The sequence below is a fragment of the Labeo rohita genome, chromosome 17 (genome assembly GCF_022985175.1).
Source record: "Labeo rohita strain BAU-BD-2019 chromosome 17, IGBB_LRoh.1.0, whole genome shotgun sequence".
Lineage (NCBI taxonomy): Eukaryota > Metazoa > Chordata > Actinopteri > Cypriniformes > Cyprinidae > Labeo > Labeo rohita.
Genome location: NC_066885.1, coordinates 18407297 through 18652967, shown reverse-complemented (window position 1 = coordinate 18652967; position 245671 = coordinate 18407297). Strand labels below are relative to the sequence as shown.

General features: G+C 35.6%; 1 protein-coding gene across 1 annotated transcript; it reads right to left on the bottom strand.

Annotated features, from left to right (window-relative positions):
- Positions 1-12649: 12649 nt before the first annotated feature.
- mdga2a (MAM domain containing glycosylphosphatidylinositol anchor 2a) lies at positions 12650-206668 on the bottom strand. The gene is made up of 17 exons (XM_051133144.1): positions 205799-206668; positions 150309-150448; positions 135305-135479; positions 127378-127574; positions 122021-122153; positions 117680-117949; positions 99357-99686; positions 94788-95081; positions 70935-71204; positions 61632-61780; positions 34951-35128; positions 24587-24607; positions 22553-22708; positions 19766-19930; positions 16461-16591; positions 16266-16368; positions 12650-13561 (listed from the first exon to the last, which is right to left on the bottom strand). The coding sequence occupies exons 1-17, from the start codon at positions 205869-205871 to the stop codon at positions 13473-13475; spliced, it is 2874 nt and encodes a 957-aa protein (XP_050989101.1). The 5' UTR covers positions 205872-206668; the 3' UTR covers positions 12650-13472.
- Positions 206669-245671: the final 39003 nt, after the last annotated feature.

Here is a 245671-nt window from a genome sequence, read left to right as displayed (position 1 = left end):
CAAAGTAGAACAGCTGCAAACTCGAATATCCCACAGAAACCGACCCGAATCACTCAAATTACAAAACATTATTACAAGGTTACTGTTGTGAAGTGGGCTAAGGAGATAGTTTTGAACACTGACTGGTTATGTACCAAAAAAGTTATGAATTATAGTTTTAACGCTGTTGCCATGTGATCATTAAACTGAATTTGAACTGGATTGCAACTTGTGAATGAATTAATTCGGCCAGCTTCGTGAAGAAACGTTACATAAAAATATATTAAAAATACATTCACGAAGCAGATATTGTTAATTCTCTCATAAACATTTGTAGAAGAAACTAAGAACAGGTGTGGTGTGCGTTCATGACATAAATTTAAGAAATGGTACGTTTATTCTTAATGCGCAGCGAAGAGGATTAATACTTGTCGTGGTGTGAAATAAAGGAAATCAGCTTTCACCTACAAGCCTATGTATTATACAGCTTTATTTGTCTGTCTAAACGAGCAAAGTGAGTCCAGAATAAGAGACGTGCTGAGTGTGTCTAGACGCAGGAGGACGTTATCGTAAATACAGCCACTAACCAAATGCAGCTGAGCAGAACGGCCGCCATGATTCACTCTGGCTCCTTTATGACAGCTGATTATCAATATGAATGAACCTCCGTCAATTTTCCTTCCCTGTTATCCAAGTCATCATCTCCTCGGTGACATCGTGGTCACTCCTTAAAACAAAATTAGGTAGAAGGAAAATAAATAGCCAGTATCTCAGGTTAGGTTTGGACAGGCACATTCGGGAATCATTTACTTTTGTAGCAGATTTAGAAATGCAATTTAGTTATAGTAAACAGGGTGCTGAAAAAGAACACATTTGAATTCAAGCTACACCCTTGAAATCTTGCTATGTTGTTTTCAAATGCCTCAAGGAATGTCTGTTGAGAAAATATGCAGCTATACATTTTTAACCACGCAATTCCTTTTCACAAACCCCCTCCAGAGAACTTTATAGGCATTGCAGTATGTGCCCTCTCAGTAATTGAATCATTACGGAAACCTCCATAAAGAGTAAATCAACAGTGTTTACTTAAAGACAAACAGAAACACATCCTACATCATTTACACTTTCTCAACATCAATTAAACTCTTATTTTCACCAACAGTTTCTGGAAAAGATGAGTTGCCGGTTTTTGTGGTTGAAGGTGCAACCCAGCACAACAAAACTGCATGCTACACAACAACACACAGCTACATGTTTGGCCTAGATTAATAATTTACAAGTCTGACCCTAGTTACTCATAGTTACTTCTCCTTCCTGTCTAATTAGGATAGAGCTTGTGCAAACCTTTAGATAACCCTTTTGAATTTTTCAGTTTTGCAACAAAATATCAAACCAAGTGGCATTTGTATGGAAGCCTGTTTCTGTCGAAAAACGCAATTGCAACTTTTTATCTTACAATTCAGTATTTTATTTGTTAGAATTGCGACTTAATTTCTCAGAATTGCAAGTTTTTGTTTCACAATTCTGACTTTATAACTGACAGTTTCTTGTTTACATCTTGCAATTCTGACTTTTGTTCTTTGAATTGTGAGATATAAACTCACAATTGCAAGTTATAAAGTCAGAATTGTGAAACAAAAACTTGCAATTCTAAGAAGTCGCAATTCTAATAAATAAAATCAGAATTGCGAGATATAAACTCGCAATTTTGAGAACATATTAGTCTTTTTTTATTTAAAATCCAAACTGGACTATAACTTGCAAGGTTATATCTCACAATTCTAGAAAAAAATTATTTTCATGCAGAATTGCATGAAAAAAAGTCAGAATTTCGAGATATAAACTTGCAATTGTGAGTAAAAAAAAGGTCAAAATTGCGAGATACAAACTTTATCTTGCAATTCTGAATTTATTTCTCTCAACTGTGAGTTTGTATCATGCCGTTCTGAGAAAAAAATGTCGCAAAAATATATATATATATATATATATATTAATTTGGTGGCAGAAACATTTGCAAAATAATGGAGATTGTTTTTAAAATTCTATTTTAATTAATTTAATTTTGTTGAACTTTATTCAAAGGAACAACTAAAATATAGAGCAATTACAACATTCCCACCTCAACTTTTTTAAAAAATTAAATATAATAACAAAAATATAATAATAATAAAAAATTTTAAATAATTAAATATAATAACGAGTAAGTAAAATAATAAATTAACATAAGATTATAGTTATCAGTACAGTATTTGTTATTGTTAAAAAATGAACAATTCTCATCACTTCACAGTAATTATTATTTAACATTCTCATTATCTACTTCTTGGTAAACTGTATAAAGGGGGTCTATATCTTATTAAATATATCTATTTTTGTCAAGGTTATTGTTACGGGATGTATAAACATGTTCCACTAAAGGGTTGCAACCCTTACCTAAAATATGTATTTTTTCCAAATATGTTTTGTCTTCATTTTGAAGATTGATTGATTATTTATTCATTTAAAATGTAAAATGCATTTGCTGAAATATTTTGCTTGTACAATATTTTTTTTGTAATATTAAATCTATATTATTAAGCTGTATTATTATACTATATTATATTATTAATATAATATAATATTATTTAATTCTAATATTTTTCATTATTGCTTTACTATTTACTATAACTAAATTGCATTTCAAATATTTTTCATTATGGCTTAAATGTCTAAATCATTTTTTGGAACAACTCTATGTGATAAAGTGGCCAAACTCCATGTGCTGCACTTTGATCACATCATATTTTCTGCCTAAACTCCCACTACCAATTGAGTGTCTATATGCCGTGATGGCATCTGCTCTGTGATGGAATCTCTGACATAGTTGAGATGCATTACTCAACAGTGACAGCTACAACCTGTCTGACAGATGGACCTGCATCAGCTAACATACAGAGCAATCACAGAACAATCTTCAGACACTGAATGCAGCATCAGGAGCACCCTGATTGTGGCATGGAAAGCAGCTCCTGTTCATTGATGCACCCTTCATTCTTCTCACACAGCTCATTTAGGTTCCATCACCTTTAATGTTCGGTAAATCAAAATAAGTAACACTACTTACATTTTTCAGACTCATTTTGAAGACAATGTTTTACGTGATAAATCACTGCTGGAATCATAGCTCTGTGACTCATTACTATAGGAGGAAGTGGGAATACAAAGGACTTTTACACTGCGCTTAACCACAGGTTGGTGTCGTTCTAAACTTTTTTTTTATTTTACATGTAATCTAGAATCGGGGTAGCACCACTTTTTAATCGGGCCTATCCACCTTATTCTTCAATGCGGAAGTAAGCCTATGGACGAGACTTCCATATAAGGAATAACAAGAAGAATAACAACGTGCAGTAAACTGAATGCATTAAAAACCAACGTGTTCATAATTAAGATAATACATTAAAATAATATGGTAAGACACTAATTTGCAATATCAAGCAGCAAAATGAGCTGTTTTGTACAGCTAAAAATAGCTGGAGGCAGATGAGACCTGAAGCCACACCCACAGAATTTACAAACGGCCACGCCCGCTTTTACGGGAAAAATAAACAGGTGGATAAAACTTGCCTTTATAGTCATGAACACATTTTTAAAATCGTGTAATATTTTAAAGCCTTTATTATTTTTCAAATCTACACCTGTGCAGTAAAATTCACTTCAAAGATTCACTTTTCATTCATGAAGACGACATGAAAAAATACTTTTTAAGATGAAAATGACAGAAGATGGCAGCAGAGGATCACTCATTGCCTGCAGCTGCCATTTCAACTCCCATAGTTTTTTTTCACGTCTTGATTTCGATTTATTATAGAATTACTAGTGTAACAAATTTTAGTACTTTTACTGCACTGAAATATATAGTATAGCAAGTGCAGAAAGTCATTAAAATAAATAAATGAATAAGCTTAGACACAAACAGCCTATAATGGTGAATTATTTAAATACTTACTATATAGTTCACTACAAATTAAATAAGTTAAATAATGGCATACGAATTAAGTAATGCATTAAAAATGAATCAGTATGAATTTGAAATATTTTCATTTTAATTTAGTAACTACATCTTTCTACATACATTTAATAACAGTTTTATCTTGAACTGTAAAAGCTATTAAATAGCCTGTAATCAACCAGCACAAACTTGTTGCTGCTGTAGGATTTACGCGGAGTATTTTTTTTACACTGGCGTTTATCATTCTTGAAACGGTATACATGGACGTTTGGTCCTCTTAGACAAACAAACTTTTCCTCAAATTGTGAATGGATTATGTAGAAAAAACGAGCAAAGGGCACTCATATTACGGCACAGTACAGTTAAAAATTGTGACTGAACTGGCTTGTCTAAAACAAGGAAATAATCCCTGCATATGTTCACTTGTTAACCGTGTTCAGAAAAAGGTGAATAAATACACACGATTCATTGATAAACCCCGGTATATTTTGAGCAGTTTGAAACGTGAAACAAGAAACGGCAGGATTCCCTTTACTTTACTTCCCTTTCTTAAGAAAGAAAGAGGAGACAATCTTCAGCAACTTTAAATCTGCTTCAGTTCAGTCAGTTTAAGTAGGTTATCCAGAAAACAACCAAAAACAGAAAATTCTAATGACTATGTAAGAAAAAGCGGAAAGGAAACATATCCACCTTTTTCCTGAGTAAAAGATTAGCGCCGCCATGATGGATTCTTAACTTCTGTTAGTCTTGTGTTCCCGTCTCCATTGAAATCCACGTTAAAAGTGGGGTAAAAAGTTTTTCACTGATTTAAACTGATCTTTTTAAATATAGCTAAATCTAACAATGTACACAGGGTTAAGCTGTGCGTTATAGTGATGGGAGAAACGAACCTTTTTGAAGCTTCAAATCAGTTTGAACCTACGCAAAATTGAAGTTTTGCAAAACGATTCACTGTTTCGAATTCGCATTCAGGTAAAAGGTGAATATAAGAGAAAAGGTTAACAAGACTTCTAGGTAAACTGTTTAATTCCTGTTGGAACATCATTAAATAGAACCAGGTTTAAATGACATAGCTAGTGTTTACACATTTCTAGGAAATCAACTAATTACCTGTTGACTTTGCATATCAAACTGGGATAGGAGAAAGTATTTTAACCCAGCAAAAATGACACACTCCACCAATGAACCAAACTAAAGCTTGTTCTAATGCTAGAAGAACTATGGTGATCTAAAGTATCCGGCTGCCTGTAAGGCTGTTTGTATTCCAAGTATAAAAAGTGTATAAGGGAATCAAATATCGCTTGTAAGCTTATTTAAAGAATCAGCCGGGGAAATCGTATTTGAACATTGTATGTGTTCTATCAAACTCTTTATAAAATGTTTGTTTGATTCTTTTCTGTGTCACTTGCACTTAGGCAAAATGACATGTTGTGTTGGAGAAGACCCAGCTTGCAAAATGTGAGATAACCCACAAGAGTGTGTAACAAAGGCAGAGGCTCAGGTTTGTTCTCAGTGTGTGTGTGTGTGTGAGAAGAAGACGTTAGCCTGTTGAAGTGTAAAGCAGAGACTTCACAGAGAAATCTCTGGTGGATGGAATCTCAGGCCCTACAGTGTTTCAGACTTCACTGAACGCACACATCACAGGATTTAAGTCTAATTGAACCGCAGAATCTACCAGGCACAGAGGGTGAAAGCTTTTCTTGTATTATATAATACAATCTTCAATTTTTGATTAGAAAGCTGTCAAACACTACGCTTTGTACTGCAGGAACTATAGCAAGAGTCAAAAATAGCTATTTTATAGCTATCATTATTAGCTGTATTAATTATAATTAATATAAATATTCACTAATACAAAATATGCACCAAATCATTATTATTATAAGATATTATTGTTATTATTATATTCATCTATAATCTATCTTGTATTAACATTCATGTTTTTAGGTAGCTTCATGAAAGCTACAAGAGAGCAATGGCCAAACATTTAGCAAATCATTATTATAAGCAATTATTATTATTATTATTATTATTATTATTATTATTATAATTAATCATATTTTTAAATAGCTATTATGATTAGCAGTAGTATAGAAATATAAAAATGTACCATGTATTAAAAAGAAGTAGCAAATCATAATTATTATAAACTATTATTATTATTATTATTATATTCAATAACACAAAAAAGTATTAATATTCATAATATGAGCAATGGCCAAAAATGTAGTAAATCATTATTATAATAAGCTATTATTATTATTATTACTGTTATTGTCAATATTCACTAAAAAAAAATAATGTTTAGGTAGCTTCATGAAGGCTACAACAAAGCAGTGGCCAAAAATGTAGCAAATCAATATTATTTTGAAGCTATTATTATTATTAATCATATTTTTAAATTGCTTCATATTATTATCATTAGCAGTAGTATAGAAATATTTACTACAAAAGCATTGTTTCTCAAATAGCTTAGTAAAAGCTATTCATAAGTCATCAATAAAACAACAACATTGTTTAAATTATTTTTTATGAAGCTATTATAGTAGTATTTATATTTTGTATTTTATGTGCTTCATAAAAGATTACAAATTAAACCAATAAATCTTGTAAACATTAAACAATGATTCTGATGATAATGACTATTATTTATGAAGCTATTTAAAAAACATTGTTAGTTATTATTATTCTGTTAATTAAAATAATTTGTTATTTCAAATATCTCCATAAAAGCTATATTAATATTAATCATGTTTCTCAAATAGCTTAATAAAAGCTATTCATGAGTCATCAATAAAACAATGGTTAAAATTATTTTTATGAAGTTAGTGTTTATATTTCACTATTATGTGTTTTTCAAATAGCTTCATAAAAGATAACCAATAAAACCAAAAAATCTTGTCATATGATTATGATGAAGATTAAAAAGCTATCTGAAAAAAAAAACATTGTTAGTTTTTAATATTGTGTTAATTATAAAAATCATTTTTTCCAATTAGCTGCATAAAAAACTATATTAATATGGATTAAAACAAAAGCATTAATAATCATGTTTTCAAATAGCTTTATAAAAGCCATATTAATAATAATAATTGGTTAATAATTCACTATGTAATGTGTTGTACAAATAGTTTTAATAAAAGCTATTCATAAAATGAGTGACCCAATAAATGATGATGATTATATGCATTTTTTCAAATAGATTAGAAGCTATCCAGTATCATTATTATTAATATTGATCTGTTGGTCCACTCATTTGATATACAGCTAGTTCAATTATGAGCTATTTACTTTTTTAGATCTATTTGAAAAATGTCTAGCCATCATTGTAAATGTCTGAGGTCGATGATCAATGTTGTATTGCAGCCAAACAGAAATAACAAACCCACAAAAGGTATCCGTAACAAAACCAGCATTTGCAGGACAAGTAATGCTACACTGCCTGATTATAAATGTGGAAGTCATTAAAAACTCATTGCCAGATACTCGAACAGCTCTCTGCTCTAAACGATATGGGAATGATAGAAGAAACGCATTACGGCCAAACATATTCCTGAAGTACCACTGCGAGTCCAGTGTTTTCAGCACGCTCAGGATATTTTCTAAAATCTGTCCAGCTCTTCTCAATAATCCGCTCAAACAACGCGCTTTTCCGTTGGTTTGCATCACTGGCCTGGCAACGCTTTCTCATTTGTATGTTAAGTTAATATTTTCACATGAGAGAAAGTGGGGCAAGGAGAGAGAAGGATAGAGATGAAAACATACAGCAGGCATGGAAACAGATGGTACTTGCTTTGTTTGGAGCACTCCGCAACGAAATAATGGATTATGGGAAAATATTTTGCCCGCACGTACAAGCGCACACAAATCATACCCCTCAAAAACACCCAGACCACCCCAAAAATAAAGAATATCATTTACATTTGATGTATGATAGCTATTAACTAGCACCTCATACAATCATTTTAATGAGATAAATATAGAACGGTGTCCAACCTGTTCAGCTATAATCTCATTTCACATGACAGCACTGGAAGCAAGAAGGGAAAGTTGCCTTTAGCTTTATACATTACGGTGTGCGTGCTTGTCACTGGTGACAAATGGACCTGCTTGTAGGGACTTTCAGACCATAAATTACAGATAATCATATGGGTACTTATAAAATAACCTAATGGAGGCTCTTTAACCATCCCTAACATCCTAAGCTCCAGGGCATTATGTGCAAAAGTCCTCCACGCTTGATAGGAGTTCATCTTTTTATTTTTAAAACAAACGGTCAGAGGTTGCAAAAGTTCACATGTTCCACTAAATATTTGTCCTAGAAAGAACCGCTTTCGTTTTTTTGACTTGGCCACCCAATCTTTCACATGTTCCGATAAACCCACAAACCTGTTGAGTATAAAAACCTGCTGAAATATCTGACAAGATCAGTAAATAAGCTTGTCATTTCAGCATTTCAGCAAGAGCGAGTGTCATTTTTATATTCTTATGATCTTAACTTTGTGTATTGTGTAAGCAGAAGATCAAATGAGGCCCAAAAGTGAATCTGTAATCTATTTTTGATGAAACTACCAGACCTCCCGTGGTGAGACCCCTCAAACTACAAAATAAGAAGGGTCTTTGTAAGGATTAGTGGCAGTCTATCTCCAACTTCATTTAGCAGACACTTTTAAGGGCTTAAAGTGGGTTTGAAGCCCAAGGCGCAACCACACATGGGTTTTATCATAATTGAGATGGCAAATGTTCTGTTAAGTGATGGTTAGCACGACTGTAACTGCACATCCGCTATTCAAAACTTCCAAGCTTTCATTTTATGCAATGACATGTTATCTCCACACACACATGTGCAGTCCTGCTTAAATGTTTGAATCTGGCTCGAGTCAAATAAAAAATAAAACAGCACAGAACTCATGTATTTTGCGCAGATTTACATACTATAAGAGTAAATTATTGCATCAAACTAAATCTCCGGGACATAAAAATGATTCGGTTTGTGAGAAATTTTTGCATCAGTCACTCATGAGCCGTTTCAGAGGATACCTTGCTTTGCCATACAGTGGAGATCAAAAATAGAGAACAATCTGCATTTTTCTACATTTCAGTGTCACTGCTTAGTCCTATTTGAAGTTAGAAGGGTAGTTTTTTAAGCATATTTCATAAATTGTATTCAGAAGCACTAAAAAAACCCTAAATGAGTTATCTGAAAAACACTTACCTTGCTCTAATTTCCTTAGTTATATGACAAACCCTATTTAACTGGCAGCATTCCTCCAATTTTCACTGAGATTGCAAGATGGCGGGACGCTCTAAGGCAGGGGTCACCAAACTTGTTCCTGGAGGGCAGGTGTCCTGCAGAGTTTACCTCCAACTTTTCTCAACACACCTGCCTGGAAGTTTGAAGTATATCTAGTAAGACCTTGATTAGCTGGTTCAGGTGTTTGATTAGGGCTGGAGCTCAACTCTGCAGGGACCCCGGCCCTGCAGGACCGGGTCTGGTGACCTCTGCTCTAAGGTGTCTGAAACCCTGTGACAGGAAGTTGTCCAGATGAAGGTCAAAGGGCCCTTACAGCCATTGCAAGAGAAGTTGGTCAATCCAAATCTGTGATTTCTCAAATATTGCTGCTTTACAAGGACACCAATTCATTTAAGTCCCCCAAAAAGGCTGGTCGTCCACATAATACAAATGCACAGAAAGACAGGATAATATGGAGATTCTCAATTGGGAATCGGTTCAGCACTGCAGCTGGAAGTGCTTGCCAGTTCAGCACTGAACAGGGTCTGGATCTGTCTCAGCATGTTCAAGAGAAGTCAGACTTAATGCGCACTCTGCAGTGACCAAACCTCTCATCAGCAGACAGAATCAAAAGCTCACCTTTGCTGAGAAGCATGTTCTGTAGAGAGAGGAGAACTGGTCCAAAGTTCATTTCAGTGATGAGATCCAGTTTCATTTATTTGTCTGATGGGAAACATTTTGTTCTGGGTCAAACTGAGGAAAAACGGAAGCCCAAGTGTGTAAAGAAGTCAGTGAAAGGTGGAGGAAGAAGTCTTATGGTTTGAGGGATGTTTTCTGCAGCAGAAGCTGGGCTTCTTATACAGATACATGGCAGAATGAATACAAATGTTTATCAGAATCTCCTTCAGAAACATGTAGTTCCTTCCCTGCGAGCATCTCACAATCAGCCTGCAATTTTCATGCAAGACAATGCTCCAGTAACACTGCAAAATGGGTACAGTAGTTCCTTGAAGCTAAGAACACTGAACTAATGAAATGGCCAGCCAGAGTTCTGATCTAAAACTCTTTACAGTAAAGATATGCCTAAGAAACCCACTACAGTTACCAAAGAGTGGACCAAGATCACACCAGCGCAGAGTGAGAAAAAAGTGATGTTCTGCGGCCGCTGAAGTGCTGAAGTCATTCAAAGCACAGGCCTCTACACATCCTACTAATTTCTGACAGCTGTAACCCTCTGAAAATGTTTTAATCTTGTGCTACAGTGGTTACTTTTCTCTAATTTTGATTGCAGTGTTTTCCACAAAATAAAGTTTGATATTTTATCAAACATGTTAGTAGAACAATGGAATACCTACAGTTAATATTCAAATTCAAATTTCAAATTTTGAGCGATAAAGATTAACAATATTTCAGAAAACAATCAAGTATTGTCCTCTAATTTTGATCTCCACTGTACATAATAGCATTTTTTCCTGCACATTCTTTTCAAGATGTCAAAGTAACTGAAAAATATCTAAATAAAAGATGTTCCATGTCTTTCTTTCTTCAGAAATGACGTTTCTTGAGGAAAACATTTCAGGAATATTCTCAATATAGTGGACTTTAATAGTGCCCACAAGTTTGAACCTCCAAAATGCAGTTTAAATGCAGCTTCAAAGTGCTCTAAACAATCCCAGCCAAGGAAGAAGGGTCTTATCTAGTGAAACGATTGGTTATTTACAAAAAGAAATGCGATACGCATGCACACTGTGTAATCCGGGTCAATTTTTCGACATATCCTAACTATATTGACCCAGATTACACAGAGTACGCGTGCACATCGCAGAGCTACACAAGACAAGCATTTGAAGTTAAAAAGTATATAAATTGCAATTTTTTTTAGAAAATAACCGATTGTTTCGCTACATAAGACCCTTCTTCCTTGGCTGGCATCATTTAGAGCCCTTTGAAGCTGCATTTAAACTGTATTCTGGAAGTTCAAAGTCGCTTTACGATCGAAGAAAGAAAAACATAAACATCTTGGATGACAAGGGGGTGAGTAAATTACCTGTAAATTTGTGTTCTGAAGTGAACTACTCTTTTAATGAAAGTATCATAACTGATAATATATACTGAAGAAGGAAAAAAACCCCACACGATACCATGAAAGCCTTTTATTGAACCGAGATGTAAAATATCTTTTTTCTTTATGTAAAGTATTCGGTAGTTTACTCCTGTTGATTTTAACTTTAATAAAATTGAGAAAAAACAACTTAGTGTGTGTTGAAGGTATTGTGTTTCTGAATTTCGACATTAATATTTCACATTGTGCTTTGACTGAATATTCATAAGTGAGAAACCGTTTCCATAGACCTCCCTACCAGGTGTATTTGCATATAATCTCATATATTTGATATTATTTCATAATATCATACTATAGATTCAAATTATGCCATAATATAGTAATGCAAAGGGATTTTTAGAAATTAATAAATGTTGAAAACAAAATATATATATATATATTTGTTGCCTGAAACAACATTTTTGGGCTGACAAAACAGAGAGAGTAACGTAATTCGTATTTCCTCAGAAATGAACGTTATGAATGAGAAACGTGATTTTACAATACATGTCCAAAAACCAGCTGGTTAAGGTAACGGATGGTCTCAGGTAGTTCAGAGTTTGTAGTTCAGTTTTTGTAAAAGCAGTCATTTTCATTAGAGTAATAAAATATCATTTGTACGAATCCAACCGGATGGATCCAGATCAAGGCTGATCATCTTGTACAGTGAGAGCATCAGTCCTCTAAAGGTCCATCTATTTTTTTCCCCATACCTCTCAGTCCTCCGGATGTCGGTAAAATGTCTCTCTCTTTTTTTTTTTTTCGGCGGCACAGAAGTCTCATCAGATCGAAGGAGGATTTCATAGTGACCCTCCTCCCGGCTGTTTTTCACCTGGTGATAATAGCTCCCAGATGTCCTACTGATGAATCAATGGTGCTTTTAGTCCAGTCCCACCACCATTGTTTTCCTTATGTGGAGCAGGTGGGATGTATGCTGTCGAAATAAAAATAAGTCATCATCTATCAACAGTATGTGGAAATCAAGACATCAGTGATGGGCTGCAACATGGCACCCGTCTCTCATCGTGGCTCTCTGATTTTCACCTTTCATCTCACGTGCGCACGTACGCTATAAACCGTGCCGAAAGGAAATGCTAGATGATACAGTAGCACAGTAGAATGATTTTACAGAAGGTTCTGAAGGCACTTGATTTCATTACAGACAGCAACTCCATGTTCCTTAGCGAACGGCTATCTTTACGCACCTAAAGAAAACAACTGCAAGCGGACAGGGATTCAGATCCATACTAGCAGCAGGTACAGCGTGATGTTAAACAGTTCTCTACAGCTGTTGTTCAGCAGAGCCGCGTTGAAATGAAAGGTCAACCCAATGATTCTCAGTGAGAGACGGTGTTCGTTGTGTCAGCCGCGTGATGAGCTGTTAATATCGATTCAGATGAGTGCGGTAACATACCTGATAGAACAAAAACACGTCGAGTAAGAATGAAACACGTAATGCCCGGAACGGGCAGTGTCTGTTAAACTCGATCAGTTAAAGCACAAAGGACGAGTACAGGAACGCCCCATCTGTCCGAAAACAAACTTTACATTGAGATTGTATTCCCCAAACACCCTTAAAACAACACACATTTGCAAAGCCCTGATGTAACATCAGAGCACGAGGACCTACAAAAAGCGCGACTGTATTTGACATGTCTCTATTTTCAGACGTGATTAAAAAACGAAAACTTTTTTTCCCCCAAACGATCATTCGTTTTTTTGTTACCATCATTGTTTTTTTTCCTTCCTCGGAAGCTCCCTTCTTCATGTGGTTCAGGATTACGTATTGTGACATAATGAGGTCTTTGATGACAGTAGCAGACGTTTAACAAAGCAAAAACCATGTAGTGATGGAAATACATGTTATGTCTTTGTGCTTTGAAAGATTCCCCTATTAAGTCTCTCAAGCCGTCCTGCTGTAACCATCCACCTGTTCTGTTCTTTATAACACTGACAGCAGTAATGGGCTTTTTCACAAGATCTCGAGTGGACTCCGGTGTAATACTCATGTCAATGTGTTAGCGAGCTTCCTCTTCGTTCACACTGATCTAAAACCTACGTTCCTTTTGTGTAGACGGGATGAATCTTTGGTTGTTGTGTTCAGGCAGTCCGAGTCAGCCAAAATCTCTATGAATGCCAAAGCTGGGTTCCGCCTCCACGTGATGAGGTCACCTTCGGAGGCCGACCAAGACCAAAAGTAAAGTGAGACAGAGCTGCCATATATGCACTGCGGCGGGAGAAGCCTGGGATCTTATATCTGAGGAAATAAAGACAAGAACAAATGCAGTTACTGATGTGAACAAATACTCATTTCTCACTTCTGTGTAAATAATTCAGAGATTAACTATTCTTCCGTCTTCTGGAAGTTTAATGAGGTTTGTCTATGGTCTGTATCTCCAGAACATCTTTTGCAGCGTGCTACGCTTTAATTCATAAGAGAGCGAAAAAATGCATTGTAAACGTTTGCTGCGAGTCATGAAAAGAGTCATTCAAGCTGGCGGATTATCTTGTTATGGATAAGAAAAGTATAAAAAAAGCATAGATAATACAGTCAGTGTTTTTAGCTTTGATCCCACACAAAAGTTTTTCCACAGATGTGTGATTAATTTACTTAGACTAAACAAGTTTTCAACAAATTCAGCATTTTTCTGAAAAGGTATTAATACTTTGAATCAACAAGAATGCTGAATAAATTGATCAAATGTGGCAGTGAAGACATTTATTATGTTGCAAAAGATTTATATTTCAAATAAAAGCTGTTCTTTTCAACTTCCAATTTATCAAAGAAACCCCAAAGGATCATGTGACATTGAATACTGGAGTAATGGCTGCTGAAAATTCAGCTTTGCCAACACAGGAATAAATTACATTTTAAGACATTAAAAGAGAAAACAGTTATTTTAACAGTTTTGGTCAAACAAATGCAGCTTCAGCGAGCATAAGAGACTTCTTTCAAAACCATTAAAAATCGTACTAATCCCAAAATTTGTAACTGTAGTATAGCTATTTTTACGTAACCTAATAAATATTAATAAATTACATTTATTAATTCAATCCAAAATCAAATTGTGAAGTCTAAACTCAGAGAAAATTCAGAGAAAAACTGAGTCTGAATTTGTGACCTATGATCTATGAAAGTCAGAATTTCCAGAAAAAAAAAACGAATTATGAGATTTTTATATTTAAACTTTTTGAATATATAAAATATATCAACATTTTGATATAGAAACTCAATATTGTCAGAAATAAAGTCAGAATTGTGCATTATAAATTTAAATTTATAATGTTTAAATTTGGAAGTACTGACTTTTGTCTTGGAATATTGAGTTTGCATTTTAAAACTCTTTAGGTTTTTCCTTCAGAAATAAAAGTTTATATCTCTTAGTCCAGATTTTCTTCCCTCTGAATTTAATTCATGTAGCAATTCTGACCATGCATTCTGAGTTTATATACAGAATTGCTAGTTTATATCCAAGATCATATGTTGGAATTTTGAGTAATCTTGCAATTCTGACTTTTTCTTGGAATTTTGATTTACATTTTGAAATTCTGTAGTTTTTTTTCTCAGAAATAAAAGTTTAGATCTCTAAGTCTAGATTTTGCCCTCTGAAATGAAATCATCTCGCATTTCTGACCCAGGATTTATACTTCATCTGAAAGCTGAATAAATAAGCTTTCCATTGATGTACGATTTGTTAGGACAATATTTGGCTGAGATACAACTATTTGAAAATCTGGAATCTGAGGGTGCAAAAAAATCCAAATATTGAGAAAATCGCCTTTAAAGTTGTCCAAATGAAGTTCTACGCAATGCATATTACTAATCAAAAATTAAGTTTTGATATATTTACAGTAGGAAATGTACAAAATATCTTAATGGATCATGATCTTTACTTAATATCCTAATGATTTTTGGCATAAAAGAAAAACTTATAATTTTGACTCTATGTATTTGTGGCTAGTGCTACAAATATACCCATGCTACTTATGACTGGTTTTGTGGTCCAGGGTCACATATGTTGCAATTTTGAGTAAACATCTTGCAATTCTGACTTTGCCTTGGAATTTAGAGTTTACCTTTTGAAATGTTGTAGTTTTTTTCCCATCAGAAATAAAAGAGTATTTATCTCTTAGTCCAGATTTTCCTCTGAATTTAATTAATCTCATATTTCTGACCCTGCATTCTGAGTTTATGTACAGAATTGCCAGTTTATATCCAAGATCATATGTGACCCTGGACCAAAAAATAAGGGTCATTTTTGAATACGTTTTTTTTTTAAACTGAGACTTATAGCTGAAATTTCAAGCTGAATAAATAATCTTTCCATTGATGTATGGTTTGTTAGGATAGGACAATATTTGGCCGAGATACAACTATTTGAAAATCTGGAATCTGAGGGTGCAAAAAAATGGAAAAAATTTAGAAAATCGCCTTTAAAGTTGTCCAAATGAAGTTCTAAGCAATGCATATTACTAATCAAAAATTAAGTTTTGATATATTTACAGTAGGAAATTTCCAAAATGTCTTCATGGAACATGATCTTTACTTAACTGATTTTAGGCACAAAAGAAAAATTGATAATTTTGACCCATACAATTGCTACAAATACACCTGTGCTACTTAAGACTACTTTTGACGCCCACGGTCACATATGTTTCTTTTTTGTAGTTTTTGCCCCCCCGAAAAAAAAGCTTCTATCTCTTAGTCCAGACATTTTTCCTTCTGAATTTAATTAATTTCACATTTCTGACCCTTCATTCTACGTTTATGGACAGAATTGCCAGTTTATATTTTCTATGCAAATCAACCATGATTTAACAAAAAAAAAAAACAGCAAATGAAGTCCCGCTCACAAGTACTTTAAATGCGTACTAACCTCTGTGATTTATCCATGTCTTCAATAAACTCAAAAGCCATTGCTTAAATAATTGCTTATAAAACGCCTGTCCAATATACTCACTACTACTGGGTGGGGGGTCTCGACACTCTCCTTCCTCAATGGTCACATCATCTATAGCAATGTCCCCTTCGATGCCAGAACCACGTATACCCTCCAAAACCATCTACATGAAGGGATGGGAAAATAAAGCCCAGAACATTTTCACTCCATATTCGTGTGAATTTGTGTATTATTATGCAAGACAGAAAGAGGCACCTGAAAAGAGGATGTGGGATTGATGTTAACTCTGGCCTGCCTCCAACGGTCTCCTTGGTTCCCACTCAAGGTCCACACAGATGTATCCTGACCCGTCTGGCTCTTCTGCCTCAAATACACATTTAATGTTCCTGAAAAAAGGCAGATGCCGTTAGATGCAATATGGCCGGTTAACTACATAATGTCTTTCGAACCCTTCCTCTGTGTTACATAGCAACTGCAAGGTTCAGTGACCTTGAAGAGACCTCATCTCATCTTCATCTCCAGGAAAAATCAATCATAAAACTGTTCAGAACACAATCACTGCTGTTGTTATATATATGGCATGTAATTGCTACACTCACACAATTTTACGCTGATGAAAGGAAAAGTAGGAAGAAAATCTGTTTTATTCTCTCAGATGTTTGGGATTCGGCCAAATGGTATGTTCATTTCCTTGCAAATGAGGAGACAATGAGACTAGTGCTACAGAGATGTGATGCTATTAATGCTAAGATAAGCTTTTTGAGAAAAAAAAAAAAAACTTTAACCAGAGTGGAACATTAAAACAACACACTAAAAAGTGTTGCTGCTTTGTTCTTCTTTAACGATGTACTTTTTTCCCTCATTAAAACACATTTTTTGAAAATGAGATGCGGAATCTAGGCATATCTGTACTCTAATAAGTTATATTTTACATGGGGGTCACCATTTTTGAGATTACACGAGCAGCTGAATGTTGCTCACTTCCATCCTGTTATTGGACACTTTACTTTTATAATAAATCAATTATGGCTGACTGTGAATACCAAAGCATCTGTAACTGATAACTTTTGCATAATGCTGCATCCACACCACTATCTGTCGTGCAAGTCGAAGACGACTGGAATTCAAGCTAGAGCAACGTACACAAAAACCGATTAGAGTGCACATTTAAAAGCACTTGGGTAGGTTTTTGTATCAAAACAGCCTTCTAACCATGTTTTCTCGGTTCTTTGCTGTGCAGCCAGACAGAAGATCTTGTTGGGCACATGGATTTTTAACCCCAGACGCCCGATGAGACCACGTGTCAAAAGCCAGGAAGAGAACACCCTGGTGAGTTGGAATTAGCCCCACGCTTTCTATTCTAAAAGCACACAGCTTTGTGAAGCAGAAAATTGCAGTTACAAGCTTGTCTGAGGGGCTGTGGAGGTCATCACTACCCCAGAAGTGCAACTGCATGTCCAGCTCAACTGCAACAGCATAAAGTGAGCATGAAAAAGGAGCTATAGAAATGTAGCCATATAGCACAAATTGAGTTATTGGTCTAAATCATTTACAGCACTTACAGTCCACTAGAAACCTTTAATAGCAAGGTTTTCCATCCAGGAAAAGGCCAAAGTGTACACTGCAATTTTCTGACTAGCATGTTAACACAAAAATAGGCAATTTTTGCCTCAGAGTAAAAAATACAAAAACTATATATATATAAAAAATAAGCTTAATATAAGAGAAAATAGTTACACTGTGATTTATAAAGTCACAAAAAGATGTTAGAAATTAATTTGCAATTTTGACATATAAAGTCTACATTAAAATCCAATTAAAGTCCAATTTTGAAGATGAAACGGTCAGGATTATGAGAAATAAAGTGTCAATTGCAAGACAGATTTATACGGAAGCCTGTTTTCATCTAATAATGTAAAATGGCATCTGAAAACATAAATCAGGAAATCCTTACATAATACATAAATAAAAAAAGAAGAAAATAAGAACGATTTTGAGATTCAAGTGAGATTTATAACATCACATTTACAAAATAACTCAAATGTGAGATATTTAGGTCACATCTTTGACAGTTATTATGGAAAATGAAGTTATAGATATAAAGCTGCACTTGTGACATACAAATCACAATTATGAGAAAATTGGTAACACTGTACAATAAAGTGTCATTTGTTAACATTAGTTATTTATTTAACTAACATGAACGAACAATGAATAATACATTTATTACAGTATTTATTAATCTTTAATGTTAGTTGATAAAAATACAGTTGTTCACTGTTTGTTCATATTAGTTCACAGTGCATTAACTTGTGATTTAAATAATACATTAGTAAAAGTTGAAATTAACATCAACTAAGATTATTAAATGCTGTAGAAGTATTGTTCATTCTCAATCCTCAATCCCAATTCCATGAATTTAATATTTAATAAACTAGGGCTGAGCGATATGGACAAAAAAACTTCTTATTATAAAATATTTAATATCAGTCAATATTGATAATTATCATGATAAATTTAAAATCTTTATTTCTTTCAAGTTTAAAGGCAGATTTTTGCTCATAAGTGAAAGCTGTAGAATCTAGACTGTTAATTGTGGTTTTAAACTACTCTTTATGGTCAGAGCATGACAAACACTTCACACTTTTCCAGTAATTAACAAAATAAATATCTTAATAGAAAAAATAATTTCTTAGTTTCTGCATGTTCTAATGAGTGATATTGTTTCAAATCATGAAACGGGTTTGTGTTATCTGACTTTGATGATGTGTATCTTTGACGAATATCATAGTTTGCAGTGCAGGCTGCAATATTAATAATATTATAATATCATTTTTTTGTCTCTTAGAAATGCACATTTGATAGTAGCTTGAGTTAGGAAGCAGACGTAAATGTATATTCATTATCAAAAACAGTACAGTCTGTAAAAATTGTAGCAGTTTTTTTTATATGGTGAAATGTAATTATTTTGACTGTTTGAGTTATTAAAATTAACCATTAGTCTTCCATAGTGGCATATTAGATCATGATAACCACAGTTAAAACCACACATACTGGACTGGACTTGAATAAAATGGGGTACTTCCATGCACAGGTCGAACTTACCATGAATAAATAAAGTTTTTACTATACTGATAGCACAGATGTCAACATTTGGTGGTTCAAATATCCATGTGAGGTCTTTTAAAGTTTTTAAAGCATTTTTTTAGTGCATGATTTTCTGTTAAGTGCTATTTTCAGGCATGTCACATCCATAACAGTACATATTTTGATATTATATAGAATATATATATTCTAACTAGAAAGCAGTTAGAAATGTCGTCTTTTTTCATTTTAAAATCTAGAAAGTAACACTGACTGCATCGCTGACTGACCAGGTCATCAAGCGCTCATTTGAACAGTAGAGCTGTGATGTCAAACAGACTGTGGTTGTAGAGGTTACAGCTGGCTGCACATCAACACTAATTAAAAGGCACAATTAAAACAAGTCATTTGCATACATTCCCCACAGTTGATCACATCAGGACTCTTCATGACATACTGTGCTAACAACAACCCACCTATATGTTTTCCATACATATGGTAGTAGAAGCTGAAACAGTATGTTGGATTGGTAGCCACATTTCCGTAGGGGTTTTTAGGGGCGACATTGAAGGATGGAGTCAGCAGTCGTGCTTTGTCTCCCTCCAGACGTGGCCGCGAGGTCTCAATGTACATGTAAAAACCTGTACAAAAAGATGAACTAGTCAGTAAGAATTTCTCTCTTGTGCTCTCCAATGTTTCATGTATTTGATCAAAAATACAGTGAAAACAAATACTGTGGAACATTATTACAATTTAAAATGACTGTTTTATATGTTTTAATATATTTTAAAATATCATTTATTTCTGTGATGACAAAGCTGAATTTTCAGCAACCATTATTTCAGTCTTCAGTGTCACATGATCCTTCAGAAATCATTCTAATATTTTGATTTGATGCTCAAGAAACATTTCATCTTATTATCAATGTTAAAAACAGTTGCGCATTTTTGTGGAAACTTCATTGTTTCATGATTCTTTGAAGAATTGAAAGCTTGAGTGATCAGTATTAAAGGAGAAGTTCACTTCTAGATCAAAAATTTACAGATAGTGTACTCACCCCCTTGTCATCCAATATGTTCATGTTTTTTTCTTCAGTCGTAAAGAAATTATGTTTTTTGAGGAAAACATTTCAGCATTTTTCTCCATATAATGGACTGATATGGTGCCCCAAGTTAGAACTTCCAAAATGCAGGTTAAATGTGGCTTCAAAGGTCCCAAATGTGGTTGTAAATGAGGAAGTCGAGGAAGAAGGGTCTTATCTAGTGAAGCGATCGGTTATTTTCATAAAAATAATACAATTTATATACTTTTTAGTGTCAAACACTCGTCTTGTCTTACTATGCCTGAGCTCTGATTTTTTTCCGGTTCATGACAGTTAGGGTATGTCAAAAAATTCCCATCTCATGTTCTCCCTCAACTTCAAAATCGCCCTATATCGCTGTTTTACTTTTTTTGTTAAGGGTGTTTGATCTTCTTTGCATGTTCACTTTGCAAAGACTGGGTCGTTACTTTTGCAGCGATGTAGGATGATTTTGAAACGATTTTTGAAGTTGAGGGAGAAAATACGATTGGAGTTTTTCGACATACCCTAACTGTCTTGAACCAGAATAATTGTTTTTTTTTTAAATGAAAATAACCGACCCTTCTTCCTTGGCTGAGATCGTTTACAACTGAAGCTGCATTTAAACTGCATTTTGGAAGTTCAAACTCGGGGCACCATATCAGTCCATTATATGGAGAAAAATGCTGAAATGTTTTCCTCAAAAAACATCATTTCTCTACGGTTGAAGAAAGAAAGACATTAACATCTTGAATGACAAGGGGGTGAGTACATTATCTGTAAATTTTTGTTCTGGAAGTGGACTTCTCCTTTAATTTAACATTTTTTGTTACATTCTAAATATCTACCCTGTCACTTTAAATCAGTTTGATGTATTCTTGCTAAAAAGCCTCAATACACCTCCACTGAAGTCTGCACTGACTAAGAATAATCAATAGCACCTCACTGACTCCATGGCACAGGACAAATGATTTTTCAATACACATTTTTCATAGACTTTTAAAAGACAGATTTTTTTTCTTTCCATATCAGGTCAGAGTGACTTAAAGACACGAGTCAAGCTCTTAAATATCCATTAAATTAAATATTAACAACGCGCTACATGAATAAGTCCTTAAACCCTGAAACAGGTCAGCATTTTATCATTTCCGATTTCACCGCTCCGCATTTAAAGATCTTTAACATTTTATTCTACAACAAAATATATGACTAATACCCCATTTTGACATTTTTAAAGCTTTTAAAAAAGGCAGTTGGTATCAATTGGCTAAACAGAGCTAGAGATTGTCAGGGACATTAAACATCAGCAAACTCATATACTCACTAGTTTGCGTTTACAGCCTCTTATACTTGAGCTCTTTCAAACTATTCTAACTCGAACTTTCTAATTTGTAGATTTAAAGATTTAAAGAGTTGTCGGAAGCTTAATGGAGGTGATATTTAACTCGTGCTACTGTGGCGTAGTTCATTTATAGCCTAACTTTAGCGTTTTACTTCTGGCGATTGTATTTAGGCTTCAAAATTCATTAGGTTTTATGTTAGTCATAAAAGTGTTTGTTTGTGAAGATTGTTTTAATGAACAAAACGTGTTAAGAATCACAAACTTTGTTGATCATTTTCTGCAATAATCCAAAAATCCTAATAGCTTTTTGTTGTGGGTAAGCCTACAAAAATGACGTCCTCCCTGCAGCACTCTCTCTATAAAACCCACTTCAATATATATAGATTAAATAAACACATTTTTTCCTCCCTGAACTTATGACTTGCATTTTCAGTTTTCTCTACTTTACTAAAGTACTAGCCAAGCTGATTGCATTAGTGATGTGTTGACCCATAGAAATTATCCAGTTGCACACCGGAGCTGTCATGATCCGATGTCAAGTTTAATGACTGACACCATTTCTCTGAAAGTGCAGCTAATGGAACCCACTGAGCATCTTCCCCTAAATGCTGTCCAATTGAAAGCCAGCCTCTGCACTCCTTTAGCAACATGAGAAATTGAAAGTGCCTTTGAACGCTAATGCTATTAGCCTCTCTCTAAAAGTCACAAGCCTTTACTTTGCTGACGATAGATCCTTTTACTCAACATCCACCCATATTGATGAATGACAATTCATTAGACTATCTGTGAATATTTTAATTATGTGATGATGTTGGTGTAGTTCGAAATCTACATATCTATATTTCATTTTGTGCAGTATACCTTGTTTTGAGCCGGTGCGGTCGCTGCTAGGCCCCGTGTTGGGTGTATATTTGGTGTCCCTGGTGGCAGCACTGTGTCTTGTCCAATCAAACTCTTCGGTTTTATCTTGGATGAACATACAAATGGTGTCCTCTTCAAAGCCGCAGTGAAACTTACCTATGGATGGTTCAGCAGAGAAACAGTACAATGAAAAGTGTATAGAAAAAGCACTTAAAAAAAGCTACAATTCAGTCATGTGAGAGTGATTATTTGTACACAAATACATTTGTGACCCAGGACCACAAAAATAATGTTTTTTTTTTTTTAGAAACTGAGATTTATACATCATCTGAAAGCTGAATAAGGATAGGACAATCTTTAGCTGAGATACAACTATTTGAAAATCTGGAATCTGAGGATGCAAAAAAATTAAAATATTGAGAAAACTGCCTTTAAAATTGTCCAAATGAAGTTCGTAGTAATACATATTACTAATCAAAAATTTAAAAAAAGTTTTAATATATTTATGGTAAGAAATTTACAAAATATCTTTATGGATCAAGATCTTTACCTAATATCCTAATGATTTTTGGCATGAATGAAAAATCAATAATTTTGACCCATATAACGTATTTTGGGCTACAAATATACCCATGCTACTTAAGACTGGTTTTGTGGTCCAGGGTCACATTTTTGGGTGTTTAGTCAGATGCTTGAAACGTACAATAGCAATGCATGGATATCATCTAAAAAAAAGCCATTTTACAATCTTTGGAGACATGCACATTTTACAAACCTGAATTTATCATCATCAGAGTTCAACATTTATTAGTCAACCTTTGTTAAGGTTACATTCAGATATGTTTAAATGATTTATTGTGTGTGTGTGTATGCGCTGTCCATTAGAAACTACACAGATTAAAGTAAACGAAATGGTATATTTCAAATTTGATATACTGTGTTAAATTATTGAAAAAAAAAAAACATGAAAAATAATAAAACCAACATATAAATTCCATAATATGATAGGAGTTGAAATCACTTTTATTTGCTTGCAAATATTTATAATTTGTAGAAGTCATTTATACATACACTACTGTTCTAAGTTTGGGATCTGTACATTTTTTAGACCAAAATTAATACTTTTATTCGGCAAGGATGCATTAATTAGTTCAAAACCAACATTTACAATGTTACATTAACCCAAAATAGGTTGTAAATTAAAAAATCTGGCACATAATTACTAAAGGCATCAGCAATAATCAAAAGGTGAAAATTTTTCAATAAGCAGTTTAAAAAAGTTTTATTACTTAATGATTATTTATTCAACTTATTAATAAATGTTCATTTATCAAACATATTAATAAATGTTAATTTCCAACTTATTCTGGGTTCATTTTAAGAAAAATATAGTCATTTTTAAGCAATAGTTGAGTTAAATAAACTACCCAGAAGGTTCGGTTAAACATTCAATTCAACCTCTGGGTCAAAACAACCCAGTCGCTGAGTTTGTGTTTATATTTCACCCGGCACTGGGTTGTTTTTAACTCAGCATTTTTTTTTTTGAGAATAACTATTATTTTGATCTATTCATCAATGAGTCCTGAAAAAATGGTCATTGCTGTGTCATGGTTTACACAAAAATATTAACAACAACTGTTTTCAACAAAATAATGATGAATAAGAAATATTTCTTAAGCACCAAATCGGGATATTAAAATGATTTTCGAAGGATTGTGTGCCTTCATGCTAACACAAGAAATAAATTACATTTTAAAATATATCCAAATAGAAAATAGTTATTTTTTTAATTGTAAGAATATTTCTACTAACTCTAATTTTGATCAGTTAAACAGCCTCGCTGAACATAATTCTTCCAAAAAAAAAAATTAAAACATCTTACAGACCCGCAACTTTTGAATGTTAGTGTATATGCTCATCATACATATAAATGTTTATAAATACGAAGTCAAAAGCTATATTTCTTCAATTGCTCTTACTGGTCTTTTTTTTGCTAATAAATGAATAAATAAATAAGTATGTAAAAATACTCACTCCAATGAGGATTCACCGGTGCTGTAAAACAGAAAAGAGAAGAGTTTATGCATGCGAAAGCCGAGCTGTGAAAGGCTTGTAGCACATAGTTGATTAATAAACCATTATAAACAACAGCAGGGGACTCGGAGAGGGGAGAATGGCGTTTGCCCTTGGAGAGAAGTGTTTAGAAAGTGCTTTGGGCATCATTACCATGTATCACACAGTTAGAGAGGGGGAAATGAAATAGCGTGTCAGTGCTGGAGGGGGTGTTTGTGTGGGGAGAGGTCGCTATGGGGCTGTGCAATGCTCAGGTGAACCATAAAGACCTGTATCTCTCTTCATTCCATTCACAAGCAGCCTATCTGAGCGCGGCAGAAAGCCGTGTGCTTCCAGGCAGCCTCAATGAGAGCTAAGGTGCATTGTGGAAGAAAGGTTTCAGAGGGCATGTGTGGAAAAGATAGTGAGACTGAAACCGATCCCTATTTCAACCAACTTAGCTCGGTGCCTTAATAGAATACAAAAAACCCCCTGTGCAATCCTGTTTAAGTCGAAAAACGTGTTTGGATCCTCCAAGAGCAGTGATTACGCTAAGCTGAGAATTTCTATGTAGAAAAAAAATCAATGGTCATCCTCTCAGAAGATGTTTGAAAACATCATATCGTCAAGGGCTTTAACTTCAGCAGAGGAATTTTAAGAAATACATCAATGTGAGTCTCTCAAATTGACGTTCCAACAGTAAACCGAGTACAGTGCGACAGTCGGTTTCTGGGATGGAAACGTGGCATCGGTTCTGGCATTTGATCAGGCTCCTATAATGAGAAAGATTAGCACGACGCCGTTCAAACACAGCAGATGTTCACAAGGGGTTGTCAGTGTAAATGTCTGCTTTGTGAACTGCAGGGGGAACAGCTCCACACGAAATTGATGATACAAATGAAAAAGTAAAAAGTTGACAGGAGGGGGAAAGAAGGGGAAATTAATTAGCAAATGTCTGTCTACATACATAGAGTTTACAAATGAATGAATGAGTGAATGATGGGAAGTGTCATGGGAATTGCAGCCTTGAGGGGAACAGAGGATTTTGTCAAGGAAGACAAAATGTTAGTGAGTCATTCCTTGAAACAGATGCCTTTTCTATTTCGGAGGTGGTTTTTGAAGCATCTCGAGCGCAATTTATAAAAATTCATTTGTTTGGACATAAGAGGGAATGAAAGAGGGATGAAACGGGGTGGATCATTTCAAACCAAAATGGCTGCTGCTCTCCCTGTTATCAAGGTTATTTCCAACATTACAAATACATTATTTATAGAACAAAAAAAAAAAAAATATTACAATACTGGATAATATAATTACCAACGAAATTCAACAGAATTATTATTAGTTGAATAAAAACACAATTTATGTTGAAATAATACGCTTAAGTTTGCAAAACATTTAACAGCAGATTAGTTTATTTCCAGAACAAAAACTCCCTGATAATTTACTCACGTCATCCAAGATTTTCATGTCTTTCTTTCTTCAATGAAAAAGAAATTTCATTTCTTTTTTTAAGGAAAACATTCCAGGATTTTTCTCCATGCAGTGGACTTCAATTGCTTCAAATGCCTCTACATGATCCCAGCAGAGGAATAAAGGTCTTATGTAGAAAAAATGATTGGTCATTTAAAAAAATATATATATATTATATACTTTTAACCACAACTGCTTGTCCTGCGCTATACTGTAAAAACACAATTTGTTGAGTCAACTTAAAATAATTTGTTACCCTGCTGCCTTGAAATTTTAGATTCAGTCAACTCAAATAAGTTTAGTCAACTTGAAATGTTAAATTGTACTAAGTGAAAACTTGACTAAAAGTTGACTAAACAAAAAATTTGTCTGTTAAATTTAAAAGCTTGGCTTGTTATCCAGTTGCCTTACAATTTAAGTTGAATGAACTCAAATATCTAAATTGCCACTTAGTACAACTTAACATTTCAAGCTGACTAAACTTTTTTGAGTTGACTGAACTTAAAATTTTAAGGCAGCCGGGTAACAAATTATTTTAAAGTCCGCTTCCAGAACAACAATTTACAAATAATTCACTCACCCCTATTGACATCCATGATGTTCACTTCTTTCTGTTTTCAGTCGTAAAGAAATTATGATTTTTAAGGAAATCATTTCAGTATTTTTCTCCATATAATGGACTTCTATGGTGCCCCCCGATTTTGAACTTCCAAAATGCAGTTTACATGCAGCTTCAAAGGGCTCTAAACGATCCCAGCCAAGGATCTTATCTAGCAAAACGATCGGTAATTTTTTCGGACGATTCTGAAGTTGTAGGAGAAAATGAGATGGAGTTTTTGAGCCATACCCTACCTTTTTGAGCCGGAGTACACAGACGATGAACTTAGACAGAGAGAGGAGACTGCTGCGGCGACACAAGTCTCTCAAGCCGCAGTCAGACCACGTTCAAACGAGACATGGTGGTGCACGTATGGAAAATGCCAACCATTGCCAACAGAGCAGGAATCTCAATGCTGTCAAGAATGGACCATATCTATTCCACTGTCAGAAAGAATCAGCAAGTCAGGTCTTGTGTCGCGTGTGACCTTCGACGTGATTCTTTAGTACGTAGCGTCGTGGACGCACATCCCAGAGCTAGTGCTACATAAGCTTTTGTGCTTAAAAAGTATACAAATTTTAATTTTTCGAAAAAAAATGACATAGTTTCGCTAGATAAGACCCTTCTTCCTCGGCTGGGATTGTTTAGAGCCCTTTGAAGCTGCATTTAAACTGCATTTTGGAAGTTCAAAATCGGGGCACCATTGAAGTCCATTATATGGAAAAAATCCTGAAATGCTTTCCTTAAAAACCATAATTTCATATGACTGAAGACAGAAAGACATGAACATCTTGGATGACAAGAGGGTGAGTAAATTATTTGTAAATTGTTGTTCTGGAAGTGGACTTCTCCTTTAAGTTGACTCAACAAATCATTTTTTTACAGTGTAAAATGGCTTCACAGATTACGTAATCACTTTGGAAAAGTCACGCGCTGTTAGTTCTTCATCTGTGTACTTTGTTTGAAAAAGGTAGGGTAGGCCGAAAACTCCATCACAGTTTCACTTCCAACTTCAAAATCATCACTGTTGTTTTACCTTTTTTTTGTAAAAAGCGTTTGACCTTCTTTGCATGTTTGCTTTGTAAACAATGGGTCGGTACTTCTGCCTACGTCACGCGTGAGTATTTGTGGTTAAAAAGTATTTCATTTAAGTTTCTTCGCTAGATAAGACCCTTTGAAGCTGCAATGAAACTGCAGTTTGGACCCCATTCAAGTCCACTATAGGGAGAAAAAACCCCTTCATTTCTTTTCGACTGAAGAAAGAAAGACATGAACATCTTGAATGACATGGGGGTGAGTAAATTATTAGGAAATTTTCTTTTGAAAGTGAACTATGCCTTTAAACAACATTGCTGATAATAAAATGACACAATCAGTTTATCTCTCACATTTGAACACAAATCACATTTTATATTAACTACTCAAGACTAGCTGTTTTTTCCCCATTCTGAAATCATAATTTAGAAGCTAATTATTCCATGAAGGTTACAGTTCCCTTTCTGTAAACCATCCAGCTGTTTCTAAATGGGGTAAGGAGGAGAGGCCTGCTTTGGTTAAACCAAGCAGATGTTGTGTATTTGGAAACACGTGCCGCATTAACACGCTCTCTAAATTGATGGGCTCCATGTTCTCTCCTTTGCCTTTCTCTCTCCCTGTATCCCCGTAAAGTACAATTAGAGCTATTGGAGCAGGAGGCAAAAGCAAAACGTCAACATCATTAAACACACAAGCAATTAGACCCAGTATATCTCCCACTCAGAGAGGATTCACTGCTGTCCTACTCAGAGGCAAGCTTTAAGGTAAAACCCAACCATATTCAAGCCTTTCATTTGAACAAGCCAGATAACGACATAAATGTGCAGAGCTGAGTAATAAATTGCAGTAATGCAATTCAGGCTAGATACTGTACAAGCCATGCCGTCTTATCATAGAGACTGGGTTTTGCGATACCCAGGCAAAACCCGAAGGCATCTTAGAAACAATATGTTATCATTTAGTTCAAGTATTCCCACACATAATCAAAGGCATATAAAAATTAATGAGTAGAATCATACATGCATCCTCATCAGCATACAACATATTCATCCATTTTGCTATAAAGCTTGCATTAGCATTTAAATGACCTGCATTCAATCATTATTATTAATATTACCAGCAGTAAACTACTAAACTAACAAGTAATGCCATTTATGACAAACTAATACCATAGCGAAGTCGTGGTGAGGTGTACTAACTGTTTGACAATACAATTATAATAGCTTGTTAGCACTGTCCTCTCAGCCTGTTTGTGTTCTCTGAAAGGCTCATAAATAGCTGCCAGTTGGTGGCTTTCCAAAGCAATCTACAGGCAGCAGCAAGTTTATGTGTTGAATAACTGCTTTATATAATGATACCGAATGACACAGTCCATCAATTCTTCTTGGTGGCTTGTTAATTTGTCTGGCACTGTCCATGCACAAATTTGAACCACAGCCATTCAAAGTCTTAACAAACACTGTGCAACCTTTGCCACAGGTTGCGATGGCTTGCCTTTCCAATAACAATCACAAAGTACAGGAGCGGGGAAGAAAAAATTCACTGAAATGTCATGGAAATGGCTGATTCTGGCTTGTTCTCGTGAATACATTTGCTGCATTCAGTAAAAAGTCAAATAAACACATACATGGACCAAAAAATGAATCTTTTACACAACTTTATGTCATTCCAAATCTATATAAGTTTCTTTCTTATGGTATTTTGAACCTTTTACACTTTATTGTCCATACACTGGATCCCACTGACAGAAAAACGCATCCAAATGTTTATTTGTGTGTGTTCGACAGAAGTCACATAGGTTTGGGATGACATGAGGGTGAAAACATATTTTCACATTTCGTACGAACTACCCCTTTAACATTAAAAATTCATTGGTGTTGCACATGAACTGAAAAAATGAATACACTGAATGCAGTGCAAGTCTCTTTGGATTTATGCATCTGCCAACTGGATAAATGTAAGCGTAACTCTGGATTTTGCAGCTGGGTTTGTGAAAAACAAAAAATAATAAATTAGAGTGGAACTTAACGGGATAGTTCACCCCAAAATGAATATTCTGTCATTATTTACTCATCCTCATGTCGTTCCTAACCCTTAAGACCTTTAATTCATCTTCGGAACACAAATTACGATATTTATGATGAAATTCGAGAGCTTTTTGATCCTGCATAGACAGCACTGACACGTTCCCAGACCCAGAAAAGTAGTAAGGACATCGTTAAAATAGTCCATGTGACATCAGTGGTTCAACCGAAATTTTATGAAGCCATGAGAGTACTTTTTGTGCGCAAAGAAAACAAAAATAACATTAATTTACAGGTTTGGAACGAGTAATTAATGACAGAATTTTCATTCTTGGGTGAACTATCCCTTTAACTTGGTTCATTAGATTTAAAGGAGAAGTCCACTTCCAGAACAAAAATTTACAGATAATTTGCTCACCCCGTTGTCATCCAAGATGTTCACGTCTTCTTTTCTTCAGTCGTAAAGAAATTATGTTTCTTGAGGAAAACATTTTTTTTTGTAGAAAATAACCAATTGTTTCACTAGATAAGACCCTTCTTCCTCAACTGGGATCGTTTAGAGCCCTTCAAAACTGCATTTTGGAAGTTCAAACTTGCAGGCATCATGGAAGTCCACTATATGGAGAACATTCCTGAGATGTTTTCCTCAAGAAACATAATTTCTTTACGACTGAAGAAAGAAAGACATGAACATCTTGGATGACAAAGGGGGGTGAGTAATTTATCTGTAAATTTTTGTTCTGGAAGTGAACTTCTTTAAACTGGTGATACTGCTCTTTCTCGTGTCATTTAAAATGACTATTCAAAATAAAGTCAAATTATTTAAAATATTGTTCACTATTATTTTGTGGCAAATAAGTAGTGTGACATTCACATCTCAAGGACACAGATAAATCTGTTTTAATTAAAATACTTTTTTTTTTTTTTTTGAATATAATGAATATAATGAATGGGAATACCAGTGCACAAATAAATTATTATTTTTTTATCTAATTAATTACATGATGTGTCAATTAATTAATCAAATTAATCGCAAAATAAATTTGACTGTGAAAATGCCCAGAAAAGATTATTTAAATCTATTTTTGTGTTAAATGAGAAAATATGAAGTAAACATTATAAATTGTAAACTGTAACACGTAAACTATGGAACATAAAAGTAGATAATTTAAGAAACACCTCAGTATTTTAAAAAACCAGCTTTGTTACCAGCAGTCTTCAAAATACTTTCTTTTATGTTCCACAAAAAAAAGGTACAGAATTAAGTGACAGAATTAAACATTTTTGGGTGAACTGTCCCTTTATGTTTTTGTTTTTATTTTATATTTATTTATTTTTATTATATATTTATTTTTTTTTGAATGAAATGATACTCTAAATAAGAAACTAAATCTGCCAGCAGGCTGCGTTAAATGTCTTTATGAGTCATTCACTTATTCGATTCGATTCGTTCAAATGGCTGCTTCATTCAGGAATAAAGTAAATGGCTCTTTATGAGTAATTGATTCACACGATTTGTTGAAAACGTGGATTCATTCAGAAACTAAATGCCGCTGTTCTGAGCAAAATTGAGCAAAATTGAGCAAAGACACAAAATATAGTGTTTAAAATCTAACACAATATCAACTTCTTACTGAACTGTCGTATAAAATCACATTTAAGGTTGTGGTAGATCGGAACAAAATCAGCACTCATGTCATACTGACCTTGATTCGTATATGTGATATCATGTGATATAAATAAATATGAGACAAAACACATACAGGGGCATTTTTTGCACCAATATCTTGAATTTTAGGGCATATCTGCATTTATGGATGAATCATATTTGTCAATAGTCAACTGTATAAAATATAAGATGTATATCTTGAGGTCTTGAGAGTGTTAACTGCGTTAAAATATTTTAACTGTGTTATTATTTTTTCATAACTAATTTAGTTAACGCATTAAGTTGACAGCCCTAATTATTATATATTATTTTAAAATGAATAATGAATAAATATACCTTAATATAACTTGACGTTCTTAGAACAGAAGTCATACAGGTTTGCAATGACAGATTTTTCGTTTCCTTAACATTTTATCATTAAAAATTCAGTGGCGCTGCACATGAACTGAAAGAAAATGTATATCTTGAATGCAATGTAAGACAATTTGGATTTAACCATCTGCCAAATGCATACATAAATATGCAGTTTTAGCAAACCAACAGAAGGTATCCTCACAGAGAGCTTCTCCAGCCATTTACACACGGCTTAAATGCCAGTGTATTATTGTGAAAGCTGGGATATGGATTGTGACTGGTGTGATTGTGCTATCACCTTCTCCGGGCTATTTGAGCCAATTAAAATGCATAATGTCACAGTGGCAAAAGCTGGACTCTTTGATGGAAGTGCTCCTGGTGTGAAAGTCATCCCATCAATACAGATGGTCTTTTCCCATGAGCCCTGTGGCAAAATGACTTCTGGGGAAACGGAACAGCAGAGAGGGAGATGTTATGAAATGAGACATTTTCAATTTTTTAGCACTGGTATTTCCATTACCTGACACAAAGACCGTGTAGAGCCATAGGGCTTCATATCACATGGGCAAGCTGCTGAATAAACTATGAGCAGAATAAATGAAATAATGACCGGATGGAAGAATAAATGCTTTTTGGAGGATTTTTCTCACCGCTTTTGAAATTGCACCTGGTCTGCACAGGTCTTCTGTGGTCTTTTCTTGAAAATCCTTATTTTTATAAGCCACAGAGAGGGTGAAGGGCATTCACTCGACAGCCCAGTGCTGTTTAAAATAGTTTCGGAGTCTAGCATGTCACACCTCAGGACATGTCGACTTTCCACAGTATTTCATGTCTACTACCCATAAGCAATGGCTTAAAATTAAGACAGAGCCTTTAAAGAGCCTCACTGGGGTTGTGCAACCTCGATAACAGAACACTGTGCACAGTTAATGAATGTGCCCGAGTGCATTCAGCCATTGGTGAGGTCATAAAGCTGCCACATTACGATTGGTTTTCCAGTAAAGAAGGGAAAGGGTTCAGGCACCACAGACGTAGGGTTTAGGTGACTTGATATACGTTACCTGTGTCTCGACTGGCCTCTTTAAGAAGCACAAAGCAAAACAATAAGATCAGTCTACAGCTCTGGTTAGTTTTAGAAAATAAGAAATAATATGAATATACCAGTTGCTATTAAAATGCATATCAACAGATGAGTAATATGTGCATTTTTCATGTACACAGCCAGCAGAGGTCTCTATTACATAAAAAAATTAATTAAAATGTCCTCTTGTGGTTATTTGATAGATTAGCAGATTTGTACACAAATGTTTAACAGAGTCGAATCAGTGAAGTGTTCTTTTTAAATAAAAAGATGAGATATTTGCACAATATTTGGTGCAGTCATATCTAACCTTGAATGGAAGATCTCAGTGTTTTTAATAAATGACCTTGACTTTAAAACTGACACGCATCACTGTCACTATCAGTACACTCACACGATTCTTAGTTTATTATTATTATTATGTTTTTCATAAGGAGTTACATATTTGCATGAAACATTCAGTGGGGTCTAGAAGTCTGAGAGCATTATTGAAAATATAGATTTTTTTTCTAACTATAGAAAGTTAGAAAGTTAACTAATAATAATAACTATGAATTATTAAACTTAACTAAATGCATAATAATTTGATAAAAAAAAGTGTGCAAAAAAATTCAGTATTCTTGGTATTTGGTATTTACAGAATTTCAGTGTTGACTTTATTACTAGAGGGATGAAACAATATTAATTTGAATTCCACTTTGTGGCCGATACTGTAACCAATAAATGGTTTATTTGAGATTTGATACAAATTTGTTTTAAAAAATAAAATAAAAACTAAAAATGGTTTTAAATTCTACAAAACAGGTATCAATATCATAACGTACTCTAAAAATGCTGGGTTAAAAACAACTCAGTACTGGGTGAAATGTAGACAAATCAAGCGATTGGGTTGTTTTGACCCAGCGGTTGGATTAAATGTTTAACCCAACCTTTTGGGTACTTTTATTAAACTCAACAATTGCTTAAAAATGACTATATTTCTAAAATAGGTTGATTAATAAGTCCTATAAATGAACATTTATTAACAGGTTTAATAAATAATGGTCCCACTTTATATTAGGTGGCCTTAACTAGTGTGTACTTACATGAAAAATAAGTACAATGTACTTATTGTGTTCATATTGTATTGCAAAACACTTTTGCTGCTACCGAGGTGGGATATGGGTAAGGTTAGGAACAGGTTTGGTGGTATGGGTAGGTTTAAGGGTGGGCTAAAGGGTGTACGGAATACATAATTACATAATTAATTACAGATAAAATTACATGCAGGTAATTTTTTAAATAAAAATACAATGTAAAAACATGTATGTTATATAATAAGTGCATTGTACCAAATTATTAATTTAAATGTAAATACATAGTAGTTAAGGCCACCTAATATAAATGATAAATAATAAACATTATTTAAAGTGCTTATTAATAAATGTTCAGCTTTTGTTATTCCTGATCCCTCTAGTAATTATGTGCCTGACTTTTAATTTACAACCTATTTTGTTTTATTTTAAGTTTTCATATAGTAATTTTTAAACAATAGGTGAGTTAAATAAAACTACCCAAAGGTTAGGTCAAACATTTAACACAACCGCTGGGTCAAAATCTCCCAGTCGCTGTGTTTGTCCATTTTTTAGCATGTACACAGTACAAAAATGAATCCTCAAAGAGATTTGAAAAATGAACTATTATTAAAATTTTCCTGTTGTGTTAGTTTTTACAAATTTAGTGATCAAAAATCTAATAAAAATATTAAAAAAATGTTTATTTAATTATTATTTATTCAACTTAATTAATAAATGATCATTTATTGAACCTAATAAAACATGTTCATATCTAACCTATTTTGGGTTCATTTTAAGCAAGAAATACAGTTGAGTTAAATAAAACTACCCAGAAGGTTAAGTTAAACATTTACCCCAGCCGCTGGTCAAAACAACCCAATCATTTGTCCATATTTCTAGAGTGCATGCACAAACACTGAATATCAACCTAAATCAATCTAATACTGATAACTAATATATTACAGATATATTGTTTAACCCTATTTTTGACTCCACTGTACTCTCTTCCTCTGAACATCATGTAACAAAACACTAAAACAAACAAGCTTTTTCTCACCACTGTATCGAATTATCCTTTCCGTTGAATCCCCCTCTCCGAATCGTGTTATCGGTGTGAGGCGGACCTGGTAGGCCTCGGGTTTAATGAGTTCTGTGAGGTTGTAGGTGAGCAGTTCTCCTTTCTGGATGTTGTCTTCTATCGGGATTTCCTGCTCCCACCATCTCTGATGCCCAGTCTGAGGAAAAGAGCATAATTACATGTTCTTTATTTCAACACCTTATGATTAAGCATCAAGCCAGCACACACATAAGTAATGATCCCCCAAAAGGTCCTTTTAATAACACAGAGTCTCTAGGGAACAAAAACCATACATCACGATAGGATGTCTCAGTCTGTACTATTAATTAAAACCATAATTTCAACGTACTAATATTATAATACAACACATACTGAGCATAATATTAAAAAGAGCTGACCACGTCTATTTCTGTGGGCATTTTAATGTCTCAAAGAGCTATTATGATATAAAGTATATTCCTCTCTAAGTAAAGAACACAGTCTTCTTTACTTCAAATTGAACTTTTGTGATTACAACAGCACCTGCAAATGGCATTAATCAAAATGCAATGGCGCTTCTTGAAATGGCCCCACTTGTCTGATGCAAATCAGTACAAATTCTCTAAACAAACACCTACACACAGAAGAGGTGACATTTTCAAACAATGATGCTTTTCACTGAGTAAAGAAAGCGCATGAGGTGACAATCACAGAAAGTTCCTGAATGGGCAAAAATAAACATTATTGAATTTTTAGTGAGATATGTGAGCTGGCTAATTGATTTTGACAAGGCGTTTTAGCTCCCTGACCCTCTCAATTAACTTTTTACAGCAAGCTGAATTAGTGCAATATTAGAAGTCAATTCATTCCTTTAGCTCGGGCTTGAAGGAAAGCATAAATGGATTTCAGCTGATGCCTCTTGTCATTATTGTGGTGGTAGATGAGAGGACATATCTAATTAAAATCCAGCACCTATGAAGACTTCCTGGAACTCCTGAAGTGAACTGCCGGGCAGTAAACAAACCAAAATGATTGTTATAATCACTTACAGAGAATCTGAAAGCTGTGAAAGTGTTTGCGAATACCCTGGCCTTTCATTTGTCTAGTCTCATGTCAACTCTGCAACTCAAAGACCTCATACATTTTTCATTACAAATATTTAGGATTAAAAGTTTTCAGTTCCAGCTAGGGTAAACACAAAAGTTTTGGAGGAAAGCAGACAAATTCTGAGCGTCAAGTCAACACGAAAAGACATTTGAACCCATTTATCTTCCATACACTACCATTACACTTTTTAAAAGAAATGAATCTTTTTATTCAGGTAGGATGTATTAAATTGACTACATTTTCATTTTAAATTTAGTAAAAAACATATTCTGTCATTTAAAGGGATAGCTCACCCAAAAATGAAAATTCTGTAATTAATTAAATCACCCTCATGTCGTGCCAAACTCGTAAGACATTCGTTCATCTTCAGAACACATATTAGGATGTTTTTGATGAAATCCAATAGCTTTTTGACCCTGCTTAGACAGCAATGCAACTACCATGTTTAATAGTCCATGTGACATCAGTGGTTTAACCGTAATGTTATGAAGCTACGAGAATACTTTTTGTGCGCAAAAAAAAAACAAAAATAACTTTATTCAACAATTTCTTCTCTTCTCTTTCCTCTTGAACGTGGTAGTTACATTGCTGTCTATACAGGGTCAGAAAACTCTCAGATTTCACCAAAAATTTCTTAATTTGTGTCCTGAAGATGAACGAAGGTCTTACGGGTTTGGAACGACACGAGGGTGAGTAATTAATAGCAGAATTTTCATTTTTCATTATCACTTTAAGATTCTGTTTTGATTTTTTTGTTTTTTTTTAAATATATATATTTATTAAAGAATTCTGAAATAATGTATCATGGTTTCCACAAAAAATATTAACTGTTTTCAGCATTAATAATGATAAGAAATGTTTCTTGAGCACCAAATCAGCATATTATATTGACTTCTTAAGGATCATGTGAAACTGAAGATTGGAGTAATGATGCTTAAAATCAAAAACATTTGAAAATATAGTAAAATAGAGAACAGTTATTTGAAACTGCAATACTATTTCACACTATTACTGTATTTACTGTAATAGATAAATGCAGCCTTAGTGAGCATAACAGACTTCTTTCAGAAACAAAACAAAACAAAACATAACAAAAAAAAACAATTAAAAAAATTAAAGCTGCAAGCCACCCGGTGGCTTTAGGAAAGCAGCGAATGGTGGGCAATATGCATTTAAAAGTGGTAAACATAGAAGAAATATGTCATTTATATATGTCAAACTTCCTGCTACCAGGTGGTGGCGCTATGACTGTAACTGAATACTGGCCTTTAGATTTCTTCAGGCCAGGACTCTTACCAAACATGAAGTTTGGTGCAGACTGGACATTGCATGTTTAAGTTAGTGTAAAACAAGTCATTTCCTGTCCAACAGGTGGCGCTATGATTGTAACTGAATATTTCCTTTAGATTGTTTTCAGGCCAGGACTCTTATCGAACATGTTACGTTTGGGGCAGATCAGATCATTGTATGGCTGAGTTACAACACCTTCTATTCCTATGGAGAAACATCGAACTTTAGATTAGACTGACCAAATATAATGTTAATGTTATTAAATCTCTAGGAGGAGTTTGTTAGAGTGTAAAACATGCCACTTTCTGTTGCCAGCAGGTGGCGCTATGACTATAACTGAATATGGGCATGTAGATCCATCAATTTTGGTACAGATCGGACATCGTATGCCTGAATTATAACAACTTCCTTTTTCATGGCGAAACATCGTAGTTTGTCAGGACACATCCCACATCCAACTCAAGAAAAACTCTTCGCAATTTAAGGGATTTAGATTAGACTAACCAAATTTGGTGTTGACCTGTTTAAATCTCTGGGAGGAGTTCGTTTAAATGGCAAAAACAGCACAAAACTTGCAGAGAAAATTCAAAATAAAGACTTCCTGTTGGGTTTCGGACTTCCTACTGGGGAACAGTTTCACCAGTTTTGGTGTGTGCGTGAAGTTTCGTGAGTTTTCGAGCATGTTCAGGCCCTCAAAAATGCGATTCATTTTGGAGAAGAAGAATTTGAGCACCAGTGCTCGGGCCCTAATTACTGACCCCAAACTTAAGGATAAGGATAAACTGTATTTGTCCCCAAGAGGAACTTTATCTTTTGCACAGTAATAAAGATAATATTTAAAGGGATAACATATTTCTAAAGGACAAGTCTTATTCACATTTTCGCCCAACAGGACCTTGAACATTAAAAAAGTATTTAAACATCAATTTTATATCATACTGGCTTCAATGCACCAGCAAATGGAATTGCAGTCTGCCTTAAAATGGCTCACTATGGGTCAGTCGTTATTTTCATGGACTGCTGTGATCTTTTGGCCATCATATGCACAGTCAGTCAGATTAATTGTGAACATTTGCCATGTGACAACAATTAGGCAGGCTGCAGATACACAACGATTGAAAGGACACTGTTATGTTGTGGCTGTTGATCTTGGCCTCATGACTGCTGTCTCAGAGCTTCTTTGACTGACAGCCGTACACAGACTCCCCCAGCAGTCAGCCTCGTCACCGCGGGTCTCGCTGGATTCAAATACAAGATGATTGGTTAAATCAGTGGGGCGAGAGAGAGGAGGGGAGGGTGGCAGCAATAGCCCTGAGAAGTTGCCAGTGTTCCCATCAGGGTCTCTCTCTCTCCTGGTAACGAGATTTCCATCGCCAAATCCAATTACTGTTTATTGCTTCTGTGAGATTTCTAATTCCATGCCTGCAGATCTTGTAGAGGGGAAAAGCATCGGTGCGGGCACATATAAGAAAAGATAGACCGTTCTTCCCCCAAAGCACCTTCCTGCTGCAATGCATCATACAACAACAGCTTATTTCAAAGTCTCTCCTCTTTAAAAAGCGTCAGAAAAAAATCAATACGTTCATAAGTGGTATCATCGCAGACGGCTTTCAGCAGCATTTGATCTTATCTATGTAAAGCTGCTAAACCCCAAACTCAATTAAACCCCACTGAAGAGAATCACAGATCATTTCTGCATGCCCAAAAATGACTCGTAACCTCCGAACAAAATGAGAAAAACTCAACGTCAAGTTTTTTTTACACTAGTGCAAAACACTTGACATGGAGCATCCTTCAACACCACATTTGGGTGCGATTTCATTAAAGAACTGCTTTTTTTCATGTGGTTCAGTGTGCACAGCTCCAGGGACCTTCTGTTTTTTCCAACACAGCACTCAAATCTTAACACATCCTTGAGCAAGACACTCTAAACCTTGTTGTGGATGTGAGGGGCCAATATTGAAGCATACAGCCCTCACACTGAAGGAGAATGTGAAGAGCACAGGGGCGGAGAGAGCACACACGGCCTGACAAAACAACCTTGAAGAACCAACCGGCTCTGACGAAACACTTCAATATTGGTGCCACTGATAATAATACCCAACTTAAATCTGTGGAATTTGAAAAATAATCTATTGTGATCCACGAAAGTGACCTTGGCTGACTGCATACATAGAGAAAAATGATCTTTCTTGCTGCAGAATGTCAATACTTGTGTCCATGCACAAATAACTTCAGCTTTGTACCTTTTTGTACTGCATAATTAAAGGAAAAGTTCATTACCAAAAAAAAATGTATTATTATTATTCTCGTATCTTTCCAAACCTGTATGATTTTTAACTTCTGTTGGACTCAAAAAGGGAATGTTAGGCAGAATGGTCAAACTGCTCTTTTTCCATTTAACAAAAGTGAATTGTGATCGGGGTCAACTCATACATTACGATTTGGGTTTGAGGTTAATACGATTTTTTTTTTTTTTTGGGAAGAAATTAATAGTTTTATTTAGTAAGCATGCATTAAATGTATCAGAAGTCACAGTAAATGCATTTATAATGTTTCAAAACATATGTTTTATCAAACCTTATTCATTTAAGAATCCTAGAAATGTTTTAAGCACCAAATCAGCATATTAGAATGATTTATGAATGTCATGTGACACTGAAGACCGGAGTAATGGCTGCTTTGCTATTACAGAAATAAATCACAATTTCAAGTATAGTAAAGTAGAAAAGTTATTTTAAACTGTAAATAATATTTCACAAAATTACTGTTTTTACTGTATTTTTAAATAAATGCAGCAGTGAACATTTTTAAATTAAAGTTTAAATAAAATTTAACTGACAAAGCCAAAAGTTTGAATGCTACTGGATATGTATACTTTCAGTTTCTCTGGATCTACTGGATTTACTATATCCTAGAGAAAAATGCTAATATTTGTTCTATTCTATAAGTTTTGATAACATTATATTATCATCCAAAGCACCTTGTTTTGGTCAAATTGGTCAAAATATCAAATGGTTTCATTTGTTGTGATTGAATCAGAATGAGCTTTATCAGGGTTTAATCAGGGTTATTCCACCAAATATTGATTGTATTATCTCTCTAAAGTTAAAACGTATTAAAAGTTTAAACTTGGTATTGTGTTGTCTAAAAATGAACATAACCATGCCTAAAAAAACATTTTTTTGTTATTTTGGCTAACTGTTATTTTATACAAGAAATGCTCTAAAGGACAACATTCCCACTTAAAACTTGGAAGAAATGTCACCAGTAGTATACAGAACAAAACAAAATCACGTTCTACTCAAACACATAACCACAAATCATAAAACCAGAAAAACTGAGAACCCCTCAAGTGGTCTTTCATTTTTCTCCATAGCTGTATATTACAAAGATACAACATAGTTTTTTGTGATGAAAAAAAAAAAAATTAAATCACTGATAGTATCTCGTCTGCAGCAGCTAGCTAATCACAATCATTTGAAGGGATAGTTTATCTGCTTACCCCCAGGATACCCAAGATGTAGGTGACCTTGTTTCTTCAGTAGAACAACAACAAAGGTTTTTAACTCAAACCATTGCAGTCTGTCAGTCATATAATGGTGGTCAATGATACCCATGTCTTTGAGAGTCAAAAAAACATACACAGACAAAACCAAATTAAACCCTGCGGCTCGTGATGATACATTGAGGTCTTAAGACACGAAACAATCGGTCTGTGCAAGAAACTGAAAAGTATTTATTTCATTTTTACCTCTGATCCACCGCAATGTCCAGCTGTCCTGAGCACATTCACAACGCATCAACGCGCATAGTAGATGCATGAGTGAAAGCGATCTGTCGCACGCATATGTCACTCATTGTTTACACAGTGCAGAGAGATTGTGGGTACGACGGCTACTCAAAATGGTAATTACTTGTGCTTATCCTGATTGTTGCAGCTGATTAAAAACTAAAAGATTACGTCTTGACTTTTCACTGACTCCCAACTTTTGAGCCTGATCAACTGGAGTTATGGTTTCTTGCTCTTCGGCTGGATATCAACACACCCATGAAGTTACTAAAAGTGTGGAGGGTCTGCAGCAATCATTTTCCCCTGATGATTTTAGAGACCCAGAGGGGGATAGAGTACTACTGAAAGCATCAGCTGTGCTTACGTATTTTTTTATAACGAACTGAGGTCACACGCCGGCTGTTGTGAACGTGCTCAGGAAAGTTGGACTTTGCAGTGGATCAGAGGTAAAAAAAAAATACTGTTCAGTTTCTTGTAAAGACTGATTGTTTCATGTCTTAAGACGTCAATGTATCATCATGAGCTGCAGGGTTTCTTTTGGTGTTTTTTGTGTATGTTTTTTTGACTCTCAAGGTCGTGGGTCCCATTGACTGCCATTATAAGACTGACAGACTGCAACGGTTTGAATGAAAAATCTTCGCTTGTGTTCTACTAAAGAAACAAAGTCACCTACGTCGTGGATGCCCTTGGGGTAAGCAGGTAAACATTAAATTTTCATTTTTGGGTGAACTATCCCTTAAATATAACATATATTCAAAAACAGTACATTAAAGGGGACAATGGATGCCCATTTTTGACAAGTTGGTATGATTCTTTAGGGTCTTCATGAAATGTCTGCAAAATACTTTGGTTTAAATTCCTTAATAGTTGTGTAAAACAACATCCTTTTTACCTTGTCACAGCATGTCTCTTTAAATGATAATGAGCTACTGCTCACTCCACTCCTCTCTTCTGTTTTTTTGTTTATTTGGTGGCACATTACTATTAAAAACAAAACGAATGCACTGCGTTCTCAGTGGCTCTAATGTTGTGAGGAAATGAAGACTTGTGTCCACCTTTACTGCTTACGAAACGTTGCTACAGCTGCTCAAACACGCAGAAAATGGTGGACAGTGCACAACTGGCTAAGGACAGTCTGTCAACAGTCGTGGGAAAATCAAAACAATTTGATAATTGAGACTACCCTGTTGAAAAAAACAGCATATGCTGGTAGGTAAGTTTTGATGCTGGGATGCTGGTTAGGTATGTTTTGATGCTGGTTTAAGCTGGTCCGTAGCTGGTTTATGCTGGTTTTTGCTGGTCATGTTGCTGGTCAAGGACCAGCATAAACCAGCAAAGGACCAGCTTAAACCAGCACCAAAACATACCTAACCAGCATATGCTGTTTTTTTCACCAGGGTATTGATGTTTCCTGTAGATTAAAAAGGAGTGAATGATTTTTTATCATCGTAGGGTGGTTGTGTCCACACACCGCAAAGACACATTTATATTCAAACACCATGTTTAAAAGTGAATTTTGCATCCGAGTGCTATAAGTTTGGTATGACATGAGGGTAAGTAAACAATGACAGAATCTGTATTTTTTAAAACACCTACAGTACTGGCAAAACAACACAGCATATGATACTTCTCTTCAGGCCAGTAATCTATTCTGTGAGGATTCACATCGTGACAGGGTTCATCACAACACTACTCTGAGACACATGTGGCACAGCTGCCAACAGCAGAAGGAAAACGCAAAGTTTCACAATCAGCGCCAAAGGCTTCCTCTGGGGTCACTCGCGAGAGAAGCATTATTATATTTTTATAAAGTAATTTTCATCTTCTACTCATTATCATAGCTTAAGAATTCCGAATACAGCGTTCGAGTTTCCCTCCTGGTTTTTCTGTAAACCATCTGTGCTCTGAACCGCATATATTTTCCCCTCTCGGTAAATCTCGGGTCTGTTGCAGTTTGGCAGCGAATTTTGATTGCGAATCAAACCGAGCACAATTACGCCACTCGCGTTCGAGCGCGCAGCATAATTTAAGGCATTTTTGGCTATTCTGCATTACATACAAACCTGACATTTCCCTTCCTCTGAACATGACCTTTATTCAAATACCATCATCAGAGAGAGGAACACAGGCCTCTTCTTTTGGTCCGAGAAACAGAGAAACATTATCCTCAAAACGCGAGGTTAATTAAAAAAAACCCCACACGAATCTGTGTTAACCTTTGAAGAGGAACTGCCCCAGTAATCCACAGGAAAAACAAACTGCACTTACGCTATCAGCGCTGAAATTCGTAGTCAGCCTGAATGAAAATCTACATGATCTTCTACAGCACTGCTACATCAGCACTCACCATCCCTGTTCTTATGAATAAAAGGAAAGGTCAAATAATCTCTCTAGCGGCACTGGAACTTGCTGGTTACACGAGGTGGGTGCTACACTCGCTAAATAACAGCTGTCTTTGCGATTCAAATATAACACAAAGTAAAAACATCCCAATTCACCTGCTCTCATCGAAAGTACTTTTGCCTCATTTGTTCTACCTTTTTTGTTCTGCATTGTAATATATGTTGCCGGTCGGAGGTAAAATGGCTTGTTGCTATGGCAACTGGGCTCACTTCTCATTCATGACATCGTTCAGCAAATCTTGTTGTATAAAGACGAGCAGAGAAAGAGTTGGGGATGAAGGGAGGATGGGGGCTTGATATGAAGAGAACGAGACATTCTGCCCTTATGCAAATTCTAACCTAAACACCTTTTTGTGCACTGAGATACATCAACTCCACATGGGAGAAAGGAAATTATATTTTGTGTAAATAAGAACCTCATTAGTATTTGATCGAAGATATCTAAGGAAAAAAGGGGGCTGATTTGCAATTCAAAACATGGCAATTAAAGCAAATTATGATGATTTTGTTCTCTGTGCATACTTGGGGGCAACCTAAGGAAAGTTAATAAAAGAACTCTTTGCAAGTGTTAATACACTAAGTTTATGAAATCAAATTATTTGGATAGCCAGCTTAATTACGAACAAGGTCAAAGGTGAAGATGTGCTGATCTCAAACAGAAGGTTTCATGAATTAAACCGAAACTTTCCTCACAGCAGGTTCTGCTGGACAAGTTCAAAAGGTGACGCACTGCTGATCTATGAACATCTCAAAATTCTCCTTAATGCATATTTAAGTATTTCCACCCTGCAGCACTAAAACCTTGGCTTACATCTATGCATGAGTCACGTGCATGGCAAATGCTAAACATAGAAACGTCATCTATTCTATATCTCCATTGGGAAACATGCTATGGCACGCTAAAGCATTGTCAACTCTCTTTATTGTGAGTTATGAGCAACATAGGATCACTAAATATAGACTAGTGATGCAAACTGGCATTTCAATGATGCTTCCCATGTGCATTTAAGGGAAAAGTTCACTCAAAAATTAATATTTGCTGAAAATGTTTTCACCCTCAGGCCATTCCAGTTTGTTTCGTCGTCTGACCAGATCTGGAAAATGTAGCATTACATCATTTGCTCACCGTTGGATTCTCTGTAGTGAATGGGTGCTGTCAGAACGAGAGTCCAAAAAGCTGATAAAAACATCACAGTAATCCACACGACTCCAATCCATCTTTTAAAGGAGAAGTTTACTTCCAGAACAACAGATAACAGATTACAGATAATTTACTCACCCCCTTGTCATCTAAGATGTTTTTGTCTTTCTTTCTTCAGTTATGTTTCTTGAGGAAAACATTCCAGAATTTTTCTCCAAAAAGTGGACCTCAACAGTGTTCGTGAGTTTAAACTTCCAAAATGCAATTTAAATGCAGCTTCAAAGGGCTCCCAGCTGAGGAAGAATGGTCTTATCTAGCAAAACGATTGATTATTTTCTAAATAAATGTATAATTTATATACTTTTTAACCTCAAACGCTCGTCTTGTCTAGCTCTGTGATGCGAACATGAACTCTGTGTAATCCGGGTCAATACAGTTTGGGTATGTTGAAAAACTCCATCTCATTTCCTCCTCCAACTTCCAAATTGTCCTACCTCGCTGCAGAAGTACCAACCCGGTGTTTACAAAGAAGATCAAATGCCCTTTACAAAAAAAGGTAAAACAGAAATGTAGGACAATTTTGAAATTTGAGGAGAAAATTAGATGTATTGACCCAGATTACACAGAGTTCACATATGCGTCACACAGAATAGACAAGACGAGCGTTTGAGGTAAAAAAGTATATAAATTGTACTTTTTTTGGAAAATAACTGGTTGTTTTGCTAGATAAGACCCTTCTTCCTCGGCTGGGATCGTTTAGAGCCTTTTGAAGCTGCATTGAAACTGTATTTTGGAAGTTTAAACTCGCAGGCACCATTGAAGTCCACTATACTGAGAAAAATTCTGAAATGTTTTCTTCAAGAAACATAATTTCTTTACGACTGAAGAAAGAAAGACAAAAACATCTTGGATGACAAGGGGGTGAGTAAGTTATCTGTAAGTTTTTGTTCTTAAAGTGAGCTTCTCCTTTAATATCTTGTGAAGTGAAAAGTTGCTTGCTTGTAAGAAACAAATGCATCAAGGCGTTTTAACTTTTGATGTTTCTGGTCAAAATATGAGCCCATAATCAATAGTAACACTTCAGTGATCCCCTGTTGTCCTCTCACATCAAAATCCACCAACACATTTGTTTAAAGGGGTCATTGGATGCCCATTTTCCACAAGTTGATATGATTCTTTAGGGTCTTAATGAAAAGTCTATAATATACTTTGGTTAAAAATTCTCAATGGTTGTGTAAAATGACACACTTTTTACCTTGCCAAAATGAGCTCTGCAACAATCATCTCATTCTGGTTGAGGCTGCTTTAAATGCAAATGAGCTCTGCTTGCCCCGCCCCTCTCTTCTCTCTGTGGAGAGATGAGCCTGTTTACTTTAGCCGCATTTAACCGCTAAACTTGCTAACTAGCACATTATTTGGAAAGGTGATCGCAAAGATTCATAAAAAAACCCTTTTACTCACTTCTGCTGTAAGTGAAGCTGGATCACGAATGATTCGCGCGAACATAGATGGTTATACGTAGATCGGGAGGCGACTCACAAACAAACGTAATCTACTGCATCTTCAGCGGCTCAGATGTCGGGAGTAAATGAAGACCACTATGTTCATTATTACATCCAGCAACACAACACCTCAATCGCTCAAATGGAGATATTCTTGTCTAACTTACATCCCTGCTCCGGCAACGAAACAAAGAGGGCGGACTGTTACAGCTGATCTGAGGTAAAACGCTCATGTCAATCAACTATTGTGGGAGCGGCCTCTGTGGGTGTGACGCCACAACGACAGGCATCTGAGAATGGCTCGATTCAAAAAAGGGAATATTATTTTTACAGATTAATTAAAAACCACTGCGTGGGTTTTTATCATTATAGGGTAGATTTGTACATACACTGCCAACACACATTAATGTCCAAACAACATGTAAAAGTTGACCCCTCTGAAACTGTTTTCGCTTGTAAACAGTGCTTGATCTGTGCATATTTCTCTCCTGATTCAGACAAGTTTTTTTTTTTTTTTTACTGGAGAAAGCAATGTTATGGATAAAGGATTCATGTTTTAGCTAGAAGCAACGGTTTGAATCTTAAAAAATTTTAATGATGGATTTGTTTCTTATACAAATATGCAGATGGATTACTGTAATAAATTACTGTCATGTTTTTATCACCTGTTTGGACCCTCATTCTGACGGCACCCATTCCAAATCTGTTCAGATGAATAAACTCATCTACATCTCAGATGGCCTGAATGCACTTTATTTTGCTTCAAAATCTCAACACCCATTCACTGCCATCATAAAGCTGGGGAGAGCCAGGACATTTTTTTTTTAATAAAACTCTGATTGTACATGTCTGAAAGAAGAAAGTCATATACACCTAGGATGGCTTGAGCATGAGTAAATCATGGGGTAATTTTCATTTTTTTGGTGAACTATCCCTTTAATATTTTTGTGGAAACTGTGATGTTTTTTGGACTGTTTGGACCCTCATTCTGACGGCACCTATTCACTGCAGAGGATCCAAATCTGTTCAGATGAATAAACAGACTCATCTACATCTTGGATGGCCTGAGGGTGAGTATATATTCAGCAGATTTAAATTTTTGGGTGAACTAATCCTTTCATGTCAGTTTGTGTCCGCTGCATTTCTAATGCAGTTTAGATCCATGATACAACAAATCCCCTGTTGACATTTGCTTCAGTTTCTTTCCTTTTAAACAGCAGAGACTGAAAAATGGATGTTTACTTGAGTTCTAACTCAAAATAAGAGCGAGAGATTGGAAGCTAACAAACTATATGCACATACACGCATACCTGCGCATGCAAAATATGAATCGCTTTCATCAGTGTAACCGCTCCAGCGTGCCCCCGGTAATAAGACTTCACACAAGACTTATTTTGTCATAATGCACACTAATAACAACGAGCTCCGTTTGTAAATAAGGTTTTATGCTAACGTTAGCCCACGCGTAGGCCCAAGGACATTGTATCTTTAGATGCCTCATCCGGTGTAATGTAAATTGCATATTTCCAGAGAACGGCCACGCGTCGATGTCAGGCAAGTCTTTGAATTAGCCTGTGGGCCAGTCTGATGACTGCCGAGTGCTGTTTGCAACAGTACGGACATAAATCATTTGCTGCAATGGAGATGAATATATTCTTGTTGTGGTACTGTAAATGTGGAAGTGTATCCTAGCACGCTGTCCCTCTCCACAAACAATTCATAGCGTGAAAAGGTGGCCCTACTGTCATTACGTCACAGATTGAAAGAGAAACACGTCAGCAGTGTGTGCGTCTCAGTGTGAAACTGTGTGCATGAAAGTGCAGAAGTGTGTCCTTGAATCTTCACCGTGTGGAGGCCTTGATGTTGCATTAGCATGCAAATGGTGTATGTGTATGTTTGTGTATCTGCATCAGTTGCGATTTCTCCAAGGAGGCCAAATATAAAAAATGTAACCAAAATATAACAAATATTACAAAATATGTGACTGAATAATGCAGAAACTGTTCATTTCTTGGAGGTAACACTCTTCAAACCTGAGCAAGGTTTCTTTTGCCTTCTATGAGATCCAACTGAGATCCCAAAGTGTGCATGTGAGGTGGGAATAGTGAGACAAGTGAAAAGTCACTTGAGAGCTGGGACTGACTAATTAGCATGTTAATATGATAATGCCCGTTTCACATCAACCAAACTGGAGGAAATGGATGAACAAACTACAAGTAACCAACTAAAAATACTGAAAATCAGACTTACACAATCATTCAAAAGTTTGGGGCAATAAGATTTTTTAATGGTTTTAAGAATTTTATGCTCAGCAAGGCTGCATTAATTTGATTAAAAATACAGTTAACACAATAATGTGGAACATTTAAAATAGCCCTTTTCAATTTTAATACATTTAAAAATGAAATGTATTTCTGTGATGGATAAGATGCATTTTCAGCAGCCATTACTTCGGTCTTCACTGTATTATGTGCTGCTTAAAGGGATGGTTCATCCAAAAATGAAAATTACCCAATGATTTACTTACCTTTAAGCCATCCTAGGTGTATATGAGTTTCTTCTTTCAGACAAATACAATCGTAGTTATATTAAAAAATGTCCTGGCTTTTTCAAGCTTTATAATGGCAGTGAATGGCTGTTGAGATTTTGAAGTCAAATAAAGTGCATCCATCCATCATAAAAAGTACTCCACATGACTCCAGGGGGTTAATAAAGGCCTTCTAAAGCAAATTGATGCATATGTTTAAAAAAAAATTCATTTTTTTTAATAAACCGTAATCTCTAGCTTTCACTAACTGTTGTACACGCGTTCACAAGAGAGTGGCGTTTCAGCGGATAAAGTAGGATGTAGACGAATGCGCTGACAAGCGAATGCAGAGACGCAGCAGAGAGAGCAAAACAAACCACCGGTCACAAATTAGAAGTACAAAACGAGGATTCATAAAGAAAAATGTCAGAGGATTTCAATATAAGCCAAGAAGGTGGGTGAAAACTGAATGTGTCAGTATTACATGCTAGGGCTGGGAATCGATTCCAAAAATATTGATTCCTTGATTCCGAGGCGGTGGGAATCGAGAGTCGATTCCAAAGGTTGGAATCAATTCCGTCAGGGGGAATCGACTCCCCATTCAGAACCGTTTTCAGTTCAAACAAAGCTTATAGATGGGCGCCTCTCAAACGAACGGTTGCATCATATAAAAGCTGTCATCAAACTTCGCTGAACGTCAATTCACGAAAAAAAAGTGTCGGTACTGAGTCGGTACTGAGCATATCTGAGTTTGAGGATGCAGCCTTCCGTTAAGCACTTATTAATTTGCCTCTTGCTCGCTAATAGTGATTAGAAGTCTGATTCGTTTCCACAAAAAGGTTCTTTCGGATAGATCGTTTTAATGAACCAGTTCAAAAATGATTCAGAAGATATTTTACGGTGGAAGTGGCTTATATTGTTTACATGAGTGCTGCACAACAGAATAGATCATGACGTGATTGAGGGTCATGATCTTATTTCCATCTTAAATAAAATGCTATTTTTAACCTTTTCTATCAGCTTGTGATAATTCTGAAAGCGCTGAGAGCACAGATAAGTAGCCAAGACTGCGTCTGCCTCACAGATAAACCACAAGCTCTCATATCAATGTTGTTGTTAATGTTCTGGTTTCAGAGTACAGTTTGTCAATTTTGTGCAAGCATACGGTTGAAGTAAACATCACTCAGCTGAACTGTACATGTCTTCATTCATGCAACAAACGCATGTACACTGCTGTGGGCTATGACTAATTTCATGGGCAATGCAGATAAAAAATAATGTAAATACAGAAATGTATCATAATTTATAAAAACAAAGCTTCATATTATGAAGAGGTTACTTTCTAAGACTCTTATTTCTTACTGTGATGGTGAAATTAGGTTCCTCCAATCTAAAAAAACAAGAATCGAATCCTGTCGATTCCAGAACCAGGAATCGGAATCTGACTCGATTCCAAAATTTTCAGAATCGAACAGCCCTATTACATGCATGCCTTCCATCTTAAAGGGACAGTATTCCTAATGAAATACCTATGTGTGACATTAATGTTAACCAAAAAAAGATGTTAAATTAATGTATACGTTAAGTAAACCTACTGTATCTGAAAAATAATTTTACAAATAAATTCTCTACCCAGAAATGAAAATTGTCATAATTTATTCCAGTTTTTCTAAATTCAATCCTTGATTCAAATTTCTCATAAGCTTAATTGATTTGGCATAAAGACAGAACAATTAATGACTATTTTTGTTTGAAGACTACAAAATAGCTACCAAAATAAATGTTGGTAACTACATTTTGGCTAATAGTAATGACTAAAAGTTGACAAAAATGTAATGACTTTCGTCGACTAAAATTAGACTAAAACTATGAAAGACTCAAATGACTAAAATGTGACTAAGATTACTAAGCATTTTCTTCTCGAGATAAAGACTAAGACTAAATAAAAAATGCCTGTCAGATTGAACAGTGGTGTGGAGTACTTTTTATGATGGATGAATGCACTTTATTTTGCTTCAAAATCTCAACACCCATTCACTACCATAAAAAAAAACAAAGCTGGGAAGAGCCAGGATTTTTTTAATATAGCTCTAATTGCATTTGCCTGAAAGAAGAAAGTCAAATACACCTAGGATGGTTTAAGCGTGAGTAAATCTTGGGGTAATTTTAATTTTTTGGTGAACTATCCCTTTAATATTTTTGTTGAAACGGATGTTTTTTTTTCCAGGATTCTTTCATGAATAGAAGGCTGAAAAGAACAGCATTTATTTAAAATCAAAATACATTCTAACATTACAAATGTGACCTTTGATTAATTTAATGCATGCTTGCTGAATAAAAGTAAATAAAAGAAAACAAAAACCTTACTAACCCCAAACATTTAAATTGGTATCATATATAGTAAATACTATAAAATCATGTTTATGTAAACATACAGCAGCATTATAACATTACTTCTTTGTTGATAGTGTAACTTACAGTAAAAGGTGTAAAAAAAAAAGGTGTAAAAATTTCAGAAGGCAAGCGCCTGTTACTGATCTATATATGTATGATAATGAATGAGACAGACGTTAAGTTATCAGAGAGGGAATTACGAGGGCGAACAGTATGGGATTTGAGACCAGAGGGGAAAAGAGGAAGTCATGTGGGGGAAGAGATCTGATAAGTGCGCCCTGCTGAGTTCACTACTGAAGCAGCACTATGTGAGTGTGCAGAAGGGATTGAAGGCGGAGGGCGGCCCTGACTCTGAGATCCAGACTCCATGAATAGAACAGAATCATTATATGTCATCAGATCACATATTACCATTATGTCTTCAAAAGAAGAAATCTCGAAGAATGTTTGTGTCCATAGATGGAGAACAAAACATTCAACCCCAAATGACTTCAGATCAAGAAAATCTTTCAAAATGTTTTTTTTTTTTTTTTTTTTTTTTTTTTTTTTTGTGTGTGTGTGTGTAATAATATTGCTATCAGGTGTCTACGAAACAAAAAGTTACCTTCAAAGACAACATCATTTTCTGATGGACTGATTAAAATCCTTGTATGCCCTTGTGTAAAATCAGCCAATCAAAATAGTGCTTGCCAAAACGATAAAATGCTTTTCAGTTTTGTTGGCAAAACACATCAGCCAGTAGTTGAATGAATGAATTTATAAAAGTATGCACATAAAGCAGTCAATTTTCCACTTTTTATAGGCAGTTCAGCCCCAAATGCCTTTGATCAAACTAGAAATGTACATATCAAACTGCTCACATAAACAGAGTAATGTTTTCCATCATAACAAGCCATCCTTTAGGACAGGGGTTTTATAAAATGAAATATTTACAGGAATGAAATATTTACTTTAGGTCACCCCTGAGATTTTAAGTTAATCTTGCAACAATTTTCATGTTTACATTTAAGTCATTTAAATAAGAAAATTTAAGTTTTCTTATTTTACATAAAAAAAAAAAAAAATAAATAAATAAATAAAAATGATAGTGAACAATTGTATGATTTATTTTATTTAATAACAAACCCCCTGCAGTTCCCCCATGAATCCCAGTTGGGAAACCACATTAAAATAGTGTAGGAGTATGTACTTTAACATTGGAGAAAAAAAAGGACTTAGTTTGCTTAAAAACAAAAGTAGTGCAGGCATATTCAACACTTTAAAGTCAGAGTGAGCAAGTAACGTGGAACAAAATCCCAGAAGCAGCCTGAGGTAAAAGGCTTCATCTCAGCACTACATGGAAAGTATGATCAATAGAAAGATTCTCACAATGCTGTTGAAACATTGCAGAGATATGATGACACACTTACAGCATGAATGCAATTCAAACACGCTACAACAAGTTCTTGGGGGTAAAAACGGGGACTGAGGGTCACCTGTCATCCCACAGGTGCGTCGTGGCTTTATTTTACATTGGGCACCAATTGATAATTGTGATATGTATTCACTTGTGATAAGAAAACAGTTCATTTTAAATGAGGAAACGAACTCTGAAACCTTGAATATGAAATGGAATATTTCCTGAACTGGATTTAAGGGCCGCAAGAAACAAACAAACAAAAAAAACAATAACAAGGCTTTTGAAATGAGAAACAATATGAGTATTTTCCACAGCAAACATCTTGTATACTTCACACTTTCAGGAGCCAAATTTGGTTTATGTCTTCTATCAGGAATTCAGAGGAATTAGATTTCTATAATGTGGATTTGGGAGCTTTATGTGCAAATGCCTTTACCACGGCTGGAAAACTAAACAATGCTGGACTGCAGCAGTAAAAGAGGCTTGTATTTCTCCTCTAGCCTGGGAGCTAAAGATAGTGCTAAACACAATATCATTAAATACACTTAATTCCTATTAAAGTAAACTCTGAAATCCCCTTAATGAAAGATGAATCGCTATACAATGTGCTATATAACATTCTCTAAAAGTAAATCTGAAGCAACTTGCAGCACTGCAGAGGTGTAACCTTATATGTCATCTAAGTTAGGATGACTTTTAACAGTGTGTTAAGTGCCATAAGCACAGAAAAAATGTTAAGAGGGCTCGTTAAACTTGAAGTACGTAGGCTGTGTAGTGAAAAATGAGGTCATAGAAACATTAGGGCTGCTCATAACTATGGCTGCATGCTGGCCTTTACTGCTGCTGTGAGACCAGTGCTCTAGTGGCGTTAATAATCCTTATGGACCTGGTTGCATATCAGAACAAAAGACAGAATTTCTATTTTCTTTAAATCTTCATGTGGTTGTATGTTTATCCTAGCTATCACTGCAACCAAAAATGCACAAATGGGCTAACTTAAGAAACTACTGACACCTGTAACCCTTGCTTACATGTTTACATGTAATCTGCTAAATACACTCCGGGTTACTTTTTTTAACCCAAATGCTGGATTCATCCCATTGGGTCTTTTTACTGGATTATTTCTAATATTTTTACCCAGATGCTGGGTTATTTTTTAACCCAAATGCTGGGTTCAACTTGTTGGGTCATTTATTGTGTTTTAATATTTTTTTTTTACCCAGCAAAATAAAAGTTTTCTACATTTTATTCATTTTATAAAGGTTTAACTGTGTTGTAAAGGTTGAACCTGTCTCTGACAAAACAACCCAGCTGCTGAGTTACAGTCAGAGCACAGGCTTTTTGAGTCCTCTACAGGAGAAAGTGGTTCTCAGCGCTGCCGATTTGGTGCACTTCTTCAGCGAAATAAAAGTTTTGTGTACATTTTATTTAATTTATAAAGTCTTAACTGTGTTGTAAATTGTATTATTTTGCACAATGCAACATAAAGACAAGATGGAAACGCAGGATGGAAACGCCTTTTGCTGTGCATAAAATAAATGGATTTAATTCATTATTGTACTGAGTTTAATTTAGTTTGATATGAAAATATGTTCTCTAATCTCAATACTGTTTATTTATGGGCAGGTTATGGAGTCAGCATGGCATCTTTCAGATTCAGCTTAGAATAATTTACATTTTTCTCTAACTTTGCATTTTAAATAAATTATTACCAGTCTTAAAGAAAAAAAGATTTCAGCAACACACCAGCATCAGAATTAGCGTTATTTTGGTAAAAACTGATTACAGAGAACGGTTGAATACACTAAAATTAAAATGCTACTTTAAAATGTTACATTTTTTAAATGCTTGTTAAACGAGTTTAAATGTAATATTGTAAACTATGCTGTATTCACCCAAATATATTCAATTTGTCTTGTATTTTGTTCATGTGTTCTTGCTTAATAATAAAAGTTCATCTTTTGATTAATGCTGTTGCCTCTAGTAATTCTGTGTTTTTTATAAGTTCCAGCAATATAATAATTTTTAAACAAAAATTGACAAAATAACCCAGCATGTTTGGTAAAAACATTTTACCCAACCAACTGGGTCAAAATAACCCAGCATGTGTTTAGTCCAATATTTACCCAGCGCTGGGTTGCAAAATTAACCCAGCAGTTTTTGGAGTGTACATGTGTCTGTGTTGTCCCATGACATACAAGGGCTGTCTACCTACCTGTCAATCATTCATCGTGCTTAACACAAGGATTTAATCTTTGACAATTACATAAGGCTGTAGAACAGGTTGAAAGGATTGTTCACCCAAAAATGAAAATTCTGTCAGTAATTACTCACCCATATGTCATTCCAAACCTAGAAGACCTTTATTCATCTTCAGAACACAAATTATAATGTTTTTTTTTTTTTAATGAAATCCGAGAGCTTTCCGACCTTGTATAGACAGTAACACAACGTTCAAGGCTGAGAAGGGTAGAAAGGACATTGATAAAATAGTCCATGTGACATTAATGGTTCAACTGAAATATTTATAAAGCTACACAAAGAAAACAAAAATAATGACTTTATTCAACAATTTCTTCTCTTCTGTGTCAGTCTTCATGCACATTCAAGAGAATGCTGGCTCCTGTGTCAGTAGCACTACATGCATACATTGCGGTTCTGTGGTCGTGGAGCAGAAATCATTGAACGAAGTCGTTATTTTTGTTTCTTTGTGCACAAAAAGTATTCTTGAAGCGTTATAAAATTACAGTTGAACCACTGATGTCACATGGACTATTTTAACAATGTCCTTACCTTTCTGGGCTTTGATTAGTTGTCAGTTCTATCGCTGTCAGAAAGCAGGGTCAGAAAGCTCTTGGATTTCATCAAAAATATGTTAATTTGTGTTCCGAAGATGAATAAAGCTCTTACAGGTTTGGAATGACATGAGGGTGAGTAATTATTGACAGAATGTTCATTTTTGGAAAAACTATCTTTTTAAATTACAGGAAAACATTCTGTTTTTAAGGTTAAAAAACAGGAAAAAAGCAAAAGACTTCACAAACTGTCTCTGGATTGCTTGACATCAGCATGCAGGGACTAAAACAGCAAGCGTTTTACAAAATGTTAGTGAGGAGATTCAAATTTTATTTTGAAAAGTATATTTTAAAGCAGTCATGTGCATTTTTTGTGCTTTATCAAGATGCAGTAACACACTGATGTAGTAGTCAAGAAATCTCCTTGAAATCAGATCACAAGTGACCACAGAAGATCTTTATTAAAGCAATAAGCCCCAAGAAGCCATGGTTGATGGTGAATGTATAACAGCTAAACCTCCTAGCTTCACGGGGCTTTTATATAACGGTTTATTTCATTTATGTATTAAATAAAGTGTAATGATATTAATAAAAACATTATTTGCCAAACAATGTAGTTCCTCAAGTTGCCAAGTTGCCAAGCAACACTCAGAAGTAATCAAAGGTGTATGTTTGTAGAGTAATTTACAACAACTTTGAAAGCGGCTCAACCAATCAAAATCAAGGACCAGAACTATCCGTTTTATAATGAAGCAATAAGCCCCAAGAAGCCGTGGTGTACAGTGAATTTATAACAGCTAAGGGGTGTTAGGCACGACGTGAGGCAGAGTTCCTAAAAGAAAGGCAAATAAAGTGTAATAATATAAATAAAAACAGTATTCTTCCACCAAACAATGTAGTTCCTCAGGTGTATGTTTGTAGAGTAATTTACAACAGCTTAATGAGCGGCTCAACCAATCAGAATCAAGGACCGGAACTATTTGTTTTATGAACCGGGTTTAAACAGAGCCAATGCTTTGATTCTTACTGAATCTCTTTATTTGGAATATATGTTTCTCCACTATAATTTTGAACAGAACGAAAGGAAATTATAAGCAATCAGTCTGAAAGCCTCTTATCCACCAAGCAACGCACATTTAAGAATCCCGCTCGCAGGTTACACCGTTCAACATTTTTTACTAGAAATTACATAAAAAGAAAAAAATGATATTCAAAATCATCGTTTTTATCACTCCGTCCATGTTCACAGCCTCAAAGAGTGTTAATATAGTACATGAAGGCTATAAAAAGCAAGGGTAAGCAATCTCATTCCTAGGGGATCCATAAACACGCCAGACCCCCGCAGTGAAATTGCCCGTCCCAGGGTTAGGCACTGAAGCGCTGCCTAATATGCTTGGCTGGCAGCGTCTCCGTTAGCTTGCGCGCACTCCAAACCCTCTCATTTAGGATTGTCAGGCTAAGGCTTCCCATGCCCGTCGCGTCCTGGAAATGTCACTAGCCAAAGCGGCGACGAGCCCACAGAGCGTTGCTCGGCGCTCGCGTCGACAGGTGACCAGGCGAGACAACATGATGGATGAGCACGTAGGGGAAAAGCGGCATGTTAAACAGAACAAATAAACTGCAGAACAACAGTTGGCGAACAAAAAAGGATGCGCAGGGGCCGTGTAGAGAGAGAATATAAGGAATTAGCGGAGAGGCCAGACTCCTCCATCATGATCAGAACAGATGAGTCAATCACCACCCACTGCAGGCACAAAACACAGCTCCACACCCACACGTGCACACAGACACACGAAAGCACAGAACGGACGCCCCCGCAATCGCTTCACACAGCTAACCTCTGTTCGCTAGGGTCCCATCCTTGATTTCTCCTGTAAAGCTTATCTTATTACAGCAGCTTCGTCCCACCGGACACAGCTGTTAATTAGTTTTCTGCCCCTTCTCTTGTTTTTGACTCTCTCTCTCTTTCGCTTTGCAGTGCCAGGTGTGCTTTCAGTTGGGAAGTCATCAAGGATAGTACAAGGCGTCCTCTCTATAGTGCAAATGACACGCATGCTGTTATTTCTCTTTTAGAGTTAATGAATTAAATGCTTTCTGCTGATAAAGGTAAATATGAAATGTGACAGATGCTGGGAAATAATGATCATCTGAATTCAAATGGATGGAGCCTTTCGCTTTCAAGCCTGTGATGTGCATCTTTTGAAAAAAAGTCAGCTTTTTGCTACATGCCTCAAATTATTTATTAGCAAAACTAATGGAGGACATGCACGGCTACACTACATGGACATTATGGAAGGCTTGGATTTTATTATTTTTTGATTCTTCAGTCCATCCACTAGATCATTACACTCCAGTGGACACATGCAGATGGGTAGTTGGCATGCCGCGGTGTGACATGCTATTTTGCATCTACAACTGCTTCAAACACCATTTTGCTGATTCTTTTATAAGCATTATACATGTAGCTATTATGACCCAACATAAATAGAGAGAATGAAATATATTTGTCGTTTTAAAAAGGAATTTGTCAGTTGGACCCATTAAAATGACCTAGCGAAGTCAAAAGTGATTTAAAAAATAAGAAATAGTGACCAGTTAGAGAACCTAAAATACACTGCCATTCAAAAGTGTGGGGTCAGTTAAATTAATCAATTAAGGCATTTATAAAAGAATCCTTAAAAAATATATCATGGTTTCTACAAAAATATTAAAGGGATAGTTCAGCTAAAAAAATAATAACTCACCGCCATGTCGTTCCAAACTCGTAAGACCTTCGTTCATCGTCGGAACACAAATTAAGATATTTTTGATGAAATCCAAGAGCTTTCTGACCCTGCATAGACAGCAATGCAACTACCATGTTCAAGGCACAGAAAGGTAATAAGGACATTGTTAAAATTGTCCATGCGACATCAGTGGTTCAACTGTAGAATTATAAAGCTATGACAATATTTTTTTGTGCGTAAAGACAACAAAAATAATGAATTTAGCTCTCATCAAAACGATCTTAAAGTGGTCACTGGATGCACTTTTACATGTTGTCTGAACATAAATGTGTGTTGGCAGTGTGTGTACACAACCACCATATAATGATAAAAATCCACCCAGTGGTTTTTATTTAATCCCTTTACATAATATCCCCTTTTTCAAATCAAGCCATCATCTCAACATCTTGTCTGTGTGATGTTACTGAGGGGCGGGGTGACCAGAGCTCATTAGCATTTAAAGGAGCATGCAACAAAATGGGTTGCTGTGAACAGAGCCGATTTTGACATGGTAAAACTACTATTGAGAAATTGTAACCAAAGCACGTTATAGACTTTTCATTAGGACCCTAAAGAATCATATCAACTTGTGGAAAATGGGCATCCGACCCCTTTAATTTTTGCTCTCAAGATGAAGGTTTGGAACGACATGAGGGTGAATAATTATTGACAAAATTTTCATTTTTGGGTGAACTATCCATTTAAGCAGCATCAAAACTGTCTTCATCATTGACAATAATAATAAATGTTCATTGAGCCCCAAATCTGCATATAAGAATGATTATTGATCATGTGACACTGAAGACTGTGATGTAATAGCTGCTTAAAATTCGACACAGGAATAAAAATATTTTAAAATAGAAAATAGAAAACAGCTACTTTAAATTGTCATAATATTTCACAATATTACAGTTTTTACTGCATTGTTTGATCAAATAAATTCTGCCTTGATCAGCATAAGAAACATCTTTGAAAACCATGAAAATATATTTTAGACCGAACAGTTCAATCAAAATATTCTCCTGATTTTTACAATGACAGTTGATAATGACTACAGCTCCAAAGGTCCAGCAAGAAAAGATAACACACCAAAAGTGCCATGAAAGCAGTCATATGACCTCAGAAGTCTTGCAATTTTGACCACAAGTTTAAAAATAGTGAAATTCTTTATTACGTCTTTTTGAAGCTACACACAGTTTGCAACCTCAAGCAGCAAAATGAGTTTTGTACAGCTAAAAATTGCTGGACAGCTGGACGGGGATGAGACCAGAAGCCAGAACCAATAAATTTACAAATGGCTGCGGCCGCTCTTACAGGGAAAATAAGGTGGATACCTTTAACCTAAAATGATATTATTAAAAATAGGTTCATGGCCTAGAAACCAATATTGCTCATGCGCAACACAAAAGTCATTTCAAGCTCAACAATCCCTTGAGCATGAAAAGCAGAGTGCTAAGACTAGTAAACATTACTACTAATACAATCCCACAACACAAGCAAAGCAGAGCCCTTGACAGAAACAGCAAAAAGCCTGAGAGAATGAGAGGGAGAGGGAAACGTAACGGAATGAAAAGGACCTGATGAAAACAACAACAACAGTAGTATGGCAAGGCAAAACGTGATACGTACACTTTGCATTGACTTTGAGCACCAGTAGGCAGCCACTAGCAAAGGCGAATCTGACAAGGAATAAATCACCCCACATGATGTCATTATAAATGGCCGTGGACGCTGCCATTCCAGCTGAGCAGAGGAAGTGTGAAGGAGAGGGTGACAGAACAGTGCGATGATGACTCGTAATTGACAACCGCACTGCTCTGCGTGACCACACGCGTCGAGGCAGAACAGTACAGCGCATCGGAGACCGCTAAAGCTCTTGGTCAAATATTAGCCCGACTCAATAAACAGAACGTATCTGTTTCACAGACATGAACTACGTCAACAGTAACCACAAACGTCTCTCATGAATCCTAATAATGTTCCTTGACTTATCCTACACGTGTAGGATGTTGACAGTTGAACTTGTTCTAACTCAATACTAATTTAGCGCTGCCTTCATAAGCAGTTGTACACACCATTCTGCACACAGGCCTAATGTACCATTAGCATGGACGCTACACAAAAACAATAGAGATGCGAGCAGTCTATAAACAATTACATATTGCCATGAGCACAGCCCTTCTCCAATAGTCTTTTTCACAGACGAGAAGGTGCGTTTAATTTGCATTGATTGTGGCTGTTAAAATATAACTTAGCAGCATTGAATGGGCCCTCACACCCGGGCTTACCACCACCCGGTGGCTTTGGGAAAACAGCGGACGGTGGGCAATATGCAATTAAAGTGGTAAATATAGAAGGAATATGTCAAAGTTTGGTGCAGATTGAATTTGGTATGTTTGAGTTAGTGCAAAGCATGACGTATCCTGTTGCCAACAGGTGGTGCTATGACTATAACAGAATATTGGCCTTCAGATGTGTTTGAATGTGTGAAGTTTGGGGCAGTTCGGACACTGTATGGCTAAGCTACAACACCTTCGATTCCATAGTGGAACAACAAACTTTGTCAGGCCGCCACAGACACTCCCTTTAACGAAAACTCAAGATCTTCGCAATTTAACATTGCATAGGCCTTTAGATTACACTGACCAAATTTGGTGTAGATCGCCTGAAATGGGAAAAACGGCACAAAACTTGCAGAGAAAATTAAAAATAACAGACTTCCTGTTGGGTTTCGGACTTCGTACTGAGGAACTTTTTTGTAGGTATTGGTGTGTGACATGTGTCTACCAAAATTCATACATGTATGTGAAACATAGCTCGAGGGGCACTTCGTTGAAATTTTATAGGTGGCGCTAGCCATTTTGCCACACTCACTTCTGAAACCCATATTAGATGTAAATTTTCACCACTTTTGTGTATGCAAAGTTTCATGATTTTTCGAGCATATTTAGGTCCTCAAAAATGCGATTCATTTTGGACAAAAAGAAGAATCTGACACGACAGTTAGCGGAAGCTAGAGATTATGGTTTATAAAGTTTTAAATATGGATATTTTTCTTACACAAATGCACTGATTTGCTTTAGAAGGCCTTTATTAACCTCCCAGAGCCATGTGGAGTACTTTTTATGATGGATGGATACACTTTATTTTGCTTCAAAATTTCAACAGCCATTCACTGCTATTATAAAGCTTGGAAGAGCCAGGACATTTTTAAATATAACTCTGATTGTATTCGTCTGAAAGAAGAAAGTCATATACACCTATGATGCCTTGAGGATAAGTAAATCATGGGGTAATTTTCATTTTTGGGTGAACTATCCCTTTAAATGACCAGATAATTTGAATCAAAAACGCTTGCTGTTTTTGGAGTCATTACTTTTTTCACATGAATGCAACATGAATACATTTCAGAACTTGGCACATTTTTTCAGCTTTTTACTGTTACACATTTTCCACAGATCAATGACATCATACATCTGGTATGAATTCTCAAACATGCCACTGATAGAACAAAAAGAAGGTAACTACTTGACATCATCTTTAAGTAAACATCCAGACTCACTCACCTGCTTGATACCGAGTCGATAAGCCATGATTCGGTCGACCGCATTGGGATTCATTTGAGTCCACTGGAGTTTGAAGCCATAGACACGAGGTTTGTTCTGCCACAGGGCGCTGTAGGTGTCATAGTAGAACTCGGGCGCATAGGCTTTACCTGAAACAAAACAAACACATAATGGCTTATTACTATTTACTGTTTTATTTCAGTCACAGTCATATTTTAATTTTATAATATTAAACAAACAATTCAGACAGATTTCTGTAGCATGTGTTGGCTATAAGCTGCAGATGATATATTTCTAATTCCCTCTGGCTTGGAGCCTGATACTTAATCAAAAATAAACTCATAAATCATCTAGACAAAAAGTAAACTACAGAGTTTTGTTTTATAAAGTAATCATGTCTAAATGACTTAAAGGGATAGTTCACCCAAAAATGAAAATTCTGTCATTAATTACTCACCCTTATGTCATTCCAAACCCGTACGCCGCGTCATGGACACGTGTCAAAGACGAAATTGTTGAATAAAGTCATTTTGTTTTCTTTGTGTGCAAAATGTATTCTTGTAGCTTTATAACATTACGGTTGAACCACTGATGTCACATGGACTATTTTAAAGATGCCTTTACTATTTTTCTGGGTCTTGAACGTGATGGTTGCATTGCTGTCCATGCAGTGTCAAAAAGCTCTTGGATTTCATCAAAAACGTCTTAATTTGTGTTACGAAGACGAACAAAGGACTTACGGGTTTGGAACGACATGTGGGTGAGTAATTAATGACAGAACTGTCATTTTTGGGTGAACTATCCCTTTAACAACTCCTTTAAAATGATGGAAAATGTCTCACTGCTATTAGGCTGTATATATTTAGAGATGATTAAAAACAAACAGTCTGCTGTTTAGACCGCCAGGTCAAATGTCTGGTACACTGAAGTGATGCTAGAGGATACTGTGGATGCATTTACAAACCATTGCTGGCGAAAAACAGGTAAAAAGGATGAATGCTCTCCATCAGAGGTTCAAAGGAGACAGACACAAAGCAAAACCATTAGGAGAGCTCATCTCTCTATCTGCTGAAAGCTGACAAGCCCATGAAAGAATATATGAAAACGAGAAAGAAAAAAACTGTTTTGCGTCAAGGCCTGTCTGCTTCTCACCAAGCTAAAAAAACACTTGCACAATCAAAGCAAAAAAGAACAAATACAATATTTGCAGAGAACACATGCTTTCAATATCAGCTCATGAAATTAAATGTAACTATTTTATGTCTAAAATAGCTGTTGTTACAATGCATTTCAATGGCAGCACAATAAATATCAACAAAAAGCTAACAAATAATAATAATAACAATGTGGTTAAGTGGTTGAAAGGTTGTGTGTCTGAATCCTGGAACAAGATAATTTTGTTGTTTCTAAAACTAAGTAACTGGCTATATTGGTACTTCACAAAATTAAAAAAAAGATTACAATTTATAAAATAAAAACATAGCAGAAAATAGCTTGATTAAAGCTATAAAAATTCTGTAAATGTATTTTTTTTCCTCAAATTTTTCACAGTTCTACAGCTTCTTCTTTCAGTCAGACAGGCCACTTCGTCCAGAAGCAGAGAAATTCGGAGTGTCCAAGAAACGTCTTGGAGGGTTATATTGAGAAGAGCGAGGAAAGGTGGCGGTAGGGAAAACTTGCTGATGTCTGCAGGTCAGGGATAAGGGCTGTCACCAGCACTTATTTTATCCCCAGCTTATTAAGAGGGAAAAATCTAGAGCCAATGCTAATGGGTCCATCGAGTTTACTCTGCTTAAGGCTTAGGGATAAATTTGACTCCTTTGGGAATCAATGCTTGAGTGAAGGTAGAGAGAAAAGGCAGGAGCATCATAAACACATGTCTCTTAAATCAGCCTAAGATGGAGAAAGACAGTACTGCATGGATCAGCTGTCACTTAGCAGAAAGGCAAAAGAAACCCAGAGGCTCCTGCAGCCAAGATTTCTTAGAGTAAGTCCACTATGCTCTATAATGGAAATATACGTGTGTTAAAGTGCAAACCTTTGATCCATTAGATCTAGGGTTGGATCAATATTAAAATTCTGCATTGAATTAGGTACGTTAGTACCTGAATAGATACTAAACTGATAAAATATGCAACTAACAAACAGCCTCAAACAACTGAAGTGAAATTTGTCTCAAAATAAAATTAATAATTTAATAAAAAATTAGTCACACATTAACTTCCATTTATTATGGAAAAACAACAAAAATAATGGCTAATTATTAGATGTTACAATTAATTTGGATAACCTATAAATTTTTTTGGCACTGATATACCATGAATACCCTCAATGCTATTTAAAACTAGCACTAATCCTTGATATATGTGTGTTTATCTGTGTATATAGACACTATTGTGTAGGTTTGAGCTTCAAAGGCCACACAGGAGACCTGTGGGATGTGAATACTTGTGAAACTGAAGCTGGTTCCTGGTGTTTGTCAAACACATAACAGCACTGTCACGACAAAGAACCTGTGCTCATACTAAATCTCAGCACATGAATACTTTATATTTGCCTCCCTAGCAATGTGCAGCCATCAGCCAGTGGGGAGTCCTTACTAACCCACCAACCACTGGACCACCAACCCCACATTTCAGGCACCCTGAAGCAAACCAACTCAGACTTTTTTAACCAAGTGACCTTGAATACATCTTCCAAACAATAAATAAAAACACGGCGTGTACTTGTTTTGCAATTTGTTTGACCTTGTCTTGTACACATACTTTTTTCTTATCTTAAAAAAAGGCATGCAAACACTAACGCAGATAAATCGTTAAATTATACATTGATAAGGTTATGTGAGTCTCTTGACAGCCCTTGTTTTTACTGAATAAAAAGATACACTTTTATTCAAAAGTGCGTGGGTTCTTTTGAACTTTCTATCAAAGAATCTTGAAAAAAAAGGATCACTATTTCCACAAAAATATGGAGCAGAACAAATGTTTTCAATGTTGATAAAAAATGTTTAATGAGCACCAAATCAGCATATCAGAATGATTTATGAAAGACACGTGACACTTAAGACTGGAATAATAGCTGCTGAAAATTCAGCTTACTATTAGAGAAATAATGCCAAGTTCTGTCATGAAACTCTAGATGGTGCAAATTGATGATATTTACAGCTCTGAACTACTTGGGAGAAGCTGATTGGTTTATGTTGCATATGTAGCTAATGAGCTTGCTGCTTTACATTTAAATGGCTGGTTAGCATTAATTAGAGCATTTCGAAGCACACTTTCAGAGTTCCTCCGAAACCCTCCACCTCCCCAGCTCCACCTTTATAGATCTGCTACGGGTTACTATATATGCTATTTGTGCAGCAGCAGTATGTCTTAAAGGGGTCATGTGATGTTGCTAAAAAGAACATTATTTTGTGTATTTGGTGTAATGCAATGTTTACACAGTTTGAGGTGCAAAAAACACATTATTTTCCACATGCTGTACATTTTTTTTGTTCCTCTCTGCCCCGCCTTTCTGAAACACAACGTTTTTTAAAGCTCATCGGTCTGAAAAGCACAGTGTGCTCTAATTAGCCAGCTATCCAGTGCGTTGTGATTGGCCGAATACCTCAAGCGTATGACGAAATGTTACGCCCCTTACTATGTTGTGATGCAGTGTCTCAGCGCGACAAGACAAAAACACACTGCGTTTCCACAACATGGCAGTGGCTGCAACAATACTACAGCGAGAATAACAATACTTTGCGTATACATTAAATATGTGAGGGTGTTTTTAAGTGGGCCATTTTAGGAAGGCGTGGCTGAGTGTTAACTTTTATGAAGAATATCTCTTTGGGTTTAAGACTTTATTCTTTGCAACTTTACAGATCTTATATATACACAAACAGCTTGTAACACTCCAAAAGGAAAACACGAAATCGCATTTGCAGAATTTGTTGCTGTGAGTATTTAAGACATATTGCTGCTGTTCAAATAGCACATACAATAACCCGTAGCAGATCTATACAGGTGGAGCTAAGGAGGTGGAGGGTTTCGGAGGAACTCTGAAAGTGCACTGTGAAATGCTTTAGTGCACTTTCACACTAGCACGTTTGGTGCGCACCTGGGTTCTATTTACGTCAGAGTAGTGTGACGTCTGGCTAGTGTGAAAGCTGTCATGCGAATGCGCACCAGGGTACCGAACCCAAGAAGGAGGTGGCCTGAGTTTGGTTGCACTTGAACTGTGGCATTTTTTTGCATGAATATGAAACCAACACAGATCTGAGTGCGCGCTTGTTTAGGAAGTAAATTGCGAATGCGTTTTTGACAATTACAATGTATTTATTTCAATAAAACACATGTAAGAGGTGTAGTGTTGATGATTTTCCTTGGAATTCGATCAGGGGTGAGCCTGCAGTGTATTCATGCGTTGTGAATGCAAACGGAGTGGCAAATGAATGGCAATCAGTTGAATCCTCAAAATAGTCTGTTTGCAGATGGCAGAAAGCAGTCTAAATGCGACACACAAACAGTAAACCCAAGTGTTGTTTGCTCCGCTGAACATAATAGCACGAAATTACTAAAAAACACAATTGTGTTCTGTTTTCTATCATGTGGTGTGCGTGCATGTGATGACGTAATTTGAACGCAAACACGGCAGGGTCCAACAGAATCAAGTTCAGTGTGAAACCAGACCAACACTGTGGGGGGCACCAGGAACAAGGGCGCACAGGCTTGGACTGGAGCAAATGAGCCAAGTGTGAAAGCCACCTTAGTTAATGCTAACCAGTCTTTTAAATGTAAAGAAGCAAGCTAATTGGCTGTGTATGCAACTTTAACCTATCAGCTTGTGCCAAGTAGTTTAACACTGTGAATATCATCAGGTTGTGTTAACGACCCATCAGCCTGTGCCTTTTAGAGTTTCAAAACAGAACTTGGCATCTTTGGTGGGCATTACAGACTTTTTATATATATAAATATATGTACATATATAAAAAATAGTTAAAAAAAAAAAATCTTACTGAACCCAAATTTTTGAAAGGTAGTGTATTTGATGCAGTGATGAATGGATGTTGCGAACAAATGTTGATGGAGCAAATAAATGTGGAAAAATGCACAGAACAGAGACAAAATAATAACTCTACAATACACGGCATATCTGCATGTAGTTCAAAGGGTTTATGAACCTAAATCATTTGCATTTGGTGTGAAAGGGATTTTAGGTCGGGATCTGAACCTAGGTCAGCTCATGTGCAAAACAAAAACTGCACTACAACATCACATTTCATAAATACACTGAAAACTTCCTAGTTTTTTTCCTTGGCCATGTCTTTGTTTTGCCTAGGGCACAAGTGAGTCAGGACAACACTGGTGCCCCTTCAGAAAATAGGTGCATGATGCTCCTTCAGGGCCTTCTCTCGACTTCCTGAACTTTCTGCTGCATTAATTGGTAAGCCCTGTTGGGTTTGCATTTGCCCAGTGCTCTGAACATCTGAAACGAATGCTGAGACTGAGAAAACTTGAGCTTTTTATCTTCGAACAGCTGTGCACATTGCTCTGACAAAGTGAAATGTCAACTTGATGCATTGGCCATTTGTTCAATCGTCACACAAAACCCTGTAGCCATGTGACATTCGCTTTCATTCGCTCGAATCCGTCAGGTTTTCTTCATGATACAACATTACGGGAGCTTAACCTCCAATAAAACAGACTCGACGTGGGATTTTCTGGCTTGTGCTTTTTTAACGCCCAGACATATAAAAACCCATATGATGACAACGATAAATGAGAGCTTCAAGCTCGTGCAGCATGTTCCTGCATCACAGCGAGCAGAGGCTCATCACAGATGCATGGTTTGTGCAAAATAATGGCCTTCAGCATGTCCTACAGAAGTGCACGGAGGAGAGAGAGAACGAGAGAGAGAGATGCGGATACAAGGAGAGTGGATATGAGTGATATAATCCTCTTTTATGCCTGCTGAACAGAGCAGGAAATTGTCAATGCAAATTAAATGATTAGGGGTGAACATCTCCAAGAATAACCTATGCATCAGAAAGCAGGTAGCTCATCTCTCTCTCTCTCCCACATCCTCCTCTGGTCCAAGATGCCTCATCAACCAGCTGGGATTTCAGCCATGAATATTCAACAGCAGGGAGGGCAAAAACACGAGCTAGCAGTTCCCATTTCTAAACACGAGTGTCTGGTGCAGTAGCAGGCATGAGATCAGGCTACTTATGTGGTGGCACGAAATCAAAGAGAAACTGCTCTACCGTTTGAACCAAATGTTCCAGGTGACACGCTAGACTGGATTTATCAGTGCCAAAACTTGAGGGAAAAGCAAGTGTGGCTTTTGAGTCACTAGTGAAGTGTCTAATGCTAGTAATGCATCCGCACAGTTTAATTTATTCTGTTGTTAAGCGCTTGTAGTTAAGATTAGCATTACATGTTATTAATGACTGCATATATAATGTAAAATATGCATACAGGAAAATAGTTCCAGGACAAAATCAACATTTGCTTAATAGCCAGTTGTTTCTACATCATTTAAATTTAGCAAGTTGTGTAAACAGATTTGATTCAGAAACCAACGCACTGGTGTTTCTCAACTGGTTTTGCTTCAGGACGTAGATTTGACATTGCACATCAAATGGCGACCCAACATAGAACCAGAATGTTATTACGTATAATAAAGCAACAAGCACATGAGGAAGGTCTGTTTTACTCTGTCTTGCGCTGAATATCACAGCAATGTTAATATTCAGCCTATTATTCAATGTGACATTCCAGTTAGATTTCAATTCAATAACGAGATGCGACCCAATTCATAAGTATTCTGTATTGTGAGCAGTTTGTTAAAACTAAAAAAATTCTATGAAGAAGAAGAAGAAGTGAACTTCCAAAACCCAAATGACATAGCCTAACGACATTTAACCAAAAAACAAAGTATAGAATGTTAGAGACTTGAGGGAATGGGCTATTAGACTCTGATGATGGATGACAAAATAATCATCTAAACTTCATACACTAGATAGCAGAGTACTTAGTGTATAATGTATAGTGAATTGTTTGGGACACAACTAAAAAGTTAATAGAGCAATTTAAATTGCAGACACAATATTACCAACTAATTTGTCTAGTTTTGCCCCACCAGTGAAAACAGTCCCAAACAAAGCCAAAGCAAAGGCATTGCAAGTTTAGAAGCAACACATAGTACTGCTGTTTTCTTCCTGAATGAATCAGTGACTTTGAACAAATCACTTGTAATGAGTGCACGTGCAGAAAAGTCACACCCGGCTTTAGTAGCATGCACTTCGGTTGTATTGTAAACAGAATCGCTATTCATATATGAAAAGATTTATTTGTGCACCCCTAGTTTTGACGGCATGGCAAAATCTCTTCCTCTTCTCACTGCCTTTGTTGCATGGAGGCGGGGTTAATGTAAATTTCATGGTTTGTGATGTCACTGGAAGTAGCTTGTTGTAGTCCCTACCAGCCATATTTGTAGGCATTAAACAGCCATAATTTTAAAATAAAAAATCTCAGTTTGCATTAAGTTAAGTAACTTTGCAGGTATTGTTTATGCTCAAAGAGCAACATTACACACTAACTAAAGTTAAAAAAGTGAAATCACAATCAACCACCCCTTTAAGACATTTAACTTGTTTTGTTCCTCAATGAACGTTTTTCTTTTCTTTTGTGGGTGGAGCTTATCTGGTTGCAGAAAATGATGGTTTTCAAGTGGCAGTCTATGGAGCCATGGAATAAAAGAATATATTTATATTTCAGAATTGTGACTTTATTCTCACAATTTCAGGATTAAATCTCACAATTTTGAATAAGAAAAAAAAACACCTCATCATTCTCTCTTTGCCTCTCGGCTCTGGCTTTTTCCCCCTGAGAATTAGTTAAATTGAGTTATAAAGTCCGAACTAGGAGATATAAACTTGCATTTGCAAGAATAAAAGTCAGAATTGTGTGATAAAATAATAAATGTTATGTAAAATGTTAATAGTAATAGGTTTAAATATTACATCATGCTGTAACTGTAGGGCTAATGCAATGTATCCTATACGAACAGAATATGTTAAAACTGTGTAGACCTATTGTTTAAATCAAATTTATGCTTTAAAAGTACAGTAATCATAGCAGTTTTCATCCATAATCTGTCCACTTAAACATCTGAGTTTAATTTAAAATGCAATCTTTGATGACAGTATTCTAAAAAAATTATTTTCATTCTGACTCTGGCATAAAAAGGCACAAAATAGTTTTTTTTTTCTCTTATTCCATGGATCTTACCCATTTCACTCCACTTGTTACCAGTGTTTTTCTGCCACCAGCATTTGTGCACAGCTGCAAGTGACATATCTGTGACGTCTATGAATTGGTCTATAAATGAATGATTCAATGGCTCACTCATAAAGACATTAACTTGTTTCATTCCAAGTTTTTGACTAAATCGACTGAGTGAAAGATTCACAGATTCAATCTTATTTTGTTTCTGAATGAATCACACTAGTTGTGTGATTCAATGACTCAGTCATAAAGACATTTGTCAACAGCTACTGGCATAACAATGTAACCTGCTGCTTTCTAACTACACACAATTATTTAGCAAACGGATTCATTTAAAAAGAACCCCTGGGTATCAAGACATCAACAAATGATGTCTCTTACTGAAATGTGAAGTAGAACATCCATGAAAGATTTACGTTTTTTTTTTTTTTTTTTTTTTTTCTATTTTATACACATTTTAGACTATGTGGGGCATCATTAGTGTGATACTGTGAAATGGTTGCACTCGGTTAGATGCTGCCACTACCTGTTGCTATTTTACTGCAACACATCGCTTACAGTTGGCGATGGTGTAGGCTTAAACATCCCCAGATATCAAGTGAAATTCGCGCTGAAGGAGGTGGCTGCAGCGTCATGACAAGCATGTTTACATCCTGCCATGATGGCATCTAGTGTTTCTTGTCTCTGCCATCTGTAAGCTCTTTCAGTAGCTATGATCTACTAAAAGCCTCAAAGGCATCAGGACTGAAGTGGAAAGAATAAGACACAAATCTTTTGGATTTTTTATTCATCCACAGACAACAGGTAGTGCCAGTTGCTCACCGAGTGCAACCATTGGACATCATTAAAATAATGGCACCCTCTATAGTCCAAAATATGTATAAAACAATTTAAAAAAAAAAAGTAAACTTTAGTGGGTTTTCTACTACGCATTTTAGTGAGAGACATCATTTATGTTATATTAAGCCATGCAAGTCTTAATACCCAGGGTTCCTTTTAAATTGCACATGTATTTCAATTGTCTTACCTGTGACAAGGAAAGTACATCGGCCAGCTCCTGCTTCGTTTTTGATGTCACAGGTGTATGCGCCGTAGCCCTCGCGGTTGAGGGCCCTTACGTGGTATTCCGTCTCGTCCCGAGTATGCAGCTGGCCCACTGTTAGCAGTCTGGTGCCAAGCTTCCATTCATAATCCAGTACTTTTGAGGGGTGGGCACGTAAGACCCTGCAGCTCAGTGAGAACGGCCGGCCCAGACCCTGCCTGATCTCTGTATACACCGGCTCCACCGCGGGAGGATCTGAAAATAGACAAATATTCTTATTAGACACAAAGCACGTATTTACGGTCTACTAGAGTCAATAAAACCAACACAATTGAAAAACCTGGAGAGGTGTGAACTTAAATGTCAGAATGAGAAATTAAGCAGTGTTAAAATAAAGATTCAATCACTAAATCGACACTTTTTAAGGTATAGTGGCCCGTGAGTGACAGGAACCACAAAGTTGCTTCTCACAGACTTTTTAAAAGCAGTCATTTTGGCTCCATTTTTGTGTTACTGCTGTACCGACATCACAGATGGATTTGAAAGTTTTGTACCCACTGCGAAGCAGCAAAACAGCAGTAAAAAAGGGAAAAAATGCTGACTCATCCTCTCATAAGAGGGTGACCTGTCATGAATCAGTGATTCATGGTGTTGCAAGCCAACACGCACACATACACCATGATGCACACCATCAGAGAGCACAGCCCCGGGAGAGCATCATCAAACATAACATGATGTCCTTAGAAGGGCGCTGGCATCTGCACAGCGTTTGCACTTTTTCTGTCTGATTTGGAGAATCTTCCCGTTACTGTAGTGCACAGCACTTCTATTAATGTCCGCTGAGAGTCATGCGCTTTTACAGAAAGAGCCTGAAGCACAAAATTCACACGCCACATTTTGCTTTTACTCTTCCATCACATATATACTACACCACCTCTGTGTAAGCTGCAACATGTATTTATAGTTTGGACATTTTCATTGTCTCCCCAAAAGGTATTAAGACACTATAAAAGATTGGTTTACTTCCAGAATATAAATTACCTAATAATTTACTCACCCCCATGTCATCCAAAATGTTCATATCTTTCCTTCTTCAGTCGAAAAGAAAGGTTTTTGAGGGAATTGTGATAGGACTTTTCTCTATATTCAATGGGAAACAACAGGTTTAAGGTCCAAATGGCAGTTTCAGTGCAGCTTCAAAGGGCTCTACATGATCCCATCCGAGAAATAAGGGTCTTATCTAGTGAAACAATCTGTCATTTTCAAAAAAAATAAAAATGTATAGGGTACAATGAGACTAAAGGCACACCCTAAGAAAAAATGTGCTTTCAGTGCACCCAAAGTGTATGATTGCAGAAAAAATATATGTTTGTATTGAACACTTATGGAGCAACAGATTTTGTGCGGTAAAAAATCATACTTAAGTTGTTTGTTTTGTTTAAAAATCTTATAACTGTATGAGGTGGCAAGGGAGGTAAAGGCACACAGTATTGATACAAACACTTTAGCTAATTTTTTTTTCAAATAATGTCTAAGTTAATACATGTTCAAAACTATCACTTTAGCAAAGTTTGTACTATTTTCTGCTTATTTTGATAAATGCAATTATTTTTTGTTCAGTAAATATACTGTCATTAAAATATGTTAATATAAAACATATATTTTAAAATACAGAAACAAAACAATTTTAAAATGTAACTGAAAGCACTGAAGGAGACCCCATAGTAATTTAGTATAGATTTACAGTAGTAACAACAAATTATATTTTATTATATGATATGATTAATATTATGTTTTCAAATATAATAGTTTCATTCTAAACATCTCTAAGATGGACACCCAACACAATATATGATATTTACCATCTGAATCTAACAATGTCATGTCAACAAATGGAAAAGTCAGCCTTCTATTAATTATCATGTTAATTATTGTGCCTTTTAGCCCCAAAAGCAGGGATGCTTTTTACCCCAAATACCATACTTTTACATGTTCGTTATTTAAAAACATCTGTTTAAAATCATTAAGACGACACTTGTCTCAAGATATATTCAAAAATTGTACCGATTCTCATTTCCTACTTAAATCTACAACATTTTTAAAAACATCCAATATTAGATCAAGTAAGCACAGAATTGACTTTGCGCTGCTTTAGCCCCGTTGTACCCTATACTTTTAAATCACAAATGCTCATCTTGCACTAGCTCTGCGATTCACATCCCCCGCTTCATGCATTACGTAATCATGTTGGAAATTGTCACGCGTGCTTAGTGCTTCGTCTGTGTACTCCAGTTCAAAAAAGTTGGGTAGGGCGAAAAACTCCATCTCATTTTCTCCTCCAACTTCAAAATCGTCCACTTTGGCTTTGTAAACACTGCGTCGGTACTCCTGCCTATGTCACATGTGACCTTTCCAACATGATTATGTAAGGCGTGAAGTCAAACTAGTGCGAGAAGAGCATTTGTGGTTAAAAAGCATATACATTTTACATTTTTTAAAGAAAACGACTAATTGTTTTGCTATAAAAGACCCTTATTTCTCGGCTGGGATTGAGCAGAGCCCTTTCAAAGCTGCATTGAAACTGCAATTTTCACCTTCAACCCGTTGATCCCTATTGAAAATCCTGGAATGTTTTCTTCAAAAAGTCTGAAGAATGAAAGACATGAACATCTTGGATGACGTGGGGGTGAATAAACTATCAGGACATTTTTATTCTGGAAGTGAACTACTCCTGTAAAAAAACATAAATTTCATTGCACTAGATGATCACATTTCAAACTAATTATGCATGAACTTTTCTGAAAAAAGAAAATATACTGTAATAAAAATACTTGATTTGAACATTCACATATTGATACACTGAAATATGGAAATTGATTATCTCCAAAAAAAAAGCTGAGTGAAGATGAGCGAAAATGTTATTCATAATGGTTGCTATGGCCCTGCAATAACATCTTCCCAAAAGAATGAATTTGACCATTTTTCTTGAAATTTTATCATCTGTATGGTTATCTAGGATGTCTTCAGTAGATGAATGGAACAGTATAGGCAATACAGAGATGTGGTCCAGTAATTCAGACTATTCACTCTTCACTGTGTGCTACACAAAGTACCCCTCCATCTCAAACCCACAGTGGCAATCATTTGCAGCATGCTCATCTCAGTCCAATTTCCCATCCTCACACAGTACACATTTTCCCCTGTCTAAAAGTGCTGGAAATCAAAAAGGAAAGCAAACTTACTGTACCAGACATAGAGTGAATCTATGCTTCTCATAGTTTTAAAGGGTTAGTTTACCCAAAATTGAAAATTGTGCCAATAATTGCTCACCCTCATGTTGTTCCAAACCCGTAAGACCTTTGTTCATCTTCAAAAAACAAATTAAGATATTTTTGATGAAATCCGAAAGCTTTCTGACCCTGCATAGACAGCAACACAAGTGTGAAATGTTTCCAGGCTCAGAAATGTAGTAAGGACATTAGTAAAATAGTCCATGTCAATAATGAAACTATAATGACAAATGAATTGTATTTGAGCAAAATATAAGCATTTTCTCTAGTATAAAAAGCAAAATAAGCTTTCAAAAGTTGAAATAAACATCATTTTTTTAGAGAATGAATGAGAGAAAGAAAAAGAGAGAGAATGAGTGGACTGAAGCATGTTTTATGAAATAACAAGAACAACCTTTAGCAATCATGCCATTTAGAGAAAAGCTTTCTAAAAACAGTGGTTTGTTCACTTTGTTTCCCCGCTCCAAATGACAAACATGTGGAGGCCCCACGCTGTGAGTGGATTACATTCTGTGCAATACAATATCTCTTACAGCTGAGGTCAACAGTTCAGTATCCACAACGACTTTATTCAGGCAATGATGCGAGGCCGGACCCACCGCATTTTGTCATTCTGAATTTCACGGCTGAGTTTCCCAAACTGAACCAATTCCTGCTGACATGTTGCCAATGGATGAGGGTTTGATAGACTAGTCATGGCGGTTATCGCACACTCGCGCTGTCGGACAGGTGACTGCGAGCAACAGTGTGCATTTGCAAATCGATTTTCAGCAATATGGAGAGAACAGGAAAAGACGTTTGCTAAAATGGAATCAATTGTGTATGCAAGTGGAAAGAAAAAACAGATAAACTGCTTGCTGAAACATTGCAACAGGAGGTGAAGAACAGTCCCAAATTGCTAATAAACGTACTGTACGCTGTACAATATGGTAGCACACTGAATGTGTACATATCTTAATAACAGCTGTGTATCATATTGACTCACTGCATGGTAACAAGCTGTTATTGAGTAAAGGCGTCATGGGTTTTTCAGCAATATATAGCTGAAACATGGATGAAGTCTACATGAATTGAATTTGCAAGCCATTTACATTTCATCTAGCACATTTATGAGTGACGCAGGATATTCAATGAAGTTTTATGTATGGCGTTTATTCATTATAAATAGGCTGGAGCATGAAAACTGTGTGCTACAGTACAATCCAGAATGGAACCCAAATTTGTAATAATTAATATTATTATAATTGTGATAATTATAATCTAATCAGGGTACAAAAATACCCAATAAAAAATACCAAACAAATATGGCCCAACCCATATGGGGGAAAAAAACATATATAATATAATAAACATATTTTAAAATATGGCCAAAAAATTTGTAAAAAAAAAAAAAAAAAAGAAAAGAAAAAGAATTTACGTATTTGTTGTGTATTTTAAACAGATTTTAAAATAGCAAAGTGAAGTAAATTTTAAAAGCATTTTAAATATATATATTTGCCCTCCATTTATTGACATTTGAAGAAAGAAAATATTTGTTGTCTATTAGACAAAACTTGCCCCTGAAATACATTGCAATATATATAATATATAAATTTATTTTTAATTAAAAAAAAAAAAAGATTTTATTGAGCTTCAGTAACATGTTTACAACATTAATGTAGCATATACTTTGGCATATTAATGTTGAAACTAAATATATTTTCAATTTCAAAAAAAATATTTTATTGTGCTTCACTGTTTACAAAATAAATGTAGCATGTATTTTGGCACATTAATGTTGAAAGTAAATATATATTATGAATTAAAATATATATTTTTGAGCTTTACTGTTTACAACAAAAAGTAGCATATATTTTGGCATATAAAGGTTAAAACTAAATATATTTTCAATTTCAAAAAAAATGTTTTATTGAGCTTTACTGTTTACAACATAAATATAGCATATATTTTGGCAAATTAATGTTGAAATTAAATATATTTTCAGTTTTAAAAAAATATTTTTTGAGCTTTACTGTTTACAACAAAAACGTAGCATATATTCTGGCATATTAATGTTGAAACTAAATATATTTTCAATTTCAAAAAATAATTTTATTGAGCCTCACTGTTTACAACATACATGCAGCATATATTTTGGCATATTAATGTTGAAACTAAATATATTTCCAATTTCAACAAATAATTTTATTGAGCCTCACTGTTCACATCATAAATGGATATGAAGGTTGAAACTAAATATATTTTCAGGTATATTACATGTTATGTTTTATGTATATGTTCTTATTGAACGTCACTGTTTACAACATAAATGTAGCATATATTTTGGCATATTAATGTTGAAACTAAATACATTTTCAAATTCCAAAAATTATTTTTTGAGCTTCACTATTTACAACAAAAATGTAGCATATATTCTGGCATATGAAGGTTGAACCTAAATATATTTTTAATTTCATTTTTTTTATTGAGCTTCACTGTTTACAACAAAAATGTAGCATATATTTATTTTTATTTATCTATTTATTTATTTATTTTTGTGAAGTGAGTAGTAAAAAATAATAGCAAGTCATTTAATTTTCGATTAAAGATTAATAAAAATACTTTTTCTTCAGAATACCATCCACTGATGAATCATTTACAACGAGACATGGAATGTGCATTAAGAAAGTAAATAGGGCTAATTTAGATTTCATGTTCACACAATTTTAACAATGGATTTCGTAATGTCTATGATGTCAGATGGGAAGAAAATGCAAGAAACAGCAACAATATGGTATAAATTGATGAAGGAGGCAATTCCATACACCTGCTTTTTCCCTGAACTAAAAACCAGCAACAAAATCAAGTCAAACAATGTAGTTAGAACTACTGTCTGACACAACAGCCTTAAGAGACTTGCTGTTAAAACTTTTGAATCATCTGTGTTGACTTCTGGATCATTATTACAGGTCTTAATTGCACAGAAATTACAACATTTTATAGGGAAAACGTTATGACTGTTTGGCTGCACGAAAACATTTGTTTCTGACCTATGCAGGAAATTGTAGCATAACACCCAATTACATGACATAACATGACAACAGGCTTGCGTATAGATGAGAGAGTTAAAACCTATTAATTAACAAGTCCCTAGAGAACCCTCTTCATAAATCTGCGTCCAATATTAACTAAAGCAATAATGTAGTTTTTTGTTCTATTTTGGTGAGTTTCTTAGGGGACTAAAAGCTGGGCTTGATGCATGAATGGTGATAGTACTTTGAATTGCACTCAGGACTTCTGCATGAGCATACTCTCTTTTTCATAAATTAATACTATTGGGAATAAATTAGTTCTCTGCTAATTAGGCTGGCAGCCAGTTCCGAATGCCATGCTAAGCGAACATCGAGCATGGAACACTGGCATTGTGTCATCCGAGGAGAGGAATATTCCTCTATTCTCCAGCGCTTATCCCAGTTCCACACCACTAATCAGGATGCCAATTTTATCCCCTCATAACGAGGAGCCACACTGCTCTTATATTCCACATCAGAATCCCTATTTGCATATGAGCCATCCCAGTGTTTTGTCACTTTGAATAAGTACCCGTCGTCCAAAAAAACTCTTGTAGCAGCTTCTCAAAGCCTACATCAGTTCTACTTAGACCTCGTCCAAGTTGCAATTACTTATCGCTGGGCCCAGATGGAATCTGTGGGCTTTTATTGCATTTTCTGCACTTATTTTAGGAAAAATCTTCCAAATGGATTTAAACGGTAAAATGTTGAGAGTACTATACTTATTTGTAGCCGAAAATGTAATCAAATTAGTCAAACTGTTTAATGAATAAACACGCAGTGTTAGACAAACCACTTAAAAATTGTAGAAGTACATGCTATTTTACAGATTAATGGAAGAAGGTAGCTTGTTAAATTAAAGATAAATAAAGTATACACATGTAGGCTTATACACAGGGTTCGAAAGTTTGGACTCAGTAATTTTTTACTGATTTATATGTTTATTCTGCAAAAATACATTAATAAAATACATATAAAAGACAATAAAATGCATTTATAATGTTACAAAATCTAACCCTAGTTCAAATAAATGCTGCCCAGCAAACATGTAACATCAGGGAAATGTTTAGATCATGTCTGTAGAACGTCAGTCAGTTCAGACCCACTTTTGTACGTCTGTTGGATGTGCAAAACTAGTTAATTATCTGAATGTCCGACTAGGACCCATTTTGGACATTTGTGGATGTGCACAACTCTTCAATATCTGAACGTTTTAGCATTCTCTATTAACATCCAAGTGACATAAAATGTGAACATTAAAAACACATCTAAAAATGTCAAAAAACGTTTATTCTGGCTCCTCAGTGGACGTCTTTTTAATGTTCACTCTTTGTGTCACTTGGACATTTGTAGTAAACGCTAAAACACATCTAAAAAATACATTAAAAAACTTTCATTCTGGCTCCTCAGTGGACATCTCTTAGTGTTACTTGGACATTTGTAGTGAACGTCAAAAACACGCTTACTGTTTAGGTCACTTGGATGTAAGTAGTTAACGCTAAAAACATGTTTAAAAAAGACGTAAAAAACTTTCATTCTGGCTCCTCAGTGAACATCTTTTTAATGTTCACTCTTTGTGCCACTTGGACGTCACTAGTGAACACTAAAAACACATCGAAAAAAGACGTTGAAAAACTTTCATTCTGGCTCCTCAGTGAACGTCTTTTTAATGTCCACTATTGGACACTTGTCACTTGGACATTTGTAGTGAACACTAAAACCACGTTCATTGTTTATGTCACTTGGACGTCGGTAGTGAATGCTAAAAACACGTCAAAAACACACGTTAAAAACTTTTACTCTGGCTGCTCATTGGACATCTTTTTAATGCTCACTATTTATGTCACTTGGATGTTTGTAATGAATGCTAAAACACGTATATTTTTATAAAAATAGAAAATATTCTAAATATTCTAAAAATACATTTAAAAAACTTTAATTCTGGCTCCTCAGTGGACATCTCTTTGTGTCACTTGGACGTTTGTAGTGAACGTTAAAAACACGTTCACTGTTTATGTTACTTGGATGTTAACTCTAAAAACACCTCTAAAAAGACGCTTCTCAGAGGACGTCTTTTTATGTTCACTCTTTCTGTCACTTGGACGTCAGTAGTAAACACTAAAAACATACAGAACGTTCATTCTGGCTCCTCAGTGTACGTCTTTTCAATATTTACAATTTATGTCATTTGGATATTACTAATGAATGCTAAAAACAAGTTCACTATATATGTCACTTGGACGTCAATAGTGAACGTTAAAAACACATCTAAAAAAATACAAAACTTTCATTCTGATTCCTCAGTGGACGTCTTTTTAATGTTTACTATTTATGTAATTTGGATGTTACTAGTGAATGCTAAAAACATGTTCACTATATATGTCTCTTGGACGTCAGTAGTGAAAGCTAAAAATACGTCTAAAAAAGACATTGCAAAACGTTCATTTGGGCTCCTCAGTGGACGTCTTTTTAATGTTCACTATTTATGTCTCTTGGACCTTATTAGTGAACGCTAATAATGTCTAAAAAATATGTAGCAAAACTTTCATTCTGACTCCTCGGGGACGTCTTTTTAATGTTCACAATTTATGTAATTTGGATGTTACTAGTGAATGCTAAAAACATGCTAAAAATATGTCTTTTGGCCGTCAGTAGTGAACGCTAAAAGCATGTCTAAAAATACATCGCAAAACATTAATTCTGGCTACTCAGTGGACATCTTTTTAATGTTCACTATTTATGTCACTTGGACGTTAAATAGTAAATGCCAAAAACACATTCACTATTCATTTCACTTGGACATCAGTATTGAGCGCTAAAAAATGTCTAAAGATTGCATAGCAAAACTTTTATTCTGATTCATTAGTTGCCATCTTTTTATGTTCACTCTTTGTGTCACTTGGACGTTTGTAGTGAACGCTAAAACACATTCACTATTTGTCACTTGGACGTCAGTAGTGAACGCTAAAAACATGTCTAAAAAAAGGCGTTGAAAAACTTTCACTTTGGCTCCTCAGTGGACATCTTTATAACGTTCACTATTTAAGTCACTTGGACATTAGTAGTGCACACTAAAACATGTTCTAAAAATAAAAAAGACATAAAACACGTCTAAAAATACATCACAAAATGTTCATTCTGCCTCCTCAGTGTACGTCTTTTTAATGTTTACAATTTATGTCATTTGGATATTACTAGTGAACGCTAAAAACAAGTTCACTATATATGTCTCTTGGACGTCAGTACTCCTCAGTTCCTCAGTGGCATCTTTTGATGTTCAGTCTTTGTGTCACTTGGACATTTGTATTGAACGCTAAAAAAACATTCGCTATTTATGTCACTTGGACATCAGTAGTGAACTCTAAAAACATGTCTAAAAAGAGTAGAAAAACGTTCACTTTGGTTCCTCAGTGGATGTCTTTTGAGCGTTCGACAAATGTGAAATTGTCTTTTGGATATGTTTTCTATAACACACACACACACACACACACGTCTGTTTTTGTGAATTGTGGGGACTTTCCATAGACTTCTATAGATTTTATACTGACCAAACGATATTTTGCAGGCCGGTCCCCACAATGTCAAAAATTTCAGGTTTTACTATCCTTGGGACATTTGGTACACAAGTACACAGAGACATACAAACTCAGACGAGTCATTCATTCTAGAATCCAACATTGTTTGTTCTAATTCTAAACATCCATCATATGAAATACTGTACACACAAGTTCTTATTACTGAAATATTGTCAATAAAAGGTAATGTTGCAGCATCTTACAACACAACTCGCAACTTACAAACCAGAATTACCACTTCACTAGCAGACTGACTAGTTTCACTGACGCTACCGCTGTGTTGGAGAATGTGTGGAGCTTTGTGAATGACGCTCATTCTGATTCAGTGAGAAAAAGCTGCTAAAGGAGAACCCTCTCGAGAAGTTTCTTCTTCCACCCTGCAGCTTTGAGAATAAGAAGAGGAGAAGGTGGGTTGTTACTGTCAGGGTTTAACTGCAATTATCCCTTCATTAAAATATATTAGATCATTAATAATCAGTCAGCCTTGCCACATTTAGATGCAATTAAAACTTACTTCAGTCCAAGGTGTTGGGAGTCCAAGGTGTGCTGAAGTCATATTCATCATGTCTGCTTAACTAACATGATGGTATGAGAATCCATCATTGAAATCTAATCTCGTGGCAGAATTAACAGGCCCTCCACCTCCTCTCTGATACATAAAAAAATAAGCATTTTCCCGTCTCATTCTACAAATAGAAGCTCCCGCAACTGCAAGCCAGGCCTTTTGCACTGAGAGACCGAGAAGACTTGCAAGTGCTAAAAAAATGTCACGTCCTAATGAGAGAGGCTCAGCTGTCGGTGAACACTGCTCCTGAGAAAATGACAATATAAGCTCACTTGACGCCCTCTCTATTTCCACCTCCCTTTCTGTTATTGTTTCCCTCCTTTTTTCGGTCTAGTTCCCCATCAAACGCTTGTGAGCAACGACAAGAGTGCCAATTGACCTTTACAGCTTGCAGCTGTTCGCCTCCTACAAAAATCGTATGTGATGAGGTTCCGATTCTGGTCACAGTCATTGGTTTTGTGGCAATCATTGTCCGTCTTGCATGAATCAGCATGTGCTTAATTATGGATGGGTAGTTTTTACCGGTACATGCTCTGAAAATGAATTCAATTAACCCCTTGACTGACGAACGCTGGCGATGTTGTGTGGTAGGTGGGGCGTCTGTGTCGACACTTGACAAGTGACAGGAGATAATTGGGATCAAGTGCATTAAAAATACTCCAGTTGTACTGCCATTTGGTCTGGGCGTTAGATATTAGCCTCACTTTTTGAGAAGTCAGGGCACAGCTTCCAGTTATTTTTTGTGTCCATTATAAAAACAGTTATTTCTGGACCAAACATGGAATTGCGCGTAATTGCATCAGACATACAGAGATTGTATAAAGGGACAGCTGTATTACAGCAGAGCTTGACACAATGACAGTGGACAGAGGAAGTTCTCATAGTGGCACTGGAAATGTGGACATTTTCTGTCAATGTTTTTTTATTGAAAGGGACAGTTGAGAGGAGGGAAGAGAATTATTGGGGAACGAGAGGATGGATGAGATCAGGAATATTATAGGCCAGTTAGTGTGGGCGCAAACTATTTGGCCATGATTTGAGACGGTGGGTGTATTTTGATTCATGATTCATTTACGGCTCAGGTCATTGGGCCAAAAATTTATAAACAAATACATAAATAATTTGGGTTGCTCAAATACACCAACATTTTCTGACAGTACAAGATTAATTTACATATCAGGTCATTATTAGCTAAAATAAAATAAAATAAAATAAAAATAAATAAAAATTAGATAAAAGAACATATGATAAAATTAAATTAAATAAATTCAAATAAGACATGATAAAACAAAAAAGATGTTAAAAATAATATATGATAAAATTAGACAAAGTAAAATATATAATAAAATAGCTAAAAAAGTAATAAAATAAAATAAAACTAAAATATATCATAAAATTAGATAAAAGAAAACCTGATAAAATAAATTAAATAAGATGAAATTAGATATAATAAAATAAAGATGATAACATAAAATATTACAAATAAAATAAAAAATGATAAAACAAAAAAGATGCTAAAAATAAAATCTGATAAAATAAGGTAAAATAAAATAAGATATGATAAAACAAAAAATAAAAATTAGATTAAATTAAATATATGATAAATTAGATTGAAGAAATGATTAAATAAGATCAAATAAGATAATGATAAATAAAATCAGATAAAATAAAATAAGATATAATAAAATATGATAAATAAAATAAGATATGATAAAACAAAAAGGTGATATAAATAAAATCTGATAAAATTTGATTAAATGAAATATATAATAAATTAGATTAAAGACAAAATTAAATAAGATAAAATATAATAAAATCTGATAAAACAATATAAGATTAAATAAAATAAGATACAATAAAACAAAAAAAGAAGACAAAAATAAAATCTGATAAAATAAAATAAGATATGATAAAATATGATAAATAAAATAAGATATGATAAAACAAAAAAGGTGATAAAAATAAAATCTGATAAAATTAGATTAAATGAAATATACAATAAATTAGATTTAAAACAAAATTAAATAAGATAAAATAAGATATAAAATCTGATAAAACAAAATATGATGAAATAAAATAAGATAAAATAAGATATGATAAAACAAAAAAAGAAGATAAAAATAAAATCTGATAAAATTAGATAAAATAAAATAAAATAAAATTCGATACAATTATAGCAAATAAAATCTGATAAAATAAAATATAAAATAAAATAAAACATATGATAAAATGAGATTAAACGAAATCTAATAAAATCTGATAAAATAAAATAAGATATGATAAAATGAAATAAGATAAAATATGATAAAATAAAATATGATTAAAATTATTTCATATTTTTAGTATTTCCCATAATTGTGACAACTGCAACTTTTATTTTTCGTAGTTGTGACTTTATATTTCACAAGATGTTCTCACTTATAATTGCAACTTTATTTCTCAAAATCACAATATTATGTTTCCCAGTATATTTAACAACTCCCAATATGATTTCACATATCACAATTTCAAATATATCTCAATGCTGTGAGAAATAAAGTCTTAATTTCACATAATTACATCTTTATATATCACAGTCTGTCTCTATCTTTGCTTCAGTTGATAGCAATACAGAGCCAGAGGTTTTACATTTTCTGGAGAAATGAGTCTACGAATGATTACTAATCACTATTTCCATAAACAAGCTGCGAGAAAGTATTTGAATATCAAAGAAATGACACGCTTCACCTTTAAACCAGAGTCAACAATAGTCCACATGAGCAAGGAAGATTTCATCTCCAAAGCCGGACGCAGACTCATCGTGCAAATGATGGTCTGTTCCTCTTCAGATGTCCTGAGGCGGTTCATTTTCAACCTAGCGTTTCATCAGAGCAGGAGTTCAAGGTCAGTTGCAGTCAGCCCGAGCGCTAGAGCGAGTTGTGGTTTTTGAGGAGCAATTAAACCGAATGCTAACAGGAGGCTGAGAGCTATGCATGCGGAGAGGATGATGCTGGGGTCGTCTTGTTATCGTCAGAGCCACGAGCAGAGATTTCTATGGAGATCAAACTCATCCTTCGTGATGAAAAGATAATGCAAACTTATATTGCAGCTTTTGACTGGCTGAATGGCTGTCACTAAACTGAAGAAATGTAATCATGGTGACACACTCACACAGCAGTCACATGACATATAGATCTGTTAAGCTATTCACAAGCACTTCATTTCACACTGAATAGTTCCTTTTTAATAGGTCAATGTCTAAGTCCATGGAAAAGAGGCATGAATGACTCAGAATGGCACAATAGGTAAAGACAGCTGAGATCATTAAAAAATGTCTTTCCAAAAAAAATTAGAAGAGGAAAAAAACACAGGTTGTGAAAATTAGACATGATTTAAGACCTTTACACAGTGCAGGCTATTGAACAACTGCACAATGTCCTTCAAAGCCTTGTTTTTATCTACAGGGCTAAACAGTAAGGATGGTCTGATGGTCCGCGGACAGAGTGAGACTGAGTTTCGGGCTAGATGATGCACATGTCACTTGTGTTACAATAAATATGGTGTTTACAATCCTTCACCTAGCTCTGGGTTACACTGTGAACAAAAAATACTTTTATTTATGATGGTGAGTGGTGTAAGAATTAAAATGCATAGTTATAACAACTCCTACAAACATGTCATATGGGCCATTCTACAGAACTGGTACAAACACATTTAAAAAGCATTTGAAAAAAAAATCTTAGATGTTTACTAAGATCATTCTATTATATACTGAAATCTAAAAAAAAGCTTATAAAATTATCATTTTTGGGTACTTTCAGTTGGGAGGTGGCTAAACCCCTAAATTTCAACTTGTGAAAACAAAACTGAAAAAATGTTTGCATTTTATTCCATTGTTGTTTTTAAAAATACCTTTTTGATTTTTTTTAAAAAAGTAAAGTTCTAAAAACTATTTATTTTATGTTTTCTTTGTAAATCATGAAACTTAAATCATAAAAAACATGTCCTGCATTTTCATGTCACTACCAAAACACTATGTTTTAGTCCATTGGCTGAACAGGAAATATTCCTGTGCCCCTCTCTCTCATAGCTGGCACCATCGTTTTGAAAAATGTGTTCAAAAGTCTGAAAATCTGTGTGTAACTTTAAGGAACGTCACTACCAAACACCTTTTTTTTTGCAATTAAGCACACTTTTTTGGGTGTTATTCCATAACATTTAGTTTTTATATGTGTACAGCTGGGTACAACTCAGAACTATGCTAGCTAACCATGTGCTGATTAGCATCTTTGAGCTACAGTGACCAAAATTATAAACGCAACACTTTTGTTTTTGCCCCCATTTTTCATGAGCTGAACTCAAAGATCTAAGACAAATATTGTTCACGAATCTGTCCAAATCTGTGTTAGTGAGCACTTCTCCTTTGCCGAGATAATCCATCCACCTCACAGGTGTGGCATATCAAGATGCTGATTAGACAGGATGATTATTGCACAGGTGTGCCTTAGGCTGGCCACAATAAAAGGCCACTCTAAAATGTGCAGTTTTATCACACAGCACAATGCCACAGATGTCGTAAGTTTTGAGGGAGTGTGTAATTGGCATGCTGACTGCAGGAAAGTCCACCAGAGCTGTTGCCCGTGAATTGAATGTTCATTTCTTTACCATAAGCCGTCTCCAAAGGTGTTTCAGAGAATTTGGCAGTACATCCAACCGGACTCACAACCGCAGACCACGTGTAACCACACCAGCCCAGGACCATCCAGCATCTTCACCTCCAAGATCGTCTGAGACCAGTCACCCGGACAGCTGCTGCAACAATCGGTTTGCACAACCAAAGAATTTCTGCACAAACTGTCAGAAACCGTCTCAGGGAAGCTCATCTGCATGTTCGTCGTCCTCATCAGGCTGCAGTTCGTCATCGTAACTGACTTGAGTGGGCAGATGCTCACATTCGATGCCATCTGGCACTTTGGAGAGGTGTTCTCTTCACGGATGAATCCCGGTTTTCACTGTACAGCGCAGATGGCAGACAACGTGTATGGTGTTGTGTGGGTGAGTGGTTTGCTGATGTCAACGTTGTGGATCGAGTGGCCCATGGTGGCAGTGGGGTTATGGTATGAGCAGGTGTATGTTATGGACAACGAACACAGGTGCATTTTATTAAAGGCATTTTGAATGCGCAGAGATACCGTGACGAGATCCTGAGGCCCATTGTTGTGCCATTCATCCACGACCATCACCTCATGTTGCAGCATGATAATGCACGGCCCCATGTTGCAAGACTTTTTAATAAAATAGCAAAAAATATATTTACAAGGTAGGTCTAAACAAAACCTGTTTTGTGTTTTGTTTTGGTTGTGACAAATTCAGGGAGAGGAAAAATATTCCTAATATAAACATTCTGAAAACACAGAATGAGAATTAACTGTACAATAACTAGAAATGTGTACCTTGAATATTATACAATTTGCATACATAAATAATTTGTGAAAAAAGACAGTTTTTTTCCCAAGATGTTTCCAACTCTGACTTTGAACCAGTTTTGTAGAATGCCTGTATATACAGTAGTCAACATTGGAAGTGGATGAAAAAAGTTCATCTAAGTTGATCTAAGATGAGAACAGGTATTGTTTTGGTTTTAGGACAACTTTGATGAAAGGTTTTGATCCACTTCAAATGTTGACAACTGTAGATGATACGTTTGTCTTTGTCTTATGACTGTTTTTAGAATGACTCTAGAATGAAAATGTAACTACTAAATACTGAATGAAATAGCATAGACGTCTTCATGGCTACTATTTGCATATTTTATCACTCTGTAACCTTCTTGTTCTACACATCTGTGTACTAATGTTCAGAGCTACTGTTTTGATAGCATTGATAACATTTCTGACAGATAATATCATGATGTTTTTTGCGTTTGCCTTACCAAATGTGATATCCTGTCAGCAATAACCTGTCCATGGCCTTTCTTTTTATTACTGTCAGTTTACTGTAAGTACCAGCAATGCAGTGTTGCCAGATATTGCTATGAAAACAAATAAAATCTTTTTCTTTATCTATAAAACCCCAAGCTGCAACTTCCCACTTTATTAACTTACTAACGTGTCAAATTAAGTTGAAAAGACAAGTCCAAAGATGCTTATAATAGCTGGATCTGGCAACAAGTATGCGCCTGCACCCTTACTCACAACTCTGTCAAGCCTTGTTCACTCTGTCAGCATCACAGCAATCGTTTTCACACCACGGACACTAAACATTCTTGCAAACTGTTTAAACTCAATTATACATGCAGACACTTATATGAGGAGTTTTAAACAGCAACTTAGTGATTCAGAGAAAATTTTTTATCATAAATAGTTTGGAAACTCGCTGACCTCATGGCTGGCTACGGCCATGGACACAGGAATAAATTACATTTTAAAGAATATTAAATGAGAAATGTATAATAATAATTTATAAATACTGCAAAATAATTTAAAGGAGAAGTCCACTTTCAAAACAAGGATTCACATATAACGTAGCCACCCCCTTGTCATCCAAAATGTTCATGTCTTTTTTTCTTCATTCGTAAAGAAATTATGTTTTTTGAGGAAAACATTTCAGCATTTTTCTCCATATAATCAGTGTTGGGGAGTAACTAGTTACATGTAATGAAATTACGTAATTTAATTACAAAATAATAAATAATAATAAAATAATTGTAATTAGTTACAGTTACTGAGAAAAAATATGTAATTAAATTAGTTACTTTTGAAAAATGCCAGTGATTGGAAGATGCCAGTGATAGGGGATTACATCTGAATTTTTTCACACACCCACCCCCACTTACAGATTTAATTGACTTCTTTTAAATTGCATTAACTGCTCTAAAATGAGACACCAATGTTTCAGGAGTTTAGGACACAGAACAGGACACATGCTTATTCAATAACTATTTTATTTCCTATTTGGGTTTATGCATAAACTTTATTTTTTAAGATTGTTTTTTCCGAGGCATTGTTAGATGCTAGTGTTTTCTGTCATAACTATGCAAACATTTGATTTCAAACCCAGTATCATAGCTATTTGTTGTTATGATGTTATTTATATTATGATCTTGTTATGACATATAGCACAACTGTGCTCATGGTGACCCGAGTTCGATTCCCATCTCGAGGTCCTTTGCTGATCCCGATCCCCTCTCTCCTTCCAGCTCTTTCCTGTCATCTCTCTACTGTCCTATCACAATAAAAGGCATAAAAAGACCAAAAATATAAGTAAAAAAAAAAAGTCAGTGCTATATGCTTGATAATTTTTGCGTTTTGTTAGCGGAAGCTTTCAATATTATTGGACAATTTCTTAATTCTGTCATCCTTTGTTAGCTAATAAAATATTTTTTTTTTAATTCAATATTATGATTATAAGTACAATTTCTTAATTCTGTCATCCTGGTGTTACGGACTTGCCCTAAAATTGTTTCATTTACAAACAGCTGCTTTGTGTTCAAATATTTCAACATTTTTTTTTTTTGTACATTGTAATGGATTATAAGATAACTAACAAACTAGTAAGCTACTGTAAGTTTAACTCTGCCTGGTTTAAATGTTTCAAAATGATTAACAGTTGAAAAAATTAGAAATTTAGAAAAGTAATCAAAAAGTAATTAAAAGTAATAAGTTACATTACTTTAATAAAGTAATTGAATAGTTACACTACTTATTACATTTTAAATCAAGTAACTTGTAATCTGTAACCTATTACATTTCCAAAGTAACCTTCCCAACACTGCATATAATGGACTGATATGGTGCCCCCGAGTTTGAACTTCCAAAATGCAGTTTAAATGCGGCTTCAAACGAATCCAAATGCGGTTGTAAACGATCCCAGCTGAGGAAGAAGGTTCTTATCTAGCGAAACGATCGGTTATTTTCATTAAAAACATACAATTTAAATACTTTTTAATCTTAAATGCTCGTCTTGCCATGCTCTACTTGAACTCCTATGTTTTGTCTCAAGACAGTTAGGGTATGTCGAAAAACTCCAATCATATTTTCTCCCTAAACTTCAAAAATCATTTCAAAATCATCCTACATCGCTGCAGAAGTACCGACCCAGTCTTTGCAAGGTGAACATGCAAAGAAGATCAAACACCCTTAACAAAAAAGGTAAAACAGGAATATAGGGTGATTTTGAAGTTGAGGGAGAACATGAGATGGGAGTTTTTGGACATACCCTAACTGTCATGGCAGAGTAAGACAAGATAACTGATCGTTATGCTAGATAAGACCCTTCTTCCTCGGCTGGGATCATTTACAACTGCATTTGGGATTGTTTGAAACCGCATTTGTGGAAGTTCAAAATTGGGGCACCATAGCGGTCCATTATATCTAGAAAAATGCTGACATGTTTTCCTCAAAAAACATCTCGGATGACAAGGGGGTGAGTACACTATATGTGAATCTTTGTTTTAGAAGTGGACTTCTCCTTTAACTATTTTCTTGTCTTTTCCACCATGATGGCAAATTAAATAGGTCTATGCAAGTCAAAAGTCAAAGCAAAGTAATAGTCCAGATGGATGTATATACTGTCCAGAAATGAGCTTCAACTGTTCAGCTTTTAATTCTGTCCAGAAATGATATTATCCTGATTAAATGGCGATGAAAAAGGGGAAAATCCAAAGGGTAAGTTAGCAGATGGCCTTCAAGCATTAACCTCTGCACTATTTGTTCTGGGACGTGAGGGGCGAGTTTCATTTTATTACCAATATAACAAAGTAATGCAGATTTGAAGCGCTTTGACGGAGCGAAATCCAGGGCAATCTCCCTGATGGACAACAAACCCCCTCCTCACTTACTCGCACAAACATGCTCACTCTGTACACTCTCCACGCTTTCACTTGCCCTGTCATCATTCTGCCTCTATCCTTTCCTCCCTCAGCCTTTCAGGATCTGTCTTCATGCTTCTTTTATCCCACCTTTCCTCTCTCTCTCTCTCTTTTTCTCTCCCTGTCTCTCGCTCTCCTTCTCTCTCTCTGTCTGTCTCCGCCCCCGCAGTTCTAGCTCTTGCTGCAGGACCCGTTCAGCTGTCACAGACATAAGCAGACATTATCCACTGGCATACATTTGTGCCTTGGACTTCTGCAAGTAATGACTGCAGCATTAGGATTACCTCTGGACCCCCCCTCGACTATTCAACTGCAATCATTCTGTCTGTGACGGAGGGGGAGGAAGCAGCCTTTATCACACAGGGAGAGATGACATAAGTTAGATTGGTGGAGAATGAGTCATCAAATACAGTCAGTCTTTCAGCGGCTAATGCTTATGCTAGCTGGGCTTCTGCTGAGCAGGAAATGATGGCTTTGCTAAAGAGCTTGTATCTGTCATTAGACTACTACTAACAGGGAGACGTGTAACATATATGGCTGGAGATTTAAAGGATGTGCTTAAAGAGACAGTACACAAAAATAAAAATTCTGTTCGCTTAATCATACTCATGTCAACATGGTTGACTTTGCTTGTTCTGGCTACACAAAAAGAGAAATGGGAAATAATGTACTGGTTTTTTTTTTTTCAGTGTACTTACAATGAATGGGGAGATTTCGAGTTTCAAAAAGGAGGCAAATGAACCATAAAAGTGGTCCTGGGCTGTATTCCAGATCTTATGAATCATACAGTGGTTTTGTTGGAGAAATACACTCTAGTGAGCTGTTGGCACAAGAACTGCTGTGACCGAATCACTAAATCAATGAGCTGAATCAGAAAAAACAGATGAGGTCTGATCTGTCAGTGAATCATTCAAATCAATGAAAAGATCTGACTCAAATGTATGTTTCGTTCACAAATTAGACAACACTACTTCTCTCACGAACACATTGAGGGGAGCTAGGCTGGTTGTTAAGATGTTGAATGAATATTAACTTCAAATTTTTGGGCTGTTCCTCACTTAAAGGATTAGCTCACTCCCACATCATCCAAAAAACTCACCCCATGTCATCCAAAATGTTCATGTCTTTCTTTCTTCAGTCTAGTGTTAATTTTGTAAGCTATTTTCAATTTTAGTCTTAGTTTTAGTCCCGTGTTAGATGTCCTTGTTAGTTTTTATCATATTTAGTCAACCTTACCCAATTTAGGTTTAGTCAAGTTTTAATCGACTAAAAGTCTCAACATTTTAGTCTAGTTTTAGTCAATGAAAACTTGACATTTTAGCAATAAGATTATTATTAATTAACCGTTAAGTAATTAATTTGACAGCCATTTTTAATTTAATCTTAGTCTTACTCATGTGTACATTTTAGTTATCATATTTAGTCAACCTTGCCCTGTTTTTGTTTAGTCAACCAAAATGTTTGAACAATTTAGTCAGGTTTTAGTCAATGAAATCTTAGTAACATTTTCGTCATGCTGTATAATTGTTAAACTGATTAAAATGATTTTTCAAATCAATAGAATGTCAACTCGTAGACTTGGTTTAATTTACCTCATCCAGTGTACTGATTTATTATAGGCTTTTTATTATAAAAATGAACACCAAAGACTTATGTGCTCTCTCTATCTACATTATGAAAACTATAATGTATAAAAATTATAAAACAAACAAAAAATATTATAACAGTCTAATTCCTAATAGCAATTCCAATAATTCCAAATTGCAATAGCCTATGTTCCTCTATTAAAACAACAGCAGTTAAATGCACTTATTCAGTAACCGCAATCACAAACAATATAGTTGAGATCTCATGACAGAACACAGACCGGCTGAATGATGATTTCCTTTAGATAGCTAAACTCCAGCTTGTTTGTTGGTGTTTTCAGATCATCGTCGTTCCGAGCATGGAGGGAGGGAGGAGGGAGCATGTGCGCATGGTTGCCAGATTGCTTAAAATAAGCAAAACACAGGACAGAAAATGTAAACTTGCAACAGGGAAGCTCTGATTTGGGGATTTGAACTCTATCTGGCAACCACACGCGAAAGCTCGAGTAGTAGAGGCGTGGAAAGCAGTCCGCAATAACATTTTGTCTTCTTTTCTTTAGCGAAAATAAAGATAGGTTTTGAATACATTTTAGTCTCGACTTTCATCAATGAAAGTGCATGTTGACATAGTGTTTGTTCATTGACCTTATTGACTTCTTGTCTTCGTCTTGTCTTAGTCATGGGGAAAAAAGCTTGTCAATGAACATTTTTTCATCATACTTTTCATTGACGAAATTACCACTACTTCAGTCAAAAAGAAATTAAGGTTTTTAAGGAAAACATTCCAGGATTTTTCTCCATATAGTCCCATATATGAAATTGCAGTTTCAATGCAGCTTCAAATGGCTCTACACAATCCCAGCCGAGAAATAAGGGTCTTATTTAAAAAAAACGATAAAAAAATAAAAATGTATATACTTTTTGACCACACACGCTCGTCTTGGAAGTAAATTTTGTGGAAATTTTAATTCTGAAATAAACTAACCCTTTAAAGCCATTACATATCTGAACTGCTACAATACGTACGAGAACCAAGATAATAAAACACCAGATTCACGTTTATTTGTTTTGGATAAAACTGAAGACATTTTGTAGCACCACTTGCTGGGTATTTCACTTTGAATATGTTGTTAAACAATGTAATATACTGTAATTTTACAGAAATTCTGCAAATGGACACATTTTTCCAATGAGTCTAAGTTGCTTTTATGATTCTTTCCCAGTGTTTTTGTGTCCTTCTTGAAGCTTAAAAAGTCTCCATTCATTGTAAATGCTTTAAAAAAAGAAAATAGTATATTCTTCGAAATATCTCTGTTTGTTTTCCTCAGAAGTGAAATGATTATAAAATTCTCATGTTTTGGTGAAGTATGAGAAAATTTCTCAAGGACAAAAGTGCTGCTGTCTGCATAAATACGTACAAAATGGAACTGCCAAGATTATAACAGTCATCTGTGACAAAATGCTTCACTGGAGAGTAGAGTTTGAGTTTTGAATTATAACATCATTGCCCCAAAAGCAAGTGACAAGTGTTTCCCTCACCAAGAAAATTATTCGATTTCAAACAAGCTTTCTTTTTATGCAAAAATAATAATAATAATCCTAGAGCAAAGTACGATGGGTCTAAGCAAATTTCACGAGACGGTCTACAGTACTTACCAGATCTTGTGTTCATTAGTTTTCACTAAGCCAGTGCAATATGCAAAGGTCAGGATTATTTGATTCACCTAAATAGGGCATAATGATCACACATGCTGAATTCATAGTAGGGTGTAACAAAAGACAAAGCTCAGGGAGAGCGGGCAATTACAGAGAAACAAAATAAAAGCAGTGAATCGTGACTAACAAACAAAATCACTGACTCAGAGCACAACAGGAAATACACAAAGGCTATTTCAGACCAATCTGACCCTCTAGACAAAAAGAGAGTCTGTTGACATTAGAGAAGTAAAATGCTGACACAAGATAGTATTGTGAAGTGTTATTTAAAATTCAAGCCAGAATTTTTGTGGATCTATACAGTTTTAGCAATTATATCTTCAAGTGCCGAGCGCTTTACAGCCGACGCTACATTGTGTTCCTTCAAGCGCACGTTTTAAATGAAATCTGTCTTCTAGCACAATGCATTGTTAATTATGGCATACGCAGAGGTCATTTCAACTATTTTCTTCTTTAAAAAAGCATGAAAAGCATTCGAAATGCGGTTCTTTTACAAAGTTGAACTGTCGTGACATACAGTACATGTAAGAGCGGTGGTTGAGAATAATACGCTTTTACAAGGCCAGCTGGATAAAGGACTACACGCAATCTGCCTTGGGAGCTTCATATGCCATTGTTGTTTCTAACACATGTCCATTAGCGTGCAAGTTATTAACAAGCTGACAGGTGCATTATGGGAAATAACAGATCTTTCTGACATCTGTAAAATGCCAGACACTTAATTACAATCTCTTCAGATACTTCAAGTGAAGTGTACCAATACATCTCATATGTACGATGACTATAATTTGATATTTTATGAAAGGCGAGAATAAGAAAACATGTTTTGCACTTCCCTCATAAATGATTGTTAACACTCACATCTGACCCTCTCACGTGCCTGTATTTTTTGAGTCAAAGTCCTCTTCAGCAATTCATTTATGCTATGCTATGATAATACGGAATGCATTACATTGCATTAACCTCTGCACCTGCGTTAATTGAATCTGTGAGTCTTAATGAGACATGCAGAAAAGATCGCCAACGTGCAGCGTTCACCAAGGTTGTCTGTAATTACAATTAATGATGTCCCTATACTTTTTTCATTTATTTCTACAGAAAATTAATGGTTTGCCAATCAACCACAACAGAAACGTATGTTCTAGCTTGAATGTAAGTTAATTAGGTCCAGCTAAAGTGCATGAGCAACAAACACATCCATTACTTACACAGCACTATGAGCTCCATGATGGCCTCTCTGGGTTTGACGTTGAAGCCGTTGTACTGGCTGGTTTGGCAGCGGTATGTGCCGGCCATCTCTCGGGAGACATTGACGATGCGGAGAACTCCGTCGTAGCTTTCGGTCTGCATGTTTCCATCCGGCATGGGTGCTTCTTTATCAGCACGGGACCATAGGATGATGGGTTTGGGTTTGCCGGAGACCAGGCACTGCAGCTCTACTGTGTCGCCCTCCTGAGAGAGCAAAGGGGACTTTTCTTGTGGGACGGTCAGGTTTGGTGGAACTAGAAGAGAGCAGATGACGATTACAATGATCAATGAGATATCAAAAATTACAATGGATCATTTTACTGCACAAAAATGGGGTGTACAAAACACAAGCCCTTAAAGCAATGTTGGTAATGGACGGTAATGGATTTGACAGTGTTAATGAATTTGGTCTTGGTGGAACAGATCTGCTACGCTTGCTACTGCCAATGCATACGTCGATATGGTACTGTGAGTATTTAAGACATACTGCTGCTGCACAAGTAGCATATATAAAAACCGGTAGCAGATCAATACAGGTGGAGCTGTTTGAAAGGCAATGTTTTCCCTCAAGTTAATTTTATTTTATTTTTTTATATATAGCGCCAGATCATTTCCTTTCATTTCCTGTTCTATTACCTTTCCTATAGAACAGGTCTATACCTTGTTCTTTTATTAAACACATTAAATGCTCTTATGTTATTTATCTTATTTACACGACGACATGTCATTTCTGTCTCTACATGGTCTACAATTTCTCCGCCGCGAACACGCGGACGGGATGGCAGAGTCCACTCATAAAACCGGAATTTACTCTATAGCGCGGAATGCAATGGAATTCGTCCATTTTTGGATGCATAAATCAAAATTGGGTCTGTCACTTAATTCGAATCGTGATATGGACTAATGTCTGTAAATATTAAAACGCAAGAAGACGGTTTAGATATGAATCCTGCATGTTCCGCTTGGCTCTGTATCTATGAATGGCTCCAGAGCTGCTGCGAGAGTCACTTCATGTGAATTTTAGCGTTTCATTTGAGAAAACTAGCATCGTTATACTGTATACACAGAGAAACTCCACGGCAACCTGTCAAAATAAAAGTACGGTTTAACGTGTAACAGAAATATATTACTCTTGTATTACTTTTGTACAGTATAATGTACGTCTTCATACATTTCAATTAAATGATAAAAATAAATATTACAACCAAATTAACCACTTGATTGTAGAAAAAACTTCTACAATTATTATTAAAACTTTTTTAACAGAATATTCACACAAGTTTTCTTCCATGTATTAGTTTTAACAGTAAACCTCTGTTTGTTTTCCAAAAAATAAAAGGGTTGAATTTTCATTTGATTTAAAACAAATGTTTAATGCCTTCATTTGGTTATCAAAAAAATGTTCAAAATGTTGCAACTAAGAGTTTTGGACTCTTTTTTTTCACTGAAATATATGTTTTTGTTATTATACAGACAGTAAAGTATATTTATCCCTGTAATTGCGAAGAAGCATATTTAAAAGCCATCACTCCAATCTTTAGTGTCACATAATATAAAATTATATTTAACTGAATATAATAGTTTATTATTTATAAATTACTTATGTTCAACTTTTTTATTTTTAAACTATAATTTTGTCTAACTCACCATTTTTGCAATCTGTGACTACCATTCTAGGCCAATAAACGTCTAGTTATTTGTCACAGACATAATATCTATATTGGTTTTGCCAGTACATCAACAACGACATCCTGTCAGCCACCAGGTGTCAGGTAACGACGTTTCTGGCTGGTTTTCACCGTCAGACATCATAAACGTATGCAGACAGCAGGAAGGAGACAAGGTTTATGTTCTTCTGCTGATTCCAGACAACAGTCTGGCAAACCACCGCCTCAGCTACATGTAAACAAGGATGTTGTCACCTTTCTTCTTGGTATCCTAGCACGGACACTGTGCGAAGGTTACTGGGTTTACAGGCTTTATCTCTGTTGCACTGTCATGATGACAAAAGATTGAATATCATTTTACACAGACAAGGTTAGTAAGCTATTCTACTACTTCTACTAGTCTTAAGTCAACACATATAATACCCGTCATGCTATATTTGTGACTATAAACAGATAAAAATGCACCTAAAAATGAAAATTCTCTGATTAAGTTCTCTACCTCATGTCATTCCAAACACAAAAGAGTTAAAATTGTTGAATAAAGTCATTATTTTTGTTGTGACTAATGTCACATGGACTGTTTTAATGACATCCTTACTACTTTCTGGGCCTTGAATGCGGTAGGTGCGTTGAAAAAATATCTAATTTGTGTTTCGAGATGAATGAAGGTCTTACGGGTTTGGAATGACATGAGGGTGAGTAATTAAAGACATTTTTGGGTGAACTATCACTTTAATGTTTATTGCCTGGCCTGATTTACTTACATTGTAAGAGTTTCTTCTTTAACTAAGAGATGAAACAAGCTAATTTTCTGTTGTAACACACAAATACTATTGACCGACCCAACCTTGTATTCAACCTGTACCGTTCCTTGAAATGCTGACAGGCACTCAGGACGTCAGGGTGCTAGGGAATGTGAGTTTTCCACATCAAATCCCCAAATGACTGAACAATTTGACCAGAACACTTTCCACCAACTATTTTGATTGAGTCCAGACCTCTGAAACCGCGGGGTCAGGTTGATGTGATACCATGCTCTGTGAAACAGGGCAAACTGAAGACGTCTTCAACAATGCCACAGAAACACCAGTTCCTCTGAAATTAGCCACTGGGGTGCCACACAGGCCCTTTCCATTAAACATGAATCTGACTTTACTGTACACAAAGCATATGGACATGAAGTGTCCAAGTCTCCACGGCCCAGTTCACAAGCTCAACGCCATTAATAAAAGACCTGCATGAAAACAAGGGCCCTAGTTGGACAGTGAGGATAAGTGTGTTCTTCTGGGATTCTTTTAAAAAGTAGGAAAAACTTTATACAGTAGAAGAAACGGACTGTCATAATGAAACCTATCATGCACGTAAGAAATGCGGGATATGAAAGATGATGACAAAGACAGATAAATACTGTACAGTGAAGAAAAAAAAGATATTTTTCTCCTTTGGAGATAAAAGACAAATCTATCTTCTCTCCTACATAAGGTGAGGGGGAAAGACAGATTTATATGAACGGATGGTAATGAGTATAGGACAAAAAAAAAAAAAAAAGAGTAGAACAATGCTGAATATATTTCCGATTGCAACTGCAGGGAGCCTGGTGGGAGAGAGATCTTGTGTCTGCAGGTTGATTAAGCATGACTTCTTTAGCAGACCCAGGGCAAACAAACAAACAAACAAACAAACATAGAATATTTTGCATAATGAAATGAGTCAGAAAATAAATCACATTACCCATTTTGGCTACATAAAAAATACTGAAACAGCATTATCTATGTTTTGTGATGGAAAAAAATGAAAAAACCTTTCAGATTGACATTTGTATCATTAAAATGTCATCAGTGGGGGTGGCTGAGATTATTTTGTTTTATTAAAGCTATAAAACCGTAATGTGCTGAAACAGTCTGTGAAACAATAACAAATGTAATCACCGTAAAAAACTGATCTCAATAATAAATAATTTTGAAGTTGTACCGAAGAGTCTTGACATCCTACCATTAACCCCATTTACACTGCATTTTTTTTCTTTTACTCAGTAATGCATGCATGATTTCTAATTAATTTGTATTTATAATTAATAAATCCATGTTAATGTAAGTGCCAAGCTCGTTAAAACATGGAAATTCAAAGAGTGATGTTCTCAGTAAATCTTTTTGAATCCTCATGGCGTTATTATTTAACAGCTTCAGGTATATACATCTGCGTATGCCCTGATTACAGTATTGTTATTGTTAATTAAAACTAAAACTATAAAAAATTGGTTTTGGTAAATTAAATGAAGCAGCATTAAAATACAGTATAAAAACTAAAACTAACTGAAATAAATAAGTGGATGTTGAAACACCACAATGATTAAACTTAAATAAAAATTAAAGTGAAATATAAATATAAAAACTACAAAAATTAAAAAGTACATAACACAATTTCTGAAACAAAATAAAAGTAAAATAACTGAATATATATATATATATATATAAAACCTGATTCAAAATATTAATAAATGTTGTAATAGTATATAAATAATACTAAAATAAAGCTGCTTGATTAATACATCATGAGAGTTATCATTATGTTATTTTATTATTTAATATTAAATGGTGTTATGGATTCCATCCTAGGGTAGTCATCTGGATATGTAGTGTGGGCAAATATCAATATGAAAATAAATAAAATTCAAATAAAATGTAGCCAGAAAAAACAAAAGATTTTGGCATATTAAATGTATGAAACGCAATGCAAAATAAATTAATATGCCATCTTAAAGATGATTAAATTGTTAAAACTGTCCCAAAACAGAAAAAACAGTAATTACCTTTTTAAAAAATAGGATTTAATCATTTAAAAAATAGGGTAAAAATAACTCACCAGTAGTGGAGGAGATGTTGACGTCTATGCTGATCTCTGGTATCCCTCCGTTCTTTAGTGAGGCCACACAGGTGTAAGTGCCAAAGTCAGTAAACTTGAGGTCGATGATGTCCAGGTTTGTGGTTCCTGGGGCAACGTCTGGGTCAGTCTGGGTAATGACCATGCGCTCTGAGCTACGCAGTGGACGGCCGTTCTTCAGCCAGCTGAACATCAGCTCCTCAGGCGGTGTGGCCTCCACCTGACAGGATATCTTCACCTCTCTGCCGATCTGAATGTTGTCGTCATTATGATAGGGGTCGGGTGTGATCCAGAACCGGCCCTTCTTCAGAGCTGTGTGAACAGAATGAAATGCGACGGATTTAACATTAATGAAAAATTCAAGTCATGAGGTTATTTCTTCAACTTTGTGCAATTTCGTCTCTTTCAGCTTTTTAAAAAAATAAGTCTTAAGACATACTTTCAATAATTTATTTCAATTGGCCACCATTAAACACACATGCTTCACATGAGAATTTGGTCGTTTTTATAATTTTCTTCCCCCCTTTTTTCCACCACAGTATCATTTCCACCACATCTCAAGTAATATTATTTGTTTATTAGCATTCAGTGGTGGAAATGACATTGATGGAAAGGGTAACATTTCATGTATGCTAAATAAACACAATTATTCCATAGTCTGTCCAAATACGGGATTCTGATTGGCTGGCAGGTATGCAGTAAAACAATTTAATGCACAGGTAGTAAGTCAATTTAATCACCGTTCTATATTAATGTGCATCAATTAAAGTTAGTTACGTGCCGTAACTGACAAAAATAACCGTAATTTTTACCCATTCAGTCCAATATTGCGCTGCAAAGAGCAATACTAGTTTTAACTTGTCTATAACTTGGCAAATGACCATGGAATAACAGTGATAATCAACGGCTTGGCGTGCATTAAAGGATTTTAAATGCAGTTCACGACGGGTGGTTCTTTGCCTCCGTGTCATGCATTTAAAATCCTTCAATGCACACCAAGCTGTTGATTATCCTTTACATAATGCACACACTTTTTTACATAATTTTACAAAATTACACCTTGATTTAAAATTAAATTATTGTATTAATCAGGGATGTCACTAATGATTATTTTGGTAATTGAGTAATCAGTTGTTTATTCTGACAATTAATCAAGTAATTAGATAATTATAGTTAATTTTTTGTAGTAATATAAATAGACCTGACAGAAAAACAGCCTTTAAAATTACTTAAAATACATAAATAATACCAATGAGGCAATTATAATTAGTTTAAATAAGGTATCAAAAGCAAATAATGATATGGTTTTATTGACAAAACTGTTAAAATACATAATATATTATAAAAAAATAGAGCTAATGTACATTATGTGTTATAACAAATGAATGCAAGAGGGCATCAATGGCCTGACGATTGTTTTTACACTTTACTGCACAATCTAATCCTTGTTTAATATTGACTAAAAAACATTTCATTCAAATGTCCACTTAATCTTTAATATCTGGCCATTTTTACAACAGAGATGCTACAGTCAAATTTCTTTAAAATGTGGATATCAAAAAGTGTAAACTCACAGGGGGGTTTAAACTTTTTTATTTTGAAATCGTGATGAACAGTTAGCATACTGAGAAAGATATTGGGTTTGCTAGGTTTATAAATGATTTACCTTACAAATCTGATGTAATTGCACCTGTTGCATTCCCAGATGAACTTTATAACAAACCCAAACAATATGCAGAGATGGAGAGGGTTCCCACACCTTGGTTAACTTCAAATTCAAGGACCTTTCAAGAATTTTTTTAGGTTCAATAACCTCAAATTTAAGGACTTAATGTGGGGACACATTTCAACCTTGTAACATACATTATTAGAGTTTTCATGTATCAAACGCAACTATGCAAAAAAAAATATATATATATTTTTGACCATATGACAGAGATCTGATATTCTATTTGAGGGGGATTAAAAAGCCCCAAAGCAGCACAATGACCATATCCCACATCAAAACTCAAAATATTTCATTTCCGTACCTAAAATATATATTTTACAGTCACCCTTGTGCAGATTGATCATAAACACAGCTAAAAGGCTTCCTACCAGTGGCCATAACAAAATCTTGCACAGTTTTATCACAGGTAGAATGCAAAATCAGCATATAATGTGCTCATATGTGATCTTGTAAGATGTGCTCCCTTTATACAGAGTGCGCGTGATCGCGAAATTAAAAGTGAAAGTGAATAGCTGCTCATTCAAAAGAGATTTAAATACTCAGCATACATACGATAGCGGCTTCCTAACGTGTGAAAATTATATTCAATATTAGAATGATTGCGTGAGCAGGTGGTAATGACCAGAAATTCAGCGGGAGCAGGATCAAGAAAACAGTCCTGCATAGGGCTTTAATACAAAAAACGCACACAATGAACAGCGACTGTAGAAAGCAAAAGCCGAATACCGGATATTTTGGGCAATTTAGAAATCCCAGCCGGACGCATTTTTTAGGTCCAAAAAGAGGACATGTCCGGGTAAAAGAGGACATATGGTCACCCTAACTAAGGTAAATCAAGCAAGCTAGTAAGCATAGGCCACGAAGTGCTGGCGAAATAACATTAGCGGACTGGAGGGAATAATATGGAATTTTTTCCAGAAAACTTCTTGCACAAAATAAATTCAAGCACTTTCAAGGACCTGTATCGATGTATGTTTATTTTCATTAACTTTCCACGGCCTTGAAATGTTTTTTTTGTCAGATTCACAAACTTTCAAGGATTTCAAGGACCCGTGGGAACCCTGGATGGAGTTTGAGACGCTCTACACATGCAAGTAATAACTGGTTGTGTGGAGCAGCATTTACTGTGAATGGAGCTGCTCTTCACACTTGTAAATAATTAAAGTGCATATATTAAACCTACATTGCATATATTTATTTAACTCAATCATAGCATTTGTGAATTCATAATAGCATTATGCTTTATTATGATTTTTAAATGGGTTTAATATCATGCAGTCAATAGTCAAATAATTCATTTCATGGAATCTGGTCCGTGGAATGCGTCACTTCCGGTATTTTGCCGGTTACTCAACATGGGCAAAATGTAATTGAGGATTTTTTAAAATTGAGTTCTCGGATTGAATTGAGGAATCATGACAGCCCTAATATTAACACATTTAAAATGTATTTAATAAAAAATATTTTGCTAATGAATCTTGATTTACTTCACACATAAAATGCTCTGCTGAAAAGACTGTCTCTTTATAAACTGATTTTTCAAATAAAAGTATATTTAAAAGGAGCAAATATAGAAGTATGATAAAATATTAAGTTGTTTCTTATTACGTATTTGTATTTTTACATTAAATATTTAGTTAAAATAGTTTCATTATGACGTTTATATACAGTGTTAGTTTTCATCAATTCCTGGTACGTTAAAGCCTGGCGCTGAAGAAACACCCATTTATGAAAGCACTTTCATCTTATAAAATATCAGTTTGCTCAAGAAGCAGTAACACACTGGACATTTCTCATCATAAAGTGTGTTAATCTCTTCATATGAGATTTGTACTGCAAGGTTAATGATGCATTAAATGCAGTGCGTCAGTTTACATAGCTAAAAGGTCTTTGCCTAATGTAATTTCAAAACAGTTTAATGTACGACGCATTCCCCCAATTCATTCACACCACTGCTTTTCAAACCATTATCACTGTGACAAGCCAATGACATAAAAATCACTAAACAAAAAATGTTAATAAAATACACACAGGCTATTTTCAGGGGATGGAGGTGAGTGACTATCATCTCAGCCTGTGAATACAGCACAAATAAAGCTGGATCTTAAAATACACCACCCCACAATCACCCTACTATAAGGTGAGAAATAAACAGAGGGCCCCTCTAGATACTAAACACGTGATATTATTTAGATGAGGGATTGTCAGGGAGTCACGTTCTTTCTCTGTTCAGAGAGAACAGACGACTCCTTTCACAGAACCTCAGTCCTTTGACACTGACATTGAGAAGAACTCTGACTCAACCATACCGACATATACAACACTGGAAGTGATGTAAGAACGGCGTGACATGACACACACTTTCCACACTCTCGCACACCACTCCACACATGCTAATGAGTGAATCTTTGCAGGGTTGGATTGAGAGATCTTGTGCATTGTGTCTCATATTCAGAAATAACTAAGAAATAAGCCACACTAGACCGAACAGCAGCTATTCTAGGATCTTTACGGGTTAAAACCGCACAGTAAATAAACTGAAACAGCATCCTGCTGTTCTCAAGAAAAATGGGTCTTTTATTTACAGTCAACATGAAATCAACACTTAGTACAGAACTAATTACTTCCCTTATATTCCTGGTGGTATTGTATTGTTGTATTATGAGTGTGTGAGTGTGTGTGTTAAGGGTGTGTGATATCACGATTTTTGATCGTGGAAGGACAAAAATGTCTCCATGATCTGCTATTGAAGAAATATTTTTAGGGACCCTTTTTAGGAACCTATTGGAATTGCTCAGCTTCTTTTTCTTCTTCTCCAAAATGAGTCACATGCTCAAACTCATGTAAAACTATTTACATCTGATACGGCTTTCAGAAATGGACAAAATGTCCCTTGGGCTTTGTTTCACATGTACAAAATATGGTAAACACATGCAACACACCAACACCCATAAAAAAATCCCTCTGTACGAAGTCTGTTTTTTTTTTTTTTCCCGGCAAGTTTTGTGCCATATTTGCCATTTTCAGGCATTGTATTTAAATAAAATCTACCTAAAGATGTATTCAGATCAACACCAAATTTGGTCAGTGTAATCTAAAGAACTTTGTGACGTTAAATTGCGAAGATCTTGAGTGAGTTTTTGTTGAAGGGTGTGTCCGTAGTGGCCTGACAAACTTCAATGATTCGCCATGTAAAAGGAAGTTGTTATAATTCAGCTATATAATGTCTGATCTACATTTTATTCACTTATACTCATAGCGCCACCTGCTGGCAACTGGCATGTTTTAGACTCTAACAGACTCCTCATAAAGATTTAATGACATCAATATTATATTTGGTCAGTCTAATCTAAAGGCCTTTGCAATGTTAAAGGAGAAGTCCACTTCCAGAACAACAATTCACAAATAATTTACTCACCCCCTTGTCATCCAACATCCCTTGTCTTTCTGTCTTCAGTCGTAAAGAAATTATGGTTTTTGAGGAAAGCATTTCAGGATTTTTCTTCATATTCAGACTTCAGTTGTGCCCCCGATTTTAAACTTCCAAAATGTAGTTTAAATGCAGCTTCAAAGGGCTCTAAACGATCCCAGCTGAGGAAGAAGGGTCTTATCTAGCGAAACAATCTGTCATTTTTTTCGGGAAATAAAAATGTGTATACTTTTTTTAAGCACAAAAGGTCGTGTAGCACAGGTTCTGGCATGCGCGTTCACGACGTTACGTACTATTGAATCATGGTGAAAGGTCACGCCGAATGTAGGTGAAACCACAGACCTAGTGTTTACAAAGCGAAAGCGCAAAGACTAAGAAAGTGCAAGTAAGTCAAACGCTGTTTACAAACAAAAAGGTACAATGTGTCGGATGATTCTGAAGTTGTAGGGGAAAATAAGATGTAATAAGAGTTTTTCGCCATACTCAACCTTTTTTAGCCGGAGTACAGAGACGATGAACTTAGACATGGTTCGTAGTAGTGATGGGAAGTTCGGATCATTTTACCGACTCGGACGTTTGAGTCTCGTTCAGCAAAATGAACAAATCTTTTTTCAAGTCATTTCGCTCATTTTAGCAAAATCAGCATCACGTGACAGACCCATAAGATGAACGAACGACTCGAAAAACCAGAAGACTTGAAACAGGTGAACTAATTCCAGTACAGAACCTAATAGGATATTGCGCATGCGCGACTGAACGAATCACTCCCCGAGAACGCTTGTTCTTCGCGAGTCACATTAAAGATTCGTTCAAAATGAATGAATCGTTCAAGAACGACCTGTGGAGCCTGTGCTACGCGTGCTTTTGTGCTTAAAAAGTATACAAATTTTTATTTTTCGAAAAAAATGACTGATCGTTTCGCTAGATAGGACCCTTCTTCCTCGGCTGGGATCATTTAGAGCCCTTTGAAGCTGCATTTAAACTACATTTTGGAAGTTCAAAATCGGGGGCACAATTAAAGTCCATTATATCAAGAAAAATCCTGAAATGTTTTACTCAAAAACCGTAATTTCTTTACAACTGAAGACAGAAAGACATGAACATCTTGGATGACAAGGGGGTGAGTAAATTATTTGTAAATTGTTGTTCTGGAAGTGGACTTCTCCTTTAAATTGCAAAGATCTTGAGTTTTTGTTAAAGGGTGTGTCCGTGGTACCCTGACAAATTTAGATTTTTCGCCATGGAAATAGGTGTTGTAGCTCAGCCACAAAATGTCTGATTTGCCCCAAACTTCACGTGTGCAACTTCACCTCTGAGTCCTGGCCTGAACAAATTTAAAGACCAATTTTCTGTTACAGTCATAGTGCCACCACCTGGTAGCAGGAAGTTTGGCACATATAAATTACTTTGACATATTCCTCCTATATTTACCACTTTAAATGCATATTGCTCACTGTTTGTTGTTTTCCTAAAGCCGTTGGATAGTGCTGAGCCTGACAAACATTGTCTATTACTGGACTTAGTTATCTTTTGCATCTGATTGTGTTAATACTGTTAAAACACACAAGGTATATATATATACCTTGTGTGTTTATATATATATATATATATATATATATATATATATATAGTTACCTTGTAAGGCTTTGATTTTAAATAGAGAAAATAGTTTCCAAACTTGCAAAACAAAAAACAAACATGACAAAGAATCATGATAAAATCGTGAATTTTCACGAAAAAATCATGATATATGATATTTTTGCCATATAGCCCACTGTTATATGTATTTTTTTCAATGCTCTTTCATCTGACAGACCAATTTCAACAATTTGATCAGCTCCTGATGGATAAAATCAAGTCCTGCCCTACATTTTTACTTGTTCTTTGTCAGAAACCACAGGAAAAAATGGGTTGTAAATGCGATTTTTCTAAAGTCAAATTGAGGGGGTCAGAGTCTTGGTCTCTTTTGGCATCCCCAATCTCCATCTAGCCACGAGCCAAAGCAAAACACCACGATTTCATTTCCAAGTCATTTTTAAAAATGCTGTGCATCTGGCCCTAATTATTAATCAGTTGCTGAATTATTTAAAAACAGCTTTTATGAGATCTTATTAACCAATTTATTTGCATTCGTGCTGCACATTTTACAAGCTGTTACAATCTGGGCTCTTAAGAGAGGATGTTTGAAGGTGGGCTACGATGCTGCCAGAGCCTGCGAATATTACGAGATAGACGATAATGAAGAGCTGCAACTTCGCGGGGTTGCTTTATGCAAGGTTCAGCTCGGCAGGCCTTGCCTTACTGGTCAATTTGCGACTTAATCAATAGCGTAATATTGTGGTGAGATAGCTGTGTGCTCTTTGGTGACCCTATAAAACTTGCAGGGTGTTAATGCTTTCGAGTCCAGTTCCTTCACATGAGTTCTGTCATTATCAAAAAGCACTGCAGGTAAGCAATTACCAAGAGACAAGCTGCGTAATCTTTCCAGAACATTTAAAGTCAGGTTGCTACACGTCGAGCGTTTGAGGATGATTTCTTACAGTAATCCGCTGTAATAACATCTCTTGAAATTTCAAAAACGCTTAAAATGGAAATCCAACTTTTTGCTTCAACTTTTAATGAGCTTTCCAACAGAAGAATATATCAAGGAGCTCCTAAGAGACAGCATAATGGTTTCTCTCCACCATTTGCACCTGTGTTTTGTAACTGTTTGTTTTATGAAGTGCCTGGGAACGAATTAAGACTTCACCTTGAATTACTTCAATGCTTTTTGCATGGCATGAACACAATAATAATGCATTCGCCATGCTCAAAGACTATTCCTTTCTGGCGTCAAACATATGCAAAGGATATTGATGAATGCATTTCAAACCATTATGTTTTGGATACGTCTTTTCTTTGTGATATTATAATTAGTTAGCTGTTTCCTCAGCTCAGCACCCAGCACAGATCATTGTCAACATGCTCTTGTAGCATTATATGAGAATCAATAATCCTTTTGACTAGCCCTGTAGTTGTGCATTCAGAGTGAATGGGAAAATCTTTTACTGATGAATATGTGGTGCCACACACAAGCACTTTTCTTTATTATAATATCTTACGTAATCATAGGAATATTACAATGATTTTTCTTCACGGTCACATTTGCACTAGTCAAATGCAGCTCTTTACAAAGCAAAACTGGAGTTTCAAGCTTACTCTGCAATGCTGAATATTTCACAAAGGGTCTGTCATTTGCAAATGGAACACTGTTTTTTTGCACATAATATACATTGCATTAAATAAATGTCTTTCATAATCTAAAGTAAACCGATTATCACTGAACAAGTAATAACCAACCAGTTCATTCACCATTTGTGAAATCAAGGATGATCAGAAAGTTTGCACTTACAGCTGGGAGCCTTTTACATAAACAAAAAAGACATAAGGGTACATTTTATGAAACTGAGATTTTTACATAATCTACAATATGAATAAATAAGCTTTCCACAGATGTATGTTTTGTTAGGATAGGACAATATTTAGCCTGAACTATTTGAAAATCCGGAATCTGTGTGTGCAAAAAAAAAAAAAAAAAAAAAAAAAAAAAAAAAGGAAGTATTGAGAAAAATTGTCCAAAAGAAGTTCTTAGCAATGCATATTACTAATCAAAAATTAAGTGTTGACATATTTATGGTAGAAAATATCTTCATGTAACATGATTTATGATTTACTCTACTTAATATCCTAATAATTTTTGGCATAAAAGTAAAAAAAAAAAAAAAAAAAAAAAAAAAAAAACAAAACAATAAAAAAAAATATATATATATATATATATAAAATACTATCTTTCTTCAGCCCACTCTCTACAGTATATAAATAATAATAATAATAATAATAATAATAATAATAAAATCATTATAATAATAATAATTTTATAATAAATTATAGTATAATTATAATTCTAAATTTGATTACATTATTTACAGTTTATATTATTACATACGGTACATTTTTATACACGCATATTAAAATGATGATAATTAATGTGATAATAGAATAGAATAGAATAGAATAGAATAGAATAGAATAGAATAGAATAGAATAGAATAGAATGTTTGGCTGTATATTACATTAATTAGTAACTGAACAAAAAAAATGAAACTAATGTGTATTCATTTATGAGAATGAGGGTCAAGACAAATTTATGCACATATGCATCTGTTCTGGAGGAAATTTTGCATGAAAATCTCTTCTGTGCATGCAAAACAAGTGTAGAAATATATTAAATAATACAAAAAATATCTGAAAACAAATATCAGTGAATGAAACCCACCATCTCACATTCCCCAGGCAGTATTACAATCAACACAAAACCCTACCACCAATATACGTGTCCTCTCATTACAGTGGAAGAAATGCTTGAATACAAATCTGTTATTAGCTGTAGTAAATCACCACTGCAGCCGTCTGCTAATATTCACCGCCTCATCAAAAGCAACTGAATTCTCTATTATCCATTTTGTTATTTAGCAGAGGAATAAGTCAAGTAGTGCAGTGTACAAGAGGATCATGGCAAGGCCTGCTAATTTGAAAACAGTTTTACAGGCCAAGCATTTCAGTCATTATATCCAGTGGAATCTCACCAATGTGCCCTCACATTCACAATGCTCATGCATTGCTGTGCTTCAGACAACACCAAGTGTGCACAGCGATTCTGTTGAGAAAACAGCTGATGTGAACGACCATCAAAGCGTTTCAGGTACGCAATTTACATATCACAAATAAGACCAATTTGGGCGGCCAGGAGTAGGGGGGATGGTAGGACTGATCTTTGCATGCCTGTTTTGATTGCTTAGTGGAAAGTGGCCTGAACGGGAGATGATATCTCCTCTGTAAATAAATAAAAAGATGAGTTTCTATGGCAGTGTGCAGGCTCAGCAATACCCTTCCTTCCATCAGCGCTCCTCCCAACACCCTCCCTCCAGCTAATAAATATCTTATAAAGAACGAGTCGGGTTATTTTGCAGTTATCTGCAGAGCAGACCCTGCAACGTTTGGCATAATCTGCTGAAGAGGCTCTGCGCTGGTACTGACAAGGCTCAATATTTGAGTGATAACCGGGGAAGGGTGGGGTGTGTTTTATTGATGATGCTGCCAGCGGGTGGTGGAACAGAGCTGTCAGAAAAGGCCTTACTCAGGAATGGCTATCTGGTCACTCCCACCTGGGTGCCGCTAAATGACGTCCCGGTACGGCTCCCCTCGGACCAATCTGTCCCTAAGTAATCCCCGCCTTGTGTTTTTTCTGTGTAGGAGCTGAGCAAGATTATACAAGACATTTATTATGTTTAAGGAAGCACTGAACTGAAACTAAAAATTCCATCATCATTTACTTGAAATCATGTCATTCCAAATCTGTATGACTGACTTTCTTCTGTGGAATGTATAAGAATTTAATACAATTACAATCAGGCTTCAAGGCACCATAAATAGGGATAGGAATCATGAAAAATTTAGTATTTGTAAAAGTATTTGGTAAAGTACAAATGCAATTCTCTTTAATAAACGTAAAATGCCTATGAACAAAAATGAGGTATAATATTTTATGAATTCCCTTTATTTGATTAAATATCACATAACGAAGAACTGGCTCATAGAGTCATTCACTCGGGAATCTAATATCAAACTACTTTAGTATAATGTTCTTTCTGCATTGGTGGAAGAATAAATATGCGAGAACCGTTACCGGAACCAAACATAGTGCAAATAGTGTGTTGTTTTTATTGAATTTAAAAATATAATGTAATGCTAATATATAAACTTGGTTATTTTGCGTTTACAACACATTCAGTTTGTTAGTATTTTTATGTATGTATCTAATTCTTGTTACATATGTTGCATATATGCATGACTGACAAATGTGCATTAAATTATGCTTAAATAATTTATGTTAAAACTGTGTAATCCAAAAGAAAAATTGTATACACAATTAAAGTCTTAAATGGATAGTTCACCCAAAACTGAAAATTACCCCATGATTTACTCATCCACAAGGCATCCTAAGTGTATGTGACTTTCTTCTTTCAGACGAATGCAATCACAGTTAAATTAAAAAATGTCCTGGCTCTTCCAAGCTTTATAATAGCAGTGAATGGCTGTTGAGATTTTGAAGTCCAATAAAGTGCATCCATCCATCATAAAAATACTCCACACAGCTTCAAGGGGTTAATAAAGGCCTTATGAAGTGAATCGATGCTTTTGTGTACAAAAAATATCCATATTTAAAACTTTATAAACCATAATCTCTAGCTTTAACTAAGTAATACGTGCATACATAAGAGAGTGACGTTTCAGTGGATGACGTGGGACATAAACGTAGCATAAGCTCCGGTGAGAAGTGACGAACATGAAAGCACAGTGGAGAAAGACAAACCAGCGGTCACATATTACAAGCACAAAACAAGGATTTGTAAAGAAAAATGTCAGAGGATTTCGATATAAGCTAAGGTGCCGTTTACACGACAACGTTTTCAGCCAAAAACGGGAAACTTTTTATACGCTTTGCCTGTTCTTTTACACGAAAATGGTGTTTTGGGGACTGAAACGCATAATTTTGAAAACGGGTTTTAAAGTGCAAGGTTTTGAAAACGCCACCTTTGTCATTTCCGAGTAAACACCCAATACGGGAATCTTTGAAAATGGTGATGTCCGTGCGTAGTACGGTATGTTAGGTATGAAGACATGCAGCGTATGTGTTGATTTTAAAGGCAAGTGTGAACAAACAGCATGTCAACTACTGGCCTGGCATACGTATTTACAGCATTTTTGCCAGTTTTCATGCATACGTGTAACACAAATCGCTTTGAAAACGTTGTTGTGTATACGTGAAACTTTTAAAAAAAAAACTTGTCCGTTTTTGACTACATTGTTGTCGTGTAAACGTAGCCTAGGAGGACACTTGTTCTCATTTGCTGTAAACCAAACTTGCTTCTTGCGAGAGTAGCATCTTCTCACTGGAGTTTACGCTACGCCTACATCCTACGTCATCCACTGGAGCGCCACTCTGTCGTCCTGCGAATAGCGGTTATCGGAAGCTAGGGATTAAGTTTTTAAATATGTTTCTTACTCAAACGCATCGATTCACTTCAGAAGGCATTTACTGACTTCCCAGAGTTGTGTGGAGAGCTTTTTATGATGGATGGATGCACTTTATTTTGCTTTAAAATCTCAACAGCCATTAACTGCCATTACAAAGCACGGAAGAGCCAAGACTCTGACCACATTCGTCTGAAAGAAGAAAATCATGTACACCCAGGATGGCTTAAAAGAGAAGTCCACTTCCAAAACAAAAATTCACATATAATGTACTCACCCCCTTGTCATCCAAGATGTTTATGTCTTTCTTTCTTCAGTCGTAAAGAAATTATGTTTTTTGAGGAAAACATTTCAGAATTTTTCTCCATATAATGGACTGATATGGTGCCCCGGTTTTGAACTTCCAAAATGCAGTTTAAATGCGGCTGTCTTACTCTTACTCTGCCTGGACTGTTCTTTTTCGGTTCATGACAGTTAGGGTATGTCGAAAAACTCCCACCTCATGTTCTCCCTCAACTTCAAAATCGTCTTATATTGCTGTTTTACCTTTTTTGTTAAGGGTGTTTGATCTTCTTTGCATGTTCACTTTGCAAACACTGGGTCAGTACTTCTGCAGCGATGTAGGATGATTTTGAAATGATTTTTGAAGTTGAGGGAGAAAATACGATTGGAGTTTTAGCAGAGCAAGGCAAGATGGGTGTTTGAGAAAAAAAAAGTATTTAAATTTTTTAAATAAAAATAACTGATCGTTTCACTAGATAAGGCCCTTCTTCCTAGACTGGAATCATTTACAACCGCATTTGGGATCGTTTGAAGCCGCATTTAAATTGCATTTTGGAAGTTCAAAATCAGGGCACCATATCAGTCCATTATATGGAGAAAAATCCTGAGTTTTCCTCAAAAAACATAATTTCTTTACGACTGAAGAAAGAAATAATGAACATGGGGGTGAGTACATTATGTGTGAATCTTTGTTTTGGAAGTGGACTTCTCCTTTAAGGGTTAGTATCATGGGGTATATTTACTTTTTTGGGTGAACTCTTTAAAATTTAGGCCTAAATATTTACTCAGTCCACCATACTGCTTCATCTTTGCACAAAACAAAGTAAAATAGAGCCACCTCTATTCTACCTTCAACAGTCCTCAAGAGTGCAGCTTCCTCCCTGATCAGCGATTGGGCAAACAGCTCTACCCCTTCACCTCAACCACCGCCCCATCTGGCTACACATGCTCTTTTTCCCATTGCAGGAGAAAAGGTCATATTTCAAATGACCAGTACAGCTGCTATCGTAGAGCTTTGTACAAGCAGCCAGCAGAGTGTGTTGGGATTACCCAACTTCCAAACCCTCCCATGTAATATCGTTTTCTCTCCAATCCCTTGCTTATTTTGCCCAACAAATGAGATTCCGCCATCTGTGCAGCAAAGAAGCTGCGCAGCTCATGCTTGTAACGTCCCCTCTGACAATCTTATATTATAAAACCGTCCTCTATCTATCGAGCTAGAGAATGGGCCTATCATTGCTATTTTCTGCCCAATAGTGTTGTTTCCATCCATAAGAAAAGCATATAAAACCTAAATGGCCAACACGGCTAGGATGAAAATGCAGTGTTGGCCACAAGTGAGCCATAAAGTTGGGGCAATGATATTGCGATATTCATGTTGTCCATGTAATGTAGTAGAAAATGAGCAGATGGTGGCTAATGCATCAAAAAAAAGAACAAAAGTAAGGTGAACGGCATTGTGGGAAGAGTCAATTAATACATTGAAAATACTCTGATAGTGTTATAAGAGTTTTGGATCATTAGGTTTGAGGAGAAAAAAGCAGTCAGACAAAATAATTGCATGTCTAATGCTCCAAAAAAGTGGCTCTTTAGTGGCTCGGGATTGTCTGTTTCTGCAACAGCGATTATAGAAAAGCAATCAGGACTAAAAACAGAGCCACCAGAGAATCAGTATGTGTGAGCAAACAAAATCTTATAATGGAAATGAATGTTAAAATAATAGCATTTAATATTACATCGAATGAATAATGCAAAAAGTGTCTCGGAAGGTATTGTTAGGCAATAAACAACTGCTTTCTGATGTGGAATTTGTTCAAGAGGCTAATTTGCTGCAAAAGCAGCACAATTGCAAGTGTGATATTGCTTTTAAACAATAATTCAATGAACAATGTTAATATTCAGTAATATGTATTTTAAACGCAAATTTGCTATTTCCTTTGTCTGTTTTTGCTTTGCCAACACAGCAGCAGAATTGTAGCATGCCTCCAATTTGTGAATGAATCAGTGTTTTTGAATGAATCAGTTGAATGAATGAATGATTCAATGCCTTACTCATAAAGTCATGTTTCATTTCTAAATGAATTCATTAATTTTTGAATTAATTAGCTGAATGAATAATTCAACGGCTCACTCACAGCAAGAGTCACTTGTTTCATTCCTGAATTGATCAGCGTGCTTTTTTATTTACCAGTTTAATGATTGTTTCAATTATTCATTCATAAAGTCAGTCATTTGTTTTATTTCTTAATGTATCAACATTTTTGAACAAATCTGTTGACCAACTGGCCAAGTTCACTCCAGAACAAAAAATTCCTGAAAATTTACTCACTCATGTCATCCAAGATGTTCATGTCTTTCTTTCTTCATCATTCATCATATCATTCATCGACCTCAAATATGGTTTTTCAAATATGGAGATGTATGTAGTAGCAACTTTATATGGCCGCGCAATCTAATGTTAACCTAGAAAAATGTCAGATGGAGATGGAGGCGCTGGTGCGGTCACTTGCTCTTAAAATACTCGTCGTTTTTGGTCATACAAATAAAAGTAAACTTTTGAACCTGTAAAGACTCTACATTAATTTGTGTGCACTCACAATAACAACAAAACGTTGCGCTTTTGTAAAATAATTAAAGCAAACAGGATGCACTTTCTGCCGTCTTGGTCTCTGTGAACTTCAAAACTCCGACATGAGAAATATACCTATAGAGAGTCAAATATCTACTTTCAAATGCACTAATTCAAATAGAAAACAAATATTCTCAGATTATGTAATCCATATGAAATACGCATACATGTGCATCACTATTGCGGAGACAACAAATCAGTGTCGCTGACTTCATCTCTTAAGCCAAAAACAAAGAAAGCGCTAGTGTATTAACAAATTAATAAAACGTTAATGCAGTCTCCTTTTTCCCAGACACATTCATAATTATTAGATTTGCCGGTGCGCTGTGGCAAACTTTTTTGCATGTGCTTGATAGCTTATGTAGGAAATTAAAGGCTCATTGATTTATATGGTTTATTAATAAACGTGCGACTAATAGTCGACTAATGCTTAAAATGAACGACTACTAGTTGACCAGAAAAATCTTTGGTCGAGGGCTTTTTAACCACAAATGCTTGTCTTACACTAGCTCTGCAATGCGCATCTATGGCTTATAGGGTAAGTAAACAATTTTCTCCTCCAACTTCAAAATTTTTATATTTTTTGGTAAAGGGCGTTTGACTTTCTTTGCACGTTCGCTTTGTAAACACTACATCATGCATCACCTTTCCAAGTCTTTTTTTTAATGACTGAATGTTTCGCTACATAGGACCCTTATTGCTCGGCTGGGATCGTGTAGAGCCCTTTGAAGCGGCACTGAAACTGCAATTTAGACCTTCAACCCATTAACCCCCATTGAAGTCCAATATATGGAGAAAAATCCTGGAATGTTTTCCTCAAAAACCTTAATTTCTTTTCGACTGAAGAAAAGAAGACATGAATATCTTGGATGACATGGGGATGTGTAAATTATGAGGAAATTTTAACTCAGGAAGTGAACTAATGCTTTAAAATGACACTCAATTAAAAGACTGATATAATACTGTTATTTGCAGAAAATCTTACCAAGCAGATTTCTAGAAAAAATGAACTGTTATATCAGAGCTCTTGGAACGCTGCTCAACCAGTCAGATTTGAGGACTGGAACTAACTGTTGTATAATTTACAATGTCCAGCTGATAGTATTATCTCGCTTATTAAATGAGCAACTAAATGGAACATAAAAAATAAATAGAGCATGATTACTTATTTGAGTTTAATAATGGTATAATATGAGAAGAAAGAGTGCTGAGTGATACAAGAGAGATGAAACTGTGAAGTATTCTGTTAGAATCCATTCAACACAATAATTACGCTCTTTCAAACCAAACTCATCAGTTCAATCAAACTGTAAAAAGGAGATCTACAAAGGTTTCAGAAAATTAGACTGTCCAAAAACACCCAAAATTGAAGTTACTGAAGTTCTCAGTAATGATACTAACCACAAACTACTGCTCTTTGTTGTGAGAAGAGCTTGGGGAATTACACATGGCAGATTTCTTTTTTGGTATGATCCTCTTCCCCTCTGCAGTCTACCTGACTAAGATGATCCCGCTCACTGGCAAGACTTCTGACTCCCATCGTACCCTCCAGTCTCGCACAGAAACCCGGCTCGATGGAAATGCGTAATCTCGCTGCGCTCCCCAGACCCGGTGAGTTGACAGACAGTAAGGGATTCGCATTAAAACCTGGACCTCCAGATGTGTAAACAGCTTTTTGTGCACACCGGGGATCAGCCTCGAGAAGGAGTAACTGTGAAGTAAGCTACAACAGCTGCTCCAAGCGGGGATAGTAAAGCTTCTTCACAGAGCGTTCCACACGCACACGGATGCCTGAGAAAGCAAATCCTTTTCTCCATTTCGCTCTGTTCTTTTGGCTAGTAACACGTGAAAGTCATGGATAATCATTGCACTAGGTAATGATGCCGACTGGGAAAGCACCTATTTATAAGACATTTCAGAGCAAGGCTGAGTCCTTCAGACCTTCAAGAAAGTTTCAACAAATAGTGTTTTAATAATGCGTAAGCTGTTGCAATGCCTTCGTCCTTTCACATTAGCTTCAAACCACAACTTGATTGCTTTCTCGATGCAAACTGTCAGTCATTATTCATAATTGCACACTGCATTCATTGTCGTGATATTTATTACCTCCATGTACTGTCATTCTGCTTCCATGATAATCATTAAGTAATTCATTATGCACTGATAAATGGAAATGGGTATAGAGGAAAATGCTGACAGCTAACTTGAGAGGCTTGCGAAACTTATTGGTGGAGGCAAATTAAACCGAGTGTAAAGAAAATTAGATGATATTTACACCGCAGTGTAAATACTAACATACACTACTTGCATTTTTTCAAGGAGCATCCTATATATACACACACTACCATTCAAAAATCTCTTATGCTTACCAAGACGGCATTTATCTAATCAAAAACACTTTAATATAGTAATATTGTAAAATACTATTACTACTACACATAAAAAAAAATATATTTTAAATTGCATTTCACTACTGTGAAGGCAAAGCTAAACTTTCGGCATCGTTAATCCAGTTTTCTTGATACTTTAGAAATGATTTGAATATGCTGATTTTGTGCTCAAAAACATTTTTGTTATCAATGTTAAAAACAGTTTTGTGAAAATGTGAAACTTTTTTTCCCCAAAAACCGTAAGCGCTTGGTTTCACCAAATTTTCAGTTGGTTTCACAATGTAATTGAATTCTACAATTTAATATGAGGAAGCAATTTAAATTCTAATATTATTTTATATACATAAACAAGTTGGCTTGACAAATTTCATGTTTCTAATGCCTTGAGGACAGTGATGTGGTTTGTTTTGGTTCTAAATTTTACATTAATTTTAATTACAAACATACTGATAATTCCTGATGAGAATGGAGACAAGAAACAACGAGGGGAAGAGTTGGAGGATGGGATCTGAAAGTGCCCCAAGCCAGATGCAAACACGCCGTCCATGCAAAGATACTAACACACATGCTTTACACTCCAGGCCACTTCTCTAACATCCAACTCAGACAAAACAACATTTGGTAGTTTTGTCCGGTTCCACCTGACTCTTGGGGTGCACTGCATGGCTGGTGCTATTTACACCTTCTGCAAATAAACATTTTCCCAAAACAGAAACTATGATACGCCTAGCACAAACAAAACCAGCAAAGCCTCAAGGCCTCGCTTCTCACCTCTGACGACAATGTTGGTTGATTTCTTTGCAGGATTACCCACGTTGTTACTGGCTACACAGCTGTAAACACCAGCATCATCTGTGGTGATGGCAGGTATTGTGAGGGTCCCACTGTTGTTAATGCTCTTCTTTGGAAGCTCTTCATTGTTCCGAACCCACGTCAGAGTCGGGGAGGGCTCGCCTCCAGAGATGATGCACACCAGGATTACTGTCTGCCCAGGGTTGGCCACAATGGGGTCTTCCACAAGCAGCTTAATAGTCGGGGAGGCTAGAACAAAAACAGACAGGGGAACTCTTATCATCTTTATGTGAAAGACCTGTTTTCTTTTTTAAAAAGCTACTTGCTGCTGCACTTACGTCATGTTTGACATTTACGTCAAGCGAACGCATATTACAGTTGGCTAGAAGTGATGGCTTATAGTTTAAAAAGTTTAACATTTTAGTATTTTCCTCACACACCTATTTTTTTGCTTCAGAAGACACTGATTTATCAACTGGGGTTATATGGATTACCACCATCTTCACGTCAAGTGAGCGCAAGTATGACAGCTGGTCAGAAGTGATGGTTTATAGTAGGGATGGGCAATATACCAGTAGACACGATTAACTGGTAGAGATGATGTTGCTGTGCTACATGGTCACGAAAATGCACACATTTTTTAACATTGCAGTTTAAAAACAAGTGATTTGCAACTGTTGAAGTGCAATCAGCAGTGAAAGAGAACTCAACTCTATCTCTGTTTCTGAGAGCTTTTAGAGAAGCGTGCGCACAAAGTGGTGCTCATATAGTTATTTTTGCTGTTTTATAGACCTTGAATGGTTAAATACAAACACCTGTATGTGTCAAAATGGCCATATTTTCAAGTATCCTTGTAAAAGCTGTAATTTAGGTCTTGAGTAAAAGCAAACAGCTGAGAAAGAAAAGGTGTATAAGTACACTGTGTGCAGAATTATTAGGCATGTTGATATTCTGGTCATATTTTTTTTCCAAACACATTTTACCAATTCCAAACCACATCAGTCTTAGTAACTACTGTTAATTTTGTATTTAATCATTTATATGTGATGTATAATTGTCCGTGAAGGCTGGAAGTGAAAAACTCCTTATATTCAGGTGTGCAGGATTATTAGGCATGTTTTCGTTTACAGCTAAAATGAGCCAAAAAAGATATTTAACCCAGACTGAAAAGTCCAAATTATTAAATGCCCATGAGAAGAATGCAATACTAATGCATTACAAGAATTTGCAAAGTTAAGGCTTGACCATTGGACAGAGAAATGCTTGTTGAGTCTGCATGGTCAGAAAAAACAGGTGGAGAAGAAAAGATGCATGTTAACTGCAAAAGAATTAGGAATTAAGGTGAAGAATTAGGTGTGACACCATCAGGAACCGTTTAGTCTCCAGTGCCACCATTTTCCAGAACTGCAACCTACCTGGAGTCTTCAGAAGTGCAATGTGTCAGGTTCTCAGAGACTTTGCTTGGTAAAAAATCCTAAAAAATGCCCCTTACTTAATAAGAATAACAAGCTGACGTGTTGTGAAATACATGAAGACAGTTTTTTTATATGCTTTAGAGACAGATAAGTTGAGAGTGACTCTTGAAGGACAAGCATCACATCCTCTTGTGCCTCTGATTCAAGAATTTATCTTCCAAAATCTGGCAGTAAGTTTTGGGAGTTCATGTTTAGTCTCTTATCCTGAAAAGTCTGACTTGCAGAGATGGACTAAAATGAACTCCCAAAACTTACTGCCAGATTTTGGAAGATAAATTCTTGAATCAGAGGTACATGGCGCTGGAGAACTGGAAACGGTTCCTGATGGTGTCACACCTAATTCTTCACCTTAATTCCTAATTCTTTTGCAGTTAACATGCATCTTTTCTTCTCCACCTGTTTTTTCTGACCATGCAGACTCAACAAGCATTTCTCTGTCCAATGGTCAAGCCTTAACTTTGCAAATTCTTGTAATGCATTAGTATTGCATTCTTCTCATGGGCATTTAATAATTTGGACTTTTCAGTCTGGGTTAAATCTCTTTTTTGGCTCATTTTAGCTGTAAACGAAAACATGCCTAATAATTCTGCACACCTGAATATAAGGAGTTTTTCACTTCCAGCCTTCACGGACAATTATATATCACATATAAATGATTAAACACAAAATTAACAGTAGTTATTAAGACTGATGTGGTTTGGAATTGGTAAAATGTGTTTGGAAAAAAAAATATGACCAGAATATCAACATGCCTAATAATTCTGCACACAGTGTACATTTAAGGTCAAAAGTTTACACGCCCCTTTCAGAATCATTAAAAATGTTAATAATTTTACCAAATTCGAGGGATCATACAAAATGCATGTTATTGTTTATTTAGTACTGACCCGTATAAGATATTTCACGTAAAAGATGTTTACATATAGTCCACAAGAGAAAATATTAGTTGAATTTGTTTACGTTTATTTGAAATGTTTACATCCCCTTGATTCTTAATACTCAGTTGTTACCTGAATGATTCACAGCTGTTTTTTTTTTTTTTTTTTTAGTGATAGTTGTTCATGAGCCCCTTATTTGTCCTGAACAGTGAAAGTGCCTGATGTTCTTCAGATAAATCTTTCAAACTTTTTGAATTTGAAGATCAGGGTAAATTTAACTTATTTTGTCTTCTGGGAAACATGTCACTATCTTCTGTAGCATCTGTAGCATCTGTCATTTATGTTAATCAACAAAACAAAGAAAATCTCTCACTGCTTTTGACTAAATAAAGAAATAAATATTTAATTTACACAGTGAAGAACATGCAGTGTTTTTATACATTTGATTACTTCATAGAATATATGTAGCATTTCTTATTTATTTGTCCTACTGTATTTTTTTTTGTCCTGTTGCTTGCAATTAGATTCTTATTCTTACTTAATCACTGACTGTTATCTTCAGTGAGGCTAGTATTAATTATTTTGTGATACTGACATTATTAAATTTCAATGGTATCAAACATTTTGATATCATAAAGCAAAAATAACTATATTGTGATACATATCATGATATAAGATTTTGGTCAAATCGCTCAACCCAAGTTCATAGCCTAAAAAGTTTAACATATTAGTATTTTTCTCACACACACCTATTATTTTGCTGGGGAAAACATTAATTCAACAACTGGAGTCATATGGATTATCATTCTTTTGGCTTTGCATAGCTTTTAAAGTGTCACCTTTGAGCAATCGGTCCACTTGTATTTTATAGACTCACGTAAAAGGATTGTTTTTTCAAAAATTCCCAGTTTGTGTTCAAAACAGTCATTTTTTGGTGGCGTATCCTCCTATCAAAAACATTTAAGGAAGAAGACACATAATAAAACTTAACAGCTTGACTCATGAATATTAATTCAGTGACGTGACGCGATTTTCAAGGAACCAAAATAGTTTAAATGCTTGTTTACAACAAATACCAGGTGCATGGCCAACTTCAAGTGACTAATTACAGCAAATATACACAAAGTTCACATATCGTTTACCTTATTACGCTACCGCGTTTATATTTAAAAAAGTGCGTTTACAATTATCACCCAAAGGGATTCATTTACTTGGTCCCGTAATGCAATAGGTGACCATATCCAATCTATATAATCAAGGCCTGCTCCCATGAGCACACTGGCATGCTGTGATGTAAGAGCCTTCAAGTTGGCAAAGCAATCAGTCAATCCCTAAGACTGTGCCGTGATCATCATCATCATCAGTGTTGTCAGAAATGCGCTGAGAGACGTAAAAAAGAAGTGAGAAAGAAGGATAGTGCAAGAAAATGAGCCGGACGGGAGGGGTAGTGGAGTGAGAGTGGAAGATAGAGAAACAGAGATGGCCGGAGGGAAAGGTCTGCCGACTCTGTTCATTCTTTAATGGATTCCGTAAAGGTCAGGTCTTCGCCGCAGTAGCATGTGAAGCCCACCGAGACAGATAAGGAGCACAGGGACCCGCAGGGCCATTTCCTTAAGAATATGGTTTTGCCATGGACTGAATTAACTGCAAGGCCAGTGGTGAAAACATCAGCCCGGGGCGGTTTCTTCAGCCATCAACCGACGACGGAGGAGAAAAGTAGCAGCAGGCCTCTAAATGTAACAGGCGTAACATTCTCAATAACACATGCAGCACTCACAGCTCGCTGATTATCAGACCACACAGCACTTGTGGTGACAAGAGCCTCAGGGTACTTCCTTTTGAGAGTTGCTTCTGTGGTGCTGCTCACATGTAGTTTCACACTAGCTGGACGGCTGATGTATAGCAGAAGGAGACTAAAATAACATACAATGCTGTGCATGAGGAAAAGGCATTGATATCACTCCTACCGGTTTTGTTGGTGAGCCGGAATAGCACGCTCTTGTCGGGGATGCCACAAACACTGCGGACAGAGGCGGTGCACGTGTAGTTAGCGTAGTCCTGAGGACGCAGGTTCTTTAGCTTTAGGATCTTGGTCTCCCCCTGCAACCCAAGCAGATGATATTGTATAAAGCAGGAGCTCAACGGGTTTTGCTTTAGTAGACATGGAGGTGATCCAAGACAGCACCAAAAAATAATATTTAAATATTCTTTTATTATTAAGCTTTAAAAATTCCAACTTCCATTTTGTCAGACAAACTGTATTTTAAAGGTTGATTAAACTATTGAGTGTAGAAAAAGTTGACATTACATACAAAATTAAATATGGTCAAGTTTTAGGTCATTTAGTTTGATCAACTTAAAATATTAAACATCAAAAACTTACTTGCTGTTAATTTTTAAATTCAGCTTTAAAGTTCCAAATAAGGCTGCTGAACATGCTCAGTTCGATCACTAATGATGCACTGTTTTTTTGTCAAAGGACAGAATTTACAGATATTTTAGCACTATGTAGTGTTTTTGAGTATATTTTGTTGTAAAAGCTATGTTTCATTACTAGAGCGATTCATTTTTTTGGTTAAGTTTGCACAAACAGATAACAGATAACAACTCATGTTTTTTATTCTGCATTCCAAGTAATATCAAACTGCAGTTGAGTTGTTTTGATTAAATAATAATAACAAAAAATAATAAGAATAAAAATAGAGCTAACTAACACAGTAAAACAATAAAAACACAATAAAAAACATGATTTATGAAAATTAATAAAAATGTATTTATCAGATTTTGCAAATTAACTCTTTATATATACCTTGTTTTGCTGTATAAAAGTAACTCTATATACACTTTTCAGGTTACAATTTAGACAAAATAGGAATGCTCTACTGTATAATTTTAATTCTCAGTTTCCTTAAGTAAAAACATTATTTTTAAAATGTATTTATTTATTTTTTATTGTGTGGTTATAAAATAAAATAAAATAAAAATTAATAAAAAAATATTTACTATCATTGCTCAAAAATCAGAACCTGATCTTCTTTATACATAAAACAAAAATAAAATTATTATTATTTGGTTAAGTTTATTCCATTTTAGTTAGTATATACAACTTTTTCTGCTGTATAAAAGTAATTCTAGGCCTATATAACCTTTTCAGTTCACTTAGGAAACTAACAGACAATTTAGACAAATTACCAATGCTCTATCTCTACCTTCTAATTTTAATCTTCAGTTTAACTTAAAATGCAGGATTATTGATCTTAGATCCTCAAGTAAAAACATAATTTTTTTAATGTATTTAATTATTTTTTATTTAAAATTAAAATAAAATAAAATAAAATAAAATAAAATAAAATAAAATAAAATAAAATAAAATAAAATAAAATAAAATAAAATAAAACATCTGTTAAGTTTATTCCATTTTAGTGAGTATATACAAATTGTTATGAGGTATAAAAGTAACACTGTATAACCTTTTCAGTTTGCTTAGCAAGTGCTCTACTGTATAATTTTAATTCTCAGTTTAACTTGAAGGATTATTGATTTTACATCCTTAAGTAAAAAACATTATTTTTAAATGTAATTATTTTTTTTTATTGTGTGGTTCTAAAATAAATAAAATAAAATAATAAATTGGTTATTTTTATTCCATTTTAATGAATATATACCACTTGTTTTGCTGTATAAAAATAACTGTATAACCTTTTCAGTTTACTTAGCAAACTAATAAACAATTCAGACAAATTAGGAGTGCTCTACTGTATAATTTTAATTCTCAGTTTAACTTAAAATGAAGGATTATTGATCTTACATCCTTAAGTAAAAAACATTATTTATAAATGTATTTATTTATTTTTTATTGTGTGGTTCTAAAATAAAATAAAAGAAATCAGTTTTACATTTTTGAGCAAGGATAGCAAATATTTCTTTTATAGTAAGTTATTTTATTTCATTTTATTTTTTAGAAAAACAACAAATAAATAAATATATAAATATGATCTTCTCTTTACATAAATATGGTCATCTATTCCCTTTGGCCACTGGAGCTTTACAGAGTAATCTCGCACAATTTTGAAAGTCCTGAGAGTTTTATTTTACAACATAGCAATGGTTTGTAATTGGTAGTTAGCGACCCAAAAAACTGTCTCAGGTCTATACTGATCACAAACAGTGTGGAAAACAATGCTAAACGCAAATAATTAAATGCAACTAGCCATATAATGATGCATGGATAGGATGGCAAAAAAAATAAGCTTATATTTTAAAGCCAAGCCAGTGAAGAACCAGTTGATTACGTGAACAAACAGCTCGCTTTTATCTAATAATAAATAACTTATTTTTGTATCATCTTCATGTGAGGTCAATTTCTACAAAGATAGGCATTTAAAGTCTATTAGTTAAAAATAGAGGCACTGCTTGATACCAAAACCTTCTGAAGATACTTAGCTTTTGATCTGCTTTCTAACCTGAGACATTGACAGAAAGCTGCAGTGCATTAGTTTCATATTCACAGTTCTGAAGAGGCTGAAAGATAAAGAAGGCTCTATTGAAAATAACATGCAGAATCTCCTTAAGTGCACAGACTAATGTTGCGTGATTGATTCTCTGTAGGGAATAAGAAGAGCGAAACGGGTCCTGAAATACCCTGTGTCTTATGACTAATTACCAGGATGGATCCACTCTGGGCCAGTCACTGCGCCATATCGGATATGACAAAGCTGTGTTTTGAAAGCAGCTTTTTTTTAACTGTCAGATGATGTGCGTCCTTCTGGACCAAATAACGCTCACAATGTCAAACTGATGCTCGCTCGTTTTTTCTCTCCTGAAACATCTTTCAAGCAAGAGCAATTAAGTTCATCAAATGTTTTAAGCATCTCAGCCTTTCAAGTTCTCTCAAAATAAAGCTATAGTGTTAAATGTCGATACTGATGCACACTGTATAGACTAATTTGGAGTAGACGTCACAGTTATGTCACTTGCAGCTGTGCACACAGAAAAACACTGGTAACAAGTGGAGTGAAACGGGTAAAATCCATGGAATAAGAGAAAAAATGTATTATTGTGCCTTTGGATGTCAGTCTCGGAATGCAAATCATTTTTATAGAATACTGACGTCAAAGACGGCATTTGAAGCGAAACGCAGATGTTTAAATGGTGAATGAAACCTACTACGATTACTCTACTATGATTACTCTACAGAGCCCTACAGTTACAGCATGAAATACTATTTAAAACTAAAACATTTTACATAACATTTATCTGTTCTATCTCACAATTCTGACTTTTTTTTCTTGCAAATGCAAGTTTACATCTCCTAATTCGTCCTTCCTAACTCGATTTAAATCAACTATGGTGAGTTTGTCAATTCTGAGGAAAAAAGGGCAGAAGTGTGGGATATAAACTCTGAGGAGCTGAGGAGAAAAGAGAAAATGATAAGTTGATTTTTCTTCTCAGAACTGTGAGATACACTCACAGTCAAAAGTTTTTGAACAGTAAGATTTTTAATGTTTTTAAAGAAGTCTCTTCTGCTCACCAAGCTGGCATTTATTTCATCCAAAATACAGCAAAAGCAGTAATATTGTGAAATATTTTTACTATTTAAAATAGCTGATTTGTATTTGAATATATTTTAAAATGTAATTACTGTGATCAAAGCTACATTTTTAGCATCATTACTCCAGTCTTCAGTGTCACACGTTCCTTCTGTCGTTCTAATATGCTGATTTGCTTTTCAAAAAACATTTTTACTATTATTTGCAATATTTATAACAGCTGAGTACATTTTTTCAGGATTTGCTGATGAATAGAAAGATCCAAAGATCAGTATTTCTTTGAAATAAAAAGGTTTTCGTAACATTATACACTATACCATTCAAAAGCTTGGAGTCAGTATAATTTTTTATTTTATTTTTTTGGGAGGAAAAGAAATTATAGAAATTAATACTTTTATTTATCAAGGATGCTTTAAATTGATCAAAAGTGATGATAAAGACATTTATAATGTTACAAAAGATTTCTATTTCAGATAAATGCTGTTCTTCCTAACTTCCTTTTCATCAGAGAAATCTGAAAAAAATATACTCGGTTGTTTTCATAATAATAATAATGATAATAATAATTTTTTGAGCAGCAAATCATAATATTAGAATGATTTCTGAAGGATTATGTGACTGGAGTAACGATGATAAAAATTCAGCTTCGTAATCACAGAAATAAATTACATTTTAAAATATATTCAAATAGAAAACAGTTATTTTAAATAGTAAAAATATTTTAAAATTGTACTGTTTCTGTGTGTGATTTTGGATCAAATAAATGCAGACTTGGTGAGCAGAAGATGCTTCTTTAAAAACATTCAAAACCTTTTCATAAAAAATCAAAAACTTTTGACTGGTAGTGTATAATCTAGGAATTGTAAGAAAAAAGTCAGAATGTTGAAATATAAACTCAAGTTGACCTTTTTTTATTCTTTATTCCATGACTTCCATAGACTGCTACTTGAAAACTGTCATTTTCTGAGCAAGAGCTCTGCCCACAAAAAAACAACAACAACAACAACAACAAAAAAACACCATCACTGTTTGCAAACACTGAATTGGTCTATATCAGCTATTTTACAATGGCCTCAAACATAGCTCATCAAACCAGAATTTAAAGTAGTTTGTATTTGTTTTATAATAATTCTGTAATTTAATTTAATTTAATTTAATTTAATTTCCTCAAGCATAACATGATGTGAAGCTGTTGCACTAATGTCATGTTTTAATTTTAATATTTCAATTTTTGTCATACCACCCACTCGTAGCTTAAATTGACCATTATTACCACCCTTGATGCAGTTATGTTACCATTCAAAAGGCTGGAGTCTTTTAAACTTCTTTTAAAGCATTTTTTACCAAGATTAATTTTTTTACAAACGGTTTTCTACAATACTATATTTTAAAATGTATTTTTTCCCCTGTGTTGGCAAAGCTACATTTTAAACAGCCATTACTCCAGTCTTCAGTGTCACATGAAAGAAATCATAATACGCTGATTTGCTGCTCGATTAACATTTCTTTCTTTTTTTTTTACATTTTCAAGATTGCAAACTGCTGATTTTTGTGGACAATAATATTTTTAATCAACAGAAAGTTAAAAAGATCAGCATATAAAGGAAATATATTTAAATATTATGCATTTCTTCACATGAATTTAATGAATCCTTGCTAGCAATAAAAATAAAATCTTACTGACCTCAAACTTTTAAATGGTAATGTATATGCAAACATATGCTGTAAACTGACATCACTGTTATAAATATGGTACGTCTAAGCTAACGTCTTACCTGTGTGAAGAATGGCTCATAGATCTCCACACCCTTGTCTGAACCTTGAGACAGGAACTCCCTCCCCCGTCTCCAGCTGTACCGCACCGGAGGGTTTGAATTGGCAGCGCAGCGCAGGAACACTGTCCTCTCATAGTAGAACTGCTCCTTTGCCTCTCCTATACTCTGATGGACCGTCACAATGGGGTCATCTAAATCTGAAATGTAAACGGATGGGTCGGTCACACTGATTTAGCATTGCTCAAATTGCCCTGAAAAATGGCCATGAGGCTTCTGTGAAGATGGTGGTACACAGCAACAGCCATCTAGAACCCTATCTACGTGTATTTAAAAAAAAAGGTTTCAACATACACAGGCAAGTATGGAAATGACAGAATGTAAATAAACAGAAAACTAGGTTACAGGTAAACAAAAACAACCATATTTAGGTTTATTTATGCCCGACTACATGCATTCATATTCATGCCCTAATTCCAAAAAGACATAAGCTCAATTCAAATGCATATGTGACACTAGGAAGAGTTGTACGCCACTGTTAACGTTGCTGCTAAATATACCTCTAAATGTGAAATAATTCAAACATTATAGTGTGATATAGCTGATATTTCCCCATTTCCTTCCAAGCTGCTCAGAGATTGAAGGCATAATTTGTCGAATTGCTTAATGAGCCAAAAACGACCTAAATTAAGAAGAAGCCCATAAAAGAATTGAAATTTACTGGAGCGCAATTCATACAGTAGCCTATTTATTACGGTCCAAGATAGACATAAATTACTTTCTACATTTTTAACTCATTTAACACCAACCTAACGCATTAAACACCAGTTAAAATGCATGTTTCTGAGATCAAATGCAATCTGGTAACACTTTACAATAAGGCTCTTTATGTTAACATGAGTTCATGCAATATCTAACATATAACAAATAGCAACGAGCAGTACATTATTAACCAGAATCAACAATGTGTATGTTAAATAAATAATAATAGTCATATTAAATAGAATAATTTATAAATTAAGGGAGACATCGAATGCAAAAATATGTTTGTATATAAATGTCTTGTATATAAATGTGTGGACACAACCACCCTACAATAACAGAAATCCATTCACTTGTATGTTTAATAACCAAAAAACCTAACAAGTCTCAATTATCAAGCCGTTTTGATTTTCTGAGCAGTATGATGTCATATTGTTTAAGCTCCACCCACGACTGATGACAGACTGTCCCTTATTAGCATATTTCTGCCCACAGCTAGGTGGAGGATAAAAAGGTTGTTTCACATGACTAGTTACAAACATTTAATGAAGACCCTAAAGAATCAAAATGGGCATGTGATGTCTCCTTCAATATTAAAGGAGGAGTTCACTTCCAGAACAACAATTTACAAATAATTTACTCACCCCCTTGTCATCCAAGATGTTCATGTCTTTCTGTCTTCAGTCGTAAAGAAACTATGGTTTTTGAGGAAAACATTTCAAGAGTTTTCTCCATATAATAGACTTCATTGTTGCCCCGATTTTGAACTTTCCAAAACGCAGTTTAAATGCAGCTTCAAGGGCTCTAAACGATCCCATTTGAGGAAGAAGGGTCTTATCTAGTGAAATGATCTGTCATTTTTTTTCAAAACATAAAAATGTGTATACTTCTTAAGCACAAAAGCTAGTGTAGCACAGGCTCTGGGATGCGTGTTCACAAAGCTACGAATTAGTGATAGGTCGTTCTTAAACGATTCTTTCATTTTGAACGAATCTTTAATGTGACTCGGGAAGAACAAGTCGTCTCGGGGAGTGATTCGTTCAGTCACGCATGCGCAACATCCTATTAGGTTCTGTACTGTAATTAGTTCACCTGTTTCGAGTCTTCCGGTTTTTCGAGTCGTTCGTTTATCTTATGGGGCTGTCACGTGATGAACGAATGACTCAAACCCAAAAACTTGTCAGATAAGAGGTGAGGTGAGCTAATCATAGACTAAAGACCCAAGTAAACAATGAATTAATCTTTTCTGTTTCTTATAGCATTATAGATTTGTTTTGTTTGTAGTGTGATTGACGTTTGTGTAAGCAGTAGATGTGTTAGGGAAGTAACATGTAACATTTGAATTATATTTTGCTAAAATGAATGAAATGATTTGAAAAAAGATTCGTTCATTTTGCTGAACGAGACTCAAAGGTCCGAGTCGGTAAAATGATCCGAACTTCCCATCACTACTACGAATCACTTGTAAGTTCATCGTCTGTGTACTGAAGGTGCGTTCACACCATATCAGAATTCCCGTAATTACGAGATTCCAACTTGTAAAAAGAGTTCACGTCCTTGTAGAATTTGTAATTACAACTTGTGAACTGGGAGTCTTCTGAGAGCTACGACTTGTACCACATGACCGCTGTACCACCTGACCAACGTAGGCTCTGTTTAGGCGTTGATAGTGTTGCCATAGAAAAGCATAATTCCGAGTCCGAGGACGTGAACAGCTCCGAGTAGAACGTCACATGTTGTCATCTCGAAATTACGGTAATTACGATATGGCGTGAACGCAGCATGAGTATGGCGAAAAACTCCATCTTATTTTCTCATACAACTTGACAGGAGGACATCGTTGTACCTTTTTGTTTGTAAACAGCTTTTACAAACTTACTTGCACTTACGCGTTCGCTTTGTAAACACTGGGTCTGTAGTTCCGCCTATGTTTTTGCGTGACCTTTCGACGTGACTCAATACTAGGTAGCATTGTGAACGCGCATCCCAGAGCCTGTGCTATACAAGCTTTTGTGCTTAAAAAGTATTTAAAAAAATACTATTAAAAAAATGGCAGATCGTTTCGCTAGATAAGACCCTTTTTCCTCGGCTGGGATCGTTTAGAGCCCTTTGAAGCTGCATTTAAACTACATTTTGGAAGTTCAAAATCGGGGCACCAATTAAGTCCATTATATCCTGAAATGTTTTCCTCAAAAACCATAATTTCTTTACGACTGAAGACAGAAAGACATGAACATCTTGGATGACAAGGGGCTGAGTAGATTATTTGTGAATTGTTGTTCTGGAAGTGGACTTCTCCTTTAATCTGTATCAATAAATCCAATTTATTGTTTGTTCTTGCATTAACTAATGTAAACACATTGAATCACACTGTAAAGTGTTTCCTGAAATCTCTGTATTCGTTTTTTTAAGATCCAAAAAGTAAAATAAAATCTATGCAACATGTTATAATGAAAGCATAGCCTTGCAATACTACCGAACAATTTTTGCTTAATATTTTAGTTCAGTTTGGAAAAATTAACAAATTTAAACACTTTGAAAGCAGTGGTAAGTGGGTGCCAAAAACATACAAGCGTTAACAGCGAACATAATGTCTAAAATGATGGACCACTCGGTCGCCTGTATTGTGGCACTTGAATTGTGAGTATTTTTACAACCGTCATTTTTTTCAAGAGCCACAATAATTATCACTGAGTGCTTGAATGAGGAGCCATGCGCTTTTACAGACTTCCCTCAAAGCACAAGCCTACCTCCAATCCCAGCTATCAATAAATCATGCCTTTCAACATCTTTCTTTCTCCCGTTTCAAATCATTAATCAACCCACTCGCTAACTATTTGACAGACAGCATTGGCAGGATTTCCTGCATGCCAGGTTATATTTTTAATACCTAACTTACAGGTTTGCAATACAGGTTTGGAATGATATGAGAGTGAATAAATGATGACAGAAAATTGAAATTTTGGGGTGAAAAAGGTCACTGATTTATTCACGATTCAAAGTTTTTGTTGAGCACTTAAATGCAGTCAATATTGCTACTGTCCATCCTGAGCGCTTTAAACTAATGACTAGTGAGTGCTGCCACACTTAGAGACAACACAGGCACTCCGAATCGAAGCACTCAGTTGTTTATCGGCAGTGTGTTGGCTGTTCTTTATCAATGACATGTGTCTAGGCTTTGATCACTGCATCAGGAGTAGCATGTCTCTGATCGATAAAAGCGAGTGCCCACCAGCGAATAGTCCACCATGAAGCTGGAATAAAAATGACAAGCTGAGGCCTGTTCTCTAATTCAAGGGTAATGACTTGCTCCTCATTGTCTCCCCACGGCAATGCTGCCTGCCATCGTCCATCGCTCCTCCTATTCATCTCTCCGTGCTACCGTAAATCACTTTACAACATCTATGGCTCCTCCGTGTCTGTAGGGAACAGAAGCAACACACAACTCCTTTTTTGACAGGTCGTGATAGCTTTTGATGGTTCCGATAGCAAAGGAGTAAACCTTTGAAACTCGGAAAAATTCGGGAGCTGGCTTACTGACACTGATGTCTCTTTGAAGAGTAATCCTCATTTTCATTTCACTCATTCATTAAACCTCTCGTTTTACGTATTTCGTCACCTATTCAAAGGCATGGGTTTGATTTTAACAAAGTCTATGGTTGCCAGAACTTCAAGAGTCAGTAATGAGGCCATGTGGCACCTCCAAGAAAATAAAAGTGTTCGCGGACTTAAAATGATGACGTGTGTGAGTGCAAAACTCTTTGAAAGAGACCTAGATGAGATATGCTCTTATGATGAGTCACATAAAAAAATCTGACTGTCTGGCTTTTGATGATCTAAGAATGTGCTAGACGAGAAATACATGAAATAACACATGCTCCATTATAGCCCAGATATTGCAAGTCCGACCATATCAGAGGTAATTCATTTCAAACATAAAGTGGTAATGAAACATATGCAGAGTTAATGGTTTCCATAAATCACTGGTGTGATGAGACACCTCAATGTATTCTTTGCTATATTTTAAGTTTGCCGTCGGAAAGATTTTTTAATGTTTTTGAAAGAAGTCTCTTATTCTTAAGGGATGCATGCATTTGACAAAAAAGGGTCAAAACTGTGGTATTCTGAAATATTGTTTTAATTCAATGGAGCTGTTTTTTATTTGAATATATTTTAAGATACAGTTTATTCCTGTGATAGCAAAGCTGCATTTTTAGAATCATTACTCAAGTCTTTAGTGTCACATGATCCTTCAGAAATCATTTTAATATGCTGATTTGGTGCTCAAGAAACATTTCTAATTATCAATGTTGAAAAAAGTAGTAACACTTTACAATAAGGTGTCATTTGTTAAAGGTACACTAAGCAATTTTTAAAAAATGGACTGTGTCCCAAAACACACTTGCAGCCAATCAGCAATCAGGGGCGTGTCTTGTAAAAATAAACAGAAGAGAGCGCTCAATTTGAATACACAGGATGGATATTAGCAGATCGACTATAGATAGAGAGAAATGGAAGATAAAAAAGAGGAAAATATCGGAGGAACAAAACATTAAAAAGAAGGGTTGCGATCAGGCAAGAGGTAGGACCCGTGTAAATATCAGAGCAGCTTTCCAGCGGCTTTCCACCAAGGTTACGTTGTTTCTTTTTGATAGCTGAGTAACGTTGATTTTGCAATGTTTCACACAACTTATCTGTGTTGGCTTTTGTTTTACTATGCTTGTGTGTCATGTTCGCTTGTTTCCGCAATCACCGTTATGCCAATCCATTTGCGTTTGTTTTGGTGCTTTCAAAAGTCAACATCGTTTGTCAAAAATCGCTTAGTGCACCTTTAATATTAGTTAATGCATTAATTAACATGACAGAACAATGAACAATACAATAATTACACTATTTATTCATCTTTGTTCATGTCAGTTAATAAAAATACAGTTGTTCATTGTTCGTTCATGTTAGTTCACAGTGCATTAACTAATGACAAACACAACTTATGATTTTAATAATGCATTAGTAAATGCTGAAATGAACATTAAATAAGCCTAATAAATGCTGTGGAAATATTGTTCATTCTTAGTTCATGTTCATATTAACTAATGAACCTTATTGTAAAGTGTCACCAAAATAGTTTTAAATGGTAGTAGAAAACAGTGCTGCTTAAATGTTTTGCTTATCTTTGATTAATCTTATCTAAATTAATTTAGCATTTAATAATAAACAGCTTTTGAAATAGAAATATACTGTAAAATTATAAATGTGTTTACTGTCACTTTAAATATATTTAATGCATCAAATATTTATTTATAAAACATAATGATAAAACAGTAATTATGAATGTATTAAAAGCAAGTATGAATCTCATCAAGTTAGTGTTTTTAGGCATTTTATATTTGTTCCAAAATAATAACTCACGTAATAATTTAAACATAATATTTTTTGTGAACTTATGTTCAGCTGTTCTTTTTAATAATTCACTTTTAACTATTTTTGAATTTTTCAGACCATCAGTCATCAAAACTCAGTAAATATTGGTCACAGACAGATATTTACTTTAAATTTCACCAAGCTAATTACTCACTAAAACTCTCACAGATGTTTTCATGCAATTTTAAGTGTTATTTTGATGTAACAAAGTGGTTATATTTAAGTGTAAGAGTTGTTTACTTACTTTTTTAAGTTGGTCTTCCCATTAACGCCATTATATTGTTCATTCAAACGGATTCACAAACACCGAACGCGCACAAATACAAGAGGCGGGATTTATCACATGAACCAATCGTAGGTGATCATAACCAGTTATATCCAATCATATCATGATGGAGGCATTGCCTCTTCTCATGTGACTTTCCCCATTCATTCTCAATTACCCCCCACCAAACTCGCTGCACACTTTAAGTGGTCTGTTAAAACTCAATGAGCTCAGGGGAGGCGAGAGAGACTCCTGTTGTAACTTTACCTTCTGGTGTCGTTGATGGACAATGTTTCTTTAGAAAAACAAGTGATTAATACACTTTTTAACATTATTTTTTGTAATACTGCCATTGTTTTATTTTTGTACTACAAATTTTCTCATCCATTATTTAGCTTCCTTGGAGAAAATGCCCTTGATGTATAAAATCAGGTAAAACTGCACATATACAGCAATGAAAACTTTAGCTATTATAGATAGCATAAGTAAGTAATACTATACCTTGCCTTGTGGGTACAATGCTGATGGAATTAATTTTTTATTATTAGTAAATGTCCTCATACAGTACAGTTTCCTTGAGCACTGCCTTGTGTCAATGTCCAGTCATTAACACATTTTGCTATTGTGTCTCTATCATCAATTGACACCATAAGTGGACAAAATATTTTCTAAGCAGCTATTTAGCAGAGGCTTTTATTTAAAGTGACTTACTGTACATTTATATCAGGGACATTTATTGCTGAAGGGCACAAAGGTTGTGGCTAATGGCTAGCTCCTAAAGAGGCTGAGATTTAGTCACTATAACGCTCTGTTTTGTTAGCAAATATTGTGCTAAAGTAGGCATGTAAAATATGCTTGGAATTTGTTCTACTGTCTCTCTCAGAGCTGCATAAAGCAGCTAGTGAGAGACGCATTAACGCTTAGAAAACGTTCTGGCCCATTATAAACAATGCTGGAAGGTCATCCAGCCATGATAAATTATTTAGATTACTGTGCTTAACATTTATTTTTTTCAGAGAAATGTTTTTGAATAATGGGCGCTCATAATAGCTTAACAAGCAAAGGATTAAAAAAAAACATTCCTAGTTTTTTTTTCCATTCTGCAAGAGAAATGCAAAGTTAAAAATGAATGCACTTTCAGCAAGCTTAAAGGTATATACGCATTTAAAAAAGCTGTAAATATGTAGCAATTGTTGTAATGCTACAATTAAAAGTTTGCAGTACAAAAGCAACAGTGAGCCCAGAAAGGCACTACAGCAAACACTTCTGCTTATAAGTGTGTCTTTCCAACTGATTATCCGTGATTCGTAACCTAAGGATTTAAGTGAAGTGCTGAATCAAGGTTGAGTATGAGCCTCAAAAGCTAAAAGGGAGATGCAGGCACAGTCAGCAAAGGCTAATACCAAGCTATCGTTGACTCGCAGGAGTGTGTGTCAAGTGTGTGGTTTTTATGCCGACAGGCGGATGAGCTTGTTAACTCACAGTAGACGTCCACTCGGATGGATTTGATGGCGGGTGTGCCGAGGCCGTTCTCAGCCTTACAGTAATAGCGGCCGCCCTGGTGCCTCTGGATGCGGGTTATGCGCAGTGTCTCGTTGAATACGCTGGAGTCCTGGAAGCGGTCAGTAGCACTTCCTGCAGTCTTGGTCCATCGTATCTGATGCAGAACAAAGAGACGGAAACAAAAATCACATCGGCTTAGAATGAAAATCATCAGCTAGTGAACAGTCTGAAATCATTGTTTCAATAATATATAAGAAATATGACAACAATGGTGGCATAGATTTAGCTATTTTTGCTATTATAAAATCTGAATTTTCAGGCTGGTACTTATGCATGTTTGCATTCTCTAGAGTAGAGAAAAACAGACAATGTCTCAATTTAAAAAAGACTGGCTCTGTTAACTGAAAGGCGGGACCTTCATTCCTACAGACGCCATAATAAATGTGGCGAGCTTCCCATTCGTTTTTCTCCGAGTGGTTCTTCTCCTCCTCTGTATCTGTCTCTGGTGAAGCACATTGGCTCACAGACCTTCAAACATGGAAATACTGATAAAATTACAAAATTATGATCATATTGTTCGTGTTTAAAGGTCAAAATTAAACTGTACAATTTTAATATTGGATATATACAATTATAGTATTTATTAATATTTTAAATCGTTTTAACTTTGGTTTAATTTTAGTAATTTTGCTATGTGTAATTTTTTTTATATTTTCATTTAGCTTTTTTATCTTGCTAAATTTACTACTTTAAATTAAACATTTATTTCAGTTACTTGACAAGGAAACATTTCAATTTTTTAATACTGTATTTAGATTTTATTTCAGCTTTCAATTAACATAAACAATATTTAAAAAAAATAATTTTAGTTAATAACAACATTGACATGAAACAACTAACAAATCATTTTACTTCCATACTTAGATAAAAATGATTCTGTCTGAAATAAATGCTAGAGAAAAACAAATACTACAGAAAAACAATGCAATTTCTACATGAAAAAAAGTTAGATCAGGCAGTAATAAAAAAAAAAGTAAGTAAATTCTCTCTCTTTCTCTTTAATATGTGACCCCGGACCACAAAACCAGTCATAAGTGTCAATTTTTCGAAACTGAGCTTTATACATCATCTGAAAGCTGAAATAAGCTTTCCATTGATGTATGGTTTGTTAGGATAGGACAATATTTGGTCGAGATACAACTATTTGAATATATGGAATCTGAGGGTGCAAAAAAATCAAAATATTGAGAAAATCACCTTTAAAGTTGTCCAAATGAAACTCTTACTAATGCATAATACTAATCAAAAATAAAGTTTTTATATATTTACCGTAGGAATTTTACAAAAAATCTTCATGAAACATGATCTTTACTTAATTTCCTAATGATTTTTGGCATAAAAGAAAAATCAATAATTTTGACCCATACAATGTATTTTTGGCTATTGCTACAAATATACCCCAGCAACTTTAGACTGGTTTTGTGGTCCAGGGTCACATATAGTAGTAATATAGTACTCAATTCAAGCTTGTAGCATTAAATTAAAAGTAGCGTTAATTAAAAGTGTAAATATCACTGTTATAAATTTAAGTAAAACCTATTACACTTTTCTGACACTGGTGTTCCCGTCATGCACTGGCCATGAATAATTAATAAGGTTGATTTTTTTGCTGTTTTCTAGTTGTCTTTACACTGTTTTATCACTGCTTTTATTGTTAAGATTAGTAACTTGTGATTTTTTTTTTACATCTGGACATCATTTTCTATTTAAAATGACACATTCATACTCAGAAATGATCCACAGAATGTTACCATCTTTGTGTATTGTGTACCAAGTATTAAAGTCTCTGTGGTCACGTGAGTGCTGCATTACTAATTATGCAGATTAGTTATTATTTACATACAGTTTTCTGAGTAGCACATACACTTTCAAAGCATGGATAAATTCAGTACTAGATTGCGTAAAATCAAAGTATTGAAAAGTAAGCTTTGACTTTGAAGTAAAACTTACTCTAAACTTTTACTGGCCAAGCTGAAATTACTTATTTTCTTTGTTATATTAACTTAACTTACGTAAGTACACTGTAAAAAACAATTTGTTGAGTCAACTTAAAATAATTTGTAACCTGGCTGCCTTAAAATTTTAAGTTCAGTCAACTCAAAAAAAGTTTATTCAACTCTAAATGTTAAATTATACTAAGTGACAGCTTAGATATTTGAGTTGAATCAACTTAAAATTTTAAGGCAGCTGGGTTACTTACCCATATGTTAAGTTTAGCAGACACAAATATCTAAGTTGTAACTTAGTACAACTTAACATTTCAAGTTGACTAAACTTATTTTAGTTGACTGAACTTAAAATTTTAAGGCAGCAACGTAACAAATTATTTTAAGCTGTAATTAACATGATCAACATCCAGAAACGTAGCACGGAGATCGGTTAAAATAGTCCATGTGTCATCAGGGGTTCAACCGCAATTATACAAAGCTAAGAGAATACCTTTTCTATGCAAAGAAAACAAAAATAATGATTTTATTCAATGATTCATCTCCTCCGTACTACCGAAGCGCCATTTTGGAGTGTATCCACTGAACGCAAACAGCGTACGCTGTTCTATGTCACGCAGATACGCTGTTTATGTCATTTACGCTTTGATTTGAATGAAAACAGCATATCCACGTGGCGCAGCTGACACAGAACAGCGTACGCTGTTTGCGTTCAATGGATGCACTCCAAAATGGCGCTATTATGATACAGAGGAGATGAATCATTGAATAAAATTGTTATTTTTGTTTTCTTTGCATAAAAAAATCATTCTCGTAGCTTTGTATAATTGCGGTTGAACCCCTGATGACACATGGATTATTTTACCGATCTCCTTGCTACTTTGATCGTGTTCATTACATTGCTGACTATGGGCTCTATTTTCATTTTGGGGTTGAATAACCCTTTTAATTTAATTACGCAGTATTTACTTAATTTCTTTATGAATGTTAATAGTAAGTAGATTTTACTCAACAATAACAGCTAAACCGTACAGAGCCATAGCAGTAAAATCTACTTCAAATTTGTTAGTGCAATTTGTTACGAAGATTTTATCAAGTAAATCTTACAAGTTCGTTTTTTCAGTGAGGATATGAAACAAGACTGAAAAAAACAAAACAAAACAAAAAACAGGTACTTTGTAATGGCTTATTTTCTCCCCAACACTATATGAAACCGCTTGGGGCAGCGATGTATCTAATACAGAGAAATCATCTCCAGCTCATGTCAAAAGTTTTGTCATACCACTAATGAGTCTAATATTACTAAACGTGCTATTGAAAATATTTCAGTGACTTCTAATCGTGATGCTGCTGTTTACATTAAGGTTTTGACTTGGAAATGAGCAAACGCTCGACCACAAATCTGATCTCCAGATCAATACATGGCATAAGCTCTTTTTGGATGATAATTATTTCTCAGCAGGATGTCTGTAAAGCAAAATCTGCATGTCATGAATTTGGATCGCAATTAATTCACAGAGGACGGAGGTCTTCTGTGATTTGACAGCTTGGAGGTTTCTCACAGGGTTCTACAAGATATGTCTCTAAATTATGTCTATTCTTAGTCACTCCACATAATAACACATATAAACTACAGGTTTATTTATGAAAATATATTCATATTAATGCCCAATTTGACCAGTTTAGATGATTTTCCTGTTATTAAGTTTTTTCTTTGTCACCCCACTTGTAATAACATGTATATTCTTAAGGTTTGTATATTAAAGCATATTCACAATAATATCCCATTTACATGATTTGCCTCTTCTAGTATTTTAATAATACCGTTTTAGCCTATAAATCAACATATATCTATATTAATGTCCAATTTTTCCAGTTTGTTGCTTTTTTCTTAGTCCCTCCATACATTTTTTTTGTCAAATAAGTTTTTTATTTAGTCATCAAATAACCTTGCAATAATTACAAGTTAGTCCCTCCATACATTTTAACAGCTTACAGTTTTCCTCAAAATGACAATTTTTCTTAGTCACAGTGGTGTTTTTTTTAATAATAAGCATGTTTTCCACAACACATAGCATCAAAGAGTATAGCTACAGCACAGGGGTGGTCTAAAAAGTGATTTTAAAAACAATTTTTCTATCGATTCATTCTTGTAAACTGTTCGATTTAAAACGGAATTAAATTCGCACACAAACCTGCAGCTCGACTGCAAACAGCATGAAATACAGCGCAGCATTTTCTCCCGAGACGTGGGAGAAAAACAGCAAGATTTTTGATTCGGACAGCAATAAAATCACTGACTACCACCTGTAAGTGTTGAAATTACATAGTTCCCCGAAGGAATATATTTACAGCCTGAATAGGACTACAGATTATTTATCAAAACAGTAAATATGTTTAATACACTGTATAAATACCACTTTTTAGAACAACGTGACCCCAAACTATTATTGCCTTACTTAATTGCCTCATTAAAATTTTATATGGCAAACAAACATTTTTCATGGTAAACAAACAAAAAAATTGTATGCACATCTCAAATAGCAATTAGCTTTTATCAGCACACACACACAAATATAGTTTAACTTAGAAGGAAGCATGGAGAGACCAGGGAAAAGATGCTGTTAACGAAGCATAGAGAGAGGGAGAGAGATTCTGTAGCTCCCTCTGTGTACTTGTCTGCCAACCAGCCAGACAAGTGGAGCAAATTGCCCATTCAGGCCTGGCTTGGCCTTACCGAGTCCTGAGTGAGACTTACTGTGTAGATGACCTACATTACAACAGAACCCCCCTTTATCATCCCTGCTGCTCAAGAACCTCAGAGGCGGGAGCAGCTCAGCTTGAGTCCAGCTACAAAGATCAAAGCTCCGCCTTCCTCTTGCAAGCCGCAACTTCTTCCTCACCCTAACTATTAGCCCCTCTCCTACTAATTGAAAGCATTTCCAGCTCCGCAATTTCAAAAGACCAAGCGATGCTTTCACCCAGGCCTTGGTTTTCCTTCATGAAGAGATAGAAAAAAAATGACGGTTTGGAGCCCAACAGAGTCGTAACCTTTGGAAGTGGCAGAATGAAATCCATTTCATGCTTTGCTGAGGATAGAGGGCGGGCAGATTTGTTTACACACGTATTGGATGTTGGTTAGGAATAACGGCGTATTGGAACTCGTAGGGCTTAGATACGCTGGCTTTCTTTTTGAGCTTGAACAGGAAATAAGGCAGCTAAAGAAAACTGCTTAGCCCTGTATGTCTGCATGCACTGAGGTGGGCTATAGCTGACAGCGCACAAATAGGAATTCCTACTTTCAGAGGTGAGAAAGTGAAACTGAATAATCGTTTGGCCATTATCTGACGGCAATTCTGTAGAATATGTTAGAAAAGATGACTTGCTCCAATCCTTAAGACTTATTGTACTTTTAATGTATGCATTCGAGACTTTGGGACTGTGTGGAATAAAACACTACCGTATAAATCAAAAGCCTCAGTTTTATTATTTATTTCTGTGTTAGTGGAGATCATGACTCAACTGATACGTTGGGGGTGGGAAGTGAAAACAATTTGACGGCAGCCCACTGTCTCCACAACCAAAGTGCCTCCATAAATAGTCATAAAACAGTGGAAATGACAGCCCTCCAGACCTCAAGCCATATAATACAGGGGAAAATATTGTTTCCGAGTGAAGGAGGGAAGGGAAATTTTCACATTATGGTTATTGAAACTCAGGATTTCACTTTAAAGGGCTAGTTTACCCCTAAATTACATTTCTGTCCTCATTTACTCACTCTTATGTTGTTGCAAACCTGTCTGACTTTATTCTGTGGAGCACAAATGAAGATATTTTGAGTGTTTTTTTTTTTAATGGGGTCTCATGTATGTGTTTTTGACACCAGTGGGTTTCATTATATGGACAAAACCAGTTTAAACATTCTTTAAAATATCTGTGAAACATACGAGAAGATATTTTGAAGAATGTTTCAGCTGTTTTTGTCCATACGGTCAATGGGGCCCACAAGTTTCAAGCTTCAAAAATGACATAAAGATGGTGGATCCATAGGGCGATTTTCCAGATTTTATCGATTAATTCGAATTTGAGTTTTGCCATGGTTTTAGTTTTTAGAAATCAAGGATTTGAGATTTTGAATAGAAATATTACTAACCGTTAGAATTAGACAGTTTGATAATATGCCAATGAAAACAGTAAAGAAAAAAGAATGATCCAACCGCATGTCAGCGCATGTGATTAACCGCTCACATGTGACGCTCAAATTGCTAGGCGTCATTCACACAGAATGCGTTTTTGTGTTGACAAAGCTGCAACGTGGGCAGTAGAATAGAAAAAACATGCAAGAAGATGGGAGTGAACTTGAGCGCCACATTTTTATACTGCTGTTCCATGCATGAGATGCTGCAAGAAACGCGAGTGCAACAGTTAAACGAGTTCATGTTTACATAGAATAAACAATGGAAAAGCAGAAACTTGTAAAGAACTACTACTGTATTTCTGATATTTCATATTTGCATTATGATGACAGACTGAAAGCTGCTGTTCATTGCCTTTACAGAACATTTATAGTTAATAATAGTCTACTGGTGTTGTACCTTCAGTAATTTTGAATTTGAATTACCTTGACTTCTGAGATTTTTTTAAAGCATTTTCCTTGTATTATTTCTTAAGATATAATATGTCTAAGACAAGTTTGTACAAGATGTAGTTGTAGTTCATGCATCTTTTCTGCAAAGATATTAACAAGTGATTTGTTTAACATTTACTTCATGTTGACAACTTCACGTGTGGTGCACTTGGAAATAAATCTTCTTTAACTAGAGGGTTAATAAAGAAAAAGTTACTTGAATCATGTTGTAGTTACATTTTCAAGTTGACTAAATCACAAAAAATCGAGAACCGGTCAAACGTTATAAAAAAAAATCAAGATTTTATTTTTTTTACCATATTGCCCAGTCCTACGTATCCACTTAATCCATAAAACTGAAGTGATACAATTACTCTGTATGATGATAATACTAACATTTAAGTGAATATTCACTCCGATCAAATCAAATCACTGATCAACTGATGAATACAAATTCCAAATTGAAGCATTAGCACACTTCCACAATAAAATTTCCTAATAATTTACCCTATGTCATCCAACATGTTCATGTCTTTGTTTTTTCAGTCGAAAAGACATTAAGGTTTTCGAGGAAAGCATTTAAGGCAGGGGTGCTCAGCCCTGGTCCTGGAGATCGACTTTCCTGCAGAGTTCAGCTCCAACCCTGACCAAACACACCTGAACCAGCTAATTAGAATCTCAAGGAGCACTTGATAATTACAGACAGGTGTGTTTGATTAGGGTTTTTAACTAAACTCTGCAGGAAAGTCGATCTCCAGGAACAGGGTTGGGCGCCCCTGATTTAAGGACTTTTCTCCATATAGTGAACTTCAGTGGGAGCCAACAGATTGAAGGTCCAAATCGCTGTTCCAATGCAGCTTCAAAGGGCTCTATTCAATCCTAGATGAAAAATAAGGGTTTTATGTAGCGAAATGAAATCCGTTTTCTAAAAAAAAAAAAAAAAAGTACTTTTTAACTACAAAAGCTAGTCTTGCACTAGCTTGACCCCACACATTACGTAGTAGGAAAAGTCACGCAGGCGGAAGTGTTCACAAAGCGAACGTGCAAGGGAAGTCAAAGGCTCATTACAGAAACGGGTAAAACAACTATGTTGGATGACTTAGAAGTTAGAGGAGAAAATGAGATGGAGTTTTTCATCCTACCCTACCTTTTCGAACAAGAGTACACAAATGAAGATCTAACGTGTGTCTTTTCCAACATGATTATTAATGCGTGAAGTCATAGACAGGCATCACAGAGCTAGTGCAAGATGAGCATTTCTGATTAAAAAGTATATAAATGTGTGTATATATACATACACACATATTTATATATATATATATATATAAGTTGTTTTGCTAGATAAGACCCTTATTCCTTGGCTGGGATCGTTTGGAGGCCTTTTGAAACTGCACTGAAACTGCAGTTTGGACCTTCAACCCGCTAATCCCCGTTGAAATCCACTATATGGAGAAAAATCATGGAATGTTTTCCTCAAAAACCTTAATATCTTTTCGACTGATGAAAGATAGACATGAACATTTAGGATGACATGGGTGTGTGTAAATTATCAGGATTTTTTTTTCTGGAAGTGACCTAGTCCTTTAAATCTGGCAACATGTCAATAAGATCAAACTTCATGTATGGATCTCATAAGCTACCTTTATGTCCATTTTAGAGCTCGAAACCACTGGACCCAACTAACAAAAGCATGCATCAAAAAATGCATAATTTGTTTCACAAAAGAAATAAACGTAGCATAAGCAGTAAATAATGACACAATTTTCATTATTTGGTGAGCTATCCCTATAAATTATTCTGTAATAACGCGTATTACAATAAAAAAAATAACTATAAAAGAAACAGAGGTACTCATTTCTGAAGTATTACAAACATCTTAAGCTCATCCTCATAAATTTGTCAAGTCTGAGATTTCTGCCCCTGCCAGCTTTAAGTGGATCAGTGCCACGGAGCGCCTGAGCCAGAACACTGATGGGAGTTCTGTGACGACGGGCCCAGTGTGTCAAATGCAGACAGAATGCGCCCATAAAAAGCGCTATATATAGCCTCCAGCCCCCTCAGTCTATCATAAAGCAGCCCTGGGCGTATCTTTCTCTGGCCCACTCACTGTCTGTGGGATCTATGGGAACTGGTTCAGTAGTGGCAGAGCTGAAACAAAGAGTTGGTGAAACCTTGGACAGGGATGTTTTGAGAGTTCATGCTAATTACCGATTAATATGCTTTGCTGCGTGGTAAGAAATCTATCTAAGATGACCCTGGTGCTAATTTGACTAAGAGAAAGATTCTGGAACGGAGCCATAAATAAAACTGTGGTAATTAAGGTGCACAGCGAGTGTATTCGGTCACAATTTGCAGTGCCAGACTAAGGACAACAAAAGACTTTAGTAATTCACTGATTGGTCCATTGTGAATGTTTTTAATAAAAATGTTAAAAAATGTATTATTTGTATGGTGTAAATATCGGTGCGACAGAGCCCAAATACAGCTTTAAATTTACACAAGATGACAATCTTGTGATGTTGCTAGAACCGTGATAAAAACAGCTCTTAAGTTAGCAGAATTTGCTTTGGGATAGAATTCTGAATGAACGTCAACAGAGAAAGATGTTTATGGGTCCAGATGGTGTAGTTACGGCATTAAACAGCAGGGGCTAAAGAACCCATGCTAAGCAGTCAGTCTTTGGACCAGTATATATACATGCTTTGAATGGGATAATGAAACATTAAAGAAACGTGTGTCTGTTCCTAACAACTACACTGGTGTTTTTTGACACTTCAGAACAACATTTTGATTTTGTGTCTGTACTGTCTCATAGAACTAAGCTGTGCGGGTACCAAGTATACTTGGTAATTTTGGATAATAAATGTTCCTGTAATACATTTTCCGACAACCTACTGCATTATGTGATACCCTCTGTTTAGGATAGGTCTGGAAATAGTCATATTTCATGTTTACTGTCATTAATTTCCCAAAAAAGCAGAAATGGCAAGACTGCCTTAAAGCGGAAAAGAGCAGATAATTCATTAAAAATCTTTCCTTATTTACACTCAAGGTAAGGGAGTCAGCAAAAGCCGGAGATGAGATCGGAAGCGGCACAAGTTCATTTATTCAAAATGAGGCTGCCAGCAAAAATCTTCCTATCTTTTTACAATGAAGACTGGGAGGCAAAAGCAGCACAGAACATTCAAAATGCATTAGGGTTTTACAGCCAAAAAAAAGAAAATGAAAAAATGCCCTCTACATGCACCAACACAACTCAACATGTGCTTGCCTAAACAATTAAAACAACAAACTATCTGGATATAAGTCATCAAACAGATTTTATATGCATTAGATGATCCAGTTTGATAGTGTTTCTGTTTTATGTTGGACATAAACCAGACATGCCAACCCCAAATGTTACAAAGTCTAACAGTAGGGTTCCAGAAGTAAAAATCACATTTTTTCTCCATATTGGAAATGATGTTTAACATCAAATTACAAACCTTTAAAGACAGACCTAGTTTGAAGTTTTTATTAAAATATATATGCTTTTGATGTGTATATGACATGCACACATACAGACATATAAGCCATGACTAACCAGTAACATATATATAATATACATGTGAGGTTATATTTCTGTGAAGTTCATGAATGAAAGATCAAAAGAATAAACACTGTAGATTTATTTTACCAAAGGGGCGGATTTATATACTGTATACATAAATATGCGTACCGTCATGGTTGACAGCTGTTAATGCACAATCACTGTTTTATATCGACTAACTGTTATGCTGTATAAGATTTCCATTTGAAGTGAAAGCATAAATCTAGGCTACGTGTTGCCAGTTTCAGCGCAAAATGCAAATCTGTCGACATTTCATTTATTCACTGACGCGCTTCACTCGGCAGTGCTAAAACCCCGCAGCCGGCAGTGCTTATACTTTCCGGCAACCTGCCAAAACAAAAGCTTTCTGATTTTAGGTTTTAAAATGTTACAAATTCATATATGAAATAAATAAATAAATAAAAACGTAAATATTTGCATTGTATTTTTAAGTGTACTATGAAATAATTGCATTACTCATTCATCAGTACTTTATTTAATTAATTTTTATTTTATAACATAATAGCATTATCACACTTTATTTAGTATTTTATTTGATAAATGAAGCACAATAATACTATTATCATTAATATTAATTATTTTATTTTTTATAGTTATATTTAATGGGTCACACTATGTGTAGTGTGAGCACCAAACCAAAAATCTCCAGGTGCTCTGAAAACTTACGTGCACCCGTGTATGTGTGAATAAAGCTGAGCTCAAAGGTTTACATACACCTTGCAGAATCTGCAGAATGTTAATTATTTTACCAAAATAAGAGGTATTTTTAGAAGTATTTTTATTTAGTACTGACCTGAATAAGATATTTCACATAAAAGATGTTTACATATAGTCCACAAGAAAAAATAATAGTTGAATTTATAAGAATTACCCGGTTCAAAGGTTTACGTACACTTGATTCTTAATACAGTGTAGCTATCTGAATGATCCACAATTCGTTGTTGTTTAGTGATAGTTGTTCATGAGTCCCTTGTTTGTCCTGAACAGTTTAACCGTCTACTGTTCTTCAGAAAAATCCTTCAGGTCTGGCAAATTCTTGGGTTTTTCAGCATTTTTGTGTATTTGAACCCTTTCCAACAATGACTGTATGATATTGAGATCCATCTTTTCACACTGAGGACAACTGAGGGACTCGTATGCAACTATTACAGAAGGTTCAAACGCCCACTGATGCTTCAGAAAGAAAAACGATGCATTAAGAGCCAGGGGTGAAAACTTTTGAACAGAATGAAGATGTGTACATTTTTCTTATTCTGCCTAAATATCATATATTTTTTTTTAATTAGTACTGCCCTTCAGAAGCTACAGAAGATACTTACATGTTTCTCAGAAGACAAAATAAGTTAAATTTACCCTGATCTTTAAATTCAGTCCCTGGCTCTTAACGCATTGTGTCTCCTTCTAAAGCATCAGTGAGCATTTGAACTTCTGTAACAGTTGTATATGAGTCCCTCAGCTGTTCTCAGTGTGAAAAGATGGATCTCAAAATCATACAGTCGTTGTTGGAAAGGGTTAAAATATGCAAAAATGCAGAAAAACCAAATGATTTGTGGGACCATTTTTCTGAAAAACAGCAGGCAGTTTAAATGTTCAGGACAAACAAGGGAACAAAAAAAAACACATCTATGGATCATTCAGGTAACAACACAGCATACGCAAACTTTTGAACGGGGTCATTTTTATAAATTCAACTATTATTTTCTCTTGTGGAATATATGTAAACATCTTTTATGCGAAATATCTTCTTCAGGTCAGTACTAAATTAAAAATAACATGCATTTTGTATGATCCCTCTTATTTTGGTAAAATAATAACATTTGGCAGATTCTGCAAGGTGTATGTAAACTTTTGATCTCAACTGTATATGGTTGGTTTGTGTTTCATGGCTTATATCTCTGTAACAAAGAGTTCTTTAAAATCTCTATTTGAAAAATGACTGAGAAAAACACTTCTGAAACAAAGGCAGTCACTGTTGCACTCTAAAATTTTTGGCAAACCTGCTGATAGTTGCCATAACTACACCTATTAATAAGAGCAATTCAAAAGTAGCCATGAATTCTGAGGTACGTTATGTATTTGTTTTATTTACAAGCAGCATATATCACTAACATTTCATTACAGGTACTCTAAGTAATGTTTTACCACTTCCTAGTTTAGTTTTGGCAGCATTACATTTTTTTTCAGCATTCATGGCTCCGATTATTGGCTCGATTGGCTAGAACTGAGAACCTGCAAGCAAATATGGCAGATTTCAAGTTGCATACTTCCAGGGAGTCCTACGGCATCGATCATCTGGCATTAAGATGAATGGGAATGTTAATGGATGGATTTCTACAGGTATTATAGACCTTTTTGCTTCGGCAGCTTCCTCCACTGGCTCAGCATTCCAACCACTCCATTGTGGATGCAAACTGCCTGAGGAGCGATGCATTTAGCACTTAACAGCAACGGTGATGAGGCACCATTACCTTCTGGTGTACCTCATCACACACTGCCCGCCCAAGTTCATCCCTCATGCCTGCTCCGGTCAGGAACCTGGCCGGAGGGCAGCGAACAAAATGGACAGCGCCGCTCTGATTCGAGGAGAAGAACGTCACAGGGCCATTAAAAAAACGGTCCTCAGAGAAACTGTGTGTAGAATGCAAAATGAAGGCCTACCTCAAAACTATGACACCACACCGCCAGGAGGATTTCTTAGCAAACATTTAGATTTTAGGACTCTTCCTAGCTTTCTGAGGTCTGACAGTGCTCCTCGGGGAATCACTGAGCTCTTCTGCAGTCGTGCAGATTCAGTGATTTCCCTCGTGGCCGTCTCTTCTCCTGCACTAACTCAGTGGGACTGCTCTTCCTCTCCACAGAAAATGCAGCACTGAGACCAAGATGAGAGGCGTAGAGTGCTGCCTATCTAAAACCGCACACAGGCTACGGGACTGATAAGCCCCCTGCAAGATACGACGAGGAGTGGGGCGTTGAGAGAATTAAGACCACTTCAGTGAGGGTGAAATGGAGAGTACTGCAGCGAGTCCAGAAGCGTAACAGATGAATGATACATACAGGAGTGCATGAAGCAGAAACACAGAATGTTGTTATCTTCCTCTGATAATCAAAATGTCATATTATTCTGGATTATATGGCATCCTCTTGAGCTGAGAAGCATAACATTGATTTAGGACTCACAGTAGCACCATAATTCCGCCCTATTTTGTCACTTGTTCATATTTGAGTAGAATATATGCTAGAGGTGAGTAGAAGAGAATGGTTTTGCAACAACTAAATACATATCAGGATGTCTGTGATCAATTAAAATGAGATGAAAGCATCTCTAACTGACTTCAAAAAAAGTCAGCCCTACAGTTGGGGTAAGTTGTGTCACATCAAAGTGTAAATTGAATCATCGGGAACGCTTGACAGATTTTAATTTCAAATAAAAATATGAATATCAATGAGAAAAAGCAATTTTCCGACGCACAATCCTATTTCAAAGTCTTATTTGCCTGCAAATTATTCACATTTTTATAATTTGGCAAGGAAATGCATAATATTCAGAATATCTGAATACAGCTAAACTATTTTTGCAGCGCATCTGTAATATTATTCTCTGCATATGGTGAAACGAAGCTTCAAACAAAGACAAAGCTTCACTATTAATATGGCACAGCTTACCCCTAAGCATCTGACACGCTTTTCCCCTATGGTATTCTTCATATATAATTAATTAACCTAACTGAATTAATGTAAAGTACTTGATATGATTTTATACATTAGTAATCAATCTATTTATCCATCTTAAGGAGATACTCACCCTCATGTTGTTCCAAACCCATTGTTCATCTTTGGAACACAAATTAAGATATGTTTGATGAAATTGGAGAACTTTCTGACCCTGAATAAACAGCAACACAACTGACACGTTCTATGTCTATAAATGTAGTAAGGATATCGTTAAAATAGTCCATACATTCACAAGAGCACCAACCATGCATGTGGTGCTACTGACGCAATTTCTAAGAGTAGAAATTGTTGAATAAAGTCGTTATTGTTATTTTTTTTATCATCTATTTCTTGTTTACTATCTTTCTGTGTCTTAAACGTGGTAGTTGCGTTGCTGTCTAAGAAGTCTATGAAGTTTGTTCCGAAGATGAACGAAGGTCTTACGACACAAGGGTAAGTAATTAATAACAGAATTTTCATTTTTGGGTAAAACATCCCTTTAAGCTGTAAATATGATGAAAAATGGTGCACAGGTATCTATATTAAGCAGGCGACTTATCTTACCCCACTCTCTTCATTCTGTGCCAGGCATCATATAATATACTATGTAATATACAGGGGCTCTATAATAAATAAACTTGATATGATGCCTGGCACAGTTCTTTGAATATCAAATGCTACTTTATTGTATTTTTCAACAGCACAGCATACCTCGTAACTCAAATTTATTTTCCATTTCCAACATATTCATCTATGTAGCAGACTTTATGAATAGTTATTTTTCCTTATTTGGATTTATGAGGTTCTCTTCCTTGACTCTGTTTTAAGTCAGAATAAGCTAGAATACTTGGAATTGATTCCAAACGTGAAGATTCTTAATATCATTCAATTTCCACATATTTTATCTCTGTAATCTTGTGCAAATATCCCAGTCTCAGCCATCCGAAGTCCTGCGGTGGCACCCAGCTATGAGCAGCCTCATGCTGATGACCGAAGCGGTCAGAAGTCAGTAAACACCGAGAGCCTCACCTGTGGCCGTGGATGCCCCGAGACCAGACAGGTCAGCTCCAAAGTCTCCCCCTCGCGGATGGTGTACACCCTCTCCGTGTAGCGCTCCTCCTCAATGTTGCATGCGTGACCGGAGTGGATGATCCGAACGTTTGGAGGAGCTGCATTAGGGAAGAAATGAAAAAGTGATATAGTTCAGTTTGCCGGATCATCTGAGGTCGTATCATCAAGCAGCCACACTGCAGAAAGCTGTCATGGAGGGAAATAAAATCCCTGCCACATGAGACTGATGCTTTCAGCCAAATCAAATTCAAGGTGAGGCACTGCAATCATTCACGTTGCTCCAGCGGATGTAATTTGCACTACACCAGTTGCTCTGTATGTAGAAGAATCTTGGACTTGCATTTCCAAGCAATTTCGCAGACAAAAATACCCTCATCTAAGCATTACCTTATAGTACATCTCTAAGATGCGTAGGCGACTGATGAGGCAAAGCCTGTATTATTGATTTCCCCGCTAAGCAGGAGAACGGAGCTCCGGTGCACTGCAGTGTGCTTGCTTGATGATGTTTCCTCCACTGATCTCCATTTACAAAGCACTTCAAGGCTGCATCTTTTTTTTTCTTTTCTTTTTTACACAAACTCACAAATTCTTATTCATGCACTTCGGGGTTATATTGTTTACGGCTCTATTGTTGCAAAGGATTCATTGCAGTCATATAGAAGACATACCACAGTATGCACAAAATAATAACTGTAAAGCACTTCAATTCCTATAACAAAGCATTTTATAAAAAGGAAAGGACATGTGGCCAAGTATGGTGTGCCATACTCAGAATTTGTGCTCTGCATTTCACCTATCCAAGTGAACACACACACACACACACCATGAAAACACAACCAGAGCAGTGAGCAGACATTTTTTGCTGCAGAGCCCAGTGAGCAGTTTGGTGTTTGGTGCCTTGCTCAAAAGACTCACCGCAGTTGTGGTATTAAAGGTGGAAGAGAGTGCTACACATTCACTCCCCCCGATCTACAATCCCTGCCGGTACCAAGACTCAAAGCTGTGACCTTCGGTTTACAAGTCAGACTCTCTAACCATTAAGCCATGGCTGCCCCAATGATGAACGAGTGAGTGAGTGAGTGAGCAGCAGTGTTAGGGAGAACCAAAATTAAAGTACAAACATGTACCAACGCAAGTAACTTAATTACAATTTTCAGCAGCATGACTGACTGAACGAAAGTAGGCGTGATGTACATTCAGTTTGTCATGTGAGTCAGGCTCAATCTCAACAAGAAGTGAAATCATGTAAAATGACTCATGATAATAAACAATAAAAATGACAGGAGTAGGTTCCTGAAACTCTTAATTTATTTAGCAGATTATTGTTTTATAGCTTGATATAGCTTCAAAGACAAGCAAATTTGAATAAAGCATAATAAGATGAGTATTCGTCAGGAACAACTCAGTGATATTTAACAAATAAGCTGATTTAATGATTTAATGACTCACATAAAACAAACAAAAAGACACTCGCTTTTCATCATCTACTGCCATAATTTAGCTTATAGTAGTTATAAGCTTCTTTTTTAACGAGCAGCATTGTGATGCGACAAAATGCTACGGTTTTAGTTTTTTTCCATTTCTAGCTCATTTGGTAAAATCTGATTTTTTTCTAAGGAATCTGTTTGTTCTTACAGCATTTCACTTTTTTTTATCAACATGTTGCCACTGCAAAAAAATAATTTTCTTCCTTAGTATTTTTGTCTTTTGTCTAGTATAAATATCTAAAAAATCTTGAAAAATCACATTTCCTCTAAAGTAAAATGACTTAAGATATGCCTTGTTTTCTGAAAAAATTACCCAAACTGTGCTAGTTTTTGCTTAAAACAAGCAAATAAATCTGTCAATGGGGCAAGAAAAATAATCTTGCTTAGCCTTTGATTTAAGATTATTTTTCTTACCCCATTGGCAGATATTTTTGCTTGTTTTAAGCGAAAACTAACAAAATTTGAATATTTCTTTTAGAAAACAAGACATAATATCTTAAGTCATATTACTTGTCAAGTAAATGCATCCTGATTCAAGAATTCTAAGATATTTATACTAAAAAACAAGACAAAAATACTAAGGATGAAAAACATTTTTTTGCAGTGTGTTTTGTTAACTGGGGTAGATTTTAGCTGCATTTAATGTAAATATACTCTACCACTCAAAAGTTTTGGGTCCTTAAAGGAATAATTCACTTAGAAATGAAAATTCTGTCAATAATTATTCACCCTCATGCCATTTCAAACCCATAAGACCGTTCATCTTCGGAACACAAATTAAGTTAATATTAAAGGGGTCATCGGATGCCCATTTTCCACAAGTTGATATGATTCTTTAGGGTCTTAACGAAAAGTCTATAATATACTTTGGTTAAAAATTCTCAATGGTTGTGTAAAACAACACCCTTTTTACCTTGTCATAATCAGCTCTGCAAAAATCATCCCATTCTGAGGGATTGTTTCTTTAAATGCAAATGAGCTCTGTTCGCCCCGCCCCTCTCTTCTCTCTGTGGACGTGCTGCTCTGAGAGATTGTTTAATTTAGCCACGTTTAGCGCGTTTTGCCACGAAACTTGCTAACTAGCACATTATTAGGAAAGGTGATTGCAGAGATTCATAAAAAAACCCTTATACTCACTTCTACTCTAGGTGAAGCAGGATTACGAATGATTTGCGTGAACATAGATGCGTTTATGTAGATCAGGAGGCGCATTCCCTTCACAAACAAACGTAAACCACTGCATCTTCAGCGGCTCAGATGTCAAAGAGTAAATGACGACCACTATGTTCATTATTACATCCAGCAACACAACACCTCAATCACTCAATCGGAGATATTCTTGTCTAACTTACATCCCTGCTTTGGCATCGAAACAATGGAGGTTGGACTGTTACAGCTGATCTGAGGTAAGACGCTCATGTCAATCAACTATCGTGGGAGCGGCCTCTGTTGATGTGATGCCACACCGACAAGCATCTGAGAATGACTTGATTTGAAAAAGGGGATATTATTTTTACAGATTAATTAAAAACCACTGATTTTTATCATTATAGGGTAGATTTGTACATACACTGCCAACACACATTAATGTTCAAACAACATGTAACAACACATGGTCTTATCTAGCGAAACGATCAGTCATTTTTTACGAAAAATAAAAATTTGTATACTTTTTAAGCACAAAAGCTCGTGTAGCACAGGCTCTGAGATGCGCGTTCACGACACTACGTACTATTGAATCACGTCAAATCACGCCTTTGAGTCTCGTTCAGCAAAATGAATGAATCTTTTTTCCGAGTCATTTTGTTCATTTTAGCAAAATATAATTAAAATATTACGTGTTACTTGCCTAACACATCTACAAACATTGATCACACTACAAACAAGACAAAACTGTAACGCTATAAGAAACAGAAAAGATTAATTCATTGTTTACCTGGGTCTTTAGTCTATGATTAGCTCACCTCACCTCTTATGTGACAAGTTTTCGGGTTTGAGTCATTCGTTCATCACGTGACAGCCCCATAAGATGAACGAATGACTCGAAAAACCCGAAGACTCGAAACAGGTGAACTAATTCCAGTACAGAACCTAATAGGATGTTGCGCATGCGCGACTGAACGAATCACTCCCCGTGACGACTCGTTTTTCACGAGTCACATTAAAGATCCATTCAAAATGAACGAATCATTCAAAAACGTGCATTCCAGAGCCTGTTCTACTCAAGCTTTTGTGCTTAAAAAGTATACAATTTTTTTTTTCTTGAAAAAAATGACCAATCATTTCACTAGATAAGACCCTTCTTCCTCGGCTGGGATCGTTTAGAGCCCTTTGAAGCTGCATTTAAACTACATTTTGGAAGTTCAAAATCAGGGGCACAATTGAAGTCCATTATATGAAGAAAAATCCTGAAATGTTTTCCTCAAAAACAATAATTTCTTTACGACTGAAGACTTGGATGACAAGGGGGTGAGTAAATTATTTGTAAATTGATGTTCTGGAAGTGAACTTCTCCTTAAATATGTTTTTGCCTTAACATAGTTAGCTATTTTCTGTTACTAGCTTGTAGTGTAGCCAACTATTTCAAAAGAGCAGCTCGGCAGTAGTTTAGCTACTTTAAACAGTGAGAAACGTATAGCATGGAATGAAACCGTTTCAAAGTAGTTCCCCAACACCGGTGAACACACAGAAGTAATGCGCACTGACACCACCTGGAATGAAGACATCTCAAAGATCTAATAGTGCACACCGGGCTACTGCAGAGAGTTTAGGCAATGACAGGAAACGCTGCCGAAATGCATTATGTTGCAAGGTCTCCTTTTGGATGCTGAAACAAAACACACACACACACGGAGAAAAGTATTCTCTTCCTGTGTGCCAGCTGCCTGCTCTGCACCCTGGCCTAGTTTCACACCATCTATTTTTAGAAAATCAGCGTCTTTCTCACAACCCACCATATGACTGTGCTAATGTCCTTCCGTATGACGTCAAGAATTCATGAAGCAGACATCACTGAGCAGGCCTCGAAGGGGCATGCGGAAGGTGGTCTCTGGATTACTATTGATTAAAGAAGCAGCTTTGAGTGCTTTTTTCTGACGTCTGAGTTACGACATCTGGACGCTCCCTGCAGACTGGAGACCACTCGTACAGGCAGAGGAGGATTATCTTTCTATATGAGTTATGCGATAGCGTCATACGGGAATTATATGAATGACACAAGCTTTACAAACAGATATTCATCTCAGGCATCTCAACATGCCGGTGCATATCATTACTTGCTAATCGTTCACACAAGTGTCAACATAAATGCACCCATATTTTCTAACATACGTTTAGTACACTCAAAAGGAAAGGATTTTTAACATACGGATACATAGTACACCATTTCACCATTGATGGTGTAGAAGATTTCAGACCAAAATGGCTGCTGCTCTTCCTGTTTTCAAGGTTACTGTACCTCCTCAGATCATTAGCATTCAAGAGTCAACAAAATGACAAGGTTTTTATAAATAGCAGCAACATTAAATAAATATTTTTTACTGTCTATTTTGTGACAGAGTGGATATGTTATGCTTTATAAATCCTGTCAAGCATGAAAAAGCATCAAATTATGAATGTTAGATGAGAAGAGAACTTGCCAACTTGGCTCCTCTGAAGACCCAAATAATGTCACTTCCTCTTCCTTACTACATTTAACATGACAAAAACATGACACTATTGCAGAATAGTTAAAAAGTGGTGCGGAAAAGGAAATCAAAACTCTTACACACAGATAAAATTATTTAATTCAGCACATATATTTAATAAACTGTATTTAATTAGCTGTTTAATTCAAATTAAAGTTTGTTATACAAGTATAATTGATATAGTATGAATGGGAAAAAAAATATATGTTTGATAACATTCTATTTATTTTATTTTTTATATTTTACAGTGTAAGTATACAATTAATTTAATTAATTATTTGAAATAATGTAATTATTAGTTTTAATGTAAAAAAACCAAACATTTTTAACATAAGTCTTAAGAATTAACAAGAATAAATAAAAAATTAAAAATAAGAATTAAAATAAAGTAAATAAAATATAATTTACAATTTAAGTATACAATTAATTGAATTAATTAATTATTAGAAATAATTGAATTAATATTTTAATGTTAAAAAATCCAAACAAATAAATAATATAAGCTTTATGAATGAACAAGATTTACAAGTTATAAAATAAAAAATTAAATAAAATAAAATTTACAATTTAGGTATACAATTAATTGAATTAATTATTTGAAATAATTTAATCAATATTTTTAATGTGAAAAAATAAAAACAAAAACATTTTAACATAAGTCTTAAGAATGAACAAGAATTATAAATTATAAAATAAGAATTAAAATAAAATAAAATAAAATTTACCATTTAAGTATACAATTAATTTAATTAATTATTAGAAATAATTGAATTAATATTTTAATGTAAAAAAATCCAAACAAAAAAATGTATATAATAAATCTTAATGAACAAGAATTATAAATTATAAAATAGGTATTAAAATACAATAAAATATAATATAATTTACAATTTAAGTATACAATTAATTTAATTGTTAGAAATAATTGAATTATTTTAATGTTAAAAAAATCAAAACAAAAAAATTAAATATAATGTCTTAAGAATAAACAAGAATTATAAATTATAAAATAAGAATTAAAATAAAATATAATTTACGATAAGTATACAATTAATTTAATTAATTATTAGAAATAATTTAATTAATATTTTAATGTAAAAAAACAAGACAAAAAATGTATATAATGTGTCTTACGAATGAACAAGAAGAAAATAAGAATTAAAATAAAATAAAGTAAATCAAATACAATTTACAATTTAAGTATACAATTAATTAAATTAATTATTTGAAGTAATTGACCTAACATTTTTAATGTAAAAAATAAAAACAAAATATTTTTAACATAATAAGTCTTAAGAAATAACAAGAATTATAAATTATAAAATAAGAATTAAAATAAAATAAAACAAAATATAACACAATTTAAGTATACAATAAATGTAATGAATTATTTGAAATAATTGAATTAATATTTTAAATGTAAAAAATAAACATAAATATTTTAATATAATAGGTCCTAAGAATTAACAAGAATTAGAAAATAAGAATGATAAGAATTAATATAAAATATAAAATAATAAAAAAAATAACTCAAACGGTCCTCCTTTCATGAAATGATTCACCTAACAGAAAATGTTTAGCCTGAGCCTCAAGACACCAGGTTTAGTCATTAATCAATTAGCGTTTGTTAATTCTGTCCAGTGGGTTTCCACAGCTGGAACTGTGGAATACTACACACTAGATCGTGTTTCCATAGCAGCCATATTTGCAACAACAAATCAACTCTCCAATCTCATGTCATCACATTACATGTCAAGTATACCACCGTCTAGAGAATGTGAGTACATATTCTACGAAATAAATAAGGCTGTGCTCTCAGTTTAATTTCCTGGAAGGCTATTAGTATCTCAAAAAGCGGTCGACGGCCCGACGCGTGTTGGAGTTTCCTGCCCAGATCAATCAAACCGGCGGCTGTGTGATTGCCTCATCCACTCTGGAGGGTGATTCAAGTTTGGGTCTGTATCGCAGTTAACCCTGCGTGGGAAACTGAAGCACTTTTGGATGTCCTTCCAATCAAACGAGCTTTGATTTCAACGGTAATATCTGCCTGAATTCTTAAAAAATGCTTGAATGGCTGCAGTCCCTTAGAAAGGAAAAAGAATTTTCACTGCCTGATACACTTAAGAAACGCTTCAGTTCGGCTGACTAAAGGTGGTCGTTTCATGTTCATTTCTGCTTCCTCCAGAAAACAAGTAAATAAGGACAAGTCACTCACAAAAATACATTACCTGGGTAGCAATCAATAAACTGAATCAGTAGAGTCTCCAACAAATATTAGAGTTAAAGGATTAGCTCACTTCGAATGTCATCAAAGATGTTGATATCTTTCTTACTTCAGTCGAAAAGAAATTAAGGTTCCAGGATTTTTCTCCATATAGTGGACTTCAATGAGAGCCAGTGAGTAGAAGGTCCAAACTGCAGTTTCAATACAGCTTCAAACGGCTCTACACGATCCCAGCTGAGGAATAAGGGTCTTACGTACTGAAACGATCGATCACGTTCCAAAAATAATGTATGTACTTTTTAAACACAAATGCTCATCTCGCACTAGCTCGACTTCATACATTACATAGTGATGTTGGAAAAGTCACGTGTGACGTGGGTGTTTTCAAAGCGAATCTGCAAAGACACTCAAACACCCTTTACAAAAAAAGGTAAAACAACAATGTCGGACAATTTTGAAGTTGGAGGAAAAAATGAAATGGAGTTTTCTTTACAGTAGTAGTACACAGCCAAAAAAAGTAACCGTGCGTGATGCACACGCATCGCAGAGCTACTGCAAGATGAGCATTTGTGGTTAAAATATATATATACAGCTGAAGTCAAAAGTTTTACACCTTGCAGAATCTGCAAAAAGTTGATTATGTTACCAAAAAAAGTGGGATTATTCAAAATGTATGTTATTTTTATTTAGTACTGACCTGATACTGGTACATAAAAGATGTTTAAATATATAGTACACAAGAGAAGATAATAGTTACATATATAAAAATGACCCTGTTCAAAAGTTTACATATGCTTGATTCTTAATACTGTGTTGTTACCTGAATGATCCACAGCTGTGTTTTTGTTTTTTTGAGTGATAGTTGTTCATGAGTCCCTTGTTTGTCCTGAACAGTCAAACTGCCTGCTGTTCTTCATTAAAACCTTCAGGTCCCACAAATTCTTTGGTTTTTTGTGTATTTGAACCCTTTCCAGCAATGACTCTATGATTTTGAGATCCATTTTTTCACGCTGAGGACAACTGAGGGACTCATATGCAACTATTACAGGTTCAAACACTCACTGATGCGTCAGAAGGAAACACAATGCATTAAGAGCCGGGGGTGTAAACATTTTGAATCTGAATATGATATTTAGGCAAAATAAGATAAATGTACACATCCTCATTCCATTTAAAAGTTAAAAAAAAAACAACAACAAAAACACAGCTGTGGATCATTCACACAACATTATGTATCAAGGGTATGTAAACTTTTGACCAGGGTAATTTTAGTAAATTCAACTATTATTATTATTTATTTATTTTTTTTTTTTAATGGCCGATGGTTTCACTAAATAAGACCCTTATTCCTTGGCTGGGATCATGAAGAGCCCTTTGAAGCTGCACTGAAACTGCAATTTGGGCCTTCCACCTGACTCCCACTGAAGAGTACTGGAATGTTTTCCTAAAAAACCTTAATTTCTTTTCAACTGAAGAAAGACAGGCATGAACATCTTGGATGACATGGGGGTGAATATATTATCAGGAATTTTTATTCTGGAAGTGAACTACTCCTTTAACATGGATACACATCTGTGGTTTCAGCGGACTGGGTGTTATACAATGAATATTCATAATATATTTACAATTATTCTTTGCATTACTGTACTGCATAAAATTGGCATGTAAAGGGGTAATTCACACAAAAAAAGAAAATATTTTACCAAACAGCGGTTGGTCCCCTTTGACTTCCATGGTATTTTTTTTTATTTTATTACTTTTTTCCATATAGTAAGAGTCAATGTTACTGTTTGGTTACCCACATTCTTCAATATATCTTCTTTCATTTATGTTCAACACAAGAAAGAAACTCATAGAAACTCATAGTTTGGAACAACATTAAGGTGAGTAAATGACAGAATTTTTAGAATTTTAAACTATTCCTTTAAATTTCATAACGACAGTTTTATTAAAACAATCATCACTAATTTCTTTCAAGTTCATTTCTGAGCAAAACCTGACAAGCTTGATTCTAGTTTCAATTAATTAATTTCAAATCTCTAGTTTGAAATAATACATTGGTGCATATAAAAAAAGAGATTAAATATACTTTCTTGTGTTCATGTAGTGAAAAACATGAAAAATGAAACAACTTACTAACATTTTTAGATTTAACATCAATAATTGTTGGGTTGAAATGGTGCAAAAACTTGCAAGCCATTTCAGAGCAAACACAAATGTATATCAAATATCATAAAAAGGCAGAAAATAATGTCAAGACTATCCCCGCTGTGTAGTATGATGAAAATTGCGAGTTACATTTGCTTTCCGATCACGTTACAAAATGAACATATTGTATGGTATTACAGAACACATTTAAATTTAGAGTTATAGTTATGGGAATAAACACTGTAATGAACACTGATGGAAAGCCATTCTCAATTGCCGCTACCAACAATAATGGAAACAGACATAAAAGCATAAAGCTGACTGAGACTTCTTTATTCCTGTGCAGCAGACACATTTGTTTATTATGGGTTTCAGAAGTCTGCCATTGGTTTCTGAATGAAAAAGAACTGAAAACACTATACAATGAACAGAGGACATACTTTCATCTTTCAGTTAAAGCAACCATTCTGTCAAATAATTGCTTTTACATAAAGGTTTTTATGCATTTTATGTATTAGATAGAATATATAATACAATATAATATAATATAATATAATGTCAGCGTTATTTTTGTGAAAAAACAACTAGTGCTCATGACAAAAAAAATGTTTATTTAAATGTCAAATATGTCCTTGGGGTGCTGCAATACAGCGTGACCCCTCTGTTTGCAAACATAAATCCTTTTTTACAGTACAGATCCCTTTTGCTCAATCACTCTAATCAGACACGGACAGAGGAGGATAATAACCTATTGGGTGGAGTGAGCTTATCGCTTTGATACACATGCTATGACAACCGCTGTTGCCTGAACCCCTCTGGTCTCCAGCCGTGTGGATTAACCCCCAGCCAACCTGGCAACCCACTTGTTCACACAATCTACAGGATTCTACAGCCCATGGGGAGGTGAGACACAGGGAAGGGGACAAACCCACAATGCATTTGTCTACCATTCTGTTCATAGTGATTATCTGAGTTAAATTCATTATTGAATTGATTTTCCACACACTTTTTTTTAAAATCCCTCCTACTAGGTTCTTTTTTCATAAAAGGAGGGCGGCATTAAAGACAATTAGTCGGGGTGGGAAAAAAATAGATTATGATTTAGATTTTTTTTTATATTTCTGAATCAGTAATAATTCACAATAAATTTTAGCTGATGCTTAAAGGAGAAGTCCACTTCCAGAACAACAATTTACAAGTAATTTACTTGCCCCCTTGTCATCCACGATGTTCATGTCTTTCTTTCTTCAGTCGTAAAGAAATTATGTTTTTTGAGGGAAACATTTCAGCATTTTTCTCCATATACTGGACTGATATGGTGCCCCGGTTTTGAACTACCAAAATGCAGTTTAAATGTGGCTTCAAACGATCCCAAATCCGGTTGTAAACAATTCCAGCTGAGGAAGAAGTCTTATCTAGCGAAACGATTGGTTATTTACATAAAAATAATACAATTTAAATACTTTTTATTCTCAAACGCTCAATTATTTGTAAATTGTTGGAGTGGAGAAAGTGGAGTTCTCCTTTAAAATCTCACTAAACATTATTTGTAGTGTGTCTGCCATCCAATAATCACAATAAGCTTCATGCTTTTTGTAGCTTCAATTCGACTGTCAGCATGGAGCACAGGGGAACTGATCATCTCTTCTGCTTTACTACTATTTATAGCACAAAATAAACATGAATGAAACAGCACAACATACTGAAATGTATCATGTCTAATATAATTGCTCAATCAGTGATTCAACCGCTGAAAGATGTCAATAAAACAGCTTGTAAAAAATATGGAATACAACGTTACATTTACCCAGAAAAGTCATTCAGTGTCCATAAACTGTCCATTAAAATGTAACTCTAAAGAGGAGCATTTTGTTAAATATATGCACTATAGTACTTATTATGTGTGCTTATACAACAGTTTGTTCTGGTTCTCTCTATCTATTTGGCTGAGAGCCTTTTCCAGCGGTGTGATATTCCAGTAGTATCAGCACTCTAACCGCTTCACTGTTTGTATCATTCCACTTGTTGTCGGATCTATAGTGGCATTTTGTCTTAGTGAGCGTCATTGACTTAAGAGCGAATCCACTATAATTTTACAATGTTATTACTGTTACTGTGCCACAGATTGTAGTTTTAAAAGATTTTTGGGTCAGACTGTAGTATAAACCTCAAATACGCAATTTATTTAAGATGACACCTATTTGACAATTTGTTTAGACGTTTTTGGAGACGTGAGGCCAACAGCAGCCATTCAGTGCTCATGTACCCACTGAGAAAGCTTTATCTCGGCCAGTCCTTCAGGAATTTGCCTCTGGCTCTTATGTAGATGGTGTTACACAAGGTATAACTCATTCTGGTTACATTAAATAGGCAATCTTTGGTCTTATAAATCTATTACTTGTTTCAGAGCAAATCGATTTGGCTTTAGGGGAATGTTAACTTTCTCATCTTTTTATTTTTTTGTAATTAAATCCTGTACTAGCTAGAGTGCTGCTTTTCTTCTTTCAACTGAATTGTTAGCTTATGCCTATTTCCTACTGTACAAACTTACTTGAGGTCAAAAGTTTGCATCCCCCTTTCGGAATCATTAAAAATGTTAATTATTTTACCAAAATAAGAGGGATCATACAAAATGCATGTTATTTTTTATTTAGTACTGACCTGAATAAGATATTTCACATAAAAGATGTATACAAATAGTCCACAAGAGAAAACTATAGATGAATTTATAAAAAATTACCCCATTCAAAAGTTTACATACAGTACACTTGATTCTTAATACTGTGTTGTTACCTGAATGATCCACAGCTGTGTTTTTTTGTTTAGTGATAGTTGTTCATAACTCCCTTGTTTGTCCTGAACAGTTAAACTGTCTGCTGTTCTTCATAAAAATCCTGCAGGTCCCACAAATTCTTTGGTTTTCCAGCATTTTTGTGTATTTCCAGCAATGACTATGATTTGAGATCCAAATTTTCACACTGAGGACAAGTGAGGGACTCATATGCAATTATTACAGAAGGTTCAAAATGCTCACTGATGCCTCAGAAGGAAACACGAAAACCAGCATTTTATACTGGCTATTGTTGTTCATTTATATATTATTGTTTAATAAATAATATTTTATATAACTAATATGTCGTATTTTATGTTAAGAAATAAGGGTTAATGAAGGTCAAAAAAAGTACTTTTATACCGAAAGGGATTGAAACAAGGATGTTATTATTACGTTAAACAGCCTTATAAAAAGCAACCAAAGAGAGCAACTGACAAATGCATTGACTAGCACTGTCATGGGAAATCCACTTAGGACAAAGTCAAAGATACCGCTTTCCTCAGTGGACATTCAAACTGATTTGTGATTATAAGATCGATCTGAAGAATGAATGCTGGTATCAGATGCAGGTAATAGACTTGCTCAAGCTATCTCTCTCTCATAATACGCTACATAATACAATGAGCTTCAATGAAGCATCTCAACATTTGTTCGTTACTAGCTCTAAAGTGACATTTTCAAATTAGTACAGAGGCTTGGGCTCAGCTGTTGAATTGTTAAACTGAGATTTTAATCTGTGGTGAAAGGAAGTAGTTCACACAAAAGAGTGTTTTTTAAAGACACTCCACTGTTGTCTCTTTTTTATTTACACACTTGTGCCGTCGAATGGTTTATAAACGCAATATTACACTCATAGCTGTCTGATACGGCTGTATATCAGCACGCTCTGATTATTTACAGCCAAATCACAGCCATGCCGATATACAGCGATAACGCATGGCTACGAGTATGACATTGCTTATTTAACTATTTGTCATTATTTATTGTACCTTATGTTTGAATAAATCTTGAAAACAAGCTTTTAATACATCCTCGGTTTATATTGCAACAATTAATTGGAATAGAAACATTTATATGTGACCCTGGATCACAAAACCAGTCATAAGGGTCATTTTTTCAAAATTGAGATTTATACATGAAATATTTTTATATTTCATGTATTTATATATGAATGCTGAATAAATAAGCTTTCCATTGATGTATGGTTTGTTAGGACAATATTTGGTGCAAAAAAATCAAAATATTGAGAAAATTGCTTATTCTTCAAATAATGTTCTTAACAATGTATATGGCTAATCAAAAATTAAGTTTTCATACATTTACAGTAGGAATTTTACAAAATATCTTTATGGAACATGATCTTTACTTAATTTCCTAATGATTTTTATCATAAAAGAAAAAATCAATAATTTTGACCCATACAATGTATTTTTGGCTATTGCTACAAATAAACCCCAGGGACTTAAGACTGGTTTTGAAAATTTTCACATTTCTTGAAAATATTGATTCGGGAATTACACGTATCGTCCCAGTTCTAAAAATTAGCAGCCAGTTTTTGGGTGTGTTATTTGACAATGCACTCATTTTGATGACGAGGTGCTGCACTGGATGGCAATCATCTGAACCCGGCAGGCCGAGGGCTGATGGAATTTCCTTCCCCTTTCATTTGCAGAGGACCTCGATTGAATAAGCACTGCAAAACGAGTCATTACTTTTCATTAGTCTGGCACTAATTTTGTAAGGCCCATATACGCATTCACATCCGAATTGACAGCGCTGTTTCAAATATCCGATTATTTCTAATGGTTAATATTAATCATGCTGAGAACATGGCTAATTGTGGAGGGTCTGGCTCAGAGGCACCACCCAAGGCCATAAAGTTCAACTGACGATGAGTACACAAAGTGCCAGACATCATTATAAAAGGCTTCTTTTTGTGCTCTTATATTTTTTAAGAGGAAGAACAAAGACAACCAATATAACTCCAGCCAAGGATGAATCGTGACAAAGCAAAATGGTTTTGTGCTATCCGAGTTTCTTCATCAAAAGCAAATACACAGATAAATTCACACTGACGGCACAGCTGCAGCCTTATGTCCAGTTCAACTCACACTGAACTCAACACATGCTTGGTAATTTGCTTAAAAATTCATGATGGCTAAACAACATATATGGATGTCTTGACTGAATACCCACTGTCACAACAGACACTTCCTAAGGAGTGGTTAATACATTTTATTAACAAAATGTTCATAAATCATCATACGAAACCGATACGAAACGATACAGTACAACATCTAGACCTGGTTTGAAAGAATAATCTAAAAGCCAAATAAAATAAATCACTTTTTTTTAAATGTAATACATTAAAAAATGAAAACAATCATTTTATTTTTTTTTTCGATACACTGCTGTTCAAAAGTTTGGGATCAGTAAGATTTTTAATGTCTTTTAAATATGTTTGTTATGCTCATCAAAACCGCTCATTTGACTGAAAAAAGAAAAAAGAAAAACAGTAATATTGTGAAACATTATCTGTCACGTATCCTTATTGTCATCGTGTGTTTATGTTGTGATTTCACCATGTGCTCCCTGGACTCAGCCCTCTCGTCACCCTAGTCACGCCCTCCTTGTTTCTTCCTGAGTGTTTCATTGTCTTCACCTGTGTATGTTCTGATTAGTTTGTGTATTTAAGTTCCTCCTTGTGTTGAGTTCCCTGTCGGTCTTTGTTGTTGCATATTGTTTCTACGTGTGTGGATATCGCTCTGTGTTCCTGTCTGTTCCTCGTGAAAGTAATTAAAATTAGATTTGTTCCGTACGTTGTATTCTGTCTTCCATCCAGCACCAGCAGCAACCGTGACAGAAAGACCGACCATATAAACAGAAGATGAGTGGGGCTGAGGAAGCTTTGTGGAGACTGCGGCAGGACGGTCGTGAGTTGGAACGGTATGTGGAGGATTTCATCGAGCTCTCCCACCAGGTAGGCTGGCACGAAGCTTCTCTTGGCGCTGTGTTTGTTTTGGGGCTGGATGTTGAGACAATACGCTGCGATCTTCCCACTTGTAGTTTCCCCTTGATCGAGCTAATCAATCTGATTCTCTATTTAAACGGATCTGATTTTGAAGTAGAAGAAGTTCAGAGTCCGATTAGGTCTCATCCTCCAGTCTCCTCCCAGACACAGCGCAACGCGCCCGCCTGCCCTAAGCCGAGAACCTCCACATACCGTGTCAACGGCTCGAACCGTCAGCCCAGTCCCAAATACCCAGTCATCCTCCAGAGCTCCACCGCTGTCCTCAGCCCGATGCGGCCGGCCTCATCCCCGCGCTCTAATCCGCCGGCCACCGCCCAGAGCCCTGTCCCTCAGGCCGCTGCCACGCCAGCGTCTGCTCGCAAGATGGCCGCCACGCCAGCGTCTGCTCGCAAGATGGCCGCCACGCCAGCGTCTGCTCGCAAGATGGCCGCCACGCCAGAGCCTGCACGCAAGAAGGCCGCCACGCCAGAGCCTGCACGCAAGAAGGCCGCCACGCCAGCGTCTGCTAGCAAGATGGCCGCCACGCCAGAGCCTGCTCGCAAGATGGCCGCCACGCCAGAGTTTGCACGTAAGATGGCAGCCGCCACGCCAGAGCCTGCTCGCAAGATGGCCGCCACGCCAGAGCCTGCTCGCAAGATGGCCGCCACGCCAGAGCCTGCTCGCAAGATGGCCGCCACGCCAGAGTTTGCACGTAAGATGGCAGCCGCCACGCCAGAGCCTGCTCGCAAGATGGCCGCCACGCCAGAGTCTGCTCGCAAGATGGCCGTCACGCCAGAGTTTGCACGTAAGATGGCAGCCGCCACGCCAGAGCATGCTCGCAAGATGGCCGCCACGCCAGAATCTGCACGTAAGATGGCCTCCGTTCCTGAGCCCCCGGCCAAGATGGCCTCCGTTCCTGAGCCCCAAGCCAAGATGGCCTCCGTTTCTGAGCCCCCGGCCAAGAGGGCCTCCATTCCTGAGCCCCCGGCCAAGATGGCCTCCGTTCCTGAGCCCCAAGCCAAGATGGCCCCCAAGCCTAAGTCCCCAGTCATGATTGCTGAAATGAACATTATGGACAGGGCAATCCCACTGGAGTTCACTGCTCCTATTATCTCCCCTAATTCTCCTAAGCCTCCGCTGGTTCCGTCCAGCCTTCCCGAGCCTCCGCTGGTTCCGTCCAGCCTTCCCGAGCCTCCGCTGGTTCCGTCCAGCCTTCCCGAGCCTCCGCTGGTTCCGTCCAGCCTTCCCGAGCCTCCGCTGGTTCCGCCCAGCCTTCCCGAGCCTCCGCTGGTTCCGTCCAGCCTTCCCGAGCCTCCGCTGGTTCCGTCCAGCCTTCCTGAGCCTCCGCTGGTTCCGCCCAGCCTTCCTGAGCCTCCGCTGGTTCCGTCCAGCCTTCCTGAGCCTCCGCTGGTTCCGCCCAGCCTTCCTGAGCCTCCGCTGGTTCCGCCCAGCCTTCCTAACCCTCCGCTGGTTCCACCCAGCCTTCCTGAGTCAAGTCAAGTTGTAGCTGTGTTCCCCGGGTCAAGTCAAGTTGCAGCTGCGTTTCCCGAGGCAAGTCAAGTTTCTGAGTCACGTCAAGTCGCAGCTGCAGCTACTGAGCCAAGTCAAGCCACGGCTGTGGTGGCTGAGTCAAGTCACGTCACGGCTGAGTCAAGTCACGTCACGGCTGAGTCAAGTCACGTCACGGCTACATCTCCTGAGTCAAATCAAGTTCCTGGTGCTTCTCATAAGCCGGAGCTCTGCCCAGCTCGCCCTCCAGAGCCGGAGCTCTGTTCAGCGCGCCCTCCTGAGCCGGCTCCTCCTTCAGCGCACCCTCCTGAGCCGGCTCCTCCTTCAGCGCGCCCTCCTGAGCCGGCTCCTCCTTCAGCGCGCCCTCCTGAGCCGGCTCCTCCTTCAGCGCGCCCTCCTGAGCCGGCTCCTCCTTCAGCGCGCCCTCCTGAGCCGGCTCCTCCTTCAGCGCGCCCTCCTGAGCCGGCTCCTCCTTCAGCGCGCCCTCCTGAGCCGGCACCTCATCCAGCGCTCCCTACAGCTGGCAGTACAGTAAATTCCCCCAAGAAAATTTTGGGGGGGGGCTACCCGCCATGGCCACCTGAACTGTCTGTCCGGCCATGGCCTCCTGAACTCCCTGATCCGCCATGGCCACCTGAACTGTTTACCCGGCCATGGCCTCCTGAACTCCCTGATCCACCATGGCCAACTGAACTGTTTACCCGGCCATGGCCTCCTGAGCCCCCAGATCCGCCATGGCCACCTGAACTGTTTACCCGGCCATGGCCTCCTGAGCCCCCAGATTCACCATGGCCTCCTGAACTCCCTAAACCACCATGGCCTCCTGAACTCCCTGATCCACCATGGCCTCCTGAACTCCCTGATCCGCCCTGGAGGTACGCCCCTAAGTACCCGGTGTCTGTCCAGCACGGACCTCCAGGGCGCCCACCCCCCCACCCCAGTGTATGTGTTACGGCGCGAGTCGCGCCTTGTGAGAGGGGGGGGTAATGTCACGTATCCTTATTGTCATCGTGTGTTTATGTTGTGATTTCACCATGTGCTCCCTGGACTCAGCCCTCTCGTCACCCTAGTCACGCCCTCCTTGTTTCTTCCTGAGTGTTTCATTGTCTTCACCTGTGTATGTTCTGATTAGTTTGTGTATTTAAGTTCCTCCTTGTGTTGAGTTCCCTGTCGGTCTTTGTTGTTGCATATTGTTTCTACGTGTGTGGATATCGCTCTGTGTTCCTGTCTGTTCCTCGTGAAAGTAATTAAAATTAGATTTGTTCCGTACGTTGTATTCTGTCTTCCATCCAGCACCAGCAGCAACCGTGACATTATCGCAATTTAAAATAACAGTCTTCTATTTTAATATACTTTAAAATATCATTTTTCCTGTGATGCAAAGTTGAATTTTCATCAGCCATTACCCCAGTCTTCAGTGTCACGTGATTCTTCAGAAATCATTCTAATATGCTAATTTATTATCAATTTTGGAAGTAGTTGTGCAGCTTAACAAATATATATATATTTGTTAAATAACAAATAAGCATTTGTTGATAAATAGAAAGTTTAAAAGAACAGCATTTATTTGAAATATAAATCTTTTGTAACAATATACTATACAATACTGTTCAAAAGTTTGGTGTCAGTACATTTTTTTTTCTTTTTCTAAAAGAAATTAATACTTTTATTCATCAAGATAGTGTTAAATTAATAAAAAGTGATAGTAAAGACGTTAGTTGTCAGAAAAGATTTGTATTTTTTATAAATCCTGTTCTTTTTAACATTTTATTAATCAAAGAGTCCTGAAAAAAATATCTCAGGTTCAAAACTAAATATTAAGCAGCACAACCGTTTCCAACATCGATAATAAATCAGCATATAAGAATGATTTCCGAAGGATCATGTGACACCAAAGACTAGTATAATGACTGCTGAAAATTCAGTTTTGCATCACATAAATACATTATATTTTAAAGTATATTAAAATAGAAAACCACTACTTTAAATTGTAATAATATTTCACAATATTATTTTTTACCCTTGTATTTTTGATCAAATAAATGCAGTCTTTGTGAGCATAAAAGACTTAAAAACATCATAAATCTTACTCATCCCAAACATTTGAACTTATGAAAAGAAGTCATTCACAAACCATTCAATGGTTATTCAGCATTTTAAAGACTAAGTACAACATCTTGAATAAGTACTAGAATGAGAGCCAAATAATACAAATTACTTTTTATAATGCCAAAATTAACACAGAAATTAAAATGCCATTTTAACACAGAAGAGTCTTCACTGTCACAAGTCCTTGATGAATAAAATGATTAACAAATACTGACCCCAAACATTTGGCACTGTATATCAAAACATAATTAATTTAAATTATTCAGGTATCTGTCATTTAAATTTTTTTCTATTTTATGAGGCATTAGAACAATTCTTGCCCACATTTTCACTTGCTTTGCCACATTCTAACTGCAGGGATATTTTATTTCATCAGTGGCATTTTGATACAATAACATGTACAGTCAAACAAAGATGATGTCAATATTGCAAAATGCCTAGCTATGCTCTTTAAAAGAACAGCTTGGGCCTTTTTCTGCCCATTTCCCGCAGCGTCAGCTCTGAGTCAACTGCTATGATCATAATAGCTCTTACTTTCTACCCTGCAAGCATCAATGCTTTTTTTTTTTTTTTTTAAACATTCTAATCACCTTTGACCTTTTGATTTCTAAGGCCTCATGTTGAATTTGATTAAAATGAACTCCATCACCCTGCTCATACGCTTTAAGTCCATTCAACTTTAATTGAAAAGTTTTTTAGTACAAGGACCAGCTTTGCTGAGTCTGGGGAGCAGGTCGGTTGACTTTAGTCTGCTTAGTGGCTTTCAGCTAACAAGTTTGGTTTGTTTGGCTTTTTAAACAGTAATGAATTAGTTCTAGATTCACGTCAGCGCAGTGGGTGACCTTTCAGGCTAGAATCAGCAATCTCTGTATGCTTCTGCATACGCATTTTTGAATCTTCGCATCCTTTGATCTATTGGTCTGGAACAGGAAAGATGTCTTAATGATAAATGAGATTTTACATTATCTATTTAAAGCTGTCAAACTTGTCATGTAGCCCCAGGCTACCTGTGCTGAAGTATGTTCTCATCTTTCTGTTCTTTCTAAAGATCAGAACCACTTTTTTCCTCTCCGCTATACAAAGACGCGCGTTCGGCTACATCTTTGTTTTTAAAGTAGTAGAGAATAAACATCTACAAAAGAGCAAAATACTAAACAACTACAAATATTTACGCCTATATCTCTGCTCTTTCATCATTCTTTTTAAAATTGTACATTAATTCAAAGTGATTAAAGCCGGCCTCTAATGAACGCATATTTGGTTCAAAGTCTCTCTCACAGCAGCGATTCTGATGCAAAGCTTGTTGTCGTGATTGTAATTGCATCACCAGTGTAGCAGGCAACTATAAAATCTTTTGGGATATACATTCCGCTTCAAATTTGTTTTCATCATCTTAAAGTGAACCAGCCTATTAAATACACTGAACTAAACGGCATAATAATTCTAGCAGCAGACAATACACAAGGCCATGAGTTCAGGCAGTCTTATTCTAGTCCAAACTTGTATTATTAGCCATACTAAAATAATTTCTCTATGTAATTAGGACAGACAATATTACTGGCCTGCTTTTAAGGTGAAACATGACTGTGTACCCTATAATTCAAAGCACAGAAAAAAAAGTGTGTGTGTGTGATGGTAACACAGACCATGACTCATCTTAAACAGGTGACTTTTCCAGCTTGATAGTGATTTTTTAACAAACTGCATTGTGTTGAATCAAGCTAAATTAATTAATCAAGTTAAAATTACATTTACGGTATAACATGGAATGTGACAGAATTTGGAATATTTGGATGAATAAATCAAAACCAGGTCAGTACACTTAAATCAAAACGCGTGTCTGTGAATGTTAAGCCACAAAAAGATAATTTAAATATGAATCCTGTGTGTTTTGTGTGTGCGCAGATGTGCTGTTTTGTTTACTATGTACATACTGAAGCTCGCATGATGCTTGTGGTGTTTTTAGCCTCTGCCGCCTCAATATATGAGTACATGAAGTTATGAACACATACACATAATCTATCATAATAGAACCGCTCTAAGAGTTACTTTATAAGCATATTACTGTTTCTTTTGAGAAAAACTATCATCATATCACATACAAACAGAAATTTCACAGCAACCCGTCAAAAGTTTGGTTTAACTTGAAGAAACTGTGGCAGAAATAAATTATTCAATGTAATGATAGTAATACTATAACTAATAAAATTATTAGTAAAAAAAGGAAAATTTACCAGAAAAATTATTTTCCAGAATTTATTTACCAGAAAAATGTAAATACATTAAACAGTATTTCTGGGGGGGAAAAAAATATAATAATAATAATAATAATAAAAGTGACAACAATAATAATAATAATAATAATAATATATATATATGTCACAAATCTCACTCTCCACCAGATGTCACTCTCACCCCATCATCACACTCTGACTGTTGTACCACACCCCGGACTACATCTCCCGTCAGGCATCACGCTGATTGCGTCAGCACATATGACCAATCAGCAGCACCATAAAAGCCCCGGTCTTTCCCCATGCTAGTCACGGATTGTTGATAGTGTTTCTCCCTTTGTTTAGTGTTCTCTGGTTTCTTGTTCCTTGTGTTTTTGATTCCCTCGCCTGGCTCCCCGTTTTCGACTGTTCACCGCCTTCGGATTATCGCTCGTTAAGGACTATTCTCTCTCGTCTCGCCTCTGACACGCCTGTTACTATTGATTTGACCCTGCCTGTACTACCATGTATCTGTCTCGTCCCAATAATAAAAGCTCGCAAATGGATCCGCACGCCTCTCGTCCGTTTCTCCTCGTTACAATATATATATATATATATATATATATATATATATGTATATATATTTTTTTTATATAATCAGTTAATGAGAGATGCTATAATGAGAGATAAAATATAATGAAACCATTAAAATGAAATCCAGAAAATTAACTGAAAACACAGAATTTGGTTTGAACTGATTTTAGAAAAAATAAATAAATAAAACATTTCGTAAGGCCTTAAAAATGTAATTTTTGTTAAACGTTTAATAAACTGCTGTTAAAATTGTGTATGTTTCATAATTTTAATTAATTTGTTTTGATTAAATTTGTTTTAATTAATTTATTTTGATTAATATTTTTTTAATTTAACCATTTAAAACAGAGTGTAAAAAAATCCAGAATCCAGAAAAATAAAAAGGAAAAAAATATAATTTTGAAAAAATAAAGCGTAATTTGGGAAAAAATCTAAAAAAAAAAAAAAAAGTGTTTAAATAAAAATGGTTAAACTGCTATTAAACTAGGGCTGCATAATAAATCACTTGCGATTGTCGTGCGTATCTTGTGTATTGTCGTGCGTCCTGGTTTTGTGATTAGTAGTAAATCTCCGTAAATCACTGACAAGCTACGCAAAATCGCACTCATAATCTCAGAACCGGCTTTACTGAGGAGATACACATATATATGCGCATGTACACCAAGTAAAAATTTCTTCAATATTTGTTGATGTTTTTAGTAATGTCTCTTTCATCTCAAATGTTACCTGTTTTGTAGAATAACCCCAAAAGTCTGTAACTTTCACAATACAACTCAGATCAGATTAACATGAGTTGTTTAGTTAAATCTTGTGTTACTGTGTGTCTGTGAGTTTGGGCACACAGCAGCGAGTCAATGTGAGATATATACAGCGCAAAATTATCTCTGATCAGCTCTGCATGTCTCTCTCAGCCGAAGCCGGTTTTGCAGAGCACAACGCATATCTGCGAGATCTATATTTCAATCACGTCTCAGGTTCTACGCCTCCAATCTCAACGTTCCACTTTACCAATATAGTACTTCTGGGCAATAGCAAGTACGCCTCCAAATGCTAAACAACCGGCACAATTTCCTCCTGCTGCACTGAGACAAATGCATTGATTTCTCATCAGTGCTATCAAAGCTACCTCAAAACACAGAGAGTCTGGGCCTGTTTGAACATAACACCTGATCATGAGGGGGACAGTAATGAAATTTGGAAAAGCTGCTTACGGCTTACAGAGAAGCTAATCCGTTGATGCAGCATGCTGTCCACATGAAAAGTGATGATTAGATTATGGTTTGCATTCAATGCTGGTGAGAGGGGAGAAAAAAAAAACTGGGCTTGCAAAAATATGTCATCCAAGAAATAATGGTTTGATGTAATTATATCCCCGCATGTATGCACAGACCCCAACCTTCCACTTCTGGTGGGACGCCATATGCTCTTGTCAAAGCAATTGCCATTGTTGTCATTGCTGCATGTGGTATCAGCATTATTTGGCATAAAGCATAAAACAGTTGTTCATGTGCAAATAAAAGTGAAACTAAAACTCAAGAGTAACAAGAAATAAAATAGAGATAATAATATGATAAAATAAATAATAATAAAAATAAATTATTATTATTCAATAAATATTTATATATGTATAAACATATTTATATTGTGTGCATATATATATATATATATATATATATATATATATAGATATATAATACAATACTATACTATACAATAATATAGATGTAACACAAAGTAATCAATAGTATTAAATTATTATTAAACATTTGCAAATAAACTATATAATATATTATAATACAATACAATATAATATAATATAATATAATATAATATAATATAATATAATATAATTAATATAATATAATAATAAATCCAAAGTCAGACTGCTGTATTATTGATTGAACCTCTAAACATACTGTACAGATTTTAAAAATACATTAGTAGATATATAAATATATATATATATATATATATATTAGTATAAATATATATATATATATTAATAAAAATTAATTTCATATAATATAACAACAAAATAAAATGAAATAAAATCTGAAATAAGTCTGCTGTTCTGTTGATTGAAGCTCTAAACATACAATGCAAATTTTAAAAATACATTATTATATAATTTTTTAAATAAAAAATAATTTCATATAATACAATATAACAACAAAATAAAATAAAATAAATCTGGAGTCATTCTGCTGTTTTATTGATTGAACCTTATATATACAAACATACAATTTAGATTTGAAAAATACATTATTATGTAAATATAATACAATACAATATTATACAATGTAATGTAATGTAATGTAATGCTATGTAATATGATATAATAATATAATATAATATAATATAATATAATATATAGTAATAAATCTTGAGTCAGTCTGATGTTTTATTGATTAATACAATGAAAAAATGAAAAATAAAATTACATATTTTTTTAATAAAAACAAATATAATATAATATAATATAATATAATATAATATAATATAATATAATATAATATAATATAATATAATAAAAGCTTAACATTTACAGCATTAACCAGTGACTCCATCAGATATTGCCATATAAACCATATATGTTGCATAAAATGTTTGTGATCTACAATTTGTTGCTATATTACAAGCTGAAATCGATGCTGGAATACCACCGCAGCAGTTTACACACTTGAATGGGTTTTGCTAAACTTTGTGGGGCACATTGAAAGTCTGCCTAAGGGGTAGAAATGGTTTATTGGTGGAAATATGATTCAGTAGAGAGAGATAATATGCATGTCCTTGATATCTGACTTTATTGCACTTTGCCTGATGTCAGTCCTGCCCCAACACCTGGCACTGCATCCTCCAAGCAGTCTTAAATCTGACTTAAAAGCTCTGGCTGCACAGGCAGATGGTGTGGGTGGTCCACTGAGGGCTATAGACTAAGATAAGCCCAGGGTGGTTTTATTTCCCTGGCCATTTTTTTCCTCTTTTTCTTACATTCCTCTCTCTCTTTCTCACCCACTCACACATACATAAACACACAATTTCCCTTTGTTCTGTTAGTACGTCTCACAACATTTACTCTTAAAATACTTGACACGTTTGTTTTCACCTAAGGTGTAAAATAGGTAAAATTGCATGTTCAAGTTGTAAAATATGTTGTCAGGTAACCTAAACCTAAATTAAATGGTAACACTTTATTACAGGGAACAATTCTCACTATTATCTAGTTACTTATTAGCATGCCTATTATTAACATATTGGCAGTGTATTAGTACAACCCTAATCCTACCCAATACCTGAACTTTACAACTATCTTACTAACTACTAATAAGCATCAAATTAGGAGTTTTTTTCAGGCAAAAGCCATAGTTAATGGCTTGTTAATAGGGGGAACTGGACCTTAAAATAAAGGGTGACCAATTAAATTGTTTGATTCAGGTCAAACTATTATTTAATGTGATGTAAGCATAAACCTGAGCTCATTAAGTTACACCAAATTATTTTGTCAAGGTTCAAAGCAGGAAGAAAAAAATCCTTAACATAACAGTTGCATGGTTTTTCAATTTATTTTATCACAACCTTTTTAGATCTGTAAATTCAGTACCCTTTTTTGTAATGTAACACAATTTAAACAAAAATTGTTCATTAAACTGGGTATTCTTTAAAAACACTGTCTGATTTAAGCTGTTTAACACCTAATATGGTTTGACATTCAATGATATATTAAAACGGTCTTTCATTTTAAAACATAAACAAAGGGTTTTGTCTAACTTTCATTTATGTTTTGAATTTAAAGATATATATTTTTTAACACATCCACTTGAAACAAAAGCACTATCCTGCATGCATTACTGTAAGTTATTTAAAAATAAAAAATAAAAAAGCTTACAATTTGCTAAACTATAAAAAATTAACCCCAATTTTTTTTATATGTTCAATAAATTCATATTTATTAATATGTTAAATAAATATTAATGAAATAATAAACTTTTTAAACATAGATTATTAATAAACGTTGACCTTTTGATTATTACTGATGCCTCTGGTAATTTACAACCTATTTTGGGTTCATTTTAAGCCAGCCATACAGTAACTTTTAAACAATTGTTGAGTTAAATATAACTACCCAGAAGGTTTAGTTAAACATTTTACCCAACCGCTGGGACAAAACAACCCAGTCGCTGAGTTTGTTCATATTTCACCCAGCGCTGGGTTGTTTTAAACCCAGGATTTGTTTTAATACAATACTTAATATAGTAAGTTTTTGGAAATCCTTTTTGTAATTGTATAATTTGGTTTTTATTTATTAATTTTTAACAGTACAGTCTAAAAATATGCTGGGTTCAGCCCATTGGCTTATTTTATTGGGTTACTTTTAATATTCTTACACAGGTGCTGGGTTATTTATTAACCCAAATTCTGAGTTCAACTTGTTGGGTCATTTTATTGGGTCATTTTTAATATTTTTTTTATCCAGGTGCTGGGTCATTTTTCTGTAACTAAGTTGCTGGGTCATTTTTAATGCTAGATTATTTTTTCTACCCAACTGCTGGGTTGAGCCTGTCTCTGACGAAACAACCCAGCTGGTAAGTTACAGTCAGAGCGCAGGCTTTTTGAGTCCTCTACTGGAGAGAGCGGTTCTCAGCGCCACCGATTTGCACTTCTTCAGGGAAATATAGGTTTGTATACATTTTATTTCATTTATAATGTTTTTACTGTGCTGTAAATTTTATTATTTTATGCAATGCAACATTAGGATGAGATGTCAGTCAGCAGTGGTTGTTTCACAGGATGGAAACGTCTTTTGCCTTGCATAAAATAAATGGGTTTTATTTGTTATTGTACTGAGTTTAAACTTAAAACACGTTAATGTCAGTACTGTTTTTTATGGGCAGTTTTTGAAATCAGTGACGGCATCTTTAAGCTATGAGTGAAACGTGAGGCCGCGGTCTGAAGTTCGCAGTTACCCTGGCAAACACCAGTCCTTCACCGGCTCAGATTTCAGCGACACACCGGCACGAGAAATAGCACTATTTCGGTAAAAAGCGATTACAGAGAACGGTTGAATACACTAAAATTTCAGTTCTACTTACATTTTGTGTCTAAAATACTTTTAAATGTATGTAATATTGTAAACTGTGCTGTATTCACCCAAATAAATTCAATTTGTCTTATATTTTGTCCTTGCTTAACAATAAATGTTCAGCTTTTGACTATTGCTGTTGCCTCAAGTAATTCTGTGTGTGTTGTAAGTTCCAGTCCATTTAAAACCAGCAATAACTAAACAATAGTTGACTTAAATAAAATAACACAGCATGTTTGGTAAAAACATTTAACCCAACCTGCTCGGTCGATATAACCCAGCATGTGTTCTGTCCAATATTTACCCAGCGCTGGGTTGCCAAATAACCCAAGTTGGGTTGTTTTTAACCCAGCATTTTTTAGTGTAGTAGTGTAGTAGACGTGAAAATGTCACCTTTATCAACTTTACACAACAACATTTCCATAAATCCTAATTAACATCTGTTTGAGCATAAGCTAAATGGCATAATGCCATAACTTGATTAATATCCTATAATATTCCTGTAGCTAAGACAAATTGTACTGCTGCAAGATGCTCACCAGTCCCTTGCAGATCTCTGAAAAGACCCTGGCATCTACAAACAAACACCTTCTGACAGAATTAAAATGCAATTAAATCTAATCTACAAACCTGCAGTCCAATTCAAACATTAATAGTCCAAATCAGGCAACACTTTCATGAAATCACGCATCTAAGATTCTACCCACAGGCAAACTGAACAATCCTTTGTCGAATGCCTCAGTGAATACGAAAAATAAAATAAAATAATAAAACAAAATAAAATTTAATTTACTGTAATGCGTCTTTGACTGAAAGTGACAGTGGACAGCAGCTGTCCATTTTGCTGCCCCTGCCTTTAACTGCGATCAGCTCCAGCGGTCCCAGCTTACAAGATCATCAGTCTCGTGAGATGTCTCATATTGCAGGAAGATGGCAGTGCATACAGATGCCATCTGCCCAGACATCCAGATGATGCACAGTAAGTAGTGATGACAATGTCATTCTTGCAGAATTGGCGGTTTTATGCCTTTCATTACTTTACACATTTTGCATGTAAATCTTAAGTTAGACACACAACGCTCTATCAGCTGCCACAGTCCTGTGCAATTACGACTGCGTGTGTGTGTGTGTAACACAGTCTTACGCCAGCAAATCACACACAGCATGGTGGTTACGTAACCAACTCAGACTATTTTAAGCACTTCAAATAATAGCGGAAAGGTAATACTGTAACCATGGTCTTCATTTTTCCATGTGAATGAGCACATAGGGGATGCCTAAAGAGTGCTGTAATATTTAATACTGTTTTGATATGACATACAGCACATATGGAAAGCTTATTTGTTATAGAAAAAAAAAACATTAGCTCTCTTTGCAAATCAAAAGAGATGATGTAAATAGTTGCACAGACTCATTTGAGCACCATAATGCATTTCGCAGCTATTTTTAGAGTTAATAACGTGACTGTAAATGCTGGAGCTTAAAAAAAAGAATGAAATCAACATACGAGATATGCAAGAAACTGACATTCACAATGCAGAAAAGCATTAGAAGCATCAGCTCAGTTGCAAGTACGTACAGAAGGCATATTTCTGATTATTCCTCAAGCATAAAAAACATGGAAACACTTGACAACGCACCGCAAAATTACACCATTCATCTTCCATGACAAAATGGCCACTGGAGGAGAGGAAACGAGAAGAAATGCAAACATGAGAATAAACCCATCAGGTGGAAAATATACTTTGGTTCTGTTATTAATTAAAAGCTTCACCTGTGCAAGAAGGTTTTATAAAAATTTGCTTGCCAAGTGTAACATGTGGCTTAATTTTCCTGCAAGAGATAAAGCTCAGGTAAAGAAATGTTGTGGGAATACAATAAATCTCGATGATTAAGAAGCAACAACCTCTAAAATATACTTTTTCACATTTGCGGTAGAGGCTGATTCAAAGGGAGGCATTTATTAGGCACCAACATCAATTTATCCCACTCAGATTTAAATCATGACCACTCGTACATGTATCTCTTTGCATTTCTTTGGCAGTTTAAAGGGCATTTGGCCCTTCACAAGCTTGCAGTGTTAATAGCTTCTTATGCAGATTCTAAAAGCAATTTATTTTGTTGCAACATGTTGTAATAATGTTGACTCAGAGTAAACTGTTGTACTAAAGCATTAAATAACTAAATCTGAAAGGGTTAGTTCACCCAAAAATGAAAATTCTGTCATTAATTACTCACGCTCATGTCGTTCCAAACCCGTAAGACCTTCGTTCATCTTCGGAGACACAAATTAAGATATTTTTGATGAACTCCGAGAGCTTTCTGAGAGAGCTTTTTTTCTTAAAAATAGTTCAAATGGTGCATATCAGTGATTTAACCTTAATTTTATAAAGCTACGAGAATACTTTCGGTTGAATAAAGTCACTATTTTTGTTTTCTTTGCACACACACAAAAAAATTCTCATAGCTTCACAATCACTGATGTCACATGGACTATTTTAACAATGTCCTTACTACCTTTCTGGGCCTTGAATAGGGAATTATGTTTGCTTCAGTAATTAATACATATGTTTGCTTAAGTAAATAATGACAGACATTTCATTTTTGGGTGAACTATCCCTTTTAGTACAAAGACATACACAAGAATAACCTGTGAAAACATTTTGTTAAAAAAGTAAAGCCTTTTAACCTCTAAAAAATATGTTTTTCATATTTTTTATTAAATCTCCCTCGCTCTCTTTTTAGCATCCATTACTTCAGTCTTCAATGTCACACATCACTGTTCAGAAATCGTGCTAATATTTGGATTTGTTGCTCAAAACATTTCTTATTATCATTACTGTTGAAAACAGATGTGCAGCTTAATATTTTTGGGCAAACTGTGATACATCTTGTCAAGATTCTTTGAAGTTGCTCATTCTACTCTGCATTTAAGCATGAAAATTACCTCAAATATAAATTAATTTCATAGTTTTTCCTTCAGTTAGATTAGGTTCACAAATCATTTGGGTGTGCGCTTTAAAATTACTAAGTGTTTGTTGTGATATAACTTGTTTTATTTGTGTCTGAAAAACCATTGTCAACTAAGTTACCCACTAGAAAACCCTCCCTCAAAAAGGAATGGTTTGTCCCATTCTGGCATAATTTGCACAGTGTGATGATATTTCCTCTAGAGGCACATGGTTGAAACACTAGAAGTTATGTTCTCTCTCTTTCCCCTAATATTGGTCAAACTAGCAAACCTGTGTGAAGAGTGGATTAACTGACCATCAACAGTGTTACACAAGTATTATTGCTGCAAATTTTAACAAGACAATTTACCTAAAACGTATGTTTTATTTATGAAAATATATTTCTAAACATACCATATGCTCAGTAGTTCTAGGCTTATATGTTGAGTACAGGCCCAAAATACTAAAAATGTCAACTAAGTTACCTGTCAACTGTGTTACCCAAGGTAACATGGTGGACAGTAGCAAACATAGATGGTATTTTATGCACATATTCCTACAGATCACCTTTATTTATATAGCACTTTATACAATATAGCTTGTTTCAAAGCAGCTATGTAAAGTCATGTTTGGGTTTTTGGGAAAAAGGAAAACTTTTTTCCTCACACTGTCAAATTCTAAATGTACCCATAATTATAGAATGACCCATATGATATTTACTGTATATGACTCTAACTTTTAAATGTACAATGTTCAACGCTATCTCACAACAAATTTCATATGTATTTTATGAGGTGGCTCATTTTGTCAGCTAAATTTGTCTAGACCCCAGTGACGGGTAGGTTTAAACGCAGGGTTAGGGGTGGGTAATTAGTTTGAATCCATACGGATTGGGGTACTCGTAAAATATGTGCGATTTAGTAAAAATGGTATGAATTTATACGAGTGAGGTCGTATGAATTCGTATTGATTTGTACACCTCATAAAATATGTATGAATTGCCATTAAATTGGGTCGAAATGTTAAGTAAACCTAACCAGAAGACAAATATTTCTGCATTTTATATTTGCTCTAAGACATTGTTTTGTTTGCCTGTCAATTTCCCAATAATTGTTAAATAAAAATTAATAGTAATAATAATACATACCACTTGTGGGGACCTTTGGTTCTCTGCTATATGTGACCCTGGACCACAAAACCAATCATGAGTATCATGGGTATATTTGAAGCAATAGCCAACAATAAATTGTATGGGTCAAATTTATCGATTTTTCTGTTATGCCAAAAATCATTAGGGTATTAAGTAAAGATCATGTTTCATGAAGATATTTTGTAAATTTCCTACCATAATAATATCAAAACTTAATTTCTGATTAGTAACTAATAAGTATTGCTAAGTACTTAATTTGGACAACTTTAAAGGCAATTTTCTCAATATTTAGTCTTTTGCACCCTCAGATTCCAACTTTACAGCTTATCCTAACAACCCATACATCAATGGAAACCTTATTTATATGGCTTTCAGATGATGTATAAATGTTTTGTGGTCCAAGGTCACATATCTTCATGTAATGATTTTATATAATTTCTTATAATATTGTTTCTTGTTTAAAAGCATAATAGCACCCACCTCAGAATTATGACTGCATCTTCAATCAATACACACTAAATATGGCCTTGCTTTGCAACAAATGCAACATTTTTTTTAAACCACAGAAACCTAGAAATTGTCACCTTGAAAAATGTTCAAAAAGTCAAATCTCTCACAGTCAAATCTTATATGGAATTCTGCCAAGAGATAGTACGAAACCAAACCGGCATTTCTTGCACATTGTGAGAAACGGTGAGTCAGTGATTATTTACTCACAAGCTCACTATGTTTAAACAGGTAATATTTGTCAGCATAGCCAAAGACAAGTAATGGATACTTAGCTCTCCCATCATAATAAATTCATCTGAGACATTATTTCAAGGCGTAGTAGTTTACAATTAACGCTGACCTGAGAAAGGTTATGGGCTGCCAGAAGTAGCATGATTAAACACTGAATCTGGTATTTACAGGATAGAGGGGTAAACCCCTTGATTTTCTCCCTCCAAGGACATATAGTCTTTCTCAAGCAATTCAATTTACCCAAATTGAAGTCATTCTCTTTTTTTTAACTTTGCCCTCCAGAGTAATGAAGCAGATAAAATGGAAAAGCAGAACGCATGAGTCTGTAGACGGAGAATGCCATTACATTGTTGTCCGCTGACATTCTGTCCTAAAACTACACCTAAGTACTTTCATTAAAGGGCTGCTTAATGTAATAGTGCCATAAACTACTCAAAAGTTAAAAGTGTCAATTAGAGCACCTCTAGAACAGCTCCTCATGCCAAATTGGCCATGATGAGAGCAAGTGGAAGCCTCCAAAGAAAGCATTTTACTTTGAGTGCCATTCCAAGTAACACTATTGGCTGCGGTCACATACAGAGATGGGGCTAAGAAATGCACTGCTGCTTTTCTTTTAAAGTGTTCCATTCGCTCAGTTGTTGTAAGTGATTTACTGAAAAGCAAGTGGGCACTAGTCATATTATGATTACTGTTCACCAGCGGAGCGTTTGCTTGTTCGATCAACTGCTGATGCAGAATGATGGCAGTGGGTTTTTTACTTTACTTACATTCTGGACAGAAAAAGGTGAAGTTCTACACCCTAAACAAAAATAGTGCTAAATGGCACTAAAAGTGGTTCACTGACTTGTACTCATAGGGGAACTATACAGCACCTTTGTCAAATGGTGCTATGTGGGTCCGTAAGAGGAACCCCATTCACCTCCTTACATTTTAGATGTTAGTCCACTCTCATGTGTGCAATGAATTGGAATTTACTACATTGGCAAAAGCTGTTTTGAATTACTTTTATGCTTTTCTAGGATCAAAAAGTCTTGTGTGTGGGCCCTGGAATATTTCCTTATGGGTGGCCTTGGGGGCAAAAAGGATGAGTACCAGGTTATCTTCAAGAAATACATTGTATTTTAATGTCATTTTTAAATCCTTTCCTCAACTTAACTAGACAGTTAAAGAGACAGTTAGAGAACCTTTAAAGATCTGTACAGGGGCTTAACAGGTTCTTTGTATGGGAGTGTTGCTGTATAGCACCTCAGCCACTCCAAAAAAAAAAAAAAACACTAAAGAACCAATGTTTTTTTTATTGCAGTTCTTTGTGTCATATGTTATCAAGAAGATCAGCCGTAGCTTAGACAATTTCGATTTCTTATGCCAACTGACCCTTCACAAGGAGTTTGATTGACAGGTGATCTTACCAATCATAATGCAGAATCTGACATTTTAGTCCGACTAACATACCAGACCATTAACACTGATAACATTAGATTAACACTGGTGTGCATTTACGTCTTTCCGTGATTGAAACATGATACCATCTGATGTTCATTCATGTTTATTTCATGTAGGGATGTTAACCGATGACCGTTTGACCGGTGGTTGACCGTATCAACGTTAACCGGTCAAAGTTGTCGGTAGTCGGTTAAAAAAAAAAGTGATATCTAAATTAGGCTATTATAGACAGTGGACTATACGCTACTACAGTTAGCCATCTCATTCCTCATCTTTTTGTGTTAAGTGAACAAATTATCCCTCACACTCAATTTTTCATAACTCGCCTGTTTGTACTTAATAAACCAATAAAAACATTTGGCGCTAGGTCACAGCGTTTGGGTTCGCGCGCTCACAAGGTTTGCGAAAAGTAAAGGCATCAGGCTAAAACACTCGAGGTTAGAGCGGCGTCTCTTCGGAGCTGTCATTTTCTTAAATGAGCCGTGGCAATGTTTCAAATGAGCTTCTAACCTAGACAAACGCCTTTATTTTCAAAGCGATCACCTTGTACCCAAACCATTTGAAACTAAGGAGCCATTTGTCCTATGATTACATACAACAAGCTCTTCGGCGCCGCGTTTGCGGGACTCATGTTTCGCGCTGTAGGGGATTTTAAAAAAGTGACGTGAGTGGCAGTGTGTGTGTGTGTGTGTGTGTGCGGGAGGCAGAGCGGCAGAGAGATGCGACAGAGTTGCGAAATTGCAGGCGCGTCTCGAAATGGCTGTTATTTCAAATAGCGTACCATATTTTAAACTAATCGGTTAACCGGTTTCAACCGGCTAATGAGGCTCGGTGGTCGGTCAAGAAATTTTTTAGTTTTCGCCATCCCTAATTTCATGCGATAACTAATAAAGAGGAAGAGATTATCAGTTCACGGCTCGCTTGAACTGAGGCACTACAGCGATCTGTCATGACACATTGTAGCATTAGAAAGAAATATTTTTTTTTACTTAAGCATAAAATTTATTACACATAAACATTTAGGCTGCAATGGCCTAACGTAACTATGGAACACAAAAGAAGATCATTTGAGAAACATCTCAGTATTTTTTTTTTCATACAATGAAAGTCATGGTAACCAAAACAGCTTTCTTACCAATAGTCTTCAAAACACCTGTGTTCCACAAAAGAAAGTTTTGAAACAACATGAGGGTGAGTAAGTGATGACAGAATTTAAATCTTTTGCGTAAACTATCCCTTTAATGTTTTTATTATTATTATTATTATTTAAACTCTAAATAAGAAACTAAATCTGCCAGCAGGTTGTGGTAAATGTCTATATGAGTCATTCATTCGATTCGTTTAAATGGCTGATTCTTTCAGGAATGAAGTAAATGGCTCTCTTTATGAACAGGCCTTTGAATCGTTGGTTCACACGATTCACTCAAAACACAAATTCATTCGGAAACTAAACACTGCCATGTTGCTCGAAGACACGCAACAATTCTGCTGTGGCTTTGATATGTTCTCTGCAAAAATACATATTTTGTTTAAAATATAACTTCTGTTGTATAAAATCACATTTTAGCTCATGATAGATTGGGGCAAAATCAGCACTGCAATATTGCTTTTGCTGCCCGTGTGATATTGTGTGATATGTGATATATATAAATATGAAACAACAACTTATACAGGAGCGTTTTGCCCTGATATCTTGAATTTTAGGGCATAACTGCATTTGTAAAGTTGTTGACGTGCATCATATTTGTCACTAGTCAACTATATGACATATAAGATGATGTACAAGTCTGTAACTGTTCGTTACAGTGTTCCATGGATATTGATATGCAGCCAGGAATCAGGTTTCCTGACATTTATATGTGTCTGATTTTGACACCGGGAAAATACATAAAGCAAATTTGCCTGTGATTGCATTTTGTAAATACAAAATAAGTTGTTCTGAATTTGCGTGATCACTTATATGAATGTTATATATATCATCATATCGTCCAGTCCAAAAACATAGTTTTTGTCATTGCTTATTTAAAATCATCCAGTTATGCAGAATTTAAGATGGTAAATATTTAATTGGTGAGCTGTCAATGGGATATATTACAATACAATACACAGGGTATGATTTTACCACAAAATTCAACATACTAACATAAACTGCAAATCCACTGCAAATTTCACTGCCTGGAGTCCATTTGTTTCTCTTTTCTGCAGCTTTCGGTAGTCTGTCAAAATATACCTCAGATTACTTTTCAAATCTATTTGTACAGTCAATTGCAAAGCTCTTTCTCATTGTAGATGTGTTTTGTGCATTCATTTCGCAGCATTCACACTAAAAACCAATGCTGCCATTCAGTCTTTTTGCCACCCAGTGGTCAGGAACGCACCGATTGCCATCACACGCTATTTTAACAAAATCAGGTGCTATCAGTATTGCTGGATTTTATAATTTTTAATCTGTTCATAACTGTTTTATATTTGAATGTATTTTAAAATGCAACTTATTCCTGTGATGGCAAAGCTGAATTTCCAGCAGCAATTACTCCAGTCTTTAGTGTCACATGATCCTTCAGAAATCATTCTAATATGCTGATGTGTTAATAAATATTTCGTATTATAATCAATGTTGAAAACAGTTGTTCTGCTTAATATTTTTGTGAAAAAATTTAATTTATAATATTTTCAGGATTCAGCTTTTACTTTGCATAAAAAATCTTTTTAACTTTATAAATGTCTTTACTGTCACATTTAATGTGTTCTTGCTGAAGTATTAATTTCTTTAAATCTTAACTTAAAAAGCACATACAAGAGTACAAGAGTATGGCAGTAGAAAACAGGAGAACAAGATGGGAAGGAAGAAAAACGGAAAAGAAGGAAAAGAACATTCTTTTGCGAGCAGGCCTTTAGGCGGTCTTCACTACAGATTTATTTGTCTGGTAATTATGCTGTGCTATCTGTTTTTGTTTTCTTGTTTATTTCTTTGGTTGTCAAGAGAACTCTTTGTCAGTGTTTTCCTAAAAAGGATGCACAGTGGGGGGAGAATTGGGTGGTAAATTGAAACAACGGCACAAGAGTCTCGCATTAGAAAGCAGTAATTTCAGCATCTGTAAATGAAGCGTTTAAAGCTACTCGTGTTTTTACCTAATTGCACTTGGTTTACCAAAGCGTGCGCCTATTGCACAGCCTTTAGTTGTTGTTTTGTGTCATGTCCAACTGGCGAAATTGCATTTCACATTTTCAAGAATCTCATTTAAATCAAGCTCTAAGCTAAAATCTTGCTGATTTTGGAGCACTCGGTGCAACTTGTTAAGAGCAGAACTTTAATGCAATGAAAGGAATAGTGTAATTACTCATTCAGCCTAATGTGAAGTTTCTGTTGCACACCGTTAATGCACACCAGTTAGAGACCGAGGGTCAACATAATTGTGCCCGGTTCCCATTCATTAATTCAAACTCACTTTAAATCGGATGCCATCTTCTCTGACCATCTGATCTCAACCCATTCAGGCTGTTCGTGAAACTAAGCAGAGAAAAGAGAACACGGCGGAGCTGAAAATGGCAAGGGCGGCTCATTGAAATACAGCACTTTGCTCTCCTTTTCATATGCTAATTCTCTGCAAAGGGCAGAGATGATGAGGGCAGTGTTTAAGAATAATGATGGAGAACATTTGCCCTCTTTGGACCACAACCAATCTGACGCCCTTCTGCTATTTTCATCACATGTACATTGTCTTAAAATGTCATCTCCAGCACATTACTGGCGCGGGGTAATTTGCTTTGCTTGGAAACTCGTCACATGGACACAGCGAGCAATGAGGGACAATGAAAAAGTGAGCTTCACCTTTGAGAGTAGTTACTTCGGAGCAAAGGCAGGTCATTTTTTTACATTTCATTTTCTTTAGCTAAACCTGCTGAACTGTTCTGAGAGTGCAAGTGCTTTGATGTGCCAACAACACCTCAACATCATCTCCTGTTACTATGATACCGCAGGCCTAGTACTGCATGATGTTCATGACAACAGTAAAACCTTTGCAACTTTTATATTAAACAGCTACATGTCAAAAGTTCCTCAAATCTTTCTTGATTTTATTTTTTTATATAAACCATTGAAGCTCAAAAGGGCCCACCAAGCATATCTTCATTTCTAATTTATCTTTCTCTTTGAACATTTTAGTTGTATGTTTGCTTTGAAATATAGAGAATTCAAGTCAATTTGATTTTTGAAAAGTCTACATTTTATTATTATGCAGCATTTACTTTTGACCCAACGGCCCTTACCAAGTTCGATTTTTTTGCACTTTGCAGTAAAAAGTAAAGTTTGTTCACTGATCTAGACAATTAATTCTCAGGGTTACCAGGTGAGCAGAATCCAGCGAGCCATATTTAGATGTGACAGCCTATTATTTACAATAGAAACTATGACTAAAAATAAAAATACTAGGATAATCAATCAATTAATTGGCTACTAATAATTAATTAAATAATTGTTAATTTTTTCCCCAGGTCCTTGCAGTTTAGGAAGGAAAAAGTAAAAAGCTCTCAACAATGCAATGCAATGCTCTGTTATATTCTCTCATCACTACACTTGCAAATTTGCAATAGTGCTACATAGTGCAAAAGTACTATAATAACAGTAACCACATTTTAGAAACAATGTTTTCGGCATGAAGTGAATTATTGCTAAATAACTTTTTTATAATATTATTGACAATACTGAATGAGACAACTCCCTGAGACAACTGGAGCAAGCCATATTATAGATAACTCTTACATCTTGGATGGGCCTGAGGGCTAGTACATTTTCAAGAAATGTTATTTTTAGGTGAATTATTACTTGAATGTAATTAAAGCTTAAGGAATAGTTAATTTACATGAGAAAACAGTCCAAAACAAATACGTCAATTGATTTTGATGTGAGAGAACAAGAGAAGATGGACTTTTTTTCACTGAAGGAATGGTTTTCATGGATCATGAACTTTGTCAGAAGCAATGGTTTAAAGGAGAATGTCCAGACTTGCACTTCCAGAACAAAAATTGACAGATAATGTACTCAACCCCTTTTTTTTTTAACTTTTTAAGCTCCAACACTGGTCTTTTCTTGCTCTCCCTGAACTCTGTGTATTCTGGCTCAAGACAGTTAGAATATGTCGAAAAATCGTTTTTTATCCCTCAACTTCAAAAATCATTTAAAAATCATCCTACATCGCTGCAGAAGTACCGACCCAGTCTTTGCAAAGTGAACATGCAAAGAAGTTCAGGCAGAGCAAAACAAGACAAGCGTTTGACATTGAAAAGTATATAAATTGTATTATTTTTATAAAAAATAACCGATCGTTTCGCTAGATAAGTCCCTTCTTCCTCGGCTGGGATCGTTTACAATTGCATTTGGGATCATTTGAAGCCACATTTAAACTGCATTTTGGTAGTTCAAATTCGGAGCACCATATCAGTCCATTATATGGAGAAAAATCCTGAAATGTTTTCTTCAAAAACCATAACTTTTTTATCATATTCTTACAACCAAGAAAATCAGTCCTAATGTTTCACTTTTCTTCTACTTGCGTTAAAGGTCTTTAAGGCATGAATGAAGAATGCAGGAACACTGCGGCCTTAAAAACCTGAGATCGCTACGCAATAACATAAGAATACAATAAGAGCAGACTAAACATCTATAAGCATTTTTCTATGTGATCATTTAGAGAACAGATCCTCATAAAGCATTCATCTCGGTCTAGGTAGTTTATCTCAATTCACTAGAGTTCACCATGAAGTTACATCTCGGGGCACATTCATAATTCATAATTTTGGATGATTCACTTTGAACTCACAGAAAACCTAATTACTTGTCTAAAGGAAACAATACGATCATAAAGATAACAGAGTGGCAAAAAACCTTTCAGGAGGAATAATTTATGAGGTGCATCACAAACACAAATCTGCACGCACACACAATCAAAGTTACAGTATGTGCTGATGCAGGCACACAGGCTGTTTTTCATTATAGAGTGTAAATTCACACTCCAAAGACTACAGTGGAAGAACAACTGCAGTAAATGACTGCAATGACTAGCTTACCTAAAAGTATGGTATATAATAATGAAAAAAAGATTTCCCTCCATAATGTGGACTTCGATATTGCCCGTAAGTTTGAATTTCCAAAATGCAGTTTAAATGCAGCTTCAAAGGGCTCTTAACGATCCCAGCTGAGGAGGAAGGGTCTTGTCTAGCGCCAAACAATTGTTTGTTTGTTTTTTGTTTTTAAGGTTATGTTTTTGGGCTATTGCCTTTATTTAGATACGACAGTAGAGAGAAGACAGGAAAACACTGGGTGAAGAGAGGGGGGATGGATCGGCATAGGACCTCGAGACAGGAGTCGAACTCGGGTCACCACAAGCACAGTCGCACCATATGTCGGCACACTAACCACGAGGCTATCGGTGCCGACAACAATTGGTTATTTTCTAAAAAAAAAAAAAAAAATTACAATTTATATACTTTTCAACCTCAAATGCTCATCTTGTCTAGCTCTGCTTGTAAAAAACAATTTGTTAAGTAAGCTTAAAATAATTTGTAAGCTGGCTGCCTTAGAATTTTAAGTTCAGTCAACTCAAAAAAAGTTTATTCAACTTGAAATGTTAAATTATACTAAGTGACAACTTAGATATTTGAGTTGAATCAACTTAAAATTTTAAGGCAGCTGGGTTACTTACCCATCTGTTAAGTTTAGCAAACACAAATATCTAAGTTGCTACTTAACATTTCAAGTTCACTAAACTTACTTTAGTTGACTGAACTTAAAATTTTAAGGCAGCCAGGTTACAAATTATTTTAAGCTGAGTCAACAAATTGTGTTTTTTATTTTGTACAGTGCACTCTGTGTATTCCGGTTCAAGACAGTTAGGGTAGGTCGAAAAACTCCCATCTAATTTTCTTCTCCAACTTCAAAATGGTCCTGCATCGCTGTTTTACCTTTTTTTGTAAAGGGTGTTTGATCTTCTTTGCACATTCATGTTTACTTTGTAAACACTGGGTCGGTACTTCTGCAGCAATACAGGATGATTTTGAAGTTGGAAGAGAAAATGAGATGGGAATTTTTTGACCAACCCTAACTGTCGGAATACACAGAATTCCTACAGAGCTAGACAAGATGAGCATTTGAGGTTATAAAGTATTTAAATTGTCAATTTTTTTAGAAAATAACTGAGAGTTTCGCTAGATGAGACACTTATTCCTTGGCTGGGATCGTTTAGAGCCCTTTGAAGCTTAATTTAAACTACATTTCGGAAGTTCAAACTTGTGAGCACCATAGAAGTCCATTATATGGAGAGAAATCCTGAAATGTTTTCCTTAAAAAACATAGTTTCTTTATGGATGAAGAAAGACATGAACATCTTGGAGGACAAGGGGGTGAGTAAATTGTAAATTTTTGTTCTCAAAATGAACTTCCCCTTTAAGGCTGAATAAATCTGAAACATCTTATATTAAAACATTCAAAATATATAATAATTTGTTAAATGGGTAGAATGTATTACATTAGAAAATTGCAAAAAGAAGACTTTCGGATCCCACTGTATTTTAATAACTCTGACAGCATTGCTTTGTGGAGCCTTGCTCATGTAGGTAAGCTGATTTAATATTTGATCATGACCAGATCTGTCCAATCCCAAATATACAGATTACTTTTGATCCCGCTAAGATGCTAAGAGAAGTATTATTGTCTGGCATAATCATATTTGTGCATCCATCATCATTTCACTTAAAATCAAGAGAAAGAGGAAACTACTGTAGCCGTGTCTGTACAGTAAAATCTTTTTTAAAAAAAATGTTTACAATCATTTTGCTGGCTTTATTGGTTTCTTTATGATGCCCTTGAGATTTCACCTAATTACAGAGAATGAATGGACTCTAGAATGAAATCTTCCATTGGGATACAAACAGTGCTTTCTGCTGCAATAATTTCTAGTGCTTACATAAAAACAATCAGAGAGGCAGACATCTTTGTTTTCATTGAACATTCATTTGAAATATATTAGCATGACTTCTCAAAAAATCTGTGAGCATGGCCTTAAGTTAACCAGCTTCCAGCTTGTGAAACTTTAATTAGAAAGTGCATCCTCACACAAGTCATGCTAACTCTCAAGGTAACCTGCGGCACAGACCTGCCAGACTTTCACATCCGATGACTAGCCTCATCCCAACAAAGAACAAGTGATAAACAATTCATCTTCCATCCAAATTGGAAAATATGTTGATCAGTGAATTCCAAGACTCCAAATTACTGAAGAAAGTGAAACCTTCTCGAAAATCAGCTTAAACAGAGCGGTGAACCACAAAATGAAGCTTGCCCGCATTGCTTGCAGTAATGTGCACTACTTTATACTCATTAGCACTCATTAACACTTATTAACACTCATTCCCACAAAATCTACAGCTAATGGCTTGATAAACGTAAGTGGAGCGCCTGCGCTAATAGAAAAACTACAAGGGTTGACGCATAAGAATTCACAGATTTGCGTGTTGACAAATGTCGCTCAGATCTGCCCTGAAAGTTCACTGATGCAGTTGCAAAACTCGCTTATTTCCATAAATGTTTAATGAAGTTAAACTACAAGCCATTTTCATTTAACGTGAAACAAAAAATCTATAAATCTGTAAATGTATTTGAGAAACTTTGCAGCAAGTCATTCCGAATCAATAAAGCACCACTGGTAGATAAATAGCCCCCAATCCTTTTACACTCTTTACATTTCCTTTGATTGATTTCCTGAAATAAATGAATAAATAAGAAATCACGAAACAAATACAAGCCTTACAAGTGGCGTTCATTACCTTAATACAATAATTCTGCCATGGTTCAAACCTCTTTAACGTACCCTTTGCCAAAGGGGAGCGCAGATGTGCAGAGATGGTTTTTTTTGCACTGGGCTCAGCAGGAAATGGTTCTGTTATAACGTTTGCTGTCCTCGGAGACCTTCACTGAAGCATTAACAATGTGAAGTCCAAGGTCTTGGTGAGGTTATTTTGTGCTGTTCCATTGGTTGTTGGAACATTCTAAAAGTCTACACACACAGGTTTGATCAAGGCACACTCACTGTTCATGCATAGTTCAGCAAAGCACTTGTCAGAAATCATCTACACTTGACATTTTTGAAGAAAATGTGAGTGGTGCTTGCCTGTGCAAATCTTGCCTCCTCAGAGCCAGGGGTGTTGCTATGCAGTTGCTAAAGTCTTCTGGGTGTTCAAAGTCTACACATTTAGAAACTTGACTGAGGTGGTACAAGTAGCCTACAAACATACTGATATGCTTACTGATATTTACCATTTAGGGGAAAATAAGATTCAAAAAAGTACCTTTTGGCTTTTGTTCCTTAGAGTTTCCCACCAGTGACGGCTTTGAGCCTTCTCCCCCCTAAGATTTGAGCTCATTTGATTTTAATTTTATTTTCAGTCACCAAGTGAAAATTCAAATCATTTAGAAAAATAACAGCATAACTCAACGTACAATCTGAGGCATTTTAAAAGTTCTTTTTTTTTCTTTTTTTCATTTAATTATATTTCTAGTCCAAGTGACGAATAAGCATTTCAGTCATTAAATGTTTATTTAGCTATAATACACCTCATCTGAATTCATTCTGGATCATTAGGCATAATGTTATGATGTTTTAGATGCCTGTCTGAAACCAGATACCTATATACACACACAAATGTATTAATTAATAAACTCCGAAAAGTAATGGCACATACTTTAAGTTGCATTTTTTTTTTTTATTCAGTGACAGAAACTGGCTTCCATAAACAACTTGTCTCATCTTTTTTTTTTTTATTTATTATATTTTTATTTCAAGCAAGAAATAAGCATTTTTAGCCATTATATATTTATTTAGTTATGACTAGTTCTAGATCAATGAATTTGTTCAGGATCATTAGACATGATGTTATGATGTCTTAGCATATATACATGAATACAATTTAAATCACTCAGAAAAGCAACAGTAGAACTGTTGGCGATATGGCAAAAAATGTCAATCTTTTAGAGATTTTTTCAGATCGCTTGACCGATTCTCATTTCTTTAATGATGTTTAATTAATAGCTTGAAAATGTAACTACAACATGATTCAAGTAACATTTTTTTAATTAAACCTCTAGATAAAGAATTCTATTCCAAGTGCATCACACATGAAGTTGTCAACATGATGTAAATGTTAAACAAATTACTTGTTAAATGTATTTGCAGAAAAGATGCATGAACTATGACATCTTGTACAAACTTGTCTTATACATATTATATTCAGAAATAATAGTAGGAAAATGCTTTTAAAAAAATCTCAAAAGTCAAGGTAATTCAAATTCAAAATGACTGAAGGTATAACACCAGTAGACTATTATTAACTAGAAATGTTCTGTAAAAGCAATGAACAGCAGCTTTCTGTCAACATGATGCAAACATGAAATATCAGACATACAGCAGTAGCTCTTCACAGTTTTTTTTTTTCAATTGCGCTGCTTCTCCATTGTTTCTTTCTATGTAAACATGGATGCATTTGACTGTTGCACTCGCTTCTCTTGAAATGTCTCATGCATGGAACGACATTATAAAAATACGACGTTCAATTTAAAAGTTTTTCACTCTCATCTTCTATTCCACTGCTTGCGTCGTGGAAATGTGTGTGAATGGCTCCTAGTGATATGAGCGTGTTACACGTGAGCGGTTTAATCACGTGCGCCGAAATGCGGTTTAATCATAATAAATACATATACTTGTAAATATTTCTTAAATGTATACATGACTGTGTTTGTATTTATATACAGTATACATAATAATTACACAAATTACACACACATATGTGACCCTGGACCACAAAACCAGTCTTATGTTGCATGGGTATATTTGTAGCAATAGCCAAAAATACACTGGATGGGTCAAATTTATCGATTTTTCTTTTATGCCAAAAATCATTATATTTTGATATTAAGTAAAGATCGAGTTCCATGAAGATATTTTGTAAATTTCCCACTGTAAATATATCAGAACTTAATTTTCAAATCTCAGTTTCGAGAAATGTACACTTATGACTGATTTTGTGGTCCATGGTCACATATATTAGGCAAACTCAGACTTTTATTTTGTATGCGATTAACCACGATTAATCATTTAACAGCCCTAATTTCTATTTAAAATTGCGATTCCTTGATTTCTAAAAAACAAAATTGTGGCAAAACATTAAATTCGAATTGATCAATAAAATCTGAAAAATCGCCCAGCCCTAAGTATAACTCATCCCTTAATGTGGGGTATTATTTGATTTTATTGATATATTATTTGAATGAATAATAATAATAAAAAAAACAATAATAATTAATTACCTTGGAAAAGTAATGGCATAATTATGGAAGCCCGCTTCTGCCACTGAATAAAAAATAAAAATTATTGACTTTTTAGCTCTCAATTCTGACTTTTTCTCAGAATTGCATGATACAAAGATGCAATTGCCAGTTATAAAGTCGGAATTGCGAGACATAAACTCGCAATTCCGACTTTATAACTGGCAATTGCATCTTTGTATCATGCAATTCTGAGAAAAAAAGTCTGATTTGCAAGTTTATATCTTGCAATTTTGACTTTATAACTTTCAATTGTGAGTTTATATCATGTAATTCTGACTTGATTTCTCAGAACTGAATCAATGAATAAATGAATGAATGAATGTCACTGACTGACTGGGCAGTAAGGTAACTTCTGGACACAGCCCATATTTTGGACATCTTCCTAATCTAATGCATCTGGTTCTCATCAGCCAGATAGTAGAGTAGAGCGCTCCATGACCTCGACTGGATGTGTCAAATAAGAGAGACATCCAAAATATGCCGTGGTGGGTGTATTCCAAATACTGTTCGAGAGGATTTTGACTACATTTTGCTGTAAGTCTTTATTATAACCTCAAACATTAGTCTCTGTCAATCAACGTCTGCTAGAGGCTATTCTCTTCATAACAGCCGTAAGACTCAGTAAGAATGGGGAGCTGCTTCCAGAGTCTAATAAATACTATAAATAATATAAGATCTTTAATATACACTGACCAAAATTATAAACGCAACACTTTTGTTTTTGCCCCCATTTTTTATGAGCTGAACTGAAAGATCTAAGACTTTTTCTATGTACACAAAAGGCATATTTCTCTCAAATATTGTTCACAAATCTGTCTAAATCTGTGTTAGCGAGCACTTCTCCTTTGCCTAGACAATCCATCCACCTCACAGGTGTGGCATATCAAGATGCTGCTTAGACAGCATGATTATTGCACAGGTGTGCCTTAGGCTGGCCACAATAAAAGGCCACTCTAAAATGTGCAGTTTTATCATAGAGCACAATGCCATAGATGCACAATGCATGTTTTGAGGGAGTGTGCAATTGGCATGCTGACTTCAGGAATGTCCACCAGAGCTGTTGCCTGTGAATTGAATGTTCATTTCTCTACCATAAGCCATCTCCAAAGGCATTTCAGAGAATTTGGCAGTACATCCAACCGCCCTCACAACTGCAGGCCACGTGTAACCACACCAGCCCAGGACCTCTACATCCAGCATCTTCTGACTGCAGTTCGTCGTCGTAACTGACTTGAGTGGGCAAATGCTCACATTCAATGGCGTCTGGCACTTTGGAGAGGTGTTTTCTTCACGGATGAATCCCGGTTTTCACTGTACAGGGTAGATTACAGACAGCGTGTATGGCGTTGTGTGGGTGAGCGGTTTGCTGATGTCAACGTTGTGGATCAAGTGGCCCATGGTGGTGGTGGGGTTATGGTATGGGCAGGCGTATGTTATGGACAACAAACACAGGTGCATTTTATTGATGCCATTTTGAATGCACAGAGATACTGTGACGAGATCCTGAGGCCCATTGTTGTGCTATTCATCCATGACCATCACCTCATGTTGCAGCATGATAATGCACGGACCCATGTTGCAAGGATCTGTACACAGTTCCTAGAAGCTGAAAACATCCCAGTTCTTGCATGGTCAGCATACTCACCGGACATGTCACCCATTGAGCATGTTTGGGATGCTCTGGATCAGCGTATATGACAGCGTGTTCCAGTTCCTGCCAATATCCAGCAACTTCGCACAGCCATTGAGGAGTGGACTAACATTCCACAGGCCACAATCAACAACCTGATCGACTCTATGCAAAAGAGATGTGTTGCACTACATGAGGCAAACGGTGGTCACTCCAAATACTGACTGGTTTTCGAACCCCCCCAATACGGTAAAACTGCACAGTTTAGAGTGGCCTTTTATTGTGGCCAGCCTAAGGCACATCTGTGCAGTAATCATGCTGTCTAATCAGCATCTCAATATGCCACACCTGTGAGGTGGATGGATTATTTTGGCAAAGGAGAAGTGCTCACTAACATAGATTTAGACAGATTTGTGAACAATATTTGAGAGAAATAGGCCTTTTGTGTACATAGAAAAAGTCTTAGATCTTTGACTTCAGCTCATTAAAAAAGGGGGGCAAAAATAAAAGTGTCAGTGTAAGTAATTATTTGAGCCTGGTATGAATATGATAATATTTTAATTTTACAGTGTATAGGTATATGGGAATTAGCACCTATCGTGTACAATGTGCTGGAATCCATCAGTAGTATTTCAGTGTCTAAAGTGTTAAATGACTGTTTAGCTGTTGTTCTCGAGGGAAGACACAGTTCTTGTGACTGATAGCTTTGTTTTTATGGTTCTGTAGTGGCGCTTTGAGAGTCACTAATCTTGCCTTCCTGCTTTCAGGATTTTGGCTCACACTGGTCCTCAAGAGAGAGAGGCTATATGCATTGATTCTTTTTACCCCAGTTACTTCCAGGCATTAAATATTCATTAACATACGCATTTTACCCAATCTTAGCCACTGTACTTGCTATTATTAGTCTTTTCATTTTCAGCCCAGTATTATTCTTGGTCACTATAACTTGCCCTGCATAAGCAGTGGTGATTTCATTCAGAACGGCAGTGGGTTGCAGTAATGCATTGCATGGTTAGTCATCCTCCTGTAAGAAAGTACAAACCCACAGGTAGCAGAACACAAAAAGTATTTCAAAGGAGAGACAGAAGAAAAAAAATCAAACTTTATAGTGCTGTGTGGGCTATGTAAGCCTATTGGTTCTCCACATGAGCATTTCCGCATATCCGTCATGCTTGAGAACTTGAGTGGAAATCCCGCTGAAACCCCTACAAAATTAGCTGCAAGACAGCAAAGAATGGTGCAAAGTTTTTTGCTGCGTCACATTTAGTTAATTAAAAAAATCTGTGTATATTACAAGATGTGTGCATGATTGCACTAGACAAAAGTGTTTTAATATTTATGCGTGCCCCCAGTGAAATATTTTTTCTCGCTCGCAAATCTTTATAAATGTGTCAGTGGATGTGTGGTTCTCGAATTAATGTTATTCCAGCAATCAGAGCCAGAAGCAACTTGCCTATTTAAACACGTCCTTACAGATTTTAGAGCCGATTTTACTTCCGTAAGAAATTATTTGGATTTTAGGTTGCACAATCATTATTGTAGGTAGAAACTGTTTGTTTCAAAATGCTGTCGAGAAAAACACTCACAGTGGAAAGTGTGTCACTCAAATCAAGTCACACCTCCTGCAGATCAATTGCTTTAAACAGAAAATTCTGTCAGCACCTACCTATTCACATATCATTCAAAACTCCTGACATATTTTTTCCCTACGCAACAAAAGGAGCTGCTGTTATTAAAGTGCCAAAACTGCTTTCCATTCAATTCATTAAGTTCAGTTGGAATTTTACTTGGCTTACTAAAAAAAATATCATTATTCATCTAAAATTATGTGGTTTGAATTCCTAAGTTGTGCACAATTTACAAAATAAATAAATAAATAAATAACATGCAAACATGTATACATATTACATGTCATACATGTCATTGTAATATATATATATATATATATATGTCATCACTGTTTCTGAAATGACAAAAGGGAACACATAATACTTTGTTTGGGGAAAATAAACAAAGATTTTGCACACATTTTTAGTATTTCAGCATATTTTTAGTAGTGTTTCAGAATGTGATGTGGTCTGTATTCTGTAATGTGATGTGGTCACTACGAAAACATTTCTGTCACTACCGAAAACATGCAGTCACGCATGGATGTTTTGTCAAAAATTAAGTATATTGAATTATCAGCTCAGATGCTATGATTGTGTTTGGTTCAATCTATATTTAAACTAATGAATCCTTAACTTTGAAATTAACATGATCAACTTTATGCCTTTTACAAAGAAAGACTGGTTTAAAACACAACAAATCTCATAAATTACAATTAAAATATTGTAAAAATTTTAATTGTTATTGATTTACTTATAAAAACTGTTTAATAAAATAGCAATATATATATATAGAAATGTGTACCTGAAATGTTATATATTTGCATACATACAAGATTTGTTAAAAAATACAAAATATATATCAGTGTTTCCCCTACCATTATTTAATAAAATATTAATTTTATTAAAAATAAATAAATGTTTAATGCCTTCATTTGATTATCAGAAAAATTAAAACACACAAAAATCTCTGAAAAAAAAAAAGAAAGAGATTGTAGGTCCCTCCCTATTGTTCAAAATGTTGAAACTGAGATTTTTGGACTTAATTTTTTAACTGAAATAAATGTTTTTGTTATTACACAGAGAGAAAAGTACCGAAAAAAGAAAAAAAAAAAAAAAACAGGGTACTGGGCATTGACCCGACACCCGACCCGAAGCCCCCACAGCCCCCCACCCCACCCCAAAACCGGAAACCTAGGGGAAACAGTGTGTGTGTGTGTGTGTGTGTGTATATATATATATATATATATATATATATATAGAAAATGATTATATTTTAGAAATGGATCATTTTATACTCTGCAAAGCTGCAATACCTTAATCAAAAGTGCTGTTTCTTTCTATATCTCTATAAGTGCTGTTTAACTTTCTATATATCAAAGAATCATGAAAAAACAATCAGTTTTACTACAAAAATAAAAATATTTGTTTTTAATTCAATTGTTTTGAAAATGGATAATAATAAGAAATGTCATTATATTAGAATCATGTAATATTACAATTAATTAATTAATTTTATTTAAATAATACATTTTAAAATAGAAAATAATTATTTTAAATTGTAATAATATTTCATAACATTTGACAGTATATTTGATTAAATAAATATAGCCTTGTTTACCATAAGAGACTTATAATATTCTTAATCTTACAAACTCCAAAGTCCAAACTATAAGTATGTAGGCCAGGATCAAACCCTAATTATTATTTCAGGAAACATAAAATCTCAGTCAGAGGTATTGAGTTGGCCTTCAAAAATTGTTACAGTTGTGTAACCACTTGCGTATGCATGTCATTTCTGTTTAGCAGTTGTGTTGAGTTTGTTGCACGTTGCCTTAGTCTTTAATATCTTACAGAACATGGCACACTAAATGTGCTACACAAACCGGGAGTGGAGCGTCGATAAATAATTCAGGTAAATGTGTAAAGAAGGCTGTTGTATTCCACATTAACAGTAATGCTTAACAACTGCAATGTGCTTCGTACATCCCAAGGTTACTCTGTTGATGATTGCTACCAAGGTGTGTTAGAATAGCGTGTAGAGAGAGTGAAGTAATTGAGCTTCTTTGCACAATAAGACCAATCGCATGACATGAAGACACATGGCACACCTCAACACTGTTCACGAGTTCAACTGTTCCCCCATCCCTCCCCTCCAGAAATACCACAGGAAATGCAAACGCATTTTGAATATTGTACAACAATTTCTATAGTCCTTTAAGTGGCAGCTTGTAAGAGGTGTGAATTATTTACAGTAGAAGCCAGAGGAACTGAGAATGGCCCTTTCACAGTGGTCAGTCCAGTCTGGAGGAAACTGTCACAGGCAATTGGCAAATTCTGTTTAACACTGAGTCATAACGTATATATGAATGCCATTTTCATCCGCCCCCGCAACCTCAAATATACTTCCAGTTTACAAAGTCTAATATTATACAACAGCAACAGTCAGTATGTGACCATAGGATACATTTCAGATTAAATTTTAATTAAACTATAATAATGTACAACTTCTAAATCAAAATTAGTCCCTGATCTCCATTTCTAAAGGGGTCTGGTCTTAATAACAATATCTGACCCAATGTACAATGAAACTGAAGCAGTCTGTTGTGGTCAGATAACCAGAATGCATTTGATTATATTGTCAGTGTTGGTAAAATATAAGCAAATCTTCTCTGGACAGATGGGAGAAGCTAAAAAACACTTAAATATTAGCAGCTCGGCTTAACAGTTGAAAAGCAGAGAATGGAAGCATTTAGCCGAAGTGTGTGATACTATCAGCTGACCACTTAGTCGACTGTCTGTGTAGATATAAGCCTGGAATTAATGGAAGGGCTGCATGTGAAATGAAAGAGAGCGCCATCACACAGGGCAAAACGAATATAAATATTAGAAAAACATCCATAAATCTCCAATCAAAACATGCTGACATTAGATCCAACAGTGCACCAACAGTTGTACTGAATTACATGAACTAAAAGCTTATCGACCTCTTAGATGTCTTACTATTGGAGGCCCCTTTTTCATTTCGGCCTAAGTGGCCTGTTGGGATGCTGTAATGTAGTGCATTAGTCTCCCTGTACTATAAAACATTTATCCAGTGGGACAGCGTGATTTCATATTAAACCAGTGCAGTCTTTCTAGTTAGTATCTTCATTACAGTTGAGTGAGAAGTAATTCTTACTCATTTTGAAATGGAAAACAAGTTAAGCTATTTTAAACATATCTCTGTTCACCAATACAATACATCAGTGACCTTCCTAATATTTGCTCTGTTTGATTACAAAATCAGTGTAAGTAGCACAAAGCTAAGTTACGTTAACAAATCCTTTGATCAGGCAAATGCGATAAAGGGAAAAAATGAAAAAGCTGTCATGGGAATACTAGGAACAACATTATTCGAATTAGAAACTGATATGAGTTTTAAAATTAATACTGTAGTATAATTAATATTTTTAAATATAAATTTTAATTTAATTAATTTTATGTGATCCTGGACCACAAAACCAGTCATAAGGGTCATTTTTTTTAAACTGAGATTTAGGATAGGACAATATTTGTTCAAGATACAACTATTTGAAAATTTGGAATCTGAGGGTGCAAAAAAATCAAAATATTGAGAAAATCGCCTTTAAAGTTGTCCAAATGAAATTATATAACTAACTAAAATTACACAGCTAAATATCTTCATGCAACATGATCTTTACTTAAGATCCTAATGATTTTTGGCATAAAAGAAAAGTCGATAATTTTGACCAATACAATGTATTTTTGGCTACTGCTACAAATATACCCGTGCTACTTATGACTGGTTTTGTGGTCCAGGGTCACATTATATTATATTATATTATATTTAAATTACATAACCCCTCACAGAGAAAGTGCTACAAAAACAGACAGATACACTTGATATGATTAACCAAATTCCATTTTATTTTTTCCAAATTCCATTTTTTTTTTTTTGTTTAAATTTTTCTGGATTTGTTTTTTTTTTTCCATTTTAATTTTACCAGACTCTGTTTTAATTTAAAAATATTAATCAAAAAGCTTGTTTAATTAACTGAAATCATGAAACTTTAATTTAATTTAACAGCAATTTATTAAAAGTTTAATAAAAATGACATTTTTAAGGCTCTATGAAATAAGTTTTTTTTTCACTCTCAAATTTAGTTTTATTTTTTACCAAATTCTGTATTTTTCTGGATTCAGTTTTAATGGTTTCATTAAATGTTAATAATCAAAAGCATCTCTAATTCATTGATTTAATTTAACAAATTATTATTATTATTTTATTATTATTATTTATTTTAATAATAATAATTTGAATAACAATTTCATAATAATAATTTTATTAGTTCATTAGTAATAGTACTATCATTACATTAATATATTTCTGTTACAGGATTTTGACGGGTTGCTGTGAAGACCTTCAAGTTTCTGTTTGTATATGATATGACGATTTGAGTTTTTCTCAAAAGAAACAGTAAAATGCTTATGAAGTGACTCTCAGAGCAGTTCTAGAGATTATGTTTATGTGTTGATGTACTCATATATTAAGACAGCAGAGGCTGAAAACACTGCAAGCATTGCACGCATTTCATAAATTAAATTCATTTTAATGACTGGATTCTGCAATTCGTCCACGTTTTCCGCATTGCGAAAATCATAGGGCTCTATAAAAGTTTGTGAGTGACGGCTGTTTACAACATATTGAAATCTGTGGAACATTCTTCAAGTGCACAATCCATGCAAGCCTACTCAACAGTATGTATCAATTCAATGTTCAAAACCCCCTCATGATTCACCATGGAGCATGGCGTAAACTGAGAGGGCATGAACTAGCATCCAGCTCCTAGAAGTGAAGTACTGCCCACAACAGTCCCACATTTGCACAGGTCATTACACAGGAATCAATTGTGTGTTCATATGCCACTTTCAAATAGAACGCAAGCCAACACACTGTGAAACATGAAGATAATCACACCATTTGACCACTGAATGTCAACTACTGTAAATATCACAGACCCTAGATAAACACATCCAGTGAGTAACATTGACAAATGGCTTTGTGCCATGATGAATAGAACACATCCATGTAATCTGTATAAGCAAAATGAAAAAAATAGCCTGAAGTTATTACCAGCTGCCTACTATAGGAACATCATGGAGTCCACAATATTAATAAATAGATAATTGTGCATTGCGAGTTCCACCTCTGTCGACACATGCTTGGCTTCAGGTGTTTTCAACCACAAGCGAGGTCATATGCACTTTATTTTCTTTTTTACTAATCCAAACAGTCTTCCATTAGGTAAGAGTAAATCTGTCATTGTAATCCATTTGACGTCAGATAAAATAGGTTTTCCAGTCGATACTTTATGAATATTGCCTACATCCCATTATGAGCAACCCTTTGCAATATTCTGTAGGCAGAAGGACACTCAACTGTTTCTATGTAGGTTTCTATAACAGAATGAACGGTTGACATGAGCAGCTTAACCTACATAAAATTCTGTCAAAGGGAATTTAATAACCTTCCATCATGTCCTGTTACTGTTAAATCACACATCTCAGTTCATGGCTCCTCTTTACGTTGAAACAATGACAACTATTAAAACTACTACTTGATTGCCACTGACAGCACAATAAATAAATATGAAATGACACTGTCAATTAGTCCTCAAGCATTTAAATATTATGTTAATAAGAAATGACACTGAAATATTATGGAAGACTGACGTTAGTTAAATGCCTGGCTGCAAGAAGCTATTGATATTATTAGAATTTTCAAAAGAACAAAAAAAATTATTATGTTTTAACAGGTTTCTGAACTAGAGAAGGTTTCTGAACTTCTGAATTTGTAATTGATCTTTTAAGTCAAAACTTTACTGTGACTTACAGTCACTGTAAAAAATGTTTTAAAAAATATTACAATATAACATCAAAACTACTTATTAAAAACATAGAAAACATTACAATAAGGTTGCATTAGTTAACATTAGTTAATGTATTAACTAACATAAATGAACATTCAGCAACACATTTATTACAGTATTTATTAATCTTAGTTAATGTTAATAAAAATGCAGTCGCTCATTGTTTGTTCATGTTAATTCACAGTGCTTTAACAGCTGTTAACAAGCACAATCTTTTATTAATAATGCATTAGTAAATATTGAAATTAACATTAAGATTAATAAGTGCTGTAGAAATATTGTTTATTCTTAGTTTGTGTTAACTAAATAATTAACTAATGTTAACTAATGAACCTTATTGTAAAGTGTTACCTAAATATATAAAAAACAATACAAATTAACTTTAGAAATGTTAAATTATTCATATTTTTAGAAGTAAACAGTAAGAATTAGAGTAAAATTAATGTAAAAATATATAATTTATATTCATAATAAAAGTAAGTTAATGTATAAATTACTATTCAAATTATGTTGTTTATAAATAGAAAATATTAATTTAATGGTAAACTATTGTTTAAATGTATGAATCGACGTATAACTGTTGAAACGACATTCCCATAATTTGGGAGCTATCACACTTATTTTGTCTTACTGTTGTCAGTTATTCACATTAGATCTACAGCATTTTATATTGCATTTTAGATTACTCAGTTCATATTTAGTGCATTCATTTTTGTGTTATGCATTATTATAACGGTGTTCTGTATTGGTAAAACTGTGCTCTGTCTTTATCAATGGCCACAGTTGATAGTAAGGCCACTTTAATTTGTTATGGGTCATTTAATTTGCACCACCTGTCATTAGCTAACTGTATCCGCCAGTGCAGTAACATACAGATTGTAATTTTAAATACGCTGATATATCAACATTATATAACTGAATAACATATGTGACCCTGAACCACAAAACCAGTCATAAGGGTCTCTTTTTTTTAAATTTACATTTATACATGATATAAAAGCTGGATAAGCTTTCTATTGATGTATGGTTTGTCAGAATAGGACAATATTTGGCCGAGATACAACTATCTGAAAATCTGGAATCTGAAGGTGCAAAAAAACAAAAAAACAAAATCTAAATACTGAGAAAATCACCATTAAAATTGTCCAGATTAAGTTCTCAGCAATGCATATTACTAATCAAAAAATATTTTTAATATCTTAATATCCTAATGATTTTTAGCACAAGAGGAAAATTGTTTAATTTTGACCCATACAATGTATTTTTACTTATTGTTACAGATATACCCATGCTACTTATGACTAGTTTTGTGGTCCACGGTCACATATACAGTTAGGAATGATACAGTGTAGCCCTTGTGACAACTTCCCCATGTGACAACTAGCCCCATACATACTTTGCAGTAAGTCTGACAACCACAGATCTTTAAGCTTTGATCAAGCAATGCATCTCTAGTGATAACGATATTTCAACACGTTGTATCAATATCAGCAATGACGCTTGGCAACATGTTTCATTCAGAAGGCAGCGACTGTGACCACAAGCTACTGATGCCCCACAATGCACCTGTAACGCAGGAACTGTCAATTGACATGTAAGCTATAGGGCCTACATCACACTGGATATCATTGAGAACGAACATGCACATCTACCATCTACCTCGCAAGGTCACGACAGCTCTGTAAAGGCTATTGTACGTCGCCGCTACGTCTGTTTGACTTACCGTATACTCCCTGGCAAAAAACGCCTTCAAATAGTGCGGCCAATAACCACAGGAGAGCAAAGATAATATCCATCTTCACGTTAGTCTGAACATATCCAGCTCCTCAAGCGGCGAACAGTTGAAGGCAGTACGTGCAGTCCAAATCTCCCACCTCGCCTGACAGTATCATCAAGAAACAGCTGAAGTAGTGTCAGTCAGAGATGTCTCGCTAGTCATTTCTCGCCAAATCAATGCAGATGTTTTCACCAAATTGGTCTGGGCGGAGATATAAAGCTGTGACAGATGAGGAGGACGAGCATCAAACCTTCAGAGCGGGTCTCCTCCTCACACCTTCGCCGGCGTTAAGCACCGACGCGACTGGCGAAAGTAAATGACAGCGCCATGGGAAACACGCGCGCTATTAATCGCATCCACCTCTTCGACGTTCCCAAAAGATAACACTGCGGAATTTAATGCGAAAAATAACCAATAACCGACGAGACCGCCGCTCACAGCCTCTTCGTGGCTACAGGATGCCGGTGAGGCAGAAAGGCACGCCGAAAAAAGCTGCTCCTTGATGCTGAGGGGAGCGCTCCTATAGTAACACTGTGATTCTTCGTCTCCAGCGGATAAAAAAGGTGAAATCCGTGATCTCAAAAGAGCTGTGTGGGCCAGCTTTACTTGTCGAAAGTCTCTGACCCCAAAAACGATGACACACTAACAGATGTGTCAGAATGCCTATTTTCAGGATAAACCGTAATTTAGACGGGATGAAATGTGAAGGGTGGTCGGGCACGCTGCGCCATACGTACTGCGCTGGAACGCCGGAGCCCAGCTGGCTGACTACGTCAAAGAGCGCGTGAGTGAGTGAGTGAGCGCGCTCGGATCTCATTTGTATGAGAAGCACTCCCGCGCTGAGAACGTTCGCAGCAGAGCAACGTGAACTTCATTATAAATTAAAGGCCTCTAGTCTAAATGGTATACATGCTTTCTGACGTTCGGTCGTGCGTTTGGCGTTTTCTCGCACTGAAACGGAAGATGATGTAGCCGCTATTAATTTCGCCGCGCATCCTCCTCCCCTGTCGACTTTGTAACTATCAAATGAATGGTTTTTCCTTTCATTACCAACATCAGCAACAGCGCGATTGGCTGCGAGGCTATACACTGTGAAACATTTTGTCATTAACTCGGGTAATGTTAATATGCCAATATGTTTGAGCTAATGAAATCTGTTACTGTAATACTGATGATGACAGGTGGTGGAATAGAAGGCCACATGATGACTACATGTATTCATCACCACTGCTTTCACTAGCAACCATGAACGGTGATCAGACACTGAAAATAATGCTGTAAAATGAACTAAATAACTAATATTTATCACAAAACTTTAAATAACAAAATAAGGTGAAATCTTAAAAAAAGAGATAGAGTTATGAGAATGGGCATCAATTAGGTGATTTATATTAAAAATGTTTTACATTTATACATTTATGTCATACGAGCAATATTTTACTATAAAAACAATATAAAACCTAAAATATTCTGCTAAAAATGGTGTGATGGTCTTTTATAATATACTTTAGTAATTGTTATTTATCACTTTTACCTAAAGTGGACCTCAAGGGAACCTCAACCTCAGTGTAAATGAATTTAAAGTACAGGTGAAGATAAAATGTGCAGCTAATATTTTAACTTATATAATTCATATAATTTAATAACTCAATAAATTCTTAATTAAAAGGCCTACAAGTGCTTGTGCCCCAGGGTTTCACACAACCATTATACATCCTTGATCACATAAGCTCCTGTTCATTCATCAACCTGATCGAACCTGTAATTTGTGTGTACCAGCCCAAATCTTCTTAAAATAAGCTACGTAACCACACAGGACATCTTGGTTGAAATATTTATATTCCATATTTAGATTTAAATGAAACATATGCAAGTCATATGCAGCCAGATTATCAACTGAGTGCTATGCATTACAAGATCTTATTCAACCAGTCAACTTTGTCAGGGCTTTCCAGCACCTGAGCATTTGTTGGTTAACAAACTGTGCTGTACATATACTGCCATCTTCTGGAATAAGAAGAAAAATATCATTAAAAATTACATGAAAATCCAAGAAGACATGGAAAACAGTTGATTAATTGAAGTGGTTGGGGGAAAGAAATTGTAGGCTATAACCATAGAATTATTTTTAATAATCCGTATTTAACATTCCAACATTCTAGCTGAATATTACTAGTATTATTATGTAGTTTTAAGAAATTACAGAAAATTTTAAATTTTAGATTTTTTTAATGTAAGACTTTTAAAGACCCTTTTTAAGAACTGCACAATTCAAGGGTACCATATGATTTAAACAACTTTACAGTTCAAATACAAGTTTTGACAAAAAAAAAAAGTTTTTTAAAATGATAAACATTTTAACCTTTAACCCATGTTAAGAAAAGGTTATACACTACCAGTCAAAATTTTAATGTTTTTTTAAAGAAGTCTTTTCTGCTCACCAAGCCTGCATTTATTTTGATCCAAAATACAGTAATATTGTGAAATATTTTTTTCTATTTAAAACAATTGTTCTCTATTTGAATATATTTTAAACTATAATTTATTCCTGTGATCAAAGCTAAATTTTCAGCATCATTACTCCAGTCATCGGTGTCACATGATCCTTCAGAAATCATTCTAATATGCTGATTTGCTGTTTAAGAAACATGTTTTTTTTTTATTATTATTATTATCAATATTTACCTACTGAGTAAATTTTTTCAAGATTCTTTGATGAATAGTAAGATCCAAAGATCAGAAATTATAGAAATTAATACTTTTATTTAGCAAGGATGCTTTAAATTGATCAGAAGTGATGATAAAAACATTTATAATGTTACAAAATATTTCTATTTCAGATAAATGCTGTTCTTCGGAACTTTCTATTCATCAAAGAAACCTGAAAAAATCTGCTCAGCTATTTTCAACATAATAATAATAATAAATGTTTTTTGAGCAGCAAATCAGAATATTATAATGATTTCTGAAGGATCATGTGACTGGAGTAACGATGCAAAAAATTAAGCTTTGAAATCACAGGCATAAATTACATTTTAAAATTTATTCAAATAGAAGGCAGTTATTTTAAATAGTAAAAATATTTCAAATTATTACTGTTTTTGCGGTACTTAGGATCCAATAAATGTGGGCTTGGTGAGCAGAAGAGTCTTCTCAAAATAATTATACAATTATAATTAATAAAATCTCAAATCAGTATATTTGAAATGAATATAATTGTTCATCATTTTGACTGCTCTGAAAGCTGTAAGTCTGTAGAATATGCATCAGTGCCAAGTTTTTAGTTTAAAACATGCAGCACTCAGACTTTTAAAGTTTAATCACATTAAGCCATATTGTAATTCCTGATTTTCCATCTCAAAATTTAAGACCTATTGAAATAATAATTAAGACTTCTTTACCATTTAAGATACTTAAGACTTTTCAAGGACCTGCAGGGACGCTGATTACTGTGATTGGTTTCTTGAGGGCATTTTAAACGATTTTGCACTTTTTTACAACCCAAATAATGGAGCGCTCACCTTAGTGAGCCAAGAAACTGGGCTGTCAGCCCACTGGCCCAGACTTCCATTTGCATTTCAAGGAAGATGTACAGATGTACTGTAACTGACAGATTACAGTAGTTCAGACTAGCTGCATTCGATCCTTCAAACTTTGCCAAGCTAGTGAGTTAGAGCACTACTGTTTTTTTTGTTCTGTGAACGACTTAAACTATAACCACATAATGAGCCAACGGCACATTAGCCAATTATTAGCCGGGGAACTTATTGTCCACAGAGATGTTCAGTTCTTAAGGAAGATGTGTTTAGGAATGACAGCCAACGTACTGTAACTGATGACCTGGCTTTGCTCCATTAGACAAACATAATGCAGTTCACCATTTAGATGTTGTGTGCAAATCAAAAAATCAATAGCCAGACTTGATGAAGTCTCTGTCAGGAGCTCTGAGAAATTTGTTGAGGACATTTGGAATCACAGTCTTACCTAATGCAAATTCATTCCTTCAGACTTCCACACACTAGACGTCTAGTGCTCATTATTTTTACTGCTCTATTATTTTACTCTCAACTCTATAGCATTATTGGCTGACGTACTGTAGAATCATCACAAAATGATTTGGTGCTCAAGAAACATTTCTCATTGTCAAAGTTGAACAGTTACTGCTTAATACGTGGAAACTATTATACGTTTTTTCAGTATTCTTTGGTAGAATAGAAATTCAGAACAGCATTTATTTGAAACAGAAATCTTTTGTAACATTACAAATGTCTTTAGTGTCATTTTTGAGCAATTTTATGCATCCTTGTTGCATAAAAGTATTAAAGGGTTAGTTCACCCCAAAAATGAAAATTCTGTTAATTACTCAACCTCATGTCGTTCCAAACCCATAAGACCTTTGTTCATCTTCAGAATACAAATGAAGAGATTTCTGATGAAATCCGAAAGCTTTCTGACCTTGGATAAGCAACTGAAATGTTTAAATGTCTCAGAAAGTTACAAAGAACATCATGTGACATGAGTGGTTTAACCATAATTTTACGAAGCTACGGGAATACTTTTGTGTGCAAAGAAAACAAAAAGAACGACTTTATTATAACTTTAACACCTGGAAATCCTTTATTTTCTCAGGTCTTTTACAAGAGTTTGATATATTCACTCAGTTGGAGTATAAAAATAAGAACAAAAACCCTTACATTTCACCAGAACAGATGGAGAATAGCTGAAAATATTGCAGAACTTTGAAAGAAGCTGAATTAAATAGAGCGTTTAAATTTTATTCTCAAGTATTCTACCTCTAGGTCACCTTGTTAATGTTGTGAACACACAAAATACCCATTTTTTTTTTTCCTGAATACTATTCATTTACTTTTACTAAAGCCTAAAAATGATTCAAATGAATCTGAAAAAGTAAGTTATACAGAGATCTCTTAATGAAAGTGGTATAATGTTCTGACATCAAGGCCTTAAATCACTTAAGTTTTGTGCCTTACCTCAGTGTGTGTCCTTTCAGATGCTACATCTAGGCAGTGTTAATTAAAAGAGGTTGAAGAGGAGAAGCTTGTTTTATGTGGATGCTTATAATAAATGAATCCTATTAAAATGCAAAATGTTCTGATCAGAAATATGTTAGCATCATGTCAAGGTTTCTCAGCTTCACAGATCACAGAAGGGCTTCCCATTAACAGGCGGTTATGTGAGCTTGCCGTTGTTGGATGGACGGAGCCAGCGATGCAGCATAATGACCTGGACAGCTCTGAGGTTTCTAGCGAGCGGCTGTCTCGTCAACCTCAGCTTACCACTGCGCAGGCTAGTTTTAACTTGACGCTAATTTGCCTCAACTCTCTGACAAACACAGATTTCTAACACACCCTAATTAACCGATAACATGGGCCACTACACCACATGTGCAGCTGTCATGTCTGTTTGTGAAGTGAGGTTTGTAAGGTGTCTAGCTTAAGATGAAGTCCAGCAATTAACCTGACACACACATACGAAAAAAGAGCTCTAATACCTCCTCCTCCTTTAGTAGGTAACCTTGCAATTGCATTATTTTTATATTTATTTTAGAATTTTAATAGTCTTGGTGAGCCTTGGTGAGCATAAAAGACTTGAATGCCTAGTCCCAGTGTCATAACATTAAACCTGACTTATTTTATTTACCATTCTGGGCCTTAAACAAAAAGTAGCTGAAGTATTGGTGAAGGTTGTGCATCAGAGTGTAAGAAAAGGAGGGAAGCTCAGGGTTTCTCCCTTGAATCTCATGCTTCATAGACTGCTTAGCACAGCATGCTGCTTTAGCTGATTACCATGCATTTGCATTATTTGTTTTTTAGACTTTTTCAGTTAATTCTATATGCATTTGAATATTGTTTTTCCCCCAGACTTAAGGTCTTTAAACACTTTTACAGTTCTGGTCTCAGAAATGTTTTACGTACAGTGATGCAGTTTTTAAATCAATAGCATTCCAGAGAATTTAAAAAGTTACAGAAATATAAACCTAACAAAATGTATAATGTGTAAAATGTTCGTCTCTGCCTAGTATTCAAATGCGACATCCTACTAGACTGCAAATCTAACAAAAGGTCAAATCTAACAAAAGGACAAGTTAATAACACGGTCCATAGCAAAGAAGGTGTAAATCAAATTGTTGCAAGACACTGGAAAAGCAAGAGACTGTGCTTTTTACACAATTTACACTGTTTTTTAAGTGCACTTTGCTCTTGAGAGCTGAGAGCCTGTTTCCTGTTAACATTTCCCTGTAAGAGTCATTAGCGATCTAGCCAGTTACAGTGATATGTCAAATGGAGAGAGAAAGGGAAATAAAAGACAGAGATGTGAAATAAATGTCTCAAAACAAAAAAAGAAAAGGCTGGGTAACATGAAAACAGAAGACATATAAATCAAACATTATTCTCCTAAAAGAATAGTTCATGTAAAAACTTTATCATTTACAAAGCATCATTTTATTCAAAATACAAATTCTTCCTTAAGACTCAAAGGCGTATGTTTGAAGACCATCCTGCTCACACTTATTTAGGCATCTAAAACAACAAAAAGCACCATAAAAAGTTATACTTTGGTCATAACAATATATGGTTTATTTGGAAAACAGTGCGCATGGAAAACGCTTACAGTGCTTGCATACTTTTAAAGTTAAATATAAACAACACGAGGGTGTGTAAACAGAATTTTACTTTTTTGGATTGATATCTTTATGATAAAAATATGGACAATGTTCTCATGAAATGAAATAATCTATAAATAATGTTAATAATTAACTGATAATGATGCAACAGATGAGCCCAAGCCTCCACTACTAATTTGAAAACATCACTTTAGAACTAGCAATGAAGGAACTTTGATTTCCTTTATTGAACTTATTGTACTATGCAGAGTATCATGAAAGAGATGGAGTGAGCGATTACTTGCATCTTATACAGCATTCAGCTTCAGCTCAATCTCATATTCACAATAAAATATTAGTTTGCTGAGGCGATATCTTTGTCATAGAATCCTTTCAACTGTTATGGGGATTTCCCATGATAAAGTTGGACAATGCGTTTTTTGGTTGCATCTTACAAGGTGTTGCTGAAATTAAAATATTTAAGGTCCCTGCTTACAACCTTGTTTCAGAACCTTTGAGTATAAATGTTTTTTCCTGCAGACTCATAAAAATGGCATAACAATGTAAAGCTGCATTAAAGTTAAAATCACACAGAAAATTTCACAATAAAAAAGAATTTTAAATACTACCATTATTTATAAAATATTTTTTAAAAATGATATAGTATAATAAAATTCAATATAACAAATCTTGTAAAAATAATTTTTCATCTTTTGTTGGAAAATTAAAAACTTTGATAACTACCTTAAACGCACAATATGTAAGATTTTTTGATTAAAATATCCAAAAACCACTAGAACACTGTTTTTTTTAGCTGACTTGTGTAATTACATTATCTCAAATGTTTCGAAGAATGTTTAAATCCAGAGAAATAATTTTAACCAGTGTAACGGGCGCCGTCTCATTGTGTCGCTTGCCAATGACGTCATACAGCCTCAATTTTCAGGTTTTATTTTGTAGAAAACGTGGAAACCCCAAAGACACTTTAATATGTTGAGCATTTTATTAGACAGGTGACAACGCATAGAGTAGCATTATAACGGAAATTTCAACACATTTAAATGTATCTAGTATGATAAAACATACTACTTTTTCCTACTTACGCATGACTGGAAGAAGCGGAAGCGGTCGGCTGTGACATAATAAAAGCTCCGCTGAAGAAGACGACTCCGAAGAACAGTCTTATCTAGCGAAACAATTGGTAATTTTTTTCAGAAAATAAACATTTGTATACTTTTTAAGCACAAAAGCTCATGTAGCACTAGCTCTGGCATGCGCATCCACAATGCTATGTACTATTGCATCACGCCGAAAGGTCACACGGGACATAGGCAGAGCTACAGACCCAGTGTTTACAAAGCAAACGTGCAAAGACTAAGCAAGTGCAAGTAAGTCAAACACTGTATACAAACAAAAGGTATAACAATGTCAGACGATTCTGAAGTTGTAGGAGAAAATGAGATGGAGTTTTTCGCAAACTCTACCTTTTTGAGCCGGAGTACACAGACAGTGAACTTAGACGTAATTCGTAGTGTCGTGGATGCACATCCCAGAGCCTGTGCTACACAAGCTTTTGTGCTTAAAATAAAAAAATACATCTTGGATGACAAGGGGGTGAGTAAATTATTTGTAAATTGTTCTGGAAGTGGAGTTCTCCTTTAAACTATGCCTTTAGTTCTTTGTTTGTTTTGAATAAAACTAGCGGTGAAAACTTACATATTGTGCCTTTAATCTTTTAAACAATTGAGAACAGTATTCAAACCTCACTTCATAAAGCTCTAAAACTCTTTCAAGTTTAGTAATATATATTACATCAGCATGAGAATCGAATCTCATCTCAAGCTCACCCATTCAACAATTCATCTATTGCCACAATTATGAAAAAAGATCAGTCAAGAAGAGAAAATTACTTAAAATAATTAAATATGGAACATTAGAATCAGAATGTGTAGTTCATAAATAAAAAACATATAGAGAGTGTGTATGTCAATGTTTTTAGTTTTATTATTTTGACCGACAGACAGCCAAGTTTTTGACGGATATAATGACGTAGTTAAAAGGCTGAAAATATTTTTTGAATTTTCAGTTATTATCAAATGTGCTGGAGATGTTCAAAATGCTTTGTGCATAGTTCTTTATACTTATTTTACTAAACGAAATTTCAAGGTCTGCCCCCAGTGTGAAGATGTTCACTCAAATTTGGCCAGTACTTCACACTTTGTCTCGCATACATGTGTCATAGCAGCCTCATAATTCATTTACAGTGTGAAAATAACTCTGTATATTTAAGCTAGAAATAGCTACTTATATTCCGGCTTTAAAATAAGAATTGTTGTTGACTAATTGCTTATTATCAGGCTTGATAACCATAAATGTTTGAACACTCAGACATGACCATAACAACACCACTATTACAGTTTTGACAAAGCATTCTGTGTTACCACTGTAATACCCTCGAAAGCATGCTCGTCTCCATGCAAAATGCAAAAAGTGTTTGAGATACTGCACACTGAGAGAACTAGCTGACATCTGAAAAGATGAGATATTACTTCTAAGCACCTGACTTCCAAGGACTGTGTAAGCCAGAGGAGACATCTAGTCGATATCTGCCAAATGTGTGCAGCATAAACCAGCTGGCTGCATCACAAATATATCAGATATGCCATGATTAAAACCCATGGGTTGGTCATACCTCCAGTGGAATGAGCTTAGGACCTCTGGGCGCTACAAACCCTTAGATCTCACACCAGTCACTTCTGCCATCTGATGAAATCAAATGGGCTTCATGTCTGAGTCTAAACTTCTTAGTTCTGTCTGTGTAAAAGTGTAAAGCAGAAACCCAACCTTTGGTGCAACGATCCAAGGAAGTGTAGCTGTAGGACAAAACACAGAGCTTAGCAACAAAGGTGAAGTTAGGTAGCAGCAAAAAACCTATTATACTCTAGGCCACAGCACAAGAACGGTACGTGAACCAGCGCATAAAGCTCACCCACTTCAGTGGGTTAACACACTCCAGGGCTTTCGCACTGGAGGAACCTTCTCATAGTCCCTAGACCTACTGGTGGAAGTTAACGCTTTTTGGTGTGTTCGAACTACAGGAACTAGGAATGGTTTTAGTTTTAAGAACTCTGTTTGGGGGAACTAAATTAGCTCCTACTTTGGAGTAGGGAACTACCAATGACGTCAGTGTACACCGATTGGCCAAACGCATACAAAACTCCGGCTACCCATGATTTTTAAAAAGCCATATAAAATTTACTTCAAAATGGAAAACAGTGATAACAGCATTTAGCTACCTAGAGCTATGCAGTGCGAAAGCCCCTATACTCTTACATGAGGAGAGTCCTTCTCTATTTATTCTGCCTGAAAATATGATTTAAAAAAGGCCTCAGATAAAACAAGCAAGTTGTGCATTTTACAGATGAACCCCATTTCATGAAATCATTTTATGGCACTGGATCATTTTATCTAATTCAGGGATGGCCAACTTCTGTCCTGAAGGGCCACTGTCCTGCAGAATTTAGCTCCAACCCTAATCAAACACACATGCCTGTAGCTTTCTAGCAAAGCCAATAGAAGGCAAGCCTGCAGCCTTTAGCCAAAAAAGCATAATGGCTAAAGCTAACGCTTCTGGTTTGGGAAAGAAAACCAGCGACTGTTTTCTTTGAATGGATGTCAGTGGAGGAGAGGCTTCACTATGCTGAATAAACAGCTTATCATTTAATGAATTGATCGCCTACTGGCTAATTTTCAACATGTTTTAAACTAAACAATACTTTTGGATTTAACTATTTTTAGAGTTCACACACAAAAAAAATGCAGTTTCATAATAGAAGTCACTGACTTTTTGCGACAAGTGGGATTCAGCTTACGACACTTACCATACATTCCTATGGTATCCATAAAAGGTGATTGAGTGTCGTACAGTTCTGAACTGAAATTCAATTATGTCAAGGCTGAAATGTGATTAGCTATCAAGGCACACGTGATCCAAGTTGACTGTTACGTTTTCTCCAGTAATAAGTGATACAGGCCCTCTCCTCTCAATAGTAAGAAAATCTCTGTTTCTAGTGATCTGGAAGACATTGATTAGCTTGTGCATGTGTGTTTGATTAGGGTTGGAGCTAAACTGTGCAGGACAGTGGCTAGAGGTCGTGAAGAAAACTCAGCGAAAGGATCTGTATTACTAACTATTGGAGAAAGCGTAACGGCTAACTTTGACCATGTGTTCCTTAATAACTAATCACATCACAGCCTTGACATCATTGAATTTCAGTCAGAGTTGTGTGACACTCAATCACTCTTTATGGATACCATTGGAATGAATGAGTGTTAAGGCTAGAACAGATAAAGCTGTAGGAAGGTTTCTGTAGGTAGGTTTTGATGCTGGGATGCTGGTTAGGTAGGTAAGCTGGTCCTTTACTGGTTTATGCTGGTCCTTGACCAGCAACATGACCAGCTAAGGACCAGCATAAACCAGCATCAAAACCTACCTTTTTCAACAGTACTGGGCATGCACACATCAATCTAACGTTATTTTTGTTACACTGTACAACAATAATACTGTTTTTGTATTATAGCAAGGACTAAGTTTAGGGTTGGGGTAATTAAAGACATTAATGTTTAGTGTAAAACATGTTGAAGATTAGCCGATAGGCTGTCAATTCATTAAATAATAAGCCTTAAAAAGCTCTTTATTCAGCGTAGTAAAACCTCTCCCTCCTCCATTGACATCCTATAAAAAAAAAAAAAAAAAAAAAAAAAAAAAAAAGAAAAAAAAACTCTGGTCTCTTTTCCCACGTACTGGCAAACCGGAAGCATTAGTGTTAGCCATTACGCTTTTTCAGCTAATGGTTGCAGGCTTGCCTAGTGGCTTTGCAGTGGCACTCCAGAACCAAATTTGCCCAACCCTGATCTAATTCAGTGCATACATACATTGTTTACTTTATTTTATTTTAAATGTGTTAAAATAAAAATAGTCTTATTATAGGTTATAGTTTCTACTCTGACTAATGTCTGACTATTTTTTCTCTTACCTACAGTTCTATTCAAAAGTTTGGGATCAGTAAGATTAGAAAAGAATTTATTATTTTTTTTACTCAGCAATGACACATTAAACTGATCAGAAATTATAAGACATTTACAATGTTGCCAAAGATTTCTGTTTTAATCAAATGCCATTCTTTTGAACTTTCTATTTCTCAAAACATCCTAAAAAATGTATTACAGTTTCCACAAAAACAATTATATTTTTCAACAATGACAAGAAATATTTCTTATGCACCGAATCAGAATATTACAATAATCTCTGAAGGATCATATAATACCGAAGACTGCATGAATAAATTACATTTCAAAATATATTAAAATAGAAAACAGTTTTAAATGATAAAATAAATTCTATGATTTTTTTTTAACAGTATTTTGATCAAATACTAATACAAATATATATTAAATGAGTTCTTTTTAACTCTTAAAATTTTCGGAAAAAACCTGGAACATGCTTTTAGGTACTTTTCAAATGTAAATTTTACCAGCAGAGTGCGCCATTGTATCACAAATATTATAAAGGAATATACTAAACAAGGCTTCTAGAGAAAAAATAATATAATGTAAGGTGTAGTTGTAAGGTGACCTGTAAGGTGTTAAAAAACAAATATACTCTGAGGAATAACTGTCCATTCAGACGCTTAGGCTGGGAGGCACATTACCTAGTGATTGAAGTAAAAATACTACACAGCGTATTTAAGAACATGCATTTATTGCTTGGATGGTATTTATCATTTGACTGAATGGTTCTGTGTGGAACCAAAAATGGTTCTTCTATGGCATCACTAAAGCATCTTTATTTTTAAGAGTGTAGAGTACATTTGTTTTTTTAACACCTTATAGGTCTCCTTACACCTAGTGTCTATGTATATAATTTTTCAATGACTTTAGGCTGACTCATCCAGAGCTGCTGAGATTCTGGCCTCAGTCTTCACGGTGGCTTCACGCTGTAGTGAAATACATTTACATATGAGAGAGGAAACAGTGGTGGAAAGCATAAATGTGCATTTCCTAGTCTGCATCCAAAGTCCCACTGCGATCAGGTATAGAAAATGTCCAGAACGTTGACAAATATATCCTTTCACAAACTTTCACTGCTGCTGGAGAAACAAAAAAGTCCATTATTTTGATATGTTCAGTGTATATAAATGAGATACTATTTGTAAACATGGTTAAAAGGAAAATAAAATCTTTTGAAAACATACCCAGAAGCCTACCTCTGACTGCAGACTAACTTTTTTTTCTCATCCACCATTCACATCATGTCATTTATTAGTTTTTCTAGAATACTTATTGCATAAATGATCTTTTGCCGCATATAGCTGCACAAAATTAAAGTTGCATTTCAAATTTCAGGCAGCTACTTAGGATTTAAAAGTTCTATATTCGTGAGTGAGCTCACTGCACCCTATGGTGGTAAAATAAAAGTTTATGATGATGTTAATCACTGAAGTAGAAACTGTATTTAGTATGCTGTACTGAAACATCTACATTGTTATTATTAAAAGTCTACAAACAAGGGAACCTTAAAAGTGTAGTTAAACTAGACCACAAGTTTTCAACTTAACAACAGTAATAAGCCTCAAGGTTATAAACCTATTATTTTCCTTACAATATCACCTCTTTAACAGAACCACACACAAATACACTCACAAAATCAGAAACTTAAGTTAATGTAGATACTAGCAATGTCAGAAAGAAATGGTACCTTTATTTTTGTACCACCCCAGTACTTTTTTTCTGAGAGTGTAGCACGGGATGCAATGCAAGTGTCTTTTGCATGTTGCCTCTGGGTGGCACTGTTTGTCAGCAGAAAACTCTCACTGAGCCGTTAGACAGAAAGTGATGCCTTTGTATGTCTATCAGTTCATATTTCAGCTGTTTATGTTAATATAAGAAACATGCACATGCATAATATCACGTTGTCAAATCATATGTCCACGTGTTCTGTAGTTTGTACCCACAGAGCTACAGCAGTTCAAATGCGTTTGTTTGTATTGCAGCTCCCGCGTGTCCTCATAGCTGAAGTAGCAGGGGGCTGAATTTTATTCCACAGATATCTGAGAAAGGGAATCGAAAAGCCAGTTTGAGAACATACAGTCAGCACAGCTCTCATTATATACTGTTTACTCAGTACACAAACACATAAACACAGCACCTAGGAATTTTAAAATAAGTTGAAGAAAGAGCTCACCACTTCAGACACCTCTCTGCTTCTGCCCTTTCTTATTTTTTTCCTTTCTTGTGTAGGTTAATGATAGACCTCTATCCTGGCTCACTGTTCACAAAAGGGTGTCTGCTCCAGGTAACATCTCTCTCTAAAGAATGAACTCGCCAGTAGAAATGCTCATTAGCGCTGAAGAAAAAAATTCCTTCTTTACATCCACCCAAATTCAACTCCAGATGTTATGTAAATTAGCCAAACACATCATTTATTAGGAGGTGTAATAAAGAGGTGCAAAGCTCTGTCTGAGATGGTTCATAATAACATGCTTTGCACCTTAATACAGCAAAATTCTCCTGGTGAATGATTCATTCACAAAAAAAAAAAAAAAAAAAAAAAGAAAACATGGTTGCAAGGCAACAATGCCACTGGGGCAGCTCATGAGCATTTTTAGAGGCAATTAGGGAAAAAAGTTCGGTGTTTAAACCAGCTATTGTCATGAAGTTGGGAAGTGAGGCTGACCTGTAACTCATTAGCAGAACGGATCCTGTCATAGAGTGAAACACGACCACTGAACACTGCGAGACTTCATATCCGCTTTCCTCTCACCCCCACATGCAATCATCCAAACAAGTGAAACAACATTTAATGACATTTTAAGTGCGAAAACCTTACAAAACTGGGGTTAGTGAGGATTCTACTCAAACTGCCTTGACACACTGTCTTCGAAATTCTTGTTTAAAACTTGCTTCAAGATTTAAAGTTCACACGAAATCAAAGTGGATCCACTTAAAGGCTTGTTCACACCAGGATGAATATTCTGTAGGATAAACATATTAAAGCGATAGTTCACCCAAAAATAACATTTTTCCCTCATGTTGTTCCAAGTCCTTCGTTCGAAACACAAATTAAGATATTTTTGATGAAATCTGAGAGCTTTCTGTCCCTGCATAGTCAGCAATACTACCACGTTCAAGGCCCAGAAAGATAGTATGGACATTGTTAAAATAGTCCATGTGACATCAGTGCTTCAACCTTAATGTTATGAAGCTATGAGAATACTGTTCATGCACAAAGAAAACAAGAAGAACAACTTTATTCAACAATTTCTTCTCTTCAGTGTCAGTTTTCGATGTGTGTTTATAAGAGTACCACGACATATGCGTGTGGTGCTGCTAATGCAGGAGCTGGCGTTCTGACGTAGAACCTAATTGCACCTTTACAAACAGAGGAAGGCGCCCAATAAAACGGTCTTCATAAAAATGAAGATGACTTGCAATTTTTTTTTACCCAGCATTACTTACTTGAACCAGAATACACAGATGATGAACTAAGGGCCCGTCCACACAAAGACAGAACTTTTCCCATCCAATCTTTTTTTTCCTTGTTATAAAAAATAAAATGCAACACAACGTCATCTCAAGACATATCTGCGTACACACGAAACCACCAAAACGGACTGAAAACTATGTAGTATACATGCCAAATCAGTATGTGGCACTGTGTATTTATCTGTGGTTATGTTAGTTAATAAAAGTACAGTCGTTCATTGTTTGTTCATGTTGTTGTTGCTGTTATGTGACATAGCTGTGTCTGACTAGGGTCAAGCCTTGGGGTGATGACATCGTCCATCATTGTTTCAGAAAATATACGGATTGCCTGTACACATGAAAACGCAAGGGTGTCATTTGCTCTCTGTAACCCAGTTTAAAAACGCCGGATTTGTCTGGATGAAACGCCTATACCAGGGGTGGTGAGCGTCGGTCCTGGAGAGCTGCAGCCCTGCATAGTTTTGCTTCAACCCTAATCAAACGCACCTGAACAGGCTAATCAAGGGCTACATGCAGATGCGTTTTAATTAGGGTTGGAGCTGAACTCTGCAGGGCTGCGGCTCTCCAGGACCGGTGTTTGCCACCCCTGGCCTATACAATACAATTTTTTACATATACAGCAAAATAGGTCTCCGTGTGGACAAGCCCTGAGATGGATATTATACATCATAACACTGGCTCCTGCATCGGCAGCACCATGCGCATTTGTTTTCGAAATTTTGTTGAACAGTCATTATTTTTATTTTCTTTGTGCATAAAAATTGTTCTTGTAGCTTCATAACATTATGGTTGAACCACTGATATCACGTGGACTATTTTAACAATGTCCTTACAACCTTTCTGGGCCTTGAATGTGTCAGTTGCGTTTCTGTCTTTGCAGGGCCAGAAAGCTGAATTTCATCAAAAATATATTAATTTGTGTTTCAAAGTTGATGACTGAAAACATCTAAATAGTGTTTCATTATTTGTCTGTGACAAGCAGGTGTCAGAAACAGAAAGTTTTGTAGAGCTTTGTGTTTACCAGGTGACCAGCGGTCATATAAGTAGTGTTAGGCATATTACTTTAAAAAGGTTATTTGTTATAGTTACTAGTTACTTCTCACAAATAGTTACATCATTATAAAAGTAACTAATTACCAGGAAAAGTAACTATTGTGTTACTTAAAAAAAAAAGTTCAAATATGTCAAATAACTTGGATGCCCCCAATATTAAATACTGTAAATGAATAAAACATTGTACACTAATTTACACTATTTTAATGTCACTGTGGAACAATGTGAGAGACACCTTTCAGGGGCTAAATATCACGTTATTGGGGTCGCTTCAACCCCCATGAAAAACACACATGGCAACACTGTTAACCTCTCTGGGGTCATTTTCTTGATGACTGCGAAAAAGAACTAGGGTCTAGTTTTATTTGTGTATAGTCATAATAACAAGAAAACAATGTGCTTTTGTAAAATAAAGAAAATAAACAGGGTGCACTCTCTGCCATCTCGGTCTCTGTCACGTCTCTTTACAGACACGTAAATAAAACAACCTGAATCTCTGTGAATATGTTCCTCACAGACATGAGAAATATATGTATAGAAAGTTTGAAATGCCTACTTTTAAATGAAGTAAGTCGTGTCAAAAACAAAACAAATATTCTCTGATAAAGTTATCATTATGATAACAATGCAAGCTCCAGTTTTTCCCATCAAAACTCATCTCGAATGTAATCACGCCCCTCCACTTTTCAAATTTTAAACATCCACGTGAGACGCGCGGACATGTAAACGCACACATCACCTCAGTAAACAAGTGTGAACATTTAAGTTCATCTCAGCTACTTTTCGTTTCTGGAAGAAGATACGCTGAGAGGAATAAGCCAGAATTTACCTCAGAAGAAGAACGCAATGTGGAAATGCCATTTATGTATAACACTGTTATTCCTATCACTGCCTATAAGTGCCACATAAAGAGAATTAGCATTTTCATTTAGCACATCTGCTGTTTTTCATGTGATGGGCTGAACAGACACATAGAATTCCAAAATCATACTGAATTTTAGTGCGGAACATAGTGCTCATATCTTTACTCTCTTAATACAAGTTCCAGGTCTTGTTGTGTATGATTTATTGATGCATATTGGACAGAATGTATTTTGTCACCAAAATTCTCTAAAGCATTTTTGACTTATATCCATCATATTTTCTAAACTCCTCTTCTCCAACCTTACTAAGACAAATTTTCCAAATCCAATTAAGTCTAGAAGAATAAAATCAAGTCCCACCCTCCTTTAATTCCTGATTTAATATACTATTTCCATCTAAAATACGTCACTTTACTGGTAGAATAGTTTGAGCAAATTGTTTCATGTTGACTTCAAAAGTTTTACTTACTAACACCTTCTCTGTGTGGGTGGGTGTGTGTGAATGAGAGAAAGAGAGAGAGAGAGAAAGAGAGAGGCTGACAGACAGAAAGATAGATAAAGAAAGACAGATAAAAGCAGTGATCTGGATCAGAGGATATGAGGAGCAGAAATGGTCATCTGGGACAGACAGAAACACAAGTGTGTAGCAGTAGCTCCAGCGTTATGATTCATTTTATTTCTACAAGAGGCTTGAACTTCAAATCATAAATATGAATACCTAGATGCTGCATTAGCAACTGCTCTTAACTACAGTCATAATTCTGCTCACCCGCCAAATTGAAAAGGTCAAGATCTGCCCGTAAACACAAGAAGAATTTACAGATGCAGACTGCAATTACATTAACAGCTCGTGACATCAACAGGCTGATTTTCACGAAATTTGGTCCAGCCATAAATGTCAGACGATTCAGCGGTGCGGATAATATCAGATTCAATATTTAACGGTGTATTGGTAAAATGCTCTTGTAAATGGATCATCACAGATGAAGTCTGTTGTAAAGAAAGCAGTGAGACTTAGTAATCTTAAACTGATTACTGATATGAAAGGGCAATAAAACTAAGTATGTAAATAATTAAATACATTAGCACGCTAATATCATGTATTGGCAATCTCGCAGGCTGGCGATAGGACCCAACACTACTGTAGTGTATTATTTACTCACCCTCCATGGTGTATATGACATCCTTCTTTCAGACAAATGCAATCAGTTATATTAAAATTTATCCTGTAGTGAATCAATGCGTTTTTGTAAGAAAAATATCCATATTTAAAACGCAAGAATTACTTTAATCTAGCTTGCGCTGACAATTGTACACGGAACTTGCTTCTTGGACAAGGACTGTGGCAGTACTGAAATACCGCCTAAGCTGTTCGCCAATCGCAGTGCAGTGGGACAGCTAACCAATCACAACACATTTCGTTTTTTGGAAGGCGGGTCTTCATTAAACCTGGAACTAATCGAGCCTTTTGTGCCAGACTCGGAGAGATGTACTGTAAAAATGTGAATTATGTTAAAAATAATGCATTTTTCGAACCACCAAGCATGAAAGCATGTTCTAGTACACCACCAAAACAAAACCAAGACTTTGTAAAAGAGCATAATAGGACCCCTTTAAATGTAGGTATATCACTGTTCTACTAACACGTTTGACAAAAATAACCATTTTAACAAAAACCTTTATTTTGTGGAGAATACAGTTATCAAAATTAGAGAACAGTAACCACTGTAGCATGAAAGAAGATTGTAACAAAATTTTTGGAGGGTTACAGCTGTCAGAAATGAGTAGGAAGTGTAGAGGCCCTTGCTTTGAATGACTTCAGCACATCTGCAGCCGCAGGACATCACTAGTTTCTCACACTGCACTGGTGTGATCTTGGTCCACTCTTCTTCCACTCTCTTCCATAGTCCAATGGCTGTAATGGGTTTCTTAGCCATAACTTTGTCAACAAGGATTTTCCAGAGATTTTCAGTCAGATTTAGATTAGGACACTTGGCCAGCCATTTCAATATTTCAACGTTCTTAGCTTCAAGGAGCTGCTTTACCCATTTTGCAGTATGACGGGGCATTTACAGGATGATTGTGAGATGCTTGCAGTGAAGGAACTGCATGTTGCTGATGGAGGTTCTGATAAACATTTGTATTCACCCTGCCATACAGCTGTATAAGAAGCCCAATTCCTGCTGCAGAAAAACATCTCCCAAACCATGACACTTCCACCTCCACCTTCAGTCTTTCTTCAGTTTGATGCCAAACAAAATGTTTCCTACCTGACACAAATAAATTAAACTTGCTCTCATCATTAAAGTGAACTTTGGACCAGTTCTCCTATCTCCTCGGCAAAGGTGACCTTTTGATTCTTTCTGCTGATGAGAGGCATGTCACTGCTAAGTGTGCTTTCAGTCCGTCTTCTCTTAAAGATGCCAAGATAAATCCTTGTTCAGTGCTTAACTGGCAAGCAATTCCAGCTGCAGTGCTGAACCGATTCCCCATTGAGCGTCTTCACATTATCCTGTCTTCCTGTGCTTTTTTCTTACGTGGACAACCAGCCTTTTTAGGGGACTTGAATGAATTTGTGTCACTGTAAACCTGTGATATTTGAGAAATCAGATTTGGAATGACCAGCTTCCCTTTGGCCTTCATTGGTACAACCTCCTGTCGCAGGGTTTCAGTCACCTTAGAGCAGCCTGCCATCTTACAATCTCAGTGAAAAATGGAGGAATGCTGTCAGTTAAATAGGGTTTGCCATGTAATTAAGGAAACTAGCACTAGGTGCCAGATTAACACCAATAACTTGGATGTATCTGTAAGTGTTTTCTAATTTTGAGCACTGAGTTTCAAATATCTCATTTAAGTTTTTTATACTCTGCTTTAGAGTACAATTATTTCTTTTAAATATGCCTTAAAAACTGCCTTGCTACTCTGCTCTAACTTTAAATACATATTATATTTATATATGTGACCCTGGACCACAAAACCAGTCATAAGGGTCATTTTTTTAATTGAGCTTTATACATCATGTGAAAGGTGAATAAATAAGCTTTCCATTGATGGTTTGTTAGGATAGGACAATATTCGGCCGAGATATGACTATTTGAATATACGTAATCTGAGGGTGCAAAAAAATTAAAATATTGAGATAATCACCTTTAAAGTTGTCCAAATGAAGCTCTTACTAATGCATATTACTAATCAATAATATTTACAGTAGGAATTTTACTACTTTTACTATCTTCATGGAACATGATCTTTACTTAATATCCTAATGATTTTGGCATAAAAGAAAAATCAGTAATTTTGACCCATACACAGTGTATTTTTGCCTATTGCTACAAATATACCCCAGGGACTAAAGACTGGTTTTGTGGTCCAGGGTCACATATTAAATACTGTATATATATATATATACTTGTTTCACTGATGTAATTAGCTTGTTTTTAGGTTAGCACCATTTATGCTTTGATAAGAAAATGCTTGCACTTGCGGTATTTGCTTTGTTAGGATGAATAAGCAACAGTTGTGAAATTTAGATGTCTAAATTTCTAATGAAATTGACTGGTTTTGAGAACATGTTGCAACAAAAAGCGGCGGTAAGGCAGACAATGACTATGAGAAGGGAAAGTGCAACTGTTTAGTGTTTGATTATATATCTCGTAGCTTAGCTCATTTGGTTTTATTTTTATAACTACAAACTTAGGCTCAAACAAGATTAACCATAAAGGAGTCTTCTACATCATTCTGGAAGAACTTCAACCCGTGGGTGGGTGAGTACTTCATGGTTTAGGCTAGATTTGACTATCCTTACCCTACATGAATAATCAAATGATCATAGGGTTAAAGGCGTGAGACACACACACACACACGCATATATATTTCACAATTATTTCAGAACATGACACCAAGACATTACTATCTGTTTATGTTTTGAAATATATTTCAAATATGTGAGACAAATTCCATCTCAAGAATGTAAGAGAGAAATAAGCAGAAAAGAGAGATGAAATTCCCTGAAAGCTTGACAGTTTGACAAGGGGTCACTGATCGGAAGAATGACCAGAGGTGATAATGAGTAACCAACAAAGACAGTGAAATGAATGATGTCTAAATGATTGATGGCTCAGTCACAGTGTGAAGTAATGATCACGTTTGCTTAAAATACATTACAGGAATTTAAACCATAGCTGCTTTTAACACACTAACACATTCAAACAGACATCAGGTGTCTTGAGAACAGACCGGAAAGAAAAACTAAATCGTCTGCTGGTAAACAGGATACTAAAAACATCCACTTGCTATTTATGTAGGACGTCCTCTAACAGAGAATGACCTTTCCCTCTGCACATTTCTCGGCAATGGTCCATTGAAGTTTCAATCATCAGACTGGTCATTAGTATGACTGATGACCTCACTAATTACAACTCATTTACTTCTAGACAGTCAAACATTAAGCAATTGTTCACAACTGCACCGGCTGTTTTAACAAATAGGCCAAAAAACAGCTAAATGTTTGACAAGCATAAATGATGTCTCGAATACTTGTGGACATTTCAAATGCAAATGTGAGGCACAAATCATTTTCAAAGAACGATTGCTCCAAGAAATATATGCAGAAAGTTAGAGAAAACTTTTTTGCATAAAAAGGAAATATTACTGTTTGACTTTGCCTTCAACTTTCCATAGTCATAGCATTAAATCGCAAAACACTCCAAATACAGCACATTGTATTATGAAACTTTTTTCAAGCAAAGTTACAGTGCTAAATGGCTTTATGTTGTCTACTCCTACGCTTGACAGCGCTTATTTTCCAGCATGAGCCTGGTGTACTTCTGACACCCGAACACCTACTAATTTTCAAAGGTTGCCTAAACCGTACCGAGCGAAACTCAAGGATCTGCATGGCACTGAGAGCTTGATTTGAGATGTGTGAAGATCTCATCAATGGGTATCAATAGATATCCATCAGCAATGCTGCTGGAAATCTGTGACATTGAGCAGTCTGAATATGATTCCAAGTATCAGGTTTCACAAAAAAAGCATGTTAGTTTAAGAGAGTTGATGAGTTCTGGAGAGGTCGCAGTGACCTTTTTCACAAGTGATTCATGAAATGAAGTCGAGGAAACCAGTAAAAATGTCCAACAGTGCTCTACTAAAAGTCATTTAGTTCACTTCATGAGTCATGGATGTTAAATCACACTACACACACGCTTTTATTGACTTTAATTTAGTGAAACTGGCCCTTGTCTCTCATGAATAGGACTAAGTATGGTACTGTACAAATTGGAGAAAAGGCAGAAATCCAGAGTTCAACATTATGAAGTGGATGAGAGAAGAAAGACGTGGAGACTTGTGAAGAGAGAGAGAGAGAGAGAGAAAGAGGAGTTGCCTCCGGGCCCTCTTTATCCTCATCATGATGCTTCGTAAATTGTGTTTGCCTGTGTGTATCTGTGTGTGTGCATCCAAGGCCTTTGGGTAGAAAGTGTTCAGATTGTCCTTGCTCTCTTTCAGGGATTCTAGGTGCTATAAACCTCTGTGACACACATTCGCAAACAAACGCAGTTTCACGTCAACCTCTGGGGTTCATGTGGTTGCCAGGGTTACCAATATCAGGCTGATAGACAGGAATACATGAAAACAAGACGCCTCTTTCTCTGTCCATAATCCACCTTAATGCTGAGATAAAGAGCGAGCACCTTATCAAACATGCTTTTTTCTTTGCCATTAGCCAGCTGGATGTAGAACATGAGAAGTGGGCCTTATTGTCTTTTCACAGATTTACTTCGTTTTACCACATGACTGTAGAGTACTGGATTCTGATTGGTCAGTCATGGCATTGAGAGGTCAAATATTTTTGTATAATGACCAGCGAACTACATATTTAAGTTATACATTTTTGGGCTTTTGTGGCTTTAATGGACAGGGCAGTAGAAAGATGACAGGAAAGTACTGGACAGAGAGAGGGGAGCGGGATCAGCAAAGGATCTCGAGACGGGAATCGAACTTGTGTTGCCGCGAGCACAGTTGCGCTATATGTCGGTGCACTAACCACAAGGCTAATGCCGCCGACTAACCCACATATTTAACTGCTATCTATTGCAACATACTGGTACTACTTTCCTGCATCTCGCATCTCTTTTTGGTCTCTGTCTTTTCATACTAATGCCATTATAATAGCCATACTAATATTCAGCATTAAACCTTTGAAACTGTAAGTACAAAAAATGAGTCAAGAGCAAGAACACATTTCTCACATAGAACTTGAAGGTTACACTGTTCATCATGCCCAACAATTTTCCATGCGGTCAATAACAGGTGCATCCACTTACTTTTAAACTCTGCTGACAGGTTTCCAAACCACGCCGTGATACCGTACCTAACAATGCTTTCCAAAACAGCTTTATAAAACAACATCATAATATTCTTATTTACTCCACAGAGACGTAACCTAAGCAAGAAATACAATCTCTGTTGTAGACGAGTGCAAACCCATTCAATATGTGTTTTTTCATGTAAATGATTTTCTTTGTATTCATTATTAACTCATTTTTATCACACCAGCCGACAGACCGATTTATTTCTGACTGGTAGATGGCTGTCATCTAAATATTTAAATATATAATTTTGTGAATGCCTTAAGCATTCATTTGTAAAAAGTGTAAAAAGAATAGGTGAACTGATGCAGCCTTGTGGAACACCTGTACTACTGCTCTTTTGATGTGAGAGAAATTTCATAAACGCTATAGCTTAATCACAAAAAAAAAACTGTAATTATATTCCATTACTTCATTCAGTACATTTAATACATGTCTACATTAATAATACATTAAAAATTCAAGACAAATATACCCACATTTCTGACACAATACCACTGTGCAGTATATGATGGCAATTTGTAGATTAAAAAGCTTTCATGATTGTGTTGTTGCGCACAGTATTTCTCCTAGTCAGCACTGTTTCATCTGGCTATAAACCAAGTCATTTGTGTTCTTCAGTGAGTTCAAACGCTTCACACTGGTGGAGTCTCATAACTGTGCAGCCGTTTGAACTTTGAGTGGCGCGCTTTCACCAGTGCTCTTTTGTTCCACCTTTGCCACGTAAACATTATATTGAATATTTATCAAGCTCTTGTTATTGTTTATCAAGGAAATTCATATTGCGTGATAATTATTGTTATCGATTTATCGCCCAGCCCCATGGAGCTGTAATCATAACTGTGTACAAAAACGATTACAAGTGTTCGCTGTTTCACCGTGTTCATTTTTGTTGGAAACTGCAGTGATATGTACTTATTGGTACTTACTTCACGTCCTGAGAAATAGTTACAACAGGTACGTTTTCGTCACGATATTAGGTTGCATAAAACAACCACACGAACCAAAAAAAGCAGATGGACTGAGGCTACGAAAATGATCCTAGTGTTTTCACTGTGTTTTAGAAACGATCTCCGTCCACACTACACAACCGAAAACATATGTCACATGACTATGCATAATAAGAATAATGTTATTGTTTACACGATCGTCAAGGATACGCAGAGCGAATGTGTGTGCAGCCTTTGGTTTGTGTGAACCGTTTTGGTTCGTTTACACTGAAATGCAACCCTGGAGTTTTAAACTAAAACGGGGTCTGCAGAATTTTCAAAAGTCTCTGTTTTTTGAGGGTCTAAAATGCCGGAGTGTGTAAACGACAGCTGTAACTGCAGCAAAAGTTATGCATTTTAAAACAAAAACGCTAGTGTATACATATCCTGAATTAGAATGCAAATTCACTCTCTGACAGCAGGTGGCACTTATGGAACAGTGGCAATACAGCGTTTCTTTGGCTACCGCTGTAAACAAAGTGGCCCTGTGCTCTTAAATACTACTTTAATATGCATTATACAGAGGTCAGATGAAAAGAAAATGCCATTTAAACTTTTCTGGAGACAGTTCCGCTTAGAGACACATTCATACAAAACCCCCACCCCAATTTAGTATTTACGATTTTCTTCCAATATTTTGCATCATGAACACTGAGTTTGCTCTGCCTGCTACAGTATTTTCTCCTCTTTGCGTTTGTCTTCAGCGTCTCTGGCTTCTGTTAACGGCCATTTACAGTTGGGTAATTTGCCCAGTTATAGAATTGCTTGTGTTTATTAATAGTTCTCCAACCATTTAGTAGAAAATGTATGCAGTTAACAGGGATCCCCAACGCTGTCTATGTTGCTTAGCCACTTGTACTGCTTTTTCAAAATTCACACCATGAAAGTAATTCAAACTGTTTTACATGAAAATATACTGCATACCTGATTATAGGAAGGAGGAGGGTTCCTTGCAAGGGTTCTATACCTGGGGGTCTGTTACTTCAAAAAGTTTGAAAACCCATGTGTTTGATAACTATTTAACAGAGAAAGTAACTTAAATGGCAGATTAATGCTATATAAATTAATACTGTCATATTGTTGCAGTTTCCGTCTTGTTGCTACATTCAAAACTGACAACTTTTCTGTAAGCTAAACTCAAATCAATATTTTATGGCCATGGTATGTATGTGTGTGGAGTTATATATGGTAAGTAGCCAAACCTATAGTGTTGAGGATGAACCGTGTGACCTTCTGTCCAAATATTGGCCCTCTGTCTGAAAAGCCAAGCTGTGGGGGATCTCACAACGAAAACCAAGACCTGAATTCCAATAGAAAAACAGTCACCTTTAATAATACATTAAGAGTTCAGGACTGGCATACAACTCTAGAAACTGAAATTCAACTAAAAATAAGATGACTCAAGTGACAAAAGTTAGCAAAAGACTAAAAGTTGGTATAAGTGACTCAATTAAGAGTGGGGCTGAGGCTGTATGTTTTTCCACAATGTTCCTTTTCACAGCTGTTCTATTTTCAAGGCTTTCTATTCATGTGGAGCATCCTGTCACAGTGAAGCTCTGAGGTGTAAAAGCCCTGTGTAAAAGGTTTTAATGGACACTGGCAGTGTTTTTCATGGACAAATGCATCTAAATAATACTTTTATTCTAAGAGTGTAACCAAGAATTTTTCTCCCAGTGGCTAGGCTGTGGACACTTAGACTGTGTTGGTCAGGATTCCCCTCTGCCCTGTGATCTCTGTCGCAATGTCACTTATTTGCAAGATTATTCTGGACTTTAATCAACAACCACAATCAGACCACAAAAAGGGTCAGACCAGCAGCGACTAGGATGAATGAAACAATTATTGCTGTGAAAGAAGCCTCTTTCAAACAATTGTTTGATGATGTAAAAAGTAGTGTGTGTAATCACTATCGCTTTCTCACACAAACACACATGCAGCTTGCTTCACAGCTGGGTTCATTCCCTTGGGAGATGGCCATGCTCTGAGGAAATTGCGGAGAGAAAGTTATCGCTATTCTGTCTGCCGTCTCCAAATAGCATCTGTTGTGCACTTAATGTGGTTGCAGGAGTAAAGCTATAGCGGCTGGTGTAAGAAGCCTCCCTCTATATAAATTCATTCCTGGAGGACAAAAAAAAAAAGACTACTACTACAAATCCATTTATTTCCTTCCTATTTCATTAAAGTACCTTCTTTTTCAATTTCTGTTTATAATGTATTACTGCACACAAGGGAAAGTGTGTAAAGGCTGAAGTTCAAAACTATTGCTGGAAACCCTGCAGCAAAAGTCACTCATAGTCTCACCTTTAAATACTAAAAATCTTGTTCTAATAAACAGACACAAAAACTGAAAATGGTTGTCAGTCCCATTTAAAGTGTTGAATGTGGCTGAATTTGACAAAAAATTGTCCATATATTTTTGTCAGATTTTCAAGAAAACTTTCTGCTCCAAATCAAAAGTTGTATTGTTATGATTCATTTATAGCCATTTGGTTTGGTTCGTGCCTTTTTAACAGAGACTTTTTAAATCCCTATGGGTAGAAAAATGAAAGGATATTTCCAAAATGAAGGCCACTGAAAAATAGACAGGCACTGTTGGTCTTAATATGAAAGGAAACATCTGTCACTACTGCCATTTCATCATGACTTTAATATGAATTATGAAAAAGAGTGACAACCAATTTCTACAAGCAAAATTACTTCCTCCAAATTTTAAGGCATCAAAATGGAAGCTAATATGCTGTTTGAATGGAACTGCTGTCAGCAACTATTTGTACACACAAAATCTAAAGATGAGAATACAAGAAAAAAGGAAAGAAAATTTAAATGGACAAAAACCAGAGGGTTTTGGTCACATATGGCACGCAATGCTAATAATATAAATAATTTTAACACAACACAAATTTACTTCAGTTTTCTGTAATGGTTGCAGACATTTTTTACAAGTTAACTGATTTAACCTGTCCATAAATACAACTATTTTCTGCAATCTTTGCTGCTGCATGCACAGAACAATCTGAGAGTCAATACTGTTTGCGACCATTTGCTTAACTCCAACACTATTACTGCATGAAGACAGCTAACAGGTGAATAAAGTGAACTAAATTCCTTAAGCTTCTCACAAAAGACACCGGCTATGTATACACTGCTGTAACTTTAACAAAAGTTTGTCACAAACCATTAGTTCCAACCCTGATCAAACACACCTGTCTGTAATTATCAAGTGCTCCTTCAGATCCTAGAATTTTCCAAACTCAACAGAACTTGTAGTTTTAATCCAAGGTACCAATCTGCGAAACCCATGGCTCGTAACATGCGTGATTTACTGTTTAAGATTAATTAGCTAAAATGTTCAACATTGTCATTTCTTTAAGGCAATGCCCATGCATTCATTCATCTATTTTAATACCCTTCTTATGAAAATTAACCATGTGGAAATACAAATGGAAATCAGTCCACGGAAAAATAAAATATAACAGTTACTACATATTTACTATGGTTAATTTTATAAGGGTGTTTATCAGTCAAATCTATTTTAATGTAAACAGGTATAAAATATGATGAGAAAAACATTGTTAATGAGAAGACGAAATTGACTGCAGCAGGTTAAATGTAGGCCTATTTATTATTCAGAATGCACATTTGGAGTGGAAATATATTAATAGAAACATTTCAGCAGGTGAAATGTATACTCCACGCGAACGTGCTCCTGCATAATATTTTAGAAGGACCTTAATTCATCCCACGCATCTCATCCGTGTTGTGTCGTGAAAACCGAGGCAGTGTGTCGTCGTTTAGAATAAAAGCAGCCAGGTACACTGCAGTAACACTAGCGAAAGAGAGGATTCTCCCATTAGTTTTCATTGCGTTGCAATGGGACCGGAAGTGGGGATGCACTATACATATATAGGAATATAGGAATATATAGGAAGGGATATAGGAAGTGAGATAAAGGTCCATTATCTTTCTGCTTAGCCACGACTGACAATAATAGCAACGTGTTGTTGTTTCGCGGACTTGCGGCTGCCACTGTTTCGGCGTTTGGCATTTAAAATATATATATATATATATATATATATATATATATACAAATCATCTTAATCTGCTGCTTAATCTTAAACTGCTGTCGACAAAGGTGTTGTGTTTTGTTACACCTACTGGAGTAAGGACTTAGGGAGGCCAAACGGATAAAAATCATATAGACATTGATTTGTGGGTTTACAGAGCGAAATTAATTGTAATTTCAAAGCAGTTAAGATGTAACAAAGCCTAGTTTACTGAAATCATGTGACTTTGCTGTTTGTTAAGCTGTCGGAATAACTGGTTCGAAGTTTTTAGAATGCTGTGTTATGCTTTATGTTTTTAGAATGCTGTGTTATGCTTTTTTGCTCCCACATATTATGTGCATGGCTCTGTAGTACAAAGGAGTAGCTCACCTCCAGAACAAAAATTTACAGCTAATGTTCACCCCCTTGTCATCCAAGATGTTCATGTCTTTCTTTCTTTAGTCGTAAAGAAATTATGTTTTTTGAGGAAAGCATTTTAGGATTTCTCTCCATATAATGGACTTCTATGGTGCCCCCAAGTTTGAACTTCCAAAATTCAATTTAAATTCAAAGGGCTCTAAACAATCTCAGCCAAGGAAGAAGGGTCTTATCTAGCGAAACGATCGGTTATTTTCTAAAAAAAATTAAATAAATACAATTTATATACTTTTTAACCTCAAATGCTCATCTTGTCTACCTCTGTGTGAACTCTTGTGTTTTCCGGTTCAAGACAGATAAAGTATGTTGAAAAACTCATTTTCTCCTCCAACTTCAAAATCATCTTACATCGCTGTTTTACTTTTTTTTTTTTTTTTTTGACCTTCTTTGCATGTGCACTTTGTAAACACTGGGTCGGTACTTCTGCAGTGAACCGTCATGAACCAGAATACACACAGTTCACGCAGAGCTAGACAAGACGAGTGTTCATCTTGGATGACAAGGGGGTGAGTACATTATCTGTAAATTTTTGTTCTGGAAGTGAAATACTCCTTTAACCCCGATAGCACACATATATCATGAAGATGTCTATTTGATGTCTGCGTTTACAGAAGATGTATTTTTTTTTGGAAGATGCATTTTTTTGGAAGATGTATTTTTTTCTGGAAGACATATGAGTGTTTGTTAGCAAATTGTTGGGGTGGCAAAAGATAATTTTGGTTTGCACAAGATAAAATTCCATCAAAAATCATGGAATAATTTAATAGTTGGGTAGAATATAAATGCGTTTTTTAACACCCGAATTTTTCGAGAGTTAAATCAATGACAGAATTTGTGTTCAACTTTGTAAATAACCAAACTCTGTGTGTAGCTACAGAATGAGATTAAGCACTTAGAACAGCAGATACGTGATAATTGTTCCAAAGCAGCATTATAAAAACTAAAAAAAAAAAAAAGCAGAACTGGTAAGTGGCTTTTCAAACATATTCACCTTTCATATGACCACTGAGGGTTTACTGATTTAGGGAAAAGACTGACTAGGAATGGCAATAGGATTAACTCACAGTAGATACCCCCTAACCCTCTACCTGATTCTCTTCAGGCCCTCAGGAACAGCCTTTGGGGAAGAAGAGACTAAACCATTGATCTAACACTGGATGGATGTGGTATGTGAGTCATGCCAGTTAAAGTAACACCTCTTGAACTGCTCATACTCACACAGGTAATAAGTGAGGACAGCTGCCAAGGAAGTTTCGTGAGGAGTCTAATCCCACTCTAGTGCAGAAGAGTCTTCTTTGCATCACCTTTATGAATGAAAGAATGGTTGGTGATGTACAAAGCAAATCAAATGAAGGTAAGAAATATATATATATATATATATATATATATATAAATATTGCCTTTTTCCGCTTATGTGACTCCATTCTCTATGCTCAGGCTAGAAAACAACTGTGTCAGTTTAGACAGAGATGAGATGTAAGGTGAAGTGTGAATGAGTGAGGCTAGACATATAAAGAGACAGAGGTGGATGTTGTGACCATGCATATGACTTCTACATGACACGTATCTGAATAAATATGACCGTGAGAGGTTCATTCGGGAGCATGACGGGTCTCTGTTCATCCCTGATTAATTCATGAGTTATTTCACTTTGCTGTGGGAAGCTGTACTTGAATGATTTACCATGCCTGCAGCGGTTGGTATTTCAAATGTGACATTTTAGATGGCCCTAGATATATAGGCTAATGTATTAATTTCATGTTGCTGTAGGCTATTCATGCTCTCACCAGAAAAAGGTTTAGCATCAATTACTGTAAATCCTGACCATTACACAAAAAGAAAATTTTAAGAACCTGCTCAGTCGCTGATGTGTCAGAGGCCTTTCAAACAAGACGTGTTCCTGCGTTAAACAGGTAGTCGGAGTGCAGCGGGAATAAACAGAAGGCACATTTATGAGTGTGTTAACTCTCAGACAGTTTTGCTAACATACACACTTCACACACTTGTCTATATGTAAATATGTTTATCGTGCACCCAAATTCATCCAGTTGTTCTGTGTTTTAAAACTGACATTGATCTGCTGTGCTGCATTTCAAAACTTCAACTTGATCTCATGATGAAAACGTACCTGTGGGAACTTTTTCACAAGACACAAAATAAATACTACCATGTATGTTTTGTGACATTCGATTTAAAATGCCCGCTGAGAGGCGCTAAGAGAGTTTTTGTTTTTTCCCCCTGGAAGAGATGGCATATATATATGGCATGTTTTATGTGATGTTGATTGTGTACGTGTCACCGCGTGTTCTTTCAAGTGTCCGTTGAGTGGTGCTATAACTCTAATGCTCTAAAAGCGAATGTGACATAAAAACGCAATCATGCCGCTTTGAAATTTTTGTCTATCTCTCATCTTTCAGCTCTTTTATCATAAACCATGTTTTTCACGGGACTTGTACCCAAGGATTCAGCATCCTAAATCCAATTCCGTGCCGCTGTTTTACCACTTCTAGTGTTAATTTCTGTTGGAAACTGTGATATTGGTACGGTATTGGTACGTATTTCGTGTCTTGCGAAAACGTTCCCACAGGTACGTTTTCGTCATGAGATCAGGTAGCAAAACTTTTAAGTACAGCAAGATACAGCATAAAGGCCTGTTAACACCAAGGATGATAACTAAAACCATAAAGATATAGTTTTGAAAATAATTCTTAGTAGGGTCCACACCACAACGATGTTGTTCCAATCACTCTCAGAACATTTTTTTCCAGCTGATAAATGGCGAAAACATTGACAGCCAATCAGAATTCATCCTACTCTAAAGAGCTCAAGCATTTAAAGCAACACGTCAGCAGGGGCGTGCACAGACCTCTATAGGGGCAGGGGCAAAATGGCGTTATGAGGGCACAATCGCGGACCTACCGATCGCGGTCCCCCTCAAGTAGAATTTGCAGACCGGGGTCAAGTAGACCGGACCGCAAGGGCACTTTAGCATCAGACCTCAAAGGGGCCGGGGCTCGAGACCGCCTCCCCCCCCCCGTGCATTTAGCGTACGTTGGTGTGGATGCTAGTTATAGTTACATTCCCTTGTTTTAGTTCAGTTGTAGCCACATTGTACTAATTTGTTCTCTTGTTTTAGTATTGTGGCCACAAATACAAACAAATTAATAAACTGTGGTCATAAATTAATGGGAACTAATTCTTGATTTGTGACCACAATATCTGTTTTTTCCTTTCACGTGTCATGTGCAGGGCTCTGTTGTGATTGCTGGGATAAAACTGTAGATTTAAAAAACATATTATAGGTTTAGTCTTTTTAGCTTATCAGGGCCCCCTGCTGGACTTGAGCCCTCAGCAAATACTAGGGCTGGGAAAATAAATCAATGCATCGTAAATAGTGAAATGATTCTGCATCGATTCTGAGATTTTCCGAATGCTATGCGATTCTCTCTCAAATCGATTCTGAGCTTAGATTTTAACAGCAGATGGCACTGTATGCTTTAGTAATAGCCTTACTCTGCTTGTTTCCAATTCCTTACACACACTTGAACCTAAAATAATCACAGAAAGTTGGAAAAGGTTGGAAAAACTAAGCTCAGAATCAATTCCAGAGAGAATCAAGATTGAGTCGGAACTGGTTCCTGAATCACAATGCATCAATTTATCATCACAGCCCTAGCAAATACCCAGCAGAAAAACTATAGAAACCATCACAGAATCTGTAGTGGTTATAATGGGAATTATACTGGTTTTAATGGAAACTGTAATGGTTCCTCTACTGGTCTGGTATTTGGCCGCCTTCTGTTGGTGGCTTGTTAAAACCACTAAATCCTAATGGAATATGTCCTAAAACACACTACAGGAAACCATTTTATAATACTTTTAACTGTTAAAAGTTGATAGTTTGTAATTTTTATAATGGTATTTGTAGTGGAAACTAGAATTTCTTTGCTGGTTTCTTTTGTTTTGTTTTTTTTTCAGCAGGGAATGCCTTTATTCGCCTTTATTATGATTTTATGTCAAGCATTGCTTTTTGTTTTTGTTTTTTTCCTGTGTTGTATCATCTGCCATATCTTTTTGCAGAATTTACCTCTGGTAATGGCCAACAGCTGTTACGTTAAATTCTTGTGTTTATGTGTCACGTTTAATTTGAGTGAGAAAACAATACACGTTGGTTCAAATTTAAATTCAGAAAGCAATAATTCATGACAACAAACGCTGTAGCTACTAAGACACACAGTTTCTATGAATAAAAGGTGAGCCGGCAGCCACAGACATCTGATAATCATCAGAACTTTCCTTTTTACATGCTTTTCATGTTCAGCAGCTCCGCGAGCAGAGAACTAAGCTGTATTTTCATCATTCTATTCAAAACTGAAATGAACAGATTTGAGTCTCAGATACTAGGCTCTCTCTCGGCCGTTTGCTCTGTAAATTCTCCAAAAGTTGTTAATTTGACAATGTCTCTCATTAGCACTCTGTGATCAGGTTTTCAGAAAAGAAAGACAACGATAATATTAGACATATTACGGACAGTGCCGAACGTCTGATAGTTGAGATGGTGTGGAAGCGTTAATTAAGTTCTGTGATGAATACTTTGCGCCCCTTCTGTTTCGAATGTGAAGTTTTTCATCCTGCAGCTATCCAGAGGCTTAGATCATGTCAGAATACAAAGGTAAATTTGTCAAACTACAGTATGTTGTGAACAGGCTAGTCAGTTGTTGTTTTTGGGAAGTGTGACATCTGGAACATATGCAAATGTTAGGTGTTCTGTTTGCTGAAAAATAACAATCCTGCTTCTTGGATGTTGTTTTATTGCATATATCAACCTGATTTACTTCATGGAATATGCTAGCCTAAAATTTGCACTCAGCTGTGTTCACATTTGGTGTGTTGACATTAACTTTAGCTTGTATAGTATTTATGCTCATGGCATCATAATTGGTTATGCAGCTAATGTGAAGAGTTCAGGTTGCATTAAATAAATCCCTTTAATGCCAGCACGTGGGGACGTATCCGCTGCCGTGTCTTTCATCCAGCGCTCTCTCTGTGATGTCAGGTTTTACTTAAGCACGTGAAATATATAATCTGTCTTTGGACTTCATGCCTTTTATAATATGAGTGGCTTTATCTGCATGCCAAACAGAGCGCTGCATGATTACACTTGAAATGTATGTGGATTTTTCATCATTTGCATAAGATGACTGTTGTTTGCTTTTTTATTTCTTCTTTCTAATCTTTATACACTGTATCATCTTTCTTTTTGTCATAAGGGCTCAGTTCTACGGTTGAGTAAATCCGGCGGGTGTCTTGAGAATGGCTGTGGAGAAATGTTTTATTGTAGCTTTCAGAAATCTGTTGCTCTTTGCTGAATGTCAGCATGGATGAAAATCACTTTAAAAGAGAGAGGAATTTTAGCATGAGATCGTTTTCCTCAGAAATCCGGAAAGTTTGATCGCTATCTTGGAAGCACCTGGACTGTGCAAAAGAACATATGCCATGACGATTACAGTGATTTTATCAATTTGTTATTTTGATCCCCCAATATCCTGCTTCCCAAAAAGCCATTTTAAATGCACAGATCTCATGTACCTCAGCCTTGATGATAATGTGTTCCAACAGCCTAGCGTCCTCCTGGTATCATTGGGGGAAAAAAATCACAAATACAAGGTTCTGACCCTAACCTAACCCAAACATTAAAGGATCAGTCCTCTTCAAAGTTTCACTTTTGTTTTTTTCCCATCAAACCTTTTAGAGTGCAGAGATGAAAGAACATTCTTTCCCTCTTTATTACAGATCTAGAGAATAAAGAGCAGGTGTCATATATTGTTGAAAATGGCTGGAAGAATGACCCTTGTGGTACATTATGTTCCTCTGTGTTTTATGGGGTCAGGCTGATTCAGGTCATGGGCATTCCTGAAATAGGTTTAAAGTGACTTGAAAGACACGTTCTGCTATTCTATTCTTTCTAGAAGTATACTGTGAAAAGATGGAGGTGGGGGTCGCAACATCTTTTACAAGGTTTATCTAAGGAAGTCATTCTAAAAGGGTTTATGTAGCAAGTCAAGAGGCAAGAGGATGACATGGAAATCATTTTTCTGTCCTTCCCAATTTCTTTCTCTTTATCCCTTCCAATTGTGCTAGAACCTTCAGGGCAAGAATGTGCAGTGCTCTGATCTGACCCTTTCACGACCCAAGATGTTCAGAAAAATGCATGGGCTGAAAAGAGTATGGAAGTCAGAGTGCCAGACTAAGAGTTCTATACTTAAGCTATATATATCTGATAAGGTTGCCAACAATGAATTTGTCTCTTTTCTGTAAATTCTCTTTCTGTAAATTTGACTTTTAAAAGAACATTTAAAGTGTACATAAAAGCAAAACTGGCCCTATTTATTTCATGTTATTCCAAAGAAGAAACAGTTGGTCTTTTGCTGTACAAAACACCTTTCCTTTTCAGGTATCATTTGGCAAATAGCTTATTTGGTATTAGATTTTCTGAATTTCACTCAGAATTATGTCAGATTATAGGTAGTCTCATGAAGCCAGACCTTCAGACTGATTGGAATAGCCAAGACCTGTCCAAGAGGCCATTTGACTGACAGGTAAAGCAACCATGTTTTGTGGCGTGCCATGTTTAGGGGCGTGGAAACGTCACCCCAACAACAGACCAGTGTGTAAAACACCTGGACATATTTTAAAAATTCTGTGATGCAAAATTTAAATATTTCACATACTTTTGAAAATCCAGAGTTTAGTTGATACTTATAAGTGCTCATTGTCACAGTTGTAAACACAACAGCTTTCTTCTAAGATGAGGGAGTTTGGCGTCACGGCATTTTTGTTTCCAGGTAAAACGTTAAAGAATGCCACACACACGTCTCCCAAAAATCCGGTATAATTTAACCAATCCAATGACGACTTCGAAACTCCTAAAGTGTTTCCAGATAAGTGTGCCATATGCATCAGACATTTATCCAATGTTCCGTAGGCATGATGTCTGAGGCTGAGACTAAATTATAGGAACAGCCCTCACCCATTGAGGCATGAACTCCACTAGAACCCTGAAGGTTTGCTTTGGTATCTGCCATCAAGATGTTAGCAGCAGATCCTTTAATTTTGGTAAGTTGCGAGGTGGGGCCTCCATGGATCGGACTTGTTTGTTCAGCACATCCCACACATGCTTAATTGGATTGAGATCTGGAGAATTTGGAAGCACTCGACACTCATTGTTGTGCTCCTCAAACCTCTCCAGAACCATTTTTGCTTAGTTGCAGGACACATTATCCTGCTGAAAGAGGCCGCAGCTACCAGGGAATACCATTTCCATGAAAGGGTGTACATGGTCTGCAATAAAGCTTAGGTACGTGGTTTGTGTTAAAGTAACATCAACATGGAAGGCAGTACCCAAGGTTTCCCAGCAGAACATTGTCCAAAGCATTACACTGCCTCTTGCCGGCTTGCCTTCTTCCCATAGTGCATCCTGGTGCCATGTGTTCCCCAGGTAAGCGACGCACAGAAAACATGATTTATCAGTCCAGGCCACCTTTTTCCAGTTCTGTTGCTCACGTGCCCACTTTTGGCACTTTTGGTGGTGGACAGGGATCAGCATGGGCACCCTGACTGGTATGCGGCTATGCAGCCCTATATGCAACACACTGGATGCACTGACACCTTTCCATCAGAACCGGCATTCATTTCTTGAGAGATTTGAGCTATAGTAGCTCGTTTGTTGGATCGGACCACACGGGCCAGCCTTCGCCCCCCATGTGCATCAATGAGCCTGCCTGTGACCCTGTCGCCGGTTCACCACTGTTCCTTTCATAGACCACTTTTGATAGATACTAACCACTGCAGACCCACAAGAGCTGCAGTTTTGAAAATGCCCTGACCCAGTTGTCCAGCCATCACAATTTGGCCTTTGTCAAACTTGCTCAAATCCTTACACTTGTCTGTTTTTCTTGCTTCTAACACATCAACTTTGAGGACAAAATATTCACTTGCTGCCTAATATATCTCACCCACTAACAGGTGACGTGATGAAGAGATAATCAGTGTTATTCACTTCTGCTGTCAGTGGCCATAATGTTATGCCTGATCGGTGTATATGCATTATGACCACCTATCGAACATGAGCAACCCACAATGTGTACCGTTTTCGAGATAGAAATTTGGAGGCACCATGGCATCACAATTTGTCCTTTATCAAACTCTGATAAAGTGGCAGCTTTTCCCATCCTGTCACTGAACACTGACAGAAACCATCCCTCGGGTGGTAAATATACTGCTGTGTGAACAGTACCTGTGGCATCATTTGGTTGCCAGGTGCACTCATTGCTGTATATACTGTTTATATATGAAATGTCTAAATGCCTGTTAAGAATGTCTTTGGTAATTTTTTTACATAAACTTCTGGCAGTCTAATCAAATGATGAGTCAAGAAGCATGTGTTTAAAATGGGATTAATGTTGCCTTCAGTCACATTCGTAAACTGTAAATTTAAATGTGCAATTCGTTGTGGGATATACAGTATAGTCTCCCACGCAGTGTGTTCTGCCCATATTGGCAAAGTAGTAAGTCATTCAGAATATTTTCATACAGTGCACAGTATAGATACTGCATAAATTCAGTCTGATGGGATTGTTTTCCCCCACTCTAAACCACTGCCCAAGTATGATGCTTTGCAGACTCTGTCAGTCAAACTGAATTGAGGGAATATTGATCTGTGAACTGGGCCAACAGCTCAAATATGATGAATGTTGATGATATTTCACTGGAGGACATTATGTGATACCTGGCAAACCCGGAAAAGGTTGGAGTGCAGCATTCTGCTCATTTCAGTGGATTTCAAAATTGAATTGTTGGGGAAGCCAACTTCTTGTATACTTTTAAACCAATTGTCACAGCTTTGCTATCAAACTCATAGTAAACATTAAATGTTTGGTGTGAAAGTGTCAATTTAGAGCAGTAGAACACTAAATCCAGTTTGTTAATTTTTTTCAGAGGTAGATATTTTGTTCCCTGTTGGTACTTCAATAAGACTGTAATAATTTTCCTCCCGTTTCAAATTATCGGCAGGTTTTTTAATTTCCTGGTTCAGGCTATTGTGCGGTAGAGAGCAAACTCAAGGTCTGAGGGGAGTCTGTTCGTTTTGGGAGATAAACAAACATATTGAAGGCCGGCAGCTCAGGTAAATAATTTTGTTTGAAGTAATTCGCTTGTCATCTTTTGTTTTCCTCAGTTGCAGATTCTTCTATCAGTAGAAGGTCCACTCGAATGACGTTAAGACATTAAGTGCTGGAATCACTGTGTACTCCAATTTACATGGGCAAAATTAATGTCCTAATATATGAAAATGGTTTGCAATTATAAGTTGTTGCGAGTTAAATAAATCGAGTTTGGTTATCATAGGTGTCAAGGGTAGCTGATGTATAACATGTTTTTTTGATTAACATTTTTAGTTTAGGTTAATATTCATTAAATGTCTAAGGGAAGGTGTTTACTTTATGTGGTATGATGGATTACCAAGTTTTGACCATTTTTAATTGCATTCTTGGCTTCATCAGTTCATTTTAAATGATCGTGTGATCTGATAAATTAATTTAAAAAAATCAGTATTTCATGCAGGACCTAAATGAGTATGAGCTCATAAAGCTGCATGCATATATCTTATTCCTGTCAGTAGTAAATAAAAAATAACATGCATTTTGTATGATCCCTCTTATTATGGTAAAATAATTAACATTTTGCAGATTCTGCAAGGTTCATGTAAACTTTTGACCTCAACTGTACATTTTCTTAGCTTGCCAACAATGAAGATTTGTTCTCTAAATATTTGAAGGCTTTTTGTGCTCATATCCATTGTTATATTTTCCCATATTTTTGACTGATTATAAAGACATGTGAAAAGGGATTTTGGAAGATTTACAGTAACCAATGGAACAGCATAAAAACCACATTAAGTGTGGCCTACTGCAGTCTCTCAGCATTACAGCAGCCCTGCTGTTCCTCTCCTGGGTTTTCTCACTAGAAGCTGTTTGTTAGAAAGCCGATTTGTCACCCTAGCTATGCTGTGAGCATCATTAGCAGAGGTCGACAGCTTTCTGACTTGCCTGGTTTCATGGTTGAATTCTCCTTCTCCACATGACTCTCTCTCTCTCATTTAGAACTAGGGATAAAATCATGCTTTGGTAGAGCCACTGGTGATGAATGACCAGGCTTGGAAGAAAGATAGCAGTATGCAAGACAGGGGTAGGTTACAGAAAGGGGTTATTATAATTCCAAAGGACGATATGGCTTAGGTAGGAAATGGTTGCTTGGATGTGGTGTGAAAATCTGTAGACGTGCATGGAAGTCAGAGATATTGTGAAAATCCAGTACAATGCACTGCACTGTCAGCGGAAAATGACAAATTCTACATTTAAAACTTTTTAACATCTGTTTAGTGCAATGAAACATTTATTCACATACTCACCATTCTGTGGGTGCAGTTTTCAGGCAGGCTGAGAAGATTTGTTCCATATCTTTACTCCTAATAACATGTGTACCATATGTTTATCAACCATTGCAGTAAATGGTTTGAGAAGGAACCCAACAGAAGGAACCATTAATGAAATAAAAATCTTTAAACCAGTAAATTTAGTCATGAGGAGCTGTGGGGGAATGAACTGTTCATGATGTTTTCCTCATTCTGTCCTGTGAAATCTTGTTAAATTTGAGTTTGTTAAAATGGTCATGTTAAAGTGTTTATAAAATAATGGATAAGATCAGTAAATTTTACTCAAAAACACAAAAAAACGTTTTATTTTTATAATCCAACTTAACCATATAAATCTGCTAAAATAGTGCTGTGCTGCATTTAAATTAACTAACTGACTTTTGTAAATTACACAGTAAATGTAC

Excerpts from the sequence above, each read along its gene's own strand:
- mdga2a (XM_051133144.1), bottom strand. The coding sequence starts at position 205,871 with ATGGATATTATCTTTGCTCTCCTGTGGTTATTGGCCGCACTATTTGAA. Across the intron at positions 19,931-22,552 it reads CCGCACCGGCTCAAAACAAG|GTTTTTACATGTACATTGAG; the intron begins GTATACTGCACA and ends CTTTTTGTACAG. Across the intron at positions 13,562-16,265 it reads AGACCCCCCACCCAGTAGTA|ATATAAGATCCCAGGCTTCT; the intron begins GTGAGTATATTG and ends TTATTTCCTCAG.